Raw genomic sequence first — 288,358 nt, 5'->3', positions numbered from 1 at the left:
AATCTAGAAGCTGCCATATCTCTGTTGCAAGATTATGCCTACCAATGGTGGGATACAGTGTCTAGTGAAGTGCAGCTAGAACTAATAACTTGGGACTTCTTCCTCTCAAAATTCAAGAAGAAATATGTGGGTAGTGTATACTTGGAAGAAAGAAGAAGAGAGTTCATTAACTTGAGGCAGAGACAACTAACATTGGCCGAGTATGAACAGGAATTTGTCAGACTGAGCCACTACGGAAGGGAGATAGTCCCTAATGAAGCTGAAAGGTGTAAGAGATTTGAAGATGGATTAAATGATAATATAAAGATCATGATCACTGCCTTGGGAATCACAGACTTCACCAAGTTAGTGGAAGCTGCAATAAAAGTTGAAAAGGTTAGAATAAGTGAACAGACCAGAAGAGAGAGACAGCAGAAGAGGGGCCCAGGTCAGTCTAGCTCATCTCCTACACCTGGGAAGAAGTTCAAAGGTCCACCTGCACAGAGTTCAGGTCAACCACAAGGTCAGGGTCAGTCCCAAGGGCCCAGGCCACAGTTCACCCCTAGGAGAGGTCAGTCCACACCATCAATGGGCAGCTCTCCAGGGATGGGGTTTAGGGGACCAGCCCCAGTATCTTCTGCATGTCCACATTGCCTGAAGTGGCATAAGGGGGAGTGTTGGAGAGTGACTGGTGCCTGCTTAAGGTGTGGGTCGACAGAGAATTAGCTGAGGAACTGTCCACGCAGAACTACTACAGTTGCTCTAACACAAGCAGACAGACCTGCTCCTGCACCACAAAGGGGCAGGAAATCTGGTAAATCTGAGGCGGTGGGACCATCACAGAGGCCTACATTTGAGCCAGCAGAGAGGCTTGAGGGCAGACTACCTACCAGAGCCTATGCCATGAGAGCTCAGGAGGAGCAAGATGCCTCAGATGTTATCAGGGGTACTTTCTCCCTCTATAATACATCTGCATCAACCTACTCGTAGAAAGGCGGATACTAGTTGGGGAGAGTGACCAAGACATTCTGGTCTCTAATCCATTGGGCCACAGTGTAGTGGTGAACAAAGTATACAAGGGTTGCCCATTAAGGATTCAGGGGTATGAATTCTTGGCAGACCTGATTGAGTTGCCTTTCCATGAGTTTGACGTGATTTTGGGAATGGACTGGTTGACATGTCATCAGGCAATGGTTGATTGTAAGTTGAAGAGGATCTCATTGAAAACTTCTGAGGGTAATAAGATTACAGTTGTGGGGGAAAGGTCAGATTTCTTATCCAATATCATCTCAGCCATAGTTGTAAGAAAACTGATGAGAAAAGGTTGTGAAGCATACCTAGCACATGTGGTGGATACTAGGCAAGCTAAGCCAGATCTGTGTGACATACCCACAGTAAGAGACTTCCCAGATGTGTTCCCTGAAGAATTGCCTGGCTTGCTACCAGAAAAGGAAGTTGAATTTGCTATTGAGATACTGCCGAGTACAGCACCAATCTCTCTTACTCCTTATAGGATGGCACCCACATAATTGAAGGAACTGAAAATCTAGTTACAAGAGTTACTGGATAAGGGGTTCATATGCCCCAGTGTGTCACCATGGGGAGCTCCAGTGTTGTTTGTAGAAAAGAAGGATGGGACTTTGAGGTTATGCATTGATTACCGACAGTTGAATAAAGTTGCTATGAAGAATAAGTATACATTGCCTAGAATTGATGATCTATTTGATCAGTTGAAGGGAGCAGGAGTATTTTCCAAAATTGATCTCAGATCAGTGTATCATCAATTGAGTGTGAAGGATGCAGATGTACCAAAGACTGCATTCAGTACCCGGTATGGGCATTATGAGTTCCTAGTGATGCCTTTTGGCCTAACAAATGCACCAGCAGCATTCATGGACCTTATGAACCATATCTTCCATCCACACTTAGATCGATTCGTAGTGGTCTTTATTGATGATATTTTGGTGTATTCCAAGACCAGGGAAGAACATGATGAGCATTTGAGAATTGTTCGGCAAACCCTGAGAGAAAAGAAGTTGTATGCTAAGTTGTCATAGTGTGACTTTTGGTTAAATGAAATTGCATTTCTTAGACACATAGTGTCAGCTGATGGGATTAGAGTGGATCCCAAAAAGATAGAAGCAGTGATGGAATGGAAGCCTCCCAGGAATACAACTGAGACCAGAAGTTTCTTGGGGCTAGCTGGGTATTATAGAAGATTTGTGAAGGGATTTTCCTTAATAGCTGCTACAATGACCAAGTTGTTACACAAGAATGTCAGATTTGACTGGAATGACAAGTGTCAGACCAGTTTTGAGAAGTTGAAGGCTATGTTGGTAGAGGCACCAGTGCTAACATAGCCAGTGTCAGGAAAGGACTTTGTAGTCTACAGTGATGCCTCTCGTAATGGGTTAGGGTGTGTATTGATGCAAGAGGGGAAAGTGGTCGCCTATGCTTCCAGGCAGCTAAGGCCACATGAATAGAATTACCCTACCCATGATCTAGAACTTACAGCATTTATCTTCACACAGAAGATATGGAGGCACTACTTATATGGTGAAAAGTGCTACATTTACATAGACCACAAAAGCCTAAAATACTTTCCAACCTAAAAGGAGCTCAACCTTAGAAAAAGGCGATGGATTGAGTACCTGAAGGACTATGATTGTGTGATTCACTACCATCCTGGGAAGGCAAATGTAGTTGCTGATGCTTTAAGCAGAAAATCCATCACAGCTTTGAGATCATTAAATATCCGTCTATCCTTGACTCGAGATGGAGCTATTTTGGCTGAGTTGCAAGTGAGGCCAAACCTGCTACAGCAGATTTTAGATGGGCAGCAGGTAGATGAGAAGCTAAAGGCTATTATGAGCAAAATCCTAAAAGGGAAAGAAACTGACTATCCAGTGAAAATAGATGGGTATCTGTATTACAAAGGAAGATTATGTGTACCAGATAATAGGGAATTGAAGGCCAGTATCCTGAAAGAGGCACACACTAGTATTTATGCTATGCACCCAGGAAGTACAAAAATGTACCATGATCTGAAGCTTCATTATTGGTGGCCTGGTATGAAGAAGGACATAGCTAACTATGTGATTAAATGCATGACATGTCAGCAAGTTAAGGCAGAACATCAAGTTCCATCGGGTTCGCTACAGCCTATACGCATACCTAAATGGAAATGGGATCGAGTCACCATGGATTTTGTAAGTGGTCTACCTCTCACCCAAAAGAAGCATGATGCAGTATGGGTGATAGTAGATAGATTAACGAAGTCAACACACTTTCTGCAAGTTTGGACTGATTACTCACTGGAGCTCCAATGTTGTTTGTAAAAAAGAAGGATGGGACTTTGAGGTTTTGCATTGATTACCGGCAGTTGAATAAAGTGACTGTGAAGAATAAGTATTCGTTGCCTAGAATTAATGATCTGTTTGATCAGTTGAAGGGAGCAGGAATATTTTCTAAAATTGATCTCAGATCAGGGTATCATCATTTGAGTGTGAAGGATGCAGATGTGCCAAAGACTGCATCAAGACCCGATATGGGCATTCTGAGTTCCTAGTGATGCCCTTTGGCCTAAAAAATGCACCAGCAGCATTCATGGACCTTATGAACCATATCTTCCATCCATACTTAGATTGGTTCGTAGTGGTTTTTATTGATGATATTTTGGTGTATTCCAAGACTAGGGAAGAACATGATGAGCATTTGAGGATTATTCTGCAAACCCTGAGAGAAAAGAAGCTGTATGCTAAGTTGTCAAAGTGTGACTTTTGGTTAAATGAAATTGCATTCCTTGGACACATAGTGTCAGCTGATGGGATTAGAGTGGATCCCAAAAAAATAGAAATAGTGATGGAATGGAAACCTCCCAGGAATACAACTGAGGTGAGAAGTTTCTTGGGGCTAGCTAGGTATTATAGAAGATTTGTGAAGGGATTTTCCTTAATAGCTGCCCCAATGACCACGTTGTTACACAAGAATGTCAGATTTGACTGGAATGACAAGTGTCAGACCAATTTTGAGAAGTTGAAGGCTATGTTGACAAAGGCACTAGTGTTAACATAGCCAGTGTCGATAAAGGACTTTGTGGTCTACACTGATGCCTCTCAAAATGGGTTAGGGTGTGTATCGATGCAAGAGGGGAAAATGGTAGCCTATGCTTCCAGGCAGCTAAGGCCACATGAGCAGAATTACCATACCCATGATCTAGAACTTGTAGCAATTATCTTCGCACTGAAGATATGGAGGCACTACTTGTATGGTGAAAAGTGCTACATTTACACAGAGCACAAAAGCCTGAAATACTTGCCAACCTAAAATGAGCTCAACCTTAGACAAAGACGATGAATTGAGTTCCTGAAGGACTATGATTGTGTGATTGACTACCATCCTGGGAAGGCAAATGCAGTTACTGATGCTTTAATCGAAAAATCCATCACAGCTTTGAGATCATTAAATGCCCGTCTATCCTTGACTCGAGATGGAGCTATTTTGGCTAAGTTGCAAGTGAGGCCAAACCTGCTACAGTAGATTTTAGATGGGCAGCAGGTAGATGAGAAGCTAAAGGCTATTATGAGCAAAATCCTAGAAGGGAAAGAAACTGACTATGCAGTAACTGTACTACAAAAAAAGATTATGTGTACTAGATAATAGGGAATTAAAGGCCAGTATCCTGAAAGAGGCACACACCAGTGTTTATGCTATGCACCTAGGAAGGACAAAAATGTACCATGATCTGAAGCTTCATTATTGGTGGCCTGGTATGAAGAAGGACATAGTTGACTATGTGACTAAATGCTTGACATGTCAGCAAGTCAAGGCGGAACATCAAGTTCCATCGGGTTTGCTACAGCCTATACGCATACCTGAATGGAAATGGGATCGGGTCACCATGGATTTTATAAGTGGTCTACCTCTTACCCAAAAGAAGCAGGATGCAGTATGGGTGATAGTAGATAGATTAACGAAGTCAGCACACTTTCTGCCAGTTAGGACTGACTACTCACTGGAGAAGTTAGTAGAATTGTATATTAGTGAGATAGTTAGACTGCATGGAATTCCACTTTCCATCATATCTGATCGAAACCCAAGGTTTACATCGAGATTTTGGAAGAAGTTGCATGAATCCTTGGGTACACAACTCCACTTCAGCATAGCTTTCCATCCTCAATCGGATGGGCAATCAGAAAGAGTAATCCAGGTAAACAATTAAAACCAATTGAACTAACACAAGTATTGAATTGAAATGATAATAATAACATGAAATATATGTCAGTACCTTGAGGATATGCTGAGGAGTTGTGTCATTGAGTTTAAGGGAAGTTGGGACAAATGCCTCCCACTGGCAGAATTTGCATACAACAATAACTACCAAGCTAGCATCCAAATGGCCCCGTATGAAGCATTGTATGGGAGAAAATGTAGAACTCCAGTGTGCTGGACTGAATTGGGTGAAGATAAACTGATAGGGCCAGACCTGGTGAAACAGACTGAGGAGAAGGTAAAACTAATCAAAGTCAATCTGAAGGTTGCCTCAGACAGACAAAATCTTATGCCAACCTGAAGAGGAAAGAAATAGAATATGCGGTTGGCGACAAAGTATTCCTCAAGGTGTCACCGTGGAAGAAGGTACTGAGGTTTGGAAGAAAAGGTAAGTTAAACCCTAGGTTCATTGGCCCATATGAAGTCATTGAACTTGTGCGTCCAGTGGCCTACAGGCTAGCTTTACCACTAGAGCTAGACAAGATCCACAATGTGTTCCACGTGTCTATGCTAAGAAGATACCGCTCAGATCCTTCACATGTCATCTCCATGGAAGAAATTGAAGTACAACCGGATTTGACATATGAATAAGAACCCATATGGATCCTGGCTCGGGAAATAAATGAGTTGAGGGATAAGCAGATTCCACTGGTGAAAGTGCTTTGGAGGCACCACAACATTGAGGAGGCAACTTAGGAAAGTGAAGACACGATGAGGCAACAGTTCTCTCAACTGTTTGCATCAGGTAAATTTCGAGGACGAAATTTAAATTAGAGGGGAAGAGTTGTAACACCCTCCTTGTAGCAATTCCGTACATTCTACTATTTTGGTAACCAGTGTCAGTCTGGACAGCTAGAACGTCTGGAAAAATATTTAAACTAAAGTGAGGAACCATAATTATCTCAAATATTAATAAGAAAAATTTAGGAAAAATTTTAGAAATAAAAAACAACCAAGTTAAATGAGCCAATGCCCTAGCAATGGGTAACCTAGTGGAAAGTTGCGGTTCTCGCAACTAGGAGCACTAGACCCAGGGGAAAAATTCATAAAATAATTTTTGAGACTCTAGAGAAGGGTCATTGAGGTTTCTTTGGCATTAGAATGCCAAGGAAATGCTTAGAAAAATTTTTCAATTGGCACAGACAATTTTGGCCTATTAAGCCAAACGGATGGCATTTTGGTCATTTTGACTTCAGAGGTGATTTTTGGCCGACTTGTCCAATTAAGTAAATAATTATTATGACATAAAATGTGAATAAATATTGCTAAAAATTAAATTGAAAATGAGTAGAGAAGAGAAAAAAAGAAAATGGAAGAAAATACCAATTATGACATCATATGATGTCATTAAACACTTACCCACCAATCATATTTAATTAACACTTAAATTAACTAATAAAAAGTGGATAAGAATACAGTAAAAACCCAAAAAACCTCAGCAGCCATTCTCACTAAAAAACCAGCCGTGTCTCTTCCCTTCCACCCCTTTCCTCCATGAAAGCTCCACCAAAGCTTCAAACCCCACCAAATCTCACCATAAAACCACTCAAGCTCTTCACTAAACTTGTTCCTCACACCTTAAATCACCACTAGGCAGCAAAAAGAGGAAGGAAAAAGGAGGTTTCGTTAGCTTGAAATTCTGCTCCAAGTGGTTAGTGTCCAAACTCTTACTACCTTTGATTTAATTCATGTTTAATGGCATGAAATAAGTAGAAAATGTATGAAAATGAAATAAAAATGTGTGTGTGTACACCCTTAAAATTTCAACAGCTTAGGTTGGTTAGGGTTTGATTATTTTGCTTGATAGCAAAGTGGTTATGAGCTGCCCTTGGTATGAGATGAGTGATTGAATATGTTTGTGCAAGTAGAATGCAAGTGGAATGCATGATAGAACTTGAAAAAAATGTGGACACATGAACAACATTAGGGTTTGCTCATGTAATAGTATGATAACCTTGTAATGTTCAATTAGTGACTATTTAAATGTGTGTGAGGAGGAATTGAAGTGAGTAAGAATGTTGGAGTTGGCCTTAGGCATGCTGCCCTTGGTGACCTACAGGACTGGTTGGGAGTCCAGTAGGTTTGGGCAGCCATAAATAGAGTTATACAGGTTTAATTGGTGCAAGGCCAATTGGACATGAGACTAGATGCATAATGGCACAACTTTGGTGAAGAAATGCTGCCCAGAAAACCAAACCAAGTTGACCTAAAAATTGCCCTAATCTAGGTGACTTGCATTCTGCCTGGGCAAAATGACCAAATGAACAGTATTGATTCATTTGGTCATAACTCAGTGTAGAAAGGTCTAATTTACCTGAAATTTTACCAGAAGAAAGCTGAGACATAGACTACAACTTTAATGAAGAACATAAATCCAAATTCTGACCATAACCTAGTCAAATTTCCAACCAAACTTAGGTTACCAAATCTAGCACAACCAGTTTTGCCTAGAATTTTGGATTCTGTCCAATCCAGCCAGTTATGGTGCTTAAGCCATAACTTGAGCTAAAAAACTCCAAATCTTGAGCTAAAAAACTCCAAATTGAGTGATTCAAAATAGGAAATATAACTAGACAAAATAAGGGACAACTTTCATGAAGACAACTTTGCCAAATTCCTACTGTAAAAAAGACCAATGGAACAGTAAACACAAGGCTTGAAATCTGAAAATTTTAAACAACTAACATTAAGATTAGAAATGGTATTGGCAACCAATACCAACAATTTTAGAATGCAAAATGTGGTATGCTGGGAGTATTAGAACCAATGTACCTATTGTCTATGCAAAAGCCAACATTTTAGTTGACTAATGAAAGGAATAGTAACACCTAAACTTAATTTTCAAGAATTGTACAATTTAAAAGTGTAACATGCCCTAGTAGACCTAGCAAGATTGGTTTGGATAGGTTGGCATGCCAATAGGGTTCAGTTCACAATACTGCACATGGCATTATGCCATTCTATAATTTCATGGCTTTTAGCCATTCTGACATTGTGTTGAGACTTGGCTTTGTGCCTAATGTTATTACAGCTTATTAGCTGTTATGTTGCACACTGGGAGACACATATGTGACCGATGGTGTGACGGCTCGAGGTACTTGATACCCAGTGCCAGTTTACCCGTTTATCCAGTCCAGTCATCCAATATAGGTTACTTGGGTAACCAAAAAATGAAAGTTGATAAATTTAAGGAAATAATGAATATAACAAGTACCAAATAAATAAGACTACCAATAATTATCAAGAATTTGACTACATAAGACATCAATACACTCACTGCATATTTATTTCCTTTTAGTTCTTTTTATTTTATTATTGGCACTACTAAGCATTATTGCTTAGCTCGTCGCTTTTTGCCACGCTAGGTTCTCGAGAGACAGACAGAGAGCCCAGCAGACCAAAGACTGGGTGAGGTTACAGTTTTGCCTAGAGTCAGAGTCACTTGTCATCTACAGTGCATCAGTGGTAGGACATTTAGGTCCCTTTTGAAATTATGTTTTTGCATTTTGTAATAGGTAGTAGTTTGTGATTTGTAGATTATGAACTCATGTAAATGGTAAATTTATGTAATCATATGTTGATGTACATATTTTGAAGAATTTGGTTAATTAATATAATTTTAGAATATCTTCATGTAATTTTAGTTGATTTTGAATTTGAATGAAATTGTGGATTAATGTTTAGAACTTGAAATGATTGCTAATGTTGAGACCATGTTGATGGTTATTGGAGTTTGAGAATGATTGAAAATGATTATTGCAAGTGTTTTTCACAGGTTCCAAAAGATTGTTTTCTCCATTTTTAGCCGATACTCTGCTGGATTTTCTATAAAATTTTTGGAACCTCAAATAAATTATAATTTCAATAAATGACTTAAATAAATTATATTTCATAAATTATACGTCATAACTAGAAAAAAAAGAAGAAATAAATTAGGAAAAAAAAATGATTGAATTAAAATAGGGTGTTCCGGTATACTGCATGGCATATCTTGCTTGGCTACACTGTAGACGGGTAAGGGGTGTCACAGGAAATGTCATGAAAAATTAAAATAGTGGCACATAATGTAAATAGAGAAAAATGAGGGTGTAATTAGAATTAATTAAACTTTAATTATTATAATCTTTAAACTAATGTTAGTGGAGGGTTAGTGGAGCTATATAAGGCATGTGAGGACAAAAGGACAACCATTTCACTCATCTTCTTCAACCTCACTCACTTTGCCGAAAATGGAAATGCTCTCAAATCCTTCATGGATGGCCAACCATGCAAGCTCCACTCTTCCATCTTCAAGCCATGATCCTTGCATTTTCATTCACTAAATTTTTCCTACACATCTTGGGAAACATTTAGTTAACAAAAAGGAGAGAAAATTTCAAGGTTTTGTCAAGCTCAAGTTAAGGTAAGTGTTCATTTTCTCTTTCTTGTTTAATTAAACTTTGAATTAAGGTTATGGTGAATTGATTGGTTGAGAAAATTGAAGGATTTGATGAGAAATTAATGTGTTCAATTTTGGCAGCCTTAAACTCCATGGAAATATGATTTGTTCTTTCATGTATATGGTGATTAGTGAGGTTGATTGGAGGGCTTACATGTACTAGAGCTTAATTGTCATGTGTATGCTTGAAATGGACTTTGAAGTAGGGATGTAAAATGAATATGGAAGTTTGGTGCATATGTACAAATTGGGCAGCTTTGATGTACTTAGGAGAGCATTATTTCATGTGTATCAATATTGATTAATGAGTTAATGAAAGTGTATTATTGATTTTGATCAATTGGGATTGGGTATGTAAATGAGGTATGTCATGTGGTTAATTGTTGTAATTGGACTTAGAAAAATTATGAGTTGTAATGTGTATGTTGAGAGTGGTTACAAGCTGCCAAAATGACCAAAAATGCATTGCTAAATGTGTTAATGTTATGGTTAAAACCAGAATTGGCATGGAAGAGTGAACTTGGTAAGCATAGGATGTGTAATTGGTAAAGGATGAACAAATTGTAATAGGGCAGTGTATGTTTTGGTTTAGAACATTAAGTGTGTGGCTCCAATTGGTGTGAGACCAATTGTCGGTGAAACTAGGCACAAAATGTGCTAACTTTCATGAAGGAAGCTTGCCTAAATTCTACCTAGAAGGTAACTTGAAAAATGACCAAATCCAGATTAGTGAATTGAAAGCCTGAAAATTGACCATTTGGGTAGCAGTTGGTGTTTTGGCCATAACTTACTCAAAACAGGTCCAATTGACCTGAAATTTTTGCCATGAATATTTTAGACATATATCTACAATTCTTATGAAGACACCAACACCCAGAAATGACCATAAGCAAGTCAAATAGCTTGCACAAGTTCGGGTATAAAAACTGGCTGAACCAAAAGTGACCAAAAAATGACCTAAAGTTACCATTTTGGTACATTCTGTCCAGCATTGGTAAATTAGCCATAACTTGGTCTACACAACTCAGAATGACTTGAAATTTTGCCCCACGTGCAATAAGACATAGCCCTACAAGTTTGTAGTTTGGACCAAAACCTAAAAACCAAGGGAACTAGGTCGTCCAGCTAGGTCAAATTAGTATACTGAAATACAGCAAATTGCAATAAAATGCAATATACTTGAAAGTGAAATTGGTAACATGTACCAACACTAAAAGGCTATAAAATGTGACATATTGATAACATTAAACCTCATTCACCTAGAGTGCATTGAGGGTCAACATTTTAGGTTGACTAAGGAAAATAATAGAATTCAATAAATTAATTATTGAACCTTATTGTTAGAGATAGTTTAAATAAGTACTGAAACACTTCAAATTGTGTGTTTCAGTTAGCAAAGACTCAGGGAAGAGGAAGGAAACACTGAGTCAGAGCCAAGAGACAATTATTAGAGGTTTGTGCACAACAGTTATTTCTTTTGAATTTTTCAATTGAAATAAATTTTAACTATTTGTATATTATTGTTTTAAATTGTGAAAAATTGTTTGAATGATATTTGATGGATACTTATTGATTGAAAAGCATTGTAAATGGTTTGAAACCACAGCTATCATGTATATTGATTGAATTCCTCGCTAGCTTGTCTAGTGGGATGATTTGACTTTGAATTCCCTCTCTGGCTGAAGTGTTGAAGGGTGTGCCTGTTGAGGACGAATATAATGAGTACTCATATTATTGCCAGCTAGCTATGTTATTCCTCACTAGCCTTTAGCTTTTGGGATGAATTAGACTTTGGAACATGATTAAGCTGTGTGTATGTGATTTATTGATATTTATTGTGATATTGTGAAATGGAGTTTAAATTCTTTATGACATTCACTGTCTTTGAATTTAACTATGGTTTTAAGTATCCACTATTTATATGACTTATGATTTATGTTTTAGAGTTGTGTTTTGTTAATTTCGTGCACCACTGAGACATTGGCTCAGCGATAGCTTTTCATTACTATCGCAGGTAGACAGAGTGACAGGGCAGCAGACTAGGCTGCTAGTACTACACTGAGAGATCATCGAGTATATTGAGTATACCCTATTTTGCATTTTATATTGTAATGTATGTTTACTGTATGTATACATTGTTCTTGGTTTTGAGCAGTTGTAAATTAAAATTGTACCTTGAAGTTGTCAAATAAATAGTGAATTATTTTGGGTTATAAAATTTGTGATATATTTCTTTTATCTTAGCTTTTGAAAACATTGAAAAAATTATTGTGGATTTGAGTTGGCAAATATTGAGAAACATATTGTGTTGATTAAATATTAAAGTTTGGGGATTGAACAAAATATTGGACGTGCTTTTTACAGGTTTTTGAAGAACTATTTTATTCAAAATACAGATGGCACTCTGCCAAAATTTTTATAGAAATTATTAATCCTTCAAATATATTATCTGGTTTCACTTCAGTTAAAAATTTTTTAACACCTGTAAATAGTGCTCGCCACTATAAAAAGAAGTAAGAAAAGATTTAAAATCCCTTATAGTGTATTTAATGGGTTATCAGTAAACAAAGTTGGTAATTTATTAGGTATACTACGGGATCAAATTATGCCTTACGGAGGGGTAGCGTGTGACACTGTCACAGCTAAAAACTGGTTGGACAAAATCGATAGAGTCTTGAAACAACTTCACTGTATTCCAGAGTAGAATTTGGAAGCTGTTGTATCACTACTGCAAGATGATGCATACCAATGGTGAGATACAGTAACTAGTGAGGTGGCACCAGAATGAATAACTTGGGATTTCTTTCTCACTGAGTTCAGAAAGAAGTATGTGGGCAGTGTATACCTGAAAGAGAAGAGAAGGGAATTTATTACCCTATGCCAGAGACAGCTGACAGTGGATGAATATGAAAGAGAATTTATCAGACTAAGCAGCTATGGGCGGGAAATAGTGTCACACCTTACCTCTCTGTAAGGCATAACATGATCCCGTAGAATACTTAATGAACTACCGAACTTCACCTACCGATAACTCATTAAGTACCCTACAAGGGATTTTAAAACAATTTTCTTACATTTTGGAAGTGGTGAGCATTTTGGTGAGAATTAAAAACCATTTGTTCAAGCTTAAATACTAGTAAAAATTTTATCCATTTTAAATTTTGCTGCAAATTTTATAAAAATTTTGATGAGTTAGTTCCGCTTGAAAAGCAGTTCTTCAAATACCTAAAAAAAACACTTCCAAAAATATTTCACAACTCCCAACCTTCAATAACTCAATCAACTCAGTTCAACACACTTCAAAATAATTTCACAATGCAATTCAAGAATTATCATCTCAAAATATTTAATATCTCCAATCACAAAGTATAAAGTAAGAAATTCATAAGTGCAAATATTAATTTACAAAAGGAAATCCAAAAAATATTATTACAATTTATTTACAACTGCTCGACTACATTGATACATACAACATTTATATATTTACATCAAAATTATCTACAGGGGTATAAAATAATACCTGTACAAAAGATTGGTGTGATCTTCAACTCAGTAGCAGCTCACTCTGCTGCTTTTTCCTTGCTCTTATCTACGACAGTAAAATAAGCTATCGCTGAGTATAAAAATACTCAGTGGTGCACAATAAAAATTTAAAACACAATAAATAAATCATTCATTTCCAAACACAATTTAAATGTTTCTCAATCACATTTCACAATATTAAAGTTCATAATAACATCATTTTGTTAAATAATCTATTAAACACAGTTTAGTCAAACAATTTCATAAACACAGTGTTGCCAAAGTCATACACAACTTAAGCCATGACACAAAATTTCCGATCAATGCCGCGTTGTACACCACGACAAAGCAATCTCAACCCCATTAATCGAAATCAATGAGGGAGCTGGCTAGCTAGCTAATGAGTACTCATCCGATCTACAACCTCAACTGGCAAGCCAGAGAGGGAGGAAAATAAACGATCTCAACCCTATAAATGGAGGAGGAATAATGTGATACTATCATGCTAAGTGTGAACATAAAATCAATTCAAAACAATTTATTCAAATAATTTATGAGAAATCTGATCAATTTCCAAAGTCACAATTACGATTATAAAATGGCAACACAGTGCATAATTAATCAAAGAAGTCAAATTTTTGAGATTAAAATATTTAAACAATTATTATTGTGCACAAACCTGACTTGAGTCGCCTTGAAGCCTTGACTCAGTCTCTTCAAATTTCCAAGTCTTTTTCAGCTGAAACACACAGTTTCGCAGTGTTTCAGCACCATAACTTAGCATAAATCCAAAAATAAATTTCACTTCATTTTTACCTAGCTTTAATGTACAAATTTCGACGTTCTCGAAGATTTTGTGTTTCGGGTTACTATTCACTACACTATTCAAGTCAAATTGTTGACTTTTTAAGGCTTAATAGGTATGGGAACTCCAACTTCACCCACATACCACATTTTGGTCATTAAATTTGTTGGTTTTGGTCATTTTCTCAAAGCTTAAATCCTTTTGGCTAAATTGTCAAATTTTCAGTTTTGGTGCTCCTAATTGCACTGTTCCATTGGCAATTTTACTGTTGGAATTTGGCAAAACTTCCTTCATAGAAAATTTTCCTTAATGTCTTAAGTTTATTCTCATTTTTGGATCACCTCAATTGGAGTTTTTTAGCTCAAGTTATGGCCCTTTGAATCAGGGCTGCCGAATGGAAAATAACCCAGATTTTCTGGGCAAAGTTTGGTGCTGGCAGATTTGAGTCACCAACTTGGGGTGGCCAAATGTTTTGGTTGCTGGCAGAATTTGGACTTGTTTTGTTCATGAAAGTTTTAGGTATATATGTGATCTAACCACTGGTAAAATATCAGGTCAATTTGACCTATCTAGCTCGAGTTATGACCAAATGAACAAACGCTGTTCATTTGGTCAGTTTGTACAGTGGCAGACTGCTCTCAACCAACTTTGGTCAATTGGTTCACTAGGTTGTGGTCAGTTTTTGGGCATGTTCCTTAATGCAAATTGTGCCATTTTATGTCTATTTTCATCCCCAATTGGTGGCATATCAATTGGACTTGTAAAATTTCCGTTTTGGTCCTTCAAAGTTGGTTTGGTCATGCTGCCAGCAGCATGAACATTCAACCTCCGAATTTGGCTTCACTTCCAACCATTCAAACACATCTCCTTTGGTCATTATTGACCATTTTTCACCTTACAACAGGTCAAGCATGCCATTTACTAATTTCTCCAAATTTTTGTTCACAAACCCTAATATTCAAACCCTAACTCATTTAATTATTGCAATTATGAGAAATCAATTCAAAACAATTTATTCAAATAATTTATGAGAAATCTGATCAATTTCCAAAGTCACAGTTACGATTATAAAATGGCAACACAGTACATAATTAATCAAAGAAGTCAAATTTTTGAGATTAAAATATTTAAACAATTATTATTGTGCACAAACCTGACTTGAGTCGCCTTGAAGCCTTGACTCAGTCTCTTCGAATTTCCAAGTCTTTTTCAATTTGAAACACACGGTTTATGATGTTTGATACCATAACTTAGCATAAATCCAAAAATAAATTTCACTTCATTTTTACCTAGCTTTAATGTACTAATTTCGACGTTCTCGAAGTTTTTGTGTTTCGGGTTACTATTCAATTCAAATTGTTGACTTTTAAGGCTTAATAGGTATGGGAACTCCAACTTCACCCACATACCACATTTTGGTCATTAAATTTGTTGGTTTTGGTCATTTTCTCAAAGCTTAAATCCTTTTGGCTAAATTGTCAAAATTTCAGTTTTGGTGCTCCTAATTGCACTGTTCCATTGGCAATTTTACTGTTGGAATTTGGCAAAACTTCCTTCATAGAAAATGTTCCTTAATGTCTTAATTACCTCAATTGGAATTTTGTAGCTCAAATTATGGCCCTTTGAATCAGGGCTGCCGGATGGAAAATAACCCAGATTTTCTGGGCCAAGTTTAGTCTTTGCAGATTTGAGTCACCAATTTGGGGTGGCCAAATGGCTTGGTTGCTGGCAGAATTTGGACTTGTTTTCTTCATGAAAGTTTTAGGTCTATATGTGATCTAACCACTGCTAAAATTTCAGGTCAATTTGACCTGCCTAGCTCGAGTTATGACCAAATGAACAAACGCTGTTCATTTGGTCGATTTATCTGATGTGATCGCTCTCAACCAACTTTGGTCAATTGGTTCACTAGGTTGTGGTCAGTTTTTGGGCATGTTCCTTTATGAAAATTGTGCCATTTTATGTCTATTTTCATCCCCAATTGGTGGCATATCAATTGGACTTGTAAAATTTCCGTTTTGGTCCTTCAAAGTTGGTTTGGTCATGCTGCCAGCAGCATGAACATTCAACCACCGAATTTGGCTTCACTTCCAACCATTCAAACACATCTCCTTTGGTCATTGTTGACCATTTTTCACCTTACAACAGGTCAAGCATGCCATTTACTAATTTCTCCAAATTTTTGTTCACAAACCCTAATATTCAAACCCTAACTCATTTAATTATTACAATTATGAGAAATCAATTCAAAACAATTTATTCAAATAATTTATGAGAAATCTGATCAATTTCCAAAGTCACAGTTACGATTATAAAATGGCAACACAGTACATAATTAATCAAAGAAGTCAAATTTTTGAGATTAAAATATTTAAACAATTATTATTGTGCACAAACCTGACTTGAGTCGCCTTGAAGCCTTGACTCAGTCTCTTGAATTTCAAGTCTTTTTAATTTGAAACACAGTTTATGATGTTTGATACCATAACTTAGCATAAATCCAAAAATAAATTTCACTTCATTTTTACCTAGCTTTAATGTACTAATTTCGACATTCTCGAAGTTTTTGTGTTTCGGGTTACTATTCAATTCAAATTGTTGACTTTTAAGGCTTAATAGGTATGGGAACTCCAACTTCACCCACATACCACATTTTGGTCATTAAATTTGTTGGTTTTGGTCATTTTCTCAAAGCTTAAATCCTTTTGGCTAAATTGTCAAAATTTCAGTTTTGGTGCTCCTAATTGCACTGTTCCATTGGCAATTTTACTGTTGGAATTTGGCAAAACTTCCTTCATAGAAAATGTTCCTTAATGTCTTAATTACCTCAATTGGAATTTTGTAGCTCAAATTATGGCCCTTTGAATCAGGGCTGCCGGATGGAAAATAACCCAGATTTTCTGGGCAAAGTTTGGTGCTGGCAGATTTGAGTCACCAATTTGGGGTGGCCAAATGGCTTGGTTGCTGGCAGAATTTGGACTTGTTTTCTTCATGAAAGTTTTAGGTCTATATGTGATCTAACCACTGCTAAAATTTCAGGTCAATTTGACCTGCCTAGCTCGAGTTATGACCAAATGAACAAACGTTGTTCATTTGGTCAGTTTGTACAGTGGCAGACTGCTCTCAACCAACTTTGGTCAATTGGTTCACTAGGTTGTGGTCAGTTTTTGGGCATGTTCCTTAATGAAAATTGTGCCATTTTATGTCTATTTTCATCCCCAATTGGTGGCATATCAATTGGACTTGTAAAATTTCCGTTTTGGTCCTTCAAAGTTGGTTTGGTCATGCTGCCAGCAACATGAACATTCAACCTCCGAATTTGGCTTCACTTCCAACCATTCAAACACATCTCCTTTGGTCATTATTGACCATTTTTCACCTTACAACAGGTCAAGCATGCCATTTACTAATTTCTCCAAATTTTTGTTCACAAACCCTAATATTCAAACCCTAACTCATTTAATTATTGCAATTATGAGAAATCAATTCAAAACAATTTATTCAAATAATTTATGAGAAATCTGATCAATTTCCAAAGTCACAGTTACGATTATAAAATGGCAACACAGTACATAATTAATCAAAGAAGTCAAATTTTTGAGATTAAAATATTTAAATAATTATTATTGTGCACAAACCTGACTTGAGTCTCCTTGAAGCCTTGACTCATCTCTTGAATTTCAAGTCTTTTCAATTGAAACACACAGTTTATGATGTTTGATACCATAACTTAGCATAAATCCAAAAATAAATTTCACTTCATTTTTACCTAGCTTTAATGTACTAATTTCGACGTTCTCGAAGTTTTTGTGTTTCGGGTTACTATTCAATTCAAATTGTTGACTTTTAAGGCTTAATAGGTATGGGAACTCCAACTTCACCTACATACCACATTTTGGTCATTAAATTTGTTGGTTTTGGTCATTTTCTCAAAGCTTAAATCCTTTTGGCTAAATTGTCAAAATTTCAGTTTTGGTGCTCCTAATTGCACTGTTCCATTGGCAATTTTACTGTTGGAATTTGGCAAAACTTCCTTCATAGAAAATGTTCCTTAATGTCTTAATTACCTCAATTGGAATTTTGTAGCTCAAATTATGGCCCTTTGAATCAGGGCTGCAGGATGGAAAATAACCCAGATTTTCTGGGCAAAGTTTGGTGCTGGCAGATTTGAGTCACCAACTTGGGGTGGCCAAATGGCTTGGTTGCTGGCAGAATTTGGACTTGTTTTCTTCATGAAAGTTTTAGGTCTATATGTGATCTAACCACTGCTAAAATTTCAGGTCAATTTGACCTGCCTAGCTCGAGTTATGACCAAATGAACAAACACTGTTCATTTGGTCGGTTCTCTGATGTGATCGCTCTCAACCAACTTTGGTCAATTGGTTCACTAGGTTGTGGTCAGTTTTTGGGCATGTTCCTGAATGAAAATTGTGCCATTTTATGTCTATTTTCATCCCCAATTGGTGGCATATCAATTGGACTTGTAAAATTTCTGTTTTGGTCCTTCAAAGTTGGTTTGGTCTTGCTGCCAGCAGCATGACCATTCAACCTCCGAATTTGGCTTCACTTCCAACCATTCAAACACATCTCCTGTGGTCATTATTGACCATTTTTCACCTTACAACAGGTCAAACATGCCATTTACTCATTTCTCCAAATTTTTGTTCACAAACCCTAATATTCAAACCCTAACTCATTTAATTATTGCAATTAACTAAATTCAAAGCTCTCAACATAATCAATCAACTAATGGAGGTCCATAAACTCATTCAAACTCATTAAATTCACGAAATTCGTACTCCCTTCAACCAGGCCGAAATTTCAGCAATGGTCCTTCCCCCATATTTGTTTCGTTTAATCAAGTTCTAAACTCACTTTCACAACTAATTATGCATTTAAAGAAGTAAAATAGTAAGTTAGCACACTAACCTTTCTTAAATCCTTCAAACCCTATCTTTAACTCTTCTTTCTTCTTGTAATCTTCTTCTCAAGTTGTAATAACAAGCTTTAGTGAAGTTTTTTAGGAATTTATGAAGATTAAGTGGAAGAATTAAAGCTTGAGTGTAAGCTTTAATGGTGGATTTTCATGGAGATGAGAGGGAGAAGGTGGGGCGGCAATAAAGGGAAAGAAAGAAGACAACTTTAATTTTTTTTTCTTTTGTTTTCTTTTATTTATTATGCTATGGAAGACCATAAAAATCTAATTTAATTAATCAAATTAATTCATTTAGTTATGGCATCATGCATGAGGTCATGCATGATGTCATCACCTTTTTACTTTTTGATTTTCCTCTTTTTTTTTCTATTTTTCTATTAGTTCTTTAATTTAATTCTCGATTCCAAAATTTTCTTTCCTCCGATTTTATTTGACAGTTAGGTCAGGAGTCAGCTCTCGGGGTCAATTGACCAAATTGCCCCTCGCCGGTTCATCCCGGTTTGCAAATAATTCCATATTTCTTCCGGCTCCCTGACCTAATTATTTGACTGGCTTAACAGTTCCTTTTCGTGATTTTCTCTTTTCCACTGTGTTCATAATGGTCCTAAGGACTGCAGAGTCACATTTTACGGTTCAAAATTTGAGTTTAAAATGACTTCGCAGTCATTCCCGAGGAGGTCACCCATCGCTGTGACCCTCGGCTTGTTTAACTTCTTATATTCTGTTTTTCTTATTTATACTTAACTAATTCAACATTACTAATTATTTGTGTTTATGGTTTCTCTAGTTGTCTTAAGTATGATTCTAATCCACTTAATTGTCCGGACCGACATCGGTCACCGGAATAGTGAAATATACCAGGCTATACAAATAGGGGTGTTACAATTCTCCCCCCCTTAAAATAAATTTCGTCTCAAAATTTTACCTGGTATCAATCTCAGAACAGCTGTGGCTGTTGTCTCCTCATGTCCTCCTCTCGTTCCCAAGTAGCTTATTGGCCCAAATGATGGTTCCACAGCACTTTTACTAATGGTATCTGCTTGTTTTGTAGCTGCTTCACCTCATAAGCCAGAATCTTTATGGGTTCTTCTTCATATGTGAGGTTTGGATTCACTTTAATTTCTTCTACTGGTAGTACATGAGATGGGTCTGATCAATACCTCCTCAACATCGACACATAGAAGACGTTATGTATCTTTTCTAACTCTGGAGGTAGTGCCAAACGATAAGCCAAAGGACCCACTCTTTCCAATACCTCATATGGCCAGATAAAACGAGGACTTAGTTTCCCCTTCCTGCCGAATCTCATAATCTTCTTGCAAGGAGAAACTTTGAGGAAAACTTTCTCACCCACTGCATACTGAATATCCCTTCTTTTCAAATCAATATAAGACTTCTGACGGTCTGATGCAGCTTTAAGTCGATCTCTGATTACCCTGATCTTCTCTTTAGTCTGTTGAACTATTTCGGGTCCAATCATTTTTCTTTCACCCACGTCATCCCAACACAACGGGGTTCTACATTTTCTACCATACAAAGCTTCATATGGAGGCATCCTAATGCTTGATTGGTAGCTGTTATTTAAGCAAACTCAATCAAAGGCAAGTGTGTATCCCAACTACCCTCAAACTCAATTACACAAGCACGTAGCATGTCCTCCAAGATCTGAATTACTCTCTCAGACTGGCCATCTGTCTGTGGGTGGAATGTCGTACTGAAGTTCAATCTAGTTCCTAGGGCTCTCTGAAGACTACCGCAGAATCTAGAAGTGAACCAAGGATCTCTGTCTGATACAATGGATACTGGCACTCAATGAAGCCTTACAATCTCATCAATGTACAACCTGGCCAATCTGTCTAGACTGTAGTCCATTTGGACTGGCAGAAAATGAGCAGACTTAGTTAGTCTGTCGACAATGACCCATACTGCATCATGACTCTTCTGTGTTCTCGGAAGTCCCATCACAAAATCCATAGTTATTCTTTCCCATTTCCATTCTGGCACTGACAGTGGATGTAATAACCCAGTTGGTACTTGATGCTCTACCTTTACTTGCTGACAAGTTAAGCATTTGGATACAAACTCTGCCACATCTCTCTTTAAACCCATCCACCAGTAATGCTCCTTTAGCCCTCTATACATTTTTGTACCATCAGGGTGCATGGTAAAAGGAGACTCATGTGCTTCCTTTAAAATGATCTGCCTCAAATCAACATCATTAGGAACACATATTTTGCCCTGGTGTAGTAGTAAACCATCATCTCTAATTGAGAACTCTGGTTTCTTGCCCTGCTGAACTTCCTCCAACAGCTTCTGATACTTTTCATCATTTTGAGTAGCCATTCTGATTTGATCAATTAACACTGGCTGTACATGCCATGCAACTGCTATCTGCTCATCATCATTAATCTCCAAACTGGCATGTAAGGATCTCAAGTCATGTACTAAAAACAAAGGAGTAACCCATAGACTTGCCATAGTCTTGCGACTTAGGGCGTCAGCCACAACATTAGCTTTCCCTGGCTGATAGTCTATCAGACAATCATAGTCTTTTATCAACTCTAACCATCTCCTCTGTCTCAAATTCAACTCTTTTTGGGTGCCCAAATACTTCAAACTCTTATGATCTGTATAGATGTAACACTTTTCCCCATATAAATAATGTCTCCAGATCTTAAGAGCAAACACAATGGCTGCAAGCTCCAAATTATGTGGTGGATAATTCCTCTCATGCGGTTTTAGCTGGCGTGATGCATAGGCAATGACATTTCGATCTTGCCTAACCCATTGTGAGAAGCATCGCTGTAAACTGTATATTCTTTACCCGTTATAGGTAAAGTCAAGACTGGAGCCTCTGTCAAACATCTCTTCAATTCATCAAAACTTTGCTGGCACTTGTCCGTCCACTAAAATTTCACGTCCTTTCTAAGTAGCTTGGTCAATGGAGATGCCAACATGGAGATTCCCTTCACAAATCGACGGTAGTATCCAGCTAACCCCAGAAAATTGCGAATCTCTGTGACATTTCTGGGTGGCTTCCAATTAAGGATAGCTTCAATCTTACTTGGATCTACCTTGATGCCCTCTTCTGATACTACATGCCCCAAGAAAGATATCTCCTTCAGCTAAAATTCACACTTCGACAATTTGGCATATAGCTGTCTCTCCCTCAAAGTCTGTAGTACAATCTGCAGATGTCTATCATGCTCTTCTGCATTCCTCGAATAGACCAATATATCATCAATAAATACCACAACAAACTGGTCGAGGTATGGTCTGAAGATAGTTTTCATTAGATCCATAAAAGCAGCCAGAGCATTAGTTAACCCGAATGGCATAACCAAGAACTCATAATGGCCATAGCGGGTTCTAAAGGCAGTTTTAGGTATAGTCTGCTCTTGTACTTTCAGCTGATAATAACCTGATCTCAGGTCAATTTTGGAGAATACAGCTGCACCTTTCAACTGATCAAATAAGTCGTCAATGCGGGGCAATGGGTATCTGTTCTTTATTGTTACCTTATTCAATTGTCGATAGTCAATGCATAACCGGAGAGTGCCATCTTTCTTCTTTATAAATAATACCGACGCTCCCCAAGGTGATACACTAGGGCGGATGGAGCCCTTGTCAAGCAACTCTTGCAACTGTACTTTCAATTCTTTTAGTTCTGCTGGTGCCATTCTGTATGGCGTTATGGAGATTGGGTCCACACCAGGCATAACATCAATTTCAAATTGCACTTCTCTTTCTGGAGGTAATCCTGGCAATTCTTCAGGAAATACATCCGAAAAGTCACATAAAGTAGGAATGTCCTTCAGTGCTGGACTCCCCACTTGGGTGTCTATAACATGTGCCAAGTATGCCTCACACCCTTTTCTAATCATTTTTCTGGCCAGTGCAGCTGAAATGATGTTTGAAGGTAATAACTGCCTCTCCCCATGTATTACTACATCACCATACTGAGGAAGACCAAAAGTGATTGTCTTCAGTCTACAGTCAATCGTCGCATGATGCTTGGCTAACCAATCTATGCCCAAGATAATGTCATAATCTCTAAAGGGCATTTCAATTAAATCAGACAAAAAAGTGTGTCCTTGGATCACCAAAGGACAATCCCTATATAGCCTATTTGCCCTGACCTCCTGGCCTAAAGGACTAGTTACTAGTACATCATAATCCATTGGTACACACTGAATAGCAGTAAAGCACATCACACTAGCACTAACATACGAATGTGTGGAGCCAGGATCAAATAACACATACACATCTTGGTCAAGCATGGAGAAAATACCAGCTACTACATCTGATGTTTCAGCTTCCTCCCTCTGACTCATAGTATACACTCTGACTGGTGCACCACTGGATACTGGCTGGTTAACAGTGCTCTGACTACCAGGAGCGCTACCAGGACCCCTACCTCTGCCTCTACCTCTAGCAGCTAACGATGACACTCTAGGTGCAGAGACTTGGGCTGATCCTTCCGATGTAGCAAAAGATCCAGGCTGGCGCGGACTAGTGCAATCCTTTACGAAATGTCCGCTCCCTCCACAGTTAAAACATGCGCCAGTAGCTTTGAAACAAACCCCACCATGAGTTTTCCCACAAGTTTCACACTGTCGTACTGATAGAGATCATCGAGAAGCTTGTTGGGTCTGCTGACCAGACCGGGGTGGTCTTTGGCCAGAAAATCTGCCTCCACCAGATTTACGGGAGCTAGATCCCCCAAACTATTTCCTCTTGCAAGAACCACTTTCAGATGCTTGTCCAGTAGTCTTTTCAGCCTTCCCTTTCTCTTGTGAACCCTTCTTCACTGCCCCTTCAGATTCTATCCTCTCTAGTTCTAGGGCCCGTGAGATCAATTCAGCAAAATTCTGATGTCGAAAATCTACGACTTACATTCTCAAATTTGGCCTTAATCCGGACTCAAACCTCTTACATCTGTCTCTGGGGGTGGGGACTAAGCTTCCAGCATAGTGGCTTAGCCTTGAGAAGTCTCTCTCATACTCTGCTATGGTTCGGTCCTCTTGTTTCAAACTGAGGAATTCTTGTAATTTCTTATCTACATATGCATCAAGAATCCATTTCTGCTTGAATTCCCTCAGGAAGTCTGTCCATGTCAGCACAGGTGGCTCGACCAGGCTGTGGGGGATGGTCTTCCACCATCCATATGCATCCCCTTGTAACAAGGAAACAGAATACTCGAACTTCATCTCTTCTGTACACTGCAGTTTTCTGTGAACTCATTCCATTCTTTCCAACCACTGTTCTGCCTCCAGTGGATCCACAGTGCCTTTAAACTCGGTGGCCCCAAATTTCATCAATTTTTCATATTGCCGAGCTGAAGGCTGTGGTTGTGCTACAGGTACTGGCGTCTGAGCTTGGGGTGGCACATTACCCGCCATTTGCTGGAAAAATACAGCCATTTGCTGTACAAATTGAGCAGGAAACTGCGATGCTGGAGCAGGAGCTGGAGTGGCTGACCCACTCACGTTCTAGAGTACTGGGGCTTCCCCTTGAACCTCAGCCTCAACAGATTGTTCTTCGGAATGATCTCATCCTTCCATTCCGTTTTCTCAAATTTTCTACTTCCTGAGATCAAACACAAGGAGGTTGACCTCCGTTAGTGCATATTCATGATGTAAATACGTCATATGTATCAATTTAAAGACACTTTAGCAGTTGTACTTATCAATAAAATGTTCATACACATAGTCAAAATTTATTGAAAAACCATGCTCTGATACCACTAAAACATGTCACACCTTACCCCTCTGTAAGGCATAACATGATCCCGTAGAATACTTAATGAACTACCGAACTTCACCTACCGATAACTCATTAAGTACCCTACAAGGGATTTTAAAACAATTTCTTACATTTTGGAAGTGGTGAGCATTTTGGTGAGAATTAAAAACCATTTGTTCAAGCTTAAATACTAGTAAAAATTTTGTCCATTTTAAATTTTGCCGCAAAATTTATAAAAATTTTGATAGAATTCCATTTGAAAACTGGAGAAAACAGTTCTTCAAAAACCTAAAAAAACACTCCCAAAAATATTTCACAACTCCCAACCTTCAATAACTCAATCAACTCAGTTCAACACACTTCAAAATAATTTCACAATGCAATTCAAGACTTATCATCTCAAAATATTTAATATCTCCAATCACAAAGCATAAAGTAAGAAATTCATAAGTACAAATATTAATTTACAGAAGGAAATCCAAAAAATATTATTACAATTTATTTACAACTGCTCGACTACATTGATACATACAACATTTATATATTTACATCAAAATTATCTACAGGGGTATAAAATAATACCCGTACAAAAGATTGGTGTGATCTTCAACTCGATGTGACTCACTCTGCTGCTTTTTCCTTGCTCTTATCTGCGACAGCAAAATAAGCTATCGCTGAGTATAAAAATACTCAGTGGTGCACAATAAAAATTTAAAATGCAATAAATAAATCATTCATTGCCAAACACAATTTAAATGTTTCTCAATCACATTTCACAATATTAAAGTTCATAATAACACCATTTTGTCAAATAATCTATTAAACACAGTTTAGTCAAACAATTTCATAAACACAGTGTTACCAAAGTCATACACAACTTAAGCCATGACACAAAATTTCCGATCAATGCCGCATTGTACACCACGACAAAGCAATATCAACCCCATTAATCAAAATCAATGAGGGAGGTGGCTAGCTAGCTAATGAGTACTCATCCGATCTACAACCTCAACTGGCAAGCCAGAGAGGGAGGAAAATAAACGATCTCAACCCCATAAATGGAGGAGGAATAATGTGATACTGTCATGCTAAGTGTGAACATAAAATCAATTCAAAACAATTTATTCAAATAATTTATGAGAAATCTGATCGATTTCCAAAGTCACAGTTACAATTATAAAATGGCAACACAGTACATAATTAATCAAAGAAGTCAAATTTTTTAGATTAAAATATTTAAACAATTATTATTGTGCACAAACCTGACTTAAGTCGCCTTGAAGCCTTGACTCAGTCTCTTTGAATTTCCAAGTCTTTTTTATCTAGTACTCATCTGATCTACAACCTCAACTGGCAAGCCAGAGAGGGAGGAAAATAAATGATCTCAACCCCATAAATGGAGGAGGAATAATGTGATACTGTCATGCTAAGTGTGAACATAAAATCAATTCAAAACAATTTATTCAAATAATTTATGAGAAATCTGATCAATTTCCAAAGTCACAGTTACGATTATAAAATGGCAACACAGTACATAATTAATCAAAGAAGTCAAATTTTTGAGATTAAAATATTTAAACAATTATTATTGTGCACAAACCTGACTTGAGTCGCCTTGAAGCCTTGACTCAGTCTCTTCGAATTTCCAAGTCTTTTCAATTTGAAACACACGGTTTAGATGTTTGATACCATAACTTAGCATAAATCCAAAAATAAATTTCACTTCATTTTTACCTAGCTTTAATGTACTAATTTCGACGTTTTCGAAGTTTTTGTGTTTCGGGTTACTATTCACTACACTATTCAAGTCAAATTGTTGACTTTTAAGGCTTAATAGGTATGGGAACTCCAACTTCACCCACATACCACATTTTGGTCATTAAATTTGTTGGTTTTGGTCATTTTCTCAAAGCTTAAATCCTTTTGGCTAAATTGTCAAAATTTCAGTTTTGGTGCTCCTAATTGCACTGTTCCATTGGCAATTTTACTGTTGGAATTTGGCAAAACTTCCTTCATAGAAAATGTTCCTTAATGTCTTAATCACCTCAATTTGAATTTTGTAGCTCAAATTATGGTCTTTTGAATCAGGGCTGCTGGATGGAAAATAACCCAGATTTTCTGGGCAAAGTTTGGTGCTGGCAGATTTGAGTCACCAACTTGGGGTGGCCAAATGGCTTGGTTGCTGGCAGAATTTGGACATGTTTTCTTCATGAAAGTTTTAGGTCTATATGTGATCTAACCACTGGTAAAATTTCAGGTTAATTTGACCTGCCTAGCTCGAGTTATGACCAAATGAACAAACACTGTTCATTTGGTCAGTTTGTACAGTGGCAGATTGCTCTCAACCAACTTTGGTCAATTGGTTCACTAGGTTGTGGTCAGTTTTTGGGCATGGTTCCTTAATGAAAATTGTGCCATTTTATGTCTATTTTCATCCCCAATTGGTGGCATATCAATTGGACTTGTAAAATTTCCGTTTTGGTCCTTCAAAGTTGGTTTGGTCTTGCTGCCAACAGCATGACCATTCAACCTCCGAATTTGGCTTCACTTCCAACCATTCAAACACATCTCCTTTGGTCATTATTGACCATTTTTCACCTTACAACAGGTCAAACATGCCATTTACTCATTTCTCCAAATTTTTGTTCACAAACCCTAATATTCAAACCCTAACTCATTTAATTATTGCAATTAACTAAATTCAAAGCTCTCAACATAATCAATCAACTAATGGAGGTCCATAAACTCATTCAAACTAATTAAATCCACGCAATTCGTACTCCCTTCAACCAGGCCGAAATTTCAACAATGGTCCTTCCCCCATATTTGTTTCATTTAATCAAGTTCTAAACTCACTTTCACAACTAATTATGCATTTAAAGAAGTAAAATAGTAAGTTAGCACACTAACCTTTCTTAAATCCTTCAAACCCTATCTTTAACTCTTCTTTCTTCTTGTAATCTTCTTCTCAAGTTGTAATAACAAGCTTTAGTGAAGTTTTTTGGGAATTTATGAAGATTAAGTGGAAGAATTAAAGCTTGAGTGTAAGCTTTAATGGTGGATTTTCATGGAGATGAGAGGGAGAAGGTGGGGCGGCAACAAAGGGAAAGAAAGAAGACAACTTTAATTTTTTTTTCTTTTGTTTTCTTTTATTTATTATGCTATGGAAGACCATAAAAATCTAATTTAATTAATCAAATTAATTCATTTAGTTATGGCATCATGCATGAGGTCATGCATGATGTCATCACCTTTTTACTTTTTGATTTTCCTCTTTTTTTTCTATTTTTCTATTAGCTCTTTAATTTAATTCTTGATTCCGAAATTTTCTTTCCTTCGATTTTATTTGACAATTAGGTCAGGAGTCAGCTCTCGGGGTCAATTGACCAAATTGCCCCTCGCCGGTTCATCCCGGTTTGCAAATAATTCCATATTTCTTCTGGCTCCCTGACCTAATTATTTGACTGGCTTAACAGTTCCTTTTCGTGATTTTCTCTTTTTCACTGTGTTCATAATGGTCCTAAGGACCGCAATGTCACATTTTACGGTTCGAAATTTGAGTCTAAAATGACTTCGCAGTCATTCCCGAGGAGGTCACCCATCGCTGTGACTCTCGGCTCGTTTAACTTCTTATATTCTGTTTTTCTTATTTATACTTAACTAATTCAACATTACTAATTATTTGTGTTTATGGTTTCTCTAGTTGTCCTAAGTATGATTCTAATCCCCTTAATTGTTCGGACTGACATCGGTCACCGGAACAGTGAAATATACCAGGCTATACAAACAGTGAAATAGGTGCTTGTTTACAGTGTGGGTCTACAGACCACCTAATCCGAGATTTTTCGCACAGAACTGCTACATCTACTCCGGTATCAACTGATAAGCCTGCCCCTCCAGCTCCAAGGGGTAGAAAGCCAGGTAATGCCGAGGTAGCCGATACTTCACAGAAACCTGTATCAGAGTCTGCGGAGAGAGCATAAGGTAGAAAACCAGCCAGAGCCTATGCTATAAGGGCATCGGAGGAACAGGATGCTCCAGATGTCATCAAGGGTATGTTCCTCCTCAATAATACTTTTGTGCATGCATTAGTGGATCCTAGATCTACTCATTCATATATTTATATCAAGCTGCCCGTACAAAAGGGAATACCAGTAGAGGAAAGTGACCAAGATATCCTGGTCACAAATTCGCTAGGCCACAGTGTGGTAGTAAACAAGGTATATAAGGGCTGTCCATTAAAGATTTAACAGAAAGAGTTCTCGACAGACTTAATCGAATTGCCTTTCCATGAGTTTGACATGATTTTGGGAATGGACTGGTTATCCCATCATCATACAATGGTAGATTTTAAATTGAAGAGAATCTCTCTGAAAACTGCTGAGAATGAAGAAATAACAATTGTGGGTGAAAGGACAGATTTCTTGTCCAATGTTATCTTAGCTACAGTTGCAAGGAGATGGATGAGAAAAGGGTGTGAAGCTTATCTGGCACACGTGGTTGACACTAGGCAGGGTAAACTTAACTTGTCTGACATACCCACAGTAAGGGACTTTTCTGAAGTATTTCCTGAGGAATTGCCTTGTTTGCCACCATAAAAGGAAGTTGAATTTCCTATTGAGATTATGCCGGGTACAACTCCTATTTCAATTGCTCTGTATAGGATGGCACCTGCTGAATTGAAAGAGTTAAAAATCCAGCTGCAAGAATTATTAGACAAGGGGTTCATACGGCCCAGTGTGTCACTGTGGGGAGCTTCGGTACTGTTTGTAAAAAAGAAAGATGGGACACTGAGGTTATGTGTTGATTACTGACAGTTGAACAAAGTAACAGTGAAGAATAAGTATCAATTGCCTAGAATTGACGATCTATTTGATCTGTTGAAGGGAGCCGGTGTGCTTTCTAAGATTGATCTCAGATCAGGGCATCATCAGCTAAGGGTTAAGGATGCAGATGTGCCTAAAACTGCATTCAGAACCCGGTATGGGCATTATGAATTCCTAGTGATGCCATTTGGGTTAATAAACTCTCTAGCAGCATTCATGGACCTTATGAACTGTATCTTCCATCCATACTTATATCAGTTTGCAGTGGTCTTCATTGATGACATCCTGGTGTATTCCATGGATAAAGCAGAACATGATGAACATTTGAGAATTGTTTTGCAGACTCTAAAAGAGAAGAAACTATATGCAAAATTATCTAAGTGTGAGTTTTGGTTGAATGAGATTGCATTCCTTGGACATGTAGTATCAGTTGAAGGGATTAGAGTGGATCCTAATAAGATTAAAGCAGTGATGGAATGGAAGCCTCCCAGGAATACAACAGAGATCAGAAGTTTCTTGGGGTTAGCTGGATATTATGGAAGATTTGTAAAGGAATTTTCCCTGATAGCTGCTCTAATTACCAAATTGCTGCACAAGAATATGAAATTTGACTGGAATGACAATTATCAAGCCAGTATTGAGAGGCTAAAGGCTATGTTGACAGAGGCACCCATGTTAACATAGCCAGTGTTGGGAAAAGACTTTGTAGTCTACAGTGATGCCTCACATAATGGGTTATGGTGTGTACTCATGCAAGAAGGGAAAGTGGTCGCATATGTTTCCAAGCAGTTAAGGCCACATGAAAAGAATTACCCTACTCATGATTTGGAGTTAGCAGCAATTATCTTTGCATTGAAGATATAAAGGCATTACATGTATGGAGAAAAATGCTACATATACACATACCATAAGAGTTTGAAGTATCTGCCAACCCAGAAGGAAGTTAATTTAAGACAGAGGTGATGGATTGAATTCCTGAAAGATTATGATTGTATGATTGACTACCACCCTGGGAAGGCAAACGTAGTTGCTGATGCCTTAAGCAGAAAATCTATTACAGCATTAAGATCTCTGAATGCCCAATTGTCCTTAACTCATGACGGAGTTATTTTGGCTGAGTTGTAAGTGAAGCCGAATCTGTTACAACAGATACAGGATGGGCAGAAGACATATGAGAAATTAATGGCTGTTATGGGCAAAATCACTGAGGGAAAGGAAACTGAATATGAAGTAAAAGAAAATGGGTGCCTGTACTATAAAGAAAGAGTGTGTGTACCAGATGATAAAGAGTTAAAAACTAGCATTCTGAGAGAAGCACATAACAGTGTGTATGCTATACACCCAAGAAGCACAAAAATTTACCATGACCTGAAACTTTGATACTGGTGGCCGGGTATTAAGAAGGACATAGCTGACTATGTAACTAGATGCTTGACATGTCAGCAAGTCAAAGCAGAAAATCAAGTTCCATCAGGTTTGTTATAGCCCATAAACATACCTGAATGGAAATGGGACTGAGTCACTATGGACTTTGTCAGTAGTCTACCTCTCACTCAGAAGAAGCATGATGCAGTATGGGTGATTGTGGATAGGTTGACCAAATCAGCACATTTTTTGCCAGTCAGAACTAACTACTCACTGGAAAAGCTAGCAGAATTGTATATCAGTGAGATAGTTAGACTACATGAAATTCCGCTTTCCATTATATCTGATAGAGACCCGAGGTTTACATCTAGATTTTGGAAGAAATTACAAGAATCCTTAGGCACATAACTCCATTTTAGTACGTCTTTTCATCCTCAGACAGATGGATAGTTAGAAAGAACAATCCAGGTAAATTTTGAAACTCATTGAGTTATTGCAAATAATAAATTGAACTAATAATGTTAATAATAACTGAACATATGTGATAGGTCCTCGAGCATATGCTGAGGAGTTGTGTTATTGAGTTTGAGGGAAGCTGGGATAGATGCCTTCCATTGGCAGAATTTGCATATAATAATAACTATCAAGCTAGCATACAAATGGCACCCTATAAAGCACTGTATGGGAGAAAATGTAGAACACCTGTATGTATGTGACTGAATTGGGTGAAGATAAGCTAGTTGGACCAGACCTGGTAAAACAGACAGAGGAAAAGGTGAAACTGATAAAGGCCAATTTGAAAGTTGCCTCAGACAGGCAGAAATCTTATGCTGACTTGAAAAGAAAGGACATTGAGTATGAAGTTGGCGATCAGGTATTTCTCAAAGTATCACCATGGAAGAAAGTGTTAAGATTCGAGAAAAAGGGAAAATTAAGCCCTAGGGTCATTGGCCTATATGAAGTTATTGGACGTGTGGGACCAATAGCCTATAAATTAGCCTTACCACCTGAGCTGGACAAGATACACAACGTGTTCCATGTCTCGATGCTCAGAAGATACAGATCAGATCCTTCACATGTCATCTCAACAGAAGAAATTGTTATACAACATGACCTTACATATGAAGAAGAACCAATTAAAATCTTGGCACGAGAGGTAAAAGAGCTCAGAAATAAGACAATTCCACTGGTGAAAATCCTATGGAGGCATCACAACATGGAAGAGGCAACATGGGAGAGCGAGGAGACAATAAGGCAATAGTTCCCTCAGCTCTTCATGTCAGGTAAATTTCAAGGACGAAATTTTTATTTAGAAGGGAAGAGTTGTAACATCCTCCTTGTATGTATTATGTACATTCTGTTGCTCCGGTGACCTAATGTCAGTCCGGGCAAGCCAGGATGTCTGAAACTACACTTCAGTGATAGTGAACAGACATATAATGATGAAACAAATAAAAAGAAAATACAAGAAAAATTAAACAAGAATAAAAGAGAGAAAATGAAACTAGGTTAAATGAGCAGGCACCTTAGCGATGGGTGACCGCACCGGGAAGTTATGGCGAAGGCAATTGCCGACCCCAGGACTGCAAGGAACCCTCGGACTTAAATTTTGAGACATAATTAAAGGTTTATTGAAATGTTATTGACACTATAAATATCAAAGAAAAATTAATAAATTAGTACCAAGAAAAACGAAAAATCGAGAAATAGACAAAAATCAGTGTTATCGAAAAATCGGGAATACAACCCGAAGAGGGGCATTTTGGTCATTTGACACCTAGGGTTGCCTTTTGACCTCAATGTCCATTAAAATAAAATGATATTACACTTTGAAAATGTCATGAAAAATTAAATTGTAGTACATTATATGAATAGTAAAAGAAATGGGCATAAAATTCAATTTATGAAACTTTAAATCATTAAACATTAAAATATAGTTTAGTGCTCCATTAACTCCTAATTTGGGACACCTATACAATTCATTCGTGGACAGAAACCATCATCTTCAACCTTGAAAGTAAACCAACCGAGAGAAACTCCATTGAAGTCCACTATGGCCAAATGAATTCCATCACTATGCACCATTGATTTAGCTATTATTTCCACTTGGTTTCTTCATTAAAGATTGCACACTCACCTTGGGGAAGTCATTGGCAGCAAGAAGAAAGGGATTTAGTGACTTTTTAGTAAGCTCCAAAAGAAGTAAGTGTCCAAATCCCCTCCCTTGCTTTAGTAAACTTCATGTTTAGGTTGAGGTGCATTGAATGGTGAAGAGCGTAACACCCTTATATTCGGTAGTGCGTTCTACTATTCCGGTGACCAGTGTCTGTCCCGACAGGTAGGATGCTTGGAATTATACTTAAATGTTAGTGAGAAGATATGAAATAATGAAATACAATAGAGGAAAATACAAGAAAAACAAAGGAAAAATAAGAGCAATGAAATGTGATTAAGTTAAATGAGCCAAAAACCATAGCGATGGGTGACTGCACCGGGAAGTTGCGGCGAGGACCATTGATTAGCCCTGGACCGCGAGGAACCCTGAAAAATATTTTTAAGACTTAAATAAATATCTATTGAGGTATAAATGACATTAGAAATGCCAAAGAAAATTTAATTAATTAGTACAAAGAAAAACAAAAAATCGAGAAACCGACAAAAATCGGTGTTACCGAAAAATCGAGAATACAAACCGAATATGGGCATTTTAGTCAATTGACACCCCGAGTTGGCTTTTGACCTAAATGTCCATGAAAAAATAAATGAAATTAAAATTTGAAAATGCCATGAAAAAATGGAATTTTATGTGTTGTATAAATAAGGAAAATTATAGGGTATAATAATGAATAAATAAAAGTTTAACATTAACTTAATTTTTTAATGACTTAGTGGACCACTATGGAGTCTATAAAGCATTAGAAATCAGAAACCTTCCACTAATATTCTGCACTTCATCTTCTCCACTTAACCTTCACAATTACCAAACCCAATTTCTCTCCTAAAACCTCCATTGCTGTACCTCAACCAAGCTCCATGCACATCAATTTAAGCCACTTTCCACATAATTTTCTTCATTAATTCTTGTCTACACACCATGGGCAGTATATAGGCAGCAAAAAGGAGAGGAAATTCCAGGGATTTGTCAAGCTCAAGTTAAGGTTAGTGCTTATTTTCTTAACTTGCTTCGTTTAAAGTTTGTGTTGAGGTTATGGGGAGTATTTTGGGTGAAGAAATTTGAAGAAATGGTTGAGTTATGGGATGTTCCATTTTGGCAGCCATGATTGTTGAAGAAACTTGATGTATTTTCACTTGTATTTGATGGGTAATGAGGTTAATTAAAGTGTTTAATGTATAAGAGATTGATTACCATGTGTATGTGTGAATTGTGCATTAAAAGTGAGGTTAGGAAGTCAATATGGGAGATTGAAGTATATGTAACACCCCTAAGTTCGGTAGTGCGTTCTGCTGTTCCAGTGACCAGTGTTGTCCGGACAGCTAGGATGCCTAGAACCACACTTCAATATGAGTGAGGAGACATAAAATAATGAAATACAAGAAGAGAAAATACAAGAAAAACAAAGGAAAAATAATAGCAAAGAAATGTAACCAAGTTAAGCGAGCCGGGAACCCTAGCGATGGGTGACCGCACCGGGAAGTCACGGCGTGGACCGTTGACTAGCCCTGGACTGCGGGGAACCCTGGAAAACATTTTTAGGACTTAAATAGACCCTTATTGAAGAATAAATATCATTAGAAAGATTAAAGAAAAATTAAATAATTAGTACAAAGAAAAGTGAGAAATCGAAAAACAGACAAAATCCGGTGTTACCGAAAAATCGGGAATGCAACCCGAACAGGGGCATTATGGTCATTTGACATCTCGAATTGTCTTTTGACCTAAATTTCCATTAAAAATAAATAATATTACACTTAGAAAATGAAATGAAAAATTTATTTGGTGGTACCTAAAGTAAATAGTAGAAATTAAGGGGTTAATGTGGAATAAAGGGAAATTAAGCTTATTATATGATTTAAACTTAGTTAGTGGACCACTAGGGATTTAATTAAACATAAAAATGCTGATGTAAGTCCACTATACCCATCAGAATATTCATCTTCTTCATTGTACCAAAGTTGCCGAATTGAAGGATGAGAGAAACCTCCATGGGCGTTTTGCATGAGCTCACTTAACCTCTCCATTTTCAACTCCAATCACTTAGGTTCCTTCATGAAAAATGGTCTACTCATCACAAGGAAGAGTTTGATACCAAATTTGAGAAGTTTAAACAAGGTTTAACAAGCTCCAACCATAAGGTAAGTTAGCATTTTTGAAGATGGCTTTGTTAAATTTTGTGTGCATGTTATGGGTGTTGGATTTGTGAAGAAAATTTTTGAGTTTGAAGAGTTATTGTTGTGTTCATTTTGGACAGCCATGTAGTCATGTATTTGATGAGATAATTGTGCATATATTTGATGGGAAATGATGTTGGTTATGGTGATTTAATAACCTAGTGAATTACTTCATATGTGTATGGTGATTTTTGCACTTGGATGGGAATTGATGAATTGTAGGACACTTTGGTGTTGAAGAACATTTTCGGCAGCCTTGGAACTCTTGGATAAGTATATGTGTTCATGAGGATATGGGCAGAATTGTGGCATTAAGGATAGATGGATATGTATATGAAATTGTTGTGTAAAGTGTATGTAAAAACTAGTAATGTTTATGTGTATGTGTAATTGTATTTGGACTTTGGAAATTAGAATTATATTTGGCGTGTTGAGGAGAATTGTAATCTGCCCAAAGTGATGTTAATGTAAAGTGGAATATGTTTTTGGTAAAGTACCAAAACAGATTTGGTTGGGAAGTAAACATATTGCAAGGTAAGTGTGTGATTAATGTGTGTTTAAGCAAGGTAACTAAGGGCAGTGTACATTTTAGCCAATAAGTTTAAATGTGTAACCTCAATTGGTATGAGACCAATTGGAGGTGGAACTAGGCACAAAATGTGCCAACTTTCATTGAGAAAGCATACCAAAATTCTGCTTGCAAGGTGACCTAAGAAAATGACCAATTCGGATTAGGTACAATTAGGACCTGAAAAATGACCAATTGGGCAGCAGTGAGTGTTTAGGCCATAACACACTCAAAACAGGTCCAATTGACCTGAAATTTTAACCATGAATAGTTAAGACCCATACCTACAAGTCTTATGAAGACACCAAAACCCAGAAATGACCATAAGCAAGTCAAACAACTTGTACAAGTTCGGGTCCAAAAACTAGCCGAACCAGAGTTGACCAAATTGACCTAAAATTGACCTAATTTGATACCATTTGACCAGCAATAGTATAATGACCATAACTCGGTATACTTAACTCGGAATGACCTAAAATTTTGCACCGCGGTCCATAAGACATAGATCTACAAGTTTGTAGTTTTGATCGAAACCCGAAAACCGAGGGAACTAGATCGTCCGGCTAGGTCAAACTAGTATCCCGAAATCCAGCAATTTGCAATGAAATGCAAGAAAACGCAATATACATAGAATTGAGTTTGGTAACACGTACCAACAATGTGACATATAAAGGACACTAAAACCTAATTTACCTAGAAAACATCGAGGGTCGGTATATTAGGTGATTAAGCAAATAAAGGTATTCAGTGAATTGTTTATCGAACATTATCGTTAGAGGCAAATTAATTTAGCACTGAAACACTTCAAATTGTGTTTCTCAGCTAACAAGGACTTAGCAAAAGGGAAAGAAATACTGAGTCAAGACCAGGAGACAAATATCAGAGGTTTGTGCACAACAACTATTTCTTTTGAATTATTTTCAATTGAAATAAATATTGACTATTTGTATATTATTGTTTTAAATTGTGGAAATGTATTTGAATGGATATTTATTGCTTGAAAAGCATTGTAAATGATTTGAAACTGTGAGAAATTATTTGAATGAAATTGATGGATACTTATTGATTTAAAAGCATTGGAAATGGTTTAAAACCACAGCTATCATGTATATTGATTGTATTCCTCATTAGCTTGTCTAGTGGGACGAATTGAATTCCCTCTCTGGCTGAAGTGTTGAGGTGTGTGCCTGTTGAGGACGAATTGGATGAGTACTCATATTTTTGCTAGCTAGCTATGTTATTCCTCATTAGTCATCGACTTTTGGGACGAATTGAATACCTCATTAGCCATTGGCTTTTGGGACGAATTGAAATATGGATCATGATTAAGCTGTGTGTGATTTATTGATATGTATTGTGAGATTGTGAATTTGATTTAAACTCTCATTGACATATACTGTCTATTGAATTCAACCATGATCTGACTTATTGAAAATTATTGTGATATTGACAAATGGAGTTTAAATTCTTGTTGACAATTACTGTCTTGAATTTAACTATGATTTTAAGTATCCACTATTGATATGATTTATGAATTGTGATTTAAATTGTATTTGGTTAATGTTGTGCACCACTGAGACATTATCTCAGCGATAGCTTTCTATTGTCATCACAGTTGACACGGACAGTATGAAACAGACTAGGCCGCTAGTACATCCAATGAGGATTACAGTATAATGAGTATACCAATATTTTGCATTTGTACTGTAATGTATGACCACTGTATGTACATATTATTTTTTTGGTTTTGAGCAGTTGTAAATTCAAATCGTACCTTGAAGTTGTAAATTAATTATGAGTTATTTGACTTGTAAAAATTGTATTATATTTCCTTATCTCAGACTTTGAAAAATTTCTATGGAATTGAGTTGATAAATTGTTGTGTTGAGAAATGTATTGGAGTTGAGATTTGAAAAATTATTGAAGTGTCTTTTTATAGGTTTTCTGAAGAACTGTTTTATCCAAAATACAGATGGCACTCTGCCAAAATTTTTACAGAAATTCCAAATAAATCAAATGAGTTAATTGTTTCACTTCAGTTCACCAAAGTTTTTAACACCTGTAAATAGTGCTCACCACTGTAAAAGAAGTAAGAAAAGTTTTTAAAATCCCTTTTAGTGTATTTAATGGATTATCAGTAGACGGAGTTGGTAATTCATTAGGTATACTACGGGATCATGTTATGCCTTACAGAGGGGTAGGGTGTGACATGTTTTAGTGGTATCAGAGCAAAGTTTTTAAATTTTATTTTCACCTATTATTTGATTATTCTTTTGTCATAGTACAACTGCTCAATATCATTGTTTGATACATACAATACATTACATTATAAATATGCACTAACAGGAGGAAATCTCCTTGTGTTATTTGTTCAGGAGATCTAAAATCCTCGCATTGAATATGGAAGAGGGTGATCGTTCAGTCGATCAATCTATTGAGGCTGAGGTGCAAGGGGATGCCCCAGGCCTACAAAATGTTAGTGGTTCAGTAGCACCAGCCGCTGTAGTACCGCAGTTTCCTGCTCAGTTCGCTCAGCAGATGGATGCAACGTTTCAACAAATGGCTGGCAATGTACCTACTCAAGTCCCAATACAGACACCAGTGGTACAACCACAGTCTCCTACCAGGCAGTATGATAAATTGATGAAGTATGGGGCTACAGAGTTTAAGGGGACAGTAGATCCTCTAGAAGTTGAACAATGGTTAGAGAGGATGGATAGGGTGTTCAAGAAGCTACATTGTACAGAAGAGCTCAGATTTGAATACTCAGTGTCCTTACTACAGGGGGATGCTTATGACTGCTGGAAAACCATTCCCCACAGTCTGGTAGAACCTGCAGTGCTAACATGGAATGACTTTCTCAGGAAATTCAGACAGAAATATGTTCCTGATGCTTATGTAAACCAGAAGCTGCAAGAGTTCCTAAGTCTAAAACAGGGGGGTAGATCAGTGGCTGAGTATGAAAGGGAATTTTCCCGCCTTAGCCATTATGCAGTGAGTCTACTCTCTACCAGCAGGGAGAGATGCAAGAGGTTTGAAACTGGCTTAAAGCCCGATCGTCAGTACAAGTGATCGGCTTCAAACACACTAACTTCTCTGAACTTGTTTCTCAAGCCCTAGAGTTGGAAAGAGTTGAGTTTGAGACTGCTCCAGAGAAAAAGAGATCAGAGAAGACAGAGAAAGAGGGAAAATCAGTAGAACAGAGTTCCAGTGGTCATACTGGAAAGAGGAAGAACTATGGGGGACATGGCAGAGGTGGCAAGAAATCTGGTAGGGGAAGATATTCAGGACAGAGACCTCCCCTATCTGGTCAGCAGAGTACCAGAGGTTCCTACCCTCCCCGCCAATGTGAAACTTGTGGAAAAAATCATGGTGGGATATGCTACAAGGCTATTGGAGCCTGTTATAACTGTGGAGGCACAGGACACTTTGCCAAGGACTGCACCAGTAGTCGCAGAGTTGGACCACCTCCTACTACTGCAGAAGGGTCAGTTCAGAGCCCTGTCACCAGAAGTTCACAACCACCTAACAGAGGTAGAGGCAGGGGTAAAGGTAACCCAGCAGGCAGCCAAGGCACAGTAAAACATTCAGAGCAAGATAGTGCTCTGGTCAGAGTCTATGCTATGAGACAGAGGGAGGAGGCCAAAACATCTGATGTTGTGGCTTGTACCTTCTCAACTTTTAACCAAAATGTATTTGTGTTATTTGATCCGGGCTCTACCCATTCTTATGTGAGTGCTAGCATCATTGATTGCATTGCTGTTCCATGTACAAAAATGGACTTTGAGGTGCTAGTAACAAGTCCGTTAGGACAGGAAGTCAGGGTTAATAGAATGTATAGAGATTGTCCTTTGGTGATCCAAGGAAACACTTTTCTGTCTGATTTCATTGAAATGCCCTTCAGAGATTATGATATCATCTTGGGCATGGATTGGTTAGCTAGGCATCATGCCATGATTGATCAGAGGTCAAGACAGTCACTTTTGGTCTCCTCGATGCTGATGTGGTAATACAAGGGGAGAGGCAGTTATTGCCATCAAACATCATTTCGGCTGCACTAGCCAGAAAAATGATCAGAAAGGGGTGTGAAGCCTACTTGGCACATGTGGTAGACACCCAAGTGGGGAGTCTAGCATTGAAGGACATCCCTACAGTACATGACTTTCCAGATGTGTTTCCTGATGAATTGCCAGGATTACCTCCGGAAAGAGAAGTGCAGTTTGAAATTAATGTTATGCCTAGTGTGGATCCAATCTCCATAACGCCATACAGAATGGCACCAGCAGAATTGAAGGAGTTAAAGATACAATTGCAAGAACTACTTGAAAAGGGCTTAATCCGCCCTAGTGTGTCACCTTGGGGAGCACCAGTGTTGTTTGTTAAGAAGAAGGATGGTACTCTCCGCTTATGCATTGACTACCGGCAGTTGAATAAGGTGACAATAAAGAACAGATATCCATTGCCTCGCATTGATGATCTGTTTGATCGATTGAAGGGTGCAATGTATTCTCCAAAATTGATTTGCGATCTGGTTATTATCAGTTGAAGGTGCAAGAGCAGAGTATTCCAAAAACTGCTTTCAGAACTCGATATGGCCACTATGAGTTTCTAGTAATGCCATTCGGGTTAACAAATGCTCCAGCTGCTTTTATGGATCTGATGAACACTATCTTTAGACCATATCTTGATCAATTTTGGGTGGTGTTTATTGATGACATTTTGATATATTCAAGGAATGCAGAGGAGCATGATAGACATCTGCGGATTGTACTACAGACTTTAAGGGAGAAACAACTATACGCCAAATTGTCGAAATGTGAATTTTGGCTGAAAGAAATCTCCTTTTTGGGACATGTTGTGTCAGCTGAAGTGATCAAGGTAGATTCCAGCAAGGTAGAAGCTATCCTTAATTGGAAGCCGCCCAGGAACATCACAGAAATTCACAGTTTTCTGGGTTTAGCTGGATATTACCGTCGGTTTGTGAAGGGGTTTTCTATGTTATCGTCTCCACTGACCAAGCTGCTTCGGAAAGATGTGAAATTTCAGTGGACTGATAAATGTCAGCAGAGTTTTAATGAGTTGAAGAGGTGTTTAACTGAAGCTCCAGTCCTCACTTTACCTACTCCGGGTAAAGAATACACAGTTTATAGTGATGCTTCTCACAATGGGTTAGGCTGTGTACTGATGCAAGATCGGAATGTCATTGGTTATGCATCACGCCAGCTGAAACCGCATGAAGTATATGTGTTCATGAAGATATGGGCAGAATTGTGGCATTAAGGATAGATGGATATGTATATGAAATTGTTGTGTAAAGTGTATGTAAAAACTAGTAATGTTTATGTGTATGTGTAATTGTATTTGGACTTTGGAAATTAGAATTATATTTGGTGTGTTCAGGAGAATTGTAATCTGCCCAAAGTGATGTTAATGTAAAGTGGAATATGTTTTTGGTAATGTACCAAAACAGATTTGGTAGGGAAGTAAACATATTGCAAGGTAAGTGTATGATTGATGTGTGTTTAAGCAAGGTAACTAAGGGCAGTGTACATTTTAGCCAATAAGTTTAAATGTGTAACCTCAATTGGTATGAGACCAATTGGAGGTGGAACTAGGCACAAAATGTGCCAACGTTCATTGAGAAAGCATACCAAAATTCTGCTTGCAAGGTGACCTAAGAAAATGACCAATTCGGATTAGGTGCAATTAGGACCTGAAAAATGACCAATTGGGCAGCAGTGAGTGTTTAGGCCATAACTCACTCAAAACAGGTCCAATTGACCTGAAATTTTAACCATGAATAGTTAAGACCCATACCTACAAGTCTTATGGATACCAAAACCTAGAAATGACAATAAGCAAGTCAAACAACTTGCACAATTTCGGGTCCAGAAACTGGCCGAACCAGAGTTGACCAAATTGACCTAAAATTGACCTAATTTGATACCATTTGACCAACAATAGTATAATGACCATAACTCGGTATACTTAACTCGGAATGACCTAAAATTTTGCACCACGGTCCATAAGACATAGATCTACAAGTTTGTAGTTTTGACCGAAACCCGATAACCGAGGGAACTAGATCGTCCGGCTAGGTCAAACTAGTATCCCGAAATCCAGCAATTTGCAATGAAATGCAAGAAAACGCAATATACATAGAATTGAGTTTGGTAACAAGTACCAACCCTAAAACCCTATCAAATGTGACATATAAAGGACACTAAAACCTAATTTACCTAGAAAACATCGAGGGTCGGTATATTAGGTGATTAAGCAAATAAAGGTATTCAGTGAATTGTTTATCGAACATTATCGTTAGAGGCAAATTAATTTAGCACTGAAACACTTCAAATTGTGTTTCTCAGTTAACAAGGACTCAGCAAAAGGGAAAGAAATACTGAGTCAAGACCAGGAGACAAATATCAGAGGTTTGTGCACAACAACTATTTCTTTTGAATTATTTTCAATTGAAATAAATATTGACTATTTGTATATTATTGTTTTAAATTGTGGAAATGTATTTGAATGGATATTTATAGCTTGAAAAGCATTGTAAATGATTTGAAACTGTGAGAAATTGTTTGAATGACATTGATGGATACTTATTGATTTAAAAGCATTGGAAATGGTTTGAAACCACAACTATCATGTATATTGATTGTATTCCTCATTAGCTTGTCTAGTGGGACGAATTGAATTCCCTCTCTGGCTGAAGTGTTAAGGTGTGTGCCTGTTGAGGACGAATTGGATGAGTACTCATATTTTTGCTAGCTAGCTATGTTATTCCTCATTAGTCATCGACTTTTGGGACGAATTGAATACCTCATTAGCCATTGGCTTTTGGGACGAATTGAACTATGGATCATGATTAAGCTGTGTGTGATTTATTGATATGTATTGTGAGATTGTGAAATTTATTTAAACTCTCATTGACATATACTGTCTATTGAATTCAACCATGATCTGACTTATTGAAAATTATTGTGATATTGACAAATGGAGTTTAAATTCTTGTTGACAATTATTGTCTTGAATTTAACTATGATTTTAAGTATCCACTATTGATATGATTTATGAATTGTGATTTAAATTGTATTTGGTTAATGTTGTGCACCACTGAGACATTGTCTCAGCGATAGCTTTCTATTACTGTCGCGGGTAGAGAGACGGATAGGGCAGCAGACTAGGCTGCTAGTACATCCAGCGAGGGATTACCTGGTATAATGAGTATACCAATATTTTGCATTTGTACTGTAATGTATGACCACTGTATGTACATATTGTTTTTTTGGTTTTGAGCAGTTGTAAATTCAAATCGTACCTTGAAGTTGTAAATTAATTATGAGTTATTTGACTTGTAAAAATTGTATTATATTTCCTTATCTCAGACTTTGAAAATTTTCTATGGAATTGAGTTGATAAATTGTTGTGTTGAGAAATGTATTGGAGTTGAGATTTGGAAAATTATTGAAGTGTCTTTTTAAAGGTTTTCTGAAGAACTGTTTTATCCAAAATACAGATGGCACTCTGCCAAAATTTTTACAGAAATTCCAAATAAATCAAATGAGTTAATTGTTTCACTTCAGTTCACCAAAGTTTTTAACACCTGTAAATAGTGCTCACCACTATAAAAGAAGTAAGAAAAGTTTTTAAAATCCCTTGTAGTGTATTTAATGGATTATCAGTAGACGGAGTTGGTAATTCATTAGGTATACTACGGGATCATGTTATGCCTTACAGAGGGGTAGGGTGTGACAGTATATGTGTAAATTGGGCAGCCTTGTGATGCATGGTAGAATGTTTAAATTCATGAAATAGTTTAGTGAATTGTGGTACCAAAGATGGTAGAATGTATATGTAAATATTGGTGGAAAATTAGATGTGTTAATGGGAGGTATTCATGTGTAGATATTGTTGAAATTGAACTTTAAAATTCTGAGTTGTAATTGATGTTTTGTGAATTGTTATATTCTGCCCAAGTTGACCTAAATGTGATGTGTTGAGTGGTTATGGTTTAGTACCAATTCAGAATTTGGTAGACAAGTGGACTTATAAGAAGGTTCATGTGTATGTGGATTGGTATTTGAGAGACATGTAAAAGGGCAGTATGTGTTTTAAGCTATAAATGGACTTGTGTGACTCCAATTAGTATGAGGCCAATTGGAGGTGAAACTAGGCACAAAATGTGCAAACTTTCATGTTGGAAGCCTACCTAAATTCTGTCCAGAAAGTGACATGAAGATTGACCAAATCCGGATTGGTGACTTTGTAAACCTGAAAATTGACCATTTGAATAGCAGTCAGTATTTTGGCCACAACATCACTCAAAATGGGTCCAAATGACCTGAAATTTATACCATGGAAAGCTTAGACATAGAGCTACAACTCTTATGAAGACACCAAAGCCCAGAAATGACCATAAGCAAGTCAAAATGCTTGCACAAATTCGGGTATAAAAATTGCCATTTTAGTGCAATCTGTCCAGCAATAGTAAAATGAGCATAACTTGGTCTAGTAAACTCCAAATGACCTAAAATTTGCGGCAAAAGTTCGCTAAGACATAGACCTTCAAGTTTGTAATTCTGACCAAAACCCAAAAACTGAGGAAATTAGATCATCCGTCTAGGTAAATACAGCATACCAAAATCCAATAAATTGTAATAAAATGTAATACACTTGAAAATGAAATTAGTAACATGTACCAACACCAAAGGACTATAAAATGTGACATATTGGCAAAATTAAAATTAATTCACCTAGTGTCCATTAAAGGTCAACATTATAGGTTGACTAATGAAAGGAATAGTATCAATAAAATTTAATTATAGAACCTTATGATTAGAAACAATTTAAATGAGTACTGAAACACTTTAAATTGTGTGTTTCAGTTGAAAAGGATATTGAAAAGCATAAGGAACATTGAGTCAAGGCCTAGAGGTGACTCAAACCAGGTCTGTGCACAATACTTTTTATATTCACTGCTTTTACAAGAAACTTTATTTGGAGAAATGAGTTATGAATAATCTTTTATTGTTTTGGCTTTGGGAATTTTATTTGAGAATTATTGTGTTGCCTACTTTGTAAATGGAAATTTTGAGATAAAATGTGTTTAGTGGTATTAGAGCAAAGTAGGGATGGCGATACGTAATGCTTACGATTCTTGGGAACTCTCGCGTATGAACTGTGGTGAAGAGTGACTCTCTGCCCAGGAGCTTGTAGGGACGGCGATGCGTAATGCCGGCAAGTGCTTTGATAGGTACATTATATTCCTCCCTTTTTGACTTGTCAGTCTGAGGTTAGTATGGATATTCATTAGCTAGCTACCCACCTCCCTCATTGATTTCGATTAGTGGGGTGAGTTTGCCTTCTCGTGGTGTACAACACGGCATGTTCAGAAAAATTTGTGTTGTAACACCCCTATTTGTATAGCCTGGTATATTTCACTATTCTGGTGACCGTTGTCGGTCCGAACAATTAAAAGGATTAGAATCACACTTAAGACAACTAAACAAGCCATAAACACAAATAATTAGTAATTGCCAATTAGTTAAGTATGAATAAGAAAAACAGAACATAAGAAGTTAAACAAGATGAGAGTCACAGTGATGGGTGACCTTCTCGGGAACGACTGCGAAATCATTTTAAACTCAAATTTCGAACCGTAAAATATGACGTCGTGGTCCTTACGACCCTTATGAACACAGTGGAAAAGAGAAAATCATGAAAAAGAACTGTTAAGCCAGTCAAATAATTAGGTTAGAGAGCCGGAAGAAATATGAAATTAATTGCAAACCGGGAAGAACCGACGAGGGGCAATTTGGTCAATTGACGCCGAGAGCTGACTCCTGACCTAACTGTCAAAAAAAATCGGAGAAATGAAAATTTCAGAATCGAGAATTAAATTAAAGAACTAATAGAAAAATAAATAGAAAAAAAAAGGGAAAATAGAAAAGTCAAAAGGTGATGGCATCATGCATGACTTCATGTATGATGCCATAAAAATAATACTTAATATATTTATTTAATTGGGATTTTTGGGTCTTCCATAAGGATAAAACAAAAGAAAAGAAAAATAAAAATCAAAGTCTTCTTCCACCAAGCTTACCGCTCTCACACACTCTCTCTCTCCCTCACCATTGCAAACTCCATTAAAGCTTGTCTTCAAGCTTTGAAACCCTCACTAAACCTCAACTTCTCCCATACCTACTTCACAAAAACTTTTTCTAGTCACTTGGGAAGGAGCTTTACAACAAAAAGAAAAAAAAAAAAAGAAGAGGTTTTGAAGAAAAAGAAATTCTACATAAAAGGTTAGAAATCAAATTTGATAATTTGAGTTTGATTCTTACATTTCCAACTTATTGAGCTTGTAAATAAACTTAAAATGGAAAGAAAATTTGTTGAGGGATTATATAAAATTTTGGACAGCTAGGGTTTGGTTGGACAAAGTATAAATTTTTTTGAGCTAAACATGTTAGGAAGCTTAATTGAGTTAAGGGAGCATGTTTATAAGTGTTTAATTAGCTAAATGCAACAAATGACATGAATTAGGGTTTTTAACATTAGGGTTTAGAGACTAAAAATGTGAAGAAGTGCTAAATGATGTCTTTGACATATTTTAAGGAAAGAAATGGCCATTTGTGACCTAATTAAGTGTGTTAGAAGTGTTTGAATCAAAGCCAAATTCGGATTGGGTATGCACCATGACCAAAAGTCAAATTTGAGGGACCAAAAATGGAATTTTACAAGTCCAATTGGTATGAGACCAATTGGGAATGAAAATAGGCACTAAATGACACAATTTTCATTTTGGGAAGCATGCCCAAAAAGTGACTAAAACCTAGTGAACAAATTGACTAAAGTTGAAAAATTACTGGCTGCCCTGCACAAACTGACCAAATGAACAGTGTTTGTTCATTTGATCATAACTCAAGCTAGGTGTCACACCTTACCCCTCTGTAAGGCATAACATGATCCCATAGAATACCTAATGAACTACCGAACTTCACCTACCGATAACTCATTAAGTACCCTACAAGGGATTTTAAAACAATTTTCTTATCTTTGACAAGTGGTGAGCATTTCTAATAAGTATTTAAAACATTTAGTTGAAATTAAAACTAATTAATATTTTTGGCCATTTTAGTTTTCCGCAAATCTTATAAAAATTTTGACAGAGTTTCCTCTGTATTTTGAGAAAACCGTTCTTCAAATACACAACTAAAAGCACTTCCAATAATTATCTAACCACTGCTTCAAATTCATACTCAATCTCAACCAATTTCTCAAAATTCACAAGTTCAAAAATTCTCAAAATACTGTCCATCAATATCATTTATTCATATTCCATTCAAGATAAACAATTTATATATTCATCATACTAAAATTTACATTCAAAAAGTCCAAATTAAAATTTATTACAACTTTTATACAAACTTTGTACAAGCTGCTCAAGACCCATGTACATGTCCATACATTTATGTGCAATATATACATCAAAAGAAATATTTACAGCTAGGGTACAAATTATACCCGAAAATTTTAGGCTGGTAGCTTCTCACACCTCAGCAGCTCAGTCTGCTGCTCCTCTAGTCTCTGTATCTGCGACAGCAATAAAAGCTATCGCTGAGTACTAGGACTCAGTGGTGCACAATATACTAAAATAATCTTTATGCAAAACTTAAAGCACATTCATTCAAAAATTTGGCTAAACATGAAAATTAAATACAATCATGCATTGTAAGATTTTACATGTAAACCAAGTTTATTTCAAAGTATCAAAACACATTTTATAAAACCCACAGTTAGATCACGCCATTCGAAACAAATAGAATCTCAATAGCCAGAGGCTAAAGAGAAATCACATGAATCTCAAGAGCTGCAGGCTAAAGAGAAATCATATCACAAGGCTAGCTAGCTCAAATATATGGATATCCATTCACATCCTCTTCTACTGGCACACCTCAATACTTCTCCAGAGAAGGAATCAAAATTCGAAACTAATTACCCCCACTAGTCGTGCTAGTGAGGTGTTCAAATATATGGTCATGACACTGTGGTTTCAAAACTTATCTTAACAATTTGCTAAACATTGTCATTTCAAATATACACAATAACTTTCACAATTTAAATCAAACATCATAAAAATGCTATAATACAATATTTCACATTATTCAAAACATTATGCAAAAGATGATTATAAAAGTATATGTTGTGCACAAACCTCAAACGAGTCGCCTGTTGGCCTTGACTCGACTCCTCGGGTTCTGTCCCGGTATTCTTTTCCACTGAAACACGAAATTTTCCAATGTTTCAGTACTAAAACTTAAAATAAATCCAAAATAAACTTAACTTCACATTTACCTAGCTCTAACGTTTTAAATTCGACGTTCTCGAAATTTTGTGTTTCGGGTTACTATTCACTGCACTATTCAAGTCAAATTATTGACTTTCTAAGGCTTAATGGGTATGGGAACTCCAACTTCACCCACATACCACATTTTGGTCACCAAACTTGTTGGTTTTGGTCATTTGTTTAAAGCTTAGGTCATTTTGGCAAAATTGCCAATTTTCGGTTTTGGTTCTCCGAAGTTGTACTGTTCCATTGGTCGATCTACTGTTGGAATTTGACAAAACTTCCTTCATAGAAAATTTTCCTTATTGTCTTAAGTGTATTCTCATTTTTGGATCACCCCAATCGGAGTTTTGTACCTCAAGTTATGGCCAAAATAAGTTTACTGTTCACATGTACTGTTCATACTGAGATTTTAGTGCTGGCAGATTTTTGGTCCAACTTTGGTTAATAATTTGACCAAGTTAAGTTCATAATTTGGTCTCACTTTCTTCATATGAAATGTTGTACTATGTCTTAGGTTTCCATCGGTTCAAGAATCGCCTAAATCCGAGTTTTCTAGAGAGAGTTATAGCCATCCAAACATTGCTGCTCAATGAAAATTCTGCAGAATCTCAGTACAGTAATTTAATTTTGCTCAATGATTTTGAAAGGGTTAATGGCCTAATTTGGGTTGGTGTTCTTCATAAAAGTTTTAGGTCTATATCATATCTAATTGCTGGTAAAATTTCAGGTCAATTTGACCTACCTAGCTCGAGTTATGACCAAATGAACAGTTACTGTTCATTTGGTCAGTTAATCGATGGCAGCCTGCAATCAATCCACTTTGGTCAATTGTTTCACCAAGTTTTGGTCAGTTTTTGGCCATGGTTCCTTAATGAAAATTGTGCTCTTTTATGTCCATTTTCATCTCTAATTGGTGGCATATCAATTGGAGTTGTAAAATTTTAGTTTTGGTCCTTCAAAGTGGGTTTGGTCATGCTGCCAGCAGCATGACCATTGACCTACGAATTTGATTTTTATTCCAACAATTCCCACACAACTTATTTGGTCATAATTGACCATTATTTCACTTCACAATAAGTCCAACATGCCATTTATGCATTTTTCCCAAAATTTGGTTCACAACCCTAGTATTTAAAACCCTAACTCATCAATTTCACTACTTTGTTGCAATTAATCACACTTAATGGTTTTAATACTAATCATTCAACCAAGAAAGGTTTCTAAACTCATTCAAATGTATCATATCCATGCAAATCATATTCCTCTCAAGCTGCCCAAAATTTCAGTTTAATTCTTCCCCCATATTTGTTTCATTTAAATCAAGTTCTAAGCTCACTTTCAACCATCACATGTGCATTTGAATGGATAAATGAAGAGTTTAGCATACTAACCTTAGGTGAACCTTAAATCTTCACTTTTTGTTCTTCTTCTTCCTTCTTCTTCTTGCTTTCTTATGCTTCTTCTATACTCTTCACGATGCAATAATGAAATTCATGTGGAGAATTTTAGGGAAAGCATGTTTAATTTAGGGTTTCAAAAGCTTGGTTAGACTTATCCATGGTGGAAGATGAAATAAGTGAGAGGGAAGAGTGAGTCACGTTTTTCCTTTTGAAGATGATGAATTTAATTTTTTTTTTCTTTTGTTTCTTTTATTTATTTTGCTATGGAAGACCATAAATATCAAATTTAATAAATATTTAATAAATTTGTTTATGACATCATTAATGATGTCATCAACTTTGACTTTTCCAACCTCTTTCCTTTTCTTTTTTTTTTCTATTTATTTCTCTATTAGTTCTTTAATTTTATTCTCGATTCCGAAATTTTCTTTTCTCCGATTTTATTTGACAGTTAGGTCAGGAGTCAGCTCTCGGGGTCAATTGACCAAATTGCCCCTCGCCGGTTCATCCCGGTTTGCAAATAATCCAATATTTCTTCCGGCTCCCTGACCTAATTATTTGACTGGCTTAACAGTTCTTTTTCGTGGTTTTCTCTTTTCCACTGTGTTCATAAGGGTCCTAAGGATCGCAGCGTCACTTTTTACGGTTCGAAATTTGAGTGTAGAATGACTTCGCAGTCATTCCCGAGGAGGTCACTCATCGCTGTGACTCTCGGCTCGTTTAACCTCTTATGTTCTATTTTTCTTATTTATAGTTAACTAATTAAACATTACTAATTATTTGTGTTTATGGCTTCTCAAATTGTCTTAAGTGTGGCCCTAATCCCATTAATTGTCCGGACCGACACCGGTCACCGGAACAGTGAAATATACCAGGCTATACAACGGGGGTGTTACAATTCTCCCCCCCTTAAATAAATTTCGTCTCGAAATTTTTACACAGTATCAATCTACGAGCAGTGTGGGTGTTGTCTCCTCATGTCCTCCTCTCGGTCCCAAGTAGCTTCTTGGCCCGAATGATGGTTCCACAGCACTTTTACCAACGGTATCTGCTTATTCCGTAGCTGCTTCACCACATAAGCCAGAATCTTTATGGGTTCTTCTTCATATGTGAGGTTTGGATTCACTTCTATTTCTTCTACTGGTAGTACATGAGATGTGTCTGATCGGTACCTCCTCAACATGGACACATGGAAGACATTATGTATCTTCTCCAACTTTGGAGGTAGTGCCAACCGATATGCCAAAGGACCCACTCTTTCTAGAACCTCATATGGCCCGATAAAACGAGGACTCAGTTTCCCCTTTCTGCCGAATCTCATAATTCTCTTCCAAGGAGAAACTTTGAGGAAAACTTTCTCACCATTGCATACTCAATATCCCTTCTCTTGAGATCAATGTAGGACTTCCGACGGTCGATGCGATCTTAAGTCGATCTCGAATCACCCCGATTTTCTCTTGATTTGTTGAACAATTTGGGTCCAATCATCTTTCTTTCACCCATGTCATCCCAACACAACGGGTTCTACATTTTACGCCATACAAAGCTTCATATGGAGGCATCCCAATGCTTGATTGGTAGCTGTTGTTGTAAGCAAACTCAATCAAAGGCAAGTGTGTATCCCAACTACCCTCAAACTCAATCACACAAGCCCGTAGCATGTCCTCCAAGATCTGAATTACCCTCTCGGGTGGCCATGCATGCGTGGGTGGAATGCAAGATCTTGAAGTTCAATCTAGTTCCTAGGGCTCTCTGAAGACTACCCTGAATCTAGAAGTGAACCTAGGATCTGCATCGACACGATGGATACTGGCACTCCATGCAATCTTACAATCTCATCGATGTATAACTTGGCCAATCTTTCTAAACTGTAGTCCATCCGTACTGGCAGAAAATGAGCAGATTTAGTCGATCACAACAATGACCCAAAGCGCATCATGACTCTTACGTGTCCTTGGAAGTCCCATCACAAAATCCATCGTTATTCTCTCCCATTTCCACTGCAGTGCGGTAGTGGATGTAACAACCCAGTGGGTACTTGATGCTCTGCCTTTACTTGCTGACAAGTTAGGCATTTGGACACAAACTCTGCCACATCTCTCTTCATATCCATCCACCAGTAATGCTCCTTTAGCCCTCTATACATTTTTGTTCCACCAGGGTGCATGGCAAAAGGAGACTCGTGTGCTTCCTTCAAAATGATCTGCCTCAAATCAACATCATTAGGAACACACATTACGCCTGGTGTAGTGATGAGACCATCATCTCTGATTGAGAATTCTGGTTTCTTGCCCTATCGGACTTCTTCCATCAACTTCTGATACTTTTGATCATTCTGAGCAGCCATTCTAATCTGATCAATCAACACTGGCTGTACATGCCATGCAACTGCTGTCTGCCCATCATCACTAATCTCTAAGCTAGCATGCAATGATCTTAACTCATGTACCAAAGACAAAGGAGTAACCCATAGAGTTGCCATAGTCTTGCGACTTAAGGCATCAGCCACAACATTAGCTTTCCCTGGCTGATAGTCTATCAGACAATCATAGTCTTTTATCAACTCTAACCATCTCCTCTGTCTCAAATTCAGCTCTTTCTGGGTGCCCAAATACTTTAAACTCTTATGATCTGTGTAGATGTAGCACTTCTCCCCATACAAATAATGTCTCCAGATCTTAAGAGCAAACACAATGGCTGCAAGCTCCAAATCATGTGTCGGATAATTCCTCTCATGCGGTTTTAGTTGGCGTGATGCATAGGCAATGACATTTCGATCTTGCATCAACACACAACCTAACCCGTTGTGAGAAGCATCGCTGTAAACTGTATATTCTTTACCCGGTGTGGGTAAAGTTAGGACTGGAGCTTCAGTCAAACATCTCTTCAATTCATCAAAACTCTGCTGGCATTTATCCGTCCACTGAAATTTTACATCTTTTCTAAGCAGCTTGGTCAATGGAGATGCCAACATGGAGAATCCCTTCACAAATCTACGGTAGTATCCAGCTAAACCCAGAAAACTACGAATCTCTGTGACATTTCTGGGTGGCCTCCAATTAAGGACAGCTTCAATCTTACTTGGATCTACCTTGATGCCCTCTTCTGATACTACATGCCCCAAGAAAGATATCTCCTTCAGCCAAAATTCACATTTCGACAATTTGGCATATAGCTGTTTCTCCCTCAAAATCTGCAGTACAATCCGCAGATGTCTATCATGCTCTTCTGCATTCCTCGAATAGACCAATATATCATCAATGAATACCACAACAAACTGGTCGAGGTATGGTCTGAAGATAGTGTTCATCAGATCCATAAAAGCAGCCGGAGCATTAGTTAACCCGAATGGCATAACCAAAAACTCATAATGGCCATAGCGGGTTCTAAAGGCAGTTTTAGAAATACTCTGCTCTTGTACCTTCAGCTGATAATAACCTGATCTCAGGTCAATTTTGGAGAACACAGCTGCACCCCTCAACTGATCAAACAAGTCATCAATGCGGGGTAATGGATATCTATTCTTTATTGTCACCTTATTCAACTGTCGATAATCAATACACAAGCGGAGAGTGCCATCTTTCTTCTTTACAAACAACACTGGCGCTCCCCAAGGTGACACACTAGGGCGGATAAAGCCCTTGTCAAGCAATTCTTGCAACTGCACTTTCAATTCTTTCAATTCTGCAGGTGCCATTCTATATGGCGTTATGGAGATTGGGTCCACACCAGGCATAACATTAATCTCAAATTGCACTTCTCTTTCTGGAGGTAATCCTGGTAGTTCATCAGGAAATACATCCGGAAAGTCACATACAGTAGGGATGTCCTTCAGTGCTGGACTCCCCACTTGGGTGTCTATCACATGTGCCAAGTACGCTTCACACCCCTTCCTAATCATTCTTCTGGCTAGTGTAGCCGAAATGATGTTTGATGGCAGTAAATGCCTCTCCCCGTGTATTACCACATCACCGTACAAAGGGAGACCAAAAGTAGTATCTTTAGTCTCTGATCAATCATAGCGTGATGCCTGGCTAACCAATCCATGCCCAAGATAATATCATACTCTCTGAAGGGCATTTCAATCAAGTCTGACAGGAAAACATGTCCTTGGATCACCAAAGGACAATCTCTATAAATTCTGTTGACCCGGACTTCTTGTCCTAACGGACTAGTTACTAGCACTTCAAAATCCATTTGCACACATGGAACAGCAAGTGAACTGACTATGCTAGCACTAACATATGAATGGGTTGAACCCGGATCAAACAATACAAATACATCTTGACCGGAGATAGAGAATGTACAGCTACCACATCGAAGTCTCGGCCTCTTCTCATTTGTTTCATTGCGTAGATTAGGTTGAAGCACTTCCTTGTCTTGATTGACCAAGCGTGCCACTTGCACGAAGTAGTGCCTCTACCTCTGCCTTTTCCTCTGCCAAATGACTGTGAACCTCTAGGAGCAGGACTCTGAATAGATCCTTCAGCAGTAGTAGGAGCTGGACCATATCTCGGAGCACTAGTACAGTCTTTAGCTATATAACCCTTGCCTCCACAGTTAAAACAGGCTCCAGTGGCCCAATAACATTCCCCCCCATAAATCTTGCCACAAGTCTCACGGTGAGGCGAGAATGTGAACCCACAGCTGGCTGACCGGACCTAGGGGTCTCGACCGAGAAAAATCTGCCTCTGCCAAATCAGCCACCTCGACCCCTGCTGGGTCCACTAAACTTCTTTTTCTTTCCGGAGGTAGCACCAGAACTCTGCTCAACTGATTTTTCCCCCTTGTCTTTTTCTAAATTCTCGACCTTTTCCTTCACTAGGTTTGCTTCTGCTTCAACTCTCTCCAATTCAAGTGCTTGAGACATAAGCTCTGAGAAGTTGCTATGTCGAAATCCTACAACTTGCATTCGTATGCTGGGCTTCAAACCCGTTTCAAATCTCTTGCACCTTGCCTTACTGGTAGTAAGGAGACTCTCCGCATAGTGACTCAGGCGGGAGAACTCCCTCTCATACTCCGCCACTGATCGATTTCCTTGTTTTAAGCTCAAAAATTCTTGCAGTTTCTGATCAACATATGCATCTGGGATGTATTTCTGTCTAAACTCTCTGATGAAGTCATCCCAGTCGACCGGTGGTTACCTGCTAAGCTGGGGATGGTCTTCCACCAATCATATGCATCCTTGCGATGGCGACACGTAATATTCAAACTTCAACTCATGCAGGCGTGCAATTTCTTAAACACTCGGTCCATTCTTTCAAGCCATTGCTCTGCCTCTAAAGGGTCCACAGTACCCTTAAATTCTGCAGCCCCATACTTCAATAATTTATCATATTGTCTGGCTGGAGGCAGTGGTTGTGCTACAGGTGGTTGGGGTGGAGCTTGAGCAGGCATACCCCTGACCATTTGTTGAAACATCGCGACCATCTGCTTTGTGCGAACTATGCAGAAGCTGCGGCATTTGTGGTGGTCTTTCTTGACCCACTAACATTACGCAAAGTGGGGCTTCCTTGTGCCTCGGCTTCAGCAATTTGCTCAATCGAGCGATCCCCTTCTTCCATTTGATCACGAAGTTAGGGTATCTCTGAACAAGTAACACATGGAGATTTCCCTCAGTTAGTTCAAATTCATGATGTAATGCAATGTATGAAACAAATATGTAAATAGAGCAGATTTACATAACAAGAAAGAAACAAATTTATATGTAAAAACATAATTCAAAAGTTTTCTCTGATACCACAAAAAAATGTCACACCTTACCCCTGTAAGGCATAACATGATCCCGTAGAATACCTAATGAACTACCGAACTTCACCTACCGATAACTCATTAAGTACCCTACAAGGGATTTTAAAACAATTTTCTTATCTTTGACAAGTGGTGAGCATTTCTAATAAGTATTTAAAACATTTATTTGAAATTAAAACTAATTAATATTTTTGGCCTTTTTAGTTTTCCTCAAATCTTATAATAATTTTGAGTGTGTGTGCTCTGTATTTTGTTAAATCCGTTCTTCAAATAACTGTAATAACAGCACTTCCATTAATTATCTAAACACTGCTTCAAATTCATACTCAATCTCAACCAATTTCTCAAAATTCACAAGTTCAAAAATTCTCAAAATACTATCCATCAATATCATTTATTCATATTTCATTCAAGATAAACAATTTATATATTCATCATACTAAAATTTACATTCAAAAGTCCAAATTAAAATTTATTACAACTTTTATACAAACTTTGTACAAAATTTGCTCAAGACTCATGTACATGTCCATACATTTATGTGCAATATATACATCAAAAGAAATATTTACAGCTAGGTTACAAATTAGACCAGAAAATTTTAGGTGGTAGCTTCTCACACCTCAATGACTCGGTCTGCTGCTCCTCTAGTCTCTGTATCTGCGACAGCAATAAAAGCTATCGCTGAGTACTAGGACTCAGTGGTGCACAATATACTAAAATAATCTTTATGCAAAACTTAAAGCACATTCATTCAAAAATTTGGCTAAACATGAAAATTAAATATAATCATGCATTGTAAGATTTTACATGTAAACCAAGTTTATTTCAAAGTATCAAAACACATTTCATAAAACCCACAGTTAGATCACGCCATTCGAAACAAATAGAATCTCAATAGCCAGAGGCTAAAGAGAAATCACATGAATCTCAGTAGCCAGAGGCTAAAGAGAAATCATATCACAGGCTAGCTAGCTCAAATATATGGATATCCATTCACATCCTCTTCTACTGGCACACCTCAACACTTCTCCAGAGAAAGAATCAAAATTCAAAACTAATTACCCCCACTAGTCGTGCTAGTGAGGTGTTCAAATATATGGTCATGACACTGTGGTTTCAAAACTTATCTTAACAATTTGCTAAACATTGTCATTTCAAATATACACAATAACTTTCACAATTTAAATCAAACATCATAAAAATGCTATAATCCAATATTTCACATTATTCAAAACATTATGCAAAAGATGATTATAAAAGTATATGTTGTGCACAAACCTCAAACGAGTCGCCTGTTGGCCTTGATTCGACTCCTCGGGTTCTGTCCCGGTATTCTTTTCCACTGAAACACGAAATTTTCCAATGTTTCAGTACTAAAACTTAAAATAAATCCAAAATAAACTTAACTTCACATTTACCTAGCTCTAACGTGTTAAATTCGACGTTCTCGAAATTTTGTGTTTCGAGTTACTATTGACTGCACTATTCAAGTCAAATTATTGACTTTCTAAGGCTTAATGGGTATGGGAACTCCAACTTCACCCACATACCACATTTTGGTCACCAAAATTGTTGGTTTTGGTCATTTGTTTAAAGCTTAGGTCATTTTGGCAAAATTGCCAATTTTCGGTTTTGGTTCTCCGAAGTTGTACTGTTCCATTGGTCGATCTACTATTGGAATTTGACAAAACTTCCTGCATAGAAAATGTTCCTTATTGTCTTAAGTGTATTCTCATTTTTGGATCACCCCAATCGGAGTTTTGTACCTCAAGTTATGGCCAAAATAAGTTTACTGTTCACATGTACTGTTCATACTGAGATTTTAGTGCTGGCAGATTTTTTGTCCAACTTTGGTTAATAATTTGACCAAGTTAAGTTCATAATTTGGTCTCACTTTCTTCATATGAAATGTTGTACTATGTCTTAGGTTTCCATCGGTTCAAGAATCGCCTAAATCCGAGTTTTTTAGAGAGAGTTATAGCCATCCAAACATTGCTGCTCAATGAAAATTCTGCAGAATCTCAGTACAGTAATTTAATTTTGCTCAATGATTTTGAAAGGGTTAATGGCCTAATTTGGGTTGGTGTTCTTCATGAAAGTTTTAGGTCTATATCATATCTAATTGCTGGTAAACTTTCAGGTCAATTTGACCTACCTAACTCGAGTTATGACCAAATGAACAGTTACTGTTCATTTGGTCAGTTAGTCTGATGGCAGCCTGCAATCAATCCACTTTGGTCAATTGTTTCACCAAGTTTTGGTCAGTTTTTGGCCATGGTTCCTTAATGAAAATTGTGCTCTTTTATGTCTATTTTCATCTCCAATTGGTGGCATATCAATTGGACTTGTAAAATTTGAGTTTTGGTCCTTCAAAGTGGATTTGGTCATGCTGCCAGTAGCATGACCATTGACCTACGAATTTGATTTTTATTCCAACAATTCCCACACAACTTATTTGGTCATAATTGACCATTATTTCACTTCACAATAAGTCCAACATGCCATTTATGCATTTTTCCCAAAATTTGGTTCACAACCCTAGCATTTAAAACCCTAACTCATCAATTTCACTACTTTGTTGCAATTAATCACACTTAATGGTTTTAATACTAATCATTCAACCAAGAAAGGTTTCTAAACTCATTCAAATGTATCATATCCATGCAAATCATATTCCTCTCAAGCTGCCCAAAATTTCAGTTTAATTCTTCCCCCATATTTGTTTCATTTAAATCAAGTTCTAAGCTCACTTTCAACCATCACATGTGCATTTGAATGGATAAATGAAGAGTTTAGCATACTAACCTTAGGTGAACCTTAAATCTTCACTTTTTGTTCTTCTTCTTCCTTCTTCTTCTTGCTTTCTTATGCTTCTTCTATACTCTTCAAGATGCAATAATGAAATTCATGTGGAGAATTTTAGGGAAAGCATGTTTAATTTAGGGTTTCAAAAGCTTGGTTAGACTTATCCATGGTGGAAGATGAAATAAGTGAGAGGGAAGAGTGAGTCACGTTTTTCCTTTTGAAGATGATGAATTTAAAATTTTTTTTTCTTTTGTTTCTTTTATTTATTTTGCTATGGAAGACCATAAATATCAAATTTAATAAATATTTAATAAATTTGTTTATGACATCATTAATGATGTCATCAACTTTGACTTTTCCAACCTCTTTCCTTTTCTTTTTTTTTTTTCTATTTATTTCTCTATTAGTTCTTTAATTTTATTCTCGATTCCGAAATTTTCTTTTCTCCGATTTTATTTGACAGTTAGGTCAGGAGTCAGCTCTCGGGGTCAATTGACCAAATTGCCTCATTTGGTTCATCGGTTTGCAAATAATCCAATATTTCTTCCGGCTCGACCTAATTATTTGGTAGCTTAACAGTTCTTTTTCGTGGTTTTCTCTTTTCCACTTGTGTTCATAAGGGTCCTAAGGACATGGCGTCACTTTTACGGTTGAAATTTGAGTTTAGAATGACTTATGATCATTCCCGAGGAGGTCACTCATCGCTGTGACTCTCGGCTCGTTTAACCTCTTATGTTCTGTTTTTCTTATTTATAGTTAACTAATTAAACATTACTAATTATTTGTGTTTATGGCTTCTCAAATTGTCTTAAGTGTGGCCCTAATCCCATTAATTGTCCGGACCGACACCGGTCACCGGAATAGTGAAATATACCAGGCTATACAACGGGGGTGTTACACTAGGCAGGTCAAAATGTCTTGAAATTTTACCACTGGGTAGATGAGGTATATACCTAAAACTTTTATGAAGAACACTAACCCAAATTGTTCCATTAACCCAATCAAATTATTGAGCAAAATTGAGTCACTGAATCTGCAGAACTGCAGATTTGCCATATGAACAATAAAGTTTCAATGACTATAACTCTCTTTAGAAAACTCCGATTTAGGTGATTCTTGAATCGATGGAAACCTAAGGCATATTAGAACATTTCATACGAAGAAAATTAGACCAAATTATGGACTTAACTTGGTCAAATTGCTAAACGAAGTTGGATCAATAAATCTACATGACTAAATTCTGCAGCATGAACAGTAAACATAATTTGCATATAACTTGAGCTACAAAACTCCAATTGGAGTGATTCAAAAAGGGAAATAAACTTAAGACAATAAGGAACATTTTATAATGAGGAAGCCAAATTCCAATAGTAAAATGACGAATGGAACAGTGCAACCGAGACACCAAAAACTGAAAATTGACAATTTTTCCTAAAAGACTTAAGTGTTGAGAAAATGACCAAAATCAACAAGTTTGGTGACCAAAATGTGGTATTGGGTGAACTTGGAATTCCCGTACCTATTAAGCCTTAGAAAGTCAACAATTTGACTTGAATAGTGTAGTGAATAGTAACCCAAAACACAAAAATTTCGAGAACATCGAATTTAGCACGTTAGAGCTAGATAAAAATGAAGTTAAATTTATTTTTGGATTTATGCTAAGTTATGGTACTGAAACACTGTAAAACTGTGTGTTTCAGCTAAAAAAGTCTTGGAAGCTCTGGGAGACTGAGTCAAGGCCTAGAGGTGACTCACGTCAGGTTTGTGCACAATAAATCTTATTTCATCAATTTCTTATTTCCGATTTGATTTGGTATGATTTATGAAAATTTGGTGTTACTCATTAATTGTGTTGCCACTTTATGAATGAAACTATGAATTTGGAAATTTATTGAATTTCTCACGAATCATTTGAATAAAATGTTTGAAATTGATTTTTGATTCACACTTAGCATGACAGTGCCTTATTCCTCCTCCATTTATGGGGTGAGATCGATTATTTTCCTCCCTTTCTGGTTTACCAGTTGAGGTTGTAGATCGGATGAGTACTCATTAGCTAGTTAGCCACCTCCCTCATTGATTTTGATTAGTGAGGTTATAGATTGCTTTGTCGTGGTGTACAATGCGGCATTGATCGAAAATTTTGTGTCATGGCTTAAGTTCTGTATGAATTGGCAACACTGTGTTTCTTAAATTATTTGACTAAATTGTGTTATTATGAGCTTTAATAATTTGTGAAATGCGATTGAGAAATATTTAAACTGTGTTTCGATAATGAATGATTTATGTATTGTATTTTAAATTTTTATTATGCACCACTGAGTATTTTTATACTCAGCGATAGCTTGTTTTGCTGTGGCAGACAAGAGCTGAGAGAAAGCAGCAGAGTGAGCTGCTATCGATATTGAAGACTTCATTGACCCTTTTTGTACGGGTATTATTTTATACCCTTGTAATTATTTTGATGTAAATACTGTAATGTCATAAGTATCAATGTAAAGTGAGCAGTTGTATAATAAATTGTAATAATATTATTTTTGGATTTTATATCTGTAAATTTAATTTGTGCATACTATGTTGATGGAATTATTTGAAATGGTTTGTTTTCAAAATTTTGAGTTGATTTAAAATTATTTGGTGATTGGGAGTTGTGTAAAATTATTAGAAGTGCTTTTTACAGGACTTTGAAGAATGGCTTTCTCCAAATACAAACGAAACTCTGTCAAAATTTTTATAAAATTTGCGGTAGAATTAAAATGGACAAAAAATCTTACTAGTTTATAAGCTTTGAATAAATGATTTTAATTCCTATCAAAATGCTCACCACTTCCAAAATGCAAGAAAATAGTTTTAAAATCCCTTGTAGTGTAGTTAATGAATTATCGGTAGGTGAAGTTCGGTAGTTCATTAGATATTCTACGGGATCATGTTATGCCTTACAGTGGGGTAAGGTGTGACATGTTTTAGTGGTATCAGAGCATGGTTTTGCAATGAATTTTGACTATGTGTATGAATATTTCTTTGATAAGTACAACTGCTCAAGTGTCTTTAATTGATACATATGATATATTTACATCATGAATATGTACTAACGGAGGTCAACCTCCTTGTGTTTGATCTTAGGAAGTAGAAATTTTGGAAAAATGGAATGGAAGAAGGAGATCATTCCATGGAACAGTCTGTTGAGGCTTAGGTTCAAGGGGAAGCCCCAGCACTCTAGAACGTGAGTGGGTCAGCCACTCTAGCTCCTACTCCAGCACCGCACTTTCCTACTCAGTTTGTACAGTAGATGGCTGTGTTTTTCCAGTAGAAATGTGCCACCCCAAGCTTAGATGCAAGTACCTGTAGCAAAACCATAACCCTCAGCTTGGCAATATGAAAAGTTGATGAAATTTGGGGCCACCAAGTTCCAGGGCACTGTGGATCCACTGGAGGCGGAACAGTGGTTGGAAAAAATGGAACGGGTTTTTAGGAAGCTGCAGTGTACTAAAGAATAAAATTTGAATATTCAGTATCTTTTCTGCAAGGGGATGCATATGAATGGTGGAAGACCATCCCCCACAGCCTGGTTGAGCCACCTGTGCTGACATGGAAAAACTTCCTGAGGGAATTCAGGCAGAAATGGGTTCCTGATGCATATGTGGATATGAAGTTACAAGAATTCCTGAGTTTAAAACAAGGGGATAGAACCATAGCAGAATATGAGAGGGACTTCTCTCGACTGAGCCACTATGCTAGAAGCTTAGTCTCCACCCCCAGAGATAGATGTAAGAGGTTTGAGTCCGGGTTAAGGCATGCAAGTTGTGGGTTTCTGACATCAAAATTTCTCTGAGTTGATTTCACAGGCCCTGGAATTGGAAAGGATAGAAGCAGAAGGGGCAGTGAAGAAGGGTACACAAGAGAAAGAGAAGACTGAAAAGACTACTGGCCAAGCACCTGAGAGTGGTTCTGGGAAGAGGAAGCGATGCAGGATCTAGCTCCGTAAATCTGGCAGGCGATTCTCGGCCAATGACCACCCGGTGCAGTCGACAAACCCAGCAAGCACCACGAGAAGCTCTATCAGTACGACAGTGTGAAACTTGTGGTAGAACGCATGGTGAGGTTTCTTTCAAGGCCACCGGTGCATGTTTTAACTGTGGAGGGAGCGGACATTTCACTAAGGATTGTACTAGTCCGCGCCGGTCTGGACCTTCTGCTACATTTGAAGGATCAGCCCAAGTCTCTGCACCTAGAAGGTCACAATCAGCTGATAGAGGTAGAGGCAGATGTAGGGGTCCTGGTAACACTCCTAAAAGTCAAAGCACTGTTAACCAGCCAGTATCCAGTGGTGCACCAGTCAGAGTGTGTACCATGCATCAAAGGGAGGAACCTAAAACATCAGACGTAGTAGCTAGTATTTTCTCCATCCTTGACCAAGATGTACATGTGTTATTTGATCCTGGCTCCACACATTCGTATGTTAGTGCTAGTGTGATGTGTTATACTGCTATCCAGTGTGTACCAATGGATTATGATGTGCTAGTAACTAGTCCATTAGGCCAGGAGGTCAGGGTAAAAAGACTATATAGGGACTGTCCTTTGGTGATCCAAGGACACACTTTTCTATCTGATTTGATTGAAATGCCCTTCAGAGATTATAACATTATCTTGGGCATGGATTGGTTAGCCAGGCATCATGCGATGATTGGCTGTAGACTGAAGACAGTCACTTTTGGTCTCCCTTTGTACGGTGATGTGGTAATACATGGGGAAAGGTAATTATTGCCTTCAAACATCATTTCAGCTGCACTGGCCAGAAGGATGATCAGAAAGGGGTGTGAAGCATATTTGGCACATGTGATAGACACCCAAGTGGGGAGTCCAGTACTAAGGGACATCCCTATGGTAAGTGACTTTCCGGATGTGTTTTCTGATGAATTGCCAGGATTATCTCCAGAAAGAGAAGTGCAGTTTGAAATTGATGTTATGCCTGGTGTGGACATAATCTCCATAATGCCATATAGAATGGCACCAGCAAAACTAAAAGAATTGAAAGTATAGTTGCAAGAGCTGCTTGATAAGGGCTTTATTCGCCCTAGTGTGTCACCTTTGGGAGCGCCAGTGTTGTTTGTAAAGAAGAAGGATGGCACTCTCCGGTTATGTATTGACTATTGACAGTTGAATAAGATGATAATAAAGAACAGATATCCATTGCCCTGTATTGATAACTTGTTTGATCAGTTGAGGGGTGCAGCTATGTTCTCCAAAATTGACCTGAGATCAGGTTATTATCAGCTGAAAGTACAAGAGTAGAGCATTTCTAAAACTGCCTTCAGAACCCGCTTTGGCCATTATGAGTTCTTGGTTATGCCATTCAGGTTAACTAATGCTCCGGCTGCTTTTATGGATCTGATGAATACTATCTTCAGATCATACCTCGACCAGTTTGTTGTAGTATTTATCGATGATATATTGGTTTACTCGAGGAATACAAAAGAGCATGATAGACATCTACGGATTGTACTACAGACTTTAAGGGAGAAACAACTATATGCCAAATTATCAAAATTTGAATTTTGGCTGAAGGAGATATCCTTTTTTGGCCACATAGTATCAGCAGAGGGTATTAAGGTAGATCCTAGCAAGATAGAAGCTGTCCTTAATTGGAAGCCACCCAGAAATGTCACAGAAATTCGCAGTTTTCTGGGTTTAGCTGGATACTACCATAGATTTGTGAAGGAATTCTCCATGTTGGCATCTCCATTGACCAAGCTGCTTAGAAAAGATGTGAAATTTCAGTGGGCAGATAAATGCCAACAGAGTTTTGATGAATTGAAGAGATGTTTAACTGAGGCTTTAGTCCTGACTTTACCTACACCGGGTAAAGAATATACAGTTTACAGCGATGCTTCTCATAATAGGTTAGGTTGTGTGTTGATGCAAGATCGGAATGTCATTGCCTATGCAGCACACCAGCTAAAATCGCATGAGAGGAATTATCCGACACATGACTTAGAGCTTGCAGCCATTGTGTTTGCTTTTAAGATCTAGAGGCACTATTTATATGGGGAGAAATGTTACATCTACACAGATCATAAGAGTTTGAAGTATTTAGGCACCCAGAAAGAGTAGAATTTGAGACAGATGAGATGGTTAGAGTTGATAAAATACTATGATTGTCTGATAGACTATCAACCAGGGAAAGCTAATGTTGTGGTTGATGCCTTAAGTCGCAAGACTATGGCAAGTCTACGGGTTACTCCTTTGTCTTTGGTGCATGAGTTAAAATCATTGCATGCCAGCTTAGAGATTAATGATGATGGGCACACAGCAGTTGCATGGCATGTACAGCCAGTGTTGATTGATCAGATCAGAATGGCTGCTCAGAATGATGAAAGGTATCATAAGTTATTAGAAGAAGTTCGGCAGGGCAAAAAGCCAGAATTCTCAATTAGAGATGACGATCTATTGCTACACCAGGGCATAATGTGTGTTCCTAATGATGTTAATTTGAGGCAGATCATTTTGAAGGAAGCACATGAGTCTCCTTTTGCCATGCACCCTGGTGGTACAAAAATGTATAGAAGGCTAAAGGAGCATTACTGGTGGATGGGTATGAAAAGAGATGTGGCAGAGTTTATTTCCAAATGCCTAACTTGTCAGCAAGTAAAGGCAGAGCATCAAGTACCACATGGGTTATTACATCCACTACCAGTGCCAGAATGGAAATGGGAGAGAATAACTATGGATTTTGTGATGGGACTTCTGAGGACACAGAAAAGTCATGATGTAGTATGGGTCATTATTGACAGACTGACTAAGTCTGGTCATTTTCTGCTAGTCCGAATGGACTACAGTTTAGAAAGATTGGCCAAGTTATACATTGATGAGATTGTGAGACTGCATGGAGTGCCAGTATCCATTGTATCAGACAGAGATCCTAGGTTCACTTCTAGATTCTGGGGTAGTCTTCAGAGAGCCATAGGAACTAGATTGAGCTTCAGTACTGCATTCCACCCACAGACAGATGGCCAGTCTGAGAGGGTAATTCAGATCTTGGAGGATATGCTACGGGCTTGTGTGATTGAGTTTGAGGGCAATTGGGATACACACTTGCCTTTGATTGAGTTTGCTTACAACAACAGCTACCAATCAAGCATTGGGATGCCTCCATATGAAGCTTTGTATGGCAGAAAATGTAGAACCCCGTTGTGTTGGGATAACGTGGGTGAAAGAAAGATGATTGGACCCGAAATTGTTCAGCAAACTGTGGAGAAAATTTGATTAATCAGAGGTTGACTTAAGACTGCATCAGACCCTCAAAAGTCCTACATTGATTCGAAAAAGAAGGGATATTGAGTATTCAGTGGGTGAGAAAGTTTTCCTCAAAGTTTCTCCTTGGAAGAGAATTATGAGATTCGGCATAAAGGGGAAACTAAGTCCTCGCTTCATTGGGCCATATGAGGTTCTAGAAAGAGTGGGTCCTTTGGCATATCGGTTGGCACTACCTCTAGAGTTGGAGAAGATACATAATGTCTTCCATGTGTCTATGTTGAGGAGGTATCGATCAGACCCATCTCATGTACTACCAGTGGAAGAAATTGAAGTGAATCCAGACCTCACATATGAGGAAGAACCCATAAAGAGTCTGGCTTATGAGTTGAAGCAGCTACGAAACAAGCAGATACCGTTGGTAAAAGTGCTGTGGAACCATCATTCGGGCTAGGAGGCTACTTGGGAACGAGAGGAGGACATGAGGAGACAACACCCACAGCTGTTCAGAGATTAATACCAGGTAAAATTTCGAGAGAAAATTTATTTAAGGTGGGGGAGAATTGTAACACCCCTATTTGTATAGCCTGATATATTTCACTGTTCCAGTGACCGTTGTCGGTCCGGACAATTAAGATGATTAGAACCACACTTAAGACAACTAAACAAGCCATAAATACAAATAATTAGTAATTGCCAATTAGTTAAGTATGAATAAGAAAAATAGAATATAAGAAGTTAAACAAGCTGAGAGTCACAGCGATGGGTGACCTTCTCGGGAACGACTACGAAGTCATTTTAAACTCAAATTTCAAACCGTAAAATGTGACGTCGCGGTCCTTAGGATCCTTATGAACACAGTGGAAAGAGAAAATCACGAAAAAGAACTGTTAAGCCAGTAAAATAATTAGGTCACGGAGCCAGAAGAAATATGGAATTAATTGCAAACAGGGAAGAACCGGCGAGGGGCAATTGGGTCAATTGACCCCGAGAGCTGACTCCTGACCTAACTACCAAATAAAATCAGAGAAAAGAAAATTTCAGAATCAAGAATTAAGTTAAAGAACTAATAGAAAAATAAATAGAAAAAAAAGGGAAAATGGAAAAGTCAAAAGGTGATGACATCATGCATGATGCCATAAAAACAATACTTAATATATTTATTTAATTGGGATTTTTGGGTCTTCCATAAGGATAAAACAAAAGAAAAGAAAAATAAAAATCAAAGTCTTCTTCCACTAAGTGTGCCGCCCTCACACACTCTCTCTCTACGTCACCATTGCAAACTCCATGGAAACACCTTGAAGGCAGTTTAATTGTGCTTGTAAATGGTGAATTAAATGATTGATTAAATGTATATTGTGTAGGAAATTGTTTGGGTAATGTATACTTAGTATATGTAAATGTAAAATGAGATTTAAAGCTTGGAAAGTAATGGAATGTAAGTGTACCATTGTGGCAGTTTGTTAACTCTTGAAGAATGCTGGAATTCATGCTTGGTTTATGGAATAATGATGTTAAAATGTGTTGGTTGTTATGGCAGTTTGAATGTATGTATAGTGGTGTGAAGGTTGGACATGTGAATGAGCTTGGTTATGGAGTTAAATTATTATAAATTGAGTTGGGCAAATTCTGCTTTTGTTGGTGCATATTGAATGTAATTGTAAGCTGCCAAAATGACCTATAATGTGTTGTGAATTATGTTTAGGTCATGGTACAACCAGAATTAGTTTGAATGTTAAGTTTGGTGAGTGTTAAAAGTGATGTTTGATATGTATGCAAGAATTGCAATAAGGCAGTTTGTATTTTATACCTATAACTTTAAGTGTGTGGCTCCAATTGGTATGAGACTAAATGGAGGTGAAACTAGGCACAAAATGTGCCAACTTTCATGAAGGAAGCTTGCCAAAATTCTGCTTGCAAGGTAGCTTGAAAAATGACCAAATCCGGATTAAGTACAATTGAGACTTGAAAATTGACCATTTGGGCAGCAGTTAGTGTTTAGGCCATAACTCACTCAAAACAGGTCCAATTGACCTGAAATTTTAATCATGAATAGTTAAGACCCATATCTACAAGTCTTATGAGGACACCAAAGCCCAGAAATGACCATAAGTACATCAAACAGCTTGCACAAGTTCGGGTCCAAAAACTGGCTGAACCTAAAATGACCTAAAGTGACCTAAAATGACCAATTTTGGGGCAATTTGACCAGCAATAGTAAAATGACCGTAAATTGGCCTACACAACTCAGAATGACCTGAAATTTTGCCCCGCGTTCCATAAGACATAGATCTACAAGTTTGTAGTTTTTACCGAAACTCGAAAACCGAGGGAACTAGGTCGTCTAGCTAGGTCAAACTAGTATCCCGGAATCTAGCAAATCGCAAGAAAATGCAGTATACATGGAAATGAATTTGGTAACATGTACCAACCCTAAAAGACTAACGAATGTGACATTTTAGTAACATTAAAACCTAATTTACCTAGAATGCATCGAGGGTCGACATATTAGGTTGATTAAACAAATAATAGCATTCAGTGAATTATTTATCAAACATTATCGTTAGAGACAGTTTAATTAAGTACTGAAACACTTTAAATTGTGTTTCTCAGTTAGCAAAGAATCAGGGAAGGGGAAGGAAACACTGTGTAACACCCCTAAGTTCGATAGTGCGTTCTACTGTTCCGGTGACCAGTGTTGTCCGGACAGCTAGGATGCCTAGAACTACACTTCAATATGAGTGAGGAGACATAAAATAATGAAATACAAGAAAAGAAAATACAAGAAAAACAAAGGAAAAATAATAGCAAAGAAATGTAACCAAGTTAAGCGAGCCGAGAACCCTAGCGATGGGTGACCTTGCCAGGAAGTCATGGCGTGGACCGTTGACTAATACGGATTTGCGGGAACCACGGAAAATTTTTAGGACTTAAATAGACCCTTATTGAAGTATAAGTATCATTAGAAATGTCAAAGAAAAATAAAATTATTAGTACAAAGAAAAGTGAGAAATAGAAAAATGGACAAAACCCGGTGCTACCGAAAAATCGGGAATGCAACCCGAACAGGGGCATTATGGTCATTTGACAAACTGAATTGTCTTTTGACCTAAATGTCCATTAAAAATAAATAATATTACACTTAGAAAATAAAATGAAGAATTAATTTGGTGGTGCCTAATACAAATAGCCAAAAGTGGAGTGAAAAAGGTGTAAATAACACATTTAACTTATTATATGATTTAATAAGTGTGAGTGGGCCACTAAAGGAATAAACTAAGTTAAATGGGGCATGTGTACACCTAATATGCAATCTGCAAATTCATTTCTTCAAAGTTCCTCAACCATGCCAATTTGAGAAGAAAGAAGAACTCCATTGCCGTTTCACTTGGAGCTTGATCCATCCCTCCATTTCATCTCCAATCACTTAGATTGCTTCATTAAAGATTGTCTACACATCATAAGGAAGAACTTGATACCAAAATCAAGAAGTTTAATCAAGGTTTAGCAAGTTCCAACCATAGGTAAGTTTACATTTTTGAATATTGCTTTGTTAAACTTTGTGTACATGTTATGGGTGTTGGATTTGTGAAGAAAATTTTCAAGTTTGAGGAGTTATTGATATGTCCATTTTGGACAGCCATGGAGTTATGTATTTAATGATTTATTATTGCATATATTTGATGTAAATTCATGTTGAGTAGAGGGATTTAATATCCTAGTAAGTTATTTCTATGAAAATGTGGTGATTGTGCACTTAAATTGGTGATTGACGAATTGTGGGACACTTTGGCATTGTAGAACATTTTGGCAGCCTTGGGACACTTTGATAAATGTATGAGTTCATGAAGGTATTGGCAGAATATTGACATTGAGGAATGATGGGTATGTATATTGGTTGGTTGTGTAAAGTGTATGTAAGAGTGAGTAATGTTTAGGTGTATATGTGATTGTACTTAGACTTTGTAAATTTGAGTTTATTTGGTGTATTGAGGATGTGTGTAATCTGCCCAAAGTGACTTTAAAGTGAAGTGGTATATGGTTTTGGTAATGTACCAAAACAGAATTGGTAAGGGAAGTGGACATATAGTAAGGTGAATGTGTCATTGATGTATGTTTAAGCAAGGTAATTAAGGGTAGCATGCATTTTAACCTATAACTTTAAATGTGTAACTTCAATTGATATGAGACCAATTGGAGGTGAAACTAGGCACAAAATGTGCCAACTTTCATTGAGAAAGCATACCAAAATTATGCTTGCAAGGTGACATGAAAAATGACCAATTCGGATTAAGTGCAATTGAAACCTGAACACTGACCAATTTGGCAGCAGTTAGTGTTTAGGCCATAACTCACTCAAAACAGGTCCAATTGACCTGAAAGTTTAACCATGAATAGTTAAGACCCATACCTACAAGTCTTATGAAGACACCAAAGCCCAGAAATGACCATAAGCAAGTCAAACAGATTGCACAAGTTCGGGTCCAAAAACTGGCCGAACCAAAGTTGACCAAATTGACCTAAAATGACCTAATTTGATGGCATTTGACCAGCAATAGTAAAATGACCATAACTTGGTCTACATAACTCAGAATGACCTGAAATTTTGCCCGGCGTGCAATAAGACATAGATCTACAAGTTTGTGGTTTTGACCGAAACCCGAAAACTAAGGGAACTAGGTCATCCGACTAGGTCAAACTAGTATCCCGGAATCTAGCAAGTTGCATTAAAATGCACTAAACAAGGAAATGAGTTTGGTAAAACGTACCAACCCTAAAACCCTATCGAATGTGACATATTAATGACACAAAAACCTAATTTACCTAAAACGCATCGAAGGTCTGTATATTAGGTGATTAAGCAAATAATAGCCTTCAGTGAATTACTTATCGAACATTATCGTTAGAGACAATTTAATTTAGTACTGAAACACTTCAAATTGTGTTTCTCAGTTACCAAAGACTCAGGAAAAGGGAAGGAAACACTGAGTCCAGACCAGGAGACACTCATCAGAGGTTTGTGCACAACTAGTTTTCAACTGATTTTGCTCTGAATAATATTTCATATGATTAATTGTATGTTATTGTTTTAGATTGTGTTTGTGCACAACTAGTTTTCAACTGATTTTGCTCTGAATAATATTTCATATGATTAATTGTGTGTTATTGTTTTAGATTGTGTTTGTGCACAATAGTTATTTCTTTTGAATTTTTCAATTGAAATAAATTATGATTATTTGTATGTTATTGTTTTAAATTGTGTTTGTGCACAACTAATTTTCAACTGATTTTGCTCTGAATAATATTTCATATGATTAATTGTATGTTATTGTTTTAAATTGTGTTCGTGCACAACATTTATTTCTTTTGAATTTTTCAATTGAAATAAATTATGACTATTTGTATATTATTATTTTCAATTATGGAAATGTGTTTGAATGGATACTTATTGCTTGAAAAGCATTGTAAATGGTTTGAAACTGTGGAAAAATTGATTTAGTGTAATTTGTGAAAGTTGAAGTTAATTATGAATTGTGTTGCCATCTTGTGAATGAAATTATGACTTCAAAAAATTTGAGATAAAATGTGTTTAGTGTTATCAGAGCAAAATAGGGACGGCGATACGTAACGCCTACGATTCTTGGGAACTCTCACGAGTGAACTCAGGAGCTTGCAGGGATGGCGATACGTAACGCCTGCAAGTGCTTTGATAGGTACCACCCAAGGGCTTGCAGGGACAGCGATACGTAATGCCTGCAGGTGCTTTGGTAAGTACCCTTAAATGCTAGCACTGATCGGAAAATTGTGTCATGGCCTAAGTTGTGAATGAATTGGCAACACTGTATTCTTAAATTATTCTACTAAATTGTGTTGTTATACGATTTGATAATTTGTGAAATGAAGTTTAAATTCTTATTGACATTTACTGTCTTTTGAATTTAACTATGTTTTGATTACTGAGATTTATTGTGAGATTGTGTTAAATTCCTTATGACAGTATTGTCTTGAATTTAACTATGGTTTTTAAATATCCATTATTTATTTGAATTATGAATTGTGATTTAAATTTGTATTTGGTTAATGTTGTACTGCTGAGACATTGTCTCGTGATAGCTTTATTATTGTCGCAGTAGACAGACAGACAGCGGCGAACTAGGCTGCTATTACCTCCAGCGAGAGATTTTCGGGTATAACGAGTATACCACATTTTGTATTTTGTGCGGTAATGTATGATCACTGTATGTACATATTGTTTTGGTTTTGAGCAGTTGTAAATTAAAATTATACATTGACATTGTGAAGTAAATTATGAGTTATTTTGGCTTGTAAAAATTGTATTATATTTCTTTTATCTCAGTCTTTGAAAAATCACTGCAGATTTGAGTTGAGAAATATGTTGTGTTGAGAAAAATGTTGGATTTGAGATTTGGAAAATATATTGAAGTGCTTTTTACAGGTTTTCTGAAGAACTGTTTTATCCAAATTACAGATGGCACTCTGCTAAAATTTTTACAGAAATTCCAAATAAGTCAAATGTGTCAGTTCTATCACTTCAGTTAAAAAAAAGTTTTTAACACCTGTAAATAGTGCTCACCACTATAAAAGAAGTAAGAAAAGATTTTAAAATCCCTTGTAGTGTATTTAATGGGTTATCAGTAGACGGAGTTGGTAATTCATTAGGTATACTACAGGATCATGTTATGCCTTACAGAGAGGTAAGTTGTGACATGTTTTAGTGGTATCAGAGCAAAGTTTTTAAATTCTATTTTCACCTGTTACTTGAATATTCTTTCTTCATAGTACAACTGCTCTATATCATTGTTTGATACATACAGTACATTACATTATAAATATGCACTAACGGGAGGAAATCTCCTTGTGTTATTGGTTCAGGAGATCTAAAATCCTAGCATTGACTATGGGAGAGGGTGATCATTCAGTCGATCAATCTATTGAGGCTGAGGTGCAAGGGGATGCCCCGGGCCTACATAATGTCAGTGGTTCAGCTGCACCGGCCTATGATCTGCATTTCTTGCTCGATTAAGCTTAGCAGATGGCTGCAATGTTTCAACAAATGGCTGGTAATGTACCTACTCAAGTCCCAATACAGACACCAGTGGTACAACCACAGTCTCCTACTAGGCAGTATGACAAATTGATGAAGTATGGGGCTACAGAGTTTAAGGGGACAGTAGATCCTCTAGAAGCTGAACAATGGTTAGAGAGGATGGATAGGGTGTTCAAGAAGCTACATTGTACAGAGGAGCTCAGATTTGAATACTCAATGTCCTTACTACAGGGGGATGCTTATGACTGGTGGAAAACCATTCCCCACAGTCTAGTAGAACCTGCAGTGCTAACATGGAATGACTTTATCAGGGAATTAAAACATAAATATTTCCCTGATTCTTAAGTATAACAGAAGTTACAAGAATTCCTAAGTCCAAACAGGAAAGCGGTCGGTGGTGAGTATGAAAGAGAATTTTCTACTTTGAGCCATTATGCGATAAGTTTACTTGCTACCGATGGGAGAGATGAAAGAGGTTTGTAACCGGCTTGAAGCCCAGTATCAGACTACATGTAGTATGCTTCAAACACACTAACTTCTCTGAACTTATTACTCAAGCTCTAGAGTTAGAAAGAATTGAGTCTGAAGCTGCTCCTGAGAAAAAGAAATCGAGAAGACAGAGAAAGAGGAAAATCGGTGAAACAGAGTTCGGTGGTCCTAGTGGAAAGAGGAAGAACTATGAGGACACAGCAGAGGTGGCAAGAAGTGCAGTAGGGAAGACATTCAGATGAAACCTCCTCTATCCGGTCAGTGATGCAGGAGGTTCCTACCATTCCCGCCAATGTGAAATTTGTGGAAGATATCATGGTGGGATATGCTATAAGGCTATTGGAGCCTGTTATAACTGTGGAGGCACAGGACACTTTGCCAAGGACTGCACCAGTAGTCGTAGAGTTGGACCACCTTCTACTACTGCAGAAGGGTCAGTCCAGAGCCCTGTCACTAGAAGTTCACAACCACCCAGCAGAGGTAGAAGCAGGGGTAGAGGTAGCCTAGCAGGCAGCCAAGGTACAATGAAACATTCAGAGCAAGACAGTGCTCCGGTCAGAGTCTATGCAATGAGACAGAGGGAAGAGGCGGAGACATCTAATGTTGTGGCGGGTACCTTCTCAACTTTTAACCTAGATGTGTTTGTGTTATTTGATCCGGGTTCTACCCATTCTTATGTGAGTGCTAGCATCATTGATTGCATTGCTATTCCATGTACAAAAATGGACTTTGAGGTCCTAGTAATAAGTCCGCTAGGACAGGAGGTCAGGGAAATAAATTTTGATGCATTAGTGATTAGTCCTTTAAGATAGGGATTGTGATAATAAGTGAAATTAGTTTTGGAAGAGTTTATCGGCGAAAAGTATTTCCTGACACACCATAAATTATAAAGCTAATTGACGAGCCTATTTAATGTAAAGCAAGAGGACGTAAAAGTAAGTTACAGTAATAGAATTGCTCTAGATGAAGGCAGAGATGTTACTGTTAGTAATTGTTAATGGATATTGTAATCAGAATAAGTTCGGATATCAGTGAATTCGAAAAGGATAAAGGATAGGATAGTTTGATCTATTGGGATGTATTGTAGTAACTATGCAATGTTCTTGATTGTTTATACTGTAAACTGCAGATTATAGTACTAACTTGAGATTATTGTGTAGAGCTACGTACTACCTGATAGTACACCTAGATGAAGATAGTTGCCAACGGCATCTGTTTTTGTATAGTTATGCCAGGACATAATTTAATTGTTAGAAATAAGTTTGAAGATCCTACTTAGGGATCTAAAACTCGAAAGTTAGAATATCGAAAGGTTATAGTTCGGTACAAAAGAAAGTAAGTTATAAATTATTGACAGATAAAAAGAGTTATGGAAGTAGAGATTTGAATAGTTGATTCATATATAACAAAGAAATATTACGAATGTGAGGAAGACTATGGACCAGAATGGTCAGAGGACCAATGACTGATGAATGATTCTAACATGACCTCAAGGGTCATTCAAGAAGCAACATGAACCGAAATATTATACAGCATAATAGTAAGAGGAAATTGGTGTTATCCAAACAAATTAAACATTGTATTAGATTATTAAAAGTCTTATACAAATTTGAGAAAAAAAAAGATTATACGATCATATAGAAAGGAGAAAATAAACATATGACTATTGTAAGATGGCTATTGGGTAAAATTTCATGGACGAAATTTATTTAAGGTGGGGAGAATTGTAACACCCCTAAGTTCGGTAGTGCGTTCTACTGTTCCGGTGACCAGTGTTGTCCGGACAGCTAGAATGCCTAGAACTACACTTCGATATGAGTGAGGAGACATTAAATAATGAAATACAAGAAAAGAAAATACATGAAAAATAAAGGAAAAATAATAGTAAAGAAATGCAACTGAGAAAGCTTGTGCACCACTGAGTAAATTTCATGAAGGAAGCTTGCCAAAATTCTGCTTGCAAGGTAGCTTGAAAAATGACCAAATCCGGATTAAGTACAATTGAGACTTGAAAATTGACCATTTGGGCAGCAGTTAGTGTTTAGGCCATAACTCACTCAAAACAGGTCCAATTGACCTGAAATTTTAACCATGAATAGTTAAGACCCATATCTACAAGTCTTATGAAGAAACCAAAGCCCATAAATGACCATAAGTAAATCAAACAGCTTGCACAAGTTCGGGTCCAAAAACTGGCCGAACCTAAAATGACCTAAAGTGACCTAAAATGACCAATTTTGGTGCAATTTGACCAGCAATAGTAAAATGACCATAACTTGGCCTACACAACTCAGAATGTCCTGAAATTTTGCCCCGCATTCCATAAGACATAGATCTACAAGTTTGTAGTTTTGAACAAAACCCAAACACCAAGGGAACTAGGTCGTTCGGCTAGGTCAAACTAGTATCCCGGAATCCAGCAAATTGCAAGAAAATGCAGTATACACGGAAATGAATTTGGTAACATGTACCAACCCTAAAAGACTATCGAATGTGACATGTTAGTAACATTAAAACCTAGTTTACTAGAATGCATCGAGGGTCGACATATTAGGTTGATTAGGCAAATAATAGTATTCAGTGAATTATTTATCAAACATTATCGTTAGAGACAATTTAATTAAGTACTGAAACACTTCAAATTGTGTTTCTCAGTTAGCAAAGACTCAGGGAAGGGGAAGGAAACACTGAGTCAGAGCCAAGAGACAGTTATCAGAGGTTTGTGCATAATAAGTATTTCTTCTGAATTTTTCAATTGAAATAAATTATGATTATTTCTATGTTATTATTTTAAATTGTGTTTGTGCACAATAATTATTTCTTTTGAATTTTTCAATTGAAATAAATTATGATTATTTGTATGTTATTATTTTAAATTGTATTTGTGCACAATAATTTTGATTTCTTATTTTCTACTTAAAAATTTATTTAAAATTATAGTTTAAATTGTGTCCGTGCACAATACTTTTGTATTCACTGCTTTTACTAGAAAATTTATTTGGAGAAATGAGTTATGAATAATTTTTTATTGTTTTGGCTTTGAGAATCTTATTTGAAAATTATTGTGTTGCCAACTTTGCAAATCGAAATTTTGAGATAAAATGTGATTTGTGGTTTGTATGAAATATTGTGATTTGAAATTGTTTTGATTCACACTTGGCATGACACTGTTACTATGTTCCTCCTCCATTTATGGGGTGAGTGTGATATATTCCTCCCTCTTTGACTTATCAGTCTGGGGTGAGTGTGATTATGTTCCTCCCTCTTTGACTTGCTAGCCTGAGGTGAGTGTGGATGAGTACTCATTATTCAGCTAGCTTTCTCCCTCATTGATTTCGATTATTGGGGTGAGTGTGTCTTGTCGTGGTGTACAACACGGCATGTGTGAAAAAATTATGCCATGGCCTAAATTATGTTATCGATTGGCAACATTGTATTATTCAGTTATTTGATCGAATTGTGTTATTGATTTGCAAAACAGTATTATTCAATTACTTGATCAAATTTGTGTTAGGTGAATTTTGTAAATTGTGAAATGGAATTGTGAATCATTTGATTTGTGAACTGTCAATAAAAGATTTATATATAGCATTTCAAATTGTTATTTGCACCACTGAGTAAATTTTACTCAGCGAGAGCTTTTCATTGCTGTCGCAGGTAGACAGACTGACAGAACAGCAGACTAGGCTGCTAGTACATTCAACGAGAAATCATCGGGTAAATTGAGTATACCATATTCTGCATTTTATATTGTAATGTATGTTCACTGTATGTATATAGTGTTCTTGGTTTTGAGCAGTTGTAAATTAAAATTGTAAATTAAAATTGTAAATTAAAGTTGTAAAATAAATTATGAGTTATTTGGACTTTTAAAAATTGTATTATATTTCTTGTATCTCAGTCTTTGAAAAATTATTGTGGATTTGTGTTGAATTATGCTAGAGTTTTAGATTGAGAAAAATATTAAAGTGCTTTTTACAGGTTTTTGAAGAACTGTTTTATCCAAATTACGGAGGGCACTCTGCCAAAATTTTTTTACAGAAATTACTAATAGTCTAAATGTGTTAGTTAATTCATCTCAGTTCAAAAAGGTTTTTAACACTTGTAAATAGTGCTCACCACTGTAAAAGAAGTAAGAAAAGTTTTTGAAAATCCCTTGTAGTGTATTTAATGGGTTATCAGTAGGCGAAGTTAGTAATTCATTAGGTATACTACGGGATCATGTTATGCCTTACAGAGGGGTAGGGTGTGACATGTTTTAGTGGTATCAGAGCTAGTTTTTTAAATTCTGTTTTCACGTGTTACTTGAATATTCTTTCTTCATAGTACAACTGCTCAATATCATTGTCTGATACATACAGTACATTACATTATAAATATGCACTAACGGGAGGAAATCTCCTTGTGTTATTTGTTTAGGAGGTCTAAGATCCTCGCATTGACTATGGAAGAGGGTGATCGTTTAGTCGATCAATCTATAGAGGCTGAGGTGCAAAGGGGATGCCCCAGCCCTACATAATGTCAGTGGTTCAAAGACACCGGCCCATGATGTCGCAGATTCCACCTCGATTCGCTCAGCAGATGGCTGCAATGTTCCAACAAATGGCTAGTAACGTGCCTACTCAAGCCCCAATACAGACACCAGTGGTACAACCACAGTCTTCTGCTAGACAATATGACAAATTGATGAAATATGGGGCTACAGAGTTCAAGGGGAAAGTAGATCCTCTAGAGGCAGAACAGTGGTTAGAAAGGATGGATAGGGTATTCAAGAAATCGCCTTTGCACGCAGGAGCTCAGATTTGAATACTCGATATCTTTGCTACGGGGATGCTTATGATTGGTGGAAAACCATTCCCCACGGTTTGGTAGAACTGCGGTGCTAACACAGGTGACTTTCTCAAGGAATTCAGACAAAAATATGTCCCTGATGCTTATGTAGATCAGAAACTGCAAGAGTTCCTAAGTCTGAAACAGGGGAGTAGATCGGTGGCTGAATATGAAAGGGACTTTTTCGGTCTGAGCCATTATACTGTAAGTCTACTTTCTACCAGTAGGGAGAGATGTAAGAGGTTTGAAACCGGCTTGAAGCCTAGTATCAGATTGCAAGTTGTCGGATTCAAACATAACAACTTCTCTGAACTTATTTCTCAAGCACTAGAATTAGAAAGAATTGAATCAAGCGACAGAGAAAAGAAATCGGAGAAGGCAGAAAAGAGGAAAGTCGGAGAACCGAGTTCTAGTGGTCTTCTTGGAAAGAGGAAAAACTTTAGGGGATACAACAGAGATAGTAAGAAGTCGGTAGAGATAGATCTTACGGGAGAAACCACCTCGATCCGATCAAAGAAACTCAACAGAAACCCAGGAATGCGCTGTCAGATCGACTTTGTGAAACTTGTGGTAAACCACATAGTGGGGTATGTTATAGAGCCATAGGAGCATGTTTTAACTGTGGAGAGACTGGCCATTTTGCTAGGGATTGTGTAAATCCAGGTCGTTCTGGATCATTTACTACACCAAAGGGATCAAACCAAGTTTCTACCCCAAAGAGTTCACCATCAGTTAGTAGAGGCAAAGGTAGAGGTAGGGGTAGTACACCTAGAAGTCAGAGTACTGTGAATCAGCCAGAACAGGGTGATGCTCCAGCTGGAGTATATGCTATACGGCAGAGAGAAGAGACTTAGACTTTTGATATTATTGCTGGTACTTTCTCAAATAGTAACTAAGATATATATATGTATTGTTTGACCTGGGGTTTGCATACTTTTATGTTAGTGTTAGAACTATATGTTCTATTGTTATTCCTTTACAGGGGAATAAATTTTGATGCATTAGTGATTAGCCCTTTAAAATAAGGATTGTGATAATAAGTGAAATTAGTTTTGAAAGAATTTATTGGCGAAAAGTATTTTCTAACACACCATAAATTATAAAGCTAATTGGCGAGCCTACTTTATGTAAGGCAAGAGGACGTAAAAGTAAGATGCAGTAATGGAATTGCTCTAGATGAGGGCAAGGATGTCACTATTAGTAATTGTTAATGGATATTGTAATCATAATAAGTTCGGGATATTAGTGAATTCGAAAAGGATAAAAGATAGGAAAATTTGATTTATTAGGATGTATCGTAGTAACTATGCAATGTTCTTGATGTTTATACTGTAAGCTGCAGATTACAGTACTGACTTGAGATTATTGTGTAGAGCTACGTACTACCCGATAGTACACCTAGATAAGAATAGTTGCCAATGACATCTATTTTGGTATAGTTATGCCATGACAGAATTTAATTGTTAGAAATAAGTTTGAAAATCCTACTTAGGGATCTAAAACTCAAAGGTTAGAATATCGAAAGGTTATAGTTCAGTACAAAAGAAAGTAAGTTATAGAATATTGACAGATAAAAAGAGTTATGGAAGTAAAAATTTGAACAGTTGGTTCAAATATAACAAAGAAATGTTACGAATGTGAGGAAGACTATGGACTAGAATGGTTAGAGGACCAATGACTAGATAAATGATTCTAACATGACCTCAAGGGTCATTCAAGAAGGAACATGAATTAAAATATTAGACAGGACAATAGTAAGAGAAGATTGGTGTTATACAAACAAATTAAATGTTGTATTAGATTGTTAAAAGTCTTATACAAATTCAAGAGAAAGAAGATTATACGATCATATAGAAAGGAGAAAATAAACGTATGACTATTGTAAGATGGCTATTGGGAAAAATTTCGTGGACGAAATTTATTTTAAGGGGGGGAGAATTGTAACACCCCTAAGTTCGGTAGTGCGTTCAACTGTTCCGGTGACCACTGTTGTCCGGACAGCTAGAATGCCTAGAACTACACTTCGATATGAGTGAGGAGACATTAAATAATGAAATACAAGAAAAATAAAGGAAAAATAATAGTAAAGAAATGCAACTAAGTTAAGCGAGCCGAGAACCCTAGCGATGGGTGACCGCACCGGGAAGTCACGGCGTGGACCGTTGACTAGCCCTGGACCGCAGGAAACCCTGAAAAATATTTTTAGGAGTTAAAAAGACATCAATTGAAGTAGAAATATCATTAGAAATATCAAAGAAAAATTAAATAATTAGTACAAAGAAAAGCGAGAAATTAAAAAACGGATAAAACCCGGTGTTACCGAAAAATCAGGAATGCTACCCGAACAGGGGCATTGTGGTCATTTGACACCCCGAGTTGTCTTTTGACCTAAATGTCCATTAAAAATAAATAGTATCACACTTGGAAAATGTCATGAAAAATTAAATTGGTGGTACCTAATGTAAATAGCAAAAATTGGGAGTTAAATGTGGAAAAATGAAATCTTAGAATAAACAATGATTTAATTCTTACATAGTGGTCCACTAACTCATTTAAGTGGACCACTAAAGCTTCATTTGGGCAGAATATACATCTTCATCTTCAACCTTAGAACCAGCAGAAAATTTGCTCCCAAAAAACTCCATTGACGCATGGTTGAAGCTCTATGCATATGAGATTCAAGCTTCTTTCCTTCTACCTTCCTTCATCAAAGTTAGTCTACACCACTTGGGTAGTAGATTGGCAGCAAGAAGACCAAGTTTTGGTGAAGATTTAAGAAGTCTCATCCATAGGTAAGATTTAGTTTTTTATTGTTGCTTTGTTAAAGTTTGTAAGGGTGTTATGGGTGTTTGATTTATGGAGAAATTTTTGAGTTTTGATGTTGAATGGGAATGTGCACTTTTGGCAGCCATGGAAACACCTTGAAGGCAGTTTAATTGTGCTTGTAAATGGTGAATTAAATGATTGATTAAATATATATTATATAGGAAATTGTTTGGGTAATGTATACTTAGTATATGTAAATGTAAAATGAGATTTAAAGTTTGGAAAGTAATGGAATGTAAGTGTACCATTGTGGCAGTTTGTTAACTCTTGAAGAATGTTGGAATTCATGCTTGGTTTATGGAATAATGATGTTAAAATGTGTTGGTTGTTATGGCAATTTGAATGTATGTATAGTGGTGTGAAGGTTGGACATGTGAATGAGCTTGGTTATGGAGTTAAATTGTTGTAAATTGAGTTGGGCAAATTCTGCACTTGTTGGTGCACATTGAATGTAATTGTAAGCTGCCAAAATGACCTATAATGTGTTGTGAATTATGTTTAGGTCATGGTACAACCAGAATTAGTTTGAATGTTAAGTTTGGTGAGTGTTAAAAGTGATGTTTGATATGTATGCAAGAATTGCAATAAGGCAGTTTGTATTTTAGGCCTATAACTTTAAGGGTGTGGCTCCAATTGGTATGAGACCAATTGGAGGTGAAAGTAGGCACAAAATGTGCCAAGTTTCATGAAGGAAGCTTGCCAAAATTCTACTTGCAAGGTAGCTTGAAAAATGACCAAATCCGGATTAAGTACAATTGAGACCGGAAAATTGACCATTTGGGCAGCAGTTAGTGTTTAGGTCATAACTCACTCAAAACATGTCCAATTGACCTGAACTTTTAACCATGAATAGCTAAGACCCATATCTACAAGTCTTATGAAGACGCCAAAGCTCAGAAATGACCATAAGTAAGTCAAACAGCTTGCACAAGTTCGGGTCCAAAAACTGGCCGAACCTAAAATGACCTAAAGTGACCTAAAATGACCAATTTTGGTGCAATTTGACCAGCAATAGTAAAATGACCATAACTTGGCCTACACAACTCAGAATGATCTAAAATTCTGCCCTGCATTCCATAAGACATAGATCTACAAGTTTGTAGTTTTGACCGAAACCCGAAAACCGAGGGAACTAGGTCGTCCGACTAGGTCAAACTAGTATCCCGGAATCTAGCAAATCGCAAGAAAATGCAGCATACACGGAAATGAATTTGGTAACATGTACCAACCCTAAAAGACTATCAACATGTACCAACCCTAAAAGACTATCGAATGTGACATGTTAGTAACATTAAAACCTAATTTACCTAGAATGCATCGAGGGTCGACATATTAGGTTGATTAAGCAAATAATAACATTTAGTGAATTATTTATCAAGCATTATCGTTAGAGACAATTTAATTAAGTACTAAAACACTTCAAATTGTGTTTCTCAGTTAGCAAAGACTCAGGGAAGGGGAAGGAAACACTGAGTCAGAGCCAAGAGACAGTTATCAGTGGTTTGTGCATAATAAGTATTTCTTCTGAATTTTTCAATTGAAATAAATTATGATTATTTCTATGTTATTATTTTAAATTGTGTTTGTGCACAATAATTATTTCTTTTGAATTTTTCAATTGAAATAAATTATGATTATTTGTATGTTATTATTTTAAATTGTGTTTGTGCACAGTAATTTTGATTTCTTATTTTCTACTTAAAATTTTATTTAAAATTATAGTTTAAATTGTGTCCGTGCACAATACTTTTATATTCACTGCTTTTACTAGAAAATTTATTTGGAGAAATGAGTTATGAATAATTTTTTATTGTTTTGGCTTTGAGAATCTTATTTGGAAATTATTGTGTTGCCAACTTTGCAAATGGAAATTTTGAGATAAAATGTGATTTGTGGTTTGTATGAAATATTGTGATTTGAAATTGTTTTGATTCACACTTGGCATGACACTGTTACTATGTTCCTCCTCCATTTATGGGGTGAGTGTGATATATTCCTCCCTCTTTGACTTATCAGTCTGGGGTGAGTGTGATTATGTTCCTCCCTCTTTGACTTGCTAGTCTGAGGTGAGTGTGGATGAGTACTCATTATTCAGCTAGCTTCCTCCCTCATTGATTTCGATTATTGGGGTGAGTGTGTCTTGTCGTGGTGTACAACACGGCATGTGTGAAAAAATTGTGTCATGGGCTAAATTATGTTATCGATTGGCAACATTGTATTATTCAGTTATTTGATCGAATTGTGTTATTGATTTGCAAAACAGTATTATTCAGTTATTTGATCGAATTGTGTTATTGATTTGCAAAACGGTATTATTCAATTACTTGATCAAATTTGTGTTAGGTGAATTTTGTAAATTGTGAAATGGAATTGTGAATCATTTGATTTGTGAACTGTCAATAAAAGATTTATATATAGCATTTCAAATTGTTATTGTGCACCACTGAGTAAATTTTACTCAACGATAGCTTTTCATTGCTATCGCAGGTAGACAGACTGACAGGGCAGCAGACTAGGCTGCTAGTACATTTAGCGAGAAATCATCGGGGTATATTGAGTATACCATATTCTGCATTTTATATTGTAATGTATGTTCACTGTATGTATATAGTGTTCTTGGTTTTGAGCAGTTGTAAATTAAAATTGTAAATTAAAATTGTAAATTAAAGTTGTAAAATAAATTATGAGTTATTTGGACTTGTAAAAATTGTATTATATTTCTTGTATCTCAGTCTTTGAAAAATTATTGTGGATTTGTGTTGAATTATGCTAGAGTTTGAGATTGAGAAAAATATTGAAGTGCTTTTTACAGGTTTTTGAAGAACTGTTTTATCCAAATTACGGAGGGCACTCTGCCAAAATTTTTTTTACAGAAATTACTAATAGTCTAAATGTGTTAGTTAATTCACCTCAGTTCAAAAAGGTTTTTAACACCTGTAAATAGTGCTCACCACTGTAAAAGAAGTAAGAAAAGTTTTTGAAAATCCCTTGTAGTGCATTTAATGGGTTATCAGTAGGCGAAGTTGGTAATTCATTAGGTATACTACGGGATCATGTTATGCCTTACAGAGGGGTAGGGTGTGACAAAATTATGGACTTAACTTGGTCAAATTGCTAAACTAAGTTGGATCAATAAATCTGCAGAGCTAAATTCTGTAGCATGAACAATAAATGTAATTTGCATATAACTTGAGCTAAAAAACTCCAATTGGAGTGATTCAAAAAGGAGAATAAACTTAAGACAATAAGGAACATTTTCTGTGAAGGAAGTTTTGCCAAATTTCAACAGTAAAATGACCAATGGAATAGTGCAACCGAGACACCAAAAACTGAAAATTGACAATTTTGCCTAAAAGACTTAAGTGTTGAGAAAATGACCAAAACCAACAAGTTTGGTGACCAAAATGTGGTATGTGGGTAAAGTTGGAATTCCCATACCTATTAAGCCTTAGAAAGTCAACAATTTGACTTGAATAGTGTAGTGAATAGTAACCTGAAACATAAAAATTTTGAGAACGTCAAATTTAGCACGTTAGAGCTAGGTAAAAGTGAAGTTAAATTTATTTTTGGATTTATGCTAAGTTATGGTACTGAAACACTGTGAAACTGTGTGTTTCAGCTGAAAAAGACTTGGAAGCTCTCAGAGACTGAGTCAAGGTCTAGAGGCGACTCACGTCAGGTTTGTGCACAATAAATCTTATTTCTGATTTGATATGATTTATGAAAATTTGGTGTTACTCATGAATTGTGTTGCCACTTTATGAATGAAACTATGACTCTGGAAATTTATTGGATTTCTCATGAGTCATTTGAATAAAATGTTTGAAATTGATTTTTGATTCACACTTAGCATGATAGTGCCTTATTATTCCTCCTCCATTTATGGGGTGAGATCGATTATTTTCCTCCCTCTCTAGTTTGCCAGTTGAGGTTTTAGATCGGATGAGTACTCATTAGCTAGCTAGCCACCTCCCTCATTGATTTTGATTAGTGAGGTTGTAGATTACTTTGTCGTGGTGTACAACGTGGCATTGATCGGAAATTTTGTGTCATAGCTTAAGTTGTGTATGTATTGGCAACACTGTGTTTCTTAAATTATTTGAATAAATTGTGTTATTATGAGCTTTGATAATTTGTGAAATGTGATTGAGAAATATTTAAACTGTGTTTTGATAATGAATGATTTATGTATTGTATTTTAAATTTTTATTGTGCACCACTGAGTATTTTTATACTCAGCGATAGCTTATTTTGCTGTCGCAGACAAGAGCAAGGAGAAAGCAGCAGAGTGAGCTGCTATCGATATTGAAGACTTCATTGACCTTTTTTGTATGGGTATTATTTTATACCCTTGTAATTATTTTGATATAAATACTGTAATGTCATAAGTATCATTGTAAAGTGAGCAGTTGCATAATAAATTGTAATAATATTATTTTTGGATTTTATATCTGTAAATTTAATTTGTGCATACTATGTTGATGAAATTATTTGAAATGGTTTGTTTTCAAAATTTTGAGTTGACTTGAAATTATTTGGTGATTGGGAGTTGTGTAAAATTATTGGAAGTGTTTTTTACAGGATTTTGAAGAACGGTTTTCTCCAAATACAAACGAAACTCTGTTAAAATTTTTATAAAATTTGCAGTAGAATTAAAATGGACAAAAATTCTTACTAGTTTATAAGCTTTGAATAAATGATTTTAATTCCTTTCAAAATTCTCACCACTTCCAAAATGCAAGAAAATAGTTTTAAAATCTCTTGTAGTGTAGTTAATGAATTATCGGTAGGTGAAGTTTGATAGTTCATTAGGTATTCTACGGGATCATGTTATGCCTTACAGTGGGGTAAGGTGTGACATGTGTCATAACCTAAGTTGTGTTATTGGTTGGCAACACCGTGTTATTCAATTATTTGATCAAAATTGTGTTTTATGAGGTTTGAAAAATTGTGAATTGTTTGAATTTTAAATTGTCAATAAAAGTTTTATATACCATATTTTAAATTGTTATTGTGCACCACTGAGTAAATTTTACTTAGCGATAGCTTTTTCATTGCTGTCGTAAGTAGACAGACAGATAGAGCAGCAGAGAAGGCTGCTTGTGCTACACTTTGGGATTTTGCCGGGTATATTGAGTATACCACCTTTTGTAATTCTTGTTGTAATGTATGTGCACTGTATGTATATATTGTACTTGGTCTTGAGTAGTTGTAAACTAAAGTTGTAATATATTTATTTCTTATCTCAGCTTTTGAACTACTTAGTCATTTTATAGTTTATCTTTGGAAATACTGGAAATTTGATGTTGAATTTAGTTTGACAAATGTTGAGAAATTGATTTGTGTTGAACCATATTGGAGTTTGGGATTTAACAAAAATATTAAAAGTGCTTTTCACAGGTTTTGAAGAACTATTTTGCTCTAAATACAGACGGCACTCTGCTGAAATTTTTATAAAATTTGTGGCTATTTTAGACCTAATGTGTGATTTAACTTCGATTAAAAAAATTTTAATATCTGTCAAAAGTACTCATCACTGTAAAAAAAAAAAAAAAAGAAAAGGTTTAAAATCCCTTGTAGTATATTTAATGGGTTATCAGTGAAGGAACGGAAGCGTGAAAAACACAAGTTTATACCATTGAATTCAAAAAATTTTCACCTAGGGTCACATGCATCATGCAAGATTTATTTTTATCTATTTGATTTCAATGATAAACAACATATTAAAACTCTTTTAATATGTTTTTGGATCTGTATTTACCATTTAAGATTTTAAAATTAATCAGATTAATTTTAGAACCCTAGATTAAATCAAGAACGATTACTCTAAACTCTTGATGCCTTTGCAGCGTGTCTGCGCCTTTGAGATTCGTTTTGTGACACGGATGTTGTCCCTCTAGCTTGTCCACACCAAGAACACCTATGGCAGCCCTTGAACAGCTTCTAAAGCCTTTTCTATTAATTAGAAATTCAAGTTCTGCCTTTTAAGTGATTAGAGATGTAAACAGCACACTAGAAACAATTTCTAGTGTTCTTAATTCAAGAGATTGATGGCTAATCTCTTTGAATTGATAAGAGATGAAGAAGAAGAGATAAAAACCCTCAAAGTGGCATCACAAAGGAGTGTGGCTGCTGGTTGTGTTTTATTTTCTCATAACAACACTTAAATAGCTAGGTTAACACATTAAACCCTTGCCACATGTCACCCTTTGATTAGCTCTAGGTTTAAGTGACCCAATCACATTGTGCCAAGTGTCAAACCTATATTTAATCTTGATTTTAATCATCTTACCTGATTAAAAAACATTTGGCAAGCTTATGTGTTATGCCATGTGTCACCATCTCATGGTGCCACGTGTCACACTGTGAAATGACCAAAATGCCCATGTGTCTTAATTTTGAGTTCTTAACCCAAAATAATTATTTTCTTCTTCCAATTAATTTATATCAAATATAAATTAATTAATTAATCTCTATTAATTAATTTCTCATTAATTAAATTCATATTTAAACACTTTAAATATAAATTTAACTTATATTATACATCCAATAATCTAGATTTGGTTTCAAGTCATGCTAGGGACTTTGCAATCTAATTGCAAACCAAACCTATTTAATTAATCAATTTAAACTCTTTAATTAATTAATTAAATCATATTTAATTAGGTGATAACTTGTGTATGTGTGTGACTTACTAGGCTCATCACTAATTGGCAATGAGACATGATATCAACTCTTAATATCATCAGAACTCTTTCTTACCATAAATGATTTCTCTAAATCATTTTATGAACCTCATAGACCATGGTTAACACCTAGCATAGCATGCCATGGCCACCCAATTAGTAATAAGGTTTACCTTAAATGAACCTATAATCATATGTTACCATGCACTAGAATCTCTCTGTTACAAAATCCCAACTCAAGCTGGAGTCATGGTTTATGTCAAACTCCATTTGCTATGAATATTATGTTCTCTTTTAATTCCAGTTCTTGATTAAAATATTTTCTCATAATAAACTCTTTTATGAATAAATCTATCTGTCCTGGCCAGGAACTTGAAACATCAAGAACAATTAAATGAACATAGGATTTTATCTCTATTTACTTAGAGGAACAGATTCCATCTTGATCAACACCTACCTCCATATATAACTTGTAGGAGCCAAAACATGCCCATATACCCATACAAAGTACAAGTATGAAAGCAGTATCAAACTCAAACTACCTATATACAAGATAACTGTGCTATCTCAGGTCTAAAGATTATATGCACTGATATGATTTATGACAAAACATTAACAAGAGTAAACTCCATGTGCTTGTCATAAGTGTCACTGGTTCGGCCTACTTATCATTTATAAGTGCCTATCAAGTTTGTTATATGGCATGAGACTCACCATTCCATCTTATTTATATCTCATATAAATAACTTGGGAACAAACATGAATACAATCTTTCTGGATAAGTCATGTCCTTATTATGAAGTATCCTCGATTGTGAACCTATTTATGATACTTTGTGCTAGAAATATTGTCACTCATATTCTTAACAACTTAAGAATAATATTTCTAACAAAATATCAATGGACCTTTTCTATTACACATAAATATATTATATAAACGAAAAAGTGGAAATGCCTTTTATTAATAAAATATGTACAAGATACATACTAAATGATATGCTCTATGGCATACTACTAACAATCATTAGACGAAGTTGGTAATTCATTAGGTATATTACGGGATCATGTTATACTTTACGGAGGGGTAAGGTGTGACAAAGAGAATGAAAGAATTTGTTGAGTTATGGTATTGTTCAATTTTGGTAGCCATGAGAACCTATGTTGCTTGAGTTTTTCTTACCTTTAATGGATGGAAAATAATATTGATTTAGTCATTTTAATGTTGTAGCAATTTAGTTTCCATGTATATGTACATTGTGCACTTGAAATTAAGGGTTTGGAAAGCAATTTGTATACCTTAGAAAACTGGCCCTTTTGGCAGCCTTTAAATTCATGAATTAGTATTTGGTTTCATGAATTTTCTTGATGAATTATGGTGAAGATGAATTAAGGGTAGTGTATGTGAAGCAATGGCTGGGAGGTATATGTTATAATCAAGTGTTTTCATGTATATATTATGTTGAATTTAACTTTGCAAATTAGGGTTGTATAATGTACATGGAGCACTTATATATTTTGTTCAAATGGACATGATTGAGATATGATGAATGGTATAAAAGTGTTATGAATGTATATTTGTAGTTTTGGGAGGAGGAGAAGTGTCATTTGGAAGTGTTCTTTGTGTGTAGATCTTGTATTGTGAAGGCAGTAGGTAAACTGAACCCTAAGTGACAATTGGTGACCCCAATTGGTATGAGGCCAATGGGAGATGAAACAAGACACAAAATAGGCCAACTTTCACATAGAAATATTGCTAAATTTCTGCCTAGAAACTGACCGCAAAAATGACCTAATCCGGAATTCGTAAGTGCGAGCCCAGATTTTTGACCATATGAACAGTAGTCACTAAGATGACCATAACTCACTCAAAATAGGTCCAAATGACCTGAAATTTTTACCATGGAAAGCTTAGACATATAGCTACAATTCTTATGAAGACACCAAAGCCCAGAAATGGCCAGAACCAAGTCAAATTGCTTCTCTAAATTCGGGTACCAAAACTGCCAGAACTGAATTTGACCTAAAATTGACCAAATTTTGCACTGAAGATGCAATCTATCCAACTTTAGTAAATTGACCATATCTTGGCCTATACAACTCAGAATGACCTAAAATTTGTGCCAAAAGTTCAATAAGACATAGAGCTACAATTTTTCTTCTTCGACCAAAAGCTAAAAACCAAGAGAATTAGGACATTAAGCTAGACCAATCTAGCACATTAAAACTAGAAATTTGACATTTACATATAATGAAGCTTGAAGTAATTTGGCAATAAATGCCAACTTGTAAAAAAAGGTGAATTGCACTATATTGACAGCATATTGAATTACAATTTGTGACATGTTGATACTAGAATCAACTTATCCATATTATCTAAAAAGGTCAACATTTACATTGACTTGTAAATTACTTGATAACTAGTAAACTCAAAAAAAAAAAATAATTAATTAAATAATTAATTTGTAATGTGCCCTAGTTTGCCTAGTTGACTAGTTTGGATAGGTTGACATGCCAATAGGATTCTGACAGCTGTTCTGTAAATGACTTTGTGCCATACTGTGTTTTTATGACATATTATGCCGCACTGTGACTTTAATAGCCTACGGCTATATGTATTGTGTTATTATGCTTGGCTTATCGCCGAATTGACTATATGGCTTTTTAGCCACACTGTTTGCACACTGGGAGACAATCTGTGACCGATGGTGTGACAACTCGAGGTAATAGGTACCTAGTGCCAGTACATCCATTTATCCAGTTTGGTCAGTATATAGGCTACACGGGCAGTTAATTTAAGCATTATTAAATTTAAATAGTTAAATTCAGTTTATTGACATACAGCACCACCAAAAGAAAAAATATAATTGTAAAAATGAAAGGTTAGCAAATAAAGGTAGAATCAACAACTACAAAGAATATATATGTCATAAATTCATAAACAATTCATTTATTTTATTTTAGTGTATATTTCTTTATATTTGGCATCACTAAGTAGAATTGCTTAGTGCATTGCTTTTGCTATGCGTAGGTATTAGAGACACAGCTGGGGAGCCCAGCAGACCTACGACCGGGTGAGACATCAGATCTACACAGGAGTCCAGAGTCATCTGCACTGCACTGCATACATGGTAGGACTTAGGATCTTGTGTAATGACTATCAGTTATATTTTGACATTTTGTTATGTAATTTGTATATTCTAAAACTTTAAGGTTTGTGATAAATTGTACATATTAAACTCCTATGGAGAGTATTTGGATGAATGTAAATTTTGATGGATTGTATTTTGAAAATATGAAATTTTGAGACTGAAAAATTAGTTGGAAGGTTGGGATTATCATATTAAACTGTTTTTAACAAGTTTAGAATGACAGTTTGTCCGAAATACCGATGGCACATTGCCGGATTTTTATTACCATTTTTGAAAAACTGATTTTATTAAAGTATGAGTATAGAACCAGTATGATATGAATTTTACATAAAAGACTTCTTAAATCAAATTGAGTTCAGAAAATGAGATAATCACAGACTAGGTGCTCCGGCACGCTGTGTAGCACACTTTGTTCGGCTACACTGCAGACAGGTGAGGGGTGTTATATAGAATTAATAAACCTATTTAGTACGAAAAAGTTAACAATTTTTACTCAAATAGTATAATGAATAGTGACACAAAATGCAAAATTCAAAGGACACTATTTTAAGCAAATTTAAAGCTATAATTAAGTAGGCATGAAATAAATTGTTGAATTAATTATGAGATATGATACTGAAACACTGTAAATTATGTGTTTTAATTGAAAAAGAGACTGAAAAGGGATCTTCGAAGGAAAAAAAAGAATTGAAGTAAATAAGAGTTTTTGCATAACTAGTTTTTAATTGATTTTGTTCTGAAAATTTCATATGATTAAATGATATTATTTTCCCTATGTATTATGTTTAACAAGTATTGAATTTATTTCATTGATTATTGAAATTGGTATCGTATGCATGAGTTTAGTTTTGTGAAATGGTATTTTAATAAGTATTAAGCATTGTTGTGGATTGAATAAATTATGTTTTGGAAAATTTTGATAGAATATGTTTTGAATTGTGATGGGAAATTTGCAAGGAAAGAATACAAATTTATGTTTTGAATTGTGATGAGCATAAAAATTATTGGATATTGGAATTGACTTTGAATCGAATTGTGTTGTGATTTATTTTCACAAAAAGGATAAAGAGATTTATGACATTGTTTTATATCTCACTATAGATGCATGACTAGGTTATTACCTGTCTCTCTCATTTGTTGATGAGATAATGGAGTTAGCTTAGTTTTGATTACCATGGTACTTGCATAGGCTTAGATTCTCCTCTTATTAGAGGTTAGATCTAAGTTTTTCATGGCCCTTTCGGAAGTTTCATTATTGTGTTGTGTATTGTGTACGATGATTCGACCTCCCTGACCATAGGGAGTTAGAATCCCGATTCGACCTCCCCGACCATAGGGAGTTAGAATCACCTTGGAGATGGCCCTTTCGGATTAGTCTTGCAAAGTTAGTGAGATAAATAATGGTTTCTAAATAGTAAAGAAATTTGATTTCAAATGGGATTTATGCATAATTGATTTTATTGGAATTAATCTTTATTTCCATAATTGTTGGAATTACTTTAAAAGTCCAGTTGTGATTTGATAAATTAAATTTCTTGCTCAAAGTCATTTTATACAAATGATTTATATTATTAGCAACGAATATTTTGATTTTTAGAATTTAATGAGTATCCAGATTTCCAAATTATTTGCTGTAATTTTGCTAAGGTATATTGTACTATGTTTTAAGTTATAGTTGTGCAACACTGAGTTCACCACTCAGCGATAGCTTTGTATGTTGTCGCAGGTGAAAGTAAGGATAGAGTAACTGAGTGAGAATTCCTGTAGTTGTGCCTTGAAGACACATTCAGATCAGCTCTAGATATATCATGTCAGTAGTATGCCTTAGAGTATATCATTTAGTATGTATTTTATACATATTTTTATTAATAAAAGGCATTTCCACTTTTCTGTTTACATAATATATTTACGTGTAATAGAAAAGGTCCATTGATATTTTGTTAGAAATATTATTCTTAAGTTGTTAAGAATATGAGTGACAATATTTCTAGCACAAAGTATCATAAATAGGTTCACAATCTAGGATACTTCATAATAAGGACATGAATTATCCAGAAAGATTGTATTCATATTTATTCCTAAGTTATTTATATGAGATATAAATAAGATGGAATGGTGAGTCTCATGCCATATAACAAACATGATAGGCACTTATAAATGATAAGTAGGCCGAACCAGTGACACTTATGACAAGCACATGGAGTTTACTCTTATCAATGTTTTGTCATAAATCATATCAGTGCATATAATCTTTAGACTTGAGATAGCACAGTTATCTTGTATATAGGTAGTTTGAGTTTGATACTGCTTTCATACTTGTACTGTGTATGGGTATATGGGCATGTGTTGGCTCCTACTAGTTATATATGGAGGTAGGTGTTGATCAAGATGGAATCTGTTCCTGTAAGTAAATAGAGATAAAATACTATGTTCATTTAATTATTCTTGATGTTTCAAGTTCCTGGCCAGGACAGATAGATTTATTCAGAAAAGAGTTTCTGATGAGAAAATCTTTTTAATCAAGAACTGGAATTAAAGGAGAACATAATATTTATAGCAAATGAAGTTTGACATAAACCATGACTCCAGCTTGAGTTGGGATTTTGTAACAGAGAGATTCTAGTGCATGGTAACATATGATTATAGGTTCATTTAAGGTAAACCTTATTACTAATTGGGTGGCCATGGCATGTTATGCTAGGCGTTAACCATGGTTTATGAGGTTTATAAAATGATTTAGAGAAATCATTTATGGTAAGAAAGAGTTCTGATGATATTAAGAGTTGATATGATGTCTCATTGCCAATTAGTAAGCCACACACATACACAAGTTATCACCTATTTAAATATGATTTAATTAATTAATTAAAGAGTTTAATTGATTAATTAAATAGGTTTGGTTTGCAATTAAATTGCAAAGTCCCTAGCATGACTTGAAACCAAATATAGATTATTGGATGTATAGTATAAATTAAATTTATATTTAAAGTGTTTAAATATGAATTTAATTAATGAGAAATTAATTAATAGAGATTAATTAATTAATTTATATTTGATATAAATTGATTAGAAGAAGAAAAATAATTATTTTGGGTTAAGAACTCAAAATTAAGACACAGGGGCATTTTGGTCATTTTTCAGTGTGACACGTGGCACCATGAGATGGTGACACATGGGATTACACATAAGCTTGCCAAATATTTTTTAATCATGTAAGATGATTAAAATCAAGATTAAATATAGGTTTGACACTTGGCACAATGTGATTGGGTCACTTAAACCTAGAGCTAATCAAAGGGTGACATGTGGCAAGGGTTTAATGTGTTAACCTAGCTATATAAGTGTTGTTATGAAAAAGAAAAACAACCAGCAGCCACTCCTCTCCTTTGTCATGCCATTTTGAGGCTCTCCATCTATTCTTCTTCATCTCTCATCAATTCAAAGAGATTAGCCATCAATCTCTTGAATTAAGAACACTAGAAATTGTTTCTAGTGTCCCGTTTACATCTCTAATCTCTTAAAAGGCAGAACTTGAATTTCTAATTAATAGAAAAAGCTTTAGAAGCTGTTCAAGGGCTGCCATTGGTGTTCTTGGTGTCGACAATCTAGAGGGACAACATTTGGTGTCCTGAAGACAAATCTCAAAGGCGCAGACACGCTGCAGTGCATCAAGAGGTTAGTGTAATCGTTCTTGATTTAATCTAGGGTTCTAAAATTAATCTGATTAATTTTAAAATCTTAAATGGCAAATACAGATCCAAAAACATATTAAAAGAGTTTTAATATGTTTTTTATCATTGAAATCAAATAGATAAAAATAAATCTTGCATGATGCATGTGACCCTAGGTGAAAATTTGTGAATTCAATGGTATAAACTTATGTTTTTCACACTTCCGTTCCTTCAATTGGTATCAGAGCCACTATATTTGCCATTTAGATTGATGTTTATATGATTTAATTGTGTGTTTGATCGTGAGATCAAAAGTTCATTACTGGTTGCAAAGCCAAGGTGGCGGCACAAATGATGAACACCACGGTGCGTATGAATAATGCACCACAATGGTGTGCAAAGGTAAATGGATAGTGAATGTGCAATTGTTGTATGATCTAAGATCCATTTTATGTCTAATTAAATCGTTTAATTAGAATTTTTATAACGCAATTAAATTATGATTCAAATCAGTATTTTAAAAATTGTTTGAATGTGATTCAAATCTGAATTTTAAAAGTTATTTGAATGTGATTCAAATCTGAATTTTTAAAGTTGTTTGAATCATATTTAAATCTAATTTTTAAAATTGATTGAATAAAATTCAGATCTGATTTTTTAAAAAATGTTTGAATGTGATTCAAATCTGATTTTTTAAAAAATGTTTGAATGTGATTCAAATATGAATTTTTAAAGTTGTTTGAATCATATTTAAATCTAATTTTTAAAATTGATTGAATAAAATTCAGATCTGATTTTTTAAAAAATGTTTGAATGTGATTCAATCTGATTTTTTAAAAAATGTTTGAATGTGATTCAAATCTGAATTTTTAAAGTTGTTTGAATGTGATTCAAATCTGAATTTTTAAATTTGTTTGAATGAGATTCAAATCTGAATTTTTAAATTTATTTGAGTCATATTAAAATCTAGATTTTTAAGTTGAATATGAGATATTCAATTTAATTTAAGTATATATGTTTTATTTAATTGTTAAATAGTGATATGCATGATGGATGATCATGGACTATAAAAGACTAATGTGATTAGATTTATTTCTTTTATGTTTCTTTGGGATTGTAAATTAATTAATTTATTTTAATTTATTTTGGGCATGTATTATTAAGTTTGTAATAATTTTTGGGTTGTAATTTCATTTATTTAAGTTCTTGTAAATTCGCCTTGGTATGCCAAGGATTACTATGTAATATTGGGTTGCAAGAAGTTCAAGGAGGTCAAGAGCATTGATGGGACTAGTGGGAGGAATTCAAGATCAAGTGTTGATTATGTACTCCTTCAGCAACTATTGTAAAATGAATGAATGAAATGTACCTAGGAATGCCCTGATTCAATTCTTGGTGGCTCAGAATTGAATCCCTTAGAAAGTCCATGATCATACCATATTTATTGCTTATCCATGAATGCATGAGATGTATGGGAATGTATGCTATTATATGATATATGCATGCTAAATGGATAATGTGCAAAGTGAGTCCTAAATAGTAATTAGGATGACTATAAAATCTTCCAAACAATTAATTAAGTTGGAAATGCTATAATTAAAGTAATTATAACATAGGCCCTCAATTGGGGCAATTATTATAAGAAATTTTAAATAGTTGCATAAGATGCAATTAATTTAAGAGATTTTCTTAAGAATAATTGTTAAGCATGAGATGTTGTAAATATGTAAATAGTTTGGTGGCCAATATTGGATGTACCTGAGGACATTAAAATTATTTGAATAATTACTGGCTCAATGGGATCAACTTAACTAATGCAAGATAAGTCAATAATGGATGTACCTGAGATTTTGAGCATTAGGGGCTAGGTAAAGGATTGAACCTCACATGAGATGTGATGGGCAAGGAGTTGCTCACTTATAGTTTATTGTAATTCCAATAATGGTTGTACCTAAGGATGATCAATAGAATTATAAGAATTCAATCACCCACTAGAAATCCATCCAACTAGGATTTCCGTTTTCTACTTTGGAAGTGTAGGATTCGCTAAGTTAGTGGGAGGACCAATTTAATTAAAATACCATAATCATTTTGGTTAATTACATGATATATTTACTAATTAATCTAGTTATTTTCTGCAGTTAATTTTCTGATAAAAATGAGCACATAACAACCACCGCCATCCAATATCCTTGCAAGCATACTTGATCGCAATAGGTTGATAAAACCTAATCTGGTTGATTGGCTAAGAAATTTGAAACTTGTCTAGAACCTTGAACATATAGGATATGTTCTAGATTCAAATGTTCCTGGTCCCTTACCTTCAGAGGCCACACAAGAGGTGTGACACCCCTTACCCGATTACAGTGTAGCTGAGCAAGTTATGCAACTCAGTGTGCCGGAGCACTCTATTTTATCTTAATTCATTTTTATCGTGGTTTTGAATATAACTTGTGAAATATAATTCATTTATTGAAATTGTAATTTATTTGAGGTTCGAAAATTTTTTAAAGAAAATCCGGCAGAGTACCGGCTAAAAATGGAGAAAAAAAAAGTTCTTCGGAACCTGTGAAAAATACTTCCAATATTCATGTTCAATCATCTCAATTCCATTTATCAAAATCTCAACATTTTTCAACCATTCATTTCTCAATCATTCATCACATGTGATAATCATATATAAATTACAGATAAACATTCACTTTTCCATTTACAAACACAATTCTCATTATTTACATGAACATCAAATTACATTTCATAAGTTCATTTACACATGAGAAAATAAAATCAATTACAAAATACCAAAATGACACCTAGTGTCCTACCAATGCACTGCAGACGGTGAGGTGACATGCATAACTATGCGTAATCGTGAACTGCCTTACCGAATCTGTGGTCTACTGGGCCCTCTGTCCAAATTTTCAGTACCTACGCGTTGCAAAAGCGACGCGCTAAGCATAAATCTTAGTGGTGCAAATAATACAAGAAAATATAATATGCAAATAAAAATAATAATTTCCTTGCTATTGTGTTCATAAGAAATGAATAATTACTAACTTATTGTTTAGTCGAGGGCTAATCATGTTTTATGATATTAACTTCTTCATGCATTTCGTTAATTATTTTCTTCATGATCTTGAGCTTCTTTGTATTTTTGTAATCATTCCTGATTCTTAATTTTCGTATTTTCTTTAATAATAAGTTCAATCACAGTTATACTTTTCCATGCCCAAGTAACCTATACTGGACGATCGATCGATAACGGGTCGTTGGCACTGGACACTGCGGTGCCTCGTGCCGTCATACCATGGGACGCAGAACGTCAACCACGTATGCAGTCAGTATGGCTAAAAAGCCATGATATCACATAATCGGCATAAAAGCCATGAATACGGGCATAAAAGCCATGGATACGGGCATAAAGCCATGAATACAGGCATAAAGCCTTTCCTTTCGCAGTACTGCTAAAACAATACCCTATTGGCATGCCAAACTATCCAAACCAATCTTGTTAGGTATACTAGGGCATTTGATACTTTAAAATATTAATATATTGTGCTTTATGACTTCATTATTTCATGATAAATTTCAATCATAATTCATACATTCATTTGATCATTTATATGATCACAATTCACATCAATTATCCTTTTATACCATTGTACTCAAAATACTTCTCCTCTTTACAATAATGAGAACTAATGTCTCATTCATACATTAATATGGTTTATTTATCCATTCATTATGTTATTCATATTGATCCCAATTCTAAACAATGGTTCACATGTACCATTGTATTCAAAACAATTTTCCTTTATCATTTATACATTCAAGAGTCTACTTATGTAATTACAAATTTTATATTTCAAGTTGAGTTACTAATATTTTATGAATTCCATTTGTGATGGGCATATATGCCCTAACTATCTATTCACATCAATTAGGTGACTTATTTTTCATGTTTCAAGTAATCCATGAATATTTCATGGATTTCAAATTTATGGCCTAAATTTCTTTTTAACAATTTTGACTAGGATGCATAGACCATATTTGTCATACAATTCTAAGCATTTAAGCTTAGAATTGGTTCTAGGTCTTCATCTTAATTCACTAATCATTTTGATTACTATACACCATACTAGTCAACCAAAATGTTGACCTTTTTATACTTAATAGAAATATTAATTCTAATTACACCAAGATCCCACATTTTGAGTTTTACATTTACTAGTATTAATTGCCAATTGCAATTTAAAGTCCCCTAGATGCATTTCTAATTTCAAATTTTGAATTTCAAGTTTTTGTGTCACTATTCATTTCATTAGTCAACTAAAATGTTGACTTTTGCATAAACAATAGGTACATTGGTTTTAATACTCCCAACATACCACATTTTGTATTCAAAACTTGTTGGTTTTGGTCACTTTCTCAAAGCTTAGGTCATTTTGGCAAAATTGCCAATTTTTGGTTTTGGTGACACTATTCACCTCATTGGTCAACAAAAATGTTGACTTTTGCATAGAAAATATGTACATTGACTTTGGCACTTCAAACATACCACATTTTTCATTTAAAACTTGTTGGCATTAAGCATTAATACCATTTCTAAGCTTAAACCAAGAGAAGCCAAATTTTCAATTTTGCTAACTCAACTTTACTATTCCATTGGGCACTATTGCAGTAGGAATTTGAGGAAATAGTAAACATGAAAGTTGTTCCTTATTTTGTCTAGTTGAATTTCTTTTTTTGAATCACTCCATTTGGAATTTTGTAGCTCAAGTTATGGCCAAAATAAGTTTACTGTTCACGTGCACTGTTCATACTGCACTTTTGGGTTTTGGCAGATTTTGGTCCAATTTTGGTCAGTAATTTGATCAAGTTAAGTTTATAATTTGGTCTAACTTTCTTCATATGAAATGTTCTACTATGCCTTAGGTTTCCATCGGTTCAAGAATCGCCTAAATCTGAGTTTTCTAGAGAGAGTTATAGCCATCCAAACATTACTGCTCAAATGAAAATCTGCAGAGTTGCAGGTTTGAACAGTAACTGTGACTGCCATTTGGGTTAGGTTCTGGTCATAATTTGGGGTAGGTTTCTTCATGAAAGTTGTTTGTCTATGTCTTAACTTGTTGCTGTAAACATTTCATGTCAATTGACCAAATCTACAGTGAGTTATGGCCAAATGAACAGTTACTGTTCATTTGGTCATTTCTGCAGGTGCTGTTGCAGGGGATCCGGATTGGGGCCAAGTTTTGGTCCTCTTGCTTTGGTCTTTTGGGCATGGTTTCTTCAGCAAAAATGTGTCATTATAAGCCTGGTTTCATGTCCAATTGGCCAAACATCAATTGGACCTACACAGCCAAAGTTATGGCAGTGCAAGTGGACTGAATTTTCAGTCCCTCGGCTGCTGTCCTAGGGCAGCCTACAACTTCACTTTGCAATCCTATTTTTCAGTCCATAATATGGTCAACTTACCTAAAATGGTCACTAATTGACCATTAAAATGTGTTCTAACAATTTTATAAGCCAAATCAAATTTTCACTTCTCAAAACCCTAATGTCCAATTCAATTTGCCCATAAACCTCAATTAGCACACTAGTTCAACATCCATGCATATTCATACCTTAAACATCATTTCTATCCACTCTAAATTCATTAAAACAATCAAACTCATCCTTCCTTAGGGCTGCCAAAAATTCAAGGGATGCATACACTTAACTTTTATTCATTTAATTTACAATTTCTCACTTATTTCAAGCTTCTAACATGGAATCAAAGAAGTATATATATAAGTAGGCACTAACCTTTTTGAAACCAATCTTGAGCTTGTTATTCTTCAAGATTTCCCCTAGAATCATAATAATCATAATCAATTATAACTTCACTTTCCTAAATTAAATACCCAATAAAAATTCAACAGCATTTCCCCTTAAATTGGACTAAACTCCTATCATAAATCTTAAATCCACAACCACCCATTAATACCTAATCTGGCAGCTTGTGCATTCAAATTTATATATAATGATCTAACCGTTAGATAAATCCAAAATTTTAACCATATATTCTAGACATCCCTATACAATATCAGTAAAAAGTTTAGCATCAAATAATCTCTATATCATGAGATATCAAAACATTCATTCAACCCTTCAAAATCTGAATTGTTGCAGAAATTAGTCTTACTCAGACAGCTCATGCAAAAACAATTTATATCTCATAAACCACAAGTCTAAAATTCACCAAATTTTAAACCAGCAGCCTCAACATCCCAAATATCATTTGTACCAAATTTCATAATTTTATAAGCATCCTAACTATTTATTTTTCTCAAATTTCAGTAGCCAAAATTCAGAATTCAACCTACAGACAGCCTGTATTCAACAATATATTTCTCCAAATCCAACCGTTGAACAATCACCAAATTTTAACCATAACTTCCACACATACATACCTCAAAAATATCCAAAAATCAGCCATAGATGTTGAGCCAAACTGACCTGGACGGAAGAGAAACATGCTGCCCTACTGAATCCCTTTTTCTGCTACTATTCATCTCCTTCTCCTTCTTCCTTTCTTTCTTTCTTTCCTTTTCTCTCTCTTTCTCTCTTATTCCAGCCCGTATGAAGAAGGAAACTGCTGGTTTCCTTTGTTTTTTATCTCATTTTAAGTCATTTTTATCTCTTTTTATTGGTTTGTCAAATGGTGATTGGAGGGGGCTTTTAAATGACATCATCATATGTCATAATTAAGCATTTTCCTTCATTTTCTTTTCTTCTTTTCTCTACTCATTTTCAATTCAATTTTTAGCAATATTTATTCATATTTTAGATCATTATAATTATTTAATTAACTGGACAAGTCTGCCAAAAATCACCTCTGAAGGCGAAATGACCAAAATGCCCTCCGTTTGGCTTAACGGGTCAAAATTGTCTGTACCGATTGAAAAATTTTTCTAAATATTTTCTTGGCATTCTAATGCTATAGGAACCTCAATGACCCTTCTCTGGAGTCCCAAAAATTATTTTATAATTTTTCCCTCGGGTCTAGGGCTCCTCGTTGCGAGAACCGCAACTTCCCTCTGGTTACCCATCGTTTGGGCACCGGCTCATTTGATTTAGTTGTATTTTATTTCTAACAGTTTTACTAAATTTTTCTTATTAATATTTGAGTTAATTATGGTTCCTCGCTTTAGTTTAAATATTTTTCCGGACGTTCTAGCTGTTCGGTCACCGGAACAGTAGACTGTGCAGAATTGCTACCGGGAGGATGTTACAAGAGGAACATGAAGCTTTGGATAAGTGGAAGGAGCACGATATGAGAGCTAAGTGTTACATGCTTGCTTCCATGAGTAATGAGTTACAAAAGCAGAATGAGAACATGTTGAGTGCAAGTGAGATCCTCCTTCACCTACAAGAGTTATATGGTGAGCATAGCAGGAATACTAGGTATGAGATATCTAGACATCTATTCCGTATGAGGATGTCTGAGGGACAGAATGTTGGGGATCATGTCCACAAGATGATTCGACTGATTGAGCAGTTGGAACATCTTGACTTCAATATGGATTTCCAACTACAGACGGATTTGATCCTTCAGTCCCTTCCTGAGTTGTTTGGGAATTTTGTGACAAATTTCCATATGACTCAACAGGAATGCACCTTAGCTGGTTTACTCAACATGCTGGTTATTGCCCAAAAGAATATGCTGGGCAATAAAGGAAAAGAGGTAGCTTTGATTCTTCTTCTGTTGGAAAGTCCAACAAGAAGAAAGGCAATAAAAAAAAGAAACCTCAGATTCCTGGTCCTTCCAAGAAAATAGGTAAACAGAAAAGGAAGGCTAAAGCTGATGGAGGCAAAGGAAAGTGTTTCCACTGCCAAAAGGATGGGCACTAGAAAAGGAACTACCCAGAGTATCTTGCTTCTCTGAAGGACAAGAAGGATACACCTTCGGAAGGTATGTCCATATCTTGTTATTTAGATTCTGATGATACTCATAGTTCATCTACAGCTTGGGTTTTGATACTGGGGCCAATTCTCACATTTCTAATGATATGCAGGAACTAGCAAATAGTAGCAACTTGCGTTCTCAAGATATTAGAGTCCAGATTGGCAATGGCTCAACTGTTGAAGCTTTAGCCATAGGATCTAAATCTTTTTACATGTTTGGACATGTTTTGTGTTTGGATAATATTTTATATGTACCTGATACTTTTAAGAACATTTCTATATCTAGTTTGACTAGAAATGGCTATGAATTTCAGTTCACAGATGATGTTTGCAATATTTATTTTGGAAATAAATGTGTTGGTTCGGGTTATATGAATGATGGTCTTTATTATTTGGATAATAATGACAAGCACAAATTGAATGCAAGTGATCTAAAAGAATGCAATGCCATGGTGAAAACCAACTCAAGTTCAAAATATATTTGGCACTTAAGGTTATGTCATGTTGCAGAAGATAGGATTGCAAAATTGGAAAAAATGGGGATTCTATCCTCATTGGGCTCTGAGCCTACTCCAACTTGTGAATCTTGCCTTCAGGGCAAAATGACTAGATCACCCTTTGTTGGACAAGGGCTAAGAGCTGAAAATATTTTGGAGCTAATACATAGTGATGTATGTGGTCCATTTAAAGAAATGGCTAGAGGGGGCTTTCATTATTTTATTATCTTTACTGATGATAAATCAAGATTTGGGTATTTGTATTTGATGAAATATAAACATGAATCCTTTGAAAAGTTTAAAGAATTTAAATCTGAAGTAGAAAATCAAACAGAAAAGAGTATTAAAGCTCTTCGATCAGATCGTGGAGGTGAATATTTGAGTACTGAATTTGATTAATACTTGAGAGAACATGGCATTGTTTCTCAGCTAACTCCTCCAGGAACGCCATAGCTGAATGGTGTATCTGAAAGGAGAAATCATACCCTACTGGATATGGTACGTAGTATGATGAGCTAAACTGATATGCCAATATTCTTTTGGGGATTTGCATTAGAATCAACTTTGTATATTCTAAATAGGATTCCATCAAAATCAGTTTCTTCCACACCTTATGAGATATGGCATGGAAGAAAACCAAGTCTTAAGCATGTTAAGATTTGGGGTTGTCCAGCTTATATCAAAAAGCTGAACACTGATAAATTGGAGACCAGATAAGAAAAAGGTCGATTTGTTGGATATCCAAAAGATAGTTTTGGATATTATTTTTATTTGCCTACTTTACAAAAGATTGTGATAAGTAGAGATGCCACATTTCTTGAACAACACTTTGTTCAAGAAGGAGGCAAAGGAAGCCAAGTATAGTTAGAATTGGAGAATTTTGAACAACCAACAGATCAGATGGATATAGATCCATCTAGTCAAACTATACCCGTTGATGATACATCTACAGCTATTCCTTATAGAACAACCAGGGTATCTCACCCACTAGTGAGATATGGTTTTCTTCATGAAGAAGAACAAGAGTTGTCTACTCATAAAGAAGTAGATCATGGAGATGATCCACTTACCTATGAAGAAGCTATATCAGATATAGACTCTTCAAAATGGATTGATGCTATGAAATCCGAGATTGATTTCATGTATAAAAATCAAGTTTGGGATCTTGTTAACCCACCTGAAGGTATTGTACCTATAGGGAACAAATGGATTTTCAAGAAGAAAATTGGTTCTGATGGAAAGGTAGAGACCTATAAGGCAAGGCTAGTAGCGAAAGGGTTTCGCCAAAGGCAAGGAGTCGACTATGAGGAGACTTTCTCCCCTGTTGCCATGCTTAAATCAATTAGGATTTTATTAGCAATAGCTGCACACTATGATTATGAGATTTGGCAGATTGATGTTAAAACAGCTTTTCTCAATGGATACATTGAAGAAAACATTTTCATGGAACAACTTAGGGGTTTTGAATCCCAAGATGGTTCCAAGGTATGCAAGCTAAAGCGATCCATTTATGGGTTGAAACAAGCTTCGAGGAGTTGGAACATCCGTTTTGATAAAGCAATTAAATCCTTTGGTTTTGTCAAAAATGAGGATAAGCCCTGTGTATATATGTAACACCCCTATGTTCGGTAGTGCGTTCTACTGTTCCGGTGACTAGTGTTGTCCGGACAGTTAGGATGCCTAGAACTACACTTTGATATGAGGGAGGAGACATAAAATAATAAAATACAAGAAAAGAAAATACAAGAAAAACAAAGGAAAAATAATAGCAAAGAAAGGTAATCAAGTTAAGCGAGCCGAGAACCCTAGCGATGGGTGACCGCACCGGGAAGTCACGGCGTGGACCGTTGACTAGCCATGGACTGCGGGGAACCCTGGAAAATATTCTTAGGACTTAAAGAGACTCCTATTGAAGTATAAATATCATTAGAAATATCAAACAAAAATTAATTAATTAGTACAAAGAAAAGTGAGAAATCGAAAAACGGACAAAACCCGGTGTTACCGAAAAATCGGGAATGCAACCCGAACAGGGGCATTGTGGTCATTTGACATCCCGAATTTTCTTTTTACCTAAATGTCCATTAAAAATAAATAATATTACACTTAGAAAATAAAATGAAAAATTAGTTTGGTGGTACTTAATGTAAATAGCCAAAAGTGGAGTGAAAATTGTGTAATTAGCACATTAAACTTATTATATGATTTAAATTGTTTAAGTGGACCACTAAGGAATAAATTAAAAGCTAATTGGGCAGGTGTAAGTCCATTACACATTTTGCAACTCCATCTTCTCCAATTCCCTCAACCATGCCGAAATGAAAAGATGAAAACCTCCATTGCCGTTTTGCCTTCAAGCTCCATTAACCTCCTCATTTGACTTCCAAACACCTAGGTGGCTTCATTAAAGATTACCTCCACATCATAAGGAAGAGTTTGATAGCAAAATCAAGAAGTTTAGTGAAGGTTTAACAAGTCCTAACAATAGGTAAGTTTGTATTTTTGAATATTGCTTTGTTAAACTTTGTATACATGTTATGGGTGTGTGCTTTGTGAAGGGATTTTTAAGTTTTGAGGAGTTCTTGATATATCCAATTTTGGACAGCCATGGAGTTGTATATTTGATGATTTATTTTTACATATAATTGGTGGGAATTCATGTTGAGTAGGGTGATTTAATGTCCTAGTAAGTTAATTCCACATGTATGTGCACTTGAAATGGAAGTTGACGAATTGTGGGAAACTTTGGCATTGTGGAGCATTTCGGCAGCCATGGGACTCCTTAATGAATGTTTGAATTCATGAAGATGTTGGATGAATTGTGATATTGAGGGTTGATGAACATGTATGTAAATTAGTTTTGGAAATTGTATGTAATAATTAGGAGTTTTATGTGTATCTATTGTTGTATTTGGACTTTGTGAGTTAGGACTTCATTTGGTGTATTAAGGATGTTGTATTTTGCCCAAAGTAACTTTAAGGTGAAGTAGTAAATGGTTTTGGTAATGTACCAAATCAGAATTGATAAGGGAAGTGGACTTAGAGTAAGGTAAATGTGTAATTGATACATGTATAAGCAATGTAATTAAGGATAGCATGCATTTTAGCCATAACTTTAAATGTGTAACTCCAATTGGTATGAAACCAATTGGAGGTGAAACTAGGCACAAAATGTGCCAACTTTCATGAAGGAAACATACCAAAATTCTGCTTGCAAGGTAACTTGAAAAATGACCAAATCCGGATTAAGTACAATTGAGACTTGAAAATTGACCAATTGGGCAGCAGTTAGTGTTTAGGCCATAAATCACTCAAAACAGGTCCAATTGACCTGAAATTTTAACCATGAATAGTTAAGACCCATACCTAAAAGTCTTATGAAGACACGAAAGCCCAGAAATGACCATAAGCAAGTCAAACAGCTTGCACAATTTCGGGTCAAAAAACTGGCCGAACCAAAGTTGACCAAATTTGACCTAAAATGACCTAATTTGATGCCATTTGACCAGCAATAGTAAAATGACCATAACTTGGTCTACATAACTCAGAATGACCTAAAATTTTGTCCCGTGTTCCATAAGACATAGATCTACAAGTTTGTAGTTTTGACCAAAACCCGAAAATCGAGGGAACTAGGTCGTCCGGCTAGGTCAAACTAGTCCCGGAATCCAGCAAGTTGCAATAAAATGCACTAAACAAGGAAATGAAATTGGTAACATGTACCAACCCTAAAAGACTATCGAATGTGACATATTAGTAACGTTAAAACCTAATTTACCTAGAACGCATCGAGGGTCGATATATTAGGTGATTAAGCAAATAATAGCTTTCAGTGAATTACTTATCAAGCATTATCGATAGAGACAGTTTAATTTAGTACTGAAACACTTCAAATTGTGTTTCTCAGTTAGTAAAGACTCAGGGAAAGGGAAGGAAACACTGAGTCCAGACCAGGAGACAGTTATCAGAGGTTTGTGCACAACAGTTATTTCTTTGAATTATTTTCAATTGAAATAAAATTTGACTAGTTGTATATTATTGTTTTAATTTGTGAAACTGTGAAAAATTATTTGAATGATATTTGATGGATATTTATCGCTTGAAAAGCATTGTAAATGGTATGAAACTGTGTAAAATTGTTTGAATGATATTGATGGATACTTATTGATTGAAAAGCATTGGAAATGGTTTGAAACCACAGCTATCATGTATATTGATTGTATTCCTCACTAGCTTGTCTAGTGGGACGAATTGAATTCCCTCTCTGGCTGAAGTGTTGAGGTGTGTGCTTGTTGAGGACGAATTGGATGAGTACTCATATTTTTGCTAGCTAGCTATGTTATTCCTCATTAGTCATTGGCTTTTGGGACGAATTGAATACCTCATTAGCCATCGGCTTTTGGGACGAATTGAACTTTGGAACATGATTAAGCTGTGTGTGATTTATCGATATGTATTGTGAGATTGTGAAATGAATTTAAACTCTTATTGACATATACTGTCTTTTGAATTCAACCATGATCTGACTTATTGAAATTTATTGTGATATTAAGAAATGGAGTTTAAATACTTGTTGATAATTACTGTCTTGAAATTAACTAATGTTTTAAGTATCCACTATTTGTATGATTTATGAATTATGATTTACAAATGTATTTGGTTAATGTTGTGCACCACTGAGACATTGTCTCAAATGATAGCTTTATTCTTTGTCGCAGTAGACAGACAGAGGCGTGACTAGGCTGCTAGTACCTCCAGCGAGAGATTACCGGGTATAATGAGTATACCAACATTTTGCATTTTTTACTGTAATGTATGACCACTGTATGTACATATTATTTTTGATTTTGAGCAGTTGTAAATTCAAATTGTACCTTGAAGTTGTAAAATAATTATGAGTTATTTTGGCTTGTAAAATATAAAATTGTATTATATTTCTTTTATCTTAGTCTTTGAAAATTCACTGTGGATTTGAGTTGAGAAATATGTTGTGTTGAGAAAAATATTGGAGTTGAGATTTGGAAATATATTGAAGTGCTTTTTACAGGTTTTCTGAAGAACTGTTTTATCCAAAATACAGATGGCATTCTGCCAAAATTTTTACAAAAATTTCAAATAATTCAAATGTGTTAGTTCTATCACTTCAGTTCAAAAAGGTTTTTAACACCTGTAAATAGTGCTCACCACTGTAAAAGAAGTAAGAAAAGTTTTTAAAATCCCTTGTAGTGTATTTAATGGGTTATTAGTAGACGGAGTTGGTAATTCATTAGGTATACTACGGGATCATGTTATGCCTTACAGAGGGGTAGGGTGTGACATGTTTTAGTGGTATCAGAGCAAAGTTTTTAAACTTTGTTTCACCTGTTATTTGAATATTCTTTCTTCATAGTACAACTGCTCAACATCATTGTTTGATGCATACAGTACATTACATTATAAATATGCACTAACGGGAGGAAATCTCCTTGTGTTATTGGTGCAGGAGATCTAAAATCCCCGCATTGACTATGGAAGAGGGTGATCGTTCAATCGATCAATCTATTGAGGCTGAGGTGCAAGGGGATGCCCCAGGCCTACACAATGTCAGTGGTTCAAGTGAGACCACCTGCAGCATGCAGATTTCTGCTCGATTCGCTCGGAGATGGTCGCAATGTTCCAACAAATGGCTGGTAATGTGCCTACTCAAGTCCCAATACAGACACCAGTGGTACAACCACAATCTCCTACTAGGCAGTATGAAAAATTGATGAAGTATGGGGCTACAGAGTTCAAGGGGACAGTAGATCCTCTAGAGGCTGAACAGTGGTTAGAGAGGATGGATAGGGTGTTCAAGAAATTGCATTGCACGGAGGAGCTCAGATTTGAATATTCAGTATCTTTGTTACAAGGGGATGCTTATGACTGGTGGAAAACCATTCCCCACAGTCTGGTAAAACCTGTAGTGCTAATATGGAATGACTTTCTCAGGGAATTCAGACAGAAATATGTCCCTGATGCTTATGTAGACTAGAAGTTACAAGAATTCTTAAGTCTCAAAGCAGGGGCGGTCGGTGGTGAGTATGAAAGAGAATTTTCCACTTTGAGCCATTATGCAGTGAGTTTACTTTCTACCAGTAGGGAGAGATGCAAGAGGTTTGAAACCGGCTTGAAGCCCAGTATCAGATTACAAGTAGTCGGCTTCAAACACACTAACTTCTCTGAACTTATTTCTCAAGCTCTAGAGTTAGAAAGAATTGAGTTTGAAGCTGCTCCTGAGAAAAAGAAATCAGAGAAGACAGAGAAAGAGGGAAAATCTGTAGAACAGAGTTCCAGTGGTCCTACTGGAAAGAGGAAGAACTATGGGGGACATGGCAGAGGTGGCAAGAAATCTGGTAGGGGAAGATATTCAGGACAGAAGCCTCCCCTATATGGTCAGCAAAGTACCAGAGGTTCCTACCCTCCTCGCCAATGTGAAACTTGTGGAAGAAATCATGGTGGGATCTGCTACAAGGCTATTGGAGCCTGTTATAACTGTGGAGGCACCGGACACTTTGCCAAGGACTGCACCAGTAGTCGCAGAGTTGGACCACCTCCTACTACTGCAAAATGGTCAGTTCAGAGCCCTGTCACTAGAAGTTCACAACCACCCAGCAGAGGTAGAGGCAGGGGCAGAGGTAGCCTAGCAGGCAACCAAGGCACAATGAAACAATCAGAGCAAGACAGTGCTCCAGTCAGAATGTATGCAATGAGACAGAGGGAAGAGGCCGAGACATCTGATGTTGTGGTTGGTACCTTCTCAACTTTTAATCAGAATGTGTTTGTATTATTTGATCCGGGTTCTACCCATTCTTATGTGAGTGCTAGCATCATTGATTGCATTGCTGTTCCATGTACAAAAATGGACTTTGAGGTGTTAGTAACAAGTCTGTTAGGACAGGAGGTCAGGGTTAATAGAATGTATAGAGATTGTCCTTTGGTGATCCAAGGACACACTTTTCTGTCTGATTTCATTGAAATGCCCTTCAGAGATTATGATATCATCTTGGGCATGGATTGGTTAGCTAGGCATCATGCCATGATTGACTGTAGGCTGAAGACAGTCACTTTTGGCCTACCTCAGTACAGAGATGTGGTAATACATGGGGAAAGGCAGTTATTGCCATCAAACATCATTTCGGCTGCACTAGCCAGAAAAATGATCAGAAAGGGGTGTGTAGCCTACTTGGCACATGTGTTAGACACACAAGTGGGGAGTCCAGCATTGAAGGACATCCCTACAGTACATGACTTTCCAGATATGTTTCCTGATGAATTGCGTGATTACCTCGGAAAGAAATGCAGATTTGAAATTAATGTTATGCCTAGTGTGGATCCAATCTCCATAACGCCATACAGAATGGCACCAGCAGAATTGAAGGAGTTGAAGATACAATTGCAAGAATTACTTGAAAAGGGCTTCATCCGCCCTAGTGTGTCACCTTGGGGAGCACCAGTGTTGTTTGTTAAGAAGAAGGATGGTACTCTCCGCTTATGCATTGACTACCGACAGTTGAAAAAGGTGACAATAAAGAACAGATATCCATTGCCTCGCATTGATGATCTGTTTGATCAGTTGAAGGGTGCAGCTGTATTCTCCAAAATTGATTTGCGATCTAGTTATTATCAGTTGAAGGTGCAAGAGCAGAGTATTCCAAAAACTGCTTTCAGAACTCAGTATGGCCACTATGAGTTTCTAGTAATGCCATTCGGGCTAACAAATGCTCCAGCTGCTTTTATGGATCTAATGAACACTATCTTCAGACCATATCTTGATCAATTTGTGGTGGTGTTTATTGATGACATTTTGATATATTGAAGGAATGCAGAGGAGCATGACAGACATCTGCGGATTGTACTGCAGACCTTAAGGGAGAAACAGCTATACGCCAAATTGTCAAAATGTGAATTTTGGCTGAAAGAAATCTCCTTTTTAGGACATGTTGTGTCAGCTGAAGGGATCAAGGTAGATTCCAGTAAGGTAGAAGCTATCCTTAATTGGAAGCGCCAGAACATCACGTAAATTCGCATTTTAGGTTTAGCTGGATATTACCGTCGGTTTGTGAAGGGGTTTTCTATGTTATCTTCTCCACTGACCAAACTGCTTCAGAAAGATGTAAAATTTCAGTGGACAGATAAATGTCAGCAAAGTTTTGATGAGTTGAAGAGGTGTTTGACTGAAGCTCCAGTTCTCACTTTACCTACTCCGGGTAAAGAATACACAGTTTATAGTGATGCTTCTCACAATGGGTTAGGCTGTGTACTGATGCAAGATCGGAATGTCATTGCTTATGCATCACGCTAGTTGAAACCGCATGAGAGGAACTACCCAACACATGATCTGGAGCTAGCAGCTATTATTTTTGTTCTGAAGATCTGGAGACACTATTTGTATGGGGAGAAATGCTGCATTTACACAGATCACAAGAGCTTGAAGTACTTAGGCACCCATAAGGAATTAAATTTGAGGCAGAGGAGATGGTTAGAACTCATCAAAGATTATGATTGCTTAATAGACTATCAGCCAGGGAAAGCAAATGTGGTGGTGACGCCTTTAAGTCGTAAGACTATGGCAAGTCTCGAGTTTCTCCTTTGTCCATGGTATGTGAATTGAAAGCCAAAGATGCGGTTTAGAGATTGATGATGAGGGAATGACGGTAGTTGCATGGCATGTACAGCCGGTGTTGATTGATCGGTCGAATGGCTGCTCAGAGTGATGAAAAATATCAGAAGCTACTGAAAGAAGTCCAGTAGGGCAAGAAACCTGAATTCTCTGTGAGAGATGATGGTTTATTGCTACATCAGGGCAGAATGTGCGTTCCTAATGATGCTGAATTGAGACAGATCATTATGAAGGAAGCACATGAGTCTCCATTTGCTATGCACCCTGGTGGAACTAAAATGTACAGAGGGCTGAAAGAGCATTACTGGTGGATAGGTATGAAGAGAGATATAGCTGAGTTTGTTTCCAAATGCCTAACTTGTCAGCAAGTATAGGCAGAACATCAAGTTCCAGTTGGTTTGTTACATCCTTTGTCAGTACCAGAGATGAAATGGGAATGGATAACTATGGATTTTGTTACAGGACTTCCAAGGACACTGAGTAGTCATGATGCAGTATGGGTTATAGTTGACAGATTGACCAAGTCTGCTCACTTTTTGCTAGTACGGATGGACTATAGCCTAGAAAGATTGGCCAGATTGTACATATATGAAATTGTAAAATTGCATGGAGTGCCAGTATCAATTGTATCTGACAGAGATCCTAGGTTCACTTCTAGATTCTGGGGTAGTCTTCAGAGAGCCCTAGGAACTAGATTGAACTTCAGCACAGCATTCCACCCACAGACAGATGGCCAGTCTGAGAGGGTTATTCAGATATTGGAGGATATACTATGGGCTTGTGTGATTGAATTTGAAGGTAGTTGGGATACACACTTGCCTTTGATTGAGTTCGCTTATAACAACAGCTACCAATCAAGCATTGGGATGCCTCCATATGAAGCATTGTATGGCAGGAAGTGCAGAACTCCCTTATGTTGGGATGAAGTAGGTGAAAGGAAGATGATTGGGCCAGAAATTGTTCAGCAGACAGAGGAAAAGATCAGATTAATTAGAGATAGACTCAAGGCTGCATCAGACCATCAGAAGTCCTATGTTGATCTAAAGAGAAGAGATATTGAATATGCAGTGGGTGATAAGGTATTCCTCAAAGTTTCTCCTTGGAAGAGGATTATGAGATTTGGTAGAAAGGGGAAACTGAGTCCTCATTTCATCGGACCATATGAGGTTCGGGAAAGAGTGGGTCCTTTGGCATATCGGTTGGCATTACCTCCAGAGCTAGCAAGGATACACAGTGTCTTCCATGTGTCCATGTTAAGGAGGTACAGATCTGACCCATCTCATGTACTATCAGTTGAAGAGATTGAGGTAAATCCAGACCTCTCATATGAGGAAGAACCCATAAAAATTCTGGCTTATGAGGTGAAGCAGCTGAGGAACAAATAGATACACCTGGTTAAAGTGCTGTGGAACCATCATTCAGGCCAAGACGCTACTTGGGAACGTGAAGAGGATATGAGGAGACAGCACCCATAGCTATTCAGAGACTAATGTCAGGTAAAATTTCGAGACGAAATTTATTTTAAGGGAGGGAGAATTGTAACACCCCTATGTTCGGTAGTGCGTTCTACTATTTCGGTGACCAGTGTTGTCCGGACAGCTAGGATGCCTAGAACTACACTTTGATATGAGGGAGGAGACATAAAATAATAAAATACAAGAAAAGAAAATACAAGAAAAACAAAGGAAAAATAATAGCAAAGAAAGGTAATCAAGTTAAGCGAGCCGAGAACCCTAGCGATGGGTGACCGCACCGGGAAGTCACGGCATGGGCGGTTGACTAGCCCTGGACTGCAGGGAACCCTGGAAAATATTTTTAGGACTTAAAGAGACCCCTATTGAAGTATAAATATCATTAGAAATATCAAAGAAAAATTAATTAATTAGTACAAAGAAAAGTGAGAAATCGAAAAACGGACAAAACCCAGTGTTATTGAAAAATCGGGAATGCAACCCGAACAGGGGCATTGTGGTCATTTGATATCCCGAATTGTCTTTTGACCTAAATGTCAATTAAAAATAAATAATATTACACTTAGAAAATAAAATGAAAAATTAGTTTGGTGGTACCTAATGTAAATAGCCAAAAGTGGAGTGAAAATTGTGTAATTAGCACATTAAACTTATTATATGATTTAAATTGTGTAAGTGGACCACTAAGGAATAAATTAAAAGCTAATTGGGCAGGTGTAAGTCCATTACACATTCTGCAACTCCATCTTCTCCAATTCCCTCAACCATGCCGAAATGAAAAGATGAAAACCTCCATTGCCGTTTTGCCTTCAAGCTCCATTAACCTCCTCATTTCACTTCCAAACACCTAGGTGGCTTCATTAAAGATTATCTCCACATCATAAGGAAGAGTTTGATATCAAAATCAAGAAGTTTAGTGAAGGTTTAACAAGTCCTAACAATCGGTAAGTTTGTATTTTTGAATATTGCTTTGTTAAACTTTGTATACATGTTATGGGTGTGTGCTTTGTGAAGGAATTTTTAAGTTTTGAGGAGTTCTTGATATATACAATTTTGGACAGCCATCGAGTTGTATATTTGATGATTTATTTTTACATATATTTGGTGGGAATTCATGTTGAGTAGGGTGATTTAATGTCCCAGTAAGTTAATTCCACATGTATATGGTGATTGTGCACTTGAAATGGAAGTTGACGAATAGTGGGAAACTTTGGCATTGTGGAGTATTTCGGCAGCCTTGGGACTCCTTAATGAACGTTTGAATTCATGAAGATGTTGGATGAATTGTGATATTGAGGGTTAATGAACATGTATGTAAATTAGTTGCGGAAACTGTATGTAATAATTAGGAGTTTTATGTGTATCTATTGTTGTATTTGGACTTTGTGAGTTAGGACTTCATTTGGTGTATTAAGGATGTTGTATTCTGCCCAAGGTAACTTTAAGGTGAAGTAGTAAATGGTTTTGGTAATGTACCAAATCAGAATTGGTAAGGGAAGTGGACTTAGAGTAAGGTAAATGTGTAATTGATACATGTATAAGCAATGTAATTAAGGACAGCATGCATTTTAGCCATAACTTTAAATGTGTAACTCCAATTGGTATGAGACCAATTGAAGGTGAAACTAGGCACAAAATGTGCCAACTTTCATGAAGGAAACATACCAAAATTCTGCTTGCAAGGTAACTTGAAAAATGACCAAATCCGGATTAAGTACAATTGAGACCTGAAAATTGACCAATTGGGCAGCAGTTAGTGTTTAAGCCATAACTCACTCAAAACAGGTCCAATTGACCTGAAATTTTAACCATGAATATTAGAGACCCATACCTACAAGTCTTATGAAGACACCAAAGCCCAGAAATGACCATAAGCAAGTCAAACAGCTTGCACAATTTCGGGTCCAAAAATATGCCGAGCCAAAGTTGACCAAATTTGACCTAAAATGACCTAATTTGATGCCATTTGACCAGCAATAGTAAAATGACCATAACTTGGTCTACATAACTCAGAATAACCTAAAATTTTTCCCTGCATTCCATAAGACATAGATCTACAAGTTTGTAGTTTTGACCAAAACCCGAAAATCGAGGGAACTAGGTCGTCCGGCTAGGTCAAACTAGTATCCCGGAATCCAGCAAGTTGCAATAAAATGCACTAAACAAGGAAATGAAATTGGTAACATGTACCAACCCTAAAAGACTATCGAATGTGACATATTAGTAACGCTAAAACCTAATTTACCTAAAACGCATCGAGGGTCGATATATTAGGTGATTAAGCAAATAATAGCTTTCAGTGAATTACTTATCAAGCATTATCGATAGAAACAGTTTAATTTAGTACTGAAACACTTCAAATTGTGTTTCTCAGTTAGTAAAGACTCAGGGAAAGGGAAGGAAACACTGAGTCCAGACCAGGAGACAGTTATCAGAGGTTTGTGCACAACAGCTATTTCTTTGAATTATTTTCAATTGAAATAAATTTTGACTAGTTGTATATTATTGTTTTAAATTGTGAAACTGTGAAAAATTATTTGAATGATATTTGATGGATATTTATCGCTTAAAAAGCATTGTAAATGGTTTGAAACTGTGTAAAATTATTTGAATGATATTGATGGATACTTATTGATTGAAAAGCATTAGAAATGGTTTGAAACCACACCTATCATGTATATTGATTGTATTCCTCACTAGCTTGTCTAGTGGGACGAATTGAATTCCCTCTCTGGCTGAAGTGTTGAGGTGTGTGCCTGTTGAGGACGAATTGGATGAGTACTCATATTTTTGCTAGCTAGCTATGTTATTCCTCATTAGTCATCGGCTTTTGGGACGAATTGAATACCTCATTAGCCATCGGCTTTTGGGACGAATTGAACTTTGGAACATGATTAAGCTGTGTGTGATTTATCGATATGTATTGTGAGATTGTGAAATGAATTTAAACTCTTATTGACATATACTAGTCTTTTGAATTCAACCATGACCTGACTTATTGAAATTTATTGTGATATTGAGAAATGGAGTTTAAATTCTTGTTGACAATTACTGTCTTGAAATTAACTATGGTTTTAAGTATCCACTATTTGTATGATTTATGAATTATGATTTAAAGATGTATTTTATTAATGTTGTGCACCACTGAGACATTGTCTCAGCGATAGCTTTTTATTGCTGTCGCAGGTAGACAGACAGACAGGGCAGCAGACTAGGCTGCTAGTACCTCCAGCGAGAGATTACCGGGTATAATGAGTATACCAACATTTTGCATTTTGTACTGTAATGTATGACCACTGTATGTACATATTGTTTTTGATTTTGAGCAGTTGTAAATTCAAATTGTACCTTGAAGTTGTAAAATAATTATGAGTTATTTTGGCTTGTAAAATATAAAATTGTATTATATTTCTTTTATCTCAGTCTTTGAAAAATCACGGTGGATTTGAGTTGAGAAATATGTTGTGTTGAGAAAAATATTGGAGTTGAGATTTGAAAATATATTGAAGTGCTTTTTACTGGTTTTTCTGAAGAACTGTTTTATCCAAAATACAAATGGCACTCTGCCAAAATTTTTACAGAAATTCCAAATAATTCAAATGTGTTAGTTCTATCACTTCAGTTCAAAAAGGTTTTTAACACCTGTAAATAGTGCTCACCACTGTAAAAGAAGTAAGAAAAGTTTTTAAAATCCCTTGTAGTGTATTTAATGGGTTATCAGTAGACGGAGTTAGTAATTCATTAGGTATACTACGGGATCATGTTATGCCTTACAGAGGGGTAAGGTGTGACAATATAAGAAGGTTAGTGATAGTGCTATCACTTTCCTTGTCTTATATGTGGAGGACATACTATTGATGGGTAATGACACAGGTATGTTGACAACTATAAAGGAATGGTTGTGAAATACATTCTCCATGAAAGACTTAGGGGAGGCAACCTATATTCTTGGGATTCACATATATATAGATAGAGCAAAAAGAATAATTGGTTTATCCCAAAGTCTATACTTGGAAAAGGTGTTAAAGAGGTTTAACATGCTTGATTCCAAGAGAGGATTGTTACCAGTGAGACATGGTATCCACCTTTCTAAAGAGATGTCTCTAAAGACACCTGAAGAAAGAGATAAGATAGTCAGGATTCCATATGCTTCGGCTATTGGAAGTTTAATGTATGCAATGTTGTGTACTAGGCCAGATATCGCATATGCTGTTAGTTTGACTAGCAGGTATCAATCCAATCCAGGTTTGGAACACTGGATAGCTGTCAAGAATATCCTTAAGTACTTGAGAAGAACTAAGGATTTATTCTTGATTTATGGAGGTGGAAACTTGCAATTGGATAGTTATACTAATTTTGATTTCCAATCAGATATCGATGATAGAAAGTCTACCTCTGGATATGTGTTCATTTGTAATGGAGGTGCAGTCAGTTGGAAGAGTTCCAAACAGAGCACGACTGCAGATTCCACTATAGAGGCTGAGTATATTGCTGCATCAGATGCTGCAAAGGAAGCTGTTTGGATAAAGAAGTTCGTGACAAAACTTACAGCAGTTCTTTCCATTGAGTCAGCAGTTCCACTACACTGTGACAACAATGGAGCAGTTATACAGGCTAAGGAACCAAGGTCTCACCAGAAATCCAAACACATAGAAAGGCGCTACCACATTATCAGAGAAATAGATGGGCGAGGCGATGTAGCCATGCAGAAAATAGCATCAGCTGAAAATCCAGCTAATCCATTCACTAAGCCTATGTCACAGACTCAGCTAGACCGACATCTTGAGAAGATAGGTCTAAGATATTATAGTGAATGGCTCTAGTGCTAGTGGGAGATTGTTAGTAGTATGCCCTAGAGCATATCATTTAGTATGTATCTTGTACATATTTTTATTAATAAAAGGCGTTTCCACTTTTTCGTTTACATAATATATTTATGTGTAATAGAAAAGGTCCATTGATATTTTGTTAGAAATATTATTCTTAAGTTGTTAAGAATATGAGTGACAATATTTCTAGCACAAAGTATCATAAATAGGTTCACAATCAAGGATACTTCATAATAAGGACATGACTTATCCAGAAAGATTGTATTCATATTTGTTCCCAAGTTATTTATATGAGATATAAATAAGATGGAATGGTGAGTCTCATGCAATATAACAAACATGATAGGCACTTATAAATGATAAGTAGGCCGAACTAGTGACACTTATGACAAGCACATGGAGTTTACTCTTGTCAATGTTTTGTCATAAATCATATCAGTGCATATAATCTTTAGACCTGAGATAGCACAGTTATCTTGTATATAGGTAGTTTGAGTTTGATACTGGTTTCATAGTTGTATGTGTATGGGTATATGCGCATGTGTTGGCTCCTACTAGTTATATATGAAGATAGGTGTTGATCAAGATGGAATCTGTTCCTCTAAAGTAAATAGAGATAAAATCCTATGTTCATTTAATTATTCTTGATGTTTCAAGTTCCTAGCCAGGACAGATAGATTTATTCATAAAAGAGTTTCTGATGAGAAAATCTTTTTAATCAAGAACTGGAATTAAAAGAGAACATAATATTCATAGCAAATGGAGTTTGACATAAACCATGACTCCAGCTTGAGTTGGGATTTTATAACAGAGAGATTCTAGTGCATGGTAACATATGATTATAGGTTTATTTAAGGTAAACCGTATTACTAATTGGGTGGCCATGGCATGCTATGCTAGGTGTTAACCATGGTTTATGAGGTTTATAAAATGATTTAAAGAAATCATTTATAGTAAGAAAGAGTTCTGATGATATTAAGAGTTGATATCATGTCTCATTGTCAATTAGTAAGTCACACACATACACAAGTTATCACCTATTTAAATATGATTTAATTAATTAATTAATTAAAGAGTTTAATTGATTAATTAAATAGGTTTGATTTGTAATTAAATTGGAAAGTCCCTAGCATTACTTGAAACTAAATATAGATTATTGGATGTGTAGTATAAGTTAAATTTATATTTAAAGTGTTTAAATATGAATTTAATTAATGAGAAATTAATTAATAGAGATTAATTAATTAATTTATATTTGATATAAATTGATTAGAAGAAGGAAAATAATTATTTTGGGTTAAGAACTCAAAATTAAGACACAAGGGCATTTTGGTCATTTCTCAGTGTGACACGTGGCACCATGAGATGGTGACACATGGGATTACACATAAGCTTGCCAAATGTTTTTTAATCATGTAAGATGATTAAAATCAAGATTAAATATAGGTTTGACACTTGGCACAATGTGATTGGGTCACTTAAACCTAGAGCTAATCAAAGGGTGACATGTGGCAAGGGTTTAATGTGTTAACCTAGCTATATAAGTGTTGTTATGAAAAAGAAAAACAACCAGCAGCCACTCCTCTCCTTTGTCATGCCATTTTGAGGCTCTCCATCTATTCTTCTTCATCTCTCATCAATTCAAAGAGATTAGCCATCAATCTCTTGAATTAAGAACACTAGAAATTGTTTCTAGTGTCCTGTTTACATCTCTAATCTCTTAAAAGGTAGAACTTGAATTTCTAATTAATAGAAAATGCTTTAGAAGCTGTTCAAGGGCTGCCATTGGTGTTCTTGGTGTCGACAATCTAGAGGGACAACATTTGGTGTCCTGAAGACAAATCTCAAAGGCGCAGACACGCTGCAGTGCATCAAGAGGTTAGCGTAATCGTTCTTGATTTAATCTAGGGTTCTAAAATTAATCTGATTAATTTTAAAATCTTAAATGTCAAATACAGATCCAAAAACATATTAAAAGAGTTTTAATATGTTGTTTATCATTGAAATCAAATAGATAAAAATAAATCTTGCATGATGCATGTGACCCTAGGTGAAAATTTGTGAATTCAATGGTATAAACTTGTGTTTTTCACACTTTCGTTCCTTCAATTGGTATCAGAGACACTATATTTGCCATTTAGATTGATGTTTATATGATTTAATTGTGTGTTTGATCATGAGATCAAAAGTTCATTGCTGGTTGCAAAGCCAAGGTGGCGGCACAAATGATGAACGCCATGGTGCGCAGGAATGATGCACCACAACGGTGTGCAAAGGTAAATGGATGGTGAATGTGCAATTGTTGTATGATCTAAGATCCATTTTATGTCTAATTAAAATTTTTAATTAGAATTTTTATAACACAATTAAATTATGATTCAAATCTGAATTTTAAAAATTGTTTGAGTGTGATTCAAATCTGAATTTTAAAAGTTGTTTGAATGTGATTCAAATCTGAATTTTTAAAGTTGTTTGAATCATATTTAAATCTGATTTTTAAAATTGATTGAATAAAATTCAGATCTGATTTTTTAAAAAATGTTTGAATGTGATTCAAATCTGATTTTTTAAAAAATGTTTGAATGTGATTCAAATCTAAATTTTTAAAGTAGTTTGAATGTGATTGAAATATGAATTTTTAAATTTATTTGAATGAGATTCAAATCTAAATTTTTAAATTTATTTGAATCATATTCAAATCTGGATTTTTAAGTTGAATGAGATATTCAATTTAATTTAAGTATGTATGTTTTATTTAATTGTTAAATAGTGATATGCATGATGGATGATCATGGACTATAAAAGACTAATGTGATTGGATTTATTTCTTTTCTGTTTCTTTGGGATTGTAAATTAATTAATTTATTTTAATTTTTTTTGGGCATGTATTATTAAGTTTGTAATAATTTTTGGGTTGTAATTTCATTTATTTAAGTTCTTGTAAATTCGCCTTGGTATGCCAAGGATTACTATGTAATATTGGGTTGCAAGAAGTTCAAGGAGGTCAAGAGCATTGGTGGGACTAGTGAGAGGAATTCAAGATCAAGTGTTGATTATGTACTCCTTCAGCAACTCTTGTAAAATGAATGAATGAAATGTACCTAGGAATGCCCTGATTCAGTTCTTGGTGGCTCAGAATTGAATCCCTTAGAAAGTCCATGATCATACCATATTTATTGCTTATCCATGAATGCATAAGATGTATGGGAATGTATGCTATTATATGATATATGCATGCTAAATGGATAATGTGCAAAGTGAGTCCTAAATAGTAATTAGGATGACTATAAAATCTTCCAAACAAATGATTAAGTTGGAAATGCTATAATTAAAGTAATTATAACATAGGCCCTCCATTGGGGCAATTATTATAAGAAATTTTAAATAGTTGCATAAGATGTAATTAATTTAAGAGATTTTCTTAAGAATAATTGTTAAGTATGAGATGTTACAAATATGTAAATAGTTTGGTGGCCAATATTGGATGTACCTGAGGACATTAAAATTATTTGCATAATTACTGGCTCAATGGGATCAACTTAACTAATGCAAGATAAGTCAATAATGGATGTACCTGAGATTTTGAGCATTATGGGCTAGATAAAGGATTGAACCTCACATGAGATGTGATGGGCAAGGAGTTGCTCACTTATAGTTTATTGTAATTCCAATAATGGTTGTACCTGAGGATGATCAATAGAATTATAAGAATTCAATCACCCACTAGAAATCCATCCAACTAGGATTTCCGTTTTCTACTTTGGAAGTGTAGGATTCGCTAAGTTAGTGGAAGGACCAATTTGATTAAAAGACCATAATCATTTTGGTTAATTACATGATACATTTACTAATTAATCTGGTTATTTTCTGAAAAAAATGAGCACAGAACAACCACCGCCATCCAATATCCTTGCAAGCATACTTGATCACAATAGGTTGACAGGACCAATTAATCTGATTTAATCTAGGGTTCTAAAATTAATCTGATTGATTTTAATACTTAAATGGCAAATACAGATCCAAAAACATATTAAAAGAGTTTTAATATGTTGTTTATCATTGAAATCAAATAGATAAAAATAAATCTTGCATGATGCATGTGACCCTAGGTGAAAATTTTTTAATTCAATGGTATAAATTTGTGTTTTTCACGCTTCCATTCCTTCATATCATAGGTATACCTATGTACATAGGTTTGATGTATGCATGTAATAATATGTATTTAAATTATTTGAGCAGTTGTATAAAAACTCTTGTAAAATATTTTGGTATGTAATTAAATACAAATCATTGTAATGTAAATTTGAGATTTCATTTACCTGTATAGCTTTGTAATATTAATTTTTGAGTCTTGTAATTAATGAAATATTTCTTTTATGATGAGGTTGGTTTGAAAATGAATTGATTTGATTATTGAGATTGAATTGTGAGATGAAATGAAGTTTATTGGAGTTGTATTTGAGAAAACATATTGGGAGTGTTTTCCTTTTCAGGTTTGAAGAACTGTTTTTTCAAAATATAGCCGGCACTCTGCCGAAATTTTGAAAAAAATTTTTGTAACACCAAATTTTATCGTTGATTTTATCCATGACCAAAATTTCACTTAAAGGCTTTTAAAGAATTATTCAACGTTCCCACCACTATTTAATTTCACGAAAATTGTTTTAAAATCCCTCGTAGTACATTTAATGGGTTACTGGTAGGCGAAGTACGATAATTCATTAGGTATACCACGGGATCATGTTACATCTTACGGAGGAGTAAGGTGTGACACCAATCCTAGGATTTCTCTCAAGCGAGCATGCTTAACCTTGGAGTTCTTCCAACTCTCCAGGCCATTCCACTAAAAGGCGCCTGTAACATCCTCACTTTAGCTAGTCCATACAGTCTACTGTTCCAGTGACCAATGTCGGTTCGGGCAGCTAGAATGTTTAAAATTTTAAATAGACTAGAGTGAGGAGTTATAAAGAAACTAAATAATGCTCATAAAAATCAAGGAAAAATTTTTAGAAACGAAATGCACTAAGGTTAAACGAGCTGAAACCCTAGTGATGAGTAACTCGAAGGGGAAGTGATGGTGAAGGCCGTTAGCAACGCTAGACCCAGGGAAAAAATTATAAAATAATTTTTAGAACACCAGAGAAGGGTCATTGAGGTTCTTATGGCATTAGAATGCCAAGAAAATGCTTAGAAAAAATTTTCTATTGGTATACACAATTTTGGCTCGTTAAGCCAAACGGAGGGCATTTTGGTCATTTCGTCTTCATAGATGATTTTTGGCCAACTTTTCCAGTTAAATAAATAATTTATATGACATAAAATGTGAATAAATATTGTTAAAAATTTAATTAAAATTAAATAGACAAGAAAAGGATAAAAAATGAAAGAAATTAGAATTTTGACATCATAATGATGTCATTAAAATTCTCCCACCCAATCCAATGTTGACACATGGCATAAGTTTATTTAAAAAGACTAAATAGGAAGAAAAATGAAGAAAAAAATCAGAACTCTCTCTTACCTTCTTCCTTGCCGTCACCCTTCCCTCCATGGCCACCATGAGCAAGCTTATTAAAGCTTAATTTCCCTAGCTTTTACCCAACTAAACCTTATATTCCCAACACAAAAAAGCGTTCTTACATCTTGGTGAGTCTTTTGGGAGAAAAAATAAAAGGAAAAGAAGAACCCTAGCAAGTGAAAATTTCACTCCATTAGAGGTTTGTGACCTAACCTTGGTTTTCACTTTAAATTCAAGTTTAAGGACTATGAATGAGTGCAAATTACAAAGAAATTTATTAAATAGCATTTGTATGCCATCCCATAATTTTGACAGCCTTGGTTGGGGTAAGATTGTGATAATTTTTATGGAGTTAAAATGGTAGTATGTCTACCCTCAATATGCATCTCTTAAGTGGAGTGATGAAATGCAAATGATAATGCATGGTTTGTGATGTTTGAGTTAGGGTTTGGGATGAAAATGATACTTTGATCATGTGATGATGAAATTAGGTTTTAATGGTCAATTAGTGACTATTTGGTTTTGTTTGAATAAAAAATGAAGTGGGTTGTGTAGTGAGATTTGAGTTTGGTGTAGCTGCCCTTGGTGACCTGTAGGACTAGGCATGAGTCCAGGAGGTTTGGGCAGCAATAACTAGAGTTGTAGAGGTTCAATTGGTGCAAGGCTAGTTGTACATGAAACTAGACATATAATGGCACAACTTTGGTGAAGAAATCATGCCCAGAAAACCAAACCAAGTTGACCAAAAGATTGCCCTAATCCGGGGACCTACATTCTGCCTGGGCAAAATGACTAAATGAACAGTGTTTAGTTATTTGGTCATAACTCAGTTTAGAAAGGTCCAATTGACCTAAAATTTTACCAGCAACAAGCTGAAATATAGACCTACAACTTTTATGAAGAAACCTAACCCAAATTATGACCATAATATATTCAAAAAGTGACCTGAATTCACTGTTCCTAATACTATAGATTTGGTCAGTCCAGAAATTCTGGAAAAATTATAATCCAGCCAGTTGTGGTCTTGGGCCATAACTTGAGTTACAAAACTCCAAATGGAGTGATACAAAAAAGGAAAAGTAACTAGACAAAATAAGGAACAACTTTCATGTTGAACATTTTGCCAAATTCTCACTGAAAAAATGACTAATGGAATAGTAAACACAGAGCTTGAAAACTGAAAATTTTGAACAATTAACATTAAGCTTAGAAATGGTATTGGCAACCAATACCAACAATCTTAGAATGCAAAATGTGGTATGTTGGGAGTATTAGAACCAATGTACCTATTGTCTATGCAAAAGTCAATATTTTAGTTGACTAATGAAATGAATAGTAACACCTAAATTTAAATTTCAAGAATTGTGAAACTTCAAAGTGTAATATACCTTAGTATACCTAGCAAGATTAGTTTGGATAGGTTGGCATGCCAATAGGGTTCTGTTAGCAGTACTGCAAAAGGCTTCATGTGATTCTATGTTTCATGGCTTCTCTTGCCATTCTATGACATAATAGCCTTTGGCTATGTTATTTGAGTTGTTATACTCGGGTTTTATCCCTGATAATTATTACAACTTATTAGCTGTTTGTTGCACACCGGGAGACACAATGTGACTGATGGTGTGATGGTCCGAGGTACTTAGAACCCAGTGCGAGTTTACCTATTTATCCAGTCTAGTCGACTAGTATGGGTTACTCGGGCAATGATAATAAATCTTACCAAACTTTAATCGAATAATACTGCAATAAATATCAGGAATTAAGTCTACCAAAAATGTAAACACACATTCAGCATATTTATTTTATTTTAGTTATTTTATTTTATATTGTCACCACTAAGAAGAATTGCTTAGCGCATCACTTTTGCCACGCGTAGGTGCTGGAGACATAGCTGGGGAGCCCAGCAGATATCAGACTAGGTGAACTTTCAGAGCTGCATACTGAGTCCAGAGTCACCTAACATCTGCAGTGCACTTGGTAGGACATTAGGACTTTGGGTGGCATTTTGTATTTTGCATTTTGTGTTAGTTTTGGATTGTAACTATAAACTCTTGAACTTATGTGATAATGTAAAGATATGAAATTTCATGTTATTGAAATTTTCTGTATATTATGTTGAAAAATGAAATGTTGAGAAATATTTATGAATGTGCTTCAAGTAAGGATGTGAACAAAAAAAAAAAAAAAATTCTGAAAATAGTATTGAGATTTTAAGATTGAGTTGAAATGTGTGTATGATGGAGTTATGGATTTGGAAATTATATTGGAAGTGTCTTTTAAACAGGTTCAGAAGAACTGTTTTTCCAATTTATAGCCCGCACTCTGCCGTATTTTCTATAAAAATTGCGAAAAAATTTAGATTTATCAAAAATTATAAATAAATGAATTAAAAGGGATAAATTGTAATAGAAATATAAATTGGTGCTCCGGCACATTGAGAGGCATATCTTGCTCGGCTACACTGTAGACGGGTAAGAGGTGTCACATTTAGTGGTATTAGAGCATCGGTTAAGGCGTTTATGGGCCTAGATAGAGTGCATACCATTGCATTGCATTTGTAAGTGTTGAGGTGACACTGATGCAGATCTGTTTGTTTTCTTATTTTGAATAGGATATGGATCCTGCTTCTCAAAGAGCAGTTGATGAAGAGGTGGAGAGTCGTGCTCCACCAAGGGCTGAATCTGGGGGCAGGGGAGAATCTGCTCCACCAGTAGCTGAGGCATCTGCCCAACCTCAGTTTGCACTATTTCAGCACATGACCAAGTTTTACCGGCAAATGATGGGGGCAATTCCACCACCACAACCGCAGCCACAACCTCCACCAGCACCACAGAAGTCCCATCTGGAGAAACTGGGAAAACATGGGGCTGTAGATTTCTTTGGGAAGAGGGAGGATGATCCCATGACAGCAGAAAACTGGTTGGATAGAACAATCAGAGTGCTGAAATAGCTTAACTGCACCCCCTAGCAGAACCTAGAGGGTGCAGTGTCCCTACTTCAGGATGATGCATATCAGTGGTGCGACACAGTAACCAGTGAGGTGCAACCGGAATGGATCACCTGAGAATTCTTCCTCACAGAGTTTAGGAAGAAATATGTTAGCAAAGTGTATTTAGAAGAGAGAAGAAAAGAATTTATCAGTCTGAGACAGAGGCAATTATCAGTGGTAGAGTATGAGCGTGAGTTTGTCAGACTGAGCCGATATGGGAGGGAGATAGTCCCTACAAAGGCATAGAGGTGCAGAAGGTTCGAAGAAAGGCTCAATGACAATATCAAAGTCATGATCACAGCATTGGAGATTACGGATTTTGCTAAGCTAGTTGATGCTACAACAAAAGTAGAAAGGGTCCGAATAAATGAGCAAACTAGAAGGGAAAGACAGCACAAGAGGGGTCCAGGTCAGTCCAGTCCATTTTCTGCTCCTAGTAAGAAGAGTAAGGTTCCTTCTGCTCAGAGTTCTGGACAACCACAAGGTCAGCGTCAGTCCCAGGGGTCCAGACCATAGTTCACACCTAGGAGAGGCCAGTCCACACCATCAGTGGGCAGCTTTCCAGGGACGGTGTTTAGGGGACCAGCCCCAGCATCTTTTGCCTATCCGTACTGCCAGAAGTGGCATAAGGGGGACTGTTGGTGAGTGACCGGTGCATGCTTATGATGTGGATCTACAGAACATCAGATCAAGAATTGTCCAAAAAGGACAACTACAGTTGCTCCAACACAAGCTGACATACCTGCTTCTACACCACAAAAGGGTAGAAAACCTGGTAAATCTGAGGTAGTTGGTTCATCACTGAGGCCTGCATCCAAGTCAGCTTAGAGGCCAGAGACTAGAATACCTGCCAGGGCCTATGCCATCAGAGCTCAGGAGGAGCAAGAAGCCCTAGATGTCATCAGGGGTACGTTCTCCCTCTACAACACTTATGTGCATGCATTGGTGGATCTAGGATCCACTCATTCCTACATGTGCATCAAACTACCCATAGAAAGGGGATTTCCAATAGAGGAAAGTGATCAAGACATTCTAGTCACAAATCCACTAGGCCATAGTGTAGTAGTGAATAAGGTGTATGAAGGTTGCCCGTTGAGTAAGGGTATGAATTCTCGGCAGACCTAATTGAATTACCCTTCCACGAGTTTGAAGTGATTTTGGAATGGACTGGTTGTCACTTCATTAGGCAATAGTTGATTGCAAAATTGAAGAGGATTTCTCTGAAAACTTCTGAGGGTAATGAGATCACTGTTGCGGGTGAAAGGACAGATTTCCTGTCCAATGTTATCTCAGCCACAGTTGCAAGAAGATTAATGAGAAAAGACTATGAAGCTTACCTAGCACATGTGGTTAATACTAGGCAGGCTAAGCTAAACATGTGTGATATACCCACAGTGAGAGACTTCCCAGATGTATTTCCTAAAGAGTTGCTTGGTTTACCACCGGAAAGGGAAGTTGAGTTTGCTATTGAGGTAATGCCGGGTACAGCACCAATTTCTATTGCTCCTTATAGGATGGCACCCAATGAATTAAAGGAGTTGAAAATTCAATTGCAGGAGTTACTCGATAAGGGGTTCATATGCCCCAGTGTGTCACCATGGGGAGCTTCGGTGCTGTTTGTGAAGAAGAAGGATGGAACCTTGAGATTATGTATTGATTACCGGCAGCTGAACAAGGTAACTGTGAAGAATAAATATCCATTGCCCAAAATTAACGATCTGTTTGATCAGTTGAAGGGAGCCGGTGTATTTTCAAAAATTGATCTCAGATCAGGATATCATCAGTTGAGGGTAAAAGATGCAGATGTGTCAAAAACTGCATTCAGAACCCGGTATGGGCATTATGAATTTCTAGTGATGCCATTTGGGTTAACAAATGCACCAGCAGCATTTATGGACCTTATGAACCGTATCTTTCATCCATATTTAGATCAGTTTGTAGTAGTCTTTATTGATGATATTCTGGTGCATTCCAAGACTAAGGAAGAACATGATAAACATTTGAGGATTATTTTGCAAACCCTGTGAGAAAAGAAGCTGTATGCTAAGCTGTCCAAGTGTGACTTCTGGATGAGTGAAATCTCTTTCCTTGGACACATAGTATCAGCAGAGGGGATTAGAGTGGATCCCAAAAAGATAGAAGCAGTGATGGAATGGAAGCCTCCCAGAAATACAACTGAGGTCAGAAGTTTCTTGGGGCTAGCTGGGTATTACAGAAGATTTGTGAAGGGGTTCTCTCTTATAGCTGCTCCAATAACCAAGTTATTACACAAGAATGTGAAATTTGGCTGGAACGACAAGTGCCAAGCCAGTTTTGAGAGGCTGAAGGCTATGTTGACAGAAGCACCAGTGTTAACACAGCCAGTATCGGGAAAAGACTTTTGTGGTCTACAGTGATGCCTCACATAATGGGCTAGGGTGTGTATTGATACAAGAGGGGAAAGTGGTCGAATTTGCTTCCAGGCAGTTAAGGCCACATGAACAGAACTACCCTACTCATCACCTAGAGTTAGCAGCAATTATCTTCGCACTGAAGATATGGGGGCATTATTTGTATGGTGAAAAAAGCTACATTTATACAGACCACAAGAGTCTAAAATATTTGCCAACCTAAAAGGAGCTCAATCTTAGACAGAGGAAATGGATTGAGTTCCTAAAGGATTATGATTGTGTGACAGATTATCATCCTAGGAAGGCAAATGTAGTTGCTGATGCTTTAAGCAGGAAGTCCATCACAACTTTAAGATCATTAAATGCCTGTCTATCCTTAACTCAAGATGGAGCTATTTTGGCTGAGTTATAAGTGAGGCCAACCCTACTACAGCAGATACAAGATGGGCAGAGGGCAGATGAAAAATTAATGGCCATTGTGAGTAAAATTCCAGAGCGAAAGGAAACTGAATATGAGGTAAAAGCAAATGGGTGTCTGTACTACAGAGGAAGAGTGTGTGTACCAGATGATGGGGAACTGAAGACTAGTATTCTGAAAGAAGCACACACTAGTGTTTATGCTATGCACCCGGGAAGCACAAAAATGTATAATGATTTGAAGCCTCATTATTAGTGGCTTGGTATGAAGAAGGATATAGCTTACTATGTGACTAAGTGTTTGACATGTCAGAAAGTTAAAGCAGAACATCAAGTTCCATCAGGATTACTACAGCCTATAAGCATACCTGAATGGAAATGGGATCGGGTCAATATGGATTTTGTTAGTGGTCTGCCTCTCACCTAGAAAAAGCATGACGCAATATGGGTGATAGTGGATAGATTGACAAAGTCAGCACATTTTCTGCCAGTTAGGACTGACTACTCACTAGAGAAGTTAGTAGAATTGTATATCAGTGAGATAGTTAGATTGCATGGAATCTCACTTTCCATCATATCTGATCGAGACCCAAGGTTTACATCAAGATTCTGGAAAAAGTTGCAAGAAGCCTTGGGTACACAACTTCATTTTAGAACGGCTTTTCATCCCCAGATGGATGGACAGTCAGAACGAGTAATCCAGGTAAACCTAAGATCTAATTGAATTTTCATAAATAATAAATTTAAATGATAGTAACAATGTAAATTATGTAATAGATCCTGGAGGATATGCTGAGGAGTTGTGTCATTGAGTTTGAAGGGAGTTGGGATAGATATCTCCCACTGGCAGAATTCGCATATAACAATAGCTACCAAGCTACCATTCAAATGGCTCCGTATGAAGCACCGTATGGGAGAAAATGTAGAACTCCAATGTGTTGGACTGAATTGGGCGAAGATAAGCTGGTAGGACTAGACTTGGTGAAACAGACTGAGGAAAAAGTGAAGATAATCAAAGCTAACTTGAAGGTTGCCTCAGATAGACATAAATCTTATGCCGACTTGAAGAGAAAAGAGATAGAGTATGCAGTTGGCGATAAAGTGTTTCTCAAAGTCTCACCGTGGAAGAAAGTATTGAGGTTTGGAAGAAAGGGTAAGTTAAGCCCTAGGTTCATTAGCCCATATGAAGTCATTGAACGTGTGGGACCAGTGGCCTATCGGCTAGCTTTACCACTAGAACTGGAGAAAATCCATAATGTATTCCACGTTTCTATGTTGAGAAGCTATCGATTAGACCCTTCACATGTCATTTCCATGGAAGAGATTGAAATCCAACCGGACTTGACATATACAGAAGAACCCATACGGATCCTAGCTCGAGAAGTAAAGGAACTAAAAAATAAACAAATTCCACTGGTGAAAGTGCTTTGGAGGCACCACAACACTGAAGAGGCAACTTGGGAAAGTGAAGAAATGATGAGGCAACAATTTCCTCAATTGTTTGCATCAGGGAAATTTTGAGGACGAAATTTTTATTAGAGAGGAAGAGTTGTAACATCCTCACTTTAGCTAGTCCGTACAGTCTACTGTTCCGGTGACCAATGTCGGTCCGAGCAGCTAGAATGTTTGAAATTTTCAATAGACTAGAGTGAGGAGTTATAAAGAAACTAAATAATGCTCATAAAAATCAAGGAAAAATTTTTAGAAACGAAATACACTAAGGTTAAACGAGCCGAAACCCCAGTGATGAGTAACACGAAGGGGAAGTGACGGTGAAGGCCATTAGCAACCCTAGACCCAAGGGAAAAATTATAAATAATTTTTAGGACTCCAGAGAAGGGTCATTGAGGTTCTTATAACTTTAGAATGACAAGAAAATGCTTAGAAAATTTTTTCTATCAGTACACACAATTTTGGCTCGTTAAGCCAAACGGAGGATATTTTGGTCATTTTGTCTTCAGAGATGATTTTTGGCCAACTTGTCTAGTTAAATAAATAATTTATATGACATAAAATGTGAATAAATATTTTTAAAAATTAAATTGAAATTAAATAGACAAGAAAAGGATAAAAAATAAAAGAAATTGGAATTTTGACATTATAATGATGTCATTAAAATTCTCCCACCCAATCCAATGTTGACACATGGCATAAGTTTATTTAAAAAGACTAAATGGGCAGAAAAATGAAGAAAAAAAATCAGAACTCTCTCTTACCTTCTTCCTTGCCATCACCCTTCCCTCCATGGCCACTATAAGTAAGCTTTTTAAAGCTTAATTTCCCTAGCTTCTACCCAACTAAACCTTATATTCCCAATACAAAAAAGTGTTCTTACATCTTGGTGAGTCTTTTGGGAGCAAAAAGAAAAGGAAAAGAAGAATCCTAGCAAGTGGAAATTTCACTCCATCAGAGGTTTTGTGACCTAACCTTGGTTTTCACTTTAAATTCATGTTTAAGGACTATGAATGACTGCAAATTACAAAGAAATTTTTTAAATACCATTTGTATGCCATCCCATAATTTTGGCAGCCTTGGTTGGGGTAAGATTGTGATGATTTTTATGGAGTTAAAATGGTAGTATGGCTGCCCTCAATATGCATCTCTTAAGTGGAGTGATGAAATGCAAATGATAATGCATGGTTTGTGATGTTTGAGTTAGGGTTTGGGATGAAAATGAGACTTTGACAATGTGATAATGAAAATAGATTTTAATGGTCAATTAGTGACCATTTGGTTTTGTTTGAATAAAAAATAAAGTGGGTTGTACAGTAGGATTTGAGTTTGGTGTGGCCGCCCTTGGTGACCTGCAAGACTGGGCATGAGTCCAATAGGTTTGGGCAACAATAACTAGAGTTGTAGAGGTTCAATTAGTGCAAGGCCAATTGGACATGAAACTAGACACATAATGGCACAACTCTGGTGAAGAAACCATGACTAGAAATGTAACACCCTCCCGGTAGCAACTCCGTACATTCTACTGTTCCGGTGACCGGTGTCAGTCCGGATAGCTAGAACGTTCGGAAAAATATTTAAACTAAAGTGAGGAACCATAATTAACTCAAATATTAATAAGGAAAATTTTGTAAAAATTTTAGAAATAAAATACAACCAAGTTAAATGAGCTGGTGCCCAAGCGATGGGTAACCCAGAGGGAAGTTGCGGTTCTCGCAACTAGGAGCCCTAGACCCAGGGAAAAATTCATAAAATAATTTTTGGGACTCCAGAGAAGGGTCATTGAGGTTCCTATGGCATTAGAATGCCAAGAAAATATTTAGAAAAATTTTTTAATCGGTACAGACAATTTTGACCCGTTAAGCCAAACGGAGGGCATTTTGGTCATTTCGCCTTCAGAGACGATTTTTGGCCGACTTGTCCAGTTGAGTAAATAATTATTATGACATAAAATATGAATTAATGTTGATGAAAAATTAATTTAAAGTTAGTAGAAAAGAAAAATAAGGGAAATTAGGGATAATGACATCACATGATGTCATTTACTTACTCCCAACCAATCAAATTTTAACAAGCTATTAAATACCACTTAAAAGAGGATAAAATGAAGGAAAAAAATTAAAAAGCCATCAGCCATCTTCTTCCCTCATTGCAGCCGCACCACATAGCCATGAAAGCCCTCCATTTCTCTTCATCATTTTAGCTTAAAGATCTCTCTAACCTTACCCCAAAACCCTTAGGTCTCTTCACTAAAATTGGTCACCCAACCTTGCTAAAGTGTTTGGCAGCCTAGAAAAGGAAAGAAAGTTAAGTTTAAGCTAGAGAAAATTCTGCCCCATTCAAGGTTAGTGCTTATTTATGTATATATCTCTCTTATTCCATGTTAGGGACTTAAAATGAGTATGAAAGTGTAACTTAAATGAAGTAAAACTTAGATATATGTACCCCATGGAATTCGGCAGCCTAGTGAGGGTCATAATTTTGATTGTTTTGATGGGCTTAGAGTGGACTAGAGAGGGTGTTTAAAGTGTGTATATATATATATATATATATATATATATATATATATATATATGTAATGAATGAAAGTGTTTAACTAAGGTGTGTGGTGTGAATTGAAATGGGAAATTAGGGTTTTGGGAGAGAAACTTGGACTTTGCTTATGTAATGGTAAATGAAAATTTTAATGGTCAATTAGTGACCATTTGAGGGAAGTTGACCACAACTTGAAGTAATTATGGCATTGCAAACTGATTTGGTATGCTGCCTAGTGTAACCAGCAGGATGGCTGTGAGTCCAGCCTGCTTGGACAGCCATAACTTTGGCTGTGTAGGTTCAATTGGTGTTTGGCCAATTGGACATGAAACTACACATATAATGTCACAATTTTGGTGAAGAAACTATGCCCAAAAGACCAAAGCAAGTGGACCAAAATCTGGCCCCAATCCGGATGTCCTGCAACCAGATTCTACAGAATGACCAAATGAACAGTAATTGTTCATTTGGCCATAACTCATTGTAGAATGGCCCAATTGACCTGAAATGTTTGCAGCAACAAGTTAAGATATAGACCAACAACTTTCATGAAGAAATATACCCCAAATTATGACCAGAACCTATCCAACAAGGCAGTTGCAGTCACTGTTCACTTCACTGTAGATATGGTCAGTTTTGCAATTTTTCAATCCGGCCAGCTGTGGTTTTTGGACCATAACTGGAGCTACAAAACTCCAAATAAAGTGATTCAAAAAAAGAAATTCAACTAGACAAAATAAGGAACAACTTTCATGTTTATCACTTTCTCAAATTCCCATCGCAACAGTAACTAATGGAACAGTAAATTAGGGTACAAAAACTGAAAATTCTGCTCCCTTAGTTTTAAGTTTAGAAATGGTATTGGTGATAAATTCCAACAAGTTTTGAATGCAAAATGTGGTACATTGGGAGTGTTAAAACCAATGTACCTATTTTCTATGCAAAAGTCAACATTTTTGTTGACTAGTGAAGTGAATAGTGACACCAAAACTTAAAATTCAAAAATTGAAGAATTCAAAAGTATCAAATGCCCTAGTATACCTAACAAGATTGGTTTGGATAGTTTGGCATGCCAATAGGGTTCAGTTAGCAGTACTGCACTTGGCATTATGTCATTATGTGATTTCATGGCTTTTAGCCATTCTGACATTGTGTTGATATTTGGCCTTGTGCCTATTGTCATTACAGTTTATTAGCTGTTCTGTTGCACACCGAGAGATGCATATGTGACCGATGGTGTGACGGCCCGAGGTACTAGATACCCAGTGCGGTTTACCGTTTATCCGATCGATGCGTCCAGTATAGGTTACCTGGGCAACCAAAAAAATGAAAGTGGATAAATTTAATGAAATAATGAATATATCAAGTACAAAACAAGTAAGACATCGATACATTCAATACATATTTATTTTCTGTTATTTCCTTTTATTTTATTATTGCACCACTAAGCATTATTGCTTAGCGCGTTGCTTTTGCCACGCGTGAGTTACGGAGATCTTGACCAGAGCCCAGTAGACCGCAGACTGGGTGAGACCTCCTGCAGCTCTGCATAGTGTCCGTGTCACCTCACCATCTACAGTGCATTGGTAGGACACTAGGTTTCATTTTGGTATTTTGTAACTAACTTTTATTTTCTCATATCTAATTGAACTTATGTAATGTATTTTGATGTTCATGTATATAATGAAAATTTTGGTTATGAATGGAAAATTCGAGTATTTATTTATTGTTTGTATATGAGTACCATGAGAAATGAATGTTTGAGTAATGGAAAGGTTGTTGAAAATCGTATTGAGACTTTGTTGATGAAATGGAGTCAGAATTATTTGGAAATGATTTTGGAAGTGTTTTTCATAGGTTCCGAAGAACTGTTTTCTCCATTTTTAGCCGGTACTCTGCCGGATTTTCTATAAAATTTTCGGAACCTCAAATAAATTATAATTTCAATAAATTACTTAAATGAATTATATTTCACAAGTTATATTCAAAACTATGATAAAAATTAATTAAGATAAAATAGAGTGTTCCGGTACACCGTGTGACATAACTTACTCGGATATACTGTAGACGGGTAAGGGGTGTCACATTTAGTGGTATCAGAGCACGGTTTAGGCGTTCAGGCCTAGATTGAGTCCATACCATGCATTGCATTTGTAAGAGTCGAGGTGACACTAATGCGATCTGTTTGTCTTTCTTATTTTGAATAGGATATGGACCTTACATCTCGGAGGCGATTGAGGAGGAAGTGGAGAGTCATGCTCCACTGCAGCCGGTGAGGCTGGGTATGGGAGAACCTGCTCTGCTAGCTCAAGCAGAGCCTGCTCAGCCTCCACAGGCCATGTTCCAGCAAATGGCCGAATTCTTCAGACAAATGGCCGGGGTAATGCCAGCACCACCACCACCACCTCCACAGCAGAAATCACATCTAGAAAAATTGAGAAAGTTTGGAGCAGTGGACTTCTTTGGCAAGAGAGAAGATGATTCTGTTGCAGCCGAGAATTGGTTTAATAGAACAGGCAGAGTTTTAAAATAACTCCACTGCACCCCAGAGCAAAATTTAGAGGCTGGTGTATCTCTGTTGCAAGATGATGCATATGAATGGTGGGACACGGTATCCAGTGAAGTGCAGCCAGAAGTTATAACTTGGGACTTCTTCCTCTCTGAATTCGAGAAGAAATATGTGGGTAGTGTATACTTGGAAGAGAGAAGAAGAGTTCATTAATCTGAGGCAAAGACAGTTGTCAGTGGCCGAGTATGAAAAGGAATTCGTTAGATTGAGCCGCTACGGAAGGGAGATAGTCCCTAAGGAAGCTGAAAGGTGTAAGAGATTTGAAGAGGGATTAAATGACAATATAAAGATCATGATCACTGCCTTGGGAATCACAGACTTCACCAAGTTAGTGGAAGCTACAATAAAGGCTGAAAAGGTTAGAATAAGTGAGCAGACCAGAAGAGAGAGACAGTAGAAGAGGGGCCCAGGTCAGTCTAGTTCATCTCCTGCATTTGGGAAGAAGTTCAAGGGTCCACCTGCACAGAGTTCAGGTCAACCACAAGGTCAGGGTCAGTCTCAGGGGCCCAGGCCATAGTTTACCCATAGGAGAGGTCAGTCCACACAATCAGTGGGCAGCTCTCCAGGGATGGGGTTCAGGGGACTAGCCCCAGCATCTTCTGCATGTCCACATTGCCTGAAGTGGCATAAGGGTGAGTGTTGGAGAGTGACTGGTGCTTGCTTAAGGTGTGGGTCAACAGAGCATCAGCTAAGGAACTGTCCTCGCAGAACTACTACAGCTGCTCCAACACAAGCAGATAGACCTGCTCCTGCACCACAAAGGGGTAGGAAATCTAGCAAATCAAAGGCAGTGGGACCATCACAGAGGCCTGCATCTGAGCCAGCAGAGAGGCCTGAGAGCAGACCACCTGCCAGAGCCTATGCCATGAGAGCTCAGGAGGAGCAAGATGCCCCGGACATCATCAGGGGTACGTTCTCCCTCTACAATACATCTGTGCATGCATTGGTGGATCCAAGATCCACTCATTCATACATCTGCATCAACCTACCCGTAGAAAGGGGGATACTAGTAGGGGAGAGTGACCAAGACATTCTGGTCACTAATTCGTTGGACCACAGTGTAGTGGTGAACAAAGTATACAAGGGTTGCCCGTTAAGGATTCAGGGGTATGAATTTTTGGCAGACTTGATTGAGTTGCCTTTTCATGAGTTTGACGTGATTTTGGGAATGGACTGGTTATCACGTCATCAGGCAATAGTTGATTGTAAACTGAAGAGGATTTCTTTGAAAACTTCTGAGGGTAATGAGATCACAGTTGTGGGGGAAAGGATAGATTTCTTCTCCAATGTCATCTCAGCCACAGTTGCAAGAAGAATGATGAGAAAAGGTTGTGAAGCCTACCTAGCACATGTGGTGGATACTAAGCAGGCTAAGCCAAACCTGAGTGATATACCCACAGTAAGAGACTTCCCAGAGGTATTTCCTGAAGAGTTGCCTGGTTTGCCACCAGAAAGGGAAGTTGAATTTGCTATTGAGACACTGCCGGGTACAGCACCCATTTCCGTTGCTCCTTATATGATGGCACCCACGGAATTGAGGGAGTTGAAAACTCAATTGCAAGAGTTTCTTGATAAGGGGTTTATACGCCCCAGTGTGTCACCATGGGGAGCTCCAGTGCTGTTTGTAAAGAAAAAGGATGGGACTTTGAGGCTTTGCATTGATTACCAGCAGTTGAATAAAGTGACTGTGAAGAATAAATATCCGTTGCCTAGAATTGATGATCTGTTTGATCAGTTAAAGGGAGCAAGAGTATTTTCTAAAATTGATCTCAGATCAGGGTACCATCAGTTGAGGGTGAGGGATGTAGATGTACCAAAGACTGCATTCAGGACTCGGTATGGGCATTATGAGTTCCTAGTGATGCCCTTTGGCCTAACAAATGCACCAGCAGCATTCATGGACCTTATGAACCGTATCTTCCATCCATACCTAGATCGATTCGTAGTGGTGTTTATTGATGATATTCTAGTGTATTCCAAGACCAGGGAAGAACATGATGAGCATTTGAGGATTATTTTGCAAACCCTAAGAGAAAAGAAGCTGTATGCTAAGTTGTCCAAGTGTGACTTCTGGTTGAATGAGATTGCATTCCTTGGACACATAGTGTCAGCTGATGGGATTAGGGTGGATCCCAAGAAAATAGAAGTAGTGATGGAATGGAAGCCTCCCAGAAATACAACTGAGGTCAGAAGCTTCTTGGGGCTAGCTGGGTATTACAGGAGATTTGTGAAGGGATTTTCCTTAATAGCTGCTCCAATGACCAAGTTGTTACACAAGAATGTCAGATTTAACTGGTATGACAAGTGTCAGACCAGTTTTGAGAAGTTGAAGGTTATGTTGACAGAGGCACTAGTGTTAACACAGCCAGTGTCAGGAAAGGACTTTGTGGTCTACAGTGATGCCTCTCATAATGGGTTAGGGTGTGTATTGATGCAAGAGGGAAAGGTGGTCGCTTATGCTTCAAGGAAGCTAAGGCCACATGAACAAAATTACCCTACCCATGATCTAGAGCTTGCTGCAATTATCTTCGCACTTAAGATTTGGAGGCATTACTTGTATGGTGAAAAGTGCTACATTTACACGGACCACAAAAGCCTGAAATACTTGCCAACCCAGAAGGAGCTCAACCTTAGACAGAGACGATGGATTGAGTTCCTGAAAGATTATGATTGTGTAATTGACTACCATCCTGGGAAGGCGAAGGTAGTTGTTGATGCTTTGAGCAGAAAATCCATCACAGCTTTGAGATCATTGAATGCCCGTCTATCTTTGGTTCGAGATGGAGCTATTTTGGCTGAGTTGCAAAAGAGGCCAAACCTGCTACAGCAGATTTTAGATGGGCAAAAGGCAGATGAAAAGTTAATGGCTATTATGAGCAAAATCTCAGAGGGAAAAACAACTGACTATGAGGTGAAAGCAGATGGGTGTCTGTACTACAAAGGAAGAGTATATGTACCAGATGATGGGGAATTGAAGGCCAGTATTCTGAAAGAGGCACATACCAGTGTTTATGCTATGCACCCAGGAAGTACAAAAATGTATCATGATCTGAAACTTCAGTATTGGTGGCCTGGTATGAAGAAGGACATAGCTGACTATGTGACTAAATGCTTGACATGTCAGCAAGTCAAGGAAGAGCATCAAGTTCCATCGGGTTTGCTACAGCCTATACGCATACCTGAATGGAAATGGGATCAGGTCACCATGGATTTTGTAAGTGGTCTACCTCTCACCCAGAAGAAACATGATGCAGTATGGGTGATAGTAGATAGATTGAAGTCGGTCAAGACACTTTCGCCGATTAGACCGACTACTCACCGGAGAAGTTAGCGATTGTATATCAGTGAGATAGTTAGACTGCATGGAATTCCACTTTCCATCATATCTGATCGAGACCCAAGGTTTACATCGAGATTTTGGAAGAAGTTACATGAATCCTTGGGTACACAACTCCACTTCAGCACAGCTTTCCATCCTCAAACGGATGGGCAATCAGAAAGAGTAATCCAGGTAAACAATTGAAACCAATTGAATTAATATAAATATTGAACTGAAATGATAATAACAACATCAAATATATGTCAGGTCCTTGAGGATATGCTAAGGAGTTGTGTCATTGAGTTTGAGGGAAGTTGGGATAGATACCTCCCACTGGCAGAATTTGCATACAACAATAGCTACCAAGCTAGCATCCAAATGGCCCCGTATGAAGCACTGTATGGGAGAAAATGTAGAACTCTGGTGTGCTAGACTGAATTGGGTGAAGACAAACTGGTAGGGCCAGACCTGGTGAAACAGACTGAGGAGAAAGTAAAACTAATCAAAGCCAATCTGAAGGTTGCCTCAGACAGAGAGAAATCTTATGCCGACCTGAAGAGAAAAGAAATAGAATATGCGGTTGGCGACAAAGTGTTCCTCAAGGTGTCACCGTGGAAGAAGGTATTGAGGTTTAGAAGAAAAGGTAAGTTAAGCCCAAGGTTCATTGGCCCATATGAAGTCATTGAACGTGTGGGTCCAGTGGCCTATAGGCTAGCTTTACCACCAGAGCTGGACAAGATCCACAATGTGTTCCACGTGTCTATGCTAAGAAGATACCGCTCAGATCCTTCACATGTCATCTCCATGGAAGAAATTGAAGTACAACTGGATTTGACATATGAAGAAGAACCCACACGGATTCTGGCTCTGGAAGTGAAAGAATTGAGGAATAAGCAGATTCCACTGGTGAAAGTGCTTTAGAGGCACCACAACACCGAGGAGGCAACTTGGGAATGTGAAGAGACGATGAGGCAACAGTTCCCTCAACTGTTTGAATCAGGTAAATTTCGAGTACGAAATTTAAATTAGAGGGGAAGAGTTGTAACACCCTCCCGGTAGCAACTCCGTACATTCTCTTGTTTGGTGACCTGTCATCCCATACCTAGAATGTTCGGAAAAATATTTAAACTAAAGTGAGGAACCATAATTAACTCAAATATTAATAAGAAAAATTTAGTAAAAATTTTAGAAATAAAATACAACCAAGTTAAATGAGCCGGTGCCCAAGCAATGGTTAACCCAGAGGGAAGTTGCGGTTCTCGCAACTAGGAGCCCTAGACCCGAGGAAAAATTCATAAAATAATTTTTGGGACTCCAGAGAAGGGTCATTGAGGTTCCTATGGCATTAGAATGCCAAGAAAATATTTAGAAAAATTTTTCAATCGGTACAGACAATTTTGACCCGTTAAGCCAAACGGAGGGCATTTTGGTCATTTTGCCTTCAGAGACGATTTTTGGTCGACTTGTCCAGTTGAGTAAATAATTATTATGACATAAAATATGAATTAATGTTGATGAAAAATTAATTTAAAGTTAGTAGAAAAGAAAAGAAAAGAAAAATAAGGGAAATTAGGGATAATGACATCAGATGATGTCATTTACTTACTCCCAACCAATCAAATTTTAACAAGCTATTAAATACCACTTAAAAGAGGATAAAATGAAGGAAAAAATTAAAAAGCCATCAGCCATCTTCTTCCCTCATTCCAGCCGCACCACATAGCCATGAAAGCCCTCCATTTCTCTTATTCATTTTAGCTTAAAGATCTCTCTAACCTTACCCCAAAACCCTTAGGTCCCTTCACTAAAATTGGTCACCCAACCTTGCTAAAGTGTTTGGAAGCCTAGAAAAGGAAAGAAAGTGAAGTTTAAGCTTGAGAAAATTCTGCCCCATTCAAGGTTAGTGCTTATTTATGTATATATCTCTCTTATTCCATGTTAGGGACTTAAAATGAGTATGAAAGTGTAACTTAAATGAAGTAAAACTTAGGTATATGTACCCCATGGAATTCGGCAGCCTAGTGAGGATCATGATTTTGATTGTTTTGATGGGCTTGGAGTGGACTAGAGAGGGTGTTTAAAGTGTATATATATATATATATGTAATGAATGAAAGTGTTTAACTAAGGTGTGTGGTGTGAATTGAAATGGGAAATTAGGGTTTCGGGAGAGAAACTTGGACTTTGCTTATGTAATGGTAAATGAACATTTTAATGGTCAATTAGTGACCATTTGAGGGAAGTTGACCACAACTTGAAGTGAATTATGGCATTGCAAACTGATTTGGTATGCTGCCTAGTGTAACCAGCAGGATGGCTGTGAGTCCAGCCTGCTTGGACAGCCATAACTTTGGCTGTGTAGGTTCAATTGGTGTTTGGCCAATTGGACATGAAACTAGACACATAATGGCACAATTTTGGTGAAGAAACCATGCCCAAAAGACCAAAGCAAGTGGACAAAAGACTGGCCCCAATCCGGATGTCCTGCAACTAGATTCTGCAGAATGACCAAATAAACAGTAATTGTTCATTTGGCCAGAACTCATTGTAGAATGGCCCAATTGAGCTGAACTTTTTACAGCAACAAGTTAGATATAGACCAACAACTTTCATGAAGAAACCTACCCCAAATTATGACCAGAACCTATCCAACAAGGCAGTTGCGATCCACTGCTCATCGTGACCGTAGATATGGTCAGTTCTGCAATTTTTCAATCCGGCCAGCTGTGGTTTTTGGACCATAACTGGAGCTACAAAACTCCAAATGAAGTGATTCAAAAAAAGAAATTCAACTAGACAAAATAAGGAACAACTTTCATGTTTATCACTTTCTCAAATTCCCATTGCAACAGTAACTAATAGAATAGTAAATTTAGGGTACAAAAACTGAAAATTCTGCTCCCTTAGTTTTAAGTTTAGAAATGGTATTGGTGATAAATTCCAACAAGTTTTGAATGCAAAATGTGGTACATTGGGAGTGTTAAAACCAATGTACCTATTTTCTATGCAAAAGTCAACTTTTTTGTTGACTAGTGAAGTAAATAGTGATACCAAAACTTGAAATTCAAAAATTGAAGAATTCAAAAGTATCAAATGCCCTAGTATACCTAACAAGATTGGTTTGGGTAGTTTGGCATGCCAATAGGGTTCAGTTAGCAGTACTGCACATGGCATTATGCCATTCTGTGATTTCATGGCTTTTAGCCATTCTGACATTGTGTTGATATTTGGCCTTGTGCCTATTGTCATTACAGTTTATTAGCCGCTCATTGCACACCGGGAGATGCATATGTGACCGATGGTGTGACGGCCCGAGGTACTAGATACCCAGTGCCAGTTTACCCGTTTATCCAGTCCAGTCGTCCAGTATAGGTTACTTGGGCAACCAAAAAAATGAAAGTGGATAAATTTAATGAAATAATGAATATAACAAGTACAAAACAAGTAAGACATCGATACATTCAATACATATTTATTTTCTGTTATTTCCTTTTATTTTGTTATTGCACCACTAAGCATTATTGCTTAGCGCATTGCTTTTGCCACGCGTAGGTTCTGGAGATACTGACCGAGAGCCCAGTAGACCGCAGACTGGGTGAGACCTCCTGCAGCTCTGCATAGTGTCCGTGTCACCTCACCATCTACAGTGCATTGGTAGGACACTAGGTTTCATTTTGGTATTTTGTAACTAACTTTTATTTTCTCATATGTAATTGAACTTATGTAATGTATTTTGATGTTCATGTATATAATGAAAATTGTGGTTATGAAAGGAAAATTCGAGTATTTATTTATTGTTTGCATATGAGTACCATGAGAAATGAATGTTTGAGTAATGGAAAGGTTGTTGAAAATCATATTGAGACTTTTGTTGATGAAATGGAGTTGGGATTGTTTGGAAATGATTTTGGAAATGTTTTTCACAGGTTCCGAAGAACTGTTTTCTCTATTTTTAGCCGGTACTCTGCCGGATTTTCTATAAAATTTTCAGAACCTCAAATAAATTATAATTTCAATAAATTACTTAAATGAATTATATTTCACAAGTTATATTCAAAACTATGATAAAAATTAATTAAGATAAAATAGAGTGTTCCGGTACACCGTGTGACATAACTTACTCGAATATACTGTAGACGGGTAAGGGGTGTCACAAGAAAACCAAACCAAGTTGTCCAAAAGATTGCCCTAATCCGGGTGACTTGCATTATGCCTGGGCAAAATGACCAAACGAACAGTGTTTAGTTATTTGGTCATAACTCAGTGTAGAAAAGTCCAATTGACCTGAAAGTTTACCAGAAACAAGCTGAAATATAGATCTATAACTTTCATGAAGAAACATAACCCAAATTATGATCATAACGTATTCAAAAAGTGACCTGAATTCACTGCTCCTAATACTATAGATTTGGTCAGTCCAGAAATTCTGGAAAAATTATAATCCGGCCAGTTATGGTTTTTGGGTCATAACTTGAGCTACAAAACTCCAAATGGAGTGATTCAAAAAAGGAAATGTAACTAGACAAAATAAGGAACAACTTTCATGTGGAATATTTTGCCAAATTCCCACTGCAAAAATGACTAATAGAACAGTAAACACAAAGCTTGAAAACTGAAAATTTTGAACAATTAACATTAAGCTTAGAAAAGGTATTGGCAACCAATACCAACAATTTTAGAATGCAAAATGTGGTATGTTGGGAGTATTAGAACCAATGTACCTATTGTCTATGCAAAAGTCAACATTTTAGTTGACTAATGAAATGAATAGTAACATCTAAATTTAAATTTCAAGAATTATGAAACTTAAAAGTGTAATATGCCCTAGTATACCTTGCAAGATTGATTTGGATAGGTTGACATGCCAATAGGGTTCTGTTAGCAATGTTGCAAATGGCTTCATGCCAGTCTGTGTTTCATTGCTTCCCATGCCATTTTGTGACATAATAGTCTTTGGCTATGTTATTTGAGTTGTTATACTCGAGTTTTATCCCTGATAATTATTACAGCTTATTAGCTGTTCTGTTGCACACCGGGAGACACAATGTGACTGATGGTGTGATGGTCCGAGGTACTTAGTACCTAGTGCCAGTTTACCCGTTTATCCAGTCCAGTCGACTAGTATGGGTTACTCGGGCAATGCTAATAAATCTTACTAAACTTTAATCAAATAACACTGCAATAAATATCAGGAATTAAGTCCACCAAAAATGTAGACACACATTCTACATATTTATTTTTTTTTAGTTATTTTATTTTATTTTATATTGTCACCACTAAGCAAAATTGCTTAGCGAGTAGCTTTTGCCACGCGCAGGTACTGCAATATAGCTGGGGAGCCCAGCAGACATCAGACCGGGTGAACTTTCAGAGCTACACACTGAGTCCAGAGTCACCTCACATCTGCAGTGCACTTGGTAGGACATTAGGACTTTGGGTGGCATTTTGTATTTTACATTTTGTATTAGTTTTGGATTGTAACTATAAACTTTTGAACTTATGTGATAATGTAAATATATGAAATTTCATGTTATTGAAATTTTCTGTATATTATGTTGAAAAATGAAATGTTGAGAAATATTTATGAATGTGCTTCAAGTAAGGATATGAACAAAAAAAAAAAAAAAAGAATTCTGAAAATAGTATTGAGATTTTGAGATTGAGTTGAAATGTGCATATGATGGAGTTCTAGATTTGGAAATTATATTGGAAGTGTCTTTTAAACTGGTTCAGAAGAATTATTTTTCCAATTTATAGCTGGCACTCTGATGGATTTTCTATAAAAATTGCAAAAAAATTCAGATTTATCAAAAATTGTAAATAAATGAATTAAAAGGGATAAATTGTAATGGAAATTTAAATTGGCGCTCCAGCACATTGAGTGGCATATCTTGCTCGGCTACACTGTAGATGGGTAAGGGGTGTCATAGCGCCTCTAGTGATTAGTTCCCCCATTTTATATATCATTACTTTTTAAACCCAAGACCATCTCCATGCTTTACCGATATGGGATTTGCCTAAGGAACCCACAAGGCCCTAAGGCAATGCCCTAGTGATTCCGTTGGACATGGTGAAGAAGCTCCCTGAAAGATGGGAAACACGTCCCACATTGGAATGGGAGTGGAAAGTAATGATATATAAAATGGGTGAATTAATGACTAGAGGCGCCTTTTGGTGGAATGGCTTGGAGAGTTAGAAAAACTCCAGAGTTAAGCGTGCTCGCTTGAGAGAAATCCTAGGATGGGTGACCTCCTGAAAAGTTCTCCATTCCACCTATGGGACAAAACCATAAGGCTTATGGCCAAAGTAGACAATTCCTCTAGTGGTTGGAGCCTGACTATTACAATTGGTATCAGAGCCAGACGCTCCCTCAGTACAGTGCGATAAGTGAGGACACTTATAGTGGAAGCTGGTGGGCCATAAGGCCCTAAGGCAATGCCCCAGTGATTCCATTGGATGTGGCGAAGAAGCTCCTTCAAAGATGGGAAACACGTCCCACATATGAATGGGAGTGGAAAGTAATGATATATAAAATGGGAGAATTAATCACTAGAGGAGCCTTTTGGTGGAATGGCTTGAAGAGTTAGAAAAACTCCAGGGTTAAGCGTGCTCGCTTGAGAGAAATCATAGGATGGGTGACCTCCTAGGAAGTTCTCCATTCCACCTATGAGACAAAACCGTGAGGCTTTTGGCCAAAGCGGACAATTCTTCTAGTGGCTAGAGCCTGACCATTACAATTTAAAGGTCCCTTAGGCAAATCCCACATCGGCATGGCACGGAGATAGTCTTGGGTTCAAAAAGTAATGATATATGAAATGCAAGAACTAATCACTAGAGGCACCTTTTGGTGGAGTGGCTGGAGAGTTGGAAGAACTCCAGGGTTAAGGATGCTCGCTTGAGAGAAATCCTAGGCTGGGTGACCTCCTGGGAAGTTCTCCATTCTACCTGTGGGACAAAACTGTGAGGCTTATGGCCAAAGTGGACAATTTCTCTAGTGGTTGGAGCCCAACCGTTACAATTCATATCAGAGCCACTCACGTGTCCTCTTGGGCAATTAAGGGGCAAACCTCAGTGAGGATGCTGAGTCCTGAAAGGGGGGAGAGAAAGGTCCCTTAGGCAAATCCTACATCGGCAAAGCACAGAAATGATCTTGGGTTCAAAAAGTAATGATATATAAAATGGGGGAACTAATCACTAGAGGATCCTTTTAGTGGAATAGCCTAGAGAGTTAGAAGAACTCCAGGGTTAAGCGTGCTCGCTTGAGAAAAATCCTAAGATGGGTGATCTCTTGGTAAGTTCTCCATTCCATCTATGGGATAAAACTGTGAGGCTCACAACTAAAGCAGACAATTCCTCTAGTGGTTGGAGCTCGATCGTTACATTAATGGCTTCATCAAAATGGATGTTTCAACTCCTCAAAGCTTGTTTTTTAAAAATAAATAGAGATTTTTTTTAACTTACTTTTTTTGATCTGAGATTCCAAAAAACCTAGTTATTCCATAAAAAAAAATATTTCAATGTTCCATTGAGAAAAAAAAGCCATGATCCATCCATCATCATATTTCATAATCATAGTATGTAGCTATAAATAAATAATAAATGGACTTAAGTAGTAATGGCAAAAAAAAAAAAATCTCCTCATAGTTTTTCTTTTTTTTTTTAAACCCTTTTGCAACCAGCCTTGCTTTTAGGTTTCTACCTTTCCATCAGAACTAATTTTCTTCTTGAAAATCTATTTATTACCTACGGGTACAATACCTTTAGTTGGGTCTACAAGATCCCAAACTTGGTTCTTATACATGGAATCCATTTCGGATTTCATAGCTTTAATCCATTTAGAAGAGTCTATATCTGATATAGCTTCTTCATAGGTTAAAGGATCATCTCCATGATTTGTTTCTTCATTAGCAAATAACTCTTGTTCATCTTCATGAAGAAAACCATATCTCTCTGGTGGATGAGATATTCTGGTTGATCTGTGAGGAATTATTGTAGATGTATTATCAATAGGCATATGTTGACTAGATGAATCTATATCCATCTGATTTATTGGTTGGTCAGAATTATCTAATTCTAACTCTATTTGCCTTCCTCTTGCCTAATTCTTAAATATTGTTCATTCAATATCGCATCTCTGCTTATCACAACCTTTTATGATGTAGGCAAATAAAAATAATATCCAAAAATTTCTTTTGGATATCCAAAACTTTCTTTTATTTGCCTACATCACAAAAGGTTGTGGTAAGTAGAGATGCCATATTTCTTGAACAATAGTTTATTCAAGAAGGTGGCAGAGGAAGGCAATAGAGTTACAATTAGAGAATTCTGACCAACCAACAAATCAGATGGACATAGATCCATCAAGCCAACCTGTGCCTATTGATTAAACATCTACAATAATTCCTCACAGATCAACCAGAATAATTTGGTTTTATCAAAAAGTGGATGAGCCATGTGTATATAAAAAGGTTAGTGGGAGTGCTGTCACTTTCCTTGTCTTATATGTAGATGACATTTTGTTGCTAGGCAATGACATAGGTATGTTAACAACTACCAAGGTATGGTTGTCAAATACATTCTCCATGAAAGACTTAGGGGAAACAAACTATATTCTTGGAATTTACATCTATAGAGATAGAGCAGAAAGAATAATTGGTTTATCCCAAAGTCTATACTTGAAAAAGTTGTTAAAAAGGTTTAACATGCTTGATTCCAAGAGAGGATTGTTACTAGTAAGACATGGTATCCATCTTTCTAAAGAGATGTCTCCAAAGACACTTTAAGAAAGAGGCAAAATGGCTAGGATTTTATATGCTTTGGCAATTGAAAATTTAATGTATGCAATATTGTGTACTAGGCCAGATATCGCGTATGCTATTATTTTAACTAGCAGGTTTTAATCCAATCCAGGTTTGGAACACTGGATAGCTGTTAAGAATGTCCTTAAGTACTTGAGAAGAACCAAGGATTTATTCTTGATTTATAGAGGTGGCGACCTACAATTGGATGGTTATACTGATTTTGATTTTCAATCAGATATTGATGATAGAAAGTCTATCTCTGGCTTTGTGTTCATTTGTAATGGAGGTGCAGTTAGTTGGAAGAGTTTCAAATATAGTACAAATACTGATTTCACTACAGAGGCCGAGTATATTGCTACATGAGATGCTGCAAAAGAGGCTGTTTGGATAAAGAAGTTCATGATAGAACTTGCAGTAGTTACTTCCATTGAGTTAGTAGTTCCTCTCTACTGTGATAATAATGGGGCAATCATTCAGGCTAAGGAACCCCAGTCTCACCAAAAATCCAAACAGATAGAAAGGCACTGCCACATTATCAGAGAGATAGTTGGGCGAGGAGATGTAGTTATGTAGAAAATTAAAGGAGCGGAAGCTTGTAAATGGTTAGATTAGAGCATTGAATTTCAAAAATTTCTTTTAGGATTTCATACATCATGCCACATCTATTATGTGCCTAATTAATTTCAATGCTCAATTACATATTCAAACACTTTTAATATGTATTAGGATTTATGTTTGCCATTTATGATTTTTGAATTAACAAATTAATTCAATTGAACCCTAGTTTGAAAGAAGAATATGTGCACTAACCTTTTGATGCACTAGTGATGTAATTACCACCTTTAGGAAGCACCTAAGACCCCAATTATTATCCCTCTAGCTTGTCCACACTAAGATCACTAATGGACAGCCCCTAAATTAGCTTCTCAAGCCTTGCCAACCAATTGTAATTTAGGTTTTTGCCTTTAGAGAGGTTGTAGATGTGTACAAGACACTATAAATAATTTCTAGCAATTTTAATTCAAAGGAATTTTGGCAATTCTCTTTGAATTGATGAGAAAAGAAGAAGAGGAGAGGGAGAGCAAAAGTGGCAGCACCTTTGAGACAAAGAAAAGTGTGTTTTATTTTTTCTTTCTTTTCACTTTTATAATAAGGTTATCACTTAAAACCCTTGCCACATGTCATCACCACATTGCATCTTAATTTTAATTGACTTAATCACATTAAGCCAAGTATCAAAGCTACACTTAATCTTGACTTTGATCATCTTATATGATTGGAAAACAAATGGCAAGCTTATATGGTGCCATGTGTCACCATCTCATGGTGCTATGTGTCTCCCTGTGAAAAGACCATATTACCCTTAGTTTTAATTTTGAGTTCTCAACCCAAAATCATTATTTCTCCTCTTCTAATCAATTTATATCAAATATAAATTAATTAATTAATCTCTATTAATTAATTTTTCATAATTAAATTCATATTTAAACACTTTAAATATAAATTTAACTGGTACTATACATCCAATAACCTATATTTGGTTTCAAGCCATGTTAGAGACTTTGCAATCTTATTGCAAACGAAGCCTATTTAATTAATCAAATAAACTCTTTAATTAATCAACTAAGTCACATTTAACTTGGTGATTAACTTGTGTATGTATGTGATTCACTAGACTCATCATTAATTGGCAATGAGATATGATATTAACTCTTAATATCATCAGAACTCTTTCTTACCATAAATGATTTCTCTAAATCATTTTAGGCATCTCATAGGCCACCCAATCAGTAACAAAGAATACCTTTAAATGAACCTTTAATCATATGTTACCATACATTAAAATCTCTCTGTTACAAAATCCCAAATAGAGTTGGAGTCATGGTTTATGTCAAACCCCATTTGCTATGGATATTATGTTCTCTTTTAATTCCAGTTCTTGATTAATTAGATATTCTTATCAGAAACTCTTTTCTGACTAAATATGTCTGTCCTGGCCAGGAACTTGAAACATCAAGAACAATTAAATGAACATAGGATTTTATCCCTATTTACTCAGGGTAACAATTCCATCTTGATCAACACCTACCTCCATATATAACTAGTAGGAGCCAACACATGCCCATATACCCATACACAGTTCAAGTATGAAAGCAGTATCAAACTCAGACCACCTATATACAAGATAACTATGTTATCTCAGGTCTAAAGATTATATGCAGTGATATGATATTTGACAATGCATTGATAAGAGTAAACTCCATATGCTTATCATATGAGTCACTAGTTCGGCCTATTTATTATGTATAAGTGCCTATCATGTTTATTATATGGCATGAGACTCACCGTTCTATCTTATTTATATCTTGTATAAATACCTTAGGAACAAACATGATTACAATCTTTCTGGATAAGTCATGTCCTTATTGTGAAGTATCCTCGATTGTGAACCAATTTATGATACTTTGTGCTAGAAATACTGTCACTCATATTCTTAACAACTTAAGAACAGAATTTCTAACAAAATATCAATGGACCTTTTCTATTACACATAAATACATTATGTAAATGAAAAAGTGAAATTGCCTTTTATTAATAAAATATGTCTAAATGATATGCTCTAGGGCAAACTATTAACAATCTCCCACTAGCACTAGAGTCATTCATTATAATATCTTAGACCCATCTTCTCAAGATGTCGGTCTAACTGAGCTTGTGACATAGGCTTTGTGAATGGATCAGCTGGATTTTCAGCTAATGCTATTTTCTGCATGGCTACATCGCTTCGCCCAACTGTCACTCTGATAATATGGTAGCGCCTTTCTATGTGTTTGGATTTCTAGTGAGACCAGGGTTTCTTATCCAAACAGCCTCTGTTGCAGCATTTGATGTATCAATGTACTTGGCCTCTGTAGTGGAATCAGCAGTTGTACTCTGTTTGGAACTCTTCCAACTAACTGCACCTCCATTACAAATGAACACAAACCCAGAGGTATACTTTCTATCATCGATATCTTATTGGAAATCATAATCAGTATAACCATCCAATTGCAAGTCACCACCTCTATATATCAAGAATAAATCCTTAGTTCTTCTCAAGTACTTAAGGATGTTCTTGACAGCTATCCAGTGTTCCAAACCTGGATTGGATTGAAACCTGCTAGTCAAACTAACAGCATATGAGATATCCGACCTAGTACACAACATTGCATACATCAAACTTCTAATAGCTGAAGCATATGGAATCCTAGCCATTTTATCTCTTTCTTCAAGTGTCTTTGGAGACATCTCTTTAGAAAGGTGGATACCATGTCTCACTAGTAACAATCCTCTCTTGGAATCAAGCATGTTAAACTTCTTTAACATATTTTCCAAGTATAGACTTTGGGATAAACCAATTATTCTTTTCGCTCTATCTCTATAGAAACGAATTCCAAGAATATAGGTTGCCTCCCCTAAGTCTTTCATGGAGAATATATTTGACAACCATACCTTTACAACTGTCAACATACTTATGTCATTACCCATCAACAAAATGTCATCCACATATAAGATAAGGAAAGTGACAGCACTATCACTAACCTTCTTATTTACATATGGCTCATTCTCATTTTTGATAAAACCAAATGACTTAATGACTTCATCAAAATGGATGTTCCAACTTCTCGAAGCTTGTTTCAACCCATAAATGGATCACTTTAGCGTGCATACTTTGGAACCATCTTGGGATTCAAAACCCCTAGGTTGTTCCATGAAAATGTTTTCTTCAATGTATCCATTGAGAAAAGCTATTTTGACATCTATTTGCCAAATCTCATAATCATAGTATGCAATTATAGCTAATAGAATCCTAATTGATTTAAGCATGGCAACAGGCGAGAAAGTCTCCTCATAGTCGATTCCTTGCCTTTGGCAAAACCCTTTCACTACTAGCCTTGCTTTATATGTCTCTACCTTTCCATCAGAACCAATTTTTTCTTGAAAACCCATTTAATCCCTATAGGTACAATACCTTCAAGTGGGTCAACAAGATCCCAAACTTGATTCTTATACATGGAATCAATTTCGGATTTCATAGCATCAATCCATTTTGAAAAGTCTATGTCTAATATAGCTTATTTATAGGTAAGTGGACCATCTCCATGATCTACTTCTTCATGAGTAAACAACTCTTGTTCTTCTTTATGAAGAAAACCATATCTCACTGGTGGGTGAGATATCCTGGTTATCTGTGAGGAATTACTGTAGATATTTCATCAATAGTTGTAGGTTGACTAGATAGATCTATATCCATTTGATCTATTGGTTGGTCATAATTCTCTAATTCTAACTCTATTTGCCTTCCTTTGCCTCCTTCTTAAACAAACTGTTGTTCAAGAAATGTGGCATCTCTACTTACCACAACCATTTGTGATGCAAGCAAACAAAAATAATATCCAAAACTCTCTTTTGAATATCCAATAAATTGACCTTTTTCTAATCTGGTTTCTAATTTATCAGTGTTCAACTTTTTGATATAAGCTAAACAACTCCAAATCTTAACATGCTTAAGACTTAGTTTTCTTCCATGCCATATCTCATAAGGTGTGGAAGAAACTGATTTTGATGGAATCCTATTCAGAATATGCAAAGCTAATTCTAATGCAAATCCCCAAAAAGAGATTGGCATATCAATATAGCTCATCATACTACGTACCATATCTAATAGGGTACGATTTCTCCTTTCAGATACACCATTCAACTGTGGCATTCCTGGAGGAGTCAGCTGGGAAACAATGCCATGCTTTTGCAAGTATTTATCAAATTTAGTACTCAAGTATTCACCTCCACGATCTGATTGAAGAGCTTTAATACTTTTTCCTATTTGATTTTCTACTTCAGATTTAAATTCTTTGAACTTTTCAAATGATTCATGTTTGTATTTCATCAAATACAAATACCCAAACCTTGATTTATCATCAGTAAAGGTAATAAAGTAATGAAAACTGTCTCTAGCCATTTCTTAAAATGGACCACATACATCACTATGTATTAGCTTCAAAATATTTTTAGCTCTTAATCCTTGTTCAATAAAGGGTGATCTAGTCATTTTGCCCTGAAGGCAGGATTCACAAGTTGGAGTAGGTTCAGAACCCAATGAGGATAAAATCCCCATTTTCTCCAGTTTTGCAATCCTATCTTCTGCAACATGACCTAACCTTAAGTGCCAAATTTATTTTGAACTTGAGTTGATTTTTCATCATGGCATTGCATTCATTTAGATCACTTGCAATCAATTTGTGTTTGTCATTATTATCCAAATAATAAAAGACTATCATGCATATAACCCGAGCCAATATATTTATTTCCAAAATAAATATTACAAACATCATCTGTGAAATGAAATTCATAGCCATTTCTAGTCAAACTAGATATTGAAATGATGTTCTTAAAAGCATCAAATACATACAAAATGTTATTTAAACACAAAAAATGTCCACACATGTAAAAAGATTTAGATCCTATGGCTAAAGCTTCAACAGTTGAGCCATCACCAATCCGAAGTCTAACATCTTGAGAACGCAAGCTGCTACTATTTGCTAGTTCCTTCATATCATAAGAAATGTGAGAACTGGCACCAGTATCTAAAACCCAAGCTGTAGATGAACTATGAGCATCATTAGCATCTAAATAATAAGATATAGGCATACCTTCTGAAGGTGTATCCTTTTTTTCCTTTAGAGAAGCAAGAGACTCTAGGCAATTCCTTTTCCAGTGCCCATCCTTTTGGCAGTGGAAACACTTTCCTTTGCCTCCATCAACTTTGGTCTTCCCTTTCTATTTGGCTATCTTCTTGGAAGGTCCTGGAACTTGAGGTTTATTTTTCTTATTACCCTTCTTCTTGTTGGACTTTCCAGCAGAGGAAGACGCAATCAAAGCTACCTTTTTTCCTTTATTGCCCGGCATATTCTTTTGAGCAATAACAAGCATGTTAAGTAAACCAGCCAAGGTGTATTCCTGCCTAGTCATATGGAAATTTGTCACAAAATTTCCAAATGACTCAGGTAGGGACTGAAGGATCAAAACCGTCTGCAGTTGGAAATCCAAGTGAAAGTCAAGATGTTCTAGCTGCTTAATAAGCCGAATCATCTTGTGGATATGATCTCCTACATTCTGTTCCTCAGACATCCTCATGCAGAGTAACTGTTTAGATATCTCATACCTAGCATTCCTATTGTACTCACCATACAACTCTTGCAAGTGAAGAAGGATCTCACTTGCATATTGCATATTTTCATGCTGCTTCTATAACTCATTACTCATAAAAGCAAGTATGTAACACTTGGCTCTCATATCATGCTCCTTCCACTTGTCCAAAGTATCATGGATAAACATATATTATGGTATAATCATGGACTTTCTAAGGGTTTCAATTCTGAGCCACCAAGAATTGAATCAGGGCATTCCTAGGTGCATTTCATTCATTCATATTACAGGAGTTGCTAAAGGAGTACATAATCAACACTTGATCTTGAATTTTTCCCACTAGTCCCACCAATGCTCTTGACCTCCTTGATCTTCTTACAATCTAATTACATTGTAATTCTTGCCATACCAAGGCAAATTTACAAGAACATGGACTTTAAAGTCCTCAAATAAATGAAATTACAACAAAAAATTATTACAACACTTATAATACATGCCATCAAAAATAAAATTAATTATTTTACAATCCAAAGAAAAATAAAAGAAATAAATCCAATCACATTAGTCTTTTATTCTCTGTGATTATCCATTATGCATATTATCATTTACCAATTAAATAAAACATACATACTAAAATTAGATTGAATATCTCATATTCAATTAAAAAATTCAGATTTGAATCTCATTCAAACAAATTTAAAAATTCAGATTTGAATCTCATTCAACCAAATTTTAAAATTCAGATTTGAATCTCATTCAAACAAATTAAATTTAGAAACTCTTTCAAAATTTAATACCCTGAAAACAATTTTCAAAAATTTAATTGTGTATTAAAATTCCTAATTAAATAATTTAATTAGTCATGGGCCTTAAAAATATACAACAATTGCATATTGAAAGCCCATATACCTTATGCACCATAGAGGTGCTTATACTTTCTTGGTGCTGCCACCTATGGTGACTCCATTATGTATGCTGCCACAATTGATGAACCAAAGAGCAATGAATCAATCAAATTTAATCAAATCACACAATTAAATCTCATATTAAACAATCTAAATGGCAAATATAGTGGCTCTGATACTAATTGAAGGAGCGGAGCATGTAAATGGTTAAATTAGTGCATTGAATTTCAAAAATTTCTTCTAAGATTTCATGCATCATGCCACATCCATTATTTGCCTAATTAATTTCAATGCTCAATTGCATATTAAAACACTTTTAATATGTATTAGGATCTATATTTTGCATTTAACATTTTTGAATTAACAAACTAATTCAATTGAACCCTAGTTTGAAAGAAGAATATATGCACTAACCTTTTAATTCACTAGTGATGTAATTGCCACCTTTGGGAAGCACCTAGGACCCTAATTGTTGTCCCTCTAGCTTGTCCACACCAAGATCACCAATGGGCAACCCCTAAATTAGTTTCTCAAGCCTTGCCAACCAATTGTAATTTAGGTTTTTACCTTTAGAGAGATTGTAGATATGTATAGGACACTAAAAATAATTTCTAGCAATTTTAATTCAAAGGAATTTGGGCAATTCTCTTTGAATTGATGAGAAAAGAAGAAGAGGAGAGGGAAAGCTAAAGGTGGAGGCACCTTTGAGACAAAGAAGAGTGTGTTTTATTTTTTCTTTCTTTTCCCTTTTATAATTAGGTCATCGCTTAAAACCCTTGCCATATGTCATCACCAAATTGCATCTTAATTTTAATTGACTTAATCACATTAAGCCAAGTGTCAAAGATAGACTTAATTTTGACTTTGATCATCTTATAAGATTGGAAGACAAATGGTAAGCTTATATGGTGCCATGTGTCACCATCTCATGGTGTCACATGTCACCCTATGAAAATGACTAAATTACCCTTATGTTTTAATTTTGAGTTCTCAACCCAAAATCATTATTTCTCCTCTTCTAATCAATTTACATCAAATATAAATTAATTAATTAATCTCTGTTAATTAATTTCTCATAATTAAATTCATATTTAAACACTTTAAATATAAATTTAACTTGTACTATACATCCAATAACCTAGATTTGGTTTCAAGCCATGCTAGGGATTTTGCAACTTATTACAAACCAAACCTATTTAATTAATCAATTAAACTCCTTAATTAATCAATTAAATCACATTTAACTTACTGATTAACTTGTGTACGTGTGTGACTCACTAGGCTCATCACTAATTGACATTAAGATATGATATTAACTCTTAATATCATCAAAACTCTTTCTTACCACTAATGATTTCTCTAAATCATTTTAGGTATCTCATAGACTATGGTTGACACCTAGCACAGCATGCCATGGCCGGACAATCTGTAACAAGGAAAACCTTTAAATGAACCTTTAATTATGTTACCATGCACTAGAATCTCTCTGTTACAAAATCCCAAATTGAGCTAGAGTCATAATTTATGTCAAACCCCATTTGCTATGAATATTATGTTCTCCTTTAATTCCAGTTCTTTATTAATTAGATTTTCTTATCAGAAACTCTTTTCTAACTAAATCTGTCTGTCCTGGCCAAGAACTTGAAACATCAAGAACAATTAAATGAACATAGGATTTTATCCCTATTTTCTTAGGGTAACAAATTCCATCTTAATCAACACTTACCTCCATATACAACTAGTAGGAGCCAACACATGCCCATATACCCATACACAATATAAATATGAAAGCAGTATCAAACTCAAACCACCTATATACAAGATAACTGTGTTATCTCAGGTCTAAAGATTATATGCACTGATATGATATATGACAATGCATTGATAAGAGTAAACTCCATGTGCTTGTCATATGCGTCACTGGTTCGGCCTACTTATCATGTATAAGTGCCTATCATGTTTGTTACATGGCATGAGACTCACCATTCCATCTTATTTATATCTCATATAAATACCTTGGGAACAAACATGATTACAATCTTTCTGGATAAGTCATGTCCTTATTGTGAAGTATCCTCGATTGTGAACTAATTTATGATATTTTGTGCTAGAAATACTGTCACTCATATTCTTAACAACTTAAGAATATAATTTCTAATAAAATATCAATGAACCTTTTCTATTACTCATAAATACATTATGTAAACCAAAAAGTGAAATTGTCTTTTATTAATAAAATATGTACAAGATACATACTAAATGATATGCTCTAGGGCATACTACTAACAAAAATAACATCAGTTGAAAATCTAGCTGATCCATTCACAAAGGCTATGTCACGAGCTTAGTTAGACCGACATCTTGAGAATATGGGTCTAAGACACTGTAATGAATAGCTCTAGTGCAAGTGGGAGATTGTTAGCAGTATACCCGAGAGCATATCATTTTTTGTGTATCTTGTACATCTTTTATTAATAAAAGGCAATTACACTTTTCTGTTTACATAATATATTTATGTGTAATTGAAAAGGTCCATTGATATTTTGTTAGAAATTCTATTCTTAAGTTGTTAAAAATATAAGTGATAGTATTTCTAGTAGAAATGATCATAAATTGGTTCACAATCAAGGATACTTCACAAAGGACATGACTTATCCAGAAAGATTATAATCATGTTTGTTCCCAAAATATTAAAATGAGATATTAATAAGTTGGAATGGTGAGTCTCATGTCACATAACAAACATGATAGGCGCTTATATATGATAAGTAGGCCGAATCAGTGACACTTATGACAATCACGTGGAGTTTACTTTTGTCAATGCTTTGTCATATATCATATCAGCGCATATAATATTTAGACCTGAGATAATAAAGTTATCTTGTATATAGGTGGTTTGAGTTTGATACTACTTTCTTACTCATATTGTGTGTGCGTATATGGGCATGTGTTAGCTCCTACTAGTTATATATGGAGATAGGTGTTGATCAAGATGGGATCCTTTACCTTAAGTAAATAAGGATAAAATCCTATGTTCATTTAATTGTTCTTGATGATTGAAGTTCCTAGCCAGGACAGATGGACTTAGTCGAAAAAGAGTTTATGACAAAAAAGTCTGATTAATCAAGAATTATAATTAAAAGAGAACATAATATTCATAGCATATAGAGTTTGACATTAAGCATGACTCCAACTAGAATTGGGATTTTGTAACGGAGAGATTTTAGTGCATGGTAACATATGATTACAAGGTTCTTTTAAGGTATTCCTTATTACTGATTGGGTATCCATGGCATGCTATGCTAGGTGTCAACCGTGGTCTATGAGATACCTATTGTTAGTAGTATGCCCTAGAGCATATCATTTAGTATGTATCTTGTATATCTTTTATTAATAAAAAGCATTTTCACTTTTTTGTTTACATAAAATATTTATGTGTAATAGAAAAGGTCCATTGATATTTTGTTAGAAATTCTATTCTCAAAGTTGTTAAGAATATGAGTGATAGTATTTCTAGCACAAAGTATCATAAATAGGTTCACAATCGAGGATACTTCACAATAAGGACAAGACTTATCCAGAAATATTGTAATCGTGTTTGTTCCCAAGTTATTTATATGAGATGTAAATAAGATGGAATGGTGAGTCTCATGCCATATAATAAACATGATAGGCACTTATACATGATAAGTAGGCCGAACCAGTGACATTTATGACAAGCACATGGAGTTTAATCTTTTCAAGGTATTATCACAAATCATATCAGTGCATATAATCTTTAGACCTGAGATAGCACAGTTATCTTGTATGTAGGTGGTTTGAGCTTGATACTGTTTTCATACTTGTACTGTGTATGGGTATATGGGCATGTGTTGGCTCCTACTAGTTATATATGAAGGTAGGTGTTGATCAAGATGGAATCTGTTCCTCTAAGTAAATAGGGATAAAATCCTATGTTCATTTAATTGTTCTTGATGTTTCAAGTTCCTGGCCAGGACAGATAGATTTGATCAGTAAAGAGTTTCTAATGACAAAATCTTTTTAATCAAGAACTGAAATTAAAAGAGAACATAATATTCATAGCAAATGGGGTTTGACATAAACCATGACTCCAACTTGAATTGGGATTTTATAACAGAGAGATTCTAGTGCATGGTAACATATGATTATAGGTTCATTTAAGGTAAACTTTATTACTGATTGGGTGGCTATGGCATGCTATGCTAGGTGTTAACCATAGTCTATGAGCTGCATAAAATGATTTAGAGAAATCATTTATGGTAAGAAAGAGTTCTGATGATATTAAGAGTTAATATCATATCTCATTGCCCATTAGTGATGAGCCTAGTAAGTCACACACATACACAAGTAATCACCAAATTAAATATGATTTAATTAATTAATTAAAAAGTTTAATTGATTAATTAAATAGGTTTGGTTTGCAATTAGATTGCAAAGTCCCTAGCATGACTTGAAGCCAAATCTAGGTTATTGGATGTATAGTATAAGTTAAATTTATATTTAAAGTGTTTAAATATGAATTTAATTAATGAGAAATTAATTAATAGAGATTAATTAATTAATTTATATTTGATATAAATTAATTAGAAGAAGAAAAATAATTATTTTGGATTGAGAACTCAAAATTAAGACACAAGGGTTTTTTGGTCATTTCACAAGGTGACATGTGGCACCATGAGATGGTGACACATGGCACTACATATAAGCTTGCCATATGTCTTTTAATCATATAAGATGATGAAAGTAAAGATTAAATATAGGTTTGATACTTGGTACAAAGTGATTGGGTCAATTTGTAACACCCCTATTTGCATAGCCTAGTATATTTCACTATTTTGGTGACTGAAGTTGGTCCGGATAATTAAAGGGATTAGAACCACACTTAAGACAACTAGAGAATCCATAAACAAAAATAATTAGTAATTGCCAATTAGTTAAGTGTAAATAAGAAAAATAGAACATAAGCAGTTAAATGAGCCGAGAGTCACAGCGATGGATGACCTTCTCGGGAAGGATTGCGAAGTTGACTTAAACTCAAATTTCGAGCCATAAAATGTGACGTCGTGGTCCTTAGGACTTTTGCGAAAACAGTGAAAAAGAGAAAATCACAAAAAGGAATTGTTAAGCTAGTCAAATAATTAGGTCAGGGAGCCAGAAGAAATATTGAATTACTTGCAAACCGGGTCGAACTGGCGAGGGGCAATTTGGTCAATTGACCCCGAGAGTTGACTCTTGACTTAACTGTCAAATAAAATTGGAGAAAAGAAAATTTCAGAATTGAGAATTAAATTAAAGAACTAATGAAAAAAATAAATAGAAAAATAAAAAGAAAATTGAAAAAGTGAAAATAGATGGTCTTGATACTATAATTAAATACTATAATCATGCATGATGCCATAAATACTATAATTAAAAATTTATTTAATTTGATTTATGGTCTTCCATAAGACTAAATTCGTAAAAGAAAAGAAAAAAAAAACAAACAAAAAGAGTTATCTTCAACCTTGCCGTCCTCTCTCTCTCTCTCACCCTCTCCCTCACCAAACTCCATTAAAGCTCATTTTGAGCTTGAAGAAACCCTAATTCCCACCATAGAAACCCTACTCTCCATTACTAAATCTTGTAACTAGACCTTGATAAGGAGATTTACAACAAAAAGAAAAAGAAAGAAGAAGTTTGGAGAGGTGGAAAAATTCTGCATAAGGTTAGTAAACTAAACTTGATTTGTTAGTTGATTTAATTGTGTTTATAGTTGAATAAACTTAGAAATTCATTTAAAATGAAAAGAAAACATCTTAGGGGGACTAAAGGGAAATTTGACCAGCATGTGTGGGGGTATGATTTGCATGGTTTGATTGAATTAGAGGTGAATATGAACATCAAGGAGTTGAATGATTACGGTTATATGCTTTGAATTAGCTAAATGCAACAAATTGGTGAACTAGGGTTTTGGACACTTAGGGTTTAGGAGTAAAAAAAGTGAGAAATTGTGAAATGATGTGTTTGACCTAGTTTAATGTGAGAAATGGTCATTTGTGACCAATTGAGATGTGTTGAAAGTGTTAGAGGTGAGTTTAAATTCGGATTGAAATTGGTCATGTTGCAGGCAGTAAGACCAAGGTCCCTTTGAGGGACCAAAACTGAAAATTTACAAGTCCAATTGGTATGAGACCAATTGGGAATGAAAATAGACACAAAATGACACATTTTTCATTTAGGAATCATGCCCAAAAAGTGACCAAAACCTAGTGAACAAATTGACCAAATCCGGATTTTTGCAGTTTGACCTTTACAAAAATAATTAATAAACAATATTTGTTCATTTGGCCATAACATGGGCTAGGCAGGTCTAAATGACCTGAAATTTTACCAGTGGACAGCTGAGATATAGACCTAAAACTTTCATGTAGAACACAAACCAAAATTATACCCTTAACCAAGTCATTTGCCCACCCAAAATTGGTGACCTAAAACTACCAGAACCATAATTTGCCCAGAAAATCTGGGTTGAGTCCAATCCGGTAGCCATGATTCAAATGGCTATAACTTGAGCTACAAAACTCCAAATGGAGTGATTCAAAAAGAAGAATAAAGTTAGGACAATAGAGAACATTTTCTAAGTGGAAAGTTTTGCCAAATTCTAACAGAAAAATGACCAATAGAACAGAGCAACTTAAGACACCAAAATTAAAAATTTGCAAATTTGCTTAAAAGACTTAGAATTTGAGTAAACAACCAAAACCAACAAATTTAGTTATCAAAATGTGGTATGTGGGTGAAGTTGGAATTCCCATACCTATTAAGCCTTAGAAAGTCAACAAATTGACTTGAATAATGTAGTGAATAGTAACCCCAAAACACAAATTTTAAAGAACGTCAAGTTTAGTACATTAGAGCTAGGTAAAAGTGAAATTAAATTTATTTTTGGATTTATGCTAAGTTATAATACTGAAACACTGTGAAACTGAGTGTTTCAGTGGAAATGAATACCAGGAAAGAACCCGAGGTGTCGAGTCAAGGCCAAGAGGTGACTTGCTTAAGGTTTATGCACAATATATAATTTCTGTACGTTATCTTCTACATATTGTTTTGAATAATTTAAAATATTGAATTGTCACATCATTGTGATGAAATGTTTATTATGCTTTTGATTTAAATTATTGAAAGTTATTTGTGTATATTTGAGATGGCATAAATGTTTAGTAAATTGTTAAGATAAGTTTTGAAACCACAGTGTCATGACCATATATTTGAACACCTCACTAGCATGACTAGTGGGGGTAATCAGTTTCGAATTTTGATTCCTTCTTTGGCTGAAGTGTTGAGCTGTGTGCTAGTAGAAGAAGAAATTGAATGGATATCTATATATTTGAGCTAGCTAGCCTTGTGATGTGACTTCTCCTTAGCCTCTGGCTATTTAGATTAAATTTGTTTCGAATGGCATGATATAACTGTGGGTTTTATGAAATTGTTTTTGACACTTCAAAATGAAATTGTTTGGATTAAAATCTCATGATTCATGTTTTGTGTTTAATTCTCATGTTTAGTCCAATTTTTGAATAAATATTATTTAAATTATACATAAAGATTATTTTAGTATGTTGTGCACCACTGAGTCCTAGTACTCAGCGATGGTTGTTATTGCTGCTGCAAATTTAGAGACTAGAGGAGCAGCAGATTGAGCTGCTGAGGACTGGGGAGCTACCTGCTTTGAAGTTATCAGGTATATTTTATACCCTTACTATAAAAATTTATTTTGATGTATGTAATGTATGTAAATGTATGGACATGTAAAATTGGTCTTGAGGAGCTTGTATAAAGTTTGTAATAAATTTTAGTTTGAATTTTTCTTAATGTAAATTTTTGGAATGATGTATATAAATTATTTTGTCTTTAATGAAATATGAATGCTAGTATTTTGTTTTAAATTGAATGAAATTCATTAATGGTATTTTGATGATTGTTGGATATTGAAAATTGTGGATTTAAATTTTGGAGATTGATAATGATGTTGAAATTGATTGTGAATTTGAAGAAGTTGTTGAGACAGATTATTGGAAGTGCTTTTTATAGGAATTTGAAGGACTGTTTTCTCAAAAGACAGACGGCACTCTGCCGAAATTTTTATAAAATTTGCGGAAAAATAAAATGGGCCAAAATTTTCAACTAGCTTTCAACTTTAATTAAATGTTTTGGTACCAATTAGAAAATGCTCACCACTTATCAAAAGTAAGAAAATTGTTTTAAAATCCCTTGTAGGGTACTTAATGAGTTATCGGTAGGTGAAGTTCGGTAGTTCATTAAGTATTCTACGGGATCATGTTATGCCTTACAGAGGGGTAAGTTGTGACATGTTTTAGTGGTATCATAGCAAATTTTTGAAGTATGTTTTAATTTGTGAATTTGTGTCTTTTCTTTGCTAAGTACAACTGCTCAATGTCCTTACTTGTTACATACAGTGCATTACATCATAAATATGAACTAACGAAGGGAAATCTCCTTGTGTTATTTGTTCAAGAGATACCTAACTTCAGATTGAAATGGAAGAAGGAGATCGCTCAGTCGAGCGATCTGTTAAAGCTGAGGCACAAGGGGAAGCTCCAGCTCTACAAAATGTCAGTGGATCAGTAGCACCAGCCCCATAAATGCAGCATTTTCCTATACAGTTTGCACAGCAGATGGCTGCGATGTTTCAACAAATGGCTAGGGGTATGCCTGCTCAAGCTCCACCCTAGACACCTGTAGTATAACCACAACCTCCAGTCAGACAGTATGACAAACTATTTAAGTATGGGGCCACAGAATTTAAAGGTACAGTAAACCCGCTTGAGGCAAAGCAATGGCTTGAAAGAATGGACAGAGTGTTTAAGAAGCTGCACTACCAAGATGAATTGAAGTTTGAATACTCTGTGTCACTACTGCAAGGGGATGCGTATGATTGGTGGAAGACCATCCCCTACAGCTTGGCTGAACCACCAGTACTAACCTGGGATGACTTTATCAAAGAATTCAGACAAAAATACATCCTAGAAGGATATGTGGATCAAAAGTTACAAGAATTTCTGAGCCTGAAACAAGGGAACAGATTAGTGGCAGAGTATGAGAGGGAGTTCTCCCATTTAAGCCAGTATGCTAGGAGTCTTCTTTCTACCAGCAAGAGATTTGAGACTAGTTTGAAGCCCAGTTTGAGGATGCAAGTAGTGGGATTAAGACACAGCAACTTCTTTGAGCTCATCTCTCAAGCACTTGAGCTAGAAAGGATTGAATCAGAAGCAACACCTGTAAAAGAAAAATCAGAGAGGACTGAGAAAAAAAAGAAAGATAAAGATGAAAAGTCAGTAGAGCCAAGTCCTAGTGGTACTTCTAGGAAGAAGAAGAACTTTGGTGGACTTAACAGAGGTCGAGGTGGAAGATTTGGAAGGGGTTGATTCTCTGGACAGAGACCCCCTAGGTTTGGTCAGCCGTCGAGTAGGGGTTCATATCCTACCCGCCCCTATGAGACATGTGGCAAGATTCATGGGGCAGAATGCTATTGGGCTACGGGAGCCTGCTTTAACTGTGGAGGCAAGGGCCATTTAGCTAAAGACTACACTAGTGCTCCTAAATATGGTCCAGCTCCTATGATTGCAGAAGTATCTATTCAGAGTCCTGCTCCCAGAGGTTCACAACCAGTTGGCAGAGGTAGAGGCACTACTTCAGGTAGTCAGGGTAATATTGGTCAGTCAGCACAAGGAAGTGCTTCAGCCAGGGTTTATACGTTAAGACAGCGAGAAGAGGCTGAGACTTCTGATGTTGTAGCTAGTATATTTTCTATCTCTGATCAGGAAGTATTTGTGTTGTTTGATCTAGGTTCGACCCACTCATATGTTAGTGCTAGCATAGTCAATTCACTTGCTGTTCCATGTGTCCCAATGGGTTTTGAAGTGCTAGTAACTAGTCCATTAGGATAAGAGGTTCGGGTTAACAAAATCTATAAAGACTTTCCTTTAATCATCCAAGGACATGTTTTTCTATCAGATTTGATTGAAATGCCCTTCAGAGATTATGATATTATCTTGGGCATGGATTAGTTAGCTAGGCATCACACTATGATTGACTATAGACTGAAGACAGTCACTTTTGGTCTCCCTCTGTATGGTGATGTGGTAATACATGGGGAGAGGCATTTATTGCCATCAAACATCATTTTGGCTACACTTGTCAGAAGAATGATCAGAAAGGGGTGTGAAGCATACTTGCCACATGTGATAGACACCCAGGTGGGGAGCCCAGCACTGAGGGACATCCTTGTAGTATGTGAATTTTCGAATGTGTTTCCTGATGAAATGCCAGGATTACTTCCATAAATAGAGGTGCAGTTTGAGATTAATGTTATTGTTAGTAGTATGCCCTAGAGCATATCATTTAGTATGTATCTTGAGCATATTTTATTAATAAAAAATATTTCCACTTTTCCGTTTACATAATATATTTATGTGTAATAGAAAAGGTCCATTGATATTTTGTTAGAAATATTATTCTTAAGTTGTTAAGAATATGAGTGACAATATTTCTAGCACAAAGTATCATAAATAGGTTCACAATCGAGGATACTTCATAATAAGGACATGACTTATCCAGAAAGATTGTATTCATATTTGTTCCCAAGTTATTTATATGAGATATAAATAAGATGGAATGGTGAGTCTCATGCCATATAACAAATATGATAGGCACTTATAAATGATAAGTAGGCCGAACTAGTGACACTTATGACAAGCACATGGAGTTTACTCTTGTCAATGTTTTGTCATAAATCATATCAGTGCATATAATCTTTAGACCTGAGATAGCATAGTTATCTTGTATATAGGTAGTTTGAGTTTGATACTGCTTTCATACTTGTACTATGTATGGGTATATGGGCATGTGTTGGCTCCTACTAGTTATATATGGAGGTAGGTGTTGATCAAGATGGAATCTATTCCTCTAAGTAAATAGACATAAAATCCTATGTTCATTTAATTGTTCTTGATGTTTCAAGTTCCTGGACAGGACAGATAGATTTATTCAGAAAAGAGTTTCTAATGAGAAAATCTTTTTAATCAAGAACTGGAATTAAAAGAGATCATAATATTTATAGCAAATGGAGTTTGACATAAACCATGACTCCAGCTTGAGTTAGGATTTTGCAACAAAGAGATTCTAGTGCATGGTAACATATGATTATAGGTTCATTTAAGGTAAACCTTATTACTAATTGGGTGGCCATGGCATGCTATGCTAGGCATTAACCATGGTCTATGAGGTTCATAAAATGATTTAGACAAATCATTTATGGTAAGAAAGAGTTCTGATGATATTAAGAGTTGATATCATGTCTCATTGCAAATTAGTGATGAGCCTAGTAAGTCACACACATACACAAGTTATCACCTACTTAAATATGATTTAATTAATTAATTAAAGAGTTTAATTGATTAATTAAATAGGTTTGGTTTGCAATTAAATTGCAAAGTCCCTAGCATGACTTGAAACCAAATCTAGATTATTGGATGTGTAGTATAAGTTATATTTATATTTAAAGTGCTTAAATATGAATTTAATTAATGAGAAATTAATTAATAGAGATTAATTAATTAATTTATATTTGATATAAATTGATTAGAAGAAGAAAAATAATTATTTTAGGTTAAGAACTCAAAATTAAGACACATGGGCATTTTGGTCATTTCACAGTGTGACACGTGGCACCATGAGATGGTGACACATGGGATTACATATAAGCTTGCCAAATATTTTTTAATCATGTAAGATGATTAAAATCAAGATTAAATATAGGTTTGACACTCGGCACAATGTGATTGGGTCACTTAAACCTAGAGCTAATCAAAGGGTGACATGTGGCAAGGGTTTAATACGTTAACCTAGCTATATAAGTGTTGTTATGAAAAAGAAAAATCAACCAGCAGCCCCTCCTCTCCTTTGTCATGCCATTTTGAGGCTCTCCATCTATTCTTCTTCATCTCTCATTAATTCAAAGAGATTAGCCATCAATCTCTTGAATTAAGAAAACTAGAAATTATTTCTAGTGTCCTGTTTACATCTCTAATCTCTTAAAAGGCAGAACTTGAATTTCTAATTAATAAAAAAAGATTTAGAAGCTGTTCAAGGGCTGCCATTGGTGTTCTTGGTGTGGACAATCCAGAGGGGCAACATTTGGTGTCCTGAAGACAAATCTCAAAGGCGCAGACACGCTGCAGTGCATCAAGAGGTTAGTGTAATCGTTCTTGATTTAATCTAGGACTCTAAAATTAATCTGATTAATTTTAAAATCTTAAATGGCAAATAAAGATCCAAAAACATATTAAAAGAGTTTTAATATGTTGTTTATCATTGAAATCAAATAGATAAAAATAAATTTTGCATGATGCATGTGACCCTAGGTTAAAATTTGTGAATTCAATGGTATAAACTTGTGTTTTTCATACTTCCGTTCCTTCAATTGGTATCAGAGCCACTCTATTTGCCATTTAGATTGATATTTATATGATTTAATTGTGTGTTTGATCATGAGATAAAAAGTTCATTGCTGCTTGCAAAGCCAAGGTGGCGGCACAAATGATGAACACCATGGTGCGCATGGTTGATGCACCACAATGGTGTGCAAAGGTAAATGGATGGTGAATGTGCAATTATTATATGATCTAAGATCCATTTTATGTCTAATTAAATTGTTTAATTAGAATTTTTATAACACAATTAAATTATGATTCAAATCTGAATTTTAAAAATTGTTTGAATGTGATTCAAATCTGAATTTTAAAAGTTGTTTAAATGCGATTCAAATCTGAATTTTTAAAGTTGTTCGAATCATATTTAAATCTGATTTTTTAAAATTGATTGAATAAAATTCAAATCTGAATTTTTAAAAAATGTTTGAATGTGATTCAAATCTGATTTTTTAAAAAATGTTTGAATGTGATTCAAATATGAATTTTTAAAGTTGTTTGAATGTGATTCAAATCTGAATTTTTAAATTTGTTTGAATGAGATTCAAATATGAATTTTTAAATTTATTTGAATCATATTCAAATCTGGATTTTTAAGTTGAATATGAGATATTCAATTTAATTTAAGTATGTATGTTTTATTTGATTGTTAAATAGTGATATGCATGATGGATGATCATAGACTATAAAAGACCAATGTGATTGGATTTATTTCTTTTATATTTCTTTGGGATTGTAAATTAATTAATTTATTTTAATTTATTTTGAGCATGTATTATTAAGTTTGTAATAATTTTTGGGTTGTAATTTCATTTATTTAAGTTCTTGTAAATTCGCCTTAGTATGCCAAGGATTACTGTGTAATATTGGATTGTAAGAAGTTCAAGGAGGTCAAGAGCATTGGTGGGACCAGTGGGAGGAATTCAAGATCAAGTGTTGATTATGTACTCCTTTAACAACTCTAGTAAAATGAATGAATGAAATGCACCTAGGAATGCCCTGATTCAATTCTTGGTGGCTCAAAATTGAATCCCTTAGAAAGTCCATGATCATACCATATTTATTGCTTATCCATGAATGCATGAGAGGTATGAGAATGTATGCTATTATATGATATATGCATGCTAAATGGATAATGTGCAAAGTGAGACCTAAATAGTAATTAGGATGACTATAAAATCTTTCAAACAAATGATTAAGTTGGAAATACTATAATTAAAGTAATTATAACATAGGCTCTCAATTGGGGCAATTATTTTAAGAAATTTTAAATAGTTGCATAAGATGCAATTAATTTAAGAGATTTTCTTAAGAATAATTGTTAAGCATGAGATGTTGTAAATATGTAAATAGTTTGGTGGCCAATATTAGATGTACCTGAGGACATTAAAATTATTTACATAATTACTGGCTCAATGGGATCAACTAACTAATGCAAGATAAGTCAATAATGGATGTACTTGAGATTTTGAACATTAGGGGCTAGGTAAAGGATTGAACCTCACATGAGATGTGATGGGCAAGGAGTTGCTCACCTATAGTTTATTGTAATTCCAATAATGGATGTGCCTGAGGATGATCAATAGAATTATAAGAATTCAATCACCCACTAGAAATCCATCCAACTAGGATTTCCGTTTTCTACATTGGAAGTGTAGGATTCGCTAAGTTAGTAGGAGGACCAATTTGATTAAAAGACCATAATCATTTTGGTTAATTACATAATACATTTACTAATTAATCTGGTTATTTTCTGCAGTTAATTTTCAAATAAAAATGAGCACAGAACAACTACCACCATCCAATATCCTTGCAAGCATACTTGATCGCAATAGGTTGACAGGACCTAATCTGTCTGATTGGCTAAGAAATTTGAAACTTGTTCTGAACCTTGAACATATAGGATATGTTCTAGATTCAAATGTTCCTGGTCCCTTACCTCCAGAGGCCACACAAGAGGAACATGAAACTTTGGATAAGTGGAAGGAGCATGATATGAGAGCTAAGTGTTACATGCTTGCTTCCATGAGTAATGTGTTACAAAAGCAGCATGAGAACATGCAGAGTGCGAGTGAGATCCTCCTTCACCTACAAGAGTTGTATGGTGAGCACAGCAGGAATGCTAGGTATGAGATATCTAGACAGCTATTCCGTATGAGGATGTCTGAGGGACAAAATGTTGGGGATCATGTCCATAAGATGATTCGGCTAATTGAGCAGTTGGAACATCTTGACTTCAACATGGATTTCCAACTACAGATGGATTTGATCCTTCAGTCCCTTCCTGAGACTTTTGGGAATTTTGTAACAAATTTCCATATGACTCAACAGGAATGCACCTTAGCTAGTTTACTCAACATGCTGGTTATTGCCCAAAAGAATATGTCGGGCAATAAAGGAAAAGAGGTAGCTTTGATTGCATCTTCTTCTACTGGAAAGTCCAACAAGAAGAAGGGCAATAAGAAAAAGAAACCTCAGTTCACAGTCCTTCCAAGAAAATAGCTAAGCAGAAAAGGAAGACTAAAGGCGATGGAGGCAAAGGAAAGTGTTTCCTCCGCCAAAAGGATGGGCCTTTGGAAAGGAACTGCAGTATCTTGCTTCTCTGAAGGACAAGAAGGATACACCTTCAGAAGGTATGTCCATATCTTGATATTTAGATTCTGATGATACTCATTGTTCATCTACAGCTTGGGTTTTAGATACTTGTGCCAGTTCTCACATTTTTAATGATATGCAGGAACTAGCAAATAGTAGCAGCTTACGTTCTCAAGATATTAGAGTCTGGATTGGCAATGGCTCAACTGTTGAAGCTTTAGCCATATGATCTAAATCTTTTTACATGTTTGGACATGTTTTGTGTTTGGATAATATTTTATACGTACCTGATGCTTTTAAGAACATCATTTCCATATCTAGTTTGACTATAAATGGCTATGAATTTCTGTTCACAGATGATGTTTGCAATATTTATTTTGGAAATAAATATGTTGGTTCGGGTTATATGAATGATGGTCTTTATTAGTTGGATAATAATGACAAACACAAATTGAATGCAAGTGATCTAAAAGAATGCAATGCCATTGTCAAAACCAACTCAAGTTCAAAATATATTTGGCACTTAAGTTTATGTCATGTTGCAGAAGATAGGATTGCAAAATTGGAGAAAATGGGGATTCTATCCTCATTGGACTCTGAGCCTACTCCAACTTGTGAATCTTGCCTTCAGGGCAAAATGACTAGATCACCATTTATTGGACAAGGGCTAAGAGCTGAAAATATTTTGGAGCTAATACATAGTGATGTATGTGGTCCATTTAAAGAAATGGCTAGAGGGGGCTTTCATTATTTTATTACCTTTACTGATGATAAATCAAGGTTTGGGTATTTGTATTTGATGAAATACAAACATGAATCCTTTGAAAAGTTCAAAGAATTTAAATCTGAAGTAGAAAATCAAACAGGAAAGAGTATTAAAGCCCTTCGATCAGATCGTGGAGATGAATATTTGAGTACTGAATTTGATGAATACTTGAGAGAACACGCATTGTTTCTTAGTTGACTCCTCTAGGAATGCCACAGCTGAATGGTGTATCTGAAAGGAGAAATCGTACCCTATTGGATATGGTACGTAGCATGATGAGCTATACTGATATGCCAATCTTCTTTTGGGGATTTGCATTAGAATCAGCTTTGTATATTCTGAATAGGATTCCATCAAAATCAGTTTCTTCCACACCTTATGAGATATGGCATGGAAGAAAACCAAGTCTTAAGTATGTTAAGATTTGGGGTTGTCTAGCTTATATCCAAAAGCTGAACACTGATAAATTGGAGACCAAATCAGAAAAAGGTCGATTTGTTAGATATCCAAAAGATAGTTTTGGATATTATTTTTATTTGCCTACTTCACAAAAGGTTGTGATAAGTAGAGATGCCACATTTCTTGAACAACAGTTTGTTCAAGAAGGAGGCAAAGGAAGGAAAATAGAGTTAGAATTGGAAAATTCTGACCAACCAACAGATCAGATGGATATAGATCCATCTAGTCAAACTATACTCATTGATGAAACATCTATAGCTGTTCGTCATAGAACAACTAGGTTATCTCACCCACTAGTGAGATATGGTTTTCTTCATGAAGAAGAACAAGAGTTGTCTACTCATGAAGAAATAGATCATGGAGATGATCCACTTACCTATGAATTGATGCTGTGAAATCTGAGATTGATTCCATGTATAAGAATCAAGTTTAGGATCTTATTAACCCTCCTGAAGGTATTGTACCTATAGGGAACAAATGGGTTTTAAAAAGAAAATTGGTTCTGATGGAAAGGTAGAGACCTATAAGGCAAGGCTAGTAGTGAAAGGGTTTCGCTAAAGGCAAGGAGTCGACTATGAGGAGACTTTCTCGCCTGTTGCCATGCTTAAATCAATTAGGATTTTATTAGCAATAGCTGCATACTATGATTATGAGATTTGGCAGATGGATGTCAAAAAAGCTTTTCTCAATGGATATATTGAAGAAAACATTTTCATGGAACAACCTAGGGGTTTTGAATCCCAAGATGGTTCCAAGGTATGCAAGCTAAAGCGATCCATTTATGGGTTGAAACAAGCTTCGAGGAGTTGGAACATCCGTTTTGATGAAGCCATTAAATCCTTTGGTTTTATCAAAAATGAGGATGAGCCATGTGTATATAAGAAGGTTAGTGACAGTGCTATCACTTTCCTTATCTTATATGTGGATGACATACTGTTGATGGGTAATGACACAGGTATGTTGACAGCTCTAAAGGTATGGTTGTCAAATACATTCTCCATGAAAGACTTAGGGGAGACAACCTATATTCTTAAGATTCACATATATAGAGATAGAGCGAAAAGAATAATTGGTTTATCCCAAAGTCTATACTTGGAAAAGGTGTTTAAGAGGTCTAACATGCTTGATTCCAAGAGAGGATTGTTACCAGTGAGACATGGTATCCACCTTTCTAATGAGAAGTCTCCAAAGACTCCTGAAGAAAGAGATAAGATGGCCAGGATTCCATATGCTTCGGTTATTAGATGTTTAATGTATGCAATGTTGTGTACTGGGCCAGATATCGCATATGCTGTTAGTTTGACTAGCAGGTATCAATCCAATCCAGGTTTGGAACACTGGATAGCTGTCAAGAATATCCTTAAGTACTTGAGAAGAACTAAGGATTTATTCTTGATTTATGGAGGTGGAGACTTGCAATTGGATGGTTAAACTGATTCTGATTTCCAATAAGATATCGATGATAGAAAGTCTACCTCTGGATATGTGTTCATTTGTAATGGAGGTGTAGTCAGTTGGAAGAGTTCCAAACAGAGCACGACTGCAGATTCCACTATAGAGGCTGAGTATATTGCTGCATCAGATGTTGTAAAGGAAGCTGTTTGGATAAAAAAGTTCGTGACAGAACTTACAGTAGTTCCTTCCATTGAGTCAGCAGTTCCACTATACGGTGACAACAATGGAGCAGTCATATAGGCTAAGGATCCAAGGTCTCACCAAAAATCCAAACACATAGAACGGCGCTACCACATTATCAGAGAAATAGTTGGGCGAGGTGATGTAGCCATGTAGAAAATAGCATCAGCTGAAAATCTAGCTGATCCATTCCCTAAACCTATGTCACAGACTCAGTTAGACCGACATCTTGAGAAGATAAGTCTAAGATATTGTAATGAATGGCTCCAGTGCTAGTGGGAGGTTGTTAGTAGTATGCCCTGGAGCATATCATTTAGTATGTATCTTGTACATATTTTATTAATAAAAGGCATTTCCACTTTTCCGTTTACATAAGATATTTTCGTGTAATAGAAAAGGTCCATTGATATTTTGTTAGAAATATTATTCTTAAGTTGTTAAGAATATGAGTGATAATATTTCTAGCACAAAGTATCATAAATAGGTTCACAATCGAGGATACTTCATAATAAGGACATGACTTATCCAGAAAGATTGTATTCATATTTGTTCCCAAGTTATTTATATGAGATATAAATAAGATGGAATGGTGAGTCTCATGCCATATAACAAACATGATAGGCACTTATAAATTATAAATAGGCCGAACCAGTGACACTTTTGACGAGCACATGGAGTTTACTCTTGTCAATGTTTTTTCATAAATCATATCAGTGCATATAATCTTTAGACCTGAGATAGCACATTTATCTTGTATATAGGTAGTTTGAGTTTGATATTGCTTTCATACTTGTACTGTGTTTGGGTATATGGGCATGTGTTGGCTCCTACTGGTTATATATGGAGGTAGGTGTTGATCAAGATGGAATCTGTTCCTCTAAGTAAATAAAGATAAAATCCTATGTTCATTTAATTGTTCTTGATGTTTCAAGTTCCTGGCCAAGACAGATAGATTTATTCAGAAAAGAGTTTCTGATAAGAAAATCTTTTTAATCAAGAACTGGAAATAAAAGAGAACATAATATTCATAGCAAATGGAGTTTGACATAAACCATGAATCCAACTTGAGTTGGGATTTTGTAACAGAGAGATTCTAGCGCATGGTAACATATGATTATAGGTTCATTTAAGGTAAACCTTATTACTAATTGGGTGGCCATGGCATGCTATGTTAGGCGTTAACCATGTTCTATGAGGTTCATAAAATGATTTAGAGAAATCATTTATGGTAAGAAAGAGTTCTGATGATATTAAGAGTTGATATCATGTCTCATTGCCAATTAGTGATGAGCCTAGTAAGTCACACACATACACAAGTTATCATCTATTTAAATATGATTTAATTAATTAATTAAAGAGTTTAATTGATTAATTAAATAAGTTTGGTTTGCAATTAAATTGCAAAGTCCCTAGCATAACTTGAAACCAAATCTAGATTATTGGATGAGTAGTATAAGTTAAATTTATATTTAAAGTGTTTAAATATGAATTTAATTAATGAGAAATTAATTAATAGAGATTAATTAATTAATTAATTTATATTTGATATAAATTGATTAGAAGAAGAAAAATAATTATTTTGGGTTAAGAACTCAAAATTAAGACACAGGGGCATTTTGGTCATTTCACAGTGTGACACGTGGCACCATGAGATACACATAAGCTTGCCAAATATTTTTTAATCATGCAAGATGATTAAAATCAAGATTAAATATAGGTTTGACACTTGGCACAATGTGATTGGGTCACTTAAACCTAGAGCTAATCAAAGGGTGACATGTGGCAAGGGTTTAATGTGTTAACCTAGCTATATAAGTGTTGTTATGAAAAAGAAAAAACAACCAGTAGCCACTCCTCTCCTTTGTCACGCCATTTTGAGGCTCTCCATCTATTCTTCTTCATCTCTCATCAATTCAAAGAGATTAGCCATCAATCTCTTGAATTAAGAACACTAGAAATTGTTTCTAATGTCCTGTTTACATCTCTAATCTCTTAGAATGCAGAACTTGAATTTCTAATTAATAGAAAAGGCTTTAGAAGTTGTTCAAGGGCTGCCATAGGTGTTCTTGGTGTGGACAATCTAGAGGGACAACATTTGGTTCCTGAAGACAAAACTCAAAGGCGCAGACACGCTGTAGTGCATCAAGAGGTTAGTGTAATCGTTCTTGATTTAATCTAGGGTTCTAAAATTAATCTGATTAATTTTAAAATCTTAAATGGCAAATACAGATCCAAAAACATATTAAAAGAGTTTTAATATGTTGTTTATCATTGAAATCAAGTAGATAAAAATAAATCTTGCATGATGCATGTGACCCTAGGTGAAAATTTTTGAATTCAATGGTATAAACTTGTGTTTTTCATGCTTCCGTTCCTTCAGTTATGCCTGGTGTGGACCCAATCTCCATAACACCATATAGAATGGCACCTACAGAACTAAAAGAATTGAAAGTGTAGTTGCAAGAGCTGCTTGACAAGGGCTGTATCCTCCCTAGTGTGTCACCTTGGGGAGCGCCAGTGTTGTTTGTTAAGAAGAAGGATGGCACTCTCCGCTTATGCATTGACTATCGGCAGTTTAATAAGTTGACAATAAAGAATTGATACCCATTGCCCCGCATTGATGACTTATTTGATCAGTTGAGGAGTGCAGCTGTGTTCTCCAAAATTGACCTGAGATTAGGTTATTATCAACTAAAAATACAAGAGCAGAGTATTTCTAAAACTGCCTTTAGAACCCACTATGGCCATTATGAATTCTTGGTCATGCCATTCGGGTTAACTAATGCTCTGGCTGCTTTTATGGATCTAATGAACACTATCTTTATACCATACCTCGATCAGTTTGTTGTGATATTCATAGATGATATATTGGTCTATTCGAGGAGCACAAAAGAGCATGATAGACATCTGCGGATTGTACTGCAGACTTTGAGGGAGAAATAACTATACGCCAAATTGTTGAAGTGTGAGTTTTGGTTGAAAGAAATGTCCTTCTTGGGGCATGTAGTATCAGTAGAGAGCATCAAGGTAGATCCAAGTAAGATAGAAGCTGTCCTTAATTGGAGGCCACCCAGAAATATCACAAAGATTTGCAGTTTTCTAGGTGTAGCAGGATACTACCATCGATTTGTGAAGGGATTCTCCATGTTGGCATCTCCATTGACTATGCTACTTCGAAAAGATGTGAAATTTCAGTGGACGGATAAATGCCAACAGAGTTTTGATGAATTGAAGAGTTGTTTAATTGAGGCTCCAGTCCTGACTTTACCTACTCTGGGTAAAGAATACACAGTTTATAGTGATACTTCTCATAATGGGTTAGGCTGTGTATTGATGCAAGATCAAAATGTCATTGCCTATGCATCACGCCAGCTGAAACCGCATGAGAGGAATTATTCGACACATGACTTGGAGCTTGTAGCTATTGTGTTTGCTCTTAAGATCTGGAGACACTATTTGTATGGGGAGAAGTGCTACATCTACACAGATCATAAGAGTTTGAAGTATTTAGGCACCCAGAAAGAGCTGAATTTGAGACAGAGGAGATGGTTAGAGTTGATAAAAGACTATGAATGTTTGATAGACTATCAGCCAGGGAAAGCTAATGTTATGGCTGACGCCTTAAGTCGCAAGACTATGGCAAGTCTACAAGTTACTCCTTTGTCTATGGTACATGAGTTGAGATCATTACATGCTAGCTTAGAGATTAATGATGAGGGGCACACAGCAGTTGCATGGCATGTATAGCTAGTGTTGATTGATCAGATCAGAATCGCTGCTCAGAATGATCAGAAGTATCAGAAGCTGTTGGAAGAAGTCAGGCAGGGCAAGCAACCAGAATTCTCAATAAGAGATGATGGTCTACTGCTACACCAGGGCAGAATGTGTGTTCCTAATGATGTTGATTTGAGGCAGATCATTTTGAAGGAAGCACAAGAGTCTCCTTTTTCCATACACCCTGGTAGTACAAAAATGTATAGAGGGCTAAAGGAGCATTACTGGTGGATGGGTAGGAAAAGAGATGTGGCAGAGTTTGTTTCTAAATGCCTAACTTATCAGCAAGTAAAGATAGAACATCAAGTACCCGCTGTGTTGTTACATCCACTACCAGTACCAGAATGGAAATAGGAAAGAATAACGATGGATTTTGTGATGGGACTTTCAAGGACACAGAAGAGTGATGATGCAGTATGGGTCATTGTTGACAAACTGACCAAGTCTGCTCATTTTCTGCCAGTTCGAATGGACTACAGTTTAGAAAGATTGGTCAGGTTGTACATTGATGAAATTGTGAGACAACATGGAGTGCCAGTATCCATCGTATCAGACAGAGATCCTAGGTTCACTTCTAGATTCTGGGGTAGTCTTCAGAGAGCCCTAGGAACTAGATTGAACTTTAGTATGGCATTCCACCCACAAATCGATGGCCAGTCTGAGAGAGTAATTCAGATCTTGGAGGACATGCTACGGGCTTGTGTGGTTGAATTTAAGGGTAGTTGGGATACACACTTGCCTTTGATTGAGTTTGCTTACAACAACAGAGCATTGGGATGCCTCCATATGAAGCTTTGTATGGCAGAAAATGTAGAACCCCATTGTGTTGAGATGACATGGGTGAAAGGAAGATGATTGGGCCCGAAATTGTTCAGCAGACCGAGGAGAAGATCAGGGTGATCAGAGATTGACTTAAGACTGCATCAAGCCATCAGAAGTCCTACATTGATTTAAAGAGAATGGATATTGAGTATGCAGTGGGTGAGAAAGTATTCCTCAAGGTTTCCCCTTGGAAGAGAATTATGAGATTCGGCAGAAAGGGGAAGAGTGAGTCCTTGTTTCATTGGGCCATATGAGGTTCTGGAAAGAATGGGTCCCTTGGCATATCGTTTGGCACTACCTCCAGTGTTATAAAAGATACATAATATCTTCCATGTGTCTATGTTGAGGAGATATCGATCAGACCCATCTCATGTACTACCAGTAGAAGAAATTGAAATAAATCCAGACCTCACATATGAAAAAGAACCCATAGAGATTCTAGCTTATGAGGTGAAGTAGCTACGGAACAAGCAAATCCCGTTAGTGAAAGTGCTATGGAACCATCATTCGGGCCAGGAGGCTACTTGGGAATGAGAAGAGGACATGAAGAGATAGCACCACAGCTGTTCAGAGATTGATACCAGGTAAAATTTCGAGATCAAATTTATTTTAAGGGTGGGGAGAATTGTAACACCCCTATTTGCATAGCCTGGTATATTTCATTATTCCGGTGACCGGAGTCGGTCCGGACAATTAAGGGGATTAGAACCACACTTAAGACAACTAGAGAAGCCATAAACACAAATAATTAGTAATTGCCAATTAGTTAAGTATAAATAAGAAAAACAGAACATAAGAAGTTAAATAAGCCGAGAGTCACAGCGATGGGTGACCTTCTCAAGAAGGATCGAGAAGTCGATTTAAACTCCAATTTCGAACTGTAAAATGTGACGCCGTGGTCCTTAGGACTTTTGCAAACACAGTGGAAAAGAGAAAATTACGAAAAAGAAATGTTAAGCTAGTCAAATAATTAGGTCAGAGAGCCGAAAGAAATATTGAATTATTTGCAAACCGGGTCGATCTGGCGGGGGGCAATTTGGTCAATTGACCCCGAGAGCTGATTCTTGACCTAACTGTTAAATAAAATCGGAGAAAAGAAAATTTCAAAATCGAGAATTAAATTAGAGAACTAATGAAAAAATAAATAGAAAAATAAAAAGAAATTTGAAAAAGTGAAAAGAGATGACATCATGCATGACATCATGCATGATGCCATAAATACTATAATTAAAAATTTATTTAATTTGATTTATCGTCTTCCATAAGACTAAATTCATAAAAGAAAATAAAAAAAAAACAAACAAAAAGAGTTATCTTCAACCTTGTCGTCCTCTCTCTCTCTCTCACCCTTTCCCTCACCAAACTCCATTAAAGCCCATTTTGAGCTTGAAGAAACCCTAATTCCCACTGCAAAAACCCTACTCTCCATCACGAAATCTTGTAACTAGACCTTGATAAGGAGATTTACAAACAAAAAGAAAAAGAAAGAAGAAGTTTGGAGAGGTAAATAAATTCTACATAAGGTTAGTAAACTAAATTTGATTTGTTAGTTGATTTAATTGTGTTTATAGTTGAATAAACTTAGAAATTCATTTAAAATGAAAAGAAAACATCTTAGGGGGACTAAATGGAAATTCGGACAACATGTGTGGGGGTATGATTTGCATGGTTTGATTGAATTAGAGGTGAATATGAACATCAAGGAGTTGAATGATTATGGTTATATGCTTTGAATTAGCTAAATGCAACGAATTGGTGAACTAGGTATTTGGACACTTAGGGTTTAGGAGTCAAAAATGTGAGAAATTGTGAAATGATGTGTTTGACCTAGTTTGAGGTGAGAAATGGTCATTTGTGACCAATTGAGATGTGTTAAAAGTGTTAGAGGTGAGTTTAAATTCGGATTGAAAATGGTCATGTTGTAGGCAGCAGGACCAAGGTCCCTTTGAGGGACCAAAACTAAAAATTCACAAGTCTAATTGGTATGAGACCAATTGAGAATGAAAAATAGACACAAAATGACACATTTTTCATTTAGGAATCATGCCCAAAAAGTGACCAAAACCTAGCGAATAAATTGACCAAATTTGGATTTTTGCAGTCTAACCTGTACAAAAATGACCAAATGAACAGTATTTGTTCATTTGGCCATAACTTGTGCTAGGCAGGTCTAAATGACCTGAAATTTTGCCAGTGGACAGCTGAGATATAGACCTAAAACTTTCATGAAGAACACAAACCCAAATTGTCTTAGTAGTATGCCCTAGAGTATATCATTTAGTATGTATCTTCTACATATTTTTGTTAATAAAAGGCATTTCCACTTTTCCATTTACATAATATATTTATGTGTAATAGAAAAGGTCCATTGATATTTTGTTAGAAATATTATTCTTAAGTTGTTAAGAATATGAGTGACAATATTTCTAGCACAAAGTATCATAAATAGGTTCACAATCGAGGATGCTTCATAATAAGGACATGACTTATCCAGAAAGATTGTATTCATATTTGTTCCCAAGTTATTTATATGAGAAATAAATAATATGGAATGGTGAGTCTCATGCCATATAACAAACATGATAAGCACTTATAAATGATAAGTAGACCGAACCAGTGACACTTATGACAAGCACATGGAGTTTACTCTTGTCAATGTTTTGTCATAAATCATATCAGTGCATATAATCTTTAGACCTGAGATAGCATAGTTATCTTATATATAGGTAGTTTGAGTTTGAAACTGCTTTCATACTTGTACTGTGTATGGGTATATGAGCATGTGTTGGCTCCTACTAGTTATATATGGAGGTAGGTGTTGATCAATATTGAATCTGTTCCTCTAAGTTAATAGAGATAAAATCCTATGTTCATTTAATTGTTCTTGATGTTTCAAGTTCCTGGCCAGGACAAATAGATTTATTCAGAAAAGAGTTTCTGATGAGAAAATCTTTTTAATCAAGAACTGGAATTAAAAGAGAACACAATATTCATAGCAAATGGAGTTTGACATAAACCATGACTCCAGCTTGAGTTAGGATTTTGCAACAGAGAGATTTTAGTGCATGGTAACATATGATTATAGGTTCATTTAAGGTAAACCTTATTACTAATTGGGTGGCCATGGCATGCTATGTTAGGTGTTAACCATGGTCTATGAGGTGCATAAAATGATTTAGTGAAATTATTTATGGTAAGAAAGGGTTCTGATGATATTAAAAGTTGATATCATGTCTCATTGCCAATTAGTGATGATCCTAGTAAGTCACACACATACACAAGTTATCACCTATTTAAATATGATTTAATTAATTAATTAAAGAGTTTAATTGATTGATTAAATAGGTTTGGTTTGCAATTAAATTGCAAAGTCCCTAGCATGACTTGAAACCAAATCTAGATTATTGGATGTGTAGTACAAATTAAATTTATATTTAAAGTATTTAAATATGAATTTAATTAATGAGAAATTAATTAATAGAGATTAATTAATTAATATATATTTGATATAAATTAATTAGAAGAAGAGAAATAATTATTTTGGGTTAAGAACTCAAAATTAAGACACAAGGGCATTTTGGTCAGTTCACAGTATGACACGTGGCACCATGAGATGGTGACACATGGGATTACACATAAGCTTGCCAAATTTTTTTAATCATGTAAGATGATTAAAATCAAGATTAAATATAGGTTTGACACTTGGCACAGTGTGATTGGGTCACTTAAACCTAGAGCTAATCAAAGGGTGACATGTGGCAAGGGTTTAATGTGTTAACCTAGCTATTTAAGTGTGGTTATGAAAAGAAAAATAACCAGCAGCCAATCCTCTCCTTTGTCACGCCACTTTGAGGCTTTTCATCTATTCTTCTTCATCTCTCATCAATTCAAAGAGATTAGCCATCAATCTCTTGAATTAAGAACACTAGAAATTGTTTCTAGTGTCCTGTTTACATCTCTAATCTCTTAAAAGTCAGAAATTGAATTTCTAATTAATAGAAAAGGCTTTAGAAGCTGTTCAAGGGCTGCCATAGGTGTTCTTGGTGTGGACAAGCTAGAGGGACAACATCTGGTGTCCTGAAGATGAATCTCAAAGGCGCAGACACGCTGCAGTGCATCAAGAGGTTAGTGTAATCATTTTTTATTTAATCTATAGTTCTAAAATTAATCTGATTAATTTTAAAATCTTAAATGGCAAATACAGATCTAAAAAACATATTAAAAGAGTTTTAATATGTTGTTTATCATTGAAATCAAATAGATAAAAATAAATCTTGCATGATGCATGTGACCCTGGGTGAAAATTTTTGAATTCAATGGTATAAACTTGTATTTTTCACGCTTCCGTTCCTTCAATTGGTATCAGAGCCACTATATTTGTCATTTAGATTGTTGATTATATGATTTAATTGTGTCATTTGATCATGAGATGACTGATCCATCGCTGGTTGCAATGGATGTGTGGCAGCATTGGTGGTGGCAACAATGGTTCTTCAAGGTGGCGCAAGGTTTGCTTTTTAATTTACAATTGTTGTATGATCTAAAAGCTCATCCTATGTCTAAGTAAATTGTTCAATTAGAATTTTAATTACACAATTAAATTATGATTCAAATCAGAATTTTAAAAATTGTTTGAATGTGATTCAAATCTGAATTTTAAAAGTTGTTTGAATGTGATTCAAATCTGAATTTTTAAAGTTGTTTGAATCATATTTAAATCTAATTTTTTTAAAATTGTTTGAATAAAATTCAGATCTGATTTTTTAAAAAATGTTTGAATGTGATTCAAATCTGATTTTTTTAAAAATGTTTGAATGTGATTCAAATCTGAATTTTTAAAGTTGTTTGAATGTGATTCAAATCTGAATTTTTAAATTTGTTTGAATGAGATTCAAATCTGAATTTTTAAATTTGTTTAAATCATATTCAAATCTGGATTTTTAAGTTGAATATGAGATATTCAATTTAATTTAAGTATGTATGTTTTATTTAATTGTTAAATAGAGATATGCATGATGGATGATCAAGGACTATAAAATACCAATGTGATTGGATTTATTTCTTTTATGTTTCTTTGGGATTGTAAATTAATTAATTAATTTTAATTTATTTTGGGCATGTATTTTTAAGTTTGTAACAATTTTTGGGTTGTAATTTCATTTATTTAAGTTCTTGTAAATTCGCCTTGGTATGCCAAGGATTACCATGTAATATTGGATTGCAAGAAGTTCAAGGAGGTCAAGAGCATTGGTGGGACCAGTGGGAGGAATTCAAGATCAAGTGTTGATTATGTACTCCTTCAGCAACTCTTGTAAAATGAATGAATGAAATGCACCTAGGAATGCTCTGATTCAATTCTTGGTGGCTCAGAATTGAATCCCTTAGAAAGTCCATGATTATAACATATTTATTGCTTATCCATGAATGCATGAGATGTATGGGAATGTATGCTATTATATGATATATGCATGCTAATTGGATAATGTGCAAAGTGAGACCTTAATAGTAATTAGAATGACCATAAAATCTTCCAAACAAATGATTAAGTTGGAAATGCTATAATTAAAATAATTATAACATAGGCCCTCCATTGGGACAATTATTTTAAGAAATTTTAAATAGTTGCATAAGATGCAATTAATTTTAGAGATTTTCTTAAGAATAATTGTTAAGCATGAGGTGTTGCAAATATGTAAATGGTTTAGTGGCTAATATTGGATGTGCCTGAGGATATTAAAATTATTTGCATAATTACTGGCTCAATGGGATCAACTTAACTAATGCAAGATAAGTCAATAATGGATGAACCTGAGATTTTAAGCATTAAGGGCTAGGTAAAGGATTGAACCTCACATGAGATGTGATGGGAAAGGAGTTGCTCACTTATAGTTTATTGTAATTCCAATAATAGATGTACCTGAGGATGATCAATAGAATTATAAGAATTCAATCACCCACTAGAAATCTATCCAACTAGGATTTCTGTTTTCTACTTTGGAAGTGTTGGATTAGCTAAGTTAGTGGGAGGACCAATTTGATTAAAAGACCATAATCATTTTGGTTAATTACATGATATATTTACTAATTAATTTGGTTATTTTCTGTAGTTAATTTTCTTATAAAAATGAGCACAGAACAACCACCACCATCTAATATCCTTGCAAGCATACTTGATCGCAATAGGTTGACAGGACCTAATCTGTCTATTGGCTAAGAAATTTGAAACTTGTCCCGAACCTTGAACATATAGGATATGTTCTAGATTCAAATGTTCCTGGTCCCTTACCTCCAGAGGCCACTCAAGAGGAACATCAAACTTTGGACAAGTGGAAGGAGCATGATATGAGAGCTAAATGTTACATGCTTGCTTCCATGAGTAATGAGTTACAGAAGCAGCATAAAAACATGCAGAGTGCAAGTGAGATCCTCCTTAACCTACAAGAGTTGTATGGTGAGCACAGTAGGAATGCTAGGTATGAGATATCTAGACAGCTATTCCGTATGAGGATGTTTGAGGGACAGAATGTTGGGGATCATGTCCACAAGATGATTCGGCTTATTGAGCAGTTAGAACATCTTGACTTCAACATGGATTTCCAATTACAGACGGATTTGATCCTTCAGTCCCATCCTGAGTCTTTTGGGAATTTTGTGACAAATTTCCATATAACTAAACAGGAATGCACCTTAGCTGGTTTACTCAACATGCTGGTTATTGCCCAAAAGAATATGCCAGGCAATAAAGGAAAAGAGGTAGCTTTGGTTGCATCTTCTTCTGCTGGAAAGTCCAACAAGAAGAAGGGCAATAAAAAAAAGAAACCTCAGATTCCTGGTCCTTCCAAGAAAATAGCTAAACAGAAAAGGAAGACTAAAGCTGATGGAGGCAAAGGAAAGTGTTTCCACTGCCAAAAGGATGGGCACCGGAAAAGGAATTGCCCAGAGTATCTTGCTTCTCTGAAGGACAAGAAGGATACACCTTCGGAAGGTATGTCCATATCTTGTTATTTAGATTCTGATGATACTCATAGTTCATCTATAGCTTGGGTTTTAGATACTGGTGCCACTTCTCACATTTCTAATGATATGCAGGAACTAGCAAATAGTAGCAGCTTGCGTTATCAAGATATTAGAGTCCGGATTGGCAATGGCTCAACTGTTGAAGCTTTAGCCATTGGATCTAAATCTTTTTACATGTTTGGACATGTTTTGTGTTTAGATAATATTTTATATGTACCTGATGCTTTTAAGAACATCATTTCTATATCTAGTTTGACTAGAAATGGCTATGAAATTTAGTTCACAGATGATGTTTGCAATATTTATTTTGGAAATAAATATGTTGGTTCGGGTTATATGAATGATGGTTTTTATTATTTGGATAATAATGACAAACACAAATTGAATGCAAGTGACATAAAAGAATGCAATGCCATGGTGAAAACCAACTCAAGTTCAAAATATATTTGGCACTTAAGGTTATGTCTTGTTGCAGAAGATAGGATTGCAAAACTAGAGAAAATGGGGATTCTATCCTCATTGGGCTCTCAGCCTACTCCAACTTGTGAATCTTCCCTTCAGGGCAAAATGACTAGATCACCCTTTGTTGGACAAGGGTTGAGAGCTGAAAATATTTTGGAGCTAAATGTATGTGGTCCATTTAAAGAAATGGCTAGAGGGGGTTTTCATTATTTTATTACCTTTACTGATGATAAATCAAGGTTTGGGTATTTGTATTTGATGAAATACAAACATGAATCTTTTGAAAAGTTCAAAGAATTTAAATCTGAATAGAAAATCAAATAGGAAAGAGTATTAAAGTTCTTCGATCAGATCGTGGAGGTGAATATTTGAGTACTGAATTTGATGAATACTTAAGAGAGCATGGCATTGTTTCTCAGCTGACTCCTCCAGGAACTCCACAACTGAATGGTGTATCTGAAAGGAGAAATCGTACCCTATTGGATATGGTACGTAGTATGATGAGCTATACTGATATGCCAATCTTCTTTTGGGGATTTGGATTAGAATCAGCTTTGTATATTCTGAATAGGATTCCATCAAAATCAGTTTCTTCCACACCTTATGAGATATGGCATGGAAGAAAACCAAGTCTTAAGTATGTTAAGATTTGGGGTTGTCCAGCTTATATCAAAAAGTTGAACACTGATAAATTGGAGACCAGATCAGAAAAAGGTCGATTTGTTGGATATCCAAAAGATAGTTTTGGATATTATTTTTATTTGCCTACTTCACAAAAGGTTGTGATAAGTAGAGAAGCCACATTTCTTGAACAACAGTTTGTTCAAGAAGGAGGCAAAGGAAGGCAAATAGAGTTAGAATTGGAGAATTCTGACCAACCAATAGATCAGATGGATATAGATCCATCTAGTCAACCTATACCCGTTGATGAAACATCTACAGCTGTTCCTCGTAGAACAACCAAGGTATCTCACCCACCCGTGAGATATGGTTTTCTTCATGAAGAAGAACAAGAGTTGTCTACTCATGAAGAAGTAGGTCATGGAGATGATCCACTTACTTATGAAGAAGCTATATCAGATGTAGACTCTTCGAAATGGATTGATGTTATGAAATCTGAGATTGATTCCATGTATAAGAATCAAGTTTGGGAACTTATTGACCCACCTGCAGGTATTGTACCTATAGGGAACAAATGGGTTTTCAAGAAGAAAATTGGTTCTGATGGAAAGGTAGAGACCTATAAGGCATGGCTAGTAGCGAAAGGGCTTCGCTAAAGGCAAGGAATCGACTATGAGGAGACTTTCTTGCCTGTTGCCATGCTTAAATCAATTAGGATTTTATTAACAATAGCTATGAAAAGAAAAATAACCAGCAGCCACTCCTCTCCTTTGTCATACCACTTTGAGGCTTTTCATCTATTGTTCTTCATGTCTCATCAATTCAAAGAGATTAGCCATCAATCTCTTGAATTAAGAACACTAGAAATTGTTTCTAGTGTCCTGTTTACATCTCTAATCTCTTAAATGTCAGAACTTGAATTTCTAATTAATAGAAAAGGCTTTAGAAGCTATTCAAGGCCTGCCATAGGTGTTCTTGGTGTGGACAAGCTAGAGGGACAAGATCTGGTGTCCTGAAGACAAATCTCAAAGGCGCAGACACGCTGCAGTGCATCAAGAGGTTAGTGTAATCGTTCTTGAATTAATCTAGGGTTCTAAAATTAATCTGATTAATTTTAAAATCTTAAATGGCAAATACAGATCCAAAAAAACATATTAAAAGAGTTTTAATATGTTGTTTATCATTGAAATCAAATAGATAAAAATAAATCTTGCATGATGCATGTGACCCTAGGTGAAAATTTTTGAATTTAATGGTATAAACTTGTGTTTTTTACACTTCCGTTCCTTCAAATTGTGCCCTTAACCAAGTCATTTGGCCACCCAAATTTGGTGACCTAAAACTGCCAGAACCAGATTTTGCCCAGAAAATCTGGGTTAAGTCTAATCCGGCAACCATGATTCAAATGGCTATAACTTTAGCTAAAAAAACTCCAAATGGAGTGATTCAAAAAGGAGAATAAATTTAGGACAATAAAGAACATTTTCTATGAAGAAAGTTTTTCCAAATTCTAACAGAAAAATGAACAATGGAACTGTGCAACTTAAGATGCCAAAATTAAAAATTTGCAAATTTGCCTAAAATACTTAGAATTTGAGTAAACAACCAAAACCAACAAATTTAGTTATCAAAATGTGGTATTTGGGTAAAGTTGGAATTCCCATACCTATTAAGCCTTAGAAAGTCAACAAATTGACTTGAATAGTATAATGAATAGTAACCCCGAAACACAAATTTTAAAGAATGTCAAGTTTAGCACATTAGAGCTAGGTAAAAGTGAAATTAAATTTATTTTTGGATTTATGCTAAGTTATTATACTGAAACACTCTGAAACTATGTGTTTCAGTGGAAAAGAATACCGGGAAGGAACTCGAGGTGTTGAGTCAAGGCTAAGAGGCGACTTGCTTAAGGTTTGTGCACAACGTATAATTTCTGTAAATTATCTTCTGCATATTGTTTTGAATAATTAGAAATATTGAATTGTGACATCATTGTGATGAAATATTTATTATGCTTTTGATTTAAATTGTTGAAAGTTATTTGTGTATATTTGAGATGGCATAAATGTTTAGTAAATTGTTAAGATAAGTTTTGAAACCACAGTGTCATGACCATATATTTAAACACCTCACTAGTATGACTAGTGTGGGTAATCAGTTTCAAACTTTGATTCCTTCTCTGGCTGAAGTGTTGAGGTGTGTGCCAGTAAAAGAAGAAATTGAATGGATATCCATATATTTGAGTTAGCTAGCCTTGTGATGTGACTTCTCCTTAGCCTCTGGCTATTGAGATTATATTTGTTTCGAATGGCATGATATAACTGTGGGTTTTATGAAATTGGTTTTGACACTTCAAAATGAAATTGTTTGGATTAAAATCTCATGATTCATGTTTTGTGTTTAATTCTCATGTTCAGTCTAATTTTTGAATAAATATGATTTAAATTTTGCATAAAGATTATTTTAGTATGTTGTGTACCACTGAGTCCTAGTACTCAGCGATGGCTGTTATTGCTGTCGTAGATTTAGAGACTAGAGGAGCAGCAGATGGAGCTGTTGAGGACTAAGGAGCTATTTGCTGTGAAGTTATCGGGTATATTTTATACCCTGACTGTAAAAATTTATTTTGATGTATGTAATGTATGTAAATGTATGGACATGTAAAATTGGTCTTGAGCAGCTTGTATAAAGTTTGTAATAAATTTTAGTTTGAATTTCTCTTAATGTAAATTTTTGTAATTATGTATATAAATTATTTTGTCTTTAATGAAATATGAATGGTAGTATTTTGTTTTAAATTGAATGAAATTCATTAATGGTATTTTGTGATTGTTGGATATTGGAAATCATGGATTTGAATTTCGGAGATTGATAATGATGTTGAAATTGATTGTGAATTTGAAGAAGTTGTTGAGACAGATTATTGGAAGTGCTTTTTACAGGAATTTGAAGAACTGTTTTCTCAAAATACAAATGGCACTCTGCTAAAATTTTTATAAAATTTACGAAAAAGTAAAATGGGCCAAAAATTTCAACTAGCTTTCAAGTTTAATTAAATGTTTTGATACCAATTAGAAAATGCTCACCACTTATCAAAAGTAAAGAAATTATTTTAAAATCCCTTGTATGGTACTTAATGAGTTATCGGTAGGTGAAGTTCGATAGCTCATTAGGTATTCAACGGGATCATGTTATGCCTTATAGAGGGGTAAGGTGTGACACAATTAAACCTAGAGCTAATCAAAAGTGACATGTGGCAAGGGTTTTAAGTGGTGACCTAGCTATATAAGTGTTATTATGAAAAGAAAAATAAAACAAGCTGCTATTCTCTCTTTGTGCTGCCACCCTTGGCTGCCCTTTCCCTCTTCTTCTTCATCTCTCATCAATTCAAAGAGATTAGCAAACAATCTCTTGAATTAAAAATACTAAAAATTGTTTCTAGTGTCTTATTTACATCTGTAATCTCTCAAAAGGTAAAACTTGATTTTCTAATTCATAGAAAAAGCTTTAGCAGCTGTTCAAGGGCTGTCATAGGTGATCTTGGTGTGGACAAGCTAGAGAGACAACATCCGGAGTCCTAAGACGCATCCCGAATGTGCCGAACATACTGCAGTGCATCAAAAGGTTATTGCACTTGTTATTGATCTAATCTAGGGTTCTAAAGAATTATTCTATTAATTCTAAATTCTTAAATGGCAAATGTAGTTCCAAAATATATTAAAAGAGTTTTAATATGCTATTTATCATTGAAATCAAATAGATAAAAATAAATCTTGAATGATGCATGTGACCCTAGATGAAAAATTTTGAATTTCAATGATCTAAACTTGTGTTTTTCATGCTTCCGCTCCTTCAATTGGTATTAGAGCCACTATATTTTCCATTTAGATTGTTATTTATATGATTTAATTGTGTGGTATGATCATGAGATGATAGATCCATTGCTGGTTGCAAAGAAAGTTGGCTGCTTAGTGATGAAGACCATTGGTGTGCACACTTTGTGGTCACCAATGGTGTGTACAAGGTTTGAGTTTTTTAATTTGCAATTGTTATATGATGTAAAAGCTCATCCTATGTCTAATTAAATTGTTTAATTAGAGTTTTAATCACACAATTAAATTTTAATTCAAATCTAAATTTTAAAAATTGTTTAAATGTGATTCAAATTGGAATTTTTAAAGTTGTTTGAATGTGATTCAAATATGAATTTTTAAAGTTGTTTTAAATTCAAATCTGAATTTTTAAATTTGTTTGAATGTGATTCAAATATGAATTTTTAAATTTGTTTGAATCATATTCAAATCTGGATTTTTAAGTTGAATATGAGATATTCAATTTAGTTAAAGTATGTATGTTTTATTTAATTGTTAAATAGTGATATACATGATGGATGATCATGGACTACAAAAGACTAATGTGATTGGATTTATTTTTTTAATGTTTCTTTGGGTTATAAATTAATTAATTTATTTTAATTTATTTGGTGGCATGTATTATAAAGGTTTTAATATTTTTTGAGTTGTAATTTCATTCATTTGGTTCTTGTAAATTTGCCTTGGTATGCTAAGGATTACTATGTAATTGGATTGCAAGAAGATCAAGGAGGTCAAGAGCATTGGTGGGACCAGTGGGAGGAATTCAATATCAAGTGTTGATTATGTACTCTTCCAGCTACTTTTGTAATATGAATGAATAAAATGCACCTAGGAATGCCCGGATTCAATTCTTAGTGGCTCAGAATTGAATACCTTAGAAAGTCCATGATCATACCATATTTATTGTTTATCCATGAATGCATGAGATGTAAAGGATTGTATGCAAGTATAAAATATATGCATGCTAAATGGATAATGTGCAATGTGAGACCATAATAGTAATTAGGATGATCACAAAATCTTTCAAACAAATGATTAAGTTGGATATGCTATAATTAAAATAATTATAACATGGGCTCTCCATTGGGGCAATTATTTTAAGAAAATTTAAATAGTTGCATATAATGCAATTAATTTAAGAGATTTTCTTAAGAATAATTGTTAAGCATGAGATGTTGTAAATATGTAAATGGTTTGGTGGCCAATAATAGATGTGCCTAAGGACATTAAAATTATTTGCATGTTCACTGGCTCAATGGGATCAACTTAACTAATGCAAGATAAGTCAATAATGGATGTGCCTGAGATTTTGAGCATTAGGTGTAACAGCCCGATCCTTCTCCAGTTAGTATTGTCCGCTTTGGCCTATGGGCCTCACGGATTTGTCCCTTGGGAGGTTTCATTCCCAAAAGCGCGCTGACCAGGTGAGGAAGACTCCCACATATATGGCCCAAATCTTTTCTTCCCGTTTCCGATGTGGGACACGAAGTTTCCACCCCAGTGCGTAGCTGGTTGAACAAGCACGTCCCAACCCCATCCCTGGGTCGTGACAAGCCCACCAGCTTCCGCCTGGTGCGTCCTCGCACCACACACCGTACTAGAGGGAGTCCAGCTCAATTGGTAAGAGGCGAGTAAAATCGTGAGGTGATATGGGTTCGAATCCTAGCTCTGCAGGGCCAAGGGATTAACTCCACCAAAGCGGACAAGATCTTGATTTGAGTTGCGAGCCTCTAGAAGGGTACGCTGGCGAGAAGGCTCACTAGAGGGGCTTGAGCTGGGGCCCCCTAAGCCGGGGTGTGACATTAGGGGCTAGGTAAAGGATTGAATCTCACATGAGAAGTGATGGGCAAGGAGTTGCTCACTTATAGTTTATTATAATTCCAATAATGGATGTGCTTGAGGATGATCAATAGGATCATAAGAATTCAATCACCCAACAGAAATCCATCCAACTAGGATTTCCGTTTTCTACTTTGGAAGGGTAGGATTCACTAAGTTAGTAGGAGGACCAATTTGATTAAAAAACCATAATCATTTTGGTTAATTACATGATACATTTACTAATTAATATGGTTATTTTCTATAGTTAATTTTCTGATAACAATGAGCACAGAACAACTACCACCATCCAATATCCTTGCAAGCATACTTGATCAAAATAGGTTGACAGGGCCTAATCTATCTAATTGGCTAAGAAATTTGAAACTTATCCTGAACCTTGAATATTTAGGATATGTTCTAGATTCAAATGTTCCTGGTCCCTTACCTCCAGAGGCCACTCCAGAGGAACATGAAACTTTGGACAAGTGGAAGGAGCATGAAATGATAGCTAAGTGTTACATGCTTGCTTCTATGAGTAATGAGTTATAGAAGCAGCATGAAAACATGCAGAGTGTGAGTGAGATCCTCCTTCACCTACAAGAGTTGTATGGTGAACACAGCAGGAATTCTAGGCATGAGATATCTAGATAGCTGTTCCGCATGAGGATGTCTGAGGGATAGAAGGTTGGGGATCATGTCCACAAGATGATTCGGCTGATTGAGCAGCTGGAACACCTTGACTTTAACATGGATTTCCAACTACAAACGGATTTGATCCTTCAGTCCCTACCTGAGTCATTTGGGAATTTTGTGGCAATTTTCCATATGACTAAGCAGGAATGCACCATGGCTGATTTACTCAACATGCTAGTTATTGCCCAAAAGAATATGCCGGCCAATAACAGAAAAGACGTAGCTTTGATTGCATCTTCTTCTACTGGAAAGTCCAACAAAAAGAAGCGCAATAAGAAAAAGAAACCTCAGATTCCTGGTCCTTCCAAGAAAATAGCTAAATAGAAAGGGAAGACTAAAGCTAATGGAGGCAAAGGAAAGTTTTTCCACTGCCAGAAGGATGGGCACTGGAAAAGGAACTACCTACAGTATCTTGCTTCTCTGAAGGGCAAGAAGGATACACTTTCGAAAGGTATGTCCATATCTTATTATCTAGATTTTGATGATACTCATAGTTCATCTACAGCTTTGGTTTTAGATACTGGTGCCAGTTCTCACATTTCTTATGATATGCAGGAACTAGCAAATAGTAGCAGCTTGTGTTCTCGAGATGCTAGAGTCCGGATTAGGAATGGCCGAACTGTTGAAGCTTTAGCCATGGGATCTAAATCTTTTTACATGTTTTGACATGTTATGTGTTTGGATAATATTTTATATGTACCTGATGCTTTTAAGAACATCATTTCTATATCTAGTTTGACTAGAAATGGCTATGAATTTCAGTTCACAGACGATGTTTACAATATTTATTTTGGAAATAAATATGTAGGTTCGGTTATATGAGTGATGGTCTTTATTATTTGGATAATAATGACAAACACAAAATGAATGCAAGTGATCTAACTGAATGCAATGCCATGGTGAAAATCAACTCTAGTTTAAAATATATTTGGCACTTAAGGTTATGTCATGTTGCAGAAGATAAGATTGCAAAACTGGAGAAAATGGGGATTCTATCCTCATTGGGCTCTGAGCCTACTCCAACTTGTGAATCTTGCCTTCAGGGCAAAATGGCCAGATCACCCTTTATAGGACAAGGGCTAAGAGCTGAAAATATTTTTGAGCTAATACATAGTGATGTATGTGGTCCATTTAAAGAAATGGCTAGAGGTGGCTTTCATTACTTTATTACCTTTACTGATGATAAATCAAGGTTTGGGTATTTGTATTTGATGAAATACAAACATGAATCCTTTGAAAAGTTCAAAGAATTTAAATATGAAGTAAAAAATCAAACAGGAAAGAGTATTAAAGCTCTTCAATCAGATTGTGGAGGTGAATACTTGAGTACTGAATTTGATGAATACTTGAGAGAGCACGGCATTATTTCCCAACTAACTCCTATAGGAACACCACAACTGAATGGTGTATCTGAAAGGAGAAATTATACCCTATTGGATATGGTACGTAGTATGATGAGCTCTACTAATATGCCAATCTTCTTTTGGGGATTTGCATTAGAATCAGCTTTGCATATTATGAATAGGATTCCATCAAAATAAGTATCTTCCACACCTTGTGAGATATGGCATGGAAGAAAACCAAGTCTTAAGCATGTTAAGATTTAGGGTTGTCCAGCTTATATCAAAAAGCTGAATACTAATAAATTGGTAACCAGATCAAAAAAGGGTCGATTTGTTAGTTATCTAAAAGATAGTTTTGGATATTATTTTTATTTGCCTACATCCCAAAAGGTTGTGGTGAGTAAAGATGCCACATTTTTTGAACAACAGTTTGTTCAAGAAGGAGGCAAAGGAAGGCAAATAGAGTTAGAATTGGAGAATTCTGATCAACTAACAGATCAGATGGATATAGATCCATCTAGTTAACCTATACCTATTGATGTAACATCTACAGCCGTTCCTAGCAGAACAACCAGGGTATCTCACCCACCAGTGAGATATGGTTTCCTTCATGAATAAGAACAAGAGTTGTCTACTCATGAAGGAGTAGACCATGGAGATGATGCACTTACCTGTGAAGAAGCTATATCAGACATAGACTCTTAAAAATGGATTGGTGCTATGAAATTCGAGATTGATTCCATGTATAAGAATCAAGTTTAGGATCTTGTTGACCCACCTGAAGGTATTGTACCTGTAGGGAACAAATGGGTTTTCAAGAAGAAAATTGGTTCTGATGGAAAGGTAGAGACCTATAAGGCAAAGCTAGTAGCGAAAGGGTCTCGCCAAAGGCAAGGAATCGACTATGAGGAGACTTTATCGCCTGTTGCCATGCTTAAATCAATTAGAATTCTATTAGCAATAGCTACATACTATGATTATGAGATTTGGCAGATGGATGTCAAAATAGCTTTTCTCAATGGATACATTGAAGAAAACATTTTCATGGAACAACCTAGGGGATTTGAATCCCAAGATTGTTCCAAGGTATGCAAGCTAAAGCGATCCATTTATGGGTTGAAACAGGCTTCGAAGAGTTGGGACATCTATTTTGATGAAACCATTAAGTCATTTGGTTTTATCAAAAATGGGGATGAGCCATGTGTTTATAAGAAGGTTAGTGATAGTGTTGTCACTTTCTTTGTCTTATATGTTGATGAAATTTTGTTGATGGGTAATAACACAGGTATGTTGACAACTGTAAAGGTATGATTGTCAAATACATTCTCCATGAAAGACTTAGGGGAGGCAACCTATATTCTTGGAATTCACATCTATAGAGATAGAGCGAAAAGAATAATTGGTTTATCCCAAAGTCTATACTTGGAAAAGGTGTTAAAGAGGTTTAACATGCTTGATTCCAAGAGAGGATTTTTACCAGTGAGACATGGTATCCACCTTTCTAAAGAGATGTCTCCAAAGACACCTGAAGAAAGAGATAAAATGGCTAGGATTCCATATGCTTTGGTTGGAAGTTTGATGTATGGAATGTTGTGTACTAGGCCAAATATCACATATGCTTTTAGTTTGACTAGCAGGTATCAATCCAATCGAGGTTTGGAACACTGGATAGCTGTCAAGAATATCCTTAAGTACTTGAGAAGAACTAAGGATTTATTCTTGATATATGAAGGTGGAGACTTGCAATTGGATGTTTATACTAATTCTGATTTCCAATAAGATATCGATGATAGAAAGTGTACCTCTGGGTATGTGTTCATTTGTAATGGAGGTACAGTTAGTTGGAAGAGTTCCAAATAGAGTACGACTGCAGATTCCACTACTGAGGCTGAGTATATTACTGCATCAGATGCTGCAAAGGAAGCTATTTGGATAAAGAAGTTCATGACAGAACTTGCAGTAGTTCCTTCCATTGAGCCAATAGTTCCACTTCACTGTGACAATAATGGAGTAGTCATACAGGCTAAGGAACCCCGGTCTCACCAGAAATCCAAACACATAGAAAGGCTCTACCACATTATCAGAGAAATAGTTAGACGAGTCGATATAGCCATGCAAAAAATAGCATCAGCTGAAAATCCAGGAGATCCATTCACTAAGCCTATGTCACAAACTCAGCTAGACCGACATCTTGAGAAGATGGGTCTAAGATATTATAATGAATGGCTTTAGTGCTAGTGGGAGATTGTTAGTAGTATGCCCTAGAGCATATCATTCAGTATGTTTCTTGTCTATCTCTTAATAATAAAAGGCATTTTCACTTTTCCGTTTACATAATATATTTATGTGTAATAGAAAAAGTCCATTGATATTTTGTTAGAAATTCTATTCTTAAAGTTGTTAAGAATCTGAGTGACAGTATTTCTAGCACAAAGAATAATAAATAGGTTCACAATCGAGGATACTTCACAATAAGGACATGATTTATCCAGAAAGGTTATAATCATGTTTCTTCCCAAGTTATTTATATGAGATGTAAATAAGATGGAATGGTGAGTCTCACGCCATATAACAAACATGATAGGCACTTATACATGATAAGTAGGCCGAACCAGTGACATTTATGACAAGCACATGGAGTTTACTCTTGTCAATGTATTATCATAAATTATATAAGTGCAAATAATCTTTAGACCTGAGATAACATAGTTATCTTGTATATATGTGATTAAAGTTTGATACTACTTTCATACTTATATTGTGTATGGGTATATGGGCATGTGTTAGCTCCTACTACCTATATATGGAGGTAGGTGTTGATCAAGATGGAATCTGTTCCTCTAAGTAAATAGGGTTAAAATCCTATGTTCATTTAATTGTTCTTGATGTTTCAAGTTCCTAGCCAGGACAGATAGATTTAATCGGAAAAGTGTTTCTGATGAGAAAATCTTTTTAATTAAGAATTGAAATTAAAAGAGAACATAATATTCATAACAAATGGGGTTTGACATAACCATGACTCCAGCTCGAATTGGGATTTTATAACAGAGATATTCTAGTGCATGGTAATATATGATTATAAGTTCATTTAAGGTAAACCTTATTACTGATTGGGTGGCTATGACATGCTATGCTAGGTGTTAACCATAGTCTATGAGCTGCATAAAATGATTTAGAGAAATCATTTATGCTAAGAAAGAGTTCTGATGATATTAAGAGTTAATATCATGTCTCATTGCCAATTAGTGATGAGCCTAGTAAGTCACACACATACACAAGTAATCACCAAATTAAATATGATTTAATTAATTAATTAAAGAGTTTAATTAATTAATTAAATATGTTTGGTTTGCAATTAGATTGCAAAGTCCCTAGCATGACTTAAAACCAAATCTAGGTTATTGGATGTATAGTATAAGTTAAATTTATATTTAAAGTGTTTAAATATGAATTTAATTAATGAGAAATTAATTAATAGAGATTAATTAATTAATTTATATTTGATATAAATTGATTAGAAGAAGAGAAATAATTATTTTGGGTTGAGAACTCAAAATTAAGATAAAGGGGTATTTTGGTCATTCATAGGGTGACATGTAGCGCCATGAGATGATGACACATGGCACAATACATAAGCTTACTACATGTCTTTTAATCATGTAAGATGATCAAAGTAAAGATTAAATATAGGTTTGACACTTGGCACAATGTGATTGGGTCAATTAAACCTAAAGCTAATCACAAGGAGACATCTGGCAAGGGTTTTAAGTGGTGACCTAGCTATATAAGTATTGTTATGAAAAATAAAATAAAACAAACTGCTATTCTCTCTTTGTTCTGCCACCCTTATCTGCCCTCTCTCCTCTTTTTCTTCATCTTTAATCAATTCAAAGAGATTAGCAAACAATCTCTTAAATTAAAAATACTAGAAATTGTTTCTAGTGTCTTGTTTACATATGTAATCTATGAAAAGGCAAAACTTGATTTTCTAATTCATAGAAAAACTTTAGAAGCTGTTCAAGGGCGGCCATAGGTGATCTTGGTGTGGACAAGCTAGAGGGATAAAATTTGGTGTCCTAAAACGCATCCTGAAGGTGCCAAATTCACTACAGTGCATCAAAAGATTAGTGCACTTGTTCTTGATCTAATCTAGGGTACTAATGAATTAATCTGTTAATTCTAAAATCTTAAATGGCAAATGTAGTTCCAAAATATATTAAAAGAGATTTAATATGCTGTTTGTCATTGAAATCAAATAGATAAAAATAAATCTTGCATGATGCATGTGACCCTAGATGAAAAATTTTGAATTTCAATGATCTAAACTTGTGTTTTTTATGCTTCCGCTCCTTCACCTATAATGATTTAGAAAAATTATTTATGGTAAGAAAGAGTTCTAATGATATTAAGAGTTAATATCATATCTCATCGCTAAATAGTAATGAGCCTAGTAGGTTACATATCTACACAAGCAATTCACCAAGTGTATTATGATTTAATTGATTAATTAAAGAGTTTAATTAATTAACTTATTAGGTTTGGTTTGCAATAAGATTGTAAAGTCCCTAGCATGACTTGAAATCAAATCTAGGTTATTGGATGTATAATATAAATTAAATTGATATTTAAAAGGTTTAAATATGAATTTAATTATAAGATTAATTAATGGAGATTGATTAATTAATTAATTAATTAATATATGATATAAATTAATTTAAAGAAGATAAATAATAATTTTAGGTTGAGAACTCAAGCATATACATAAGGGCAAATTGGTCTTTTCATATGGTCACATGTGGCACCATAACATGGTGACACATGGCACTATATAAGAGTCACACCCTACTCCCCCGTAAGATATAATATGATCCTGTAGTACACCTAATGAATTACCGTACTTCGCCTATCGATAACCCATTAGATATACTATAAGGGATTTTAAAACAATTTTCGTGAAATTTAAATCATTGATTAAAATCTGGTGTTATAAAATTTTTTTCAAAATTTCGATAAAGTGCCAGCTGTGTTTTGGGAAAATAGTTCTTCAAACCTAAAAAGGAAAACACTCCCTATATGTTTTCTCAAATACAACTCCAATAAACTTCATTTCATCTCACAACTCAATCTCAATAATCACGTCATTTCATTTTCAAACCAACCCCATCATAAAAGAAACATTTCATTGATTACAAGACTCAAAATTTAATATTACAAAACTATTCAGGTAAATGAAACCTCAAATTTACATTTACAATAATTTATATTTAATTACATATCAAAATATTTTACAAGAGTTTTCATACAACTGCTCAAATAATTTATATACATATTATTACATGCGTACATCAAAACCTGTGTACATGGGTATACCCGGAGCTGATCTGGATGTCTCTTCAAAGAAGCTTACTCAATTGCTCTATGCTCTTTTCACCTGTGACAGCATACAAAGCTATCGCTGAGTGGTGAACTCAGTGGTGCACAACTATAATTTAAAACATAATACAATATACTTTAACAAAATTACAGCAAAAAATTTGGAAATCTGGATACTCATTAAATTCCAAAACTCAAAATATTCCATTGCCAATAATATAAATCATTTGTATAAAATAACTTTGATCACAAAATTCAATTTATCAAATCATAACTAACCATTTACGGCAATTCCAACAAAATCAATTATACATAAATCATAATTGCAATCACAATTCTTTATCTCAAAAACCATTCTTAATCTCAAAAGCCATTCTTTATCTCAAAAACCATTCTTTATCTCAAAAACCATTCTTTATCTTACTAACTATGCAAGACTAATCCGAAAGGGCCATCTTCGGGGTGATTCTAACTCCCTAGAATCAGTTTTGTATATTCTGAATAGGATTCCATCAAAATCAGTTTCTTCCACACCTTATGAGATATGGCATGGAAGAAAACCAAGTCTTAAGCATGTTAAGATTTGGGGTTGTCCAGCTTATATCAAAAAGCTGAACACTGATAAATTGGAGACCAGCTCAGAAAAAGGTCGATTTGTTGGATATCCAAAAGATAGTTTTGGATATTATTTTTATTTGCCTACTTCACAAAAGGTTGTGCTAAGTAGAGATGCCACATTTCTTAAACAACAGTTTGTTCAAGAAGGAGGCAAAGGAAGTCAAATAGAGTTAAAATTGGAGAATTTTGACCAGCCAACAGATCAGATGTATATAGATCCATCTAGTCATCCTATACCCATTGATGAAACATCTACAGCTATTCCTCACAGAACAACCAGGGTATCTCACCCACCAGTGAGATATGGTTTTCTTCATGAAGAAGAACAAGAGTTGTCTACTCATGAAGAAGTAGATCATGGAGATGATCCACTTACCTATGAAGAGTTTATATCAGATATAGACTCTTCAAAATGGATTGATGCTATGAAATTCGAGATTGATTCCATGTATAAGAATCAAGTTTGGGATCTTGTTGACCCACCTGAAGGTATTGTACCTATAGGGGACAAATGGCTTTTCAAGAAGAAAATTCGTTTTGATGGAAAGGTAGAGACCTATAAGGCAAGGCTAGTAGCAAAAGGGTTTCGCCGAAGGCAAGAAATCGACTATGAGGAGACTTTCTCGCCTGTTGCTGTGCTTAAATCAATTAGGATTCTATTAGCAATAGCTGCATACTATGATTATGAGATTTGGCAGATGGATGTCAAAACAGCTTTTCTCAATGGATACATTGAAGAAAATATTTTCATGAAACAACCTAGGGGTTTTGAATCCCAAGATGGTTCTAAGGTATGCAAGCTAAAGCATCGAGGAGTTGGAACATTTGTTTTGATGAAGCCATTAAATCCTTTGGTTTTATAAAAAATGAGGATGAGCCATGTGTATATAAGAAGGTTAGTGATAGTGCTATCACTTTCCTTGTCTTATATGTGGATGACATACTATTGATGGGTAATGACACAGGTATGTTGACAACTGTAAAGATATGGTTGTCAAATACATTCTCCATGAAAGATTTAGGGGAGACAACCTATATTCTTGGGATTCGCATCTATAGAGATAGAGCGAAAAGAATAATTAGTTTATCCCAAAGTCTATACTTGGAAAAGGTGTTAAAGAGGTTTAACACGTTTGATTCCAAGAGAGGATTATTACCAGTGAGACATGGTATGTACCTTTATAAAGAGATGTCTCCAAAGACACCTGAAGAAAGTGATAAGATGGTCAGGATTCCATATGCTTCGGCTATTGGAAGTTTAATGTATGCAATGTTGTGTACTAGGCCGGATATCACATATGCTGTTAGTTTCACTAGCAGGTATCAATCCAATCCAGATTTGAAATATTGGATAGCTGTCAAGAATATCCTTAAGTACTTGAGAAGAACTAAGGATTTATTCTTGATATATTGAGGTGGAGACTTGCAATTGGATGGTTATACTGATTTTGATTTCCAATCAGATATCGATGATAGAAAGTCTACCTTTGGATATGTGTTCATTTGTAATGGAGGTGCAGTCAGTTGGAAGAGTTCCAAACAGAGCACGACTGCAGATTCCACTACCGAAATTTGAGTATATTCTTTGCATCGAGATCTTTGTAAAGGAAGCTTTTTGGATAAAAAGTTCATGACAGAACTTACAATAGTTCCTTCCATTGAGTCAGCAGTTCCACTACAATGTGACAACAATGAAGCAGTCATACAGGTTAAGGAACTAAGGTCTCACCAAAAATCTAAACACATAGAAAGGCGATACCACATTATCAGAGAAATAGTTGGGCAAGGCGATATAGCCATGCAGAAAATAGCATTAGCTGAAAATCCAGCTGATCCATTCACTAAGCCTTTGTCACAAGCACAGTTAGACCAACATCTTGAGACGATGAGTCTAAGATACTGTAATGAATGGCTCTAGTGCTAGTGGGAGATTGTTAGTAGTATGCCCTAGAGCATATCATTTAGTATGAATCTTGTATATGTTTTATTAATAAAAGGCATTTCAACTTTTTATTTTGCATAATATATTTATATGTAATAGAAAATGTCCATTGATATTTTGTTAGAAATATTATTATTAAGTTGTTAAGAATATGAGTGACAATATTTCTAGCACAAAGTATCATAAATAGGTTCACAATCGAGGATACTTCACAATAAGGACATGACTTATCCAGAAAGATTGTATTCATGTTTGTTTCCAAGTTATTTATATGAGACATAAATAAGATGGAATGGTGAGTCTCATGCCATATGACAAACATGATAGGCACTTATAAATGATAAGTAGGCCAAACCAATGACACTTATGACAAGCACATGGAGTTTATTCTTGTCAATGTTTTGTCATAAATCATATCAGTGCATATAATCTTTAGACCTGAGATAGCACAGTTATCTTGTATATAGGTAGTTTGAGTTTGATACTACTTTCATACTTGTACTGTGTATGGGTATATGGGCATGTGTTGGCTCCTACTAGTTATATATGGAGGTAGGTGTTGATCAAGATGGAATCTGTTCCTCTAAGTAAATAGAGATAAAATCCTATGTTCATTTAATTGTTCTTGATGTTTCAAGTTCCTGGCCAGGACAGATAGATTTATTCAGAAAAGAGTTTCTAATGAGAAAATCTTTTTAATCAAGAACTGGAATTAAAAGAGAACATAATATTCATAGCAAATGGAGTTTGACATAAACCATGACTCCAGCTTGAGTTGGGATTTTATAACATAGAGATTATAGTGCATGGTAACATATGATTATAGGTTCATTTAAGGTAAACCTTATTACTAATTGGGTGGCCATGGCATACTATGTAGGCGTTAACCATGGTTTATGAGGTTCATAAAATGATTTAGAGAAATCATTTATGGTAAGAAAGAGTTCTGATGATATTAAGAGTTGATATCATGTCTCATTGTCAATTAGTGATGAGCCTAGTAAGTCACACACATACACAAGTTATTACCTATTTAAATATGATTTAATTAATTAATTAAAGAGTTTAATTGATTAATTAAATATGTTTGGTTTGCAATTAAATTGCAAAGTCCCTAGCATGACTTGAAACCAAATCTAGATTATTGGATATATAGTATAAGTTAAATTTATATTTAAAGTGTTTAAATATGAATTTAATTAATGAGAAATTAATTAATAGAGATTAATTAATTAATTTATATTTGATATAAATTGATTAGAAGAAGAAAAATAATTATTTTGGGTTAAGAACTCAAAATTAAGATACAGGGGCATTTTGGTCATTTCACAGTGTGACACGTGGCACTATGAGATGGTGACACATGGGATTACACATAAGCTTACCAAATGTTTTTCTTTAATCATGTAAGATGATTAAAATCAAGATTAAATATAGGTTTGACACTTGGCATAATGTGATTGGGTCATTTAAACCTAGAGCTAATCAAAGGGTGACATGTTGCAAGGGTTTAATGTGTTAACCTAGCTATATAAGTATTGTTATGAAAAAGAAAAACAACCAGTAGCCACTTCTCTCCTTTGTCATGCCATTTTGAGGCTCTCCATCTATTCTTCTTCATCTCTCATCAATTCAAAGAGATTAGCCATCAATCTCTTGAATTAAGAACACTAGAAATTGTTTCTAGTGTCCTGTTTACAACTCTAATCTCTTAAAAGGCAGAACTTGAATTTCTAATTAATAGAAAAAGCTTTAGAAGCTGTTCAAGGGCTGTCATAGGTGTTCTTGGTGTGGACAATCTAGAGGGACAACATTTGGTGTCCTGAAGACAAATCTCAAAGGCGCAGACATCCTGCAGTGCATCAAGAGGTTAGTGTAATCGTTCTTGATTTAATCTAGGGTTCTAAAATTAATCTGATTAATTTTAAAATCTTAAATGGCAAATACAGATCCAAAAACATATTAAAAGAGTTTTAATATGTTGTTTATCATTGAAATCAAATAGATAAAAATAAATCTTGCATGATGCATGTGACCCTAGGTGAAAATTTTTGAATTCAATGGTATAAACTTATATTTTTCATGCTTCCGTTCCTTCAGTGTAGACCAAGTTATGGTTAGTTTACCAATGCTGGATAGAATGCATCAAAATGGTAACTTTAGGTCATTTTTAGGTCACTTTTGGTTCGACTAGTTTTGGTACCTAAATTTGTGCAAGCTATTTGTCTTGGTTTTGGCCATTTCTGGGCTTTGGTGTCTTCATAAGAATTGTATATATATGTCTAAAATATTCATGGTAAAAATTTCAGGTCAATTAGACCTGTTTTGAGTAATTTATAGTCAAAATACTAACTACTACCCAATTGGTCAATTTCAAGGCTTTCAAGTCACTAATCTGGATTTGGTCATTTTTCAAGTTACCTTCTAGGCAGAATTTAAGTAAGGTTCCTTCATGAAAGTTGGCACATTTTGTGCCCAGTTTCACCTTCAATTGGCCTCATACCAATTGGAGTTACACACTTAAGGTTCTAAGCCAAAACACATACTGCCTTACTACACACTTCTTCATCACATACCCATTACACATTTTATACTGGCCAAACTACTTCCTTAATGCCAATTCTGGTTTGTACCTTAACATTAGCACACTTTACTTCACATTTTTGGTCATTTTGGCAGCTTGTAACCACTCTCAATATGCACACTATAATACAGAATTTTCCAAAGTCCCATTTATAACAATTAAAGTTCCATTTACAACAATTCAACTACATGAACATACCTCATTTCCATGTCCAAATTCAAATAATTATTTATATACACATGTTGCCATCAATGACAACATAATTCAATAATATTTCATGAACTAACACTTCAATCTTCTTCATGAGGCTGCCATAAGTTTACACACACCCATCAACCTCCATTTGCAATTTTCAAGCTTACAAATAAAACCTTACTCATGGAATTCAACTACAACACAATCAAACATTTAAATCATCATTCAAACCACTATTTACATGCAAGAACAAACAATTCATAGTGAAGTTCCATGGCTGCCAAAATGTACATTTCCACTAATTCATCAAACTTTAAAAATTCTTTCATAAATCAACTTATCTCAACACCCACACCAACTTTAACAAAGAAAAGTTGAAGAAATGGATACTTACTCCTTGTGAGCTTGACCAAACTTCACCTATTCCTCTTGAAATTACTATTAACTTCTTGCTTGCAAGGTGGGGATAAACTTTAATGAAGACAAGTTGTGGAAAGCATGGCTTGATCATGGAGATTTGAGCTTGGGAAGTGGGTGGCCATGGATGAAAGCTTGGGAGGATTTTTGGCTGGTTTGTTTGGGAGGTTGAAGATGACAGATTTTCTGTCCCAATATACTATATTATATGTCCATTAACTTCACTTAGTTGAGCACTAAGTATGGTTAAAGTATTAATTAATCCAAAGTTTCTAATTTCTCACATTTTTCTCATATCTTTTACTATTTAGATTATGTACCACCATTTTAATTTTTCATGATATTTTCCAAGTGCAATATCATTTATTTTTAATGGAAATTTAGGTCAAAAGGCAATTCAGGATGTCAAATGACCATAATGCCCCTATTTGAGTTGCATTCCCGATTTTTCGGTAACACCGAGTTTTGTCATTTTCTCGATTTTTCGTTTTTCTTTATACTAATTAATTAATTTTTCTTTGATATTTCTAATGACATTTATACTTCAATAGATTTTTATTTATGTCTTAAAAATATTTTTCAGGCTTCCTCATGGTCCAGGGCTAGTCAATGGTCCACGCCGAAACTTTCCAGTGCAGTTACCCATCGCTATGGTTCTCGGCTCGTTTAACTTGGTTACATTTCATTGCTATTATTTTTCCTTTATTTTTCTTGTATTTTCTTTTCTTGTATTTCATTATTTTATGTCTCCTCACTAACAATTAAATGTAGTTCTAGGCATCTTAGCTGTCTAGACCGATAGTAGTCACCGGAATAGTAGAATGCTCTACCGAACATAGGGGTGTTACAATAAGCTTGCCATTTGTCTTTCGTTCATGAAAGATGATTAAATGAAGATTGAATATAGTTTTAACAAGTGGATTAATGTGATTAAGTATTTCAAAAGTGAGATTTAATCCTAGGGTGACATGTGGCACTCATTTAAGTGATTTTGTCTTATGTATACAAATGAAGAAAGAAAAAGAAAGCTATAACACCCTCACTATAGCAATTCCATACATTCTATTGTTCCGGTGACTAGTGTCAGTCCAAACAGCTAGAACGTTTGGAAAAATATTTAGACTAGAGTGAGGAGTCATAAATAATTGAAATAATGGTAAGGAAAAATTTAGAAAAATTTAAGCAATGAAATACAACAAAGTTAAATGAGCCGGCGTTCTAGCGATGGGTAACCCAGTGGAAAGTTGCGGTTTTCGCAGCTAAAAGCCCTAAACTCGGGAGAAAATTCTTGAAATAATTTTTGGACTCTAGAGAAGAGTCATTGAGGTTTCTATGGCATTAAAATGCTAAAAAAAGGCTTAGAAAAATTTTTCGATTGGTACAGACGATTTTGGCTCAATAAGCTAAATGGAGGGCATTTTGGTCATTTCGTCTTCAGAGATGATTTTTAACCGACCTGTCCAGTTAAGTAAATAATTATTATGACATAAAATGTGAATAAATATTATTAAAAATTGAATTGAAAATAAGTAGAAAAGAAAAGAAAAAAATGAATTAAATGAGAAATATGACATCACATGATATCATTAGTGTGAGTATGCCCTAGAGCATATCATTTAGTATGTATCTTGTACATATTTTTATTAATGAAAGGCATTTTCACTTGTCCATTTACATAATATATTTATGTGTAATAGAAAAGGTCCATTGATATTTTGTTAGAAATTCAATTCTTAAATTGTTAAAAATATGAGTGACAGTATTTCTAGCACAAAGTATCATAAATTGGTTCACAATCGAGGATACTTCACAATAAAGACATGACTTATCTAGAAACATTGTAATCATGTTTGTTCCCAAGTTATTTATATGAGATGTAAACAAGATAGAATGGTGAGTCTCATGCCATATAACAAATATTATAGGCACTTGTACATGATAAGTAGGTCGAGCCAGTGACATTTATGACAAGCACACGGAGTTTACTCTTGTCAATGCATTGTCATAAATCATATTAGTGCATATAATCTTTAGACCTAAGATAGCACAGATATCTTGTATATAGGTGGTTTGAGTTTGATACTGCTTTCATACTTGTACTGTGTATGGGTATATGGGCATGTGCTGGCTCCTACTAGTTATATATGGAGGTAGGTGTTGATCAAGATGGAATCTGTTACCCTAAGTAAATAGGGATAAGATCCTATGTTCATTTAATTGTTCTTAATGTTTCAAGTTCTTAGCTAGGATAGATAGATTTATTTAGAAAAGAGTTTCTGATGAGAAAATCATTTTAATCAAGAACTAGAATTGAAAGGGAACATAATATTCATAACAAATGGGGTTTGATATAAACCATGATTCTAGCTTGAATTGGGATTTTGTAACAGACAGATTCTAGTGCATGGTAACATATGATTATAGGTTCATTTAAGGTAAGCCTTTTTATTGATTGGGTAGCCATGGCATGCTATGCTAGGTGTTAACCATGGTCTATGAGGTGCATAAAATGATTCAGAGAAATCATTTATGGCAAGAAAGAGTTCTGATGATATAAAGAGTTGATATCATGTCTCATTGCCAATTAGTGATGAGCCTAGCAAGTTACACACATACACAAGTAATCACCAAATTAAATATGATTTAATTAATTAATTAATTAAAGAGTTTAATTGATTAATTAAATAGGTTTGGTTTGCAATTAGATTGCAAAGTCCCTAGCATAGCTTGAAACCAAATCTAGGTTATTGGATGTATAGTATAAGTTAAATTTATATTTAAAGTATTTAAATATGAATTTAATTAACGAGAAATTAATTAATAAAGATTAATTAATTAATTTATATTTGATATAATTTTATTAGAATAAGAGAAATAATTATTTTGGGTTACGAACTTAAATTAAGACGCAGGGGTATTTTGGTCATTTCACAGGATGACATGTGGCACCATGAGATGGTGACACATGGCACTACACATAAGCTTGCCATATATCTTTTAATCATGTAAGATATTCAAAGTCAAGATTAAATATAGGTTTCACACTTGACACAATGTGATTGGGTCAATTAAACCTAGAGCTAATCAAAAGGTGACATTTGGCAAGGGTTTTAAGAGGTGACCTAGCTATATAATGTGTTGTTATGAAAAGAAAAAATAACAAGCTGCTCATTCTCTTTGGTGCTGCCACCCTTGGCTACCTCTCCCTTCTCTTCTTCTTCATCTGTCATCAATTCAAAGAGATTTGCAAACAATCTCTTGAATTAAAAATACTAGAAATCGTTTCTAGTGTTTTGTTTACATCTATAATCTCTCAAAAGGCAAAACTTGATTTTCTAATTGATTGGAAAAGCTTTAGAAGCTGTTCAATGGCTGCCATTGGTGATCTTGGTGTGTACAAGCTAGAGGGACAATAACTGGTATCCTAAGGCGCATCCCAAAGGTGCCAAATACACTGCAGTGCATCAAAAGGTTAGTGCACTTGTTCCTGATCTAATCTAGGGTTCTAATGAATTAATCTATTAATTCTAAAATCTTAAATAGAAAATGTGGATCCAAAAATATATTAAAAGAGTTTTAATTGTTAGTAGTATGCCCTAGAGCATATCATTTAGTATGTATCTTGTATATATTTTATTAATAAAAGGCATTTTCACTTTTCCATTTACATAATATATTTATGTGTAATAGAAAAGGTCCATTGATATTTTGTTCGAAATTCTACTCTTAAGTTGTTAAGAATATGAGTGACAGTATTTCTAGCACAAAGTATCATAAATTGGTTCACAATCGAGAATACTTCACAATAAGGACATGAGTTATCTAGAAAGATTGTGATTATGTTTGTTCCCAAGTTATTTATATGAGATGTAAATAAGATGGAATGGTGAGTCTCATACTATATAACAAACATGATAAGCACTAATACATGATAAGTAGGCCAAACCAGTGACATTTATGACAAGCACATGGAGTTTACTCTTATCAATGCATTGTCATAAATCATATCAATGCATATAATCTTTAGACTTGAGATAGCACAGTTATCTTGTATATAGTTGGTTTGAATTTGATACTGTTTTCATACTTGTACTGTGTATGGGTATATGGGCATGTGTTGGCTCCTAGTAGTTATATATGGAGGTAGGGGTTGATCAAGATGGAATCTGTTCCTCTAAGTAAATAGGGACAAAATCTTATGTTCATTTAATTGTTCTTGATGTTTCAAGTTCCTAGCCAGGACAGATAGATTTAATCAGAAAAGTGTTTCTGATGAGCAATCTTTTTAATCAAGAATTGGAATGAAAAAAGAACATAATGTTCATAGCAAATGGGGTTTGACATAAACCATGACTCCAGCTCGAATTGGGATTTTGTAACAGAGAGATTCTAGTGCATGGTAGCATATGATTATAGGTTCATTTAAGGTAAATCTTATTACTAATTGGGTGGTCATGGCATGCTATGCTAGGTGTTAACCATGATAAAATGATTTAGTGGAATCATTTATGGTAAGAAAGAGTTCTGATGATATTAAGAATTGATATCATGTCTTATTGCCAGTTAGTGATGTGCCTAGTAAGTTATACACATACACAAGTTATTACCAAATTAAATATGATTTAATTAATTAATTAAAGAGTTTAATTGATTAATTAAATAGGTTTGGTTTGTAATTAGATTACAAAGTCCCTAGCATGGCTTGAAACCAAATCTAGGTTATTAGATGTATAGTATAAGTTAAATTTATATTTAAAGTGTTAAATATGAATTTAATTAATGAGAAATTAATTAATAGAGATTAATTAATTAATTTATATTTGATATAAATCAATTAGAAGAAGAGAAATAATTATTTTAGGTTACGAACTCAAAATTAAGACACAGGGGTATTTTGGTCATTTCACAGGGCGACATGTGGCACCATGAGATGGTGACACATGACACTATACATAAGCTTGCCATAGGTCTTTTAATCATGTAAGATGATCAAAGTCAAGATTAAATATAGGTTTGACACTTGGCACAATGTGATTGGGTTAATTAAACCTAGAACCAATCAGAATGTGACATGTGGCAAGGGTTTTAAGTGGTGATCTAGCTATATAATGTGTTGTTATGAAAAGATAAAAATAACAAGCTGCTCATTCTCTTTGGTGCCACCACCCTTGGCTGCCTCTCCCTTCTCTTCTTCTTCATCTCTCATCAATTCAAAGAGATTAGTAAATAATTTCTTAAATTAAAAATACTAGATATCGTTTCTATTGTCCTATTTACATCTGTAACATCTCAAAAGGCAAAACTTGATTTTCTAATTGATTGGAAAAGCTTTAAAAGCTATTCAAGAAGCTGTCATTGGTGATCTTGGTGTAGAAAAGCTAGAGGGACAACATCTGGGTTCCTAGGCGCAGCCCATAGGTGCCAAACACACTGCAGTGCATCAAAAGGTTAATGCACTTATTCTTAATCTAATCTAGGGTTCTAATGAATTAATCTATTAATTCTAAAATCTTAAATGGAAAATGTAGATCTAAAAACATATTAAAAGAGTTTTAATATGTTGTTTATCATTGAAATCAAATAGACAAAAATGAATCTTGCATATGCATGTGACCCTAGGTGGAAAATTTTTTAATTCATTGTTATAAACTTATGTTTTTCATGCTTCTGCTCCTTCAATTGGTATCATAGCCACTATATTTGCCATTTAGATTTTTTAATATATGATTTAATTGTGTGATTTGATCATGAGATGATTATTCATTACTGGTTTAAAAAGCAAAAGTGGCGGCATGTGCTTGATCACCATCAATTGTGCGCATCAATAGTTTCAAAGTGGTGCACATGGTTTGACCTTGGAATATGCATTTGTTACATGATCTAAGGTTCATCCTATGACTAATTAAAATGTTTAATTAGGTATTTTAATCACACAATTAAATTTTGATTCAAATCTGAATTTTAAAAGTTATTTGAATGTGATTCAAATCTGAATTTTTAAAGTTGTTTTGATGTGATTCAAATCTGAATTTTAAAAGTTGTTTGAATGTGATTCAAATCTGAATTTTAAAAGTTGTTTGAATGTGATTCAAATTTGAATTTTTAAAATTGTTTGAATGTGATTCAAATCTGAATTTTTAAATTTGTTTGAATCATATTCAAATCTGGATTTTTAAGTTGAATTTGAGATATTCAATTTAATTTAACTATGTATATTTTATTTAATTGTTAAATAGTCATATGCATGATGGATGATTATGGACTATAAAAGACCAATGTGATTGGATTTATTTCTTTTATGTTTCTTTGGGTTGTAAATTAATTAATTTATTTTTGGGCATGTATTATAAGGTTTGTAATATTTTTTGAGTTGTAATTTCATTCATTTGGTTCTTGTAAATTCGCCTTGGTATGCCAAGGATTACTATGTAATTGGATTGCAAGAAAAACAAAGAGGTCAAGAGCATTGGTGGGACCAGTGGGAGGAATTCAAGATCTAGTGTTGATTATGTACTCCTTCAGTAACTCTTGTAAAATGAATGAATGAAATACACCTAGGAATGCCCCGATTCAATTCTTGGTGGCTCAGAATTGAATCCCTTAGAAAGTCCATGATCATACCATATTTATTATCCATGAATGCATGAGATGTATGGGAATGCAAGCAAGTATATGATATATGGATGATAATTGGATAATGTGCAAAGTGAGACCTTAATAGTAATTAGGATGACGATAAAATCTTCCAAACAGATGATTAAGTTGGAAATGGTATAATTAAAGTAATTATAACATGGGCCCTCGATTGAGGCAATTATTTTAAGAAATTTTAAATACTTGCATAAGATGTAATTAATTTAAGAGATTTTCTTAAAAATAATTGTTAAGCATGAGATGTTGCAAATGAAGGAGCAGAAGTATGAAAAACACAAGTTTATACCATTGAATTAAAAAAATTTTCACCTAGGGTCACATGCATCATGCAAGATTTATTTTTATCTATTTGATTTCAATGATAAACAAAATATTAAAACTCTTTTAATATGTTTTTGGATCTGTATTTTCCATTTAAGATTTTAAAATTAATCAGATTAATTTTAGAACCCTAGATTAAATCAAGAACAAATACACTAATCTTTTGATACACTGCAGTGTATTTGTGCCTATGGGATGCGTCTTCAGGACACCAGATGTTGTCCCTTTAGCTTGTCCACACCAAGTTCACCTATGGCAGCCCTTGAACAGCTTCTAAAGCTTTTTCTATTAATTAGAAAATTAAGTTTTACCTTTTAAGAGATTAAAGATGTAAGCAGGACACTAGAAACAATTTCTAATATTTTTAATTCAAGAGATTGTTTGCTAATCTCTTGGAATTGATGAGAGATGAAGAAGAAGAGTGAATGGGAGCTTCAAGGGTGGTGGCACAACGAGGAGGCAGCAGCTTGTGTTATTTTTCTTTTCATAACAGCACTTATATAGCTAGGTCACCACTTAAAACCCTTGCCACATGTCACCTTCTTATTGGCTCTAGGTTTAATTGACCCAATCACATTGTGCCAGGTGTCAAACCTATATTTAATCTAAATTTTAATCATCTTACATGATTAAAAGATATTTGGCAAGCTTATGTGTAGTACCATGTGTCACCATCTCATGGTGCCATATGTCACCCTGTGAAAATACCAAAATGCCCCTGTGTCTTTATTTTAAGTTCTCAACCCAAAATAATTATTTTTCTTCTTTTAATCAATTTATATTAAATAGAAATCAATTAATTAATCTCTATCAATTAATTTCTCATTAAGTAAATTCATATTTAAACACTTTAAATATAAATTTAACTTATACTATATATCCAATAATCTAGATTTGGTTTCAAGTCATGCTTGGGACTTTGCAATCTAATTGCAAACTAAACTTATTTAATTAATTAATTAAACTCTTTAATTAATTAATTAAATTATATTTAATTTGGTGATTACTTATGTATGTGTGTGACTTACTAGGCTCATCACTAATTGGCAATGAGATATGATATCAACTCTTAATATCATCAGAACTCTTTCTTACCATAAATGATTTCTCTAAACCATTTTATGCATCTCATAGACCATGGTTAACACCTAGTGTAGCATGCCATGGCCACTCAATTAGTAATAAGGTTTACCTTAAATAAACTTATAATCATATGTTACCATGCACTAGAATCTCTCTGTTACAAAATCCCAACTCAAGCTGAAGTCATGGTTTATGTCAAACCCCATTTGCTATGAATATTATGTTCTCTTTTAATTACAGTTCTTGATTAAAAAGATTTTCTCATCAGAAACTCTTTTCTGATTAAATCTATTTGTCTTGGCCAGGAACTTGAAACATCAAGAATAATTAAATGAACATAGGATTTAATCTCTATTTACTTAGAGGAACAGATTCCATCTTGATCAACATCCACCTCCATATATAACTAGTAGGAGCCAACACATACCCATATACCCATACACAGTACAAGTATGAAAGTAGTATCAAACTCAAGCCACCTATATACAAGATAACTGTGCTATCTCAGTTCTAAAGATTATATGCACTGATATGATTTATGATAATGCATTAACAAGAGTAAACTCTATGTGCTTGTCATAAGTGTCACTGGTTCGGCCTATTTATCATGTATAAGTGCCTATCATGTTTGTCATATGGCATGAGGCTCACCATTCCATCTTATTTATATCTCATATAAATAACTTGGGAACAAACATGAATACAATCTTTCTAGATTAGTCATGTCCTTATTGTGAAGTATCCTCGATTGTGAACCTATTTATGATACTTTGTACTAGAAATATTATCACTCATATTCTTAATAACTTAAGAATAGAATTTTCAATAAAATATCAATGGACCTTTTCTATTGCACATAAATATATTATGTAAATGGAAAAGTGGAAATGCCTTTTATTAATAAAAACATGCACAAGATACATACTAAATGATATGCTCTAGGGCATACTGCTAACAATCTCCCACTAGCACTAGAGCCATTCATTACAATATCTTAGACCCATCTTCTCAAGATGTTGTTCTAGCTGAGTCTGTGACACAGGCTTAGTGAATGGATCTGTAACACCCTCCCTGTAGCATGTAACACCCTCCTTGTAGTAACTCCGTACATTCTACTGTTCCGGTGACTAGTGTCGGTTCGGACAGCTAGAACATCTGAAAAAATATCTAAACTAAAGTGAGAAACCATAATTAACTCAAATATTAATAAGAAAAATTAAGGAAAAAATTTAGAAATAAAATAAAATAAAGTTAAATGAGCCGGTGCCCTAGCGATGGGTAACCTAGTGAGAAGTTGCGCTTCTCGCAACTAGGAGCCCTAGACCTGGGGGAAAAATTATAAAATACTTATTGAGACTCCAGAAAAGGGTCATTAGAATGCCAAGGAAATACTTAGAAAAAATTTTCTATTAGTACAGACAATTTTGGCTCGTTAAGCCAAACGGAGGGTATTTTGGTCATTTCGTCTTCAGAGAAGATTTTTGGCCAACTTGTCCAGTTAAATAAATAATTTCTATAACATAAAATATGAATAAAAGTTGTTAAAAATTTAATTGCAATTAAATAGATAAGAAATAGAGAGAAAATGAAAGAAAATAGACTTATGACATCGTAATGATATCATTAAGATTCTCCCAACCTATCCAATATGGACACATGGCATAAACTTATCTTAAAGAGACAAAATGGGCTGAAAATGAACAAAAAATCAGATCTCTCTCTCCCTTTCTTCTTCCTTGCCGTGACCCTCCTCCATAACCATAATTTTCAAGCTTTTTCAAAGCTTGATTTTACTAACTTTTACCCAACAAAACCCTAATTTAGCAACACAAAAAAGTGTTCTTGCATCTTGGTAATTCTTTTGGGAGTAAAAAAAAAAAAAAAAAAACAAGAACTCTAGCAAGTGGGAGACTTCACTCCATAGAGGTTAGTGACCTAACCATGAATTTTACTTTAAATTCATGTTAAGGACTTTGAATGAGTGTAAATTACAAAGAAAAATTGTTGAATGCCATTGTATGTAAACCCTAGATTTTCGGCAGCCATGGTTAGGGTTTATTTGTGATGAGTTTAATGAAGTTAAAATGTTATTTGGCTACCCGTAATGTGCATCTTGTAAGTGGATTGAAGAAATGCAATGAAAATGCATGAATGGTAATGTGTGAGTTAGGTTTTGGGGTGGAAAAATGGGATTTTGACCATGTGATGATGAAAATAGGTTTTAATAGTCAATTAGTGACCATTTAGTTCTGTTTAAATAAAAAATAAAGTGTGTTGAGTGATGGGATTTGGGTTTGGTGTGGCTGCAATTAGAGTGACCTGCAGAATTGGAGTGACTTGCAGAATTGGACTTGAGTCCAGCAGGTTTGGACAGCCATAATTTAAATTGTAAAGGTTCAATTGGTGCAAGGCTAATTGTAAATGAAACTAGACACATAATGGCACAACTTTGGTGAAGAAACCATGCCCATAAAACCAAACCAAGTAGACCAAAAGCTTACCCTGATCCGGGTGATCTGCAGTCTGCCTGGGCAAAATGACCAAATAAACAGTGTTTGGTCATTTGGCCATAACTTAGTGTAGAAAGGTCCAATTGACTTAACATTTTACCAAAAATAAGCTGAGATATAGACCAACAACTTTCATGAAGAAACCTAACCCAAATTATAACCAAAACATATTCAAAAGGTGAGTTGCAGTCACTGTTCATTGCACTGTAGATATGATCAGTCCAGAAATTCTAGACAGAATTTCAATCCGGCCAGTTGTGGTTTTTGGACTATAACTTGATCTACAAAACTCCAAATGGAGTGATTCAAAAAAGGAAATGCAACTAGACAAAATAAGGAACAACTTTGATGTCGATCAGTTTGCCAAATTCCCACTGCAAAATTGACCAGTGGAACAGTAAAGTCAACGCATAAAAGGTGAAAATTCTGCCCAACTAACATTAAGCTTAGAAATGGTATTGGCAACCAACACCAACAAATTTTGAATCCAAAATGTGGTATGTTGATAGTATTAAAACCAATGTACCTATTGCCTATGCAAAAGTCAACATTTTTGTTGACCAATGAATGGAATAGTAACACTAAAACTTAAATTCCAAAAATTGTGAAACTTAAAAGTGTGAAATGCCCTAGTATACCTAACAAGATTGGTTTGGATAGCTTGGCATGCCAATAGGGTTCTGTTAGCAGTATTGCATATGGCTTCATGCCATTCTGTGTTTCATGGCTTCCCATGCCATTCTGTGACATAATAGCCTTTGGTTATGTTATTTGAGTTGATATACTTAGGTTTTAACCCTGACAATTATTACAGCTTATTAGCTGTTCTGTTGCACACCGGGAGACACAATGTGATCGATGGTGTGATAGCCCAAGGTACTTAGTACCCAGTGCTAGTTTACCCGTTTATCTAGTCCAGTCAACTAGTATGGGTTACTCGGGCAATGATAATAAACCTTACCAAATTTTAAGTGAATAATACTGCAAATAATACCAGAAATTAAGTCTACAAAAATGAAATCATACATTCTGTATAATTATTTTATTCTATTTTATTTTATTTTATATTGTCACCACTAAGCAGAATTGCTTAGTGCGTCGCTTTTGCCACGCGCAGGTACTGGAGACTTAGCTGGGGTGCCCAGCAGACATCAGACGGGGTGAGCCTCCAGAGCTGCATCCGGGGTCCAGAGTTACTTCACATCTGCACTGCATATGGTAAGACATTAGGATTATAGGTGGCCCTTTTGTATTTTTGCATTTTGTATTAGTTTGGATTGTAATTATAAACTCCTATAGTTATGTATTAATGTAAATATATGAAATTTCATATTATTGAGATTTTCTGCATAATGTATGTTGATAAATGAAATGTTGAGAATTATTTGTGAATATGCTTCAAGTGGTGAAGTGAATAGAAAGGTTTTTGAAAATAATATTGTGATTTGAGATTGAGATTTTGAGATTGACTTGAATGAATATAATGGAGTTTGGATTTGGAAATTATTTTGGAAGTGTTTTTAAATAGGTTCAGAAGAACTGTTTTTTCAATTTACAGCCGGCACTTTGCCAGATTTTCTATAAAATTTGCGGATAAATTCAGATGTATCAAAATTTAAAATAAATGAATTAAAAGGGATAAATTGTACTAGAAATATAAATTAGTGCTCCGGCACACTGAGTAGCATAACTTGCTCGGCTACACTGTAGACGGGTAAGGGGTGTCTCATAGCAACTCCGTGCATTCTACTGTTCTGGTGACCAGTGTCGGTCCAGACAGCTAGAACGTCTGAAAAAATATTTAAACTAAAGTGAGAAACTATAATTAACTCAAATATTAATAAGAAAAATTTAGGAAAAATTTTAGAAATAAAATACAACCAAGTTAAATGAGCTGGTGCCCTAGCGATAGGTAACCCAGTGGGAAGCTACAGTTCTCGCAACTAGGAGCCCTAGACCCAAGGGAAAATTCATAAAATAATTTTTGGGACTCCAGAGAAGGGTCATTGAGGTTCCTATGGCATTAGAATGCCAAGAAAATTCTTAGGAAAATTTTTCAATCGGTACAGACAATTTTGGTCTGTTAAGCCAAACAGAGGGCATTTTGGTCATTTTGCCTTCAGAGGTGATTTTTTGCCGACTTGTCCAGTTAAGTAAATGATCATTATAACGTAAAATGTGAATAAATATTGCTATAAATTGAGTTAAAAATGAGTAGAAAAGAAAAAGAAAAGAAAATGGAATAAATGAGAATTTTGATATCATTATGATGTCATTAAAACCCCAATGACCAATCACATTATGACACATGTCCTTAACCCATTTAAAATGAATAAAATGGGCAGAAAATGAAAGAAAAAAAAAACTGATTTCTTCTTCTTCCCATTTCCAGCCGTGACCCATTTCTTCCTCCATTAAAATTCCTTTCATTTTCTCTCTTCCAAACCTTGAATTCTCACCACTAAACCTTAAGTTCTCTTCATTAAAAATTGTCCTTATCTCTTTGGAAGGTGTTTGGCTGCCAAGAAAGCGAAAGAAAGTGAAGGAATTTTGAGTGGAAAAATTCTGCTCACAAGGTTAGTGACCAATCTCTCTTCCTTTCTTTCAATATATGTTTAAGGACTTGATTGAGCTTAGAAATTGCAAGGAATTGGAAAGAAAACTATAAGTATGCACTCTTCAAAATTTTGGCAGCCTTAAAGTATGTTAGGATTTCATTGATTAGGTTAATTTATAGTGGTCCATGGCTGCCATTGAACATGAGTTAGATGTCTTAATTTATTGATTGCATGTATAAGAAGAATTGAAGTTGATGTTGTTAGGGTTTGGGCAAAACCTAGGGTGGTTTTCCTCATGTGTTGGTGAATGAAAATTTAAATGGTCAACTAGTGACCATTTGGCTATGTATGATGAGGAAATGAAGTGAGTTGAGGCTTGGCAATTGAGTGTGGGTGAGCTGCCTGGGCTGACTTGCAAGATTGAGCATGAGTATAGCAGGTTTGGGCTGTTATAAATGGAGTTGTAGAGGTTTAATTGGTGCAAGGCCAATTGAACATGAAACTAGACACATAATGACACAACTTTGGTATAGAAACACTGCCTAGAAAATGAAACCAAGTTAACCTAAAAATTGCCCTAATCTAGGTGACCTGCATTCTGCCTGGGCAAAATGACTAAATGAACAGTGTTTATTCATTTGGTCATAACTCCGTGTAGAAAATTCCAATTGACCTGAAATTTTATCAGCAGAAAGCTGAGACATAGACCTACAACTTTAATGAAGAACACAACTCCAAATTCTGAACATAACCTAGTCAAATTGCCAACCAAACTTAGGTTACCAAATCTGGCAGAACCAGTTTTGCCCATAATTTTGGATTCTGTCCAATCCGGCCAGCTATGGTATTTAGGCCATAACTTGAGCTACAAAACTCCAAATGGAGTGATTCAAAAAAGGAAATGTAACTACACAAAATAAGGAACAATTTTCATGAAGACAAGTTTATCAAATTCCTAGTGTAAAAATGACCAATGGAATAGTAAACACAAGGCTTGAAATTTGAAAATTTTGAAGAACTGGCACTAAGCTTGGAAATGGTATTGGCGACCAATGCCAACAATTTTAGAATGTAAAATGTGGTATGTTGGGAGTATTAGAACCAATGTACCTATTGTCTACGCAAAAGTCAACATTTTAATTGACTAATGAAATGATTAGTAACACCTAAACTTAAATTTCAAGAATTGTACAATTTAAAAGTGTAACATGTCCTAGTACACCTAGCAAGATTGGTTTGGATAGGTTGGCATGCCAATAGAGTTCAGTTAGCAGTACTACGCATGGCATTATGCCATTCTGTGATTTTATGGATTTTAGCTATTCTGACATTATGTTGATACTTGGCCTTGTGCCTAATGTTATCTGACTTATTAGCCGCTACATTGCACTGGAGATACATATGTGATCGATGGTGTGACGGCCTGAGGTACTTGATACCTAGTGCCAGTTTACCCATTTATCCAGTCCAGTCATCCATTATAGGTTACTTGGACAACAAAAATGAAAGTGAATAAATTTAATGAAATAATAAATAGAACAGGTACATAATAAATAAGATTACCAATAATGATCAAAAAATTGTCTGCATAAGACATCAAAACATGCACTGCATATTTACTTTCTATTTTTTTTTTTTTTTTATCATTGGCACCACTAAGCATTATTGCTTAGCGCATTGCTTTTTGCCACGCGTAGGTTCTAGAGAGACCGACCGAGAGCCCAGTAGACCACAGACTGGGTGAGATCTTTTGCAGCTTTGCATAGTGTCCGTGTCACCTCACCGTCATTAGTGCATTGGTAGGATACTAGGTTTTATTTTGGTATTTTGTAATAACTTTTATTTTCTTATGTGTAATTAAGACTTATGTAATGTATTTTAGTATTGATGTAAATTATGGAAATTGTGTTTATGAATGAACAAGTGAATATTTATTTATGACTTTTATATGAATTTCATATGAAATGAATGAATGAGAATGGGAGTATATATGAGAAATATTGGGATTTTGTTGATGAAATGAAGTTTGGGAATGATTGAAAATTTTGGAAGTGCTTTTCACAGGTTTCGAAGATCTGTTTTAGCTATTTTTAATCAGCACTCTACCGGATTTTCTATAAAATTTGCAGAACCTCAAATAAATTATAATTTCAATAAATGACTTAAATGAATTATATTTCACAAATTGTACTTCATAACTATGAAAAAAATAAATTAGGAAGAATAAAAATAATTGAATTAAATAGGGTGTTCCGGTACACTGCGTGGCATATCTTGCTCAGCTACACTGTAGACGGGTAAAGGGCATCACAGGATCAGCTGAATTTTCAACTGATGCTATTTTTTGCATGGCTACATCGCCTCTGTTAGTAGTATGCCCTAGAGCATATCATTTAGTATGTATCTTGTACATATTTTTATTAATAAAAGGCATTTCTACTTTTCCGTTTACATAATATATTTATGTGTAATAGAAAAGGTCCATTGATATTTTGTTAGAAATTCTATTCTTAAGTTGTTAAGAATATGAGTGACAGTATTTTTAGTATAAAGTATCATAAATAGGTTCACAATCGAGGATACTTCATAATAAGGACATGACTTATCCAGAAAGATTGTATTCATGTTTGTTCCCAAGTTATTTATATGAGATATAAATAAGATGGAATGGTTGGTCTCATGCCATATGGCAAACATGATAGGTACTTATAAATGATAAGTAGGCCGAACCAGTGACACTTATGACAAGCACATGGAGTTTACTCTTGTCAATGTTTTGTCATAAATCATATCAGTGCATATAATCTTTAGACTTGAGATAGCACAGTTATCTTGTATATAGGTAGTTTGAGTTTAATGCTGCTTTTATACTTGTACTGTGTATGGGTATATGGGCATGTGTTGGCTCCTACAAGTTATATATGGAGGTAGGTCTTGATCAAGATGGAATCTGTTCTTCTAAGTAAATAGAGATAAAATCCTATGTTCATTTAATTGTTCTTGATGTTTCAAGTTCCTGGCCAGGAGAGATAGATTTAATCAGAAAATAGTTTCTGATGAGAAAATCTTTTTAATCAAGAACTGGAATTAAAAGAGAACATAATATTCATAGCAAATGGAGTTTGACATAAACCATGACTCCAGCTTGAGTTGGGATTCTGTAACAGAGAGATTCTAGTGCATGGTAACATATGATTATAGGTTCATTTAAGGTAAACCTTATTACTAATTGGGTGTCCATGGCATGCTATGCTAGGTGTTAACCATGGTCTATGAGGTGCATAAAATGATTTAGAGAAATCATTTATGATAAGAAAGAGTTCTGATGATATTAAGAGTTGATATCATGTCTCATTGCTAATTAGTGATGAGCCTAGTAAGTCACACACATACACAAGTTATCACCTATTTAAATATTAATTAATTAATTAATTAAAGAGTTTAATTGATTAATTAAATAGGTTTGGTTCGCAATTAGATTGCAAAGTCCCTAGCATGACTTCAAACCAAATCTAGATTATTGGATGTATAGTATAAGTTAAATTTATATTTAAAGTGTTTAAATATGAATTTAATTAATGAGAAATTAATTAATAGAGATTAATTAATTAATTTATATTTGATATAAATTAATTAGAAGAAAAGAAATAATTATTTTGAGTTATGAACTCAAAATTAATACACAGGGGCATTTTGGTCGTTTTGCAATGTGACACGTGGCACAATGAGATGGTGACACATGGCATTGCACAAAAGCTTGCCAAATGTCTTTTAATCATGTAAGATGATTAAAATTAAGATTAAATATAGGTTTGACACTTGGCACAATGTGATTTGGTTACTTAAACCTAGAGCTAATCAAAGGGTGATATGTGGCAAGGGTTTAATTTGTTAACCTAGCTATATAAGTGTTGTTATGAGAAAATAAAAACAACCAGCAGCCACACTCCTTTGACACACCATTTTGAAGCTCTCCCTCTCTTCCTCTTCATCTCTCATCAATTCAAAGAGATTAGCCATCAATCTTTTGAATTAAAAATACTAGAAATTATTTCTAGTGTCCTGTTTACATCTCTAATCTCTTAAAAGGCAGAACTTGAATTTCTAATTAATAGAAAAAGCTTTAGAAGCTGTTCAAGGGCTGCCAAAGGTGTTCTTGGTGTGGACAAGCTAGAGGGACAACATCTGGTGTCCTAAAGACGAATCTCAAAGGCACAGACACGTTGCAGTGCATCAAGAGGTTAGTGTAATCGTTCTTGATTTAATCTAGGCTTCTAAAATTAATCTGATTAATTTAAAATCTTAAATGGCAAATACAGATCCAAAAGCATATTAAAAGAGTTTTAATATGTTGTTTATCATTAAAATCAAGTAGATAAAAATAAATCTTACATGATGCATGTGACCCTAGGTGAAAATTTTTGAATTCAATGGTATAAACTTCTGTTTTTCACGCTTCCGCTCATTCAATTGGTATCAGAGCTAGGTTATTTGCCATTTAGATTGTTGATTATATGATTTAATTGTGTGATTTGATCATGAGATGATTGATCCATTGCTGGTTGCAATGGATGTGTGGCGGCACACATGGTGAAGCCACCATTGGTAGTGGCAACAAAGGTTCTTCAAGGTGGCGCAAGGTTTGGTTTTTAATTCTGCAATTGTTGTATGATCTCAAGCGTATTCTTTGACTAATTAAAGTGTTTAATTAGTAATTTTAATCACACAATTAAATTATGATTGAAATCAGAATTTTAAAAATTATTTGAATGTGATTCAAATCTGAATTTTGAAAGTTATTTGAATGTGATTCAAATCGGAATTTTTAAAGTTGTTTGAATCATATTCAAATCTAAATTTTTAAAGTTGATTGAATAATATTTAGATGTGATTTTTTAAAAAATTTTTGAATGTGATTCAAATCTGATTTTTTAAGAAATGTTTGAATGTGATTCAAATATGAATTTTTAAGGTTGTTTGAATGTGATTCAAATCTGAATTTTTAAATTTGTTTGAATGAGATTCAAAAATGAATTTTTAAATTTATTTAAATCATATTCAAATCTAGATTTTTAAGTTGAATATGAGATATTCAATTTAATTTAAGTACGTATGTTTTATTTAATTGTTAAATAGTGATATGCATGATGGATGATCATGGACTATATAAGACCAATGTGATTGGATTTTTTTTCTTTTATATTTCTTTGGGATTGTAAATTAATTAATTTATTTTAATTTATTTTGAGCATTTATTATTAAGTTTGTAATAATTTTTTGTTGTAATTTCATTTATTTAAGTTCTTGTAAATTCGCCTTGGTATGTCAAGGATTACTATGTAATATTGGATTGTAAGAAGTTCAAGGAGGTCAAGAGCATTGGTGGGACCAGTGGGAGGAATTCAAGATCAAGTGTTGATTATGTACTCCTTCAGAAACTCTTGTAAAATGAATGAATGAAATGTACCTAGGAATGCCCTGATTCAATTCTTGGTGGCTCAGAATTGAATCCCTTAGAAAGTCCATGATCATACCATATTTACTGCTTATCCATGAATGCATGAGATGTATGGGAATGTGTAACACCCCTATGTTCGGTAGTGCGTTCTACTGTTCCGGTGATCAATGTTGTCTGGACAGCTAGGATGCCTAAAAGTACACTTCGTTATGATTGAGGAGACATAAAATAATGAAATGTAAGAAAAGAAAATACAAGAAAAACAAAGGAAAAATAATAGTAAAGAAATGCAACCAAGTTAAGCGAGCCGAGAACCCTAGCGATGGGTGACCGCACCGGGAAGTCACGGCGTGGACCGTTGACTAGCCCTGGACTGCGGGGAACCCTGAAAATTATTTTTAGAACATAAATAGACACCTATTGAAATACAAATACCATTAGAAATATTAAATGAAAATTAAATAATTAGTGCAAAGAAAAGTGAGAAATCGAAAAACGGACAAAACCGGTGTTACCGAAAAATCAGGAATACAACCCGAACAGGGGTATTATGGTCATTTGACACCCCGAGTTGTCTTTTGACTTAAATTTCCATTAAAAATACATGATATTACACTTAGAAAATGTCATGAAAAATTAAATTGGTGGTACATAAATTAAATAGCAAAAATTATGAGTTAAATGTGGAAATTGAAAACTTAGGATTATTTTAATGTTAATTTAGATTAGTGGAGCACTAAGTGGAGTATAAAATGGTGCTAATGGACAAGAAAGTGCCACTTTCACTTCTTCTTCCTCATTTCCATCTTCAAACCGAATTCATTCTCAAGCAAAAACCTCCATTGCCGTCCATAAGGGAACCTCCATGCATCCATGATCCAAGCTCCCAATGATTAAGGTTTCTTTATTAAACTTGACCACCACACCATGGGCAGTAGATAGGCAGCAAGAAGACCAAGTTTTGGAGAGGTTTTGAAGAGTTTCCAAAGTGGTAAGTTTGTATTTTTGGGTTATTGCTTCATTAAAGTTAGTAAGGAGGTTATGGGTACTTGAATTGTGGAAAGAATTTTGGAGTTTGATGTTCTAAGGGAGATGATTATTTTTGGCAGCCATGGAAACACTTTGAGGACAACTTATTCTTGCTTCTAAATGGTAGATTAAAGGATTGATTAAATGTGTTTATATGTGTAGGAATAAATTGGGTGATGTATACTAAGTATATTGTGAATGTGTATTTGAATTTGGAAGCTTGGAAATTAATGGAGTGTAATGTATGAATTGGCAGCTTGCATTGTGAACCAAAAAAATGTTATTTCATGGGATGGTTTATGAAATTACATGGTTGAATTATGGTACTTGCTATGGCAGATTGTATAAGTGTACAAGGGTTTGAGTTTAGGCATGTAAATGAGCTTGTTATGTAGTTAAATTGTGTGTAAATTGAAGTTGGTAAATTCTGGACTATAATGTGCATATTGAATGTGATTGTAAGCTGCCAAAATGATCAAAAATATGTGGTAAAATATGTTTAGGTTATGGTGCAAACCAGAAATGGGCATGAATGTGGAGTTTGGTAGGTGTTAAAAGTGATCTTTGATGAGTATGAACAAAATGCAATAGGGCAGTTTGTTTTTTGGGCCTAGAACCTTAAGAGTGTGGCTCCAATTGGTATGAGACCAATTGGAAGTGAAACTAGGCACAAAATGTGCCAACTTTCATGAAGAAAGTTTACCAAAATTCTGCTTGTAAGATAACTTGAAAAGTGACCAAATCCGGATAAGTGCAAATAAGGCCTGAAAATTGACCATTTGGGCATCAGTTAGTATTTTGGCCATAACGCACTCAAAACAGGTCCAATTGACTTGAAATTTTAACCATGAATTAAGACCCATATCTACAAGTCTTTTGAAAACACAAAAGCCCAAAAATGACCATAAGCAAGTCCAACAGCTTGCACAAGTTCGGGTCCAAAAACTGGCCGAACCTAAAATGACCCAAAGTGACCTAAAGTGTCCAATTTTGATGCATTTTGACCAGAAATAGTAAAATGACCATAACTTGGTCTACATAACTCGGAATGACCTGAAATTTTTCCCCATGTGCAATAAGACATAGATCAACAAGTTTGTAGTTTTGACCGAAACCCAAAAACCGAGGGAACTAGGTCGTCCAGCTAGGTCAAACTAGTATCCCGGAATCCTGCAAATTGCAAGAAAATGCAAGATACATGGAAATGAACTTGGTAATATGTACCAACCCTAAAAGGCTATCGAATGTGACATCTTAGTAACATTAAAACCCAATTTACCTAGAACGCATCGAGGGTCGACATATTAGGTTGACTAAGCAAATAATAGAATTCAGTGAATTAATTATCAAGCATTATCGTTAGAGACAGTGTAAATGAGTACTGAAACACTTCAAATTGTATTTCTCAGTTAGCAATGACTCAGGGAAAGGGAAGGAAACACTAAGTCAAGGCCAGGAGACAGTTATCAGAGGTTTGTGCACAACAGTTATTTCTTTTGAATTTTTCAATTGAAATAAATTATGACTATTTGTATATTATTGTTTTCAAATATGGAAATGTGTTTGAATGGATACTTATTGCTTGAAAAGCATTGTAAATGGTTTGAAACTGTGGAAAAATTGATTTAGTATGATTTGTGAAAATTTGAAGTTAATTATGAATTGTGTTGCCATTTTGTGAATGAATTTATGACTTTAGAAATTTATTGGATTCTCACGAATCATTTGAATAAAATGTTTGGAATTGATTTTGTATTCACACTTAGCACGACAGTATCATATCATTCCTTCTCCATTTATGGGGTTGTGATCGTTTACTTTCCTTCTCCATTTATGGAGTCGTGATCATTTATTTTTCTCCCTCTCTGGTTTACCAGTTGAGGTGATCGGATGAGTACTCATTATATAGCTAGCTCCCTTCCTCATTGATTTCGATTAGTGGGGTTGTGATTGCTTTGTCGTGGTGTATAACGCCGCATTGCTCGGAAATTTTGTGTCATGGCTTAAGTTGTGAATGAATTGGCAACACTGTATTCTTAAATTATTTGACTAAATTGTGTTATTATGTGATTTGATAATTTGTGAAATGGAGTTTAAATCCTTATTGACTTTCACTGTCTTTTGAATTTAAGCATGTTTGACTATTGAGATTTATTGTGATATTGTGTTAAATTCCTTATGACATTCATTGTCTTGAATTTAACTATGGTTTTACGTATCCACTATTTATATGATTTATGATTTCTGATTTAAAGTTGTATTTGGTTAATGTTGTGCACCACTAAGACATTATCTCAGCGATAGCTTTTCATTGCTGTCGCAGGTAGACAGATTGACAGGACAGCAGACTAGGCTGCTAGTACATCCAGCGAGAGATTATCAGGTATAATGAGTATACCTCATTTTGCATTTTGTACTGTAATGTATGACCACTGTATGTACATATTGTTCTTGGTTTTGAGCAGTTGTAAATTAAAATTGCACATTGAAGTTGTAAAGTAAATTATGAGTTATTTTGACTTGTAAAAATTGTATTATATTTCTTGTATCTCAGTCTTTGAAAAATTACAGTGGATTTGAGTTGAGAAATATGTTGTGTTGACAATTATGTTGGAGTTGAGATTTGGAAATATATTGAAGTGCTTTTTACAGGTTTTCTGAAGAACTGTTTTATCCAAAATGCAGATGGCACTCTGCCAAAATTTTTACAGAAATTCCAAATAATTCAAATGTGTTAGTTCTATCACTTCAGTTCAAAAAGGTTTTTAACACTTGTAAATAGTGCTCACCACTGTAAAAGAAGTAAGAAAAGTTTTTAAAATCCCTTGTAGAGTATTTAATGGGTTATCAGTAGACAGAGTTGGTAATTCATTAGGTATACTACGGGATCATGTTATGCCTTACAGAGGGGTAGGGTGTGACATGTTTTAGTGGTATCAGAGCTAGTTTTTAAATTCTGTTTCCACATGTTATTTGAATATTCGTTCTTCATAGTACAACTGCTCAATATCATTGTTTGATACGTACAGTACATTACATTATAAATAGGAAATATCCTTTTTGGGACATGTTGTGTCAGCTGAAGGGATCAAGGTAGATTCCAGCAAGGTAGAAGCTATCCTTAATTGGAAACCGCCCAGGAACATCACAGAAATTCGCAGTTTTCTGGGTTTAGCTGGATATTACCACCGGTTTGTGAAGGGGTTTTCTATGTTTTCTTCTCCATTGACCAAGCTGTTTCGGAAAGATGTAAAATTTCAGTGGACTGATAAATGCCAGCAGAGTTTTGATGAGTTGAAGAGGTGTTTAACTGAAGCTCCAGTCCTCATTTTACCTACTCCGGGTAAAGAATAAACAGTTTATAGTGATGCTTCTCATAATGGGTTAGGCTGTGTACTGATGCAAGATCAGAATGTCATTGCCTATGCATCACGCCAGCTGAAACCGCATGAGAGGAACTACCCAACACATGATCTGGAGCTAGCAGCTATTGTTTTTGCTCTGAAGATCTGGAGACACTATTTGTATGGGGAGAAATGCTACATTTACACAGATCACAAGAGCTTGAAGTACTTAGGCACCCAGAAGGAATTGAATTTGAGGCAGAGGAGATGGTTAGAACTCATTAAAGATTATGATTGCTTAATAGACTATTAGCCAGGGAAAGCAAATGTGGTGGCTGACGCCTTAAGTCGCAAGACTATGGCAAGTCTCAGAGTTTCTCCTTTGTCCATGGTATATGAATTGAAAGCACAGCATGCTAGTTTAGAGATTGATGATGAGGGACAAACAGTAGTTGCATGGCATGTACAGCCAGTGTTGATTGATCAGATCAGAATGGCTGCTCAGAGTGATGAAAAATATCAAAAGCTACTGAAAGAAGTCCAGCAGGGCAAGAAACCTGAATTTTCTGTGAAAGATGATGGTTTATTGCTACATCAGGGCAAAATGTGCGTTCCTAGTGATGTGGAATTGAGACAAATCATTATGAAGGAAGCACATGAGTCTCCATTTGCTATGCACCCTGGTGGAACTAAAATGTACCGAGGGCTGAAAGAGCATTACTGGTGGATGGGTATGAAGAGAGATATAGCTGAGTTTGTTTCCAAATGCCTAACTTGTCAGCAAGTGAAGGCAGAACATCAAGTTCCAGCTGGTTTGTTACATCCTTTGTCAGTACCAGAGTGGAAATGGGAACGAATAACTATGGATTTTGTTACAAGACTTCTAAGGACACAGAGTAGTCATGATGCAGTATGGGTTATAGTTGACAGATTGACCAAGTCTGCTCACTTTTTGCCAATTCGAATGGATTATAGCTGGAAAGATTGGCTAGATTGTACATATATGAGATTATAAAACTGCATGGAGTGCCAGTATCAATTGTCTGACAGAGATCCTAGGTTCACTTCTAGATTCTGGGGTAGTCTTCAGAGAGCCCTAGGAACTAGATTGAACTTCAGTACAGCATTCCACCCACAGACAGATGGCCAGTCTGAAAGGGTTATTCAGATATTGGAGGATATGCTACGGGCTTGTGTGATTGAGTTTGAAGGTAGTTGGGATACACACTTGCCTTTAATTGAGTTTGCTTATAACAATAGCTACCAATCAAGCATTGGGATACCTCCATATGAAGCTTTGTATGGCAGAAAGTGCAAAACTCCCTTATGTTGGGATGAAGTAGGTGAAAGGACGATGATTGGGCCAGAAATTGTTTAACAGACAGAGGAAAAGATCAGATTGATCAGAGATAGACTCAAGGCTGCATCAGACCATCAGAAGTCCTATGTTGATCTGAAGAGAAGAGATATTGAGTATGCAGTGGGTGATAAAGTATTCCTCAAAGTTTCTCCTTGGAAGAGGATTGTGAGATTTGGCAGAAAAGGAAAACTGAGTCCTTGTTTCATCGGACCATATGAGGTTCTGGAAAGAGTGGGTCCTTTGGCATATCAGTTGGCATTACCTCCAGAGTTAGCAAGGATACACAATGTCTTCCATGTGTCCATGTTAAGGAGGTACAGATCAAACCCATCTCATGTACTATCAGTTGAAGAGATTGAGGTAAATCAAAACCTCTCCTATGAGGAAGAACCCATAGAAATTCTGGCTTATGATGTGAAGCAGCTGAGGAACAAACAGATAAACCTAGTTAAAGTGTCGTGGAACCATCATTCAGGCCAGGAAGCTACTTGGGAACGTGAAGAGGATATGAGGAGACAGCACCCATAGCTATTCAGAGACTAATGCCAGGTACAATTTTGAGACGAAATTTATTTAAGGGGGGGAGAATTGTAACACCCCTATGTTCGGTAGTGCGTTCTACTGTTTCGGTGACCAATGTTGTCCGGACAGCTAGGATGCCTAGAACTACACTTCGTTATGATTGAGGAGACATAAAATAATGAAATACAAGAAAAGAAAATACAAGAAAAACAAAGGAAAAATAATAGTAAAGAAATGCAACCAAGTTAAGCGAGCCGAGAACCCTAGCGATGGGTGACCGCACCGGAAAGTCATGGCGTGGACCGTTGACTAGCCCTGGACTGCGGAGAACCCTGAAAAATATTTTTAGAACTTAAATTGACACCTATTGAAATACAAATAAAAATTAAATAATTAGTACAAAGAAAAGTGAGAAATCGAAAAACGGACAAAACCTGGTGTTACTGAAAAATCGGGAATGCAACCCGAACAGGGGCATTGTAGTCATTTGACACCCCGAGTTATCTTTTGACTTAAATGTCTATTAAAAATACATGATATTACACTTAGAAAATGTCATGAAAAATTAAATTGGTGGTACATAAATTAAATAGCAAAAATTATGAGTTAAATGTGGAAATTGAAAACTTAGGATTATTTTAATGTTAATTTAGATTAGTGGAGCACTAAGTGGAGTATAAAATGGTGCTAATGGACAAGAAAGTTTCACTTTCACTTCTTCTTCCTCATTTCCATCTTCAAACCGAATTCATTCTCAAGCAAAAACCTCCATTGCCGTCCATAAGGGAACCTCCATGCATCCATGATCCAAGCTCCCAATGGTTAAGGTTTCTTTATTAAACTTGACCACCACACCATGGGCAGTAGATAGGCAGCAAGAAGACCAAGTTTTGGAGAGATTTTGAAGAGTTTCCAAAGTGGTAAGTTTGTATTTTTGGGTTATTGCTTCATTAAAGTTAGTAAGGAGGTTATGGGTACTTGAATTGTGGAAAGAATTTTGGAGTTTGATGTTCTAAGGGAGATGATTATTTTTGGCAGCCATGGAAACACTTTAAGGACAACTTATTCTTGCTTCTAAATGGTAGATTAAAGGATTGATTAAATGTGTTTATATGTGTAGGAATAAATTGGGTGATGTATACTAAGTATATTGTGAATGTGTATTTGAATTTGGAAGCTTGGAAATTAATGGAGTGTGATGTATGAATTGGCAGCTTGCATTGTGAACCAAAAGAATGTTATTTCATGGGATGGTTTATGAAATTACATGGTTAAATTATGGTACTTGCTATGGCAGATTGTATAAGTGTACAAGGGTTTGAGTTTAGGCATGTAAATGAGCTTGTTATGTAGTTAAATTGTGTGTAAATTGAAGTTGGTAAATTCTGGACTATAATGTGCATATTGAATGTGATTGTAAGCTGCCAAAATGATAAAAAATATGTGGTAAAATATGTTTAGGTTATTGTACAAACCAGAAATGGGCATGAATGTGGAGTTTGGTAGGTGTTAAAAGTGATCTTTGATGAGTATGAACAAAATGCAATAGGACAGTTTGTGTTTTGGCCCTAGAACCTTAAGAGTGTGGCTCCAATTGGTATGAGACCAATTGGAGGTGAAACTAGGCACAAAATGTGCCAACTATCATGAAGAAAGCTTACCAAAATTCTGCTTATAAGATAACTTGAAAAGTGACCAAATCCGGATAAGTGCAAATAAGGCCTGAAAATTGACCATTTAGGCAGTAGTTAGTATTTTGGCCATAACTCACTCAAAATAGGTCTAATTGACCTGAAATTTTAACCATGAATAGTCAAGACCCATATATACAAGTCTTATGAAGATACCAAAGCCCAGAAATGACCATAAGCAAGTCAAACAGCTTGCACAAATTCGGGTCCAAAAACTGGCCGAACCTAAAATGACCCAAAGTGACCTAAAGTGACCAATTTTGATGCATTTTGACCAGCAATAGTAAAATGACCATAACTTGGTCTACATAACTCGGAATGACTTGAAATTTTGCCTCGCGTGCAATAAGACATAGATCTACAAGTTTGTAGTTTTGACCGAAACCCAAAAACTGAGGGAACTAGGTCGTCCGGCTAGGTCAAACTAGTATCCCGGAATCCAGCAAATTGTAAGAAAATGCAAGATACATGGAAATGAACTTGGTAATATGTACCAACCCTAAAAGGCTATCGAATGTGACATCTTAGTAACATTAAAACCTAATTTACCTAGAACACATCGAGGGTCAACATATTAGGTTGACTAAGCAAATAATAGAATTCAGTGAATTAATTATCAAGCATTATCGTTAGAGACAGTTTAAATGAGTACTGAAACACTTCAAATTGTGCTTCTCAGTTAGCAAAGACTCAGTGAAAGGGAAGGAAACACTGAGTCAAGACCAGGAGACAGTTATCAGAGGTTTGTGCACAACAGTTATTTCTTTTGAATTTTTCAATTGAAATAAATTATGACTATTTGTATATTATTGTTTTTAAATATGGAAATGTGTTTGAATGGATACTTATTGCTTGAAAAGCATTGTAAATGGTTTGAAACTGTGGAAAAATTGATTTTGTATGATTTGTGAAAATTTGAAGTTAATTATGAATTGTGTTGCCATTTTGTGAATGAATTTATGACTTTAGAAATTTATTGGATTCTCACGAATCATTTGAATAAAATGTTTGGAATTGATTTTGTGTTCACACTTAGCACGACAGTATCATATCATTCCTTCTCCATTTATGGGGTTGTGATCATTTATTTTCCTTCTCCATTTATAGAGTCGTGATCGTTTATTTTTCTCCCTCTCTGGTTTACCAGTTGAGGTGATCGGATGAGTACTCATTATATAGCTAGCTCCCTTCCTCATTGATTTCGATTAGTGGGGTTGTGATTGCTTTGTCATGGTGTACAACGCGTCATTGATTGGAAATTTTGTGTCATGGCTTAAGTTGTGAATGAATTGACAACACTATATTCTTAAATTATTTGACTAAATTGTGTTATTATGCGATTTAATAATTTGTGAAATGGAGTTTAAATCCTTATTGACATTAACTGTCTTTTGAATTTAACCATGTTTGACTATTGAGATTTATTGTGATATTGTGTTAAATTCCTTATGACATTCATTGTCTTGAATTTAACTATGGTTTTACGTATCCACTATTTATATGATTTATGATTTGTGATTTAAAGTTGTATTTGGTTAATGTTGTGCACCACTGAGACATTGTCTCAGCGATAGCTTTTCATTGCTGTCGTAGGTAGACAGATTGACAGGGCAGCAGACTAGGCTGCTAGTACATCCAGCGAGAGATTATCGGGTATAATGAGTATACCTCATTTTGCATTTTGTGCTGTAATGTATGACCACTGTATGTATATATTGTTCTTGGTTTTGAGCAGTTGTAAATTAAAATTGTACATTGAAGTTGTAAAGTAAATTATGAGTTATTTTGACTTATAAAAATTGTATTATATTTCTTGTATCTCAATCTTTAAAAAATTACTATGGATTTGAGTTGAGAATTATGTTGTGTTGACAATTATGTTGGAGTTGAGATTTGGAAATATATTGAAGTGCTTTTTACAGGTTTTCTGAAGAACTGTTTTATCCAAAATACAGATGGCACTCTGCCAAAATTTTTACAGAAATTCCAAATAATTCAAATGTGTTAGTTCTATCACTTCAGTTCAAAAAGGTTTTTAACACCTGTAAATAGTGCTCACCACTGTAAAAGAAGTAAGAAAAGTTTTTAAAATCCCTTGTAATGTATTTAATGGGTTATCAGTAGACGGAGTTGGTAATTCATTAGGTATATTACGGGATCATGTTATGCCTTACAGAGGGGTAGGGAGTGACATGTTTTAGATTTGAATAAAATGTTTGGAATTGATTTTGTGTTCACACTTACCATGACAGTATCATATCATTCCTTCTCCATTTATGGGGTTGTTATCGTTTATTTTCCTTCTCCATTTATGGAGTCGTGATCATTTATTTTTCTCCCTCTCTTGTTTACCAGTTGAGGTGATCGGATGAGTACTCATTATATAGCTAGCTCCCTTCCTCATTGATTTCGATTAATGGGGTTGTGATTGCTTTGTCATGGTATACAATGCAGCATTGATCAGAAATTTTGTGTCATGGCTTAAGTTGTATATGGATTGGCAACACTGTGTTCGTAAATTATTTGACTAAATTGTGTTATTATGAGCTTTGATAATTTGTGAAATGGAGTTTAAATTCTTATTGACATTCACTGTCTTTTGAATTTAACTACGTTTTGATTACTGAGATTTATTGTGATATTGTGTTAAATTCCTTATGACATTCATTGTCTTGAATTTAACTATGGTTTTACGTATCTATCATTTATATGATTTATGAACTGTGATTTAAAGTTGTATTTGGTTAATGTTGTGCACCACTGAGACATTGTCTCAGCGATAGCTTTTCATTGCTGTCGCAGGTAGACAGACGGACAGGGCAGCCTAGTCCATTCAGCGAGAGAGCATCGGGTATATTGAGTATACTCCATTTTGCATGTTGTACTATAATGTATATTCACTATATGTATATTTTGTTCTTGGTTTGAGCAGTTGTAAATTAAAATTGTACATTGAAGTTGTAAAAATAAATTATGAGTTATTTTAGCTTGTAAAATTTGTACAGTATTTCTTTTATCTCAGTCTTCGAAAAATTATTGTGGATTTGAGTTGAGAAATATATTGTGTTGTTTAACTGTTGGAGTTGAGTTTGAGAAATATATTGAAGTGCTTTTTTACAGGTTTTTGAAGAACTGTTTTATCCAAAATACAGATGGCACTCTGCCAAAATTTTTACAGAAATTCCTAATAATTCAAATGTGTTAGTTCTATCACTTCAGTTCTAAAAGTTTTTAACACCTGTAAATAGTGCTCACCACTGTAAAAAAAGAAGTAAGAAAAGCTTTAAAATCCCTTATAGTGTATTTAATGGGTTATCAGTAGACGAAGTTGGTAATTCATTAGGTATACTACGGGATCATGTTATGCCTTACAGAGGGGTAGGGTGTGACAGAATGTATGCAATTATATGGTATATGCATGCTAAATGGATAATGTGCAAAGTGAGACCTTAATAGTAATTAGGATGACTATAAAATCATCCAAACAAATGATTAAGTTGCATATGCTATAATTAAAGTAATTATAACATGGGCCCTCCATTGGGACAATTATTTTAAGAAAATTTAAATAGTTAAATAATATACAATTAATTTAAGAGATTTTCTTAAGAATAATTATTAAGCATGAGATGTTGTAAATATGTAAATGGTTTGGTGGCCAATATTGGATGTACCTGAGGACATTAAAATTATTTGCATAATTACTGGCTCAATGGGATCAACTTAACCAATGCAAGATAAGTCAATAATGGATGTACCTGAGATTTTGAGCATTAGGAGCTAGGTAAAGGATTGAACCTCACATGAGAAGTGATGGGCAAGGAGTTGCTCACTTATAGTTTATTGTAATTCCAATAATGGATGTACCTGAGGATGATCAATAAAATTATAAGAATTCAATCACCCACTAGATATCCATCCAACTAGGATTTTCGTTTTCTACTTTGGAAGTGTAGGATTTGCTAAGTTAGTGGGAGGACCAATTTGATTAAAAGACCATAATCATTTTGGTTAATTGCTTAATACATTTACTAATTAATCTGGTTATTTTCTGCAGTTAATTTTTCTGATAATAATGAGCATAGAACAACCACCACCATCCAATATCTATGTAAGCATACTTAATCGCAATAGGTTGACAGGACTTAATCTCTCTGATTGACTAAGAAATTTGAAACTTGTCCTGAACCTTGAACATATAGGATATGTTCTAAACTCAAATGTTTCTGGTCCCTTACCTCCAGAGGCCACTCAAGAGGAACATGAAACTTTGGACAAGTGGAAGGAGCATGATATGAGAGCTAAGTATTACATGCTTGCTTCCATGAGCAATGAGTTACAGAAGCAGCATGAGAACATGCAGAGTGCGAGTGAGATCCTCCTTCACCTACAAGAGTTATATGGTGAGCACAGTAGGAATGCTAGGTATGAGATATCTAGGCAGCTGTTCTGCATGAGGATGTCTGAGGGACAGAATGTTGGGGATCATGTCCACAAGATGATTCGGCTGATTGAGCAGTTGGAACATCTTGACTTCAACATGGATTTCCAACTACAGACGGATTTGATCCTTCAATCCCTTCCTGAGTCTTTTGGGAATTTTGTGTCATATTTTCATATGACTCAACAGGAATGCACCTTAGCTGGTTTACTCAACATGCTGGTTATTGCCCAAAAGAATTTGCCAGGCAATAAAGGAAAAGAGGTAGCTTTGATTGCATCTTCTTCTACAGGAAAGTCCAACAAGAAGAAGGGCAATAAGAAAAAGAAACCTCAGATTCCTGGTCCTTTTAAGAAAATAGCTAAACAGAAAGGGAAGACTAAAACTGAAGGAGGTAAAGGAAAGTGTTTCCACTATCAGTAGGAAAGTGTTTCCACTGCTAGCAGGAAAGTGTTTCCACTGTCCAGAGTATAGCAATCTAAAAGAATGCAATGCCATGATGAAAATCAACTCAAAATTCAAAATATTTTTGGCACTTAAGATTAGGTCATGTTGCAGAAGATAGGATTGCAAAATTGGAGAAAATAGGGATTTTATCCTCATTGGGCTCTGAGCCTACTCTAACTTGTGAATCTTGCCTTCAAGGCAAAATGACTAGATCACCCTTTGTTGGATAAGGGCAAAGGGCTAAAAATATTTTGGAGCTAATACATAGTGATGTATGTGGTCCATTTAAGGAAATGGCTAGAGGCGATTTTCATTACTTTATTACCTTTACTGATGATAAATCAAGGTTTGGGTATTTGTATTTGATGAAATACAAACATGAATCCTTTGAAAAGTTCAAAGAATTTAAATCTGAAGTAAAAAATCAAACAGGAAAGAGTATTATAGCTCTTCGATCAGATCGTGGAGGAGAATATTTAAGTACTGAATTTGATGAATACTTGAGAGAGCATGGCATTGTTTCCAACTGACTCCTCCAGGAACACCGCAGTTGAATGGTGTATTTGAAAGGAGAAATCATACCCTATTGGATATGGTACGTAGTATGATGAGCTATACTAATATGCCAATCTCCTTTTGGGATTTGCATTAGAAACAACTTTGTATATTCTGAATAGGATTCCATCAAAATCAGTTTCTTCCACACCTTATGAGATATGGCATGGAAGAAAACCAAGTCTTAAGCATGTTAATATTTGGGGTTGTCCAGCTTATATAAAAAAGCTGAACATTGATAAATTGGAAACAAGATTAGAAAAGGGTCGATTTGTTGGATATCCAAAAGATAATTTTCGATATTATTTTTATTTGCCTACAACACAAAAGGTTGTGGTGAGTAGAGGTACTACATTTCTTGAACAACAGTTTGTCCAAGAAGGAGGCAAAGGAAGGCAAATAGAGTTGGAATTAGAGAATTCTGACCAATCAACAGATCAGATGGATATAAATCCATCTAGTCAACCTATACCCATTGATGAAACATTTACAGCTGTTCCTCATAGAATAACTAGGGTATCTCACTCACCAGTGAGATATGGTTTCCTTTATGAAGAAGAGCAAGAGTTGTCTACTCATGAAGAAGTAGATCATGGAGATGATTCATTCACCTATGAAGAAGCTCTATCAGATATAGACTCTTCAAAGTGGATTGATGCTATGAAATCTAAAATTGATTCCATGTATAAGAATCAAGTTTGGGATCTTGTTGACCCACCTGAAGGTATTGTACCTATAGGGAACAAATGGGTTTTCAAGAAGAAAATTGGTTCTGATGGAAAGGTAGAGACCTATAAGGCAAGGCTAGTAGCGAAAGGGTTTCGCCAAAGGCAAGGAATCAACTATGAGGAGACTTTCTCGCCTGTTGCCATGCTTAAATCAATTAGGATTCTATTAGCAATAGCTGCATACTATGATTATGAGATTTGGCAAATGGATGTCAAAACAGCTTTTCTTAATGGATACATTGAAGAAAACATTTTCATGGAACAACCTAGGGGTTTTGAATCCCAATATGGTTCTAAGATATGCAAGCTAAAGCGATCCATTTATGGGTTGAAGCAAGCTTCGGGGAGTTGGAACATCCGTTTTGATGAAGCCATTAAATCCTTTGATTTTATCAAAAATAAGGATGAGCCATGTGTATATAAGAAGGTTAGTGACAATGCTATCACTTTCCTTGTCTTATATGTGGATGACATATTGTTGATGGGTAATAACACAGGTACGATGACAACTGTAAAGGTATGGTTGTCAAATACATTCTCCATGAAAGACTTAGGGCAGGCAACCTGTATTCTTGGGATTCGCATCTATAGAGATAGAGCGAAAAAGAATAATTGGTTTATCCCAAAGTCCATACTTGGAAAAGGTGTTAAAGAGGTTTAACATGCTTGATTCCAAGAGAGGATTGTTACCAGTGAGACATGGTATCCATCTTTCTAAAGAGATGTCTCTAAAGACACCTGAAGAAAGAGATAAGATGGGCAGGATTCCATATGCTTCGACTATTGGAAGTTTAATGTATGCAATGTTGTGTACTAGGCCGAATATCGCATATGCTATTAGTTTGACTAGCAGGTATCAATCCAATCCAGGTTTGGAACACTGGATAACTGTCAAGAATATCCTTAAGTACTTAAGAAGAATTAAGGATTTATTATTGATCTATGAAGGTGGAGACTTGCAATTGGATGGTTATACTGATTCTGATTTCCAATCAAATATCGATGATAGAAAGTCTACCTCTGGATATATGTTCATTTGTAATAGAGGTGCAGTCAGTTAGAAAGTTCCAAACAGAGCACGACTGCAGATTCCACTACCGAGGCTGAGTATATTGCTACATTAGATGCTACAAAGGAAGCTGTTTGGATAAAGAAGTTTGTGATAGAACTTATAGTAGTTCCTTCCATTGAGTCAACAATTCCACTACACTGTGAAAATAATGGAGCAGTCATACAGGCTAAGGAACCAAGGTCTCACCAAAAATCCAAACACATAGAAAGGCGCTACCACATTATCAGAGAAATAGTTGGGCAAGGAGACGTAGCCATGCAGAAAATAGCATCAGCTGAAAATCCAGCTGATCCATTCACTAAGCCTATGTCACAGATTCAGCTAGACCGTCATCTTGAGAAGATGGGTCTAAGATATTATAGTGAATGGCTCTAGTGCTAGTGGGAGATTGTTAGCAGTATGCCCTAGAGCATATCATTTAGTATGTATCTTGTACATATTTTTATTAATAAAAGGCATTTCCACTTTTCCATTTACATAATATATTTATGTGTAATAGAAAAGGTCCATTGATATTTTGTTAGAAATTATATTCTTAAGTTGTTAAGAATATGAGTGACAGTGTTTCTAGTACAAAGTATCATAAATATGTTCACAATTAAGGATACTTCATAATAAGGACATGACTTATCCAGAAAGATTGTATTCATGTTTTTTCTCAAGTTATTTATATGAGATATAAATAAGATGGAATGGTGAGTCTCATGCCATATGACAAACATGATAAGTACTTATACATGATAAATAGGCCGAACTAGTGACACTTATGACAAGCACATGGAGTTTACTCTTGTAAATGTTTTGTTGTAACACCCCTATTTGTATAGCCTGGTATATTTTACTGTTCCGGTGACCGGAGTCGGTTCGGATAATTAAGGGGATTAGAATCACACTTAAGTCAATTAGAGAAGCCATAAACACAAATAATTAGTAATGTTCAACTAGTTAGGTACAAATAAGAAAAACAGAACATAAGAAGTTAAACGAGCCGATAGTCACAGTGATGGGTGACTTTCTCGGGAACGACTGCGAAGTCATTTTAAACTCAAATTTCGAACTGTAAAATGTGACACTGCGGTCCTTAGGACCCTTATGAAGACAGTGGAAAAGAGAAAATCATGAAAAAGAATTGTTAAGCCAGTCAAATAATTAGGTCAGGGAGCCGAAAGAAATATTGAATTATTTGCAAACCGAGATGAACCGGCGAGGGGCAATTTAGTCAATTGACCCCGAGAGCTGACTCCTAACCTAATTGTCAAATAAAATTGGAGAAAAGAAAATTTTAGAGTCAGGAATTAAATTAAATAATTAATAGAAAAATAAATAAAAAAAAGAAAAAGAAAAAGTGTAGGGAGATGACATCATGCATGACATCATGCATGATGTCATAAAAGTAATAATTAATAAATTAAATTAAATGGGATTTTGGGGTCTTCCATAAGACAAAATAAATAAAGAAAGGAAAAGAAAAAAAAAATAAATTTGATTATCTTCTTCCCTAGTTGCTGCCTCTCTCTCCTAAGCTCTCTCTCAAACTTTTCCTCCATGAAAGCTTATTTTTAAGCTTCCTAAATATTGATTCCACCATAAATCCTTTGATTTTCTTGAAGAAAAATTATAAACAAATCTTGGAAGGAAGATTAGAAGGAGAAGAATTGAAGAAAATTGAGAGGAAGTGAAGATCAAAGACTTCACTTAAGGTTAGTAATGCAAACTTCAAATTTTTAGTTTAATTAGTGTATGTATGGCATCAAGAACTTGTAAATAAACTTAAAATAAAAAAAAAAATATGTGGGGAGGACCAAACTGAAATTTTGGCCAGCTTGAAGAGGGGATATAATTTACATGGTTTGATGGATTTAAATGAGTTTAGAAACTTTATTTAGTTGAATGGTTAGGATTAAAAGCACTAAATGTGATTAAATGTATAAGGTTGGTGAATTAGGGTTTTGAACATTAGGGTTTGTAAACCAAAAATGTGAGAAATGAGTAAATGATGTCTTTGACCTATTGTGAAGTGGAAAATGGTCATTTGTGACCAAATGAGTTGTGTTGGAATGGTTGGAATTAAAGCTAAATTCGGAGGGAGTGTGGTCATGCTACTGGCAGCATGACCAAGTCAGCTTTGAAGGACCAAAAATGAAATTTTACAAGTCCAATTGATATGGGACCAATTTGGGATGAAAATAGACATAAAATGACACAATTTTCATTTAGGAACCATGCCCAAAAAGTGACCAAAACCTAGTGAACAAATTGACCAAAGTTGGAAAAGTGCAGGCTGCCCTGTACAAACAGACCAAATGAACAGTATTTATTCATTTAGTCATAACTCGAGCTAGGCAGGTCCAAATGACCTGAAATTTTACCAGTGGTTAGATGAGATATAGACCTAAAACTTTCATGAAGAACATAAACCCAAATTCTGCCAGCAACCAAGTCATTTGGCCACCCCAAGTTGGTGACCCAAAACTGCCAGCACCAAAATTGCCCAGAAAATCTGGGTTGTTTCCAATCCGGCAGCAATGGTTCAAATGGGCATAACATGAGCTACAAAACTCTAATTGGGGTGATTCAAAAATGAGAATAAACTTAAGACAATAAGGAACATTTTCTATGAAGGAAGTTTTGCCAAATTCCAACAGTAAAATTACCAATGGAACAGTGCAACTAGGGACACCAAAATTGAAAATTTGACAATTTTGCCTAAAGGACTTAAGCTTTAAGAAAATGACCAAAACCAACAAATTTAATGACCAAAATGTGGTATGTGGGTGAATTTGGAGTTCCCATACCTATTAAGCCTTAGAAAGTCAACAATTTGACTGGAATAGTGTAGTCAATAGTAACCCGAACCACAAAAACTTCGAGAACGTCGAATTTAGCACGTTAGAGCTAGGTAAAAGTGAAGTTAAATTTATTTTTGGATTTATGCTAAGTTATGGTACTGAAACACTATAAAACTATGTGTTTCAGTTGAAAAAGACTTGGAAACTCGGAGAGATTGAGTCAAGGCCTAGAGGTGACTCACGTCAGGTCTGTGCACAGTAATTTTTGTTTAAATATATGATTCTTGAAAATTTGATTTTTTTCGGTTAATAATGAATTGTGTTGCCATTTATGATTGTGAATATGACTTTGAAAATTGACCAGATTTCTTATAAATTATTTAAATAAATTGTTTTGAATTGATTTTGTGTTCACACTTAGCATGACAGTATCACATTATTCCTCCTCCATTTATGGGGTTGAGATCGTTCATTTTCCTCCCTCTCTGGTTTGCCAGTTGAGGTTGAGATCGGATGAGTACTCATTAGCTAGCTAGCCACCTCCCTCATTGATTTCGATTAGTGAGGTTGTAGATTGCTTTTTCGTGGTGTACAACACGACATTGATCGAAAATTTTGTGTCATGGCTTAAGTTGTGTATGATTTTGGCAACACTGTGTTTGCTAAATTATTTGACTAAATTGTGTTATTCTGAGTTTTGATAATTGTGAAATGTGATTGAGAAATATTTAAATTATGTTTTGGTAATGAATGATTTATGTATTATATGTAAAATTTTTATTGTGCACCACTGAGTATTTTTATACTCAGCGATAGCTTATTTTGCTGTCGCAGATAAGAGCAAGGAAAAAGCAGCAGAGTGAGCTGCTATTGAGTTGAGGACCTACACTGATCTTTTTGTACGGGTATTATTTTATACCCTCATAGTTAATTTTGATGTAAATATAGAAATGTTGTATGTATCAATGTAAAGTTGAGCAGTTGTAAAATAAATTGTAATAATATTATTTTTGGATTTCCTTCTGTAAATTAATGTTTGCACTTGTGAATTTCATACTTTATGCCTTGTGAATGATGTTATTAAATATTTTGAGATGATAAATTTTGATTTGGATTGTGGAATTATTTTGAAGTGAATTGAATTGAGTTGATTTGAGATTAATTGAAGGTTGGGAGTTGAGAAAATTATTGGAAGTGTTTTTTTTAGGTATTTGAAGAACTGTTTTCTCCAAATACAAATGGAACTCTATCAAAATTTTTATAAAATTTGCGGCAAAATTAAAATGGACAAAAATTTTAACTAGTATTTAAATTTTGAATAAATGGTTTTTAATTCCTCCCAAAATACTCACCACTTCCAAAATGTGAGAAAATTGTTTTAAAATCCCTTGTAGGGTACTTAATGAGTTATCGGTATGTGAAGTTCGATAGTTCATTAAGTATTCTATGAGATCATATTATGCCTTACAGAGGGGTAAGGTGTGACATTTGTCATAAATCATATCAGTGCATATAATCTTTAGACCTGAGATAGCACAGTTATCTTGTATATAGGTAGTTTGAGTTTGATACTACTTTCATACTTGTACTGTGTATGGGTATATGGGCATGTGTTGGCTCCTACTAGTTATATATGGAGGTAGGTGTTGATCAAGATGGAATCTGTTCCTCTAAGTAAATAGAGATAAAATCCTATGTTTATTTAATTGTTCTTGATGTTTCAAGTTCCTGGCTAGGACAGATAGATTTAATCAGAAAAGAGTTTCTGATGAAAAAATCTTTTTAATCAAGAACTGGAATTAAAAGAGAATATAATATTCATAGCAAATAGAGTTTGACATAAACTATGACTCCAGCTTGAGTTGGGATTTTGTAACAGAGAGATTCTAGTGCATGGTAACATATGATTATAGGTTCATTTAAGGTAAACCTTATTACTGATTGGGTGTCCATGGCATGTTATGCTAGGTGTTAACCATGGTCTATGAGGTGCATAAAATGATTTAGAGAAATCATTTATGGTAAGAAAGAGTTCTGATGATATTAAGAGTTGATATCATGTCTCATAGCCAATTAGTGATGAGCCTAGTAAGTCACACACAAACACAAGTTATCACCTATTTAAATATGATTTAATTAATTAATTAAAGATTTTAATTGATTAATTAAATAGGTTTGGTTTGCAATTAGATTGCAAAGTCCCTAGCATGACTTGAAACCAAATCTAGATTATTGGATGTATAGTATAAGTTAAATTTATATTTAAAGTGTTTAAATATGAATTTAATTAATGAGAAATTAATTAATAGAGATTAATTAATTAATTTATATTTGATATAAATTAATTAAAAGAAGAGAAATAATTATTTTGAGTTATGAACTCAAAATTAAGACACAGGGGCATTTTGGTCATTTCACAGTGTGACACGTGGCACCATGCGATAGTGACACGTGGCATTACACATAAGCTTGCCAAATGTCTTTTAATCATGTAAGATGATTAAAATTCAAATTAAATATAGGTTTGACACTTGGCACAATGTGATTGGGTCACTTAAACCTAGAGCTAATCAAAGGGTGATATGTGGCAAGGGTTTAATGTGTTAACCTAGAAATATTGTAACACCCCTAAGTTCGGTAGTGCGTTCTACTGTTCTTGTGACCAGTGTTGTCCGAACAGCTAGAATGCCTAGAACTACACTTCGATATGAGTGAGGAGACATAAAATAATGAAATACAAGAAAAGAAAATACAAGAAAAACTAAGGAAAAATAATAGCAAACAAGTGTAATCAAGTTAAGCGAGCCGAGAACCCTAGCGATGGGTGACCGCAGCGGGAAGTCACGGCGTGGACCGTTGACTAGCCCTGGACTGCGGAGAAACCTGAAAAATATTTTTAGGACTTAAATAGACACCTATTGAAATACAAAAACCATTAGAAATATTAAATGAAAATTAAATAATTAGTACAAAGAAAAGTGAGAAATCGAAAAACAGACAAAACCCGGTGTTACCGAAAAATCGGGAATGCAACCCGAACAGGGGTATTGTGGTCATTTGATACCCCGAGCTGTCTTTTGACCTAAATTTCCATTAAAAATAAATAATATTACACTTGGAAAATTTCATGAAAAATTAAATTAGGGGTACCTAATGTAAATAGCCAAAAGTGGAGTATAAGTTGGATAATGAGCTTTTAAATCATATTTAATTATTTTCTTAGGTGAGTGGACCACTAAGGATTTAAAATATGCATTAAGTGGGTAGATTACCTCAACTCACACTTCATCTTCAACCTTAAAAATCACCATTGCCGAAATGAACTCCAACAAAATCCTCCCATGGCCGCCCCATTTGCATGCCACACTCCACCCATTTTCAAGTTGAATTTTCCTTACTTGTCTTAAGTAATTTTGATCCCCACCTCACAAGGAAGAAGTAGATACCAAAATAAAGGGAGTTTAGTGAAGATTTAAGAAGCCTCATCCATAGGTAAGTTTGAGTTTTTGATTGTTGCTTTGTTAAAGTTTGTAAGGATGTTATGGGCATTTGATTTATGGAGAGATTTTGAAATTTTGGTGAATTGTTGTTATGCACTAGTTAGGAAACCATGGCAACTTAAGAATTTGAAATATTTTCACTTGCATTTGATGGGTATTAGTGTTGATTAAAGTAAATCAAAGTTTAGTAAGTTAGTTATTGATGTATGTTAAATTGAACACTTGAATTGGAAATTTTTGTTGAATTTGGGATTATATGTGTGATTGTCTAAATGGACAGCCATGGGATTGTACACTAAATGAAATATAATTACATGTATTGTGGAGAATTAACTTTGGCTAATGTGATTCAAAGTTTGGTAAGTTAACTTCATGTATGTGGAATGGTGACCAAGTGAAAAATTTGAGTTTGAAGACAATTATGGAGGTGTACCATTGTGGCAGTTTGTTAACTCTTGAAGAATGCTGGAATTCATACTAGGTTTATGGAATAATGATGTTGAATTGTGTTGGTTATTATGCAGTTTGGGTATGTGTGTGATGGTGTGAAGTTGGACATGTAAAAGTGTTATGGTTAAGTGATTGAATTGTTGTAAATTTGGTTTGAAAAAAATTCTGTACTAAATGGTGCACATTGAATGTAATTGTAAGCTGCCAAAATGACCTATAATATGTTGTGAATTATGTTTAGGTTATGGTACAATCAGAATTGGCTTGAATGTTGAATTTGGTAAGTGTTAAAAGTGATCCTTGATGTGTATGAAAGAAATGCAATAAGGCAGTTTGAGTTTTAGGCCTAGAACTTTAAGTGTGTGGCTCTAATTGGTATGAGACCAATTGGAGGTGAAACTAGGCACAAAATGTGCCAACTTTCATGAAGGAAGCTTGCCAAAATTCTGCTTGCAAGGTAGCTTGAAAAATGACCAAATCCGGATTAAGTGCAATTGAGGCCTGAAAATTGACCATTTGGGCAGCAGTTAGTGTTTAGGCCATAACTCACTCAAAACAGGTCCAATTGACCTGAAATTTTGACCATGAATATTTAAGACCTATATCTACAAGTCTTATGAAGATACTAAAGCCCAGAAATGACCATAAGTAAGTCAAATAGCTTGCACAAGTTCGGGTCCAAAAACTGGCCGAACCCAAAATGACCTAAGATGACCTAAAGTGACCAATTTTGATGCATTTTGACCAGCAATAGTAAAATGACCATAACTTGGTCTACATAACTCAGAATGACCTGAAATTTTTCCCCGCATTCCATAAGACATGGATCCACAAGTTTGTAGTTTTGACTGAAACCCGAAAACTGAGGGAACTAGGTCGTCCGGCTAGGTCAAACTAGTATCCCGGAATTCAGCAAATTGCAAGAAAATGCAGTATACACGGAAATAAACTTGGTAACATGTACCAACCCTAAAAGACTATCGAATGTGACATGTTAGTAACATTAAAACCTAATTTACCTAGAATGCATCGAGGGTCGATATATTAGGCTGATTAAGCAAATAATAGCATTCAGTGAATTACTTATCAAACATTATCGTTAGAGACAGTTTAATTAAGTACTGAAACACTTCAAATTGTGCTTCTCAGTTAGCAAAGACTCAGGAAAAGGGAAGGAAACACTGAGTCAAGACTAGGAGACAGTTATTAGAGGTTTGTGCACAACAGCTAAGTCTTTTGAATTTTTCAATTGAAATGAATTATGACTATTTGTACATTATTGTTTTAAATTGTGGAAATGTGTTTGAATGGATATTTATTGCTTGAAAAGCATTGTAAATGGTTTGAAACTGTGAAAAATTGCGTGAATGATATTGATGGATACTTATTGATTGAAAAACATTGGAAATGATTTGAAACCACAGCTATCATGTATATTGATTGTATTCCTCACTAGCTTGTCTAGTGGGACGAGTTAAATTCCCTCTCTGGCTGAAGTGTTGAGGCGTGTGCCTGTTGAGGACGAATAGAATGAGTACTCATATTTTTGTTAGCTAGCTATGTTATTCCTCATTAGCCATCGGCTTCTGGGACAAATTGAATACCTCATTAGCCATCGGCTTTTGGGACGAATTGAACTTTGGAACTTGATTAAGCTGTGTGTATTTATTGATATGTATTGTGAGATTGTGAAATGAATTTAAACTCTTATTGACATTCACTGTCTTTTGAAGTTAACTAGGTTTTGATCTCTGAGATTTATTGTGATATTGTGTTAAATTCCTTATGACAATAATTCTCTTGAATTTAACTATGATTTTACGTATCCATCATTTATATGATTTATGAATTGTGATTTAAAGTTGTATTTGGTTAATGTTGTGCACCACTGAGACATTGTCTCAGCGATAGCTTTTTATTACTGTCGCAGGTAGACAGACAGATAGGGCAGCAGATTAGACTGCTAGTACATCTAGCGAGAGATTATTGAGTATAACGAGTATACCACATTTTGCATTTTGTACTGTAATGTATGACCACTGTATGTACATATTGTTCTTGGTTTGAGCAGTTGTAAATTAAAATTGTACATTAAAGTTGTAAAATAAATATGAGTTATTTTGACTTGTAAAAATTGTATTATATTTCTTGTATCTCCGTCTTTGAAAAATTATTATGGATTTGTGTTGGATTATATTGGTGTTTGAGATTGAGGAAAATATTGAAGTGCTTTTTACAGGTTTTTGAAGAACTATTTTATCAAAAAAATAGAGGGCACTCTGCCAAAATTTTTACAGAAATTACTAATAGTCTAAATGTGTTAGCTAATTCACTTCAGTTCAAAAAGGTTTTTAACACCTGTAAATAGTTCTCACCACTGTAAAAGAAGTAAGAAAAGTTTTGAAAATCCCTTATAGTGTATTTTATGGGTTATCAGTAGGCGAAGTTGGTAATTCATTAGGTATACTACGGGATCATGTTATGCCTTACAGAGGGGTAGGGTGTGACATGTTTTAGTGGTATCAGAGCTAGGTTTTAAATTCTGTTTTCACAGGTTATTTGAACATTCTTTCTTCATAGTACAACTGCTCAATATCATTGTTTAATACATACAGTACATTACATTATAAATATGCACTAACGGGAGAAAATCTCCTTGTGTTATTTGTTCAGGAGATCTAAGATCATCGCATTGACTATGGAAGAGGGTGATCGTTCAGTCGATCATTCTATAGAGGCTGAGGTGCAAGGGGATGCCCCAGCCTTACATAATATCAGTGGTTCAAGAAGACCACCCTGCAGCTGCAGCTTTCTGCTTCGCTTAGCAAATGGCTGCAATGTTCCAACAAATGGCTGGTAATGTGCCTACTCAAGTCCCAATACAGACACCAGTGATACAACCACAGTCTCCTGCTAGGCAGTATGATAAATTGATGAAATATGGGGCTACAGAGTTCAAGGGGACAGTAGATCCTCTAGAGGCTGAACAGTGGTTAGAGAGGATGGATAGGGTATTCAAGAAACTGCACTGCACAGAGGAGCTCAGATTTGAATACTCAGTATCTTTGCTACAGGGGGATGCTTATGACTGGTGGAAAACCATTCCCCACAGTCTGGTAGAACCTGCAGTATTAACATGGAATGACTTTCTCAAGGAATTCAGACAAAAATATGTCCCTGATGCTTATGTAGACCAGAAGCTACAAGAGTTCCTAAGTCTGGAACAGGAGAGCAGATCAGTGGCTGAGTATGAAAGAGAATTTTCCCGCCTGAGCCATAATGCAGTGAGTCTACTTTCTACCAGCAGGGAGAGATGCAAGAGGTTTGAAACCGGCTTGGAGCCCAGTATCAGATTACAAGTAGTCAGATTCAAACACACTAACTTCTCTGAACTTATTTCTCAAGCCCTAGAGTTGGAAAGAATTGAGTTTGAAGCAGTTCCTGAGAAAAAAAAATCAGAGAAGACAGAGAAAGAGGGAAAATCAGTAGAACAGAGTTCCAGTGGTCCTACTAGAAAGAGGAAAAACCATGGGGGACATAGCAGAGGTGGCAAGAAGTCTGGTAGGGGAAGATATTCAGGACAGAAGCCTCCCCTATCTGGTCAGCAGAGTACCAGAGGTTCCTACCCTCCTCGCTAATGTGAAACTTGTGGAAGAAATCATGGTGGAATATGCTACAAGGCTATTGGAGCCTGTTATAACTGTGGAGGCATAGGATACTTTGCCAAGGACTGCACCAGTAGTCGCAGAGTTGGACCACCTCCTACTACTGCAGAAGGGTCAGTTTAGAGCCCTGTCACCAGAAGTTCACAACCACCTAACAGAGGTAGAGGCAGGGGTAGAGGTAGCCCAGTAGGCAGCCAAGGCACAGTGAAACATTCAGAGCAAGATAGTGCTCCAGTCAGAGTCTATGCAATGAGACAGAGAGAAGAGGCCGAGACATCTGATGTTGTGGCTGGTACCTTCTCAACTTTTAACCAATATGTGTTTGTGTTATTTAATCCGAGTTCTACCCATTATTATATGAGTGCTAGCATCATTGATTGCATTGCTGTTCCATGTACAAAAATGGACTTTGAGGTGCTAGTAACAAGTCCGCTAGGATAGGAGGTCATGGTTAATATAATGTATAGGGATTGTCCTTTGGTGATCCAAGGACACACTTTTCTATCTGATTTGATTGAAATGCCCTTCAGAGATTATGACATTATCTTGGGCATGGATTGGTTAGCCAGGCATCATGCCATGATTGACTATAGGCTAAAGACAGTCACTTTTGGCCTCCCTCAGTACAGTGATGTGGTAATACATGGGGAGAGGCAGCTATTGCCATCCAACATCATTTCGACTGCACTACCTAGAAAAATGATCAGAAAGGGGTGTGAAGCATACTTGACACATGTGGTAGACACCCAAGTGGGGAGTCCAGCATTGAAAGACATCCCTACAGTATATGACTTTCCAGATGTGTTTCCTGATGAATTGCCAGGATTACCTCTGGAAAGAGAAGTGCAGTTTGAAATTAATGTTATGCCTGGTGTGGATCCAATCTCTATAATACCATAGAGAATGGCACCAGCAAAGTTGAAGGAGTTGAAGATACAATTGCAAGAACTACTTGAAAAGGGCTTCATCCGCCCTAGTGTGTCACCTTGGGGAGCACTAGTGTTGTTTGTTAAGAAGAAGGATGGTACTCTCTGCTTATGTATAGATTACCAGCAGTTGAATAAGGTGACAATAAAGAACAGATATCCATTGCCTCGCATTGATGATCTGTTTGACCAGTTGAAGGGTGCAGTTGTATTCTCCAAAATTGATTTGCGATCTGGTTATTACCAGTTGAAGGTGCAAGAGCAGAATATTCCAAAAACTGCTTTCAGAACTCGGTATGGCCACTATGAGTTTCTAATAATGCCATTCAGGTTAACAAATGCTCCAGCAGCTTTTATGGATCTAATGAACACTATCTTCAAACCATATCTCAACCAATTTTTGGTGGTGTTTATTGATGACATTTTGATATATTCAAGGAATGCAAAGGAGCATGACAGACATCTGCGAATTGTACTGCAGACTTTAAGGGAGAAACAGCTATACGCCAAATTGTCGAAATGTGAATTTTGGCTGAAAGAAATCTCCTTTTTGGGACATGTTGTGTCAGCTGAAGGGATCAAGGTAGATTCCAACAAGGTAGAAGCTATCCTTAATTGGAAGTAGCCCAGGAACATCACAGAAATTCGTAGTTTTCTGGGTTTAGCTGGATATTACCGTTGGTTTGTGAAGGGGTTTTCTATGTTATCTTCTCCACTGACCAAATTGCTTCGAAAAGATGTAAAATTTCAGTGGACAGATAAATGTCAGCAGAGTTTTGATGAGTTAAAGAGGTGTTTGACTGAAGCTCCAGTCCTCACTTTACCTACTCTGGATAAAGAATACACAGTTTATAGTGATGCTTCTCACAATGGGTTAGGCTGTGTACTGATGCAAGATCGGAATGTCATTGCTTATGCATCACGTCAGCTGAAACCGCATGAGAGGAACTACCCAACACATGATCTGGAGCTAGCAGCTATTGTTTTTGCTCTGAAGATCTGGAGACACTATTTGTATGGGGAGAAATGCTACATTTACATAGATCACAAGAGCTTGAAGTACTTAGGCACCCAGAAGAAATTGAATTTGAGGCAGAGGAGATGGTTAGAACTCATTAAAGACTATGATTGTTTAATAGACTATCAACTAGGGAAAGCAAATGTGGTGGCGATGCCTTAAGTTGCAAGACTATGGCAAGTCTCAAAGTTTCTCCTTTCTCCATGGTGTATGAGTTGAAAGCACAACAAGCCAGTTTAGAGATTGATGATGAGGGACAGACAATAGTTGCATGGCATGTACAGCCAGTGTTGATTGATCAGATCAGAATGGCTGCTTAGAGTGATGTTAAATATCATAGGCTACTGAAAGAAGTCCAGCAGGGCAAGAAACCTGAATTTTCGGCGAGAGATGATGGTTTATTGCTACATCAGGGCAGAATGTGCATTCCTAGTGATGTGGAATTGAAACAGATCATTATGAAGGAAGCACATGAATCTCCTTTTGCTATGCACCTTAGTGGAACTAAAATGTACAGAGGGCTGAAAGAGCATTACTGGTGGATGGGTATGAAGAGAGATATAGCTGAATTTATTTCCAAATGTCTAACTTGTCAGTAAGTAAAGGCAGAACATCAAGTTCCAGCTGGTTTGTTACATCCTTTATCAGTACCAGAGTGGAAATGGGAACGGATAACTATGGATTTTGTTACAGGACTTCCAAGGACACAGAGTAGTCATGATGCCGTATAGGTTATAGTTGATAGATTGACCAAGTCTGCTCACTTTTTGCCAGTTCAGATGGATTATAGCCTGGAAAGATTGGCCAGATTGTACATATATGAGATTGTAAAACTGCATGGAGTGCCAGTATCAATTGTGTCTGACAGAGATCCTAGGTTCACTTCTAGATTTTGGGGTAGTCTTCAAAGAGCCCTAGGAACTAGATTGAACTTCAGCACAGCATTCCACCCATAGACAGATGGCCAGTCTGAGAGGGTTATTCAGATATTGGAGGATATGCTACGGGCTTGTGTGATTGAATTTGAAGGTAGTTGGGATACACACTTGCCATTGATTGTGTTTGCTTATAACAACAGCTACCAATCAAGCATTGGGATGCCTCTATACGAAGCTTTGTATGGCAGAAAGTACAGAACTCCCTTATGTTGGGATGAAGTAGGTGAAAGGAAGATGATTGGGCCAGAAATTGTTCAGTAGACAGAGGAAAAGATCAGATTGATCAGAGATAGACTTAATGCTGCATCAGACCGTCAGAAGTCCTATGTTGATCTGAAGAGAAGAGATATTGAATATGCAGCGGGTGATAAAATATTCCTCAAAGTTTCTCCTTGGAAGAGGATTATGAGATTTGGCAGAAAGGGTAAACTGAGTCCTCATTTCATCGGACCATATGAAGTTCTAGAAAGAGTGGGTCCTTTGGCATATCGGTTGGCATTACCTCCGGAGTTAGCAAGGATACACAGTGTCTTCCATGTGTCCATGTTAAGGAGGTACAGATTAGACCCATCTCATGTACTATCAGTTGAAGAGATTGAAGTAAATCCAGACCTCTCATATGAGGAAGAACCCATAAAAATTCTGGCTTATGAGGTGAAGTAGCTGAGAAACAAACAGATACACCTGGTTAAAGTACTGTGGAACCATCATTCAGGCCAGGAAGCTACTTGGGAATGTGAAGAGGATATGAGAAGACAGCACCCATAGCTTTTCAGAGACTAATGCTAGGTAAAATTTTGAGACAAAATTTATTTTAAGGGGCGGAGAATTGTAACACCCCTAAGTTTAGTAGTGCGCTCTACTGTTCCTGTGACCAGTGTTGTCCGGACAGCTAGAATGCTTAGAACTACACTTCGATATGAGTGAAGAGACATAAAATAATGAAATACAAGAAAAGAAAATACAAGAAAAACAAAGAAAAAATAATAGCAAAGAATTGTAACCAAGTTCAGTGAGCCGAGAACCCTAGCGATGGGTGACCGCAACAGGAAGTCACGGTGTGGACCGTTGACTAGCCCTGGACTGCGGGGAACCCTAAAAAATATTTTTAGGACTTAAATAGACACCTATTGAAATACAAATACCATTAGAAATGTTAAATGAAAATTAAATAATTAGTACAAAGAAAAGTGAGAAATCGAAAAACGGACAAAACCCGGTGTTACCGAAAAATCGGGAATGCAACCAGAACAGGGGTATTGTGGTCATTTGATACCTCGAGTTGTCTTTTTACCTAAATGTCCATTATAAATAAATAATATTACACTTGGAAAATGTCATGAAAAATTAAATTAGGGGTACCTAATGTAAATAGCTAAAAGTGGAGTATAAGTTGGATAACGAGCATTTAAATCATATTTAATTATTTTCTTAGGTGAGTGGACCACTAAGGATTTAAAATATGCATTAAGTGGGCAGATTACCTCCACTCACACTTCATCTTCAACCTTAAAAATCACCATTGCCGAAATGAACTCCAACAAAATCCTCCCATGGCCGCCCCATTTGCATGCCACACTCCACCCATTTTCAAGTTGAATTTTCCTTACTTGTCTTAAGTAATTTTAATCCCCACCTCATAAGGAAGAAGTAGATACCAAAATTAAGGGAGTTTAGTGAAGATTTAAGAAGCCTCGTCCATAGGTAAGTTTGAGTTTTTGATTATTGCTTTGTTAAAGTTTATAAGGATGTTATGGGCATTTGATTTATGGAGAGATTTTGAAATTTTGGTGAATTGTTGTTATGCACTAGTTAGGTAGCCATGGCAACTTAAGAATTTGAATTATTTTCACATGCATTTTATGGGTATTAGTTTTGATTAAAGTAAATCAAAGTTTAGTAAGTTAGTTATTGATGTATGTTAAATTGAACACTTGAATTGGAAATTTTTGTTGAATTTGGAATTATATGTGTGATTGTCTAAATGGACAGCCATGGGATTGTACACTAAATGAAATATAATTACATGTATTGTGGAGAATTAACTTTGGCTAATGTGATTCAAAGTTTGGTAAGTTATGTAACACCCTAGGCAAATCCCACATCGGCAAAACACGGGAGAGATGCTGGGTTTATAAGTTGGAGGTTCGTAACCCCTATTGACGCGTTTTAAAACCGTGAGGGCTTCAGCCCATAGTGGACAATATCACTAGTGGGCCGGGCCATTACATTTGTGGTATCAGAGCCGCTCCGCGTGCAACCTTGGGCGATGGTGGGGCAAACCTCAGCGAGGACGCTGAGTCCCATAAGGGGGGTGGATTGTAACACCCTAGGCAAATCCCACATCGGCAAAACACGGGAGAGATGCTGGGTTTATAAGTTAGAGGTTCGTAACCCCTAGTGACGCGTTTTAAAACCGTAAGGGCTTCAGCCCAGAGCGGACAATATTGCTAGTGGGTCGGGCAATTACATTTGTGGTATCAGAGCCGCTCCGCGTGCAACCTTGGGAGATGGTGGGGCAAACCTTAGCGAGGACGATGAGTCCCATAAGGGGGGTGTATTGTAAAACTCTAGGCAAATCCCACATCGGCAAAACACGGGAGAGATGTTGGGTGTATGAGTTGGTGGTTCGTAATCCCTAGTGATGCATTTTAAAATCGTGAGGGTTTCGGCCCAAAGCGGACAATATCACTAGTGGGCCGGATAGCTAGAACGTCTAGAAAAATAATTAGACCAAAGTGAGGAGTCATAAATAACTCAAATATTAATAAGAAAAATTTAGAAAAAAATTTAGAAATAAAATACAACCAAGTTAAATGAGCCGGTGCCCTAGCGATGGGTAACCCAGTGGGAAGTTGCGGTTCTCGCAATTAGGAGCCCTAGACCCAAGGGAAAAATTATAAAATAATTTTTGGGACTCTAGAGAAGGGTCATTGAGGTTCTTATGGCATCAGAATGCCAAGAAAATACTTAGAAAAGTTTTTCAATCGATACAGACAATTTTAGTCTGTTAAGCCAAACGGAGGGCATTTTGGTCATTTCGTCTTCGGAGGTGATTTTTGACCAACTTGTCCAATTAAGTAAATAATTATTATGAAATAAAATAGGAATAAATATTGATGAAAATTAAATTAAAAATGAGTAAAAGAAAGAAGAAAGAAAGATAAACCGACAACTCGGTAAGAGTAAAATTTGGTCAATTAAATTTGAGGGTCCAATATTGACCAAAAATGATGATTATTAATTTAATGAAGCTAAATTAATTTAATTAATTGAAATTATGAAAATTAAAAATAATTATTGAAAAGTCAAATTATAATGATTATAAACTTCAAAATAATTTCAAATTTGCCATTCTACTTATTTACCATATTGCCATTAAATATTTAATTATTATATAGGTTAATTATTGAACAAAAATATGCATTTTTCCCTTCTTCTTCCCGTCACTTGCCTTCTTCTCTTCTTCTCTAAAATTCTCCATTAAAAACCCAAAATCCAAAGCTTGAAACCCTAAGTCTCAACCAAATTTTTTCTTGGAAAAATTATAGCCCACCCTAAACTAAAGCCTAATTAGTAGAAAGCACTCAAGAAAACCAAAAAAAAAAAAGAGTTTGGGGCAAGAGGAATTTCAGACAAGGTGGACCAAGAAGGAGCTTCAAGTTTTTGATTGACTAGAAGGTTGAATTGAAGTTGAGTGAAGCTAAGGAATAAGGTTAGTGCTAGAAATTCTCTTGGAATTTAAAATTATTGCAAATTGATTTAGGATTTGCTCAAATATGGAATTTTGTATTATGACTTGAATTTGATGATGTTGAGGTTGATTATTGACTATTAGAAGTGTTATAAATGTGAATTGAAGTTTGGAAGTTGGGTGAAATTGAAAATTGGGAGTGCTTCTCTTATGCAGGAAATTTGGACCTATGAGTCCAGGGTATTGTTTGACCTATAACTGAGGTTGTGTGACTCCAATTAGTATGAGGCCAATTGGAGGTGAAACTAGACATATAATGGCACAACTTTGGTGAAGAAACCATGCCCAGAAAACAAAACCAACTTGACCAAAAGTTTGCCCTAATTCGGGTGACCTGCAATCTGCCTGAGCAAAATGACCAAATGAACAGTATTTGATCATTTGGCCATAACTCAATGTAGCATGGTCCAATTGATCTGAAATTTTACCAGCAATAAGTTTAGATATATACCAACAACTTTCATGAAGAAACCTGACTCAAATTATGACCATAACTTAGTCAAATTGCCAACCAAACTTGAGTTACCAAATCTGGTAGAAACAATTTTACCCAGAATTTTGGGTTCTGCCCAATCCGGCCAGTCATGGTTTTTAGGCCATAACTTGAGATACAAAACTCCAAATGGAGTGATTCGAAAAAGGAAATTCAACTAGACAAAATATGGAACAACTTTCATGTTGAACATTTTTCCAAATTCCCACTGTAAAAATGACAAATGGAATAGTAAATACAAAGCATGAAAACTGAAAATTCTGCCTAATTAACATTAAGCTTGGAAATGGTATTGGCAACCAATACCAACAAATTTTGAATGCAAAATATGGTATCTTGGAGAACTTAGGTTCAATAAATTTATTATGTATTAAAAATTCAACAATTTGAGTGAATAGTAATGTGAATAGTAGTACAAAGACACAAAGTATAATAACTAAATTGGTGGAGGAAATTAAGGTATGAAATTTGGAATCTATAAAACATTCATGGATTACTTGGAATAGAAATAGTAATTCACCTAAATGACTTAACGAACATTCAAGTTATGTGAGTATATAGTTAAGAATTGTATTCCTATTACTAGTAGGTCTAATAAAACATGAGTGATACCACTTGAATATGAAATGAAATTAACCTAGATGGGTTGTTGAGTATAAATGGGATGAGGTTTACATTAGGATTTATGTTTCAATTACAAATAAGATAATAACACCTTGTACAAGTTATGAATCCATATAAATATTGTAATGAATAAATGAATCACATAAAAATATGAATGGAACGTTAGTTTTCTTTATAAGAGAAAGGAAGAACGTTTTGAGTACAATGGCATATGAACACCATTGTTATGAATTGTGATCAATATGAATGATGTAAGGAATGTATGAATATTATGATGAATGTATAAATTATGAAATTTATCCTGAAATAATAAACTCATAAAACACAATATATTAATATTTAATGATATTATGTGCCCTTGTATTGCCTAGACATGTGTGTCAGATTAGATAGTTTGGCATGCCAATAGGGTATTGTTTTAGCAGTACTGCGAAAGGCTTTATGCCTGTATTCACGGCTTTATGCCCGCATTCATGGCTTTATGCCCGCACTCATGGCTTAATGCCCAATTATGTGTTATCATGGCTTTTTAGCCATACTGACTGCATATGTGGTTGACTTTCTGCATCCCATGGTATGACGGCCCGAGACATCGCGATGTCCAGTGCCAACGACCCGTTATCCAGTTTAGTCAGCCTGTCATAGGTTACTTAGGCAGTGAAATTTATTGAAATAAGTTAAGAATATTAGTAATTAAAAATATTAGAAATTAAATAAATAAGTAAGATGACCTAAAATAAATTAGAATAGTTATTTATTAGAAAGAATCGAAATGAACTGGACCGGTATCAAAATTTACTTATTATAAAACAATCTGAGACAACCTAGAAAGTATTGAGAAAATGCTAAAAGATTAGCAAAGAAAATTATAACATACATAAATATTGCAAATGTGACTTACATGATAATGTAAGTATAAATTTATTATTTTTAGATCATTTTTCTTTGTACATTATTACTGTGCATTGGCGAAATAAACACTTCCAAAGAAGTCTAAATTATGACAAAACATATTAAATTTTAGAATCGCATGTGAAGTATAAATAAATCTTAATTATTTAAATTATGTTTTATTTCTATCTTTATTTGTATATTATTTCCTTGGTATATTATTGCACCACTAAGCAGCAATGCTTAGCGCGATGGAATTGTTTCCTCGCGCAGGTACTGAAGTTAATGCCTAGCGAATACTAAACAGAGATTTTGGAGTTCTGATCTGTAGAGCATTCAAGGTTGTTACCTCCACAGCAATGCATGTAGATTGGGCTCACATTAAGCATATCATGTATTTTGTGTATGTTATTTATTTCTTATATTGTAATATAAATTAGCAAATTGTAATTAATTTGTATATCATTTAAATTAAAGATTTATTTAATTATTGCAAATAATGTAAATTAATGCAAATCTGAGAATTTTGCTATAAGAATGGAGCATGAATGAATTTGTACAAATGAGTATAGATTTGAATTACATAATGATTTTTTTTTTTCAAATGATGATATGAGTATGAAAATGATTACGAAATTAAAATGTATGGATGAGATTTGAAATATGAGAAAACTATGAGAATGATTGATGAGATAATTATGATTAGCATGGATGAGATTTTTTTTATTTTAAAATATTGTTGAATTTCAAACAGGTGAATATTGAAATACGCCAAACGATAATAAAATAGGGAAAACTCCACTGGTTTCTCCATCGAAAAATAATTATTATTAAATTAAACGAGTTCAAAATTATTAAAAAAAATAAAATAAGATAAGTTAGGGTGCTTCGGCACCGATTGTAGCACGCCTTGCTCGGCTACACTGTAGTCGGGTGAGGGGTGTTACATGTATTGGTATCAGAGCGCGGTTTAGGCATTCCTAGGCATAGATAGATAGAATAAGATTGTGTGCATAACATGCATTGCATTCATATGAGTTGAGGTGACACTAATGCAGATCTATTTTCTTGGTTATTTTAGGTTAAGGTATGGACTCAGAATCGTAGAGGGTAGTAGAAGAAGAAGTAGTAAGCCGTATCCCGACTGGGAGTGATATTGGAAATCAGGGAGATCTTGCTCCATCAGTGCAAGAGGTGCCTGTACATTCGCAACAGGCCTTGTTTGAGCAGATGACTGAATTCTTTCGACAGATGACTGGGGTTATTCCACCACCGCCTCAACAGAAATCACCTCTAGGTAAAATTAAGAAGTATGGAGCTGTAGATTTCAATGGTAGAAAGGAAGACAATTCTTCAGTGGCTGAGTATGGGTTAGAAAGGACTGAAAGAGTCCTGCAACAGCTCCATTACGCACCAGAACAGAGTTTAGAGTGTGTAGTTTCATTGTTACAAGAAGCTGCATATCGGTGGTGGGATGTTGTAACCAAGGTAGTGCCACCAGCCGACATAGCTTGGGAATTCTTTTTGATAGAGTTTAGAAAGAAATATATTAGCTATGTTCATGAAGAGGAACAAAAGAGGAGTGGTGATCAGCAAAAGAGGAAATTTGAACAGTCTAGTAATAAGAGGCCGAGAGAACAGTTAAGTCAGACATCTGATCAAAGTAGGAGATCTAGACCCAGGCCTATACATAGAAGAGATCAACCAGAAACACTAGTAATGAGTGTGCCAGGACTAGCAAGAAAATGTGGTCATTGTAACAAGTTGCATAAAGGTTAATGTAGGGGATTGAATGGAGCCTGTTATAAATGTGGGGCCATAGACCATCGTCTGAAAGATTGTCCTAAGAGGAATTTACCACGGACCCAAACAGAGGTCATGGAAGGACCAAGTACAATAGTAACACCACTTCCAAATGTCACCCAAGCCGGAGAGGAGCATGAAGCCCCAAATGTGAATTTGAGGTAAAGTATCCTTCCCTTCTGATATGCCTAAGTGTATAATGATAGATTCGAAAAGACTAAATAGTACCATACATATAAAAGAAGTAGACAGAGGGAGCAATAGAAAGGTAAAAGAATTATCATAGAATCCAAAACACCTAGTAAATTTCGAGGACGAAATTTAACTTAGAGGGGAAGAATTGTAACACCCTCACTGTAGCAATTACGTACATTCTACTGTTCCGGTGACAGGTGTTGGTCCGGACAGCTAGAACGTCTAGAAAAATAATTAAACCAGAGTGAGGATTCATAAATAACTCAAATATTAATAAGAAAAATTTAGAAAAAATTTTAGAAATAAAATACAACCAAGTTAAATGAGCGGGTGCCCTAGCAATGGGTAACCTAGTGGAAAGTGGCGGTTCTCGCAACTAGGAGCCCTAGAGCCAGGGGAAAAATTATAAAATAATTTTTGGGACTCCAGAGAAGGCTCATTGAGGTTCCTATGCCAAGAAAATACTTAGAAAAAATTTTCAATCGGTACAGACAATTTTAGTCTGTTAAGCCAAACGGAGGGCATTTTGGTCATTTCATCTTCGGAGATGATTTTTCACCAACTTGTCCAATTAAGTAAATAATTATTATGAAATAAAATAGAAATAAATATTGGTGAAAATTAAATTAAAAATGAGTAAAAGAAAGAAGAAAGAAAGATAAACCGACAACTCGGTAAGAGCAAAATCTGGTCAATTAAATTTGAGGGTCCAATATTGACCAAAAATGATAATTGTTAATTTAATGAAGCTAAATTAATTTAATTAATTGAAATTATGAAAATTAATAATAATTATTGAAAAGTCAAATTATAATGATTATAAACTTCAAAATAATTTCAAATTTGCCATTCTACTTATTTACCATATTGCCATTAAATATTTAATTATTATATAGGTTAATTATTGAACAAAAATATGCATTTTTTCCCTTCCTCTTCCCGTCACTTGCCTTCTTCTCTTCTTCTCTAAAATTCTCCATTAAAAACCCAAAATCCAAAGCTTGAAACCCTAAGTCTCGGCCAAATTTTTTCTTGGAAAAATTATAGCCCACCCTAAACTAAAGCCTAATTAGTAGAAAGCACTCAAGAAAACCAAAAAAAAAAAAAAATGAGGTTGGGGCAAGAGGAATTTCAGCCTAGGTGGACCAAGAAGGGGCTTCAAGTTTTTGATTCATTAGAAGGTTGAATTGAAGTTGAGTGAAGCTAAGGAATAAGGTTAGTGCTAGAAATTCTCTTGGAATTTAAAATTATTGCAAATTGATTTAGGGTTTGCTTAAATATGGAATTTTGTGTTGTGACTTGATTTTGATGATGTTGAGGTTGATTATTGACTATTAGAAGTGTTATAAATGTGAATTGAAGTTTGGAAGTTGGGTGAAATTGAAAATTGGGAGTGCTTCTCTTATGCAGGAAATTTGGACCTATGAGTCCAGGGTATTGTTTTACCTATAACTGAGGTTGTGTGACTCCAATTGGTATGATGCCAATTGGAGGTGAAACTAGACACATAATGGCACAACTTTGGTGAAGAAACCATGCCCAGAAAACCAAACTAACTTGACCAAAAGTTTGCCCTAATTCAGGTGACCTGCAATCTGCCTGGGCAAAATGACTAAATGAACAGTATTTGATCATTTGGCCATAACTCAATGTAGCAAGGTCCAACTGACCTGAACTTTTACCAGCAACAAGTTGAGATATAGACCAACAACTTTCATTAAGAAACCTGACCCAAATTATGACCATAACTTAGTCAAATTGCCAACCAAACTTGAGTTACCAAATCTAGCAGAAACAATTTTACCCATAATTTTGGGTTATGCCCAATCCGGCCAGTCATGGTTTTTAGGCCATAACTTGAGATACAAAACTCCAAATGGAGTGATACAAAAAAGGAAATTCAACTAGACAAAATAAGGAACAACTTTCATGTTGAACATTTTTCCAAATTCCCACTGCAAAAGTGACAAATGGAACAGTAAATACAAAGCATGAAAACTGAAAATTCTGCCTAATTAAAATTAAGCTTGGAAATGGTATTGGCAACCAATACCAACAAATTTTGAATGCAAAATATGGTATCTTGGAGAACTTAGGTTCAATAAATTTATTATTTATTAAAAATTCAACAATTTGAGTGAATAGTAATGTGAATAGTAGTACAAAGACACAAAGTATAATAACTAAATTGGTGGAGGAAATTAAGGTATGAAATTTGGAATCTATATAACATTCATGGGTTACTTGGAATAGAAAGAGTAATTCACCTAAATGACTTAATGAACATTCAAGTTATGTGAGTATATAGTTAAGAATTGTATTCCCATTACTAGTAGGTCTAATAAAACATGAGTGATACCACTTGAATATGAAATGAAATTAACCTAGATGGGTTGTTGAGTATAAATGGGATGAGGTTTACATTAGGATTTATGTTTCCATTACAAATAAGATAATAACACCTTGTACGAGTTATGAATCCATATAAATATTGTAATGAATAAATGAATCACATAAAAATATGAATGGAATGTTAGTTTTCTTTATAAGAGAAAGGAAGAACGTTTTGAGTACAATGGTATATGAACACCATTGTTATGAATTGTGATCAATATGAATGATGTAAGGAATGTATGAATATTATGATGAATGTATAAATTATGAAATTTATCATGAAATAATAAACTCATAAAACACAATATATTAATAGTTAATGATATTATGTGCCCTTGTATTGCCTAGATATGTGTGTCAGATTGGATAGTTTGGCATGCCAATAGGGTATTGTTTTAGCAGTACTGTGAAAGGCTTTATGCCTGTATTCACGGCTTTATGCCCGCATTCATGGCTTTATGCCCACACTCATAGCTTAATGCCTGATTATGTGTTATCATGTCTTTTTAGCCATACTGACTGCATACGTGGTTGACGTTCTGCGTCCCATGGTATGACGGCCCGAGACATCGTGGTGTCCAGTGCCAACGACCCGTTATCCAGTTTAGTCAGCCTGTCATAGGTTACTTAGGCAGTGAAATTTATTGAAATAAGTTAAGAATATTAGTAATTAAAAATATTAGAAATTAAATAAATAAGTAAGATGATCTAAAATAAATTAGAATAGTTATTTATTAGAAAGAATCGAAATGAACTGGACCGGTATCAAAATTTACTTATTATAAAACAATCTGAAACAACGTAGAAAGTATTGAGAAAATGCTAAAAGATTAGCAAAGAAAATTATAACATACATAAATATTGCAAATGTGACTTACATGATAATGTTTGTATAAATTTATTATTTTTAGATCATTTTTCTTTGTACATTATTACTGTGCATTAGCGAAATAAACACTTCCAAAGAAGACTAAATTACAACAAAACATATTAAATTTTAGAATCGCATGTGAAGTATAAATAAATCTTAATTATTTAAATTATGTTTTATTTCTATCTTTATTTGTATATTATTTCCTTGTTATATTATTGCACCACTAAGCAGCAATGCTTAGCGCGATGGAATTGTTTCCTCGCGCAGGTACTGAAGTTAAAGCCCAGCGAATACTAAACAGAGATTTTGGAGTTCTGATCTGCAGAGCGTTCAAGGTTGTCACCTCCTCAGCTATGCATGTAGATAGGGCTCACATTAAGCATATCATGTATTTTGTGTATGTTATTTATTTCTTATATTGTAATATAAATTAGCAAATTGTAATTAATTTGTATATCATGTAAATTAAAGATATATTTAATTATTGAAAATGATGTAAATTAATGCAAATTTGAGAATTTTGCTATAAGAATGGAGCATGAATGAATTTGTGCAAATGAGTATAGATTTGAATTACATAATGATTTTTTTTTTCAAATGATGATATGAGTATGAAAATGATTACGAAATTAAAATGTATGGATGAGATTTGAAATATGAGAAAACTATGAGAATGATTGATGAGATAATTATGATTAGCATGGATGATATTTTTTTTAATTTTAAAATATTGTTGAATTTCAAACAGGTGAATATTGAAATACGCCAAACAATAATAAAATAGGGGAAACTTCACTGGTTTCTCCGTCGAAAAATAATTAACATTAAATTAAACGAGTTCAAAATTATTAAAAAAAAAAATAAAGTAAGATAAGTTAGGGTGCTTCGGCACCGATTGTAGCACGCCTTGCTCGGCTACACTGTAGTCGGGTGAGGGGTGTTACAAGTTAACTTCATGTATGTGGAATGGTGGCCAAGTGAAAAATTTGAGTTTGAAGACAATTATGGAGGTGTACCATTGTGACAGTTTGTTAACTCTTGAAGAATGCTGGAATTCATGCTTGGTTTATGGAATAATGATGTTGAATTGTGTTGGTTATTATGGCAGTTTGGGTATGTGTGTGATGGTGTGAAGTTGGACATGTAAAAGTGTTATGGTTAGGTGATTGAATTGTTGTAAATTTGGATTGAAAAAAATTCTGTACTAAATGATGCACATTGAATGTAATTGTAAGCTGTCAAAATGACCTATAATATGTTGTGAATTATGTTTAGGTTATGGTACAACCAGAATTGGCTTGAATGTTGAATTTGGTAAGTGTTAAAAGTGATCCTTGATGTGTATGAAAGAAATGCAATAAGGCAGTTTGAGTTTTAGGCCTAGAACTTTAAGTGTGTGGCTCTAATTGGTATGAGACCAATTGGAGGTGAAACTAGGCACAAAATGTGCCAACTTTCATGAAGGAAGCTTGCCAAAATTCTGCTTGCAAGGTAGCTTGAAAAATGACCAAATCCAGATTAAGTGCAATTGAGGCCTGAAAATTGACCATTTGGGCAGCAGTTAGTATTTAGGCCATAACTCACTCAAAACAGGTCCAATTGACCTGAAATTTTGACCATGAATAGTTAAGACCTATATCTACAAGTCTTATGAAGACACCAAAGCCCAGAAATGACCATAAGTAAGTCAAACAGCTTGCACAAGTTCGGGTCCAAAAACTGGCCGAACCCAAAATGACCTAAGATGACCTAAAGTGACCAATTTTGATGCATTTTGACCAGCAATAGTAAAATGACCATAACTTGGCCTACATAACTTAGAATGACCTGAAATTTTGCCCTGCGTTCCATAAGACATGGATCTACAAGTTTGTAGTTTTGACCGAAACCCGAAAACCAAGGGAACTAGGTCGTCCGGCTAGGTCAAACTAGTATCCCGGAATCCATCAAATTGCAAGAAAATGCAGTATACACGGAAATGAACTTGGTAACATGTACCAACCCTAAAAGACTATCGAATGTGACATGTTAGTAACATTAAAACCTAATTTACCTAGAATGCATCGAGGGTCGATATATTAGGTTGATTAAGCAAATAATAGCATTCAGTGAATTACTTATCAAATATTATCGTTAGAGACAGTTTAATTAAGTACTGAAACACTTCAAATTGTGTTTCTCAGTTAGCAAAGACTCAGGAAAAGGGAAGGAACACTGAGTCAAGACCAGGAGACAGTTATCAGAGGTTTGTGTACAATAGCTAAGTCTTTTGAATTTTTCAATTGAAATGAATTATGACTATTTGTACATTATTGTTTTAAATTGTGGAAATGTGTTTGAATGGATATTTATTGCTTGAAAAGCATTGTAAATGGTTTGAAACTGTGAAAAATTGTTTGAATGATATTGATGGATACTTATTGATTGAAAAGCATTGGAAATGATTTGAAACCACAGCTATCATGTATATTGATTGTATTCCTCACTAGCTTGTCTAGTGGGACGAATTGAATTCCCTCTCTGGCTGAAGTGTTGAGGTGTATGCCTATTGAGGACGAATAGAATGAGTACTCATATTTTTGCTAGCTAGCTATGTTATTCCTCATTAGCCATCGGCTTCTGGGACGAATTGAATACCTCATTAGCCATCGGCTTTGGGGATGAATTGAACTTTGGAACATGATTAAGCTATGTGTGATTTATTGATATGTATTGTGAGATTGTGAAATGAATTTAAACTCTTATTGACATTCACTACCTTTTGAAGTTAACTATGTTTTGATCTCTGAGATTTATTGTGATATTGTGTTAAATTCCTTATGACATTAATTGTCTTGAATTTAACTATGATTTTACGTATCCATCATTTATATGATTTATGAATTGTGATTTAAAGTTGTATTTGGTTAATGTTGTGCACCACTGAGACATTGTCTCAGCGATAGCTTTTCATTCTTTGTCGCGAGATAGACAGATGACAGGCGTGATTAAGTCGCTAGTACATCCAGCGAGAGATTATCGGGTATAACGAGTGTACCACATTTTGCATTTTGTACTGTAATGTATGACCACTGTATGTACATATTGTTCTTGGTTTGAGCAGTTGTAAATTAAAATTATACATTAAAGTTGTAAAATAAATTATGAGTTATTTTGACTTGTAAAAATTGTATTATATTTCTTGTATCTCCGTCTTTGAAAATTTATTGTGGATTTGTGTTGGATTATGTTGGAGTTTTAGATTGAGGAAAATATTGAAGTGCTTTTTACAGGTTTTTGAAGAACTTTTTTATCAAAAAAATAGAGGGCACTCTGCCAAAATTTTTACAGAAATTACTAATAGTCTAAATGTGTTAGCTAATTCACTTCAGTTCAAAAAGGTTTTTAACACCTGTAAATAGTGCTCACCACTGTAAAAGAAGTAAGAAAAGCTTTGAAAATCCCTTGTAGTGTATTTAATGGGTTATCAGTAGGCGAAGTTAGTAATTTATTAGGTATACTACGGGATCATGTTACGCCTTACAGAGGGGTAGGGTGTGACATATATAAGTGTTGTTATAAGAAAATAAAAACAACCAGCAGCCACACTCCTTTGTCATGCCATTGTGAAGCTCTCCCTCTCTTCCTCTTCATCTCTCATCATTTCAAAGAGATTAGCCATCAATCTCTTGAATTAAAAATACTAGAGATTGTTTCTAGTGTCCTGTTTACATCTCTAATCTCTTAAAAGGCAAAACTTGAATTTCTAATTAATAAAAAAAGCTTTAGAAGCTATTCAACGGTTGCCATAGGTGTTTTTGGTGTGGAATAGCTAGAGGGACAACATCTGGTGTCCTAAAGACAAATCTTAAAGGCACAGACACGCTGCAATGCATCAAGAGGTTAGTGTAATCGTTATTGATTTAATCTAGGGTTCTAAAATTAATCTGATTAATTTAAAATCTTAAATGGAAAATACAGATCCAAAAACATATTAAAAGAGTTTTAATATGTTGTTTATCATTGAAATCAAATAGATAAAAATAAATCTTGCATGATTCATGTGACCCTAGGTGAAAATTTTTGAATTCAATGGTATAAACTTCTGTTTTTCACGCTTCTGCTCCTTTAGCCTCGTCCAACTATTTCTCTGATAATGTGGTGACGCCTTTCTATCTGTTTGGATTTCTGGTGAGATCGGGGTTCCTTAGCATGTATGACTGCTCTATTGTTGTCACAGTGTAGTGGAACTGCTGACTCAATAGAAGGAACTACTGTAAGTTCTGTCACAAACTTCTTTATCCAAACAGCTTCCTTTGTAGCATCTAATGTAGCAATATACTCAACCTCGGTAGTGAAATCTGCATGCTCTGTTTGGAACTCTTCCAACTAACTGCACCTCCATTACAAGTGAACACATACCCAGAGGTAGACTTTCTATCATCGATATTTGATTGGAAATCAGAATCAGCATAACTATCCAATTGCAAGTCTCCACCTCCATAGATCAAGAATAAATCCTTAGTTCTTCTCAAGTACTTAAGGATATTCTTGACAACTATCCAGTGTTCCAAACCTCGATTGGATTGATACCTACTAGTCAAACTAACAGCATATGCGATATCCAGCCTAGTACACAACATTGCATACATTAAACTTCCAATAGCCAAAGCATATGGAATCCTGGTCATTTTATTTCTTTCTTCAGGTGTCTTTGGAGATATCTCTTTGTTAGTAGTATGCCCTAGAGCATATCATTTAGTATGTATCTTGTACATAATTTTATTAATAAAAGGCATTTCCACTTTTCCGTTTACATAATATATTTATGTGTAATAGAAAAAGTCCATTGATATTTTGTTAGAAATATTATTCTTAAGTTGTTAAGAATATGAGTGATAATAATTCTAGCATAAAGTATCATAAATAGGTTCACAATCGAGGATACTTCATAATAAGGACATGACTTATCCAGAAAGATTGTATTCATGTTTGTTCCCAAGTTATTTATATGAGATATAAATAAGATGGAATGGTGAGTCTCATGCCATATAACAAACATGATAGGCACTTATAAATGATAAGTAGGCCGAACCAGTGACACTTATGACAGGCACATGGAGTTTACTCTTGTCAATGTTTTGTCATAAATCATATCAGTGCATATAATCTTTAGACCTGAGATAGCACAGTTATCTTGTATATAGGTAGTTTGAGTTTGATACTGCTTTCATACTTGTACTATGTATGGGTATATAGGCATGTGTTGGCTCCTACTAGTTATATATGGAGGTAGGTGTTGAACAAGATGGAATATGTTCCTCTAAGTAAATGGAGATAAAATCCTATGTTCATTTAATTGTTCTTGATGTTTCAAGTTCCTGGCCAGGACAGATAGATTTATTCAGAAAAGAGTCTCTGATGAGAAAATCTTTTTAATCAAGAACTGGAATTAAAAGAGAACATAATATTCATAGCAAATGGAGTTTGACATAAACCATGACTCCAGCTTGAGTTGGGATTTTATAACAAAGAGATTATAGTGCATGGTAACATATGATTATAGGTTCATTTAAGGTAAACCTTATTACTAATTGGGTGGCCATGGCATGCTATGCTAGGTGTTAACCATGGTCTATGAGGTGCATAAAATGATTTAGAGAAATCATTAATGGTAAGAAAGAGTTCTGATGATATTAAGAGTTGATATCATGTCTCATTGCCAATTAGTGATGATCCTAGTAAGTCACACACATACACAAGTTATCACCTATTTAAATATGATTTAATTAATTAATTAAAGAGTTTAATTGATTAATTAAATAGGTTTGGTTTGCAATTAAATTGTAAAGTCCCTAGCATGACTTGAAACCAAATCTAGATTATTGGATGTGTAGTATAAATTAAATTTATATTTAAAGTGTTTAAATATGAATTTAATTAATGAGAAATTAATTAATAGAGATTAATTAATTTATATTTGATATAAATTAATTAGAAGAAGAAAAATATTTATTTTGGGTTAAGAACTCAAAATTAAGACGAAGGGGAATTTTGGTCATTTCACAGTGTGACACGTGGCACCATGAGATGTGACACATGGGATTACACATAAGCTTGCCAAATGTTTTTTTTTTTTTAATCATGTAAGATGATTAAAATCAAGATTAAATATAGGTTTGACACTTGGCACAATGTGATTGGGTCACTTAAACCTAGAGCTAATAAAAGGGTGACATGTGGCAAGGGTTTAATGTGTTAACCTAGCTATTTAAGTGTTGTTATGAAAAAGAAAAGAAACCAGCAGCCACTCCTCTCCTTGTCACACCACTTTGAGGCTTTTCATCTATTCTTTTTCATCTCTCATCAATTCAGAGATTAGCCATCAATCTCTTGAATTAAGAACACTAGAAATTGTTTCTAGTGTTCTGTTTACATCTCTAATCTCTTAAAAGGCAGAACTTGAATTTCTAATTAATAGAAAAAGCTTTAGAAGCTGTTCAAGGGCTGCCATAGGTGTTCTTGGTGTGGACAAGCTAGAGGAACAACATCTGGTATCCTGAAGATGAATCTCAAAGGCGCAGACACACTACAGTGCATCAAGAGGTTAGTGTAATCGTTCTTCATTTAATCTAGGTTCTAAAATTAATCTGATTAATTTTAAAATCTTAAATGGCAAATACAGATCCAAAAACATATTAAAAGAGTTTTAATATGTTGTTTATCATTAAAATCAAATAGATAAAAAATAAATCTTGCATGATGCATGTGACCCTAGGTGAAAATTTTTGAATTCAATGGTATAAACTTATATTTTTCACGCTTCCGTTCATTCACTCTTTAAATACCTTGTCTCACTGGCAACAATCCTCTTTTGGAATCAAGCATGTTAAACCTCTTTAACACCTTTTCCAAGTATAAACTTTGGGATAAACCAATTATTCTTTTTTTTCTATCTCTATAGATGTGAATCCCAAGAATATAGGTTGCCTCCCCTAAGTCTTTCATGGAGAATGTATTTGACAACCATACCTTTATAGTTGTCAACATACCTGTGTCATTACCCATCAATAGTATGTCATCCACATATAAGACAAGGAAAGTGATAGCATTGTCACCAACCTTCTTATAGACACATGGCTCATCCTCATTTTTGATAAAACTAAATGATTTAATGGCTTCATCAAAACAGATGTTCCAACTCCTCGAAGCTTGCTTCAACCCATAAATGGATCGCTTTAGCTTGCATACCTTGGAACCATCTTGGGATTCAAAACCCGTAGATTGTTCCATGAAAATATTTTCTTCAATGTATCCATTGAGAAAAACTATTTTCACATCCATCTGCCAAATCTCATAATCATAGTATACACCTATTGCTAATAGAATCCTAATTGATTTAAGCACGGCAACAGGTGAGAAAGTCTCCTCATAGTAGATTCCTTGCCTTTACCGAAACCCTTTCGCTGCTAGCCTTGCCTTATAGGTCTCTACCTTTCCATCAGAACCAATTTTCTTTTTGAAAACCCATTTGTTCCCTATAGGTACAATACCTTTAGGTGGGTCAACAAGATCCTAAACTTGATTCTTGTATATGGAATCAATCTCAGATTTCATAGCATCAATCCATTTTGAAGAGTCTATATCTGATATAGCTTCTTCATAGGTAAGTGGATCATCTCCATGATCTACTTCTTTATGAGTAGACAACTCTTGTTCTTCTTAATGAAGGAAACCATATCTTACTAGTGGGTGAGATACCCTAGTTGTTCTATGAGGAACTGTAACAAAAAAAAAGGGTCAAAAATAGAGAGGAGGACCCCCCCCCCCAAAGTTCTCTTCTCTCCTCTTGTCACCTCTCTTCTTCTTCTTTCCTTCTCCGGTGACCGACCGACGACCTCCCAAGCAGCTCCCCACCCGGCCGGTGACCCTCCGGTGTTGACCAAACACCAGAAACGGCGGCAAGAGAGGGAGAAGAGAGAGAAAACGCGCGCACAGTGGGCAGCGGCTTTCCAGCGCGATTTCGACTTCATTCGACGTCCGATCGAGGCGACTCAGGTGGCGTTGGAAAGCTTGTTCCGAGAGCTTTCTTTTGACATCAATTTTGCAGCAAATGGAGGTTGGATGAGTGAGATATGGAGGAGAGAAGTTTTGGGTTTTTCAAGCTTTTTCATAAGATCTAGGACGATCCGACCATTGGATCAACAATCTAAGACCACCTATGGACTGAGGAGGAGGAGAGGAACATGATGGTATGATCAGATCCGGCAAATGTCGCCGGCGGCCGGCCACCGTGTGCAGTGGTTCCGGCAGTGGCTCCGATGGGCTTTGGAGATGACTCATCTTCCAGAGGCTTTCTCATAAATTTTTGGAATTTTTGAGAGATAGATAAACTTCGGGTAAGACTATTTTCATTATTTCTCTGTCTGTGGAGCATAAATACAGTGTTTCTTAAACAAGAAAAATTGCAGAAAAATTCTAAGAAAAATATATGATGAAAGTAAAATTATTTGGAGATATTCTATGGTGTTTGTTGAATTTTTGAGTGATTGTAGAATATTTTTGAAAAATATAGATGAATTTTAGTCAAATTTTTAGCATATGGGCATATAAGATTATTTGAAATTATGATATTTAAATTCTATATGATTGGTTGAAGCTTGAGGATGGAGGTTTAAATATGTGAATATTGAATTAGGTTGAATTAAGAATATGTTAGCTGTTAGAAACTCATGAAATTGAGTAATATTCTTGAATAAAATATTCATGAGTGATTAGAAAATTACAATTCCTTTTGCAATAGCCTTATAATATTGTTAAGGACTGCGGGGCAAAATTTTAGAATTTTTAGAGCATGTTTGCATGGATTTTTACAAAATGTCAATTATAGGGACTAAAACATAATTTTTAAGGTTTTGAGTATTGCTTGGTTTGGAGGGCCTAGGAGAGGCCATATAATGATGATGACATATGAGTTGAATTTAGAAGTGTTATTTGAGCCTTTTTACAGGTTGGGTAGGTCCCAGGTATAGGGGAAACTCTGCTGGATTTTCGGCATAAATTAGGCTGTCTATTGCCTCTTTAGAGTTTTATTCTAACTTAGTACTAATAAATTTATAATTTAATTATGAGGTGATCGAGATCAGCTATTTTTCTGCATCTAGCAGCCACAATAGTCATCGGTGTACTGTGAGTAAAATATTAATTTTAATTGTAATTTCGATATTATTATATGTTCAAGCATGCCCATACATCACTTATATGCATATATCTATGTAGTTAAACTCTAGGCACGATTTATGTTGCTTTCATAACTGTTAAAGTGCCATGGATGTTGTTGTGGTAATTTGGAGCAGTGTGCATGCGTTCGCGTGCGTGTGATGTGGTGTTGGCTATGGATAGGATGGGTAGATACTGCTTGAGATCTTCGCTGGGACCCGGTCCTTCGGGGTAGACACGGCTTGAGTTCTTCGCTGGGACCCCAATTTGGTTATTAAGTGGAAGTTTGGGCTGAGTTCTTCGCTGGCACAGGCTGGATTTAAGAGAGCTGTATAGGGGATCAGCTCCCATAAATTTATGATTTGATATTACTGGGTGTGTGAGTGCTCCAAATTACCTTTTTGCTGTTATAATGTGAAAATATTGCTGATGTTGCATTTCACTCTACAGGGTGCATTAGTTTTAGATAGTTATAGAGATTATGGTTAAAATTGATATTTTACTCTCTGAGTCGAACGCTCACTCCTGTTCACCTATTTTTCCAGGCTTCAGGAAGAGTTCTTTTACAAAGCAACCTGCTTTCTTCCTTGCAGGTTTAACGTCGATTATTTAATTGTTTTATTATTTTTCAAAATTTGAAATCTAGAACTCCGCATGTCTTAGTAATAGCGTGAACCTTATTAGAAATCGTGTTAAATTTTAATTTTTGAGATTAATAAATGAAGATTTGTGTGGTATTTAAACAGTTTGTAAATGGTGTGACAGGGTTGAGCTGGACTCCCTTAATTTTAGTTTATAATAATTATTGGGCTAAGTTGGCCCCAAATAAAATTATAACAGTTTAATTCAAATTATTTTATATGCATATTGGGCCTAAATTGTGGGCCTGATCATGGGTTGAGGAATAGTTAGGCTTACTACGGGCCTCGGGGGCTTTAGGCTGGCCCAGGTTCTAGTGCCGATCCGGCCCATAGGTGGGGTCGTGACAAAGTTGGTATCAGAGCTTAGACTCTAGATTCATGGGAAATAATATAATAGGGAGTGTAAAAAGGAGTCTTGTTAGGATGTTACATGCAGAGTATAGGATTCCATTTTGTCTTTTCTTTAATTCTTTGTTTCTAGATTCTGCATTATACCTCGGGAAATATAAAAGTGCCTCAGTTAGTGTCTTAATTTTCGTGGAGTACATAGAAAGGTGAAATAGAGTTAGCAGACATGTTGAGGTCTATCATGAGGATATGTACTCCAAGAAACACTATATTTCTATCAGTATGGGTCTAAGTGTTGTGCCTATCTAGTGCTAGGCACGGGTACATATAAGGTGAGTCTTAAAGTATAGTTGCCCTAGATAAGGATGAGGATGCCACTGCTAGCAGTCATCAATGGATGACCCAGTCAAAATAAGTTTATGATAATAGAAAATTCAAGAGAGATAAGAAATTGGGAGAGCTAGTCTGTCAGGACGTATCGTAGTAACTATACAATGTTCTCAATGTCTGCTATGTAAGCTGCAGATTACAGTACTGACATAAGATTATTGTGTAGAGCTGCGTGCATCCTCGTGGTGCTCCCTAATGAGGGTGTTTACAGATGGCCTTTGTTTTGATACAGTTATGCCAGAACAGAGTTTTATATCTGCAGAGGAGTTGGGAACTCCTGGTTAGGGATCTAGAGCTAGAATATCGAAAGGTCATAGTTGGGTGGTAACTATAGTTAGTGACTCAGTTACCCTAGCATGAGTTAGAGTAACATCAAGAGTTGCCATCAGACCAGAGGTTTCGGACTAGTTGCAAAGTAAAGGTGACACCTATAGAGTGACACCATCTAGTCTTCGGTATAGAATTTTGGATGGTTTTTGCAAAACGATAGACGTTTTGCTTAGAACTTAGTGATAATAGAATACCTTGTGTGTATTAGCAAGGTGTAAAGTTCAACTCTACTACCTAGAGAAGGTCGAAACTATGAATTGATGATTCACAGAGCTATAATATGATAGGAGAGTCATTAATTTGACATGGTTTGGGAAAGGTGATAAATGTAGTACCTTTATTGCAGCAAGTTAGGGTATAGTCCTATATTTTCAGAAGGGATCAAAGGTTATTACTAATAATGGTGACCAACAAAATAGTGCCCCAGATGGGACTGTAGAGTGTGGTAGAGACTAGTTGGCTCGGGTATCCTACAGAGGATACAAGTTCTATTATAGGAATCATATATAATAAGATCACGATGGATGTAAATCCTTTGAATTGGATGACAGGTTTGGATGCCCGGAATCTTAAGTTTTGGCTAATTGAGTAAACATGGAAAATAATAATATTAACAAATAAATAAAATTACTGCATAATCAGTTCTCGAGGTAGTAAGGGTATTATGTAAGCTAAATGATAAGAATAGAGATCATACAATAAAGGTATGACTGCAATTTCCTGAGTTCCTTTCTAACTTCATATTGTTCAAAACAATAGTATAATCTAATTATAATAGTGTTAAGAGAAATAAATTAGCGAAGATAAATTATAGAAGGCCAATGGATAGAGAAGGTGCAAAATGAAGGTTTGGACAATTGGTGCCAGATGCAATATAATCTAAATGCCAGTGGAAGTACTAGCTAGAGTGGTCAAAGGACCAAATCGGAGTAGCGCAGATATGTGATAACGTGGTAGAGACTCTGACATATATAGTTAGCAGGTACAGTTGTCATGTTAGGAAGAAGAATGGAACCAAAGATAGAGTAGTCAAGTTTTATCTTGGGTAAGACAAAGGAAATAAATGGAAGGACAACCTGAAGAGCGCATAATAAAAGGAACAAAGTTAAGATATAGGGTAGGCTAAGTGTTATTCTTGGCAAGGAGAATGACAAGGATGGAAAACCCAAAATGGGACCACATTAGTGAGAACAGTGATGGAGGTATGGAATACAATAATAATGAATAAATGCTAGAAGGTGTGCGATGGTATTGCGGACTACCTAATTAGGTAGGAAAAGAGAAGTTAGTAAGCAGTAAGTTGAATAAAAGTCAATCTAAGGGATCAAATAGGTATGATGAGAGGAAAAGAATGATAGACAATGACACATAGGCTTTAGGTTAGACCTTTGACATAATGAGAAGGTAGTTAGAGGTTCGTTATGAATGTTAGGCAAACATTTTTAGTGTGATCAACGGAATCACTTTGTAGTAAAGCAATAATGACAGGACAATAGTAGGGGTAGAATGAAAAGTGACAAGTCTGGGTGGTTATAAATCACTAGAAAGTTCAAGGATCAAATTAATGGCCATAGATAAGGGTGGAATTAATGCTGGAAGAATCTATTAGTGAGAGAAATCTTCCAGGATTCAACAAATGTTAAGGGCACAATATAAACGATGATAGATATGAATCATAGGTCGAGTATAAGTAAAGTTAATAAATTATAAAATATTATGTCAGGAAGGACAATGGTATGGTAAAGGGTTCATACAGATGATACCTTATAGGTAGAGCACAATAGTGCTAGGAGATAATGAAAGTTGGAGAGAAAAACCAAGAAACATAGGTTAAACATTATTATATGGACAATCAAGCGTAGTTGAATATAAGAGAATATTTTTCTTTCTTTTCAAGTTTAGCTTGTGCTTTTTGTTCTAGAAGGTTATATAAGGAACAGAGACTGAGTCAAGGAGACCTAGTTATTTGAGAGTTTGGTAGGCACTAATTCATACACAATTTCCTGATATGAGAATGACAGTAAGTACGTACCTAGTGTTAAGTATAAAAGGACGATCAGAGTAATAACGGGAGTTAAATCGAGCTAGTTACTAGAGCTTATAATCCTTTTGAACTATAAGCTGGAGGAAGTGCTAATTGCTAATGAGTTATAGTGAATAGAATTGTTGCTAAGGGGAAAAGTTGAAGCTGAAGTTTGGAAAGCTATATGCAGTATATGTGATTATATTAAGGAGAATGAACACATGAAGTATTTTGTTTAGAATTAAGGCATGGCACACATTTTCCATAGCCGTGTTAGTTCAGATGGAACTTATAGTTTCTAGGGCTCATATCCATCCAGGAGAAGTCATTTCCTACTATGGCTGGTAGGGAATGATAATGTTCTGATAGTTAAGTTGGGAAAAAGGGAATACAAGAAAAATTTTCTATGGTTAATTACAAGTGTTATATAAGGTGAAGAATGTGCTGGTAGGAGTAAATCGTAAGAATAGAATTCCTGAAGTAATAGAACTAATAATGAAGATAAGACTAAGAAATAAAATGAAAGTTAAAGTTGATGATGGGATGGACATCCTTGAAGGAAAAGGTGCAAGGGTGAAATAGGATTAAGATTAAGGAATAAGTGGAGTAAGTTGAAAAGATATCAACAATATCAGAAATAGGAAAAGGAAGTGGATAAGATCTAAAGGATAAGAAGAAAGGTCGGTAGAGCTAGTTATAATGATGAGGATAAGGAGGAATAGGTATGTTAGTAACAAACTAAGAGATGTTTAAAACAAGTTATTATGAGATGATAGATTAAAGAAGTAGTAGAGCCTCGATCTAAGTGCTAATGTGTCAGAAGTAGGCCACATACTAAGAAGTTTTAGAAAAAAAAAAAAGTCTAGATATTCTCATTCCAAAGGAGGAGTGAGAATTGATAAAGTCGCATGGATTGAGTTGTCAGGGAATATAAACACTTTTGTTACCTAGAAGGAGAGACCCAGTTCACTTTCCAATATTGATAAATGATACACTTGGCCCTTGGAGGAGACTCTACTTGACTAGTTACATAAGATGGATAGAGGTTGGTCTAAGTACCTTAGTAATGACACAAAATAGATTAAAAATTTGAAATATCATGGGAGTGAGAAGATTTATAGGTATTGACCACTGAGGTCATAAGAAGAGTGAAGATCTCGAACAAGATGCCTAGATTAGGTGCTACAGGAAAGCTACTCATAGGATACCATGGAACAAGGAACATAAGTTATGTCATTGGGGAAAACAGAGATTATTGAAACAAAGGGATGAGGACTGAAATCACTAAGAGACATGTTAGGGCGTAATAAAAGTGAGGTAAGCGCCAAAGTTAATTAAAGTTATCAGATATCAAGTCGAGAGTAATGGAGTTATAATGAATACCTAAGATGTCAGAAGAATGTTCAATGAATAGCCAAGAGATAAGAGCATCTCTAGATAGAGATGATGACAAATAGGACACTATAGTAGAATCAGAGGGTAGTAGAATGTCATATATAATATACGAAGAGTTTGAAGAATAAATGGTTTACCAATCTCTGCATAGCTGGAAGAGCAATGATTATGCTTATTCTAATAATCTTCTTTTCCTTATCTCTTGTTTATTCGAAAATTCGAGGACGAATTTTTCTTAAGGGGGGAGGAATGTAACAACCAAAAAAAAAAAAAAAAAGGAGGACCCCCCCCCCCTAAGTTCTCTTCTCTCCTCTCCTCCCCTCTCTTCTTCTTCTTTCCTTCTCCGGTGACCGGCCGGTGACCTCCCAAGCGGCTCCCCACCCAGCCGGCGACCCTCCGGCGATGGCCAGACACCAAAAACGGCGGCAAGAGAGGGAGAAGATAGAGAAAACGAGTACACAGTGGGCAGCGGCTTTCCGACGCGATTTCGGCTTCATCCGATGTCCGATCGAGGCGATTCAGGTGGCGTTGGAAAGCTTGTTCTGAGAGCTTTCTTTTGATACCAATTTTGCAGCAAATGGAGATCGGATGAGAGAGATATGGAGGAGAGAAGTTTCGGGTTTTTCAAGCTTTTTCATCAGATCTAGGACGATCCGACTGTTGGATCGACGATCTGAGACCACCTATGGACTGAGAAAGAGGAGAGGAAAATGATGGTATGATTAGATCCGGCAAATGTCACCGGTGGCCGGCCACTGTGTGCGGTGGTTCCGGTGGTGGCTCCGGTGGGCTTTGGAGATGACTCAACTTCTAGAGGCTTTCTCACAAATTTTTTGAATTTTTGAGACACAGATAAACTTCGGGTAAGACTATTTTCATTATTTCTCTATCTGTGGAGCATAAATACAGTGTTTCTTAAACAGGAAAAATTGGAGAAAAATTCTAAGAAAAATATATGATGAAAGTAAAATTATTTGGAGATATTCTATGGTGTTTGTTGAATTTTTGAGTGATTGTAGAATATTTTTGAAAAATATAGATGAATTTTAGTTAGATTTTTAGCATATGGGCATATAAGATTATTTGAAATTATGATATTTAAATTCTATATGATTGGTTGAAGCTTGAGGATGGAGGTTTAAATATGTGAATATTGAATTGGGTTGAATTAAGAATATGTTAGCTGTTGGAAACTCATAAAATTGAGTAATATTCTTGAATAAACTATTCATTGGTGATTAGAAAATTACAATTCCTTTTGCAATAGCCTTATAATATTGTTACGGACCGCGGGGCAAAATTTTAGAATTTTTAGAGCATGTTTGCGTGGATTTTTACAAAATGTCAATTATAGGGACTAAAACGTAATTTTTAAGGTTTTGAGTATTGCTTGGTTTGGAGGGCCTAGGAGGGGCCATATAATGATGATGAGATATGAGTTGAATTTAGAAGTGTTATTTGAGCCTTTTTACAGGTCGGGTAGGTCCTAGGTATAGGAGAAACTCTGCCGGATTTTCGGCATAAATTAGGCTGTCTATTGCCTCTTTAGAGTTTTATTCTAACTTAGTACTAATAAATTTATAATTTAATTATTAGGTGATCGAGATCAGCTATTTTTCTGCATCCAGCAGCCACAATAGTCATCGGTGTACTGTGAGTAAAATATTAATTTTAATTGTAATTTCGATATTATTATATGTTAAAGCATGCCTATACATCACTTATATGCATATATCTATGCTGTTAAACTCTAGGCACGATTTATGTTGCATTCATAACTGTTAAAGTGCCATGAATGTTGTTGTGGTAATTTGGAGCAGTGTGCGTGTGTTGGCGTGCGTGTGATGTGGTGTTGGCTATGGATAGGATGGGTAAACACGGCTTGAGATCTTCGCTGGGACTCGGTACTTCGGGGTAGACACGGCTTGAGTTCTTCGCTGGGACCCCGATTTGGTTATTAAGTGGAAGTCCGAGCTGAGTTCTTCACTGGCACAGGTTGGATTTAAGAGAGCTGTATAGGGGATCAGCTCCCATATATTTATGATTTGATATTACTGGGTGTGTGAGTGCTCCAAATTACCTTTTTGCTGTTATGATGTGAAAATATTGCTAATGTTGCATTTCACTCTACAGGGTGCATTAGTTTTAGATAGTTATAGAGATTATGGTTAAAATTGATATTTTACTCTCTGAGTCAAATGCTCACTCCTGTTTACCTATTTTTCCAAGCTACAGGAGGAGTTCTTTTACAGAGCAACCTGCTTTCTTCCTTGCAGGTTTAACGTCGGTTATTTAATTGTTTTATTATTTTTCAAAATTTGAAATCTATAACTCCGTATGTGTTATTAATAGCGTGAACCTTATTAGAAATCGTGTTAAATTTAAATTTTTTAGATTAATAAATGAAGATTTATGCGGTATTTAAATAGTTTGTAAATGGTGTAACAGGGTTGAGCTGGGCTCCCTTAATTTTAGTTTATGATAATTACTGTGCTAAGTTGGCCCCAAATAAAATTATAAAAGTGTAATTCAAATTATTTTACGTGCATATTGGGCCTAAATTGTGGGCCTGGTCATGGGTTGAGGAATAGTTAGGCTTACTACGGGCCTCAGGGGCTTTAGGCTGGCCCAAGTCCTAGTGCCGGTCCGGCCCATAGGTGGGGTCGTGACAGGAACAACTGTAGATGTTTCATCAATGGGTGTAGGTTGACTAGATGGATCTATATCCATTTGATCTGTTGGTTGGTAAGAATTCTTCAATTTTAACTCTATTTGCCTTCCTTTGCCTCCTTCTTGAACAAACTATTGTTCAAGAAATGTGGCATATCTACTTATCACAACCTTTTATGAAGTAGGCAAATAAAAATAATATCTAAAACTATCTTTTGGATATCCAAAAAATCGACTCTTTTCTAATCTAGTTTCCAATTTGTCAGTGTTTAGCTTTTTGATATAAGCTGGACAATGCCAAATCTTAACATGCTTAAGACTTGGTTTTCTTCCATGCCATATCTCATAAGGTGTGGAAGAAACTAATTTTGATGGAATCCTATTTAGAATATACAAACTTGATTCTAATGCAAATCCCCAAAAGGAGATTGGCATATTAGTATAGCTCATCATACTACGTACCATAATCCAATAGGTTATGATTTCTCCTTTCAGATACACCATTCAGCTGTGGTGCTCCTGGAGAAGTCAGCTGGGAAACAATGACATGCTCTCTCAAGTATTCATCAAATTTAGTACTCAAATATTCTCCTCCACAATCTAATCGAAGAGCTTCAATACTCTTTCTTGTTTGATTTTCTACTTCAGATTTAAATTCTTTGAACTTTTCAAAGGATTCATGTTTGTATTTCATCAAATACAAATACCCAAACCTTGATTTATCATCAGTAAAGGTAATAAAGTAATGAAAACTGCCTCTAGCCATTTCCTCAAATGGACCACATACATCACTATGTATTAGCTCCAAAATATTTTCAGCCCTTAGCCCTTGTCCAGCAAAGGGTGATCTAGTCATTTTGCCCTGAAGGCAAGATTCACAAGTTGGAGTAGGCTCAGAGCCCAATGAGGATAGAATCCCCATTTTTTCCAATTTTATAATCCTATCTTCTGCAACATGAAATAACCTTAAGTGCCAAATATATTTTGAACTTGAGTTGGTTTTCACTGTGGCATTGCATTCATTTTGTGTTTGTCATTATTATCTAAATAATAAAGACCATCATTCATATAACTCGAACCAACATATTTATTGCCAAAATAAATATTGCAAACATCATCTGTGAATTGAAATTCATAGCCATTTCTAGTCAAACTAGATATAGAAATGATGTTCTTAAAAGCATCAGGTACATATAAAATATTATCCAAACACAAAACATTTCTAAACATGTAAAAAGATTTAGATCCTATGGCTAAAGCTTCAACAGTTGAGCCATTGCCAATCCGGACTCTAACATCTTGAGAACGTAAGCTGCTACTATTTGCTAATTCCTGCATATCATAAGAAATGTGAGAACTGGCACCAGTGTCTAAAACCCTAGCTGTAAATGAACTATGAGTATCATCAGATTCTAAATAACAAGATATAGACATACCTTCCGAAGGTGTATCCTTCTTGTCCTTCAGAGAAGTAAGATACTCTGGGCAGTTCCTTTTCCAGTGCCCATCCTTCTGGTAGTGGAAACACTTTCCTTTACCCCCATCAGCTTTAGTCTTCCCTTTCTATTTAGCTATTTTCTTGGAAGGACCAAGAATTTGAGATTCTTTTTCTTATTACCCTTCTTCTTATTGAACTTTCCAGTAGAAGAAGATGCAATCAAAGCTACATCTTTTCCTTTATTGCTCAGCATATTCTTTTGGGCAATAACCAGCATGTTGAGTAAACCAGCCATGGTGCATTCCTGTTTAGTCATATGGAAATTTGTCACAAAATTCCCAAAAGACTCAGGAAGGGACTGAAGATCACATCCGTCTGTAGTTGGAAATCCATGTTGAAGTTAAGATGTTCCAACTGCTCAATCAGCCGAATCATTTGTGGACATGATCCCCAACATTCTATCCCTTAGACATCCTTATGCCGAATAGCTGTCTAGATATCTCATACCTAGTATTCCTATTGTGCTCACCATACAACTCTTATAGGTGAATGAGGATCTCACTTGCACTCTGCATGTTCTCATGCTGCTTCTGTAACTCATTACCCATGGAAGCAAGCATGTAGCACTTAGCTCTCATATCATGCTCCTTCCACTTGTCCAAAGTTTTATGTTCCTCTTGAGTGGCCTCTGGAGGTAAGGGACTAGGAACATTTGAGTCTAGAAAATATCCTATATGTTCAAGGTTCGGGACAAGTTTCAAATTTCTTAGCCAATCAGACAAATTAGTTCCTGTCAACCTATTGCGATCAAGTATGATTGTAAGGATATTGGATGATGGTGGTTGTTCTGTGCTCATTTTTATCAGAAAATTAACTACAGAAAATGAAGGAACGAAAGCATGAAAAACACAAGTTTATACCATTGAATTCAAAAATTTCATCTAGGGTCACATGCATCATGCAAGATTTATTTTTATCTATTTGATTTCAATGATAAACAATATATTAAAACTCTTTTAATATATTTTTGGATCTGTATTTGCCATTTAAGATTTTTAAATTAATCAAATTAATTTTAGAACCCTAGATTAAATCAAGAACGATTACACTAACCTCTTAATGCACTGCAGCGTGTCTGCGCCTTTGAGATTCATCTTTAGGACACCAAATGTTGTCCCTCTAGCTTGTCCACACCAAGAACACCTATGGCAGCCCTTAAACAGCTTCTAAAGCTTTTTCTATTATTATAAATTCAAGTTCTGCCTTTTAAGAGATTAGAGATGTAAATAGGACACTAAAAACGATTTCTAGTATTTTTAATTCAAGAGATTGATGGCTAATCTCTTTGAATTGATGAGAGATGAAGAAGAAGAGATGGAGAGCCTCAAAATGGCGTAACAAAGGAGTGTGGCTGCTGGTTATTTTTCTTTTTCATAACAACACTTATATAGCTAGGTTAACACATTAAACCCTTGCCACATGTCACCCTTTGATTGGTTCTAGGTTTAATTGACCCAATCACATTGTGCCAAGTGTCAAACCTATATTTAATCTTGATTTTAATCATCTTACATGATTAAAAACATTTGGCAAGTTTATGTGTAATGCCATATGTCACCATCTCATGGTGCCACGTGTCACACTGCGAAATGACCAAAATGCCCCTGTGTCTTAATTTTCAGTTCTCAACCCAAAATAATTATTTCTGTTCTTCTAATCAATTTATATCAAATATAAATTAATTAATTAATCTCTATTAATTAATTTCTCATTAATTAAATTTATATTTAAACACTTTAAATATAAATTTAACTTATACTATACATCCAATAATCTAGATTTGGTTTCAAGCCATGCTGGGGACTTTGCAATCTAATTGCAAACCAAACCTATTTAATTAATTAATTAATTAAACTCTTTAATTAATTAATTAAATCATATTTAATTAGGTGATAACTTGTGTATGTGTGTGACTTTCTAGACTCATCACTAATTGGCAATGAGACACGATATCAACTCTTAATATCATCAGAACTCTTTCTTACCATAAATGATTTTTCTAAATCATTTTATGCACCTCATAGACCATGGTTAACACCTAGCATAACATGCCATGGCCACCCAATTAGTAATAAGGTTTACCTTAAATGAATCTATAATCATATGTTACCATGCACTACAATCTCTCTGTTATAAAATCCCAACTCAAGCTGGAGTCATGATTTATGTCAAACTCCATTTACTATGAATATTATGTTCTCTTTTATTCCAGTTCTTGATAAAAAAGATTTTCTCATCAGAAACTCTTTTCTGATTAAATCTATCTGTCTTGGCCAGGAACTTAAAATATCAATAACAGTTAAATAAACATAGGATTTTATCTCTATTTACTTAGAGGAACAAATTCCATCTTGATCAACACCTACCTCCATATATAACTAGTAGGAGCCAACACATACCCATATACCCATACACAGTACAAGTATGAAAGCAGTATCAAACTCAAACTACCTATATACAAGATAACTGTGCTATCTCAGGTTTAAAGATTATATGCACTGATATGATTTATGACAATCCATTGACAAGAGTAAACTCCATGTGCTTGTCATAAGTGTCACTGGTTCGGCCTACTTATCATTTATAAGTGCCTATCATGTTTGTTATATGGCATGAGACTCACCATTCCGTCTTATTTATATCTCATATAAATAACTTGGGAACAAACATGAATACAATCTTTCTAGATAAGTCATGTCCTTATTATGAAGTATCCTCGATTGTGAACCTATTTATGATACTTTATACTAGAAATATTGTCACTCATATTCTTAACAACTTAAGAATAGAATTTCTAACAAAATATCAATGGACCTTTTCTATTACACATAAATATCTTATGTAAACAGAAAAGTGGAAATGCCTTTTATTAATAAAAATATGTACAAGATATATACTAAATGATATGCTCTAGGGCATACTACTAACAGATTAATTAGTAAATGTATCATGTAATTAACCAAAATGATTATGGTCTTTTAATCAAATTGGTCCTCCCACTAACTTAGTGAATCCTACACTTCCAAAGTAGAAAACGGAAATCCTAGTTGGATGGATTTCTAATGGGTGATTGAATTCTTATAATTCTATTGATCATCCGCAAGTGCATCCATTATTGGAATTACAATAAACTATAAGTGAGCAACTCCTTGTTCATCACATCTTATGTGAGGTTCAATCCTTTACCTAGCCCCTAATGCTCAAAATCTCAGGCACATCCATTATTGACTTATCTTGCATTAGTTGATCCCATTGAGCCAGTAATGATGAAAATAATTTTAATGTCCTTAGGTACATCCAAAATTAGCCACCAAACCATTTACATATTTACAACATCTCATGCTTAACAATTATTCTTAAGAATATCATATACTTCATACATTCACATACATCTCATGCATTCATGGACAATAAATAAATATGGTATGATCATGGACTTTCTAAGGGATTCAATTCTGAGCCACCAAGAATTGAATTAGGGCATTCCTAGGTGCATTTCATTCATTCACATTACAAGAGTTGGTGAAGGAGTACATAATCAACACTTGATATTGAATTCCTCCCGCTAGTCCCACCAATGCTCTTTACCTCCTTAATCTTCTTGCAATCCAATTACATAGTAATCCTTGGCATATAACGGCGAATTTACAAGAATTTAAATAAATGAAATTACAACCCAAAATTATTACAACCTTAATAATACATGCCCAAAATAAATTAAAATAAATTTACAATCCCAAAGAAACATAAAAGATATAAATCCAATCACATTGGTCTTTTATAGTCCATGATCATCCATCATGCATATCACTATTTAACAATTAAATAAAACATACATACTTAAATTAAATTGAATATCTGATATTCAACTTAAAAATTCATATTTGAACATGATTCAAATAAATTTAAAAATTCAGATTTGAATCACATTCAAACAAATTTAAAAATTCAGATTTGAATCACATTCAAACAATTTTTAAAAATCAGATTTGAATCACATTCAAACAATTTTTAAAAATTCAGATTTGAATATTATTCAAACAACTTTAAAAATTCATATTTGAATATGATTCAAACAACTTTAAAAATTCAGATTTGAATCACATTCAAACAACTTCAAAAATTCAGATTTGAATCATATTCAAACAATTTTTAAAATTCTAATTTGAATCAAAATTTAATTGTGTGATTAAAACTCTAATTAAACAATTTAATTAGACATAGGATGAGCTTTTAGATCATATAATAATTGCAAATAAAAAAGCTGAACCTTGCGCCACCCATGAAGGCCAAAGATGGCGCACCAATGATGGTGTTCTTCAAGCATGCCGCCACACATGCATTGCAACCAACAATGGATAAATCATCTCATGAACAAAACACATAATTAAATCATATAATCAACAATCTAAATAGAAAATATAGTGGCTCTGATACCAATTAAAGGAGCGGAAGCTTGAAAAACACAAGTTTATACCATTGAATTCAAAAAATTTTCACCTAGGGTCACATGCATCATGCAAGATTTATTTTTATCTATTTGATTTCAATGATAAACAAAATATTAAAACTCTTTTAATATGTTTTTGGATTTATATTTGCCATTTAAGATTTTAAAATTAATCAGATTAATTTTAGAACCCTAGATTAAATTAAGAACAAATACACCTACCTTTTGATGCACTGCAGTGTATTTGTGCCTTTGGGATGCGTCTTCAGGACACCAGATGTTGTCCCTCTAGCTTGTCCACATCAAGTTCACCTATGGCAGCCCTTGAACAGCTTCTAAAGCTTTTTCTATTAATTAGAAAATAAAGTTTTGTCTTTTAAGAGATTAAAGATGTAAACAGGACACTAGAAACAATTTCTAGTATTTTTAATTCAAGAGATTGTTTGCTAATATCTTGGAATTGATGAGAGATGAAGAAGAAGAGAGAATGGGAGCTTCAAGGGTGGTGGCACAAAGAGGAGGCAGCAGCTTGTGTTATTTTTCTTTTCATAACAACACTTATATAGCTAGGTCACCACTTAAAACCCTTGCCACATGTCACCTTCTGATTGGCTCTAGGTTTAATTGACCCAATCACATTGTGCCAAGTGTCAAACTTATATTTAATCTTAATTTTAATCATCTTACATGATTAAAAGACATTTGTCAAGCTTATGTGTAGTGCCATGTGTCACCATCATATGATGCCGCATGTAACCTTATGAAATGACCAAAATGCCCTTGTGTCTTAATTTTGGATTCTCAACCAAAAATAATTATTTCTCCTCTTCTAATCAATTTATATTAAATATAAATTAATTCATTAATCTTTATTAATTAATTTCTCATTAATTAAATTCATATTTAAACACTTTAAATATAAATTTAACTTAGACTATATATCCAATAATCTAGATTTGATTTCAAGTCATGCTAGGGACTTTGCAATCTAATTACAAAACAAACCTATTTAATTAATCAATTAAACTCTTTAATTAATTTATTAAATCATATTTAATTCATTAATCTTTATTAATTAATTTCTCATTAATTAAATTCATATTTAAACACTTTAAATATAAATTTAACTTAAACTATATATCCAATAATCTAGATTTGATTTCAAGTCATGCTAGGGACTTTGCAATCTAATTACAAACCAAACCTATTTAATTAATCAATTAAACTCTTTAATTAATTTATTAAATCATATTTAATTTGGTGATTACTTGTGTATGTGTGTGACTTACTAGGCTCAACACTAATTGGCAATGAGATATGATATAAACTCTTAATATCATTAGAACTCTTTCTTACCATAAATGATTTCTCTAAACCATTTTATGTACCTCATTGACCATGGTTAACACCTAGCATAGCATGCCATGGCCACCCAATTAGTAATAAGGTTTACCTTAAATGAACCTATAATCATATTTTACCATACAATAGAATCTCTCTGTTACAAAATCCCAACTCAAGCTGGAGTCATGGTTTATGTCAAACCCCATTTGCTATGAATATTATGTTCTCTTTTAATTCCAGTTCTTGATTAAAAAGATTTTCTCATCAAAAACTCTTTTCTGATTAAATCTATCTGTCCTGGCCAGGAACTTGAAACATCAAGAACAATTAAATGAACATAGGATTTTATCTCTATTTACTTAGAGGAACAGATTCCATATTGATCAACACCTACCTCCATATATAACTAGTAGGAGCCAACACATGCCCATATACCCATACACAATACAAGTATGAAAGTAGTATCAAACTCAAATCACCTATATATAAGATAACTGTGCTATTTCAGGTCTAAAGATTATATGCACTTATATGATTTATGACAATACATTGACAAGAGTAAACTCCATGTGCTTGTAATAAGTTTCACTGGTTCGGCCTACTTATCATGTATAAGTGCCTATCATGTTTGTCATATGGCATGAGACTCACTATTCCATCTTATTTATATCTCATATAAATAACTTGGGAACAAATATGAATACAATTTTTCTGGATAAGTCATGTCCTTATTATAACATATCCTCGATTGTGAACCTATTTATGATACTTTGTACTAGAAATACTGTCACTCATTTTCTTAACAACTTAAGAATAGAATTTCTAAGAAAATATCAATGGACCTTTTCTATTACACATAAATATATTATCTAATCGGAAAAGTGGAAATGCCTTTTATTAATAAAAACATGTATAAAATACATACTAAATGATATGCTCTAGGGCATACTACTAATAATAAATATGCAAATGGTTTGGTGGCCAATATTGGATGTACCTGAGGACATTAAAATTATTTACATAAATACTGGCTCAATGTGATCAACTTAACTAATGCAAGATAAGTCAATAATGGATGTACTTGAGATTTTGAGCATTAGGGGCTAGGTAAAGGATTGAATCTCATATGAGATGCGATGGGCAAGGAGTTGCTCATTTATTGTTTATTGTAATTCCAATAATGGATGTACCTGAGGATGATCAATAGAATTATAAGAATTCAATCACCCACTAGAAATTCATCCAACTAGGATTTCCGTTTTCTACTTTGGAAGTGTAGGATTCGCTAAGTTAGTGGGAGGACCAATTTGATTAAAAGACCATAATCATTTTAGTTAATTACATGATATATTTACTAATTAATCTGGTTATTTTCTGTAGTTAATTTTATGATAATAATGAGCACAGAACAACCACCACCATCCAATATCCTTACAAGCATACTTGATCACAATAGGTTGACAGGACCTAATCTATCCGATTGGCTAAGAAATTTGAAACTTATCCTAAACCTTGAACATATTGGATATGTTCTAGACTTACAGGTTCCTAGTCCCTTACCTCCAGAGGCCACACAAGAGGAACATGAAACTTTGGACAAGTGGAAAGAGCATGATATGAGAGCCAAGTGTTACATGCTTGCCTCTATGAGTGATGAGTTACAGAAGCAGCATGAGAACATGCAGAGTGAGAGTCAGATCCTCCTTCAACTTCAAAAGTTGTATGGTGAGCACAACAAGAATGCTAGGTATGAAATATCTAGGCAGCTATTCCACATGAGGATGTCTGATGGATAGAATGTTGGGGATCATGTCCTCAAGATGATTCGACTAATTGAGCAGCTAGAACATCTTGACTTTAACATGGATTTGCAACTGCAAACGGATTTGATCCTTCAGTCCC

The sequence above is a fragment of the Hevea brasiliensis genome, chromosome 15, assembly GCF_030052815.1.
Source record: "Hevea brasiliensis isolate MT/VB/25A 57/8 chromosome 15, ASM3005281v1, whole genome shotgun sequence".
NCBI classification, from domain to species: Eukaryota; Viridiplantae; Streptophyta; class Magnoliopsida; order Malpighiales; family Euphorbiaceae; genus Hevea; species Hevea brasiliensis.
The sequence above is the reverse complement of the archived record's forward strand: the minus strand, read 5'-3'. Positions refer to the sequence as shown.